The sequence below is a fragment of the Schistocerca nitens genome, chromosome 1, assembly GCF_023898315.1.
Source record: "Schistocerca nitens isolate TAMUIC-IGC-003100 chromosome 1, iqSchNite1.1, whole genome shotgun sequence".
Taxonomy (NCBI): Eukaryota; Metazoa; Arthropoda; class Insecta; order Orthoptera; family Acrididae; genus Schistocerca; species Schistocerca nitens.
The window spans coordinates 1,149,614,531-1,149,893,908 of record NC_064614.1 but is presented as its reverse complement, the minus strand read 5'-3'; the positions used below and the strand labels follow the sequence as shown (position 1 = coordinate 1,149,893,908).

Here is a 279,378-nt window from a genome sequence, read left to right as displayed (position 1 = left end):
TGGTCACATTTTTTACACGTATAAACTGACAGATCCAAAACGTACGAGGGAATTGGCTGGGCATATTATTGCCCTATGCTGCAGCTAGCTAAAAAAATTTCCTACCACCATTAAGTGTATTTACACTGCAGAAGTAACCACTATTAAAGAAGCAATCAAGTTTGGAAATGAGAAGGATAGCAAAACAATATTCCTTGCTGATTTTATAAGTGCTTTGGAGAAATTTGAGCACTGAAAGTGAAAAACTGATAACAGTTGTATCTACTATGTGCTGGAAATAATAACGACACCAACAATGAAAATAAATTCCTATGTAAAGGGGCACTCAAGTATTCAGCTTAATGAAGTAGTAGATGGTCTTGCAAAAGGAAGCATCAAAGAAGGGGACCCGATATTTATGTAGCTTTCACATACTGTTCATGCTTTAAAAAAAAGAGGCATACAGTCAGTGGGAACAACAGTGGTAAACATCGCTTCAGTCCACTGAAATATAGTAAAAAAACCGTTATTCAATCAGAAAAATCTCCCAGGGACTTACATAACATCAATTATTAGAATAAGGTTGGGGCATGGATGTTTCCTGCACGCCTCTACACGATTGGAGTGATAGAATCTCTAACATGCACTGAACATCGAGAAGACAACGGAGAAAGTCTCTCTAACATGCACTGAACATCCAGGAGACAATGGGGATGTTGACCATATGTTACCTACAAGAGATGGATGTTAAGCTCTGGGATATAAAATACTGAATTTGTAATTTTCATTTTGTGGTTTTATGTATATATGTTGTAAATGTGTACCTGAGGTTTAACTGAAGTTACTAGTACACTGAAGCGCCAAAGAAACTGGTGTAGGCATTGTTGTTGTTGTTGTTGTGGTCTTCAGTCCTGAGACTGGTTTGATGCAGCTCTCCATGCTACTCTATCCTGTGCAAGCTTCTTCATCTCCCAGTACCTACTGCAACCTACATCCTTCTGAATTTGCTTAGTGTATTCATCTCTTGGTCTCCCTCTACGATTTTTACCCTCCACGCTGCCCTCCAATGCTAATTTTGTGATCCCTTGATGCCTCAAAACATGTCCTACCAACCGATTCCTCCTTCTAGTCAAGTTGTGCCACAAACTTCTCTTCTCCCCAATCCTACTCAATACCTCCTCATTAGTTACGTGATCAACCCACCTTATCTTCAGCATTCTTCTGTAGCACCACATTTCGAAAGCTTCTATTCTCTTCTTGTCCAAACTAGTTATCGTCCATGTTTCACTTAAATACATGGCTACACTCCATACAAATACTTTCAGAAACGACTTCCTGACACTTAAATCTATACTCGATGTTAACAAATTTCTCTTCTTCAGAAACGATTTCCTTGCCATTGCCAGTCTACATTTTATATCCTCTCTACTTCGACCATCATCAGTTATTTTACTCCCTAAATAGCAAAACTCCTTTACTACTTTAAGTGTCTCATTTCCTAATTAATTCCCTCAGCATCACCAGATTTAATTTGACTACATTCCATTATCCTCGTTTTGCTTTTGTTGATGTTCATCTTATATCCTCCTTTCAAGACACTGTCCATTCCGTTCAACTGCTCTTCCAAGTCCTTTGCTGTCTCTGACAGAATTACAATGTCATCGGCGAACCTCAAAGTTTTTACTTCTTCTCCATGAATTTTAATACCTACTCCGAATTTTTCTTTTGTTTCCTTTACTGCTTGCTCAATATACAGATTGAATAACATCGGGGAGAGGCTACAACCCTGTCTCACTCCTTTCCCAACCACTGCTTCCCTTTCATGCCCCTCGACTCTTACAACTGCCATCTGGTTTCTGTACAAATTGTAAATAGCCTTTCGCTCCCTGTATTTTATCCCTGCCACCTTCAGAATTTGAAAGAGAGTATTCCAGTTAACATTTTCAAAAGCTTTCTCTAAGTCTACAAATGCTAGAAACGTAGGTTTGCCTTTTCTTAATCTTTCTTCTAAGATAAGTCGTAAGGTTAGTATTGCCTCACGTGTTCCAACATTTCTACGGAATCCAAAGTGATCTTCCCCGAGGTCCGCTTCTACCAGTTTTTCCATTCGTCTGTAAAGAATTCGCGTTAGTATGGTGTAGGCATGCGTACTCAAATACTGAGACATGTAAACAGGCTGAATGCGGCGCTGCGGTCGTCAACGCCCAGATAAGACAACCAGTGTCTTGCGCAGTTGTTAGATCAGTTACAACAGCTACAATGGCAGGTTAGCAAGATTTAAATAAGTTTGAACATGGTTTTATAGTCGGCGCAAGAGTGATGGGACACAGAATCTCTGAGATAGCGGTGAAGTGGGGTTTTTCCCGTATGACCATTTCACGAGTGTACCGTGACTATCAGAATTCAGGTAAAACATCAAATAGACATCGCTGCAGAAGGAAACAGATCCTGCAAGAACGGGACCAACGACGACTGAAGAGAATAGTTCAAAGTGTCAGAAGTGTAACCCTTCCGCAAATTGCTGCAATTTTCAATGCTGGGCCATCAACAAGTGTCAGCTTGCAAACCATTCAACAAATCGTCATTGATATGAGCTTTCAGAACTAAAGGCCAAGCTGTGTACCCTTGATGACTGCACAGCACAAAGCTATATGTCTCGTCTGGGCCCATCAACACCGACATTGGACTGTTGATGACTGGAAACATGTTGCCTGGTCAGACGAGTCTCGTTTCAAATTGTATCGAGTGGATGGACATGCACAGGTCTGGAGACAACCTCATGAAGCCATGGACCCTGCATATCAGCATAGGCCTCTTCAAGCTGGTTGAGGCTCTGTTATGGTGTGGGGCATGTAGTTGGAGTGATATGGGACCCCTTATATGTCTAGATACGACTCTGACAGGTGACACGTATGTAAGCATCCTGTCTGATCACCTGCATCCATTCATGTCCATCGTGCATTCCGACGGACTTGGGAATTCCAGCAGCATAATGCGATAGCCCACACATCCACAATTGTTACAGAGTGGCTTCATGAACACTTTTCTTAGTTGAAACACTTCCACTGGCAACCAAACTCCCCAGATATGAACATTATTGAGCACATCTGGAATGCCTTACAATGTGCTGTTCAGAAGAAATCTCCACCTCGTCGCACTATTACGGATTTAAGGACAGCCCTGAAGGATTAATGGTGTCAGTTCCCTCCAGCACTACTTCAGACATTAATAGAGTTCATGCCACGTCGTGCTGTGGCACTTCTGCATGCTCACGGGGGCCCTACTAGATATTACGCATGTGTACCAGTTTCTTTGGATGTTCAGTGTATAAGCCGTATTGTTTGCTACAAAATTCCAATAAATAAATAAATAAATAAATATTTGTAAGTCAAGAGAAATTCGTGGTACAAACTGTCGGGTTTGACCAGTGACATAACAGTAATCGTTTCTGTGATGTCACTTTCTGGAGCACATTTTGATTTGCACTTTTTGATAGGTGTTTTAAAATAAAATAAAATGAATGTCCCATCCCTTCTTCAGTGATCTCCGCTTCTTGATGACTGAGTAAGGTTTAGTTTTAACCATTTTATTTATTGCACTTTAGGATGACTTGTAAGGCCCACAGGTCCATAAGTCTCTCCTCTGAGGGTCTGTTTCTTTACTTGTAGTATCTCATTTCTAATATATTTGATATTCAGCTAATGTCCTGGGGACTCTGTAACGATGCCATGGTTCTGTTCTGGTGTTACCTACTTCTCGGATGTGACATATGAGATATCAGAGTTTGTCTAATTTCTCATGAATTTTTGTGGACTTGAGCTTGATAATTTCTACAGTAGGTGCTCTTCATGCAGTGTCTGTGAGCATGTATCGTGAAGCCCAAAATATCCACAGAAGGACTCTATTTTGTAATACCTGGATGTGCTGTATTTCGGCTTGCTAGTGAGGCCCTATGATGTACTTACCATAAAAGAGTTTTGATAGTACAGTTGCCTTGCAGAATCTAACTTTTATTCAGATGTTGAGCTCCCTACTGCGGAATAGTGGCATCAGTTTCCTCACCATACCGGAGGCTTTACGTTTTATGTGTCACACGTATCTATGAAAAAAAGGCACAAATCCAGTGTGACTTCCAGATGCTTGACAGTTGTGCTGCATGGTACCTCTTGCCCCAGGGTAGTAAGGTTTCTGTCTCGTCGTGGAAGTTTTCTGCTAAAGTTTATTGCTGTTGTGTTGACTGGGTACTTACGCCACTCTGTAGTGTTCAGTTGTCTTCTGATGATGGCGTTATGTTGACGGCCAGTCGTAAAGTATATGTGTCATCAGCGAATTGCCCCAGCTGAACGTTTCCAGTTGTTGGCATATCATTGACACAGATTTTAAACAGGAGTGGTGAAAAGGCCGGGCCTTGTAGAATTCCGCCCTCTATGACTTTGATTTCTGATCTGGTGTACTAGCATTTTTTGTTGCATAGAAGGCTTGCCATAAGTTTAATATAGTAGTCTGGGATCGTTGTTTTATCTCTCATCTTCCGTAACAAGTACTCAAATCTTATCACAGGCCTGTTCCACGTATAGAAAAACAGCAGCAGCCAATGTTGTCGTATTGAAATTCTTCATGACATGTTCCGTAATTCTCAATACTTGGAGCTCTGCCGAAATCTTCGGCTGGAACTCATATTGCACTGGTCATATCTTCTCATATTTAGTGAACATGGCTTGAAGTGTGTCCGTAGTGAACCTTTCGAAAGATTTTCCAAGACTGCTCAATAAACTGATTGGTCTGTGATTGTGAGGTTGAGTTAAAAGGTTCCTTGGTTTTGGAATAGTAATGATGTGCGTAGCAGCTATTTTTCCGGAAACAGCATTTGAGCAAGCACCTGTTGTAAATTCTAGTCAATAGGATGAGTGGTTTTCTCAGTAGTCTCTTGTGCTGTTCATTTGTTATGGCATCCAGCCCAGGTGCTTTCTTGTTCTTAGGATTCTTTAACCTCTTCCTGACTTCTTTGAGTGTTGTTAGACAAGGTGCATTCCTGGTCTCTTGTATGACTGTTCGTTGCGCTGATTGATTAGTTGTTATTTCGCACTCTCTTCCCCAGATGTCCAGGTCTTCCTGGATTATTCGATTTTGAGTTACAAAAATCTTAACAAAGGCTTGTGCTTTTTCGGACATGTCATTTGGAAGTCCGTTTCCGGACTCCGGTGGGTATTTCGGTTTCTTTCTCCTCCTCAGTTTCTAACCAGTTGCCACTCATCTCTGGTTTGCAGCACATAGTTCAACATCTTGTCTTCCCATTTCTCAATTTCCCATTCCAACATTCGCTTCCGTAATCCACGCTGCAATCTATTTAAATTTCGTCTCTCCCCAGTGCCTCGACATTGTTGTCACCTCCTCCTGGTTCTTTTTTCTGGTATTTGTGTTCCTGTATTAATGGAGGTAAAGCCTGTTGTCGCCATCTGTTGCGTATATTCGTAGTACTGGCCTCATTGGTCGCCCTTATGTCTTTTCAGTAAGATAGTCAATAGCTATATCTCTGTCCTCTTTAGTTGCGATGTTCATAGTTGGTCTGACGTTGTTGTTCATATATTTGCTGAATCTGTTCCAATCAGTATCAGTCGTCTTCCAATGCTGTGGGTGTTTTATAGCTCTTTGGATTTTTCCAGCTCTGGGTGGTAATTACTATGTTCTTAAATATCGCTATGTCCAATAAATCAGGGCGATGATTAGTTTGTATTATAATACGTGTAAGTTCAAGGCGTCCACATATGATGGCAACTATGGGTTCCTCTATGTTCAACAGCTGTTCCCTCTTCAGATTGGTTCTGGTTGAGTGCTATAGAGGGTGTTTTGCGATGAGGTCGTCACCAAGAAATACTTTATGAAACCGTGAAATATCATCTGCAGGTCGTGAGGTACTAGCTGGCCATTTGGTCTTAAATGAGCCGCTACCAGTGTTACTTGTCTTCTTGCTGTCCGGGTAGTTACTGCTGTTGCCTCAAGTTGCTGTAATGGTCGCAGCCTTTCTTTCCAAAATGAGTGATGTTGTCGTGGAATGATACTACAGTCCTCTTCTATTTTGTCTGTTTGATCTATAACTTGTCATATTTCTTAGTCAGAAAGTTTCAGACATGCATAGATATGTTTCTGTTAATAACAGAGCCCCAATATTATTAGTGGAGATGAAGTCCTGTAGTTCTGTTTTCTTATTTCGATCTCCATTTATATTCCAGGTGCAGATTTTTAAATTCTTCGTCCATTTTCATTCCATGGTGTGTGATATTTTTGGTCAATGATGTTCACTAGTTCTTTGACAAAGATCATCATCCTAGTAATAGTGTCAGTTCCTTCCCTCAGCTTCCTCCCCGTGTTGATCAATTTTTGGAACAAGCAGCCATTTTTTTAGAATTGTTAAGAGTTTGGTAATCTCTCTGATTGGGTTTCACCAGCTTCCAGTTTTTCTGTGTTGTTGTTTGAGTTTTTTGCCATCTCATCTTCCCATTTGTTCAGTGCAGTTGAATACAATTTTCCTCCTGGAGCATTTTTCTTAATGCATCATGGCGTTTGGTTTCATTGCTTATTGATGTACTGGCTTGTGTCATTCCAGTTGGTTCTTTCGTCATTGTTAGTGTCACTCTTTTCTCTGCAGGCAAATCAGAATTTTTTTTGTTTAACATTGCCTTGTGGGCTCGGATCGCTTCCTTGACTTCCTTGCATCCTTTCCAATTTGCTGGATGAGCATGTTGTATGTGGTCTGCACATTTGGCTGGTTTGTCCTTCGGGTGAGTACAAGTTTCACTGTTGCGGGGTCCTCCACATCTAAATGCACCTTGCTGGAAACGAGCAGTAGTTTCTTGTGTGTGTCCATCTTTGGCAGTATTTACACTGAGGTGGATCTGTCGTGGAATATAATTTTCTGTCGTGACTTTTACACTTACGTATTTGACATCATAGATGGCATCTAGTTTTTTTTTTGACAGAATAGCTATAAATAGAGAAGGTAGAACCATTTGTCCAGTTTTAGGATATTTCTTGTGGTACTAGTGTACTTGTCAAACCATGGACTTTTTGTTTTGAACTTTCTGTAGGACTTCTTCTCCTGTATCTGGTGACAAGTATTTAATGACTACATTTAATTCCCTTTTCTCTGGTTTCTGATGGGTGTAGAATGGTATTTTGTTGACTTGGAGAAAGTAGAATCCTCTGGCATATTCTATCATGCTGTCAAAACGGTATGACGTTTTGTCTCCTTTGAACATCACTCCGAGTCTCCTTTGTACCATATTTTTGACAGCCTTTGTCAGTTTTATATGATTTGCTTCGTAGTGGATGACAAGTGGTGGTAAACATTGTACTTCTCAATATCGTCTTGTGGCTCTGTGACCTGTTGTGCAAGTGGCTAATTTGAGGTTGTCGCCAAGGCGTCGTATTTGTTAGTTGTTTTTATGTTCATCTTCCTTTTTTTTTTGTTCATGTGCCCTTTGTGCAATCTTCTGACATATGGTATCTCTGAAGCGTGTCTTTGATGAATTGTTCTTCATAATTGTCTTCTTCTGTGGTGCCTTGGTTCGTGTCTATTTTTACTTCCATTTTTTCCTTTGTGTGTGAAACGTCGGTAGATTGTCCTTCGCTGCATTTCTCTAAACTATTTTCTTCCTGTAAAAGGTCTTGTCAGTTTCTTCTGATTTCTTTTAATGCCATTTTTCTTCATTGTCTTCTGCTTCATTTCTTGATTTTTTTCCTTCCTTTAGGTAGATCTCCGTTGTCTTTGGCCTGGGTGATGTTGTGATTGGTTTTTTCCATTGTTGCTATTGGCGGTGGGGGTATTGGGAGGTTGTTACTGCTTGCCTGCCTATTGGCTGGTCCCACTGTATGGGGCCCTGAACCTGAATTTTCCATCCCTAATTTCCAGCTAATCTAGAACTATCCCTTGCCCGTCATGCACTGACGCTCTATTATACGTTGTAACAATAAAATCACAACATTTACTCTGCTCAGTATCTCGTAAAGGCTCTGAGCTGTATGCGCAACTGGGATTCCAACCTGAGTGATGTCTTTATAGGGCTAATGTACCTTCATTTATATATACCTTACGACAGGTCTTGTGGCATACTTTGGCTGAAGCACCTGGGTGAGGCCATATTGGATTTTGTCAATCTTGTATTTAGCGTATTTTATGTTTTAACCACACTATAACTTATATCATATAAATAAATGCTGTTCCAAAACATTGGCACAAAGGGTCTATGGAGAAGGTACGATTTATTGATATTAAATGGTAAATAATGAGTTAGTGGTGTTAAAAGGTTTCAGGAGATGTATGATACAGGACAATGTTATAAATAATATGTTCATAGTACATACAATCCTCAGCAGCAGATGAAGAAGTGGAATTGTGAATATGATCATTCTGTTTGTGCCCTGCCTTTATCAAAAATTTTATTATTCACCTTCACAATTCTGAGAGCTTCTGGGACTTGCCATTTTCAATACATTACAATTAAACATGAAACTCAGAGATGTGTGTAAATATTCAAAACACGTTGATTATCTGATAAAAACAAACTACCACTGTGAACAATAAATATCACAAAGATTGACACACATGAGAAAGAATTAAAAGGTGACGTAGTCTCACTATCAGCTGTCTGTAATATATAAAGGAAAATTTACAAGCTAGTCATTTTAGGAGAATTCTTTTCAAAACAAGAATGTCCTCAAATAAAGCACATATGCAGATCAAATGTATTCTGGTACTGGTACAGGCATATTCCTGCTGGTGCTCTTTTTTGTTGTATCAGCTACTTTCAAGAACAAGGGAAGAAGTTTACTTTTCTGGCTCTGCATTGTAATTTGTCGCACAAATTAGAACATATTTCACACAACCAGCATATTTATTTAACAGTGGGGCAGCTTCTCATCAAGTACTTTTTGAAATACATCCCGCTCCATATATAACGAGCATGTAGTAGTCAGGTTCTCAAATTATGGCAATAGTTGTAATTCTTCACATAAATTAGAACACACTTTACACAACCTCAACATTTCTTTAGTATTATGTGAACTTCTTAAGTACTTTTCGTAATACGTGGCACTATGTAAATAACGAGTATGCAGTGGCCAGGTTCTTACTTTCAAAGAAAGAGAATACAGCTAAGCCATGCTGCAAGGTCGATACCTCGTTCCAGACTCACTAGCATGCCTATGGTGCTCCAAGATGAGGCTCTACTTGGTTTGCATAGACAGAGCAGTCTGGGGCGCATCTGGGGAGAGATTTCTGGTAGTTGTCGTTGAAAGAGGTCACTGAAGGTGTGTTTTAGCTATGAGGCGCTTGGTATGGAAGGACTCTGTTTGGAGCTCGCTGGGCAAGTAAGGAGAAACAGCGTAAACATGCCAAGGAGGACGTTCCCGCACTGGGGAAGCGCCACAACGAGAAGACTTGCATCCTGTGCGACTTCTGTTTCCTAGATCTCGCAAACGGTGCTGGTTTATCTGGAGAACGAAGCCTTGCTGCTCCTGAAGTTATTTAGACAGGGTGAGCGCTGTAATTATCCTCATGTTTTTGTGGTTTTCCTCGAATCCGGCAGTAGAGTGTTTAGCACAGTTCTTGGAATATTATTTGGCAGCATGCCCGTTTGCCCTGCTGTGGTGCATCATTTCTTCTTTATTTCGAAACATGCCGATATTGCTTATTAAGTGCGACTTTGGAAAGTTCATGTCGATCTAGCAATGCTGTGTTCAACCTACTTCTTGGATGTAATTTGTTTTCGCTATTGGCTTCTGTTGCCAGGTGTTTCTGTTTTATTGTGTTCATCTGTTGAGTGAGCCTTGTATGTTATCATGTTCAGGCTAGTGTAGCCGGTGTAAAGTTTTTGAAGCATGTGTGGCTGTTTGAGCCAGCTTTTGGTATTTAACTTCTGAATTTTGTTAAAATTTGAAACCTCTCTTGAGGCACCCTTTTTTAAAATTGTTAAAAAGGCCAGCTATAATACGCATTTCCTAACTTGTTTTAAAGAGTTTTGGTTTAGGGTAGAAGTCAATTGTAACGTGGTCCCCCCTTTGCGTGTCCCTGTGCAGCCAGGGCGGATCTTGTGCATGCCTGTTATGGTTGACACATCAGCTGGGAGCCTTGACCGGTCTTAGGACATGCTGTTGGTGATCACCACTATTGTCTGTATTCTGCTAGTTGTGTTTGGTATTTCTATCTTTTATCATTTGTAAAGATTACTATTTTGTGTGTGTGTGTGTGTGTGTGTGTGTGTGTGTGTGTTCATGTGTGTGGTTTTTTCTTATCTAAAGCACTTCAAACCTGTTTCTTAGGACATTTGGACAAAACTTAAATGAGTCTTGAAAGAACACTAAAATTCTGTTATCTGGCTTGTAAGTTTTTATGGTTCCATTTTACGTTCTTTCTAATGAAATTGTGATTCCCTTGTTATGATCACGTTGATTGACAGTAATTATCTGGTGCTCAATTTGAATTTGTAATAATAATACTTTTGTGGCCCAATAAATATAAAAATGTTTTAAATGAACAATGCTCAATTCCTCCTCCATGGTCCAGCCATTCCTAATGTCAGAAGCTGAGTACATCCAGTGGCAACATAGTGCCAGACCACAACATCAATGGTTTCCAAATTTGAAATGAATGAACTAGCTGAACATACAAATAGCTGGCTTTAATTTGTCTACTAGAATGGCTGCTGCAGTCATGATGATACCTTGACAAAAGACACATCTGCCGATTGTGTCGAAAAGCCAAAGTATATCTTTGAAATGAATGGAGCTACAGTATTTTTTTTTGTTGGTGTTGTTATTTCAATCCCCCACAAAGGGGCCAGCTGCCAGCACATAAAATTCGATCTTCAGCCAAAGGTTACATAAACTAGATTTGAAAGGCCATTAAAACATATAAAAAGGCGACAATAATAGATGATTTTTTAAAGAAAACTCAATGGTGGACGATATTTACCATTTTTACATAAAACAGATGATGATAAACGAGGTTTTTGTACAATACACAGAGATAGAAAATAGTGATAGTTTTTACATCTTATTTGACTATTTTACGTTATAGATAGTTTATAATCACTAATGAATGTATATGATGCCATGGTGTTATGGTGATACTAGATGATACATGAGAAAATCATCATGATGAAGGTGCAATGATGAGTATGACTATAGGGCCCTGTAGAACTGCAAGTAGCGACTAGGAGCCACCAAGGTGGATGAAGGGGAAGGAGAAAATGGAAGGATGGTGCTAGGTGGAGTACTGTGATTTCGGTTGGAGTGAGAGGTATATCTCAGGACAAATATCGTTATTGACGAGCTAGAGTTGATTGAAACTCTGGTGGGAGAAAATAGACAAGGCGTGAAGTTGCATGGAAAGTGGACTGTGGATGTAGTGGTGTAGCAGGGTTGTTAATGGGTGGAAAATTCTGTGTTGGTACTGGGTTTTGCGATTAATTTATCGGTTCTGAAGGTGCTCTAGGAAGAGAAGGTGTAGGAAGTTGATGAGTAGTATAAGATGTGAGTTGGGGAAGGTAGGAGGATGCAGAAGACAAGGTGGTATTCATGTCTTTCTGGGATTTCGAGGAACTTCCAGAATTTAGATAAGGAAGAGATCCAAGCAACGCTGGTGTAGGTTAGGATGGGGCGGACGAGCGGTTTATAGATGAGGATAATGGTAGAGGGATGTAGACCCCAGGTGCGACCTGCTAGTAGCTTCAGTAGTTTTAGTCAGTTTCATGCTTTTGTTGCATGGAAGGGAATGTGAATTCCATGCTAATTTTCTGTCAGGAATTGATTCTAAATACTTTATTGTGTTATTCAGAGGGATGAATTGGTTGTAGATAGAGAGGTGGAAATCTGGACGCCAGAAAAGCCAAGAAATGCGACCAAAGATGTTGTCTTGCCTTTTCTGTGGACTTACTTCAAGTTTCCATGTACTGCACCGCTCGACCAGGAGATTCAGGTGGTACTGGAAGGACATGTGGGAGAGTTGATGGTTACGGTAAATGGCTAGGTAGATGGTGTCGTCAGCATACTGAAAAACGTGATTTGGGGGGACTGCAGTTTGAGAATGTCTACAGAGTACAGGATGTAAAGGAGGGATGAAAGGACAGAGCGATGAGGCTCACCTGCAGCGAGGTGAAAGATTCAAGAGGTGAGGTTGATTGCTACTTACATAGGACAGTGGTGAAGAAAGGATTCTATAAGCTGGACATAGTTAACTGTGAGTTCATAGGTTTGTTGCTTGAGGAGCAGTTCAGACTGCTACACCCATTCAAAAGCTTTTTGGATATCAAGGGAGACAAATTTGGCAAACTTCCGTCATTCAGTTGATAGGAGATTAAGTGGGTAAGAAAAAGAAGTTTGTCTTCGATGAAATAGGGTTTTGTAAATGCGTATGTGGACTGCAAGGTGCTGATGGATTTGTTGGACAACAATGGTTTCAAAGATTTTACTGAAAACTGACCTGAGGCTGATAGGCCAATGTGATGAAGTCTGTGAGGGTAGTTTATCAGGTTTCAGGAAGAGGAGGACTTTTGATGTTTTCCACTGCTCTGAATAATAACCTGCATAATGGATGGTAAGGGTTACATGGAAGGCTCTGGGATATTACTTGAGGTGGCAGTAGGTAAATGTACCATGTCTGGGCGCAGTGTTTCGCTTTTTAGTGAGTGTTTATGTAACGTCATCAACTGTTATTGATGTGTTTAGTACTGTTTGTGGAGTGCTGTGTAAGTACTGGAAGTTTGGAGCGAGAGATGGGATAGGTTGGTTGGTTTAAAAAGGGGGGGGGGGGAGGGACAACACTTCGTCATCAGTCCATACAGGTAGGATAGTTGTGTTGGTATGGTTTTAAATACTTTCTAGAGTTTATAGTAGTTTCGTTTAGTTTAGTGCGCATCAAGAGCCAGTCCGGACATAATTTTACTTGTAAGCAGCTGCCGACATATCACTGGAGCTGTCAGTGCTGTGTGAACATGTTCCAGACATGAGTATGAAGGAATTCTCTGCATGTACGATGTGATTCTTGGAGTAGGGCAAGAGCACATGGTGGGAGAATAGGACAGCTGTAGTAGACAGTACAGAGTAAGATAGGTTGGAAATTGCATCCGACATGGCGTATTGTGGGAAGTCAGTTTCACTTTGGATGTCATCTGGATTTTGAGGGTTGAAATCATGGCTTTCGATTATGGTATGAATTTTGGAATTGGATGCATTCCCGTCTGCATAGTAATAATCCTGGATATGTCAGAGCAGATGATTACAAGCGGAGCAGGTTTTGTTTTGTACATTATATGAGACCTGGAGAGAACACGTAGGTGATCACTCCCAGTTGGATCTAGGACTTCTACTGCGGTGCAGCCCAAGAGGTTGGTGGAGACAATAATGGAATTAGGGGTGGTATTTATGTCAGGATGGGTGTGGACAGGGATAGAGATAGTGTGGTCATTGAGGCTGTTGATAGATTGACACCACCACCGTTTTCCAGCAGGTGTGTTGGGGTGAAGTTAAGGTCAGCTGAACTTACGTATGTGGTAAAAGTTAAGTCTACATGGGTCAGGAAATCATCAGGTGTGGGATGGTTAGGGTGGATGCAGATAGTAGCAAGGGTTAATGTGAGTTTTTGGAGAAAGAAGGTGGCAGTGAGCTCCTCAGTTGGTAGCTGGGGAATAAAAGCGACCTTTTGGTGATGGACGATTGTTATTCCACCATGAGCAATAGAATTGGGATTAATAGTGTCATGTAGGATGTAAGGAGATATGCATATGGAATGGTGGGGTTGGAGAAAGGTTTCGTTGAGGTGGGGGGCATGAATTTTGTGTTGTTGGAGGGCGTGGATAAGAAGATGTTTATTAGAGCAGAGGGAATGGATATTTTAGTATAGAAGGTTGTATGTCTGCTTCGTCATTTTCACTAAAAGAAGGAGGAGTTTGAGGATAGATTAGATTAGTGTTTGGAGACGATCAAAAACGAAATAGGTTTGGTTTTGGGAGTGTGTACTGAAATGAAAGATGGTGCTGGTAGCAAGGGTTATTTGTTTAGGATGTGGGGTCTTTCAAGAGGTTGTATCTCTTACAGGTTTATTGTTAGCAAATTGATTATATCATCAGCTGTGGACGGAGGACAGAGGGAGTTGTTCATGTGGAGCAGTGTGTCAACTTTGAGTATGGGAATGATGAGTTCAGGCTTTTGGAGAGAGTTCAAAAAATGGTTCAATTGGTTCTGAGCACTATGGGACTTAACATCTGTGGTCATCAGTCCCATAGAACTTAGAACTACTTAAACCTAACTAACCTAAGGACATCACACACATCCATGGCCGAGGCAGGATTCGAACCTGCGACCGTAGCAGTCGTTTGGAGAGAGTGTTTGGATTTGCATTTGTGGGGGTAGGAAGAGTGAAGTTGGCCGCTGGTATTGCAGGAAGAAGGAGGGGGAGGGGCTAGGTTTTGCTTGTAGTGAGGGCAGGTGGGTGGATTCCTGCAATGTCATGTCGTGTGGCCATAGTATTGGAGGAATCGCTGACATCTATAAGCTTGTGTAGTGGATCGAGATATCTCCAAAAGATGATTGCTGTGGTAAATCAAGGCCCTTTCTGTGATAAGTGTGTAAGTGTTGTCGGGTAATTCTGAGGATACTCATACTAAGTAGCGAGACTCGTTATCATTTTGAATGCAGAGTGCCTTGCTCACATCGATTCCTGGTTTTGTGTTGAGTTCACTTACTTCACTACAGTCTCTTTGCCTGTGGACTCTAAGTTAACCTTTTTGATCTCTACTGTGAATGTTGGGCGCCGGCGTGGAGGCTGATGTTGTTTGGGCACAGGGCTGTAAGAGTCATAACAGTTTATATTTCCTCTGAAAGAGGGGATTATTCGGTGGAGCGATGAATGGGAATGAGGATCATTAATTTTAATGACGATGGAGTTTCTCCTGTTGACAAGCTGCTGAATTTGCATTGATGGTACGTTGTGCTCAGCAAAAAGGAAGAGGAATATAATTGGTGTTGCAGTTCTGGGATGATTCGATCTTCATGCTATCAGTAGTTTCATCCTGACGATCACTGGTACTCATACTTTCGTTACTTTTAGTAACATTCTTTGGTTGGGTGTGTAAGGGAAGTTGTGGGATGAGTAGAGGTCGGTAATGCTTACCTGCTGATATCGGTGTATTCATCATAGACGGTATTGTGGCTGTCACTGTTGGGGCTGCTCCTGTTGATGGTATGGCTACTGCTGACGATCCTGTGGTGGTGGCACTGTTGGCAATTATGCAGGTGGTGCTGGGAGAGCTGATGGTGATGGTGCTGTGTCCTGGCTCCTTGGCCTAGTCATTGTTGGGGCTTATGTGTTGTTAAAAGATTCTGCATACATTTCGCTGGTAGTTGTTGTTCATACTGTTGTCCAGGTAGCGGGTGGTGTTCCATAGATTGTGGCCATAGTTGTTGTGGCAGGAGTTGTGGGTGATGTCCTCTTGATGACTTGATCGTCGTATAGTAGTCTGGCGAGGGAGGCAGCATATGTCCATGACAGAAGAAGCTGACTTCTCAACATAGATTTTGTGAACACTACTGGAGGGTGTAGTGGCGGCAGTGACATTTTGATGCAATGACAGAGTGTTTTTAACCAACAGATTCCAAATATAGAGCTTCTAGTGATTCAGTCACTGTGAGTTAAGGGGTTCCAAGCCTTGCTGTGTCAGCCACAGTACCTCTCGTGACGTATATGTAAATAAGTGTATGTATATAAGGATGGGAGCAACAATCAAAGACAGTCGCCACTTGACCATGCCCAAGGAGTACTTGCCCGAAAGCTGGAAGATTTTAAACCTACTTGACACTGCTGGAAACGCGAGAATTTTGTCAGTTCATATTGGCGTGAAACCACGGATTTGTACAATTTATGTTCTTATTTTCACACATTGTAGGCCTCAGCTCTGTTCTGTTATTGAAAACTAAAACATTTTTCACCTTCAGGTATCTGGCCTTGCTTACTGAATGACACTTAGTGGAATAACTATTGCAATTAATCACGGAAATGAAAGCAAAATAATAAAAAGGTGATGATTAAGAAGAAAGAAAAAGGCACAAAATATGCTACTATAACATAGAAGCAGGAAATAAACTACTACAACTCGAGTTACGGCGGGAGAATATATTAATGTCCGATGTTAGCAGATGCCGGCAGAGTCAAAACTCCCTTCTAGAGAACCGTAACGGTGACGTGTCTTTACGTGACGTAACATGACATTGATGGTATGTGCTATTGCCTCCATTTGAAACACAATACAGAATGTTTTGACGCGACGTAAAATGTCTGCCATACCTCCATCAGGACTCAGCTACCATACGGTCGAACCTCTATCGCGCATACGCAACGTCAGCCACTTCTAATAAATCATGCTCATGTATTTTCTGTTTTCATGTCTGTGGTGTGGAAATTTTATCAGACATTCGTTCACTATCGTTTAAATCTAAAACTATCGAACTGTCTACCTCATCGATATATCGTATAGGCGTGGGATTTGAAATTACGAATAAGTGGCGTGCTAGTGTTACGCACGTGTGACAGCGAAAATTTAATTCTATTACAAGATACTACATCTCATTGAAGTGCTTTACGAAAGTAAGTTCTATACCTGTAACCCCTGTCTGAGAGACTGGTGGGTGGCAGGTGGTAGTAAAGGACTTGCAGCACTGTGGAGCTACATTAGAGGAACGCTGCTGGATGTTTGAAAATTAATAAATACGGGAAAACAGCTGTTTTGGGCTAAGAGACCTTGTATTCCGAACGTAAGAAAATGTAATGAAGATGCGCGGCGATATGCTTCATTGCTTGTTTGACAACGCACAACCTTATATTGTATACAGTATGTGTAATATTTTACCTACTTTTTACCCTATCCATAAATATTAGCTTCATCCGAAAGGTGCTTACCGCCCGACAGCATTTCCTATTTCCGAGTTTTCTATCCTCCATTTTGTTCATCGAAAATTATTTTGTCGTTAACATTTACTTCGGATTATTGCCTTAAATCACATATACAAAGTGTTACGATCACTCCCAAAAGAGGGTATAGTATATATTTCCCTCCGACCAAGCCATTTTCATCGTTTAGGATCCTCTTGTGTAGGTGGAATGTAATATTTGTGTACCATCTTTTACTTTGTTTCTGTATACTTTAATGAATCGCAGTTAGACTGGACATAATGTATTTTCCAAAATTCCCATCATTTTAAGTTATGATACTCTTTATCCCACGACAGTGCCACAGATTGTTACAAAAGTTCCTTTATTTGGGTATTCAAAATTCTTGCCTTCACCAACTGTCAACTGAATTGTCAAGTTACTATAAAATCGTGACTAATAGCTACAGTACCTAATTATAAAATTTTCCTTACTGACACACAGATATTTTTAAAAGTGAACTAATCACTGGTGAACATTTATGGTAATTTACGTTACTATGACATACAGATATCTTTTACTTTCCACAGACAGTGAAAATTGAATTTACGACAAGAATGCGCAAAGAATGTGATCAACATAATATCTTTGATATTGTTGGGATAGAACTGATAATGTCATAGAAGTCAAAGTTCAAGCTTCACATTGTCAATGATGGATTACTGTGGTTTGTACCTGTAAGAGCCTCTCTCCTGAAACCCCACCTGTGACTCCTCTCCCCCCCCCCCCCCCTCTCTTACGATAAAAATGGTTTTAATCCATGTTTCTCTTGCATACAAACTGATATTAAAGGTAAATACCTTCAAAACAGGCTGTTAAAAAATTCCACATCTTCAGAAACCCTTTTCTTGCTATTGCCAGTCCGCATTGTATATCATTTCTACTTTGACCTGTTGTTCATTCTTCTCTCTGAACTTTAATTTACTCTCAACATTTCTTTTTGGTTTCTCCGGCGTCTGCAATGTACAGATTAAATAACGTTGGAAAAGCTACAACCCTGTCTCACTCCCTTCTCAAATATTGCTTTCTTTCATGCCCACCAACCATTACAATTACAGGCTAGTTTCTGTACAAATTTTGAAGAACCTTTTGCTCCATGTAATTTATTGCTGCTACTTTCAGAAAGTGAAAGAGTGTACTAAACTCAACATTGTCAAAAACTTTCTCTATATCTTAGATTTTTAGAAATGTAGATTCGCCTTTTTTGTGTGTCTTGTGATGTAAAAGTCAGAGTAAGTATTACCACTCTTGTTCCTATATTTCTCTGGAACTCAAATTGATTTTTCCTGTGTTTGGCAGTTTTCTCATTTTTCTGTAAAAAATTTGTGTCAGTATTCTGTAGCTGTGACTGAACTGATAGTTCAGTAACATTCCCACTTTTTTATATATATAATTAAAATTGCAAAGTAAATTAAGATACATTGTGCTACAAACTATATATACAGTACATATATTACACAAAAAATTACTATATTTATAAAATATGGTTATATTTTAACTGTAATAAATGGTAGCATTCGACCATTTTATGTCCTACACAATTGAACAATGCATTTAGTGTGAGAGCAGTCTCATCATCAGGTTGTCAAATCAGGTCAACACTTAAATCTACCAACACATTTGCAACATATGTAAAATTAAAATGAATAAAAAACATACCGGACTTAAGACCTTCGTCTTAAATTAAATTGTCAACTTCTGTCCCTTACAAAATAACAGGGAGACAGAATGACTGGTTAGGAGCTCTTTCACCCATAACTGTGCCCAAGTTTTGGAAGAAAACACAGGTGACACCTGTATGCAGGAAACATATTGGTAGATATCTACAAAGTAACTATTCAGTTGCATTGACGTATATCTGTTGTTGGACATATTCTGAGCTCAAGGGTAATGAGGTGACCATGCCAATGAGCATAAATTCTGATAATACTGTGTATTTTAAACTTATCTCAAGGCATTCAGGTGGATCGAGTCAAATATGTATATGAAAAATGCGACTCATTACCACACCAACACTTTCAAGGTGTAATCATAAGGTTTTAGTTACCAACTCGAAAAAAATCTTGGTGTGGCCATGAAACTTGACTATGGTGTTAGTCCTCCTGTACATAGCCTCCTTTCTCGGCGATTCATGACTTGGTCATCTTCGTTGTGGTAGTCTGCATTTAGGCTGTTCAGGAAGTTTTCCACCTTGAAAATCACAGTGTCATCATTGTGGAAATGTCTCTAACAATGGTTTCCTCATCCAACACAATTAAAGAATTTGCTGTACACCCAATGGAACAAACACAGATCTTGGAAACTTTCCTGGACTTTGTCTTGATGTCCGTAACCTTCTTTGAAAATTTTAGTAATATATTGCTATAACAGTGCCCCTTATAAAAATCATCTGTTAACAACACATCATGGCAGCCTCACCAGGGTACCCGGATTTTTTTCAATTCTTGGTGCTTCAAAAAAGAATTTCTGCAATTTCATTCATCATTCAGATCACACTTTGTAGCATCTGCACCATCTAACTATGTGCCATATGATGATGCATTGTAGCATTACATTTCCACTAATTCATCATGAGCTGGTGTAGCATTTTCCCCCTTGAGATGCAACCAAATGAATTGCCGCACAACACTCCACTTTTCTCAGTGGTGAATATTTTGTTTCAACTCCTCTAGTGCCGTGCCGTGATGCTGAGGCATGGGGATGTTAGTATGTATGAGAACTTTCATAATAGAAAATGTTATATCTCAGGGAACTTTGACCACTTGTAAGTATAATAGAAAAATACTGTCTGGGTCACTTTGGATGCTTATTGGGATAACTGCATCCAGCCTTTCCTACTGGTCATCCTGAGATCCAATATCTAATTACTGCAAAGTGCTCACTCTGCTGACGAGCTGTCCTTCAGATTAATAATTTGTTGAATCTTAGGATGAGCTATAACAAAAGCCATACACCAGGACTGCAGACTTATACAATTAGTCTATGAAATGAAGTACTGTCTGAAAAAGTTGCACACATACTCAGTAGGATCTTACAAAGATTTCAGAATTGTGCTTAATACGAGGCATGTTTTCATTTTGAAATTAAAAAATGATGTGCTAAGATATCTCAATTTTATTTTTACATGAAAGCCTGTACCTTAATCTACCTTTCTACATAATTTCCGTCAATACTGAGGCACTTGTCATAACGTTGTACCAGTTTTTGAATACCCCCTCATAGACGTCTGACGCCTCACTTGTTAACTACTGCATCACCACTGTTTTGACTTCGTCATCGTCTTGAAGATGCTGACTGCTCAGGTGTTTCTTCAAGTGCAGGAACAGATGGTAGTCACTGGGCGCAAGATTGGGGCTGTACGGAGGATGATCTAGAGTTTCCCATCGAAAAGATGTGATGAAGTCTTTGGTCTGATTCGCCACATGCGGATGGGCATTGTCTTGCAGCAAAATGATGCCCTTGCTCAACTTGCCATGTCCATTTGTTCTGAATTGAGCGGCGCAGATTGTGCAATGTCTTACAGTAAGCTGCTGCATTTATTGTCTCATTATGAGGCAGAAATTCCACAAGCAATACTCCTTTTATGTCCCAAAAACTGTACACATGATTTTCCGGGCAGAAATTGTTTGCTTGAACTTCACTTTTCTGGGTGAATCTGTTGCTTTGATTCTGGTGTGACGTAGGCCACCCATGTTTCATCGTCTGAAACAATTTGGCTTAAGCAATCATCACCGTTGTTGTGGTACTGCTCAAGGAAAGTCAATGCACTGTCTAAACGTTTGGTTTTGTGCACATCCGTCAACATTTTCGGTAATTCAAGTGCTCGGTCACAGTGCCATACAAAACACTATGAGAAACATTAGAAAAGTCATCCCACAAGGAGGAAATCGTAAGGCGTCTGTTTTCTCTCACCTTATTGTCCACTTCCTGCATCAAACTTTCATTAACGACCCAAGAACGCCCACTCCGTTGTTCATCAAGCACTTTTGTGTGGCCATCTTTAAATGCTCTCACCCACTTTCTTACCATTCAATGACTCATAATGTTTTCTCCGTAAACTGCACAGATCCCATGATGAATGTCGGTCGCTTTTAGGCCTTTAGTACTAAGAAATCTTATAACAGCCCATACTCCACAGTCAGCGGGACTCACGGTTATCGGAGGCATCTTACTTACTCAGTACACAATGTAAACAAGGAAGAATCAGACTGTAATGGCATCAGTGCGTAGACAACAGATGTAGGTACACAGTGCGCATGCGCAGAACGCCGACTGCAGCGCTGTGACAGAACGGTACTTAAAAAACACACCTCGTATTCAGAAATGTAAAACTTTACATTTCACATAACAAAAAAAATATATTGATGTATCCTATGACTACAGTATGAATGAGTCAGCTCATACTAACACAAGGGGGTCACAATTTGTACAGATATGAAATTGAATGTTCACATAGGCTGAGTGATAGGTAAAGCAGGTGGCAGACTTTGGTTCATTTGCAGAAAGTAGGCAGATGCTATCAGTATACGTAGGAGTTTCCTTACAAAACACTTGTATAACTCACCTTACAAGGGTGGTTTGAAAGTTCTCTGAATCACCACGAGAGGTCAGCATGAGCGCAATGAGTTGTTCACATGATATTCATTGGACTGTTGTGCGTGCCACATCAGTGCTCTTGGAAGAGAGCTGTGGCATTGACATGGCTCTGTTGTTGTTCCTGCATAGTGATTTGTGAAGATGGAAAAAATTGAGATTCAAGCAGTGATTAAGTACTTCGTAAAGAAAGGTATGAAAGCAAAGGACATTCATGCTGATTTCCAGAATACACTGGGGGACTCTGCTCCTTCATATTCATCTGTTGCCAAATGGACAAATGAATTTAAATTTGGTCATGAGAGCAAAACTGAAGGATTAGAAATGGAAGAATTATCTGCAAGATGGGTGCCGTGACTCATGACTCTGGATCAAAAACATATGAGAATGGACATATCGGAACAATGTTTGGCCCATTTTAGGACGAAACGTGTGTGCACTACTATACCTGAGAGACAAAACAACAGTCAAAGCAGTGGAAACATGCTGATTCTCCGCCGCCAAAGAAAGCAAAGACAATTCCTTCAGCGGGAAAGGTCATGGCGTCAGTGTTCTGGGATGCAAAGAGGATTCTGTTTGTAGATTATCTCCCCTTTAGGCAAACAATTACTGGAGAATACTATGCTAACCTCCTGGACAAATTGCAACAAAAGATACATGAAAAAAGGCCAGGTTTAGCAAGGACAATGCGCGCCTGCACACGTGCCATTGCCATGGCAGAATTACTCGAACTAAGGTATGAATACTTGTGACACCCGCCTTATTCACCTGATATGGCTCCGTCAGACTTCCATCTCTTCCCAAAACTGAAAATTTTTCTTCGTGGACGAAGATTCACTTCAAATGGAGAATTGATAGCCGGAGTTGACAACTGTTTTGCAGGCCTGGAGGAAACTCATTTTTGAGATGAGACCAAGGCACTCGAACATTGTTGGACCAAGTGCATTAATCTACAAGGAGACTAAATTGAAAAATAAAAAAAGTTACAGTGATATAAGTACTTTTTTTCTATTCTGTACTGAGAACTTTTCAAACCACCCTCATAGAATACTGAAACTGTGTGAGACTCATAGGAAATAGAATTAATGGAGGGTATTGAAAGTTTTCAAAGAAAAGCACCACTGATGGTCACTGATTTGTTTGGTTATATGGGAGAGCATTATAGAAACACAGAAAAAAAAGTAATGGGACATGCTTGAAGACAGACACCGATAAATTTCAAAACCGGTATTAAGTAAATAAAGTAAGAGTGTAGTAAACGCTGTACATATTACTACTGTCATGAGGACAAGATTAGATTAAATTCAGTGTGCACAGAGGTGTCTAAGCCACCAGCCTTCCTGTGCTCCATGTACGAATAGAACAGAAAGAAAATGTAATGTGTAGTACAATAGGAAGCACCCTCACATTCATTTTCAGTGTATAGATGTGGATAAAAATGAAAATACTAAAACATGAGAAAGTAGGAGATGAGCTACTCTGAGGGCGGGTCGTGAGTCGCATTTGGGTAGCTCAGTGGGTGGAGCACTTGCCTGCGAAAGGCAAAGGTCCCGAGTGCAAGTCTCAGTCCAGCACACAGTTTTAATCTGCTAGGAAGTTTCATATCAGTGCACACTCCACTGCAGAGTGAAAATTTCATTCTATGAAAATACTGTTTTACATACAAATCCCAAAAGCTTCATCCACAGTTCATTGAATATTCAGTGAACTGTGGATGATTCCCAACCAACAGGGATTACATGCATTGATAAAAAAATGATAGTGCATTGAGAATGGCTAGTTTCTAGCTGAAATATAGATCGTCGGCCGTTGTGGCCGAGCGGTTCTAGGTGCTTCAGCCTGGAACCGCGCGACCACTATGGTCGCAGGTTCGAATCCTGTCTCGGGCATGGAAGTGTGTGATGTCCTTAGGTTAGTTAGATTTAAACAGTTCTAAGTTCTAGGGGACTAATGATCTCAGATGTTAAGTCCCATAGTGCTCAGAGCCATTTCGAAATCTAGATCTGCCAATAAAATTTAAAAAAGGATGACTGATAGATTAAATATATTATTTACAAGTCAATATAACAGTCGCTGAGTGCAACAGCGTTCTGAATGGAAGGTAACCTGAGGCGAGAGTCTGAGAAGCCAACAAATGTTTTGAATGTTTTGTTATGGCACACATTGTATGCATATTGGATTTTGACAAATGGTTTATGTCTGCTGCTATTTTGATTACATCGGTGGTCAAAATTGATGGCTGATATCAACATGTTCGACATTTGTAATTAGGGGTTATAATGAGTTAGTATTGGTATACTAGTATTGAAATTTTCATAGCTATTCACACTTGCTAACGAACACTATACAAGAGAAACATGTTATACTCACTGCATTGCCAGCTATCTCACAGAACATAGTCAGCATGTGCGTTCAGAAAAAGTTAGTGCGAGTACTGGATGACACACTTTTAAAACATCATGCTTAGCATTTCAGAAATATACTTGGTCTCATGTTACAGACATATGCAGAACAGCCATTTCCTCTTTCATAATGAAGCGGAAATTTTATGTAATATTGATGAGACTGACCACACATTTTGACCTATAGTGTAAAATATTCAAAAATTCTTTGGCAAGTTGGTGCTCAAGAAATTCAATTCTCACCAAAAAGTTGCAAACTATATCAGTATCTAGTTTTGGAAACATGAATATTCAGTTTGGTCTGTGGAAATTTTTTTCTGTGGCTACTGATCTGCATATCCGGGACTCAGTACAGACAAATGTGAGATGTTGAATCATATGACATGAACAAGCCATGGGAAAGATATTTTACTCAGCAATGTATTTTTAAAGAAATTACTTACTACTTGAGAGACTGTCTGTGTAATGGTTCTTACTAATTGTATTATGCTTGCATCGAAAATAGCATATTGGCCGTTACTTTTTTTTCCTCTTGGAGAGGCTTTGGAGTACTTGTCTTTGTGCTTATCAATGACAAAGGTTACTTGAACTTTTCCATCTCATGTTCCGTGCACAATTTCTAAGTGAAATAATTCTCCTGAATGGATACTGGTTGGAGCCAACTTGGCTGATTTCAGTGACAAATAATTTCCCTATGATAGCCATTGTTTTCCACTTCTAACTGCAGAGAAAGTTAGGAAATTTGTGGTAGAAAGTAGTGCCTCACAGAAGCCCTGTAAGCAGGAGCAGAAAATGGCCAATGAAAATACCTACAGTTTTCTCCTGATTCTGTCTGGCTGGAATGGTTAAATGTTAAATTAGTTCCATGGAACGGTTTGGAGCTTGAAAAATCAGGCAGATGGCCAGCAACCCTTGCAGGGTTGAGGTGGCAAGCTGGGGTCCTGCTGGAGTGGAGTTCATTGTGAAGTGGTTATTTGGGAAATTATGAGCTTGTGATCCTTTGTGATCAACAAGATTACTTTTTCAGTGTGGAAATCCTGCAAAGCATTTGAAAGTGCAGTTTCATCTGCAGTCATCGTATTCTGCTTACACTCGTTTCTGCTTTTCTTAGCGAGTGTTGTGTATTAGAGACCACAGACCTGCTCCCCCCCCCCCCCGCCCCCCCCCCCCCCCCCCCCGCGCCCCCTCCAGGAGGCTCGTCACTCTTTTGTGGGTTCGGGCTCGGCTACCAGGGGGCCGTGCTGCATGTCTATCCTCTTGCTATTCTTTTTATCCTCCCTTGGGGAACATGTCTGGGGTGTTATTGGGAATGTTCCGCATTGTTTGAAGCTGACATAAGAACAGTCGCACCACTGTTTTTCGTTCCCTTTTCCTTTCTTTGTTTCCCTTCTCCTCTCGTTTCAGCTCTTTTTTTTTCTCCCCCCTGCACGCTCCTGATGGCCAGCCCATGTGTCTGACGAGTAACAGGTGACTGGGTAATGCATAATTCCCAGCCCCGGGTTGAAGGTAGGGTTCACATGTACCCCCTGGTACAGGCCAGGCCCAGGAAGGGGTGACTGCCTCAGCTGCTCTCTTCCCAAACTGCCGATTGATCCCTCTGTCAGGTGTTCGGGAGTTGTGACCTGAGGTGTGAACAATCACCTAAGGTAAGTGCACCATTGGAGACGCTGGCAGTGATGGGGGATTTTCTCACAATGAGCCAATCATCTCCACAATCAGCATCAACGAAACGTAAATGGGATGAGGCTAATGATTCAAAGGCACTTCCAGCTGCACCATGGTTCCTTGTGGTTTCATGTACTGAAGTTGGTCAGTCATTTGCAATGGTAAATCCGTTTATTATTCAGAAATGTGTTGATGCCCTTGCCGGTCCTGTGAAGTCCTCCTCTCATTTATGGAATGCACTTTACTTTTGGAGACTGCTTCTGATTCTCAAGTTCAACAACTGCTTGCCACCTCGCTTCTCCAGGCTATCCTGTTCGTGTTGAGGTCCAAAGAACTCTGGATTCTTCTCGTGGTGTTATTTACACTAGGCTGCTCAACGAGATCCAGTCTTATCTCTCTGATCAGGGTATCATCGGCATCCATCGGGTGATGAAAAAGGTAGATTCCTCCTTAGTAACAACCACACTCTTTTTCTCACCTTTGATAGAGTGGTGCTTTCGTCCATCATAAAGCAGGCTACGAAATTATCACAGTCTGACTGTACATTCCAAACCCAATGCGCTGCTACCAGTGTCATCATTTCAACCACACTAGAACGTCGTTGACACCCAGCCAAATGTGTAACCTATGGCAGGGATGCGCATGAGGGCGATTGTCTGCCTCCTCATCCCCGCTGTATCAGCTGCAATGGCGGCCACCTCTTGATGAGCGGGCTGTCCAGTCGCTCCCAAGTTATTGACTAGTCGCAAATCCTGCGATCTCCCATCTGGCACTTATAGTTCTGTTCTTGTTACCTCTCACTCCATGAAGGAAATGGCCATGCAGACATGTGACCTCAAATTCATCTCTGAGGTTGTGAAACCGCCCAGTGTCAAGGCAGCATCGCCATCTCCCCGTCCAGCTGTGCAACAAACCATCAAACTCTTGCCTCAAGGGGCGAAGCCACCGGCTATGCAAGTGGTAGGCCGGAAAGGACAGGAGGAGTACTCCCATGAAGGCTTCCTACATTCCTCCAGCTAAGCAACACCTGAGTGTTCCTCTGCTTACCGAAATCCTCCTTTGTCAACTCAAAGATCCTCTTTGGTGGTGTTGCGACGTGATACCTTAGCCCTGCCTGTTGTATGATGTGACTAAAAGGAGTTTCACACATTTCGGTCTTTATGTGATGGTCCCCTGTAGGGTTTGACCTCCATTCTTCAAAATTTTCCCGAAGAGCGAGCCAATTGGGGAAGGGCGCCTTACAAGGTGCATTGTGTCCATCGTGCATTGAGATCTTTAGCCCACTTTCTCATCGCCGCATTGCAGTCCTGCCCATTCTCCATCTCTGGGTGAGGACACCTTCTTGGGTGTGTTTTCCACTATGCACTATGCAGTGTCGATTTCTGCCTCGACGATGACCATGGACTTCTTTGCACCTGATATCCAGCACGGTAGCCACTCCACTGTGGTGGGGCCACCATGTACCCTGTTGGCTGTAGCCCCCTGGCCCCACAGGGATCGCTCTGCTGATGCCTATGGCGTTAACTCCCCACGTATGCCAAGGGGTAGATGCCATCCCCCTGGGGCATCGGGTCTCCTGGCAATGGCCATCCTGCCAGGTGACATTTGCTGCAACTGGGTGGCGCCCGTGGGGAGGGCCCCTGGGTGGAGAGGGTGGCATCAGGGCGGATGACGTGATGAAGCATAGTCCATCATCTCATGCTGGTGGTGAAACACCAGCAGTCTCTAAGCATTCACGAGCTCAATTCAACACACAGAAGAACGATCCCAAATTTTTCCCCCCCCCCTGGGCACGCCATTGGAGGAACTTACGTCAGGCTAAGGATGGCAGCGGATCTTATTCACCCCAGTACCTTGTATGTTCGAGAGCTGACGAGGAATATTTCATGATCATGAAGCCTCAGTTTTTTGTTGAGCATTTAGAGGAGAAGTTCAGGGAGGTGGAGGGCTTATCCAAAATGAGATCTGGGTCAGTCTTGATCAAAACAGTGCCCTCTGCCCTGTCACGGTAGTTACTCGATTGTGACAAGCTGGGGGTTGTTTCTGTAACCATCACACCCCATTAGAGCTTAAATATGGTCCAGGGTATCATATTTCACAGAGACCTTCTTTTGCAGTCCGAGATGAGCTGCATACGAATTTAGAGCAGCGAAGTGTACATTTCGTCTGGTGTGTCCACCAGGGTCCGCAGCATAATCAGGTTGCCACCGGTGCCTTCATCTTGGCCTTTGAGGGTGATACATTGCCTGAGAAGGTCAAGGTGATGGTCTACCAGTGTGATGTAAAGCCCTATATCCCTCCCCTGATGCTGTGCTTTAAGTGCTGGAAGTTTGGCCATATGTCTTCCCACTGTAGTTCCAGCATCACATGCTGAGGTTGTGGACGCCCATCATATCCCGATACTCCATGTGCCCCACCTCCCATCTGTGTCAACTGTGGAGAGCACCATTCGCCGTGCTTGTCTGACTGCAGGATTCCCCAGAAAGAAAGGAAAATCATGGAGTAGAAGACCCTGGACCGATTGAACTACACTGAGGCTAAGAGAAAATTTGAACGCCTGCATCCTGTGCGTATGATATCGTCTTACGCCACCGCTACAACAGTTCTGGCACTATCAGCCCCGCCAACCCAGGTCACCTCTCAGAGCTGGAATACTACACCTGGCCCCTTGATGGTGGGGGCGTTTCCCTCCCTGTTGCTCCTGCACCACCTACTTCGGGAGCAACACCCTCCCAACCGTCAAGGATGTCCGTCCCCACTTCTAAGCCGGAGAAGGGTAACTTCTTCAGCTTCTCTCGCTAGGAAGGGGTCCTTGGGTCACTCCCTTCCCAGGTTTCTTCTAGTGGGAGAGATGACACCGCCAGTGGCTGAAGAGCCCAAAAGCAGCTGGTCGTAGGGCTTAATGGTCATCCTCAGTCCCGGAGACTGAGCCAGTGAAGTCCTCCCAGCCAGGGAAACCCAAGGAGCAGCGAGAGAAATCCAAAAAGAAAACCCCTAAGACCAAGGAAATTGCAGTGGCACCCGCACTACCACTACCTACAAGCTCTGCATCTGAGGGTGGGGTGGAGATTTTGGCATCCACTGAGGACCTAGATCTCGCCAGACCCTCACTCACAATGGATATAGACTGCTCAGGCAATAAATCGGTGGCAGCAGGTGACTATGAGGCGGAAACTGCCTCATTGAACGTTCCATGCCTTCCCAGTCTCTCAATATCATCCTCCAGTGGAATTGTGGCAGATTTTTCCACTGCCTGGCTGAGCTACAGCAACTTAACTAAGCTTTACACCTGCCATCTGCATTGCCCTTCATAAAACCTGATTCCCAGCAATGCGAACCCCTGCCCTCCGCAGCTATAAGGGATATTAGAGGAACCATAGCGACTATAATTGAGTGTCAGGTGGAGTTTGTGTTTATGTCCTAAACTCAATCTGTAGTGTACATGTGCCTCTTCAAACCTCTCTTGAAGCTGTGGCTGTCAGAATAAGGATGACGCAGGAAATAACTGTCTGCAATGTATATCTTCCTCCAGATGGTGCAGTACCTCTGAATGTATTAGCTGCACTGATTGATCAACTCCCTGCACCTTTCCTACTTCTGGGTGATTTGAATGCCCATAACCCCTTGTGGGGTGGTACCATGCGTACTGGCCGAGGCAGAGGTGTCGAAACTTTACTGTCGCAATTCGACCTCTGCCTCTTAAATACTGGGGCCGCCACACATTTCAGTGTGGCTCATGGTAGTTACTCGGCCATTGATTTATCAATTTGCAGCCCAGGACTTCTCCCATCTATCCACTGGAGAGCACATGACGACCTGTGTGGTAGTGACCACTTCCCCACCTTCCTGTCAATGCCCCAGTGTGAGGCATACGGACGCTTGCCCAGATGGGCTTTGAACAAGACAGACTGGGGAAATTTCACCTCTGCTGTCACCGCTGAATCTCCCCCACACGGTAACATCGATGTGATGGTTGAGCAGGTGACTAGCACAATTGTTTCCGCGGCCAAAAATGCAATCCCTCATTCTTTAGGATGCCCGAGGTGTAAGGCAGTCCCTTGGTGGTCGCTGGAAGTCACTGAAGCAATTAAGGCGCGTTGGCGAGCTCTACAGTGGCACCTTATAGCCTTTAAATGGCTCCGTGCCCGTGTTCGCTACCTTATCAGACAACGGAAGAAGGAGTGTTGGGAGAGATACGTCTCCACCATTGGGTGCCACACGTCACCTTCCCAAGTCTGGGCAAAGATCAAACGTCTTTTCGGGTACCAGGCCCCAACATCTGTCCCCGGTGTTACCATAAATGCCGAGTTATGTACCGACGCAAACACAGTTGCCAAGCACTTTGCTCGAGCCTCTGCGTCAGAGAGTTACCCCCCCCCCCAGCCTTTCGTACACTCAAACGGCGGCTGGAAGGGAACATCCTCTCATTCACTACACCCTGCAGTGAATCCTATAACGCCCCATTTACAGAGTGGTAGCTCCTCAGTGCCCTTGCACATTGCCCCGACACAGCTCCTGGGCCTGATCGCATCCACAACCAAATTGTATGAGTGGGGTCTCCGGGGACCACTCCCGATTTTTATCCAAAACTTCCTGTCGGCTCCATACTTTCCATGTGCAAGTTGGTGACTCTGATAGTCCATCCATATCCAGGAGAAGGGAGTCTCACAAGGCTCTGTATTGAGTGTCTCTCTCTCTTTTTAGTGGCCATTAACGGTCTAGCAGCAGCAGCAGCAGCAGCAGCAGCTGTTGGGCCCTTTGTCTCACCTTCTCTGTATGCAGATTCTGCATTCCGTACTGCTGCTCCAGTACTGTTGTTGCTGAGCAGCACCTCCAGGGAGCCATCCACAAGGCGCAGTCATGGGCTCTAGCCCATGGCTTCCAGTTTTCAGCTGCAAATTCACATGTCATGCCCTTCTGTCAGCGTCGTACCATTCATCCGGGACCCCCACTTTACCTTAATGATGATCCACTCACTGTAGTGGAGACATATCAGTTCCTACGACTGGTTTTCGACGCTCGATTGACTCGGCTCCCTCATCTTTGTCAGCTTAAGCAGAAGTGCTGGCAGCATCTCAGTGCCCTCTGTTGCCTGAGCAACACCAATTGGGGTGCAGATAACTGTACGCTGCTGCAGATCTACAGAGCCCTTGTCCAATCCCGAATTGACTATGGGAGTGTAGTTTATGGTTTGGCAGTGTCTTTAGCATTGCATTTACTTGACCCTGTGCACCACTGTTCGATTAACAACAGGAGCTTTTAGGTCAAGAGGTCAAGTCCGGTGACCAGTGTACTGGTGGACGCTGGTGTCCCTCCACTGCAGATCAGACGTGCGGAACTGCTCGCCAGTTACGCAGCACACATTCATAGTTCCCCTGAGCATCCGAATTACTGTCTCCTTTTCCCACCCGCAGCAGTCCACCTCATGCATCAGCGGCCCAGATCGGGGCTAACAATTGTGGTTTGCATGCGGTCCCTTTCTCTCTGAACTGTAGTCCTTCCCTTTACCACCTCTACTTGCAGTCCATTCACATATGCCATCTCGGCCGCAGCTTTGTATGGACCTTTTGCATGGCCTTAAGGACTCTGTTAACCACTCCACTCTCTGCTGTCACTTCCTCTTGATTCTTGACGTGTTCCGGGGCTCTGAAGGGGTTTACATCAATGGCTAAATGGCTGATGGTCACATAAGCTTCGCATATGTTCATGGAGGACATACTGAGCCACATTCCTTGCCAGTTGGCTACAGTGTTTTCACTACACAGCTGGCGGACATATCTCATGCTCTTGAGTACATCCGCTCATGCCCTGGTGAGTCATTTCTCCTGTGTACTGACTCATTGAGCAGCCTACAAGCTATCGACCAGTGCTACCCACGCCACCCTCTGGTAGTGTCCATTCAGGAGTCCATCTATGCCCTGGAACAGTCCCGCCATTCTGTGGTGTTTGTGTGGACCCCAGAACACGTCGGAATTCCCGGCAACGAACTTGCCGACAGGCTGGCCAAACAGGCAACGCGGAAACCGCTTCTGGAGATAGGCATCTCCGAAGCTGACCTGCGTTCTGTCTTATACCGCAGGGTTTTCCGGCTTTGGGAGACGGAATGGCGTAACAGCACGCACAACAAACTGCGTGTCATTAAGGAGACTATGAATGTGTGGAAGTTTTCCATGCAGGCCTTTCGTGGGGAATCAGTTGTCCTCTGCCGGCTCTGCCATTGGCTGTACATGGCTAACGCAAGGTTACCTACTCTGTTGCGAGGACCCACCTCAGTGTCGCTGTGGCTCCCAAATGACAGTCATCCACCTCTTGTTGGACTGCCCACTTTTAGCCACTCTGCGGCAGACTTTTAACTTTCCTAGCCTCCTGCCTTCGGTGTCGGGCAACAATGCCTCTACAAGTTTTACGTTTTATCCGCGAGAGTGGGTTTTATACTTCTATGTAGGTTTTAGTGCATGTGCTTTGTCCCTCTGTGTCCTCCACTGTAGTGCTTTTAGGGTGTAGTTTTTAATGTGTTGCAGAGTGGCTGGCTTTCCCTTTTTATTCTCGTGATTGGCCAGCCACTGTACTCTACTTTCATGTTTTACTCTCTTCTGTTTCTAGCGTCTCTCTGTTGTTTTCTTGTCCTCTTTTGTTCCTTTTAGTGTTCGTTGCCTTCCCTTCGTTCTTGTGGCTTTTCCTTTCTTTCCGTTTTGTGTTATATGTTTCGTCCATTTTATTCTGACACTTGTGACATTGTGTTATAAGGAACAAGCAACCGATGACCTTGTAGTTTGGTCCCTTCTCCTGCCTTTAAACCAACCAACCAACCTTCCTACAAAGGCAAACGTCATTCATTATAAACAGGCACATGAAAAGTGCTCTTGCATTCTTCAGGGTAGCAAAAAAACTAGCTGGATTTCATTCACTAGCTCTTTTAACAGTTCCACCCCTTCCTCTGTTGTATGGGCCAACCCCTGACGGCTCTTTGGGACCAAGATCCATTCGCCAGTTTCTGACCTGACAGTATCAGACGATGTAATCGTGGATCCTATTGCTATCTCCAACCCCTTGGGTCACCATTTTGTGATTTTTCGAGTTCTTCGTACTATCACCCTGCCTTCCTCCATTGGAAACAATCGGAGGCGGCTCGGGCGATACCCTTCTCTTCTCAGAGTCGTGAGTGCTACAATGTCGCCTTTACTATGAGGGAGCTAGATCATGCTCTCAGTTCATCTTGATCCTCCTCCCCTGGGCCAGGTGCTGTCCACACTCATATGTTGCAGCACCTTTCTTATGCGGGCAAGCAATTTCTGCATAATACGTACAACTGCATCAGGGCAGAAGGCACATTTCCCGGATGTTGGCATGAAGCCACCGTCATGCCCATACCTAAGCCTAATAAGTACAAAAATCTTCCTTCTACCTACCACCCTATCTCTCTCACCAGCTGTGTTTGCAAGGTGATGGAACATATGATTGATGCCCGGCTGGTATGGTGGCTCAAGTCTCGCAGTTTACTAATGACTGCACAGTGTGGATTTCAAGCACACTGTTCTTCAGTTGATCATCTCATTACTTTTTCCACCCATGTCATGAATGGTTTTCTGTGGAAATCTCAGACTGTGGCCGTGTTTTTTGATTTGGCCTACAACACTTGTTGGAGAACTGATATCCTCCGTAGTCTTTACGCATGCGGCTCCTGTGGGCGGCTGCCCTGTTTCCTTCAGGAATTTTTAAAAAGACAGAGTTTTCAAGGTGCATCTGGGTTCTTCCTTGTCAGACACTTTATCCAGGAAACCGGGGTGCCTCAGGGTTCCGTCCTGAGTGTCGTCCTCTTTGCTGACACCATTAACCCTACAGAATTGCCTATATACTGTCAGGCATCTCTGGCTCCCTTTTTGTTGATGATTTTGCCGTTTATTGCAGTTCTCCATAGACCTGTCTCACTGTGCGGCGTCTTCAGCAATGTCTTGATCATCTTTACTCCTGGAGTATCGACAGGGGCTTTCATTTTTCCACTGACAAAACCGTCTGTATGAATTTCTGGTGGCGCAGTAGGTTTCTCCCACCGTCTTTACATCTTGGGCCTGTTGCTCTTCTATTCGTTGAAACTACAAAATTCTTGGGGCTCATGCTTTATAGGATACTCTCGTGGTTCTCCCATGTGTCTTACCTGGCAACTCACTGTATGTGGTCCCTCAAATGTCGTACGTATCCTCAATGGTACTTCCTGGGGAGCAGATCGAATTACCATCCTCCGTTTGTACCGGTCCCTTGTCCATTCAAAACTATGCTGTGGGTGCTTTGTTAACCTTGGCCTTCTTTCGCTTCCTAAGGACACTACTCCAGCCTCACTCTATCGCCTTCAGTTTCACAACCTTCGCATGGAACTTTGTGATAGTGCCTTTGTGTACACTGATGGCTCTCAGACTGACCATGGTGTCGGGTTTGCCTTCGTCATAGGCGTCTGTGCATTTCGATATCGGCTTCTGGTACACTACTCAGTATTTACAGCCGAGCTCTTTGCCCTGTATCAGGCCACGGAGTAGATCCGGTGACATAGACTTTTCAATTGTGTTCTCTGTTCAGACTCGCTCAGCGCCCTTCAAAGTCTATGTGCGCTGTACACTGCCCATCCCTTAGTGCAACAGGTCCAGGAAAACTGTCACTTGCTCACTCTTAGTGGAGCCAATGTGATGTTTATGTGGGTTTCTGGTCATGTCAGTCTGCCAGGAAATGAGGCTGCTGACGCTGCTGCCAAGCCTGCAGTGCTTGTACCTCAGCACACCAGTTCCTATATTTCCTCCAGTGGTGTCTGTGTTGCCGTCTGTCAGGACATGGTGTCCCTTTGGCATCGCCATTGGTTCTTCCTTCATGGGAATAAGCTCTGGATTATTAACTTGGTTGCGTATTGGGCACTGCCTCTTTAGCCATCGTCATTTTACAAGTGATGTTCCTCCACCACTTTGTACACATTGCACCCAAGTTTTAACTGTCTGCCACTTCCTGATGGAATGCCCATTCCGTTTATGTTCCCGCCTGGGTTTGCCGTCTGAGTTATCAGCTGTTCTAGCAAATGGTGGGTGTGCTGTCGACTGCTTTTACTTTTTAGCAGTCAAAGCAATATGGTGAAAGCCATTTAATTTTTACTTTTAGACCTCTGTAGCTGTATGGTGTCCTTTCTAACTGTTTCTCCACATCCCTACATCTACATCGATACTCTGCAAATCACATTTAAGTGCCTGGCAGAGGATTCATCGAACCACCTTCACAATTCTCTATTATTCCAATTTTGTATAGTGCACAAAAAGAAGGAACACCTATATCTTTCCGTACGAGCTCTGATTTCCCTTATTTTATTTTGGTGGTCGTTTCTCCCTATGTAGGTCGGTGTCAAGAAAATATTTACGCTTTCACAGGAGAAAGTTGGTGATTGGAATTTCGTGAGAAGATTCTGTCGCAATGAAAAAGCCTATCTTTTAACGATGTCCAGCCCAAATCCTGTATCATTTCAGTGACCGTCTCTCCCATATTTTGCGATAATAAAAAACGTGCTGCCCTTCTTTGAACTTTTTCGATGTAATCCATCAGTCCTATCTGGTTAGGATCCCACACCGCACAGCAGTATTCAAAAGAGGACGGGCAAGCTCTTGTAGGCAGTCTCCTTATTAGATATGTTACATTTTCTAAGTGTCCTGCCAGTAAAACACAGTCTTTGGTTAGCCTTCCCCACAACATTTTCTATGTGTTCCTTCCAGTTTAAGTTGTTCATAATAGTAATTCCTAGGTATTTAGTTGAATTTACGGCCTTTAGATTAGACTGATTTATCGCATAACTAAAGTTTAATGAGTTGCTTTTAGCACTCATGTAGATGACCTTACACATTTCATTATTTAGGGGCAACTGCCAATTTTTGCACCATCCAAATATCTTTTTTAAATCGCTTTGCAATTTGTTTTGATCTTATGATGACTTTATTAGTCAATAAACGACAGCGTCATCTGCAAACGACCCAAGACAGTTGCTCAGATTGTCTCCCAAATCATTTATATAGATAAGGAACAACAAAGGGCCTGTAACACTACCTTGGGGAACACCAGAAATCACTTCTGATTTACTCAATGATTTTCAATCAGTTACTATGAACTGTGACCTTTCTGATAGGAAATCACAAATCCAGTCACATAACTGAGACATATTCCATAAGCGCACAATTTCACAACAAGCCACTTGTGTGGTAGTGTCAAAAGCCTTCTGGAAATCCAGAAACATGGAATCGATCTGAAATCCCTTGTCAATAGCACTCAACACTTCATGCGAATAAAGAGCTAGTTGTGTTTTAAAAGAATGATGTTTTCTAAACCCATGTTTACTGTGTTTCAATAGACCATTTTTTTCAAGGTAATTCATAATGTTGGAGCACAATATATGTCCCAGAATCCTGCTGCATATCGATGTTAATGATATGGGTCTGTAAGTAATTGCTTGAATATTGGTGTGTCCTGTGCAACTTTCCAGTCCTTGGGCATGGATCTTTCATCAAGCGAATGGTTGTATGTGATTGTTAAATATGGAGCTAACGCATCAGCATACTCTGAAAGGAACCTAATTGGTATACAGGCTGGACCAGAAGACTTGCTTTTATTATGTGATTTAAGTTGCTTCACTACTCAGAGGATATTTACTTCTATGTTACTCATGTTGGCAGCTGTTCTTGATTCGAATTGTGGAATATTTACTTCGCCTTATTTTGTGAAGGCATTTCGGAAGGCTGTGTTTAGTAACTCTGCTTTGGCAGCACTGTCTTCAATAGTATCTCCATTGCTGTCACGCAGAGAAGGCATTGATTGTTTCTTGCTGCTAACATACTTCACAGATGACCATAATCTCTTTGGATTTTCTGCCAGGTTTTGAGACAAAGTTTCATTGTTGAAACTGTTATAAGCATCTCACATTGAAGTCCACACTAACTTTCGAGCTTCTGTAAAAGATTGCCAATCTTGGGCATTTTGCATCTGTTTAAATTTGGCATGTTTGTTTCATTGTGTTCTGACCTGTTATTTGGTATAAATCTCTCAATTCCTGCTGATACTTTCTTTGAATTCAAGCCATATCTGGTCTACACTTATATTGTTAATTTGGAAGGAGTGGAGATTGTCTCTCAGGAAGGCATCAAGTAGATTTTATCTGCTTTTTTGAATATATATATTTTTGTTTATTTTTGGAGGGTTTGGGGGAGGGGGGGGGGGGTTACAATATTCAATCTTGCTACGGCAACCCTGTGTTCACTAATCCTTGTATCCCTGTTTCTAGCTGTCTTCTCTTATGTCAATTGGGATTGACGAATAGTTGTTGTTTAACTCCTCTCTGTCCTCATGTTCTATAGTTTTGACTTGGGCACATATGATCCCAGTTGTTTTTGCCCTGCGCCCTAAAACAAAATAAAACAAACAGGCCTGTTCAGTAACAGATGGCCTCACACCAGAGTGTGGAGCCATTAGGTAGCTAGAGGTGGGGTTCGATAAAAATGATGGACTTGATTCTAATAGAACTCATTTGTTTCCATGCACGTTTCAGTGAGTTGTTTTCTGTGACTTTTCCTCAGTTAACTTTTTCTCTCAGTATTCCTGTTTTGTTGTGAAGATCATCATTGGAAAGTGTCAGGAGTCAGTTGGAGGAGGTGCTGTGTCAAACTGTGTGGTTGAACCTGGGAATATTTTTGAAAGTGCTTAGATATTTATAGAGTATTAATCATTGACTTTTGACTATCTCAAGGGTCAGAGACTGGCTACCCTTATTTAGACTGATTTTACATTTGTAAAGGATAGAGAATTAGTCTGCCTCACCTAACAAATGTTTCTGACTAAATCTGTGGAGCAATATGTGGAATGCTGCACATCACCAAGATTGATGCAGTCACAATAAGGATTTTGCTCAATGCCACAAAAGCTCTGAAATTGGCAAAAACATTTTAAAGTGTATCGAATATTGCACAATTGTAGAGATCAGTCAGTGTCACAGGTGAATCTATTACCACAATCTTTACTTTGCAGTCTCATTTGTTGGCTTTGCCAATTCACAATGAGATTATCACCTTTCTGCTTAATCTAGACCATACAAACACTTCAGATCAGTCTGTCACCACAACCTAGATCTCAGGAAGAGGGAGGATGCTATCACTCTGTAGTGTACTGCTGTCACATTGTAGTACACTTTACCTCACAGGTAATGAACTATAAATGGACTCATTTGACATACAAATGTGTGAAAGTAAAAAAGATATGAAGTGGATTATAATCTGTTCGGTCCATTTGTAGCTGAAGTGAATGGCAGAGTGCAATACATTGGTCAAATGCAGTTAAACTGTAGTTTGGCCACTAATATGGCCAGTGCTGAGGTTGGAGAGAGAGATTAAAAAAATCACATATTATGTCAGTTTCGAAATTTATGACCAAGAGGGAATAGTGGAAAGAATATTAAAATAATATAGCAGATAGCTGTGGCTACCTGATCATTTGAAGAGGATGAGCCAATCATTTTGCAGTGCATTAAAGTCTTCAGCCTAAAAATTTACACCGGAGTCTAGACAATACATACAATTTTGAGAAACTTTATTAGAAATTTAAGTTCATCGCATATGTGTCTTTTGATAGTCCACAGGCCAGATAGGTCAGGCCAAATGGCAAGCATCTCAGGGAACTGTTTTATTGGAGGAGTACAGATTTGGCAAATACTGTCAGTCCTCTCTAACAGTAAGCTCTGGTCTTCCTTCAGAAACCACCGTGATGACTGTTGGGCTAGACAGTTATTATTGTGCAACCTCTGGGGAACATGCCACACTTCAGTTGTGTAATGTTTAATCAGATAAGCTGGACTCTCCCTCTCTGGACTTTATAGATCCCTATCTGTTCATGGGAACACCATGGAATTTAACATGAAAACAAATCTCTAAACCAGGGTTGGACAAGCATGCTAAACTTCACCCGTGTACAATATTCTGCCTGTGTGCACAAGGCTCTGTAGCCAGCTTGTGCACCTCACCGTCGTTTTGATGCATTGAACGTTTATCGCAAATATGTCACCCTTGGTAGGGTGTCTTGTAATTAAATGGCAGTTAATGATGAATTGGCGGTAAAAGCCTAACATTAGTGATAATATTCTTAGCGATTGCCCACGTTCAGTGTGGACCTGTGGCTAGAGATGTCGAGATACGGAACAGGAGGAGGTAGGTTTGTGTCCTACTATATGTTAGCTTTTTTTTTTTTACCTTGTTTGTGTTTGTAACAGATTCTTGGACCAGCAATGACATTTGTGTTTTTACTTGTTATAGATATTTGGCCTTTGTGGATTTGTCACAGTTTCTGAGGCTGTTGCTAGGCAACAGCCTAAGAGTACAGCTTCAGTTGCTGCAAATAAAATTGAGGAGCAATGTTGTCTCTAAATCCTCATTTGTCACAAATGGTTGCTGTTTATTTCCAAATATATTGCAATTTCTGAGGGTGTGGTTAGACAGAGGCCTAAGAGGACAGCTGTGAGTGAAACAAGCAGCAGTGACATTTATATTCTTCATTGTCACAAATATTTAGCTGTTTTAGAAGTGGAAGGGGGGGGGGGCTTTGTGAAGGCACAAGGTGATGAGGTGTGGATCTGGCTACAGAGTCTTGCCGTGCGTGTGTTTAGAGACTTGGCCTGTCACTGCTTTGCAAAGTCTTTCTTGGTATAGCGTACCATTTCTATTAGCTTTGCAGTTGAACATTTCCTTTCAGCATGTGGTCCAGCTTATTTTGGTGGGCACAACTGTCTTTATTTTTGTAGAATCATGGTGAAAGTGCTGTGTATCATTCGCTACTAGTTCATGGTATAAAGGAAGCTCACAGGTCCAATGGCTGTTTGTACAAAAAGAGTGCAGTGTAGTGACCTACTGTTATGATCCCTTACAAATGAATGGGAATTACAGAGGAGGAAGATAAGAACTCTCAGTATCAATTATGTAGTTGCATAATTGACAGGTGTTGCAACTTTGCTTGGAGATAGCATCACAATGCCATGCAGAAAGAATTTAAAGATTTAGTTGACAATGGAAGAGCTAGAACTTATAAGGATCAATTGACAGTCTGTATGGGATTCATTGTTCTGTACACCAAGAAGCACTTTTTGTTAAACATGCAGCCTTGGGAAATGTGATGAAATTGGTGGTGTGAATAGTAAATTTTCTGTATTTACTCGCAATATTACAACGTCACTTGCAACAGTTTTTGATGGAACTGAACAAAGAGTATGGAGATATTACTGCAGTGTACATTGGTTTTGTCAAAGGACGTGCCTGGAACGTACTCAGTTTAAGACCCGCTATTGTTGAATTTTTGAAGGAAGAAGGAAAGCAAAAATGAAAATTAGAAGATCTGGAATGAATCACAGACCTTGGATTTTAAATAGTGTTGACTGCAGACTGCCCTCAGTAAGACATTGCAAGATGAGAAGCAACTTATATCTGATTTCATGGCAAAAGTGGAAGCATTTAAAAAGTAAATGGGATTGTGGAAGGGACTACTTCTGATGAGGAACACTGTCAAATTTTGAACAGTCCATTGTGGCATTGAAAGAATTACAGAAATTGCTCATTAAACATTTTGAACACTGCCAGTCTTGCATTTGTTTTTTGTGTTTTAGAGTGTGTTTACTATTTCATTTTAAATCACTCCATCTGCAGATGGAACTGGTTGATCTGCAGTGTAATTCCTGTTTAAAAGGCAAATTCTTTTACGGTAAAACTGTTCAGGAGTTCTATGTTATTTTCCTCGGAAAGAGTTTCTACATCTCCATAATGATGATGTAAACATGATATCAACGTTTCGATCGACATATGTGCGTGAAAGGCTTTTTTTGATTCCGAAAATAAATACTTCAAGATTATATGGCAACATGAGTGATGAAAATCTGTGAAACTCTGTATTTGTATGCATGCCAACAGATTGTGCCAGATATACATTTTATTACACTGCTGGCCACTGTAAATGCAACACCAAGAAAGACAAGAGGTAGCACAACAAAATTTATTTTGTAGATAACATGTTGACCAAGTATCAAATGATTACATTTACAGACGTCTGTGACATGTGGTTCCTGCCAGAATCAGTAGCCAGAGTAGCCGCCATTGTTGGAGATCACAGCTGCCACATGTCTCGGCATTGAGTCAAAGAGACGTTGGATGTGTTCCTGGGGTACAGCAGCCCAAGCAGCTTCCACACGTTGCCAAAGATCATATGGTGTGGCAGCTGGGGATGTAATCTGGGTCACTCATTGAGCAACCATGGACCACATGTTTTCTATCGGCGAAAGATCCGGAGAGCGAGCCGGCCAGGGAAGCAATTCAATCTGGTTATTGACGAAGAACCTTTGGACAATGCGTGCCACATGTGGTCGCGCATTATCCTGTTGAAATATGGCTGTGGCCGAGCCCTGAAGGTAAGGAAGGACAACTGGCTCCAGCACCTCGGATATGTAGCGCCGGCTATTTAAAGTACCGGCAATGCGTACTAGAGGTGTGCGAGAGTAATGTCCAATACCGCCCCATACCATAATACCCGGTGCAAGACCAGTGTGGCGGTGCATAATGCAGCTGTCCAGCATCCTCTCTCCACGGTGTCTCCACACTCGAATCCGACCATCATGGTGCTGCAGACAGAAGCGTGCCACGTCAGTAAAGACAACGTCATTCCATTCTGCCGTCCACATCCGTCTGTCATCACACCATTGGCGACGGAGACGTCTGTGGTTCTGCGTCAATGGTAGACGAAGCAATGGACGTCTTGCGGACAGACCACTCTGCTGTAAACGGCGTCGAATGGTACGCGCAGACACTGGATGATGCGTTACAGACGCAATGTGTTGTGCTATGGTTCGGGATGTCACTGAGCGATCTGTCACTGCCATGCGCACAATTTGCCTATCAGCACGTGCAGTGGTGCACCGAGGTGAATGCGATCGACCACGTCGGTCCGTCGTACCCTCCTGCATCCAACTGTCACATATCCGCATTACAGTTGTTTGGTTTTGTCCAACACGACTAGCGATTTCTCTGTATGATAATCCACAATCTCGGTAAGCCACTATCCTTCCTCTGTCGAACTCGGATACTTGATCAAAAGATGTTCGCTGTTGTCTACGAGGCATAACTGATCGTCTTGTGAAACAACCGTCAAAATTGCCAAGCCTTAAATGGCGCAATGGGGTGGCGCCACAGGCGCGCGTGATGTGCGTCTGTGCTGAAATTCTAATCAGTTGCATATCTCATCGCTGCAAACTCATGGTGTAATTTTCACTTGATTCGGATGCTTCCTTCAGGGTGTTGCATTTACAGTGGCCAGCAGTGTATATATCTTCAACTCGCCAAAAATAAGCAAATGGTACTAAAATTTGTTTTGCTTGTGATCTTTGTTGTTATGGAATGTGGGATATAAAACAAGGCCACTTGCTGTGCTTTCGCAGTCCCCCTCCCCCTTTTCCTCTCGGACAACATGGTTTGATAGAGGAGAAGTGTGCCCTCAGGCAAGAGAGATTTGCCGGTGTGCACAAGCATCACACATGAGCAGAGTTCTTCATTTACCCCACTCTGAAACAGTGTGGGTGGGCCATTAAGAGATCACCAATACCCACACAACTAAGAGGGTTCACTGGAATAATTCCCTTGGAATTGCATTATGAAAATAAAACCTTAATGACTGTAGCAGGAAACAACAGTGTCAGAATGTCTTTACCGTTGCAAAGAGGAAAAAAGTTTTTCGAAAATGTATCTGTTGTGTTCATTAATTTTTTAAGAGATTTCTTGAGTTCCAGCATACAATATTTAAATTCTCTAGATGATAATCTATTAGTTCTACAGGAGTTTGTTTTAGGTCTTTTATTATCTGTATTGTTTCTTGTCACTTGAAACATGACGTCTGTGCTGGCTAATAAATCTTTGTCAAGTGTTATTGTGTTTGGTGTTTGTTTCTTCTCTTAGTTTTTGGCCTGCTGTGGCAAAATGATCATTGAAGACTTATTCTGTTCTGTTATAGTCTTTTTGCTTCTCATACATTGTATGAGCATAGTGTACAAAGTTCTCTGAATGGAAAGAAAGGGAACAATTTACCCCAGTGAAACAGTTATAGCAGTGAGAGTTGTGTTTGGGTGCACTTTGTCTTCAAGAAAAATGACTTTCTTCCTTGTCAGACCTGCTCTCTCTTTTTCTGTAGCTGGTTCTGGAGGTTAGCGTAGTATTTTTCTGCAGTTATTTGACCATTGGGAAGGTAATTTATTGGAAGAATCCCTTTCACATCCCAGAAAGCTGATGCCATGGCCTTTCTGGCCAACCATACTGCCTTTGCTTTCTTTGGTGGTGGTGAATCAACATTTTTCCACTGCTTTGATGGTTGTTTTTTCTCTGGGGTTTCATCCGTGGTCCCAAACCAGTGCAAAAAAAAATCTTGTTCATTGCTCTGAAGACCAGTTAAATATTGTTCAGACATTTCAGTACTGATGCATTTCTGATTCTTAATGAAGTGGTGTGGCATCCATCTGATAGATAATTTTCTCATATCCAATTCCCTGTTAGTATTCTCCATTAAAGAGAAAATATTTGGAGGTCAGAACGTGCCTGAAAAGGTCGGTCATCTTCTCATCAAATTTCTGTGCAATAAGCTCAACTGACTCTTGAAGAGGCACCCTGGTGAATAATGAAACAACGGCATAACTCACCAGGATATCCGAGTCTTTCAGCTTGAAGTTGTCAAGACATTTTACGAAATCCACAGACTTACGAACATGATGAGGGCACCCCCATAAGGGCTTAGTAATTCTGCCAGGTATTTGGCCAGAAAATATGTAGGTGCCCTAATGTTGCTGACAGTTGACAGTTGGGCGTAATGGCACCTCTTCTTTGTAGACTTTAGGGAGTCCATAAAGTCTTGGCTATTCAGGTCCTTGATATATCAATTTCTTGGCGACACCCTCTGGTAACTCCGCGTCCTTGAGAAGAGTCCTAGCCTTGTTCTCCAACTTCTTTGTTGGATCAGCATTGATCTTCCTGTAAGATTTGTCATTTAGAAGCCTCTGCAACTTCTCAATGTAGTCCTTATGGGAAAGAACAACCGTAGCATTGCCTTTGTCAGCCGGTAAGACAACAATCTCAAGACTCTGTCTCAGGTCTCGAATGACTGCCCTCTCCCTGCTGGTAATATTCGACTTGATCGGCTTAGTTCTCGTCAGAGCACGGCAGGTTTCCCAGCATGCTTCTGCAGCTGCTTCAGGTGGAAGTCGCCCAGCAACCTGTTCCACTCCACTAACAATGTCCGCTACCGGCTTGAACCTAGGTGTGGGACAGAAACTGCATCCCCAGTCAGCTCAATGTCCGTGATATTGATGACCGTCTTGCGTGGGGCCTCCAGCGATGGTTTGTCAGATAGACGAGAGAAATTAGATACGTGACGTCCCGAGGCCTTCTTATGTGCAGAATCGGCACTCACACAGGTAACACCATCAATTCAGCCCCAAGTCCCAGAATTGAAATGATTGGCTAGTTGTGGATGTGGTTTAAGTAGTTCCTGGGAGTTGTACTCAAGGCTGTGTCTGGTAAAGTGCACCCTCTCACGAACCAAGGTGATGCTAGAAATGGTCAGCAACATTAGGGCACTTACATATTTGCTAGCCAAATACCTGGCAGAATTACTAAGCCCTTATGTGGGCAAATGTCCTCAACACATTCGTGATTCTGTGGATTTTGTAAAATGTCTGGACAACTTCAAGCTGAAAGACTCAGATATCCTGGTGAGTTTTGACATTGTTTCATTATTCACCAGAGTGGCTCTTCGAGAATCAGTTGAGCTTATTGCACAGAAATTTGCCGAGAAGACGACTGACCTTTTCAGGCACGTTCTGACCTCCACATATTTTCTCATTAATGGAGAATACTATGGACAAACAGGAGGAGTCGCAATGGGAAGCCCACTATCACTTGTGGTCACAAATTTCTATATGGAGTACTTTGAGGAGGAAGCTTTGGCATCATCCAAATGGAAAACTACTTGTTTTCTCCGTTATGTGGATGACACGTTTGTGATCTGGCCCCATGGAAGGGACAAGTTCCTAGAATTCCTTACACACCTGAACTCCATACATCCGAACATCAAATTCACTATGGAGACCAAAGTAGAAGGAAGATTACCATTCCTGGATGTCATGGTCAAAAAAAGAGCAGATGGCACCCTGGGCCATGGGGTATACAGGAAGAAAACTCACACCAACCTGTATTTGCATGTGGGTAGCTGCCACTACCCTTCGCAGAGGAATGGGGTGTTAAAAACACTGATGCACAAGGCGCGCACCATCTCTAATGCAGAGGGTCTGCCCTATGAGCTGGAACACCTCAAAACTGTATTCCAGAAAAACAGGTACTCGGAATGGCAGATCAGATCAGACGCACTCTCTGCCACACCTCTACAGTCCAGCGTTTGGAGATGGAGGAAGATATAGCCACTGCCTGTATACCGTATACTGGCACACCATCGGGGAAAATAGGACGAATATTGGGGAAACAAGGATTGGGGGGGGGGGGGGGGTTATAGTGCCTCTTGCTGTGGTGTGCGCTGTGAGTGGCCTTAGGCTACTTTCTCCCTCCCCATTTTCATGCATTTTTAAATTTTTATATACATTGTTTTATTTGTCTAACTGTTACAACTAATTAGCTATCCAGTACATACTGTCTGCAGTTTCCCAATCCATTTTAGTTCTCACCCCATTTGAATTGTACTGATTGTGATGATCCTTCTTGGTGTATTATTTCATTTTTAACTATCTGGCTCAAGCTACTGTCACGTACATTTTCAATCGCAATGACTTGGTCACAAACCCTGGAGCTTTTCTTGTTTTGTACCTTTTTAAATTCTTAGGTCATTTTCTTCTGAATCATGAAACTGATAACCGAGTACTTTAGTCCTTTTGAACCCGTAACCATCATCATCATCATTATCATCATCATCATCGCCGTCATCTTCATCATTACAGGTTAATATTTCATCTGCTCTCTTGTTATTCCTTCTACACAAGCTAGCCTTTACATTGTAATTTGCTACAGTAAGATTTAAACTTTCATGCTCATTTAGTCCATGTTCTGCTTGAGCTACAATACCAAGAGTTTCTTCAGTTAGTATTATTTTAAATTGGGTTACTTGATATTTGAATGTTCTGGTTTTTGTTTGTGGCTTTTCTCTGTTCTGTGTGGTTATCTTTGTTAATTGTGACTATTGTGTTTCCTGGTCTTTCACAGCCATAATGCAGTATTCATTTCTCTTATTTCTAATGATTATGCAGACACTTGTAAACATTTTGCTGAGTGTTACAGATACCAATCTACACTGACTTAAAAAAAAAAAAAAAAGTTGCAGCATCAAGGAGGAGTTGTGTCACATAAACAAAAGTTGGTAGTTGTGTTTCTACATCTGAAATATGTCTGTTCAGATTTTGTGCCATTCATGTAAGAGTGGTGCTAGTAGCGCAACTATGAGGATGCAAATCAGGTTTGCTTTAAATACACCTTGAAATGGTCATGAGCATAGTTACCTTTGAGACTGGATGTGGTGAGTTGATGTTTGCCAAGAACGCCTCAAGAATTCCTTTAAGGCAACGAAGAGGCCATCATCAACACTTCACTGAACTTGCTCAATATCGTGTAATAAGGCTACATGAAGCTAGATGTTCCTCTAGTGATCAGTAGAAAGGCTTGGCAGGAATGTAGCCACTGTATGTGGTTGCTGGCAGAGGTGGTCACGAGATTGTACAGTCACAAGAAGCCCGGGCGCTGGACAGCCATGTGGCACTGCTGAGACGGAAGACCATAATGTCCAGCGTATGGCTTTAGCGCATCGTACTGCATCTGCAGCAGCAATTTGAGCAGCAGTTGGCACCACAGTGACACAACGAACTGTTACAAATCAGTTACTTCAAGGACAACTCTGAGCCAGATGCCATGAAGTGTGCATTCTGGTGACCCCAAACAACTGCCATTTGCGGTTTCAATGGTGTCGAGCGAGAACTCATTGGAGGGCAAGGTGGAGGTATGTTGTCTTTTCTGATGAAAGCTGCCTTGGCACCACTATGGCCACATGTTGGATAATAGGAGACCAGCTGAGAGTCTGCAACCAACCTGTCTGCATGTTAGACACGCTGAACCTACACCGGAACCTACACTCCTTAGCTATCCCATACACTTGACTGCGAAATTGTTTGTCAGTCTGGTGATTCGACTGTTGTGCCATAATTCATGAAAAGCATTCCAGGAGTGTTTTCCAACAGAAAAACTGCTCACCCACAGGCCACTGTTGCAGCCTGGTATGCTCTACAGTGTCGATATATTGTCTTGGCCTGCTTGATCACCAGGTCTGTCTCCATTCAAGCACATATGGGCATCATTGGGTGACAACTCCAGCATCATTCACAAACAGCATTGACCCTCCCTGTAGTGACCAAACAAGTGCAACAGGCATGGAACTCCATCCTACAAACTGACACCTGACATCTGGCACCTGCACAACATGATGCATGCATGTTTCCATCCTTACATGAAACATTGTGGTGTTTACACTGGTTATTAATGTACCAGCATTTCACATTTGTTATGGCTTATCTTGTGCTTTCATTAACCTGTGATCTTGCAATGTTAATCACTTAAGTCTAGACAAATATATTCCCAAAATTTCATTACTCTACATTAAGTATTTTTTGGTGTTGCAGTTTTTATTCTGTCAGTATATATAGATGCATCCCATCCGTTTGTAATGATTCATGTTGAATTTTACTTAACTTAAGTTTCTTCTGCTGAGTCCATTGATGAATGAAGGCGAAATTTTCATGTTTAACAAGATTTATTCACATTAATTAACATCCAAACTGCACACTAGTCACGTAAACAAAACACAGACTTAACAGATCTCTTTGACTTCCAAATAGACTCTCTAGCAGACTCAACAACAGCTAACTGACTGCCACACAACCTCGCTGTTTTCCCTTCTATAGAATTTTAACAATTGCTCACAAAATATTCCATTGTTAACTTTGTATAATTTCAATGTTACAATTAAAATTTATAAAACACAAAGAAATGGATGTTCAACCGAATAAGGTACAAAATACAATATTTGAATTACAATCATCTCTAGTAATATATTTAGTTTTCTATAAGAAAATCATTCTGAACTTTAATTACACTAATGTCCCTTGTATTATTTTAGTTATGTAATTAATTACAGTTTGGATTTGTTTCCTAACATGTAATGGTAGTACAGAGCTCGTGCTTTATCCAATTAAATACATAGAATGTACAAATAAGGCCTCAATTTCTGCAATTGGAAAACTGTGTGTTAGAACTTCTAGTTTAACAAGTATATTTAGAAACGACACAACACATATATGTCACAGAGTAAGTTGACATGTGAACACGTTAGCGTTCAGATAAGCACTGAGTCTCAGTCTAGCGGCCGCTGCTCGGCTGGCCGCTTAGGTGGCGCCGCTGCTGCATGGCTGGCAGGCAGACAGCGCCGCACATAGAGGACGTGCGTAATTGCGCGGCGGCACTTTAAATGATCGGCGAGTCACAACACTTTTCCCCCCTTTGAAATTGTTGCACTGGTCTTGATGGATGTGTCCTGGAGATGGCTGACGTCCATAGGCGTTGTGTGACTCGACGTAAAGTCTCGAGGAGGAGGCTTCCCGTACGGACGGAAGTGTCCCCGATGATAACGGGTCGAGATGACTGGAGACGTAGGTGTCGAATCTGCTGGGGCCCCACACACCAATCTGCCCGTTGCGGCAAGTCCAGTTGATATGACAGGAGACATGGGCGATGCGTCAGCGTCTGTTGGAGGAGGAGGCGAGTAGATGTACTCTGCCACTGGTTGGTCCTCCGGTTCCCGCATGGGCACGTCGTCTGGTGGCATCCGTTCTGGTGCTGGCATCGCGATGACGGGTAGAGGGCGGCGTTGTGAGTATGGAGATGTGCCAAGATCCCGAGCATCAGGGAGAGTCAAGGGTGGTGTGGCGGCATTCGGAACAGGTGTTGCTGGCACCCGAGGCCGAAGCTGGTCCGAATGACGCACTGCCACACCTGTGTCCGTCTGGATTTCATACAGGCGTCTGCCACGGTGTCTTAAGATGCGGCCCGGGCTCCATTTTGGCCGCCTGCCATATCCCCATACCCAGACGAGGTCGTCGGCGGTGAACCGGCCAAGTGACGGCACCCGTGGCCGGGAGGTGGGAGGCCGCGGAAGATGAAGTAGAGTGCGGGGCTGTCGGCCATGTAAGAGCTCAGCCGGGCTGTGATCGCCCATGGGGGTGAAACGGTAAGACGCCAGGAACTGGAGAAGCGCCTCATCAGCAGCAGAAGAAGTCAGAAGTTTCCGCATTTGAGCCTTAAACGTGCGGACCAGTCGTTCAGCCTCACCGTTGGATTGTGGATGGAACGGCGGGGCCGTGACATGCGTAACACCGTGACGAGCACAAAAATCCGCAAAGTCAGAAGAGGCAAATTGTGGACCATTATCAGTAACAAGTGTAGAGGGGAGGCCTTCCAAAGAAAAAATGCGGGCAAGAGCACTGGTGGTGGCCGCGGTGGTGGGTGACGTGCAACGGACAATGAAAGGAAAGTTAGAGTAGGTGTCAATTACGAGGAGCCAATAAGTACCTAAAAAAGGTCCCGCAAAATCAGCATGAATGCGCTCCCAGGGCTTCTCAGGCGAAGGCCACGGTGACAAAGATGACTTCGGGGCAGCGGCCTGTGACGCACAAGGGCCGCAGGCAGCGACCATGTGTACGATTTCAGAGTCGATGCCAGGCCAGTACACATGACGGCGCGCCAGAGATTTGGTGCGCGACACACCCCAGTGCCCCTGGTGAAGGAGGCGCAAGACCGAAGCACGCAAAGATGCGGGGACCACAACACGCGGCGAAACATTGTCAGTGGAGAGGAGGATAACACCGTCCCTAGCCGTGAGGCGGTAGCGCAAAGGGTAGTAGTTTCACAACGGATCAGAAGTCTTAGTGGACGGGCGATCAGGCCAACCCGTCTGAATACAGCGTAAAACCCGGGAGAGGGTAGGGTCAGAACCCGTAGCAGCCGCCAGCCTGTCCCCAGTGATGGGGAACCCGTCCACAACCCGCTGCTCGGCAACATCCAGGTGGAAACACAAAAGTTCGTCCCTATCGAATGCCTGATCAGGGCCCATGGGGAGGCGAGACAAAGCATCAGCATTCGCATGTTGAGCCGTTGGCCGGAAATGAATCTCATAGTTGAAACGGGACAAGTAAAGAGCCCAACGCTGGAGGCGGTGTGCAGCCTTGTCGAGAAGTGACGTTGATGGGTGAAACAAGGAAACAAGTGGTTTGTGATCCGTAACAAGATGAAATTTTGTGCCATAGAGAAAAACACCAAACTTATGAAGAGCATAAATGATGGCCAAAGCTTCTTTCTCAATCTGAGAATACTTTTGTTGGGCATCCGTGAGCGTTTTGGAGGCATAAGCAATGGGTTGTTCCGAACCGTCAGAAAAACGGTGCGCAAGGACTGCCCCAACCCCGTATGGAGAGGCGTCTGTAGCAAGGACAAGATGTTGGCCAGGTCGATAAGTAGCTAGGCATGGGGCCTGTATCAGCATAGTCTTCAATTTCTGGAAAGCCGCGTCACATGACGCGGACCAGTGAAAAGGCACGTTTTTATGCAACAGGCGATGCAACGGCTGAGCCACCGACGCTGCAGACGGTAAAAACTTGTGATAGTAGGCGATTTTCCCCAAGAAGGCCTGCAGTTCCTTAACAGACGTAGGGCGAGGAAGGGCATCGATCGCAGCGACAGTTTGTTGAAGCGGACAAATACCATCCCTAGAGAGTTGAAACCCCAAGTACGTGATAGATGCCTGAAAAAATTGTGATTTCTGAAGATTACACTTAAGACCTGCAGTCTGTAAGACATTAAAAAGTGTGTGGAGATTTTGAAGATGTTCGTCAGTGGTGGAGCCCGTGACAACAATGTCGTCCATGTAGTTGATACACCCAGGAACAGGGAGCAACAATTGTTCCAAGAATCGCTGAAAGAGAGCAGGGGCGCTAGCAACCCCGAATGGCAAGCGTTGGTATTGATAGAGGCCGAAAGGCGTGTTAAGAACCAGAAACTGCCGGGAAGCAGTGTCGAGAGGAAGTTGATGATAAGCTTCTGACAGGTCAATTTTAGAAAAATACTGCCCTCCAGCGAGTTTAGTGAACAGTTCTTCAGGACGGGGCATAGGGTAAGTGTCGATGAGGCATTGAGCATTTACTGTGGCTTTGAAGTCGCCACAGAGACAAATAGAACCATTGGGCTTGGCAACTACAACGACAGGAGAGGACCACTCACTGGAAGTGACAGGAAGCAAGACCCCTGAAGTAGTGAGACGATCCAACTCCTGTTTGACCCGATCACGAAGGGCCACAGGAATGGGCCGAGCCCGAAAAAACTTAGGCCGAGCAGTGGGTTTGAGCGTGATATGAGCTTCAAAGTCATGTGCACGGCCTAACCCAGGAGAAAAAATGGACGAAAAGGTCGTCGACAAAGAATCCAGTTGAGCATAGGGAATAGCGTCAGAGACAATATTGACAGAGTCATCTATGGAGAACCCAAAAACGCGGAAGGCATCGAAACCAAAAAGATTTTCGGCGTTGCCCTGGTCGACCACAAATATGGGAACAGTGCGAACGACGGATTTGTAAGATACCTCCGCATTAAACTGTCCCAAGAGAGAAATCTTCTGTTTATTGTACGTCCGTAATTGCCGAGTGACAGGGGACAGGAGTGGAGAACCCAGCTGAAGATACGTCTGAGAATTAATTATAGTGGCGGCAGAACCGGTATCCACTTGCATGCGAACATCTCGACCAAGGATTTGGACAGTGAGGAATAACTTCCCGGAAAGGGAAGAAGTGCAATTGACAGACAACACAAAATCAGAATCAGCGTCATGTTCCTGAACATCATGTATGCGGTCGGACTTGCAAACGGAAGACACATGACCTTTCTTTTTGCAGTTGTGACACACAGCCCAACGTTGTGGACAATCCTCGCGTGAATGTTTCGTAAAACACCTTGGACATGAAGGAAGTTGCCGGAGATTTTGCTGCAGTTTCTTAGGGGTTTGTTTACGGCTTGGCCGAGGCTGCGCGTGGGAGCGCACTGCGGCCACGTCGGCCGGCGGGGACGCGCCGCGCGCGTCGTCAACAGCGCACAGAGGTTGTATTTCCCCGACGTCACCCCACGCTTCTATTTGTGCCCCAGCGGCGCGAGAAATTTCAAAAGACTGCGCAATGGAGAGAACTTCATCTAAAGTCGGATTCGCCAACTGAAGGGCACGTTGCCGAACTTCTTTGTCGGGCGCCGACCGGATAATAGCATCCCGTACCATGGAATCGGCATAAGATTCTTTGTGAACATCAGTAACAAAGTGACACTTTCGACTGAGGCCGTGAAGTTCAGCAGCCCAAGCGCGATAGGATTGATTGGGTTGTTTGTGACAACGATAAAAGGCAACACGAGAGGCTACCACATGCGTCTGCTTTTGAAAATAGACCGACAGAAGGGAACACATTTCAGCAAAGGACAAAGACGCAGGATCCTTCAAAGGGGCCAATTGCGACAACAACCGATACATTTGAGGCGAAATCCAGGAAAGGAACAGAGACTTACATGCTTGTTCGTCCGAGACATAAAATGCCAAGAAGTGCTGTCGAAGACGTTTTTCATAATCCGACCAGTCTTCTGCCGTCTCGTCGTAAGGAGGAAAAGGCGGTACAGCCAACGACGAGAAACGGCCCGCATTTGACGCCGCGACGAAATCGCGAATAGCCGCCGTTAGAAGCGTTTGCTGTTCAAGGAGATTTTGCAAGAGTTGCTCGACAGTAGCCATGGAACCCTGTGAGTCAACGGTGAAAAGGAAAAATCCACTACCTCGTCGCCAATTGTTAGAACTTCTAGTTTAACAAGTATATTTAGAAACGACACAACACATATATGTCACAGAGTAAGTTGACATGTGAACACGTTAGCGTTCAGATAAGCACTGAGTCTCAGTCTAGCGGCCGCTGCTCGGCTGGCCGCTTAGGTGGCGCCGCTGCTGCATGGCTGGCAGGCAGACAGCGCCGCACGTAGAGGACGTGCGTAATTGCGCGGCGGCACTTTAAATGATCGGCGAGTCACAACACTGTGAGATGTAAACAATTGGAGAATTAATTAGAAATGTAATTACGAAGGATATTAATTACAGAGGAAGACATAAAAATAAATAACAAATAAAAATGCATCGCTTGTTAATAACTTTTAAGCTGATTTTAAAGATAATGAGCTTCTTTGTGTTAACTCATTACTCAATTGTAATCATGGTAATTAGAGGTGCCGACCACCTATGCCAACACTTCCACAGTATTTTAATATTTTCCGCCAAATATTTTATGCCTTCAATTTCTTTATTATACATTCAATCCAGCATTTGTATGTAATTTTGTTAATGACAACAATCTCTTGATAATTATGACAATATACGTTTTTCCAGACCCTTGTATTTGCTTTCACAATGAATATCAAGTATTATTAGCAAATTGGACAAAATGATATACATACAGACACACATACAAGTCCCTAGGAAGCACTAAATTGTCTGATAATTATCCGGATGCATATAAAAAGATGGTATCAGACATTTCATATGAATTCTGGGGAAGGCTGTATCGTTATACACCCCCCACCCCCTCCTCCAGTCACTCTTACAAGTATTACTTGTTTGAAAGGCTGCTAAATACATATAAACAAAAAGAATCAAAACAGTTTTCTTTTCTTAGCTGTCACGCCAGTCACTGGTTCACATTGCACATCTTAAGGAATTGGCAGCTCACAATCATCAGTCCTTTTGTTTTGCTGTCCATCTTGTGTCTGCAACACCTCTTTTTCTGTCAGTCTCTATGCTCTAATAGCACAGTCCACTATTAGTTTCACAGTTTTTTAATTTTCACTTCCAGGTCAGGTAAGGATCTTGGATACAGTTCTCTTTGTAAGAACAGGGATGAACTCATTACTCAAGGTACTCGTGCAGGTTACAATTAAGGTCACATCAGGTATAACTATGTCAAAATCATTCACATAATATCCTATACTATTAGCATATTTATAAACAAAATCACACAGAATTAATCATCTCTAACCTGTAAAGATTTAGCTATATACAGATTAAAATCAATGAACCAAAAATGAATTATATGTATCCTTTCTTTTTGATTAATATTTCAGTATATTCCACTATACAGTATATTTGACCCCCATATCTCATTTAATTATTTATCATATCAAACAAACTCACAGATTGTTTATTATGACACCATCTTGTAATGACAAACTTTTCACAAAATGTCTTTTGTCACAGTACAACTTGTCCATTTAGTAACACGTGTACATCTTTACCATTGTCCATTTGTTCATCTCATTAGCAAATTCATAAAATCATGACCATGCCTCTAATTTTCAAAGAACCATCCACAAATCAAATACATGCTCTACAGACCATAACTACGATAATCTCCATTACCTTATATCCTTCCAGATTCTATTCTGTCATGAAAATGTTAACAGTAATTTATTTATAACTTTTACACACTGCAAAGTACACAACATATGGCTCCAGAAAATTGTCTTTTAACGCAACTCATCACTCACGAATTAGATTTTTGAAATGTCCTTTCTACTTATATGTCTATTATAGTAGTAACTATTGTCTGAAATGCTTAAAGAATCATTATTTACACATTTTGAGAATTACAAAATCATTTTAAGTTATTAGTCAATCATTGCTGTGAGAAATTCAAATTTAGTACACAGTTTAAATTTTCAAAATTATTCCTCAAATAATGTCACTCGATAGTCATATTACATACAGAAAACATACACTACAGAGAATGGATAGTATTGTTAGTAAGTGATAACTTCATTACAGGTTTATAGATGAGTAAAACATGTAGCATCCGAAAATGAAAAGAAGAAAATAGAATGCTACATAGCTCGGAGACCTAGTGCTCGACACGCACTTGATGCAAGGATGTGTCCTCCTGAGGGCTTTTACATCATCTTATTTTTTCTTTGTGTTTGGCACTTGCTTATAGGCGTTCAGTTCAGTTATGTTATGTAGACCAAATAACCTTCCAGACTTTGGATACACTAACCTGTATGCGTTTGGGTGTGGCATAGACTGAATTTTGAATGGACCAATATAGATGTCAAAGAATTTCATTAATTCATTATGTATAGCCGTGGATTTTTCATGTGTTTTCACCAGAACCAGATCATCAATTTTAAAATTTGTAGGTTTCAACTTCTTATAATGTTTGTTTTTTTCCTCAGTTTCTTCCCCTGTTGTTCCATTACTTTCTTGACTATTTCTTCTCTTTCCTGTGGACTCATAACCTTATATGCTGGGAATTCAATTAAGTCGTTGATCAGATTTGGTGGTTTCCCGTGATACATTATTTCACATGGACAGAACCCAGTAGATGAATGTTGTAAGCTATTCAGTATATCTTCAAAGCTGTCTACGTACTCTATCCAACTTACATGATGTTTGTTGCAATAAGTTCTAAATAATCTCCCTATTTCTCTCATGTAACGTTCAGCTGGATTGCTTGTTAGGTGATAGCAGATATCAGAATTGGTTTATGTTCTCATCGTCAAAAAATGTTTTCCAAAGTTTAGAAGTAAATAGTGCTCCATTGTCAGAAAGTATGCTCTTCGGTTTGCCTACGTATGTGAAATAGTCTCTTCTAATTTTCAAAATGATGTTTTTGCTTGTTGCTTTCTTCAATGCACATAGTTAAATGAATTTTGAAAAAATATCCACCATGACAAATATGTAACAGAATCCTCCTTTTTAAGGTATCTATTTGTATTAGTTTGTCAAAAGGTTTGTCTAAGTGTACTAGTTTTCTCAATTGGCTTTCACAAAAATGCTTAAAGCTACCGTCACCTTCCCTATACATTCAACCATTCAAAAACTCACTTTTAATCCTAGCTTGCTCAGATTCTGACCAAAACTTATTTCAGATCTTTCTCTCAAATTCATCATGTGACATGGTAGAATTTACATTCTGATTGGCCCATGAGATTGCTTCTCCATCCAAAAACTGCTTAACAAATTTAATTTTAACATTGTTTGTCATGTCATTACTAAAATTACCCTGACAATGGTGTAAAAAAATCAACAGGATGCAATTTCCCATCTCCTGGAAAACATTTTAAAGGTATGCCACCCCATACACAATTAAAATTGTTAACAAAATTTCTTTAGGCTACACCCACTTGTAATTCTACAACTTTCTTACTTAAATCTATAACATTCTTTTTACACAAATCTATTTTTTCATCACACTTTAGGTCTACATTACTTATTTGATTGGAAATGTCTGTAAGTTTTAGCTCAGTTCCTTTTGTAAGCTTGTACTTTTTCTTCTAAGATTCTTCTAGTCTGAACAACCTCTACTTTAAGTTTATAATTTTATATTTCTAAGTGCTCATCTAGTTTTTTGAATCTCTCCCTGTTTTTGGACAACTCTTGTATGAAATTAGTTTCCAATATTTCTAACCTTCCTTCTACTGCTCCTACACAATTACTGAGTTCCCCCTGCTCTGTCTCAACAGTAATTTTTAGTGCTGCCAAACCATCCTAGATTTCCCTTATCTTACTAGTATCCTGCCTAATCAGTCCCATCTGTTCCTTCACTTCTTGCCTCATCTGTCCCATCTGTTCCTTCACTTCTTTCATATGCTGCATTAATAACATTAACAAATCATCTCCACCTACTCTTCCCTCTGCAATTGAAGTACTTGTGCTGACATTTTCACTGGACCCCTCTCCACCAAAGCTTTGATCTACACTTTGAATACTACTGGGTGATAGTTCACTGATACTTGTTCCTAGGTCCGAAGTGTTTTCCACTGGCTTGCAACCTAAAAGTTTTTCCTCGCTTATTTTTACCTTGTCGTTATCGGCCATGGTAAAATATAAAACTTCCCACACAAATGTTTGTCACTTTCACAAAAACACTGCTTAAGAAAATAAACAGTTACTCATCTGATGGGTGACAGTGCTGTCCGAGAATTTGGTCCTTTTTATCCACACCAACTCTTCCCATGCGGCAACATCCATTCGTTTTGTGTGACCATAAAACAAAGTTTTTCAAGACAATTTATGCTTGGCATTTGTCTTATGTTCACCTGAAACAGTCACTTGTTAAACATATTTCCACATTTCAAACATCAGTCACAGCTCAACTCCACCAAATGTAATGATTCATGTTGAATGTTACTTAACTTAAGTTTCTTCTGCCTGGTCCATTGATGAATGAATGCGAAATTTTCATGTTTAACAAGATTTACTCACATTAATTGACATCCGAACTGCACACTCGTCATGTAAACAAAACACAGACTTCACAGATCTCTTTGACTTCCAATCAAACTCTCTAGCAGACTCAACAACAACTAACTGACTGTCACACAGCCTTGCTGCTTTCCCTTATATAGAATTTTAACAATTGCTCACAAAATATTCCATTATTAATTTTGTATAATTTCAATGCTACAGTTAAATTTACAAAACATAAAGAAATTGATGTTCAGCTGAGTAAGGTATAAAATACAATATTTGAATTACAATCATCTCTAGTAATATCTTAAGTTTTCCATAGGAAAATCATTCTGAACTTTTATTACAATAATGTCCCTCATATTATTTTAGTTACGTAATTAATTACAGTTAGGATTTGTTTCCTAACATGTAATGGTAGTACAGAGCTCGTGCTTTATCCAGTTAAATACATAGAATGTACGTACAAATAAGGCCTCAATTTCTGCAATTGGAAAACTGTGAGATGTAAACAATTGGAGAATTAATTAGAAATGTAATTACGAAGGATACTAATTGCACAGGAAGACAAAAATAAATAACAAATGACAATACATCGCTTTGTAATAACTTTTAAACTGAATTTCAAGATAATGAGCTTCTTTGTGTTAACTCGTTCCTCGATTGTAATTATGGTAATTAGAGGCACCGGCACCCTATGCCAACACTTCCACAATATTTTAACATCTTCTGCCAAATATTTATGCCTTCAATTTCTTTACTATACATTCAATCCAGCATTTGTATGTAATTTTGTTAATGACAATAATCTCTTGATAATTATGACAATATACGTTTTTCCAGAACCTTCTATTTGCTTTCACAATTAATATCAAGTATTATTAGCAAATTGGACAAAATGATATACATACAGACACACACACATACAAGTCTCTAGGAAGCACTAAATTGTCTGATAATTATCCAGATGCATATAAAAATGTGGTATCAGACATTTCGTATGAATTTTGGGGACGGCTGTATCGTTATATGTCCTAGGGCAATTTGAGTTTAAATGTATCCCATCCAATCTTGGGCAATATCACATGGAAATTTGTTTTGGTCAGTGAATATAGCTCTAAAACAGTCACATTGTTCTGAAGAACAGTTTATCTTGGAATTATATTTGTCACTCACTGATCTACTTTTTGTGATTCCATGAAGTATGAGCTTGGATACCACGTAGCCACTCCTTGTCACATGAACCATGTTTCTTGTATAGTTTTGTAGTTTCTTCTTTGCAGTTACTGCTTCTTACCAAATTCATTTCAGCATGTACAAAGACAACTCTATAATTATGTTTAGGTTCGGAATCCAGTTCTGCCGTTGCTTGTTTTGCATGTACTATATATGTAAAATGTTTGCTGAGTTGTTGCATTCTAATTTCAAGACACATGTCAATTTTGCAGTTGGGAAGAGTGATATTCTCCAACAGTAAGTCATCACTTACTAACAAACTCATTTTTGTTTCCCTGCATAGCTTTGACCTTGTCTTTCCTCTTACTGTATGCCACCAACTTCCAGTTAAACAGCGGAAAGTACAGGATGGAATAATGACAATGTTATAAGAAGGATAGATTGCTAAGAAGTGGCATTTTGGCTGGAAGCTTACTTGTTTGGCAGTGTTTTGTGTGTGTGTGTGTGTGTGTGTGTGTGTGTGTGTGTGTGTGTGTGTGCCTGACTGTCACTCAACATCTCCACTGTATGGCGAGTAACAATCTGTCCTTTTCATAGCATTTTCAACTTTCACATTTTATATTTATGTGCAGAGCTTAGGCTTGTTGGGTTTATCGTGATGTCATTGGAGGCACTGGGTATGTTGTAGAGTTCTTATGCACACACTTATTTTTGTTATCATTTTGTATTTCTGTTTGACAGATTTGACTTTGACAGGACTGCTTTTTGTATTAATCTATCATTTTCTTTCTTTGCAGTTAATGTACTATTCAATAGCATGCTCATTGTTTGATGGAAGGGTCATACTTCAGTGAGAAGATTAGTAATTATAGATGGTAAACAAAACAGCAGTCAATCAAATCGACCACTCATGTGTGGCTATCCTTGCATCACATTGATCTAAGGAAATAATGCTTCCCAGATCAAGGACAAAATTTCTCCTCCAGAAGGATAATCTACCAATATCTGAAGCTCATGAAATATCATTTTAATGCAACATATTTTTACTACATGCATTTCATATGGTGCACAAGGGCAACCCTCAGTGTGGCAGGAGATCTGTCCACCATCCTATCTGACATTAGGTAGTGACATTGTAACAAATGTTTTAAAATAGGAGAAAACATTGATGCAGTTTGAGCTCTTTTTTAAAAAAATATATATAACAGGCAGTTTTAGCAGTTTGATTCATCTGATTCTCATTCCATTAAGTAGCATCTCAAGTCAAGCTCAGTTTAGTTTTATGCGACTATGAAGACATCAGGGTAAATGTAGACACTAACTTTCTTATGACTTTCTTTATTCTCATCATTTATTCAAAGATAAGCAACCGTTTAATCATTCTGGCTCACTTGTCAAAAAGAATTTTCTGAACCATTGTAATGTAACTTTTAGACACACTAAACTCACCCTATGGAAATTGCTAGAAGAATATTTTCAGTGTCATAGTTTAGTGCATTGTAAGGAAGTTCTTCCAAATGGTTGGTGGACTTTAATACATGATGAGATAACTTGAAAATGATTTTTGTCGGTGATGAAATACGGTTCTGTGTCGACAAAGGCAGACATTCCAGAAAAAAAATCTGATAAGTGTTCCTCAGGAATTATTGCAGCAATTTTGCTTGTATGTGATACCCAGTAAGTGTGATGATGAATATGCTGTTGAGCATCCAAAATTCATCACCACCTCCAGTACTCTGTTTCATATTGATCAGTTTTTGTGTACACATTTCTCTTATTTCATGTCACTGTATAATAGTTAATGTTAAATACACTAGTACACAAAAGTTAAGGACGAAAGTAACTATCGCATAATATCACTGCCAGTTAACAGAGTTCGATAAAACTTGGACCATATGTTTAAGGAACTGTTACAGTGTACCACAGAAGATAACTAAAAGAAATATGCAATGAGACAAACATAAAAGAGACTTTTATTCAAAGACAGTAATTACACTGAAGTTTAATAAACGTAAACATGGTCCGCAGTAGGCTATAATGGGATGTTTATTTAATTGTGCAATTAGCTAATTTCGACTAAGTGTCATTTTCAAGTACATTTCTAACATCTGTATTTCATGTCATTTTCAAATCACTCTTAATGACAAATAAAAAGTGTCCATATTCCATTATTTTACGAAAGGATTACACTACGGTGACACCTTTTAAGATCATATTCTGAACTTTGCTCTATGTACAACAACATGGTAACTGACAGCAGCTGGTAATTCATTGTCACAGGTACTTATTCATCCCTGAAGTCACTGCCATCCACGTTGGTCTCCTGGACATTACAAATGATGGGACATGGTTCTTAATAGGGTGTGTGATCCCCATGGATGGCAGTGTGCGCTCCGCAACATGCTTCTGTGCTGGCCACCAGGTTCATAATAATTTCTTGTGGCAGGGCATTCCATTCCTCCACCAGCATGGTGGACAACTGTTTGAGGGTTGTTATTGTCCATGAAGATGCTCCAATATCTCTCCCCAATGCATCCTGCATGTGCTCCATGTGATTCAAGTCGAGGGAATGGGCAGGCCATTCCATTTGCCAAATATCCTCTCATTCCAAGATCTCCTCCACCTGCACTGTTTGGTGCAGTTGCGCATTGTCATCCATAAAAATGAATTTGGGGCGAAAGCACCCCTGGAAAGATGCACATGGAGGAGTAGTACAGTGTCACAATAACACTGACCAGTGAGTGAACCATGTTCAAAGATGTGGAGCTCAATATGCCCATGCTACGTTATGCCTACCCACACTATAATACCTGGACCAACAAAGCGATCATGTTTGACAATGTTCCTGGCTGCATTACATGTTCCCACGTGTCACCATATTAGTGTACATCCAACACTGTTGTACATGATTCTTTTAGTGGTCGAGGTGTTACAGCTTGGGGAGGCATATCGTTGCATGGGCATACTAATCTCGAAATCTTTGAACTCAGTACACTCACTAGTCAACGTTACTGTGACAATGTACACCTCCCCCATGTGCGTATTTTCAAGGGTGTATCTGATCCTGACTTCATTTTTATGGATGATGGTGAACAACCACATTTAAAAGTGTAAGTGGAGGAGCTCTTGGAACAAAAGGATATTCAAAGATTGGACTGGCCAGCCCATTCCCCCGACTTAACTGCCATCAAACATATGTGGGATGCATTGGTGAGAGTTTTGCAGCATGTCCACATACACCAATGAGCATCTAGCAGCTGTCAACCACACTAGTGGAGGAGTTGAACGTCGTACCACAAGAATTCCTTATCAACCTTAGGGCGAGCATGGGAGCAAGTTGCAGATCATACATTGCAGTCCCTATTAAGAACAATGTCGCAACATTTGTAATCTCCAGGGGAACATTATGAATGGTGACTTCAGTATCAGTATTGTCTTTAAATAAAAGACTCATTTCTGTTTGTCTCATTACCCTCTGTACTATACTGTGGCAGTTCTTTATGCATATGGTCCAAGTTTTGTCAAGCTATGTTACTTGGCAGTGACACATCATGCAAAAATTACTTTCATCCTTAAGGTTCGCATCATAATTCTGCAAGTGAAGTAGTATTGAACTGTGTCACAGTGAATTCTGTCTCTAAAAAATCTTTTTCTTATTTCAGGATTCAGTTTCTGCATTGCACAGGGCCATTTCTGTTGTTCGACAGAATGAGTCACATAAAAACAATAGAAGATTTAAAAACATCAGTTGCTGAATTAGCAAGCCTGATGGATGATACTTTCACATGCTGCAAGCGGAACTATGATGCCTTGCTACCATACATTGGGAAAAAGGAAACAAATTTTAAAATATATCACAAATTAATAAATGTTAATATAATGTTGAACAAGTTAAGTGAAGAACTTGTAGGACTTAGAGTTGAATATGTAACTCTGTCATCGTATGAACAAAGAATGGAGATTGCTCTGTTTGAAGGAGGGAGAAAGAGAAGAAAGTGTGATGTGCTTGAGTTAGGCAGACATGAGACCAAAAGTATAAAAATGGAAGTGCCATATTCTGATAACACCAAGAGTTGCATTTCATTAACTTCAGAGACTGGAATCAATATGCAGTCAAAGAATTTGGAATCAGAGGATACAGAAGAAACCAGACAGTCACCGTTGCCGAAGTTAGACATACACCGGCCAAAAAACATAAAAACAGAAATACAAGATTCAAATGAAGTTGAAAATTTATTTGTTGTTCCCATTGGTAATAATGATATTTCTGCAGATACTAGAAATAATAGAGTGACAGTTTGTTTTGCTGGTGATGAGGAAAGTGCCTCTGTGGCAGGTAGACTTGTGAGAGACAGTACTTATGATAAACCAGGTGATACAATTACTCAGAGAGAAAACACTGAAGAGAGTTTCCCATTCGAAAGTTTGGGAAGTCAGACTAGCAATCAAGAGAAGTATGAAGACATTGGCAGTGTTCTTCATGAAGATCATAGCATTCACAGATATCTTAGAGGAAAAGTTGATTGTACCACTTCCTTTTCTTACCACTCAATTCAATCTTCCAGTGGCGAAGAATCTCCTGTTGCTTTCACTGCTTGTGATTCGGAGATTGATAGATCATTACAAGGGAGATCAAACACTGGTAACAAAGAAAAGAAAAGAGCTCCGAATTTTCCTATCATATATGAAAATGGTCAGAGTTCAGAGGAATTGTGTGGTGCAGGTGATGAACTGTGTGGTATTGTAAGGCACCAGAATGGGAGATTTAAGTGTCCATTACGCAATGATGGACTTGTTAATTACCAGCCACTGCCTGTTCGTGTGAAAAGAAAGCAGCATAAAAGGAAACGAAAAATTTCCAAGAAGAACAGTTGTGCCACAGTTTCTGAAGTTCCAAATGGTAGCTGTGAAGGTGAATTTGTTAATTACCAGGCAGTGCATGGTCATTTGAAAGGAAAGGCACACAAAATCAAACGAAAAACTACCAAGAACAACAGTTGTGCCAGAATGTCTGATGTTCCAAATAACAGCTGTGAAGGTGAACTTGTTAATTACCAGGCAGTGCATAGTCTTTCGAAAGGAAAGATGCATAAAATGAAACAAAAAGCTGCCAAGAAGAACAGTTGTGCCAGAATGTTGGAAGTTCCAAATAACAGCTGTGAAAGTGAACTTGTTAATGACCAGGCAGTGCATAGTCATTCGAAAGGAAAGATGCATAAAATGAAACGAAAAACGGCCAAGAAGAACAGTTGTGCCAGACTGTCTGAAGTTCCAAATAATTGTTGTGAAGATGAACTTGTTAGTTACCAAGCAATGAATGATCATGCAAAAGAAAAGAAGGATAAAATTAAACGAAAAACTGCCAAAAAGAACAGTTATGCTAGAGTGTCTGAAGTTCCAAATAACAGCTGTGGAGGTGAACCTGTTAATTCCCAGGCAGTGCAGGGCCATAAAAAACAAATAAAGCCTAAAAAGAAACGAATAATTGCCAATAACAGTTGTGCCCAAAAGTCTGAAGTTACAAATAGCACCACACAGTGCAAGGTCATGTGAAAGAAGAGAAGCATAAAAAAGAAAGACAGATACTGCCAAGAAGAACAGTTGTGCCAGAATCTGTAGTTTGGAATAACAGCTGTGAAAGTACAGCATCTGTTTCTGTGTGGCCTGCTATTTCCTGCTTATTTACTGACTGTTGTAGATTACAGGTACCAAACAATATCAATTAGTTGATGTATGAATGTATGTTCGTGCATCATTTCATGTTAACAAAAAATTTTTCAGGTTTCATTTAGGATAAATAATCTCTTCCCTTTGTAATGAACTGGTAAGAAGATAAATACCCAACATAAAGGACACATGTTTCTAGGTAGGCTAGGTCATCTTGATCAGAAAGGTATATTACGAGACGTTGAACTGAAAAATAAATCCTGCAGTAACTGTTGGAAATACCAGTCAGTCTAGAGAACATTGTTTGCAGTACTCAGTTTAGTTTGAAAAACAATGTTTTTTGTAGTGTGTGCAACTTTTTCTGTGAAAATACAGCAGTATTAAGTCATATGATGTGCAAACTGACTCAAGAAGTTAGATGAAATGATAAAAATCAATATAGAGCCAACAACCGTAACAATATGAGAAAAACTGAAAGATTCAAAGTAATGTATGTGTGTACTATGAACTTATTTTCAGTGTAAATATGTTATTTCCATTGACCATTTGTTAATGTAGTGTGATGACCCAATGTTTTAAGTGTCAAGACAGACATTGGATAGCTCCTGAATATGAGCCTGTGTCTTGTAGGTTTTTGTGTTATGTAAAAGACAATACTCAGATGAAAATATTTTATATAATTTAACTGCATATCAGAGAAAAGAAGTCCTTTTGTGTTCAAGCCCCTCCTTCCTCATGTACCTCTCCCTCTCCCCCCCCCTCTCCCCCTCCCCCTCCCTCTCCCCTTTAAATGTAAAACTGCAAGATTTGTGAAGTGTTGTAAATGTATATTACATAAATCTAAGATACCTACTGATTATTGAAGTTTGAGGTTCTGGCAAAAACTGTGAAGAAAAGATTACTTCATACAAGTGTTATGCAAATGTGTCACCAAGGAGCATATGTTTACGAATGCACCAATGGGAAAGTGAAACAAAAATTAATAACATGACAAGAGTGAGATAAAGTAAAAATATCAGAGTTAATTAAGGAGGAAATCAGCTGTGATTTTCCCATCATTACAGATAACTAATTTGCTCCTGAGGTATAACCTTCACTTTAGTTGGCTCAGCATTTTATTTTTTCATGACCGGAGAAGATCTGGAGAAGCTCAAACTTCATTTCGAAATTCTGCAGTAGGCACAGGTTTCAAATACAATAACTCTTCAGATTAATATCTATTTATAAGGAACACTGCAATAATCTCTCAACTTCAATCTAAATGTCCACTTGACAGCTCAAGACGTAACAACAGAATGCTAACACCTATTTAACAGCTAAGTCTTTTTCTCTTGTTTTTGGTGAAATCAGCCGCACTGTCAAGACATGCTCTTTATTTGATAGTGTGTCCTTCTCTGAGCTGGGATGTTGAAGTGCGGAATAACTGCCTAACTGGCAGGTACCACAATGTGTAGTAAACTACTATTGTTGATTGTTGCCCCCCCCCACCCCCCCACCCCAGCGCACTCCCCCCTTTTGGAGATGCACAACATCCTACCATAACGGTTTACTGCACAAACAATAACAAAGCTTCCAGGCAGTTTTTGATTGTAAACTACTTTAATAAAAATACTCTCAACTGTCACAGTCAGGCAGATGCTTGGTGACACATCACTTTACCTAAGTGATATGTCACATCACACAGTTTACCAAGTAACAGCTGACTGTGAGGTTTTTAATGACAGTACTTTGTCAATAATAAGTTTGAACTCATCACAAGGTATCTGTCTTGTAAATTTTGGATTTTTCTGTTACATTTTGTGTGCCTGTTTCCTTGCATAGTGCTTATTGTCCTTTCCCCACAGTTTTTTCAGTACGTACTATTGTTTGTTGTTTAAATTCATTTTGTGTTATTTCCTTTGATTTCCCAGTGTTCTCACTGAATGTAAGACTAATCTGTTGAGGTGAATTCATGGTTCATTTCATTAAGGTAACATTGTCCACTTGTTTGTGTAGCTACATGCCAGCTGTTTACTCAAGTGTATTGTATGTATAATAGTGTTATGTGTTCAAAATTCCACTTACGAGAAGAGCATTCTGGAACACCAATGCTTTCAGTGGTATGCAAACTTATTGTTTTTAAAGAGAGCTTATTATTCGGAAGATAGTTGGTGAAAAATTGGCATCACTCTCTATTTAATTCCTTTTTAAGGCAGATTAAGATTGAGTGCACCAACTTTTTTTTCTTCTTATGTCTTTGGTTTCATCTGTTCATCGTCTTCTTGCCCTAACTCAGACTTCATCTCACTTAGCAGCTTAGTTTTCCATCCAAGCTTTATATGTGTATACTATTCTCTTATTCTTTTCTTCTCCAGTCATTCATACCAAATAAGACAGCGCAATAGCTAGGGTACTGGACTCACATTTGGTAGAAGAAGTGTTCAAATGTCCCACCAACCACCCAGAATTAAGTACTCTGTGCTTGAAGAGGGTGCATTGATGGCTCCTTTGAAAAGACCTTAAAGATTAACCTTCCCATCATTATCCATTTCCACTAGCATTTACACTCCTGGTGCTGACACAATTACAGGCAATGTCTAATTTGATTATGATTTGTTTTAATGGGCTATTATTTAATACTTTTAAGGGGGACATTCATGAAATTGACTGAAAATGTCAATTTTCAATTTTATTTTATTTTTATTAATAGAAATTGTGAGCAGTAAGTTCCCAAAGTTTCAGTGATGAAATCACATTCAAAGTGCCTGAAAAATAATTAAATGCATGATGTGAACTTGCCTTGCCCACATTTTGAAGCAACACTTACCATATATATACAGGCTCAGAAGGATAACAACACCTACATTCACAAGGAGAGGCTTCCAAATTGTATCCTGGATGTTGTTAAGCCCACTTACAGGTTTCTGGTTCATCCTGATCTTCTAAAAAGTGTGTACGTGGCAAAATCCTGAATCCAAATGAGTCTCTAAATTCACTCATATGGAAACAATGCCCTAAAACCACATATTCATATGCTACAGTTGTCAGAATTGCAACTTATGATGCTTGCAGAGGTTGTACAAAGGGTGAAGGTATTAGAGAGAATGAGCTTCAAGATAGGAAATTTCACTCAAGACATCTTGAGAAAAATAGATCTACAGCACCTCTCTGCAGCTGAAAAGTCAGCTGAGGATCTGGTAAAGGAAAGATGGCAGTAAACAGGAAATCAGAAGAGAAGCTTTGAAGGGAAAAATGACACTGAGGATTTCTGAAGAGGTGACTTAAGAAAAAACATTGGGTTGTGACATAAGAAAAACATGAATTGAACTTTTAAATTGCACTTCCTGAAAATTAAACAATGGAAAATCCAGGATGAAATGTAACAATATTTTCAGTTGCCTGTGTGTGTGTGTGTGTGTGTGTGTGTGTGTGTGTGTGTGTGTGTTTCTATTGTTGATGAAGACCGAAAGTTTGAATTGTAAGAGTCTTTTTGTTGTGCCTATCTGCAACTCCACTTCCTGAAAATTATGTTTTTAAAGTTTATATACCTTTTTCTTAGACTTTATGAAGGTTAGAATTATGAAATTTTGTACACTTACTTCTATGAACCCAGTGAATGTTGTCTCCAGAGTAAATTTTGAAATTCTTACTGTAACAGGGTGTATACAACCCGAGACAACTGGGAGATCCGGGAATTTTTTCATCCGGGAGAAAACCGGGAAAATCCCGGGAATTTTTCAGAATTCCAGTAATTTTTCGTTTTAGTTTTCAGTCAATTTTTTGTAATTTTGACTGGTAAGAATCGATACTCTAACAAAGGATATTACTGTATCACGCTACTGCAGAATAATTGCAACAATAAAACGTGAACGAGAAAACAAAAGGAAAATAAAACATAAATTGCAAAGGAAATGTGCCATATACATCAACTAAACACAGTGCTCATACAAGGGTTTGCCAACAGCAAAATGTGTCAAAGGCTTTAGGAAGACTGTGCAATGCTTCATAACAACAAATTGCCTCCTATGAGCGTAATGTCACAACTGTTTACATTAGATTCGTTAAGCAGTAGTGAGCAGGCCATGCACATGCACAGTTGAGTGGCTTATGAGTAGTACCTTCCCCCGTTTCTGGATACAGAAATGTGGCTGTTGGCTGTGTAAGCAATTGCAGCAAGCAACTAGACGCTAACGGGAAAAATTTTACTGCCGCGCCCAAAAACCTTGTTTCGCAAAGCGCCTAGCATCCAGCGCACATTGGTCTATCAATTACTCATATGATTTTGATGCGCATCCCTGTTGGTTTTTGAATACACTCTGTAAGTTGTTTTCTGAATGAATCATAAGCTGCACGGGGTAGCCGTGCGGTCTGATCGACTTGCCATGGTTCGCGCAGCTGCCCCCCGTCGGAGGTTCGAATCCTCCCTTGTGTACATGTTGTCCTTAGCATAAGTTAGATTAAGTAGTGTGTAAGCCTAGGGACCGATGACATCAGCAGTTTGGTCCCATAGTCAAAATAAAAAATAAAAAAAAATCATAAGTTGATTTTTGAACGCGTGCATACGGTACGTGATGTCTTTCTGGGGAATCCTCGTCGAATCTATAAGTAAACTTTCCTGCAGGCAAAAGGGGACCAGGCTATACAAGCTGAACGGAGTAAAGACAAACGAGTGAATGCCAATTGCTGTCTGATTATGCTGTTGTTTGGATTTGCGAATGGTCAGCGTTGCTATAATTACTTGGGAAATTCATAGATTCAGACTACCAGGGTGGGAGTAAACGACTGAAAGGAATAACAGGTAAGAAAGATTACATATTATCTTCTCGGCGTATCCCGGAAAATGAAATTTTGTCAGAAAATTTTTGGCTAGATTGCTACACTAGTAAGGGCGAGTTGTGCAGTCCCCGTCTAGCATCCAATATTGATGGTGAGTTTTTTTAAAGAGGGGCAGGATGTCAAACCGGACGACTGGGAACAGGAGAGGCACCACAGGACATTTTAATTTCCACTGTCCTGAATATAGTTTGATGGCAACCAGTACAAAATATACAAGTTTCAGTTCCACGGAGTGAAATAACGTGCCATAGGATAACGTTGTGTGAAGCGGGGTGGCACTGCACTCTGGCACACTTAAGACCAAATAACATGTCTTACATTTCATTGAACATACATGTTTTATGTATCAGACTCTTCATAAAGATGTGCAGTACAAAATTAACATATTTTTGAAAATTCGATTTTTTCAAATTTTTGACACCGTATCTCAAACACTCGATGGAGGGGAGCTGGGGGAGGGGGCGCCACTATCTTAGTATTGCCCCGGTTCGGAAATATCGTAGATATGAGGCTGATGTGCAGAGCAGTCTGTGTTATAGTAGTCTCCAGGTGACCCGTGTTTACATTTAGTGATTTTGCTGTTTCCTCTTCATTTACTTCTTTCACGTCAAATGAAAACAAAATGGATTTCTGTGGCTGGGAGCTATGAGGTGAATTAAAATACATTCACATTATTACGGAAGGCTAATATATGTTTTTAGTTTCAGATTTTATTTTATTTCCACTTTTCTGATAGCCATGCATTAGTCGCCTTGTAGAACAATGAAGTTATTTTTGTTGGTTTGCTAAATAAATTTGGTTTTTATTAATCTTTTATGCTGAGGCAGTCAATTTGTTTGAAACAAAGTGTTTAGTTCCACACTATTGGCTAATTTCAACTGCTCGCTGCATTTCAAGTGCACGTTTTTATCTTCTAGCACGTATGGCATTATGCCATAATAATCAAAAATGAGTTAATACAGTACTGGTACTCCAAGAAAATTTCCATCCCGAAACCCAACTGAAAAGCTTAATATCAGGTCGACGCCTACTTGATTGGGAATCTGGACATATGAATGTGCTCTTTAAGTATGCATTTTAAATGTGCCATTTTAGTATGCTTCACGAAATTCTGATGCTCTCGATCCTTTGATGTGTTTTTTTCTCTTATGACATAATGTAAGATCTTCCGATGTTTTACATGTACGAACATACGGCTGCCGAAGTGCGGTGGCATCTGTTATCTGGTGCTCTCTGATGACTACTGAAACAAGCCTATTTCTAACAGGTCGCAGCACGAAAATATTACGAATGGTGGTTTGAAAAGCTTTACTTTCAAAGTAAATTTCCTTTTACGCAAGTTGAACTATGTGCGAGAATGTACGCTGAATTTCTTAAATCACAGAGCGTTTGATGATGAGCCATTTAGAAGTATTTCAAGCCCAGAAGATCATTCATGTCGTTATTATGAGCAAATTGATGTGCTATGGGAAGCTCTCTCTCCTATGCTGTAGCTAATTTATTTGTAGAAAACTTTGATGGCAAGTCACTGGACTTTGCTAAAAATTTTACTGGCACATTTGTGTGATATATGTGAAAGCTTAGCTTCTGATGCAGCTTATTGACCTTAGAGACCAATGTTATATGTGAAAGCTTTGCTTTTCTTGTAGCAACACTATGTATATTACTTTAAAACATTTTTTCCTCTTTGTGCATCTGCACTACTTAACAGTGGTGTTGCTATTAGCTGACTACATCACGTCTCCTGTGGTCTGAATATCCGCTGTCAAAGGCTGGCGGGATCACGTGACATGAGTTATGACTGGCTTACAAAAGCGCATCGCAATCTCGAGTACAATGGTTCGGAAAGTAACATGCGGTGTTTAGTGGAATTCGAATTTACACTTTCATAATACGAAACTATGCAGTGTACATGTTGCTGCACATCAAAAATCTTTCCACAAGGAGTTTTCTTCCCTGAGTTTCGTTTCTAAAGTGCCAGGAAATTCTACGCACGTGTATAAAAACATAACCATTCAAAGGATTGATAAGTTTTACAGTTCCAAGGGAAAATATACCGTCACTTAATAACATGGAAAACATGTGTTTTCATCCGGGAGAAAGTGTATTTTTATATTTTTAACTGGGAAATCCGGGAATTTTTTTTTCCTTGTCCATGGATACACCCTGTGTAAGCTGATATATGGGACAAAGTGCTGGGAGTTTTGCATGAATTTTATATTATACTTACAGAATTATAATTAAAAAATTACTAAAAATTTTTCTATTCAGTATACCTCATGAGAGAAGCTTACCATATGTAAGGTGATTAAACAGAAAATTTTGTAGGAATCTCCTGAAATAGTTTCTGAGTGAGAAAAAAATACTTTTTTTTTTATAAATAAAATTTTTAAATTCTGTTTAAGTAACTCAACAGAAAATGTATTAATTTCATGTAAAGCATGGTACAAAATTTCATTGCCAAATTTTGAAAATTGTTGATTTGGTGCATCTTTTAAATATTGTGTGTTTTTCATGAATGTCCACCATTAATTCTTCCTTTCACAACAATAATTTGTGTGTGTTTGTGTGTGTGTGTGTGTGTGTGTGTGTGTGTGTGTGTGAGAGAGAGAGAGAGAGAGAGAGAGAGAGAGAGGTGATTGTAAACTGCAGCTGAGTGTTGTCCATGTGCTGCATAACATAGACTAGAAACCGTTGTGCCTGTCAAGCAGGCCAAAATGTTGAGAGGACAAGCTCTGTTTTAAACTCCTTGCACTGAATAGACACTGTTCTTTTTTAACAATAAATTACTGTTAATTGTTTTTCATGGTTTTTACCAAAATGTACTTTATATGAAGAAAAAAAACTTTACTATTTTCATAGTAGTGATGAAAAAGAGATGACAATATTTCTTCCTACCTTTTTTTATTAGTTGCATTTCATATGTATTAGGAATTGAATTGGCTTCCAAATTGAGCAAACACTCAACAGCAGTAAACATTTCTGCAGGAGATTATAAAAGTATAGATAGAGGCCAGTGGTGTACTTACACCTTTCGTGCAGCAATATTGTCAACATGAGCTGTGACGGTATGACAGGAATGGAAGGGTGTGCGTCAGCTACTGGTTCAAGAGATGAAGGAAAATATTGTCATATTCTTATGTGACTGTGGATATAAAATCCGCTATGTACTTGGAAAAAACAGCTGCATTCTCAGGTCCTACCTTAAACACAGTATCATAAATCACAACTTATTTGGAAGAAAAAGCAAAATTTTTATGACATCCAAAATTTTAAATTCAATTGTTGTTTCACTTAGAATACACTGCCTCTCTCTGCACCTCTCATTGGTTAGGTGAAATTGTCATCCCAGATAATGATACTAGTAATGATGATATCACATACGACTGACTTAGATGCTAAGCAAATAAGGAAGTGAAGATAAAAACTAATGCAAACATTTTTTATCAATAATTGGTGCAGATTTAAAATAGGTATAATGTTAACTTTTTAGGCAGATACTTTATGTTAATGAAACAGTTTGTAATTTTGAATAGTCAATATATGTTAAAAATAAAATTTTATCAAAGGGTCACTTTAAAAAAAATGAGGTCATCTTATACTCAAGTAAATATACTAAAAACAGATAGATAAAAAATCTACTCACCAAGCAGCGGCAGGGTAACATACACACACAAAAGTATCTAAATTTTTACAAAGTTTCGGAGCCAGTGGCTCCTTCTTCTGGCAGAAGAGTTGAAGGGGAAAGAAGAGGGGAATTGAGAGGTTTAGGGAAAGAGGAGTACAGTTCAGAAAAGTCACCCAGAACTCTGGGTCAGGGGAGACTTATGGATGGGATGCTGTTACTTCTACTGCAGTGGAGTAGTGGATCAGGGAACACACAACCTTGTAGTACTGGCAATTTACAGGCCATCAGCAGGACACAGCTTAAACTTCATAAAGCAGCTTTTAATAAGGTTATGCACACTTGACTGGAGAATCATTATCTGTGGAGACTTTAATGCTGATTGTCTGTCAAATGAGCACTTAAAGTCATTAATGTTCACTTTCGGATTATTTGCAAGAGTGGAAATTGCCTAAGAAGTTTGAAGGACATAGTGCAACAGCTATTGACAATTTGTTTTCAGACCCAACATCATGTGATTTTTTGTAAAACTAAAAGCCAACGGTTTATCTGGATTAACAATAAAATATATTGAACAGTTAGGAACAAATAATAGAAGAAAAATAATGTATCATAAGACCATAAACAATGACACAGCCACAGCGTTTAGAGAAAAATTACTGGAAGAACACAAAAGAATTTATGAAGTAGACAGTATAGATGAAATATTTAACTATTTCTTGAACATAATCTATTTTTACAGCACTGTTGTTTCTTTTTTCCCCCTAAACACGGGGAAAATCAAACAGAAACAAAGATGAGGACTGTATAAGTCTAGGGATTAAAGCATCTCATGGTAGAAGGCGTGAGATCTACATAATTCAGGGGATAAGCTACTGTCAAGAGTTGAATCTCCAATACCATCAGTATTAGAAAGTCCTCCAGTCTGTTATTTAAAAGTGAAATACATGAACTACACTTAGAATACTACAAGAATATGGTAAAAACTATATGGAGTCAATAGAAACTGGCTTTGGTAGAATATAAATGATACCTTCAGATCGTTGGTCACCAGCTTCACCTCAGTTTCAGCAAATAGTGCATGCACTAACAACCAATCAAATGCAGACGCATTAGATTTTCTTGCACCAAGAGACATTAGTTTCAAAAATGTTGTTCCAAAGGATACCACAAAATTCATCAATTCACTTCAACTCTTATAGTTACCATGGTGTTTCTTGCAGAATATTAAAAGCTTTTTCTGACAATAGTCTTAGCCTTAGGATGTGTTTGTAATAAATCAATGATTGAGGGTGTACTTCCTGAAGCACACACATGCAGCAGTAACACCCATCTATAAAACTGGTCATAAGCAAACCATCTCTAATTACAGACTTGTTTCACTTCTAAGATTTTCAAAATGAGTTTAAGAAAGTGGCCTGTTGAGAAATCGTTTACAAAATTTGAAGAAATTCTGGTTGTAATGCAAAGGCACAAAAATTAGTGTTCAGTCACTCATGCACAAGAAAGCAACTGAAATTGAGAGTAGCAAAGCATGAACAGAAATGCTTAACTCTTTTCAGTAGTCGCTTTACCATGGAATACGCAGGAGTATTGCACCAATTTAATTTTCTTACCATTGGAAAGATGAGTGAAGTAAATAGTGGTGTCAGTGGTGTTGACAAACAGCTGAAATTGTTAAAATTGAACAAAGCACCTGGGCCCAAAGGAATCCTTATCAGCTTCTATACTGAATTTGCAGCTGAGTTAGCCCTTCTTCTGACTATAATCTCTCATAGATCCCCCAAAGAAAAAATGGCCCAGTTGCCGGAAGAAAGCACAGATAACACCTGTGTACAAGAAGGGCAGCAGGCATGATTCGCTAAACTACTGTCCAACATCTTTGATGTCCATTTGTTGTAGAGTCTCGGAACATATTCTGAGCTCAAACATAATTAGGTATTTCAAATAGAGTGACCTCCCTCATGCCAGCCAGCACGGATTCTGAAAACATCAGTCACATGAAAGCCATGGATTAAGGCAGTCAGAGGAAGGTGGTATTTCTCAATTTCCAAAAAGCATTTCACTTAGTACCACACTGACACTTATCAAAAGAATGATTGTATAGGATATCTAGCGAAGTCTATGACTGAGTTGAGACTTCTTTGGTAGGGAGGATATAGCAAGCTATCTTGGACAGAGACTCATTCACCATGAACTCCCCACTGAATGGAGGGAAGGAATCCAGGGCCATAGATGAAAAGATCAATGTCCAGGAAAGTGCCTTGTGCCACACTAAAGTGTGTGGGAGCTCCAGTGTTGAGGAGACAGAGATCAAGACCTGCCAGCAGGTCTTCAAGAACACTGCCCCGGTCAGTTGTCACAGTACTACCCCACAGAGAGTTATAGCCATGAAAAACCCTAAGGAGACAAAAGTGTGGCAGGATCTGTCAAAGGAGGGCAAGAAGAGAAGAAAGTGTAGGAGACCAGTCTGGAGGGAGGTAAAGATTGGATGCTGTTACCTGAGAATCTAAATGAATCCATACAGCTCATACTTCTATTGTCATTTGAAGAGGAACGTAGGAACTAACAACGCCCATGCAGACCAATGTACAGACAGCACCGGAGGCTCACAAAAGGCTGACTTGGTTCTGGCAGAATGCTTGGAAACCATGAAGAGTCGGCAAAAGAATATCCACTAAATGAGATTCCTGTAATACAACACAGTGCAGAGTAGAGAGAAAGAAGAGACTGAAATACCAGAAAGCGACAATAGTAACCATTATGGTTCCACTGGAGGAGAGTAGTACAAGAGCCTTGGCTGACATCCATCATTGTACTGAGTCAGTTGCAGTGTCACTCACCGGGAAGGATGGAGAGATAGATGTCCATTATGTAAGAAGGGGCCCTGATTAAGAGGGAGGGGGCGACACCCCCCTGGGATATCAGGTGGGTCTTGTCCTGAGACTTGCACATCTTCTTCTTCTCCTCTGGAGGGCAACATAAGATGTGGTCAGGAAGAAAGCAAGTCGCAGCATTATCAGGATCTGAAAGTAAATGAGCAGCCTTGAGGCCCACAGAGTGTGGGTTCTGCATCCAACTCAAAGTAACATGTTTCTTAAGTAACATGCTTCCTGGGCTGGAACCGCCAGGGAAGAGGGCTCCTAGAGGGAGCCCCATTCTCGGCAGCTGAGTGAGAAAAGGCTTACTTCTCCGGTTGAGGAGATGAAGTGGTTGCATCAAGGGAGGGAACATGTAGTGCCAGGGAGGAGGAAAGGGAAGGAGGGATAAGATGGAGGTAAGGAGGAAGAAGGAGAAAGAAAGGACACAACAGAAGCAAAGATTAACGTTAAAGATACTGAGTGGAGATGGTCAATTCTGTTGGGCCTCCAAGTAGGATAGATGGTTGAAAGTTTTGAATTTCTGATGAGTGAGGAGAATCTGGGCCAGAACAGTTCACACAATTGAGCACTGGGGTGCAAGGATTCCCATATGGAAAGGACAGTCACATTCACCACAAATATGAGTTGCCTCACTTTCTGAAGACATGTGACCAAAATGTAGGCACCAGAGACAGTGTATGCGAGGTGGAATATAGGCTTTCAGTCACAACAGTAAATCATAATTTCAACTTTTTCCAGAAGGGCACCCCCTCAAACACCAGGATGAAAGCGCCGGTACCAAATGATTATCCTTAGGTCCTCTCTGGACTTGCCACACGAATAGGATGCTGCTCTGTGCCAGATTAGTCCCCAGTTCCTCATCAGATTGAAGAAGGTGGTCCCTTAGGAAAATAATGCCCCAAGTCACATTTAAGCATAGAGGGAAGTTAACTGGCTGGCAGAAGAGGTTTTAATCAGTAGGGAGCCAGATCACATCTTAATAAGTGAGTCAACTCCACCAAGCCCGATTTCATTTGTTCTACAACAAAAATTGGTTTGGTAGCAGTGAAGGTCTCCCCATCTGTCCTGGAATAAGCCAAGTAATGAGGGTAGGGTTCTGCCCCAAGGAGGTGGGCCTGGCTCACCCCATGACCACCACCCAGCTGCAGCAAGGCCCACCTGGCACAGCAGTCATTGCCAGGAGTTCTGATGCTGCAAAATTATGACCAATCTCTCCTAGGTATACACCAGGTGGTGAAAGCTCAGGTACCAGAAGTGTGATCCCTGTGTTGTCGGAGGAGGGGGGGGGGGGGGGGGGGGAGCCAGATGGGTACATAATAGCACCACCACATGGACTGGCTACTGTGCTGGTGATCTTGCCGTATATGGGGTGGAGGCTACAATGGAGAAAGCATGGGGAAAGATGGAGGGAGGGGGAGAGGAGGAACACAAAATGGAGACATTAGGGAGGAATACAAAGTTGTTAAGTCTATCGTGGCCACTTGTTGACTAACTGCCTATTGGCTTCTGTCTCGGGTTCTTCGGTTGACGTTCATCTGATGATTTTACTGATGTTTCACCAGCAGGAGTGGTTGGCATTGTCAAAGCTTCACTGAAGGAACTGAAACTTGCACCAAACGACATTCGGGTCAGCTTTGATGTTGTTTTTTTGTTTACGAAAGTGCCACTCAGTGACGCTCTGGAGAACATCAGTTCCATTTACCTGCAAGACATCACAAAGCTGTTTCATGCATGTCTCACCATGAGCTATTTCACTTGGAATGGCAATTTCTACGAACAGCTGGAAGGCGTTGCAATGGGTAGTCCCCTTAGTCCAGTGGTGGCCAACTTCTTCATGGAACATTTCGAAGCACAGGCACAGGACTTGGCGACTTTTAAACTTTAAGTGTGGTACAGATAAATCATTGATACTTTCATTGTGTGGAGCCATGGTGAAGAACGGCTTGGTGACTTCCTAAGATGCTTTAACAGCCTCCATGCCAACATAAAATTTACCATGGAAGTAGAAAAGGACAAAAAACTGCCATTTCTAGATGTGCTGGTCACAAGGAATGGCGAAAACTTGGGACACAGCGTGTATGGAAAACCGACACACACGGGCTGATACCTGCACAAACTATCAAACCACCACCTGAGCCAGAAAAGAGGCATGATAAATATGCTAGTAACACGAGCAGGATGAATATGTGAGCCACAGCACCTCAGATGTGAAATGCAACACCTGGAAAGTGTTCTGAGGAGCAATGGGTACTCCACAAATTACATTAGAAGTGTAACAGAGCCAAACGCTCAGCAAAGCAAGAAGTCAGAAAAAGAAATGTCAGATACAACCTTTCTGCTATACATTTCCAGAATGACGAATAGAATCAGCCATATATTGTGCAAACACAGTGCAAAGGTGATTTTCAAACTGACAGGGAAGATCAAAGATTGTCTTAGATCGGCAAAGGAGAAAAGGGACCCACTTGCAATGTCGGGAATATATCACATACCATGCACATGCGGAAAAGTTTATGTCAGAATGACTGGATGATCAATCAACACCAGGATCAAAGAACTTAAGCGACTTTGCAGGTTGGGGCAGGTGGAGAAATCGGCCGTGGCAGAGCACGCACTGAGTGAGACTGAACACGTAATAAAATTCGCCAACACGGAAGTTCTGGCTGTAGAGGAGCATTATCACACCTGCGTGTTCAGAGAAGCTGTAGAAATACAAAAAACATGTGAATAGCTTCAACAAGAAAAAGGAAAGCGTTAAGGCAAACAGATCCTGGCTTCCCATACTGCAGAAAATGACTGTTGCAGGTAGCAAGAGGAGAACCGCACTAGAAATGAACACAGAGAAGCCCTCGGACGTTGGTGCGCCAGGTACATATAGTCTGCGGCCGCGTGCTCAGCTCCTGTTTACCACCAGCAATGGAGGGTGAAGCTTTGACAATGCCAGCCACTCGTACTGGCGAAACGTCAGTAAAATCATCAGATGAAAGTTGGCCGAAGACCCTGAGACAGAAGCCAATAGGCAGTTTGTCAACTAGGGAGGACTGTCTTCTACAGGCCTATCAGGCTTTGAGAGCAGGTGCCTAAGACATAGGATGCCATAAGCCTGGTCTGCAAGGCAATAGTGTAGACACCCAGAATATAAGCATGAGAAAGGAGCTAAGTTGCAGGTCATATGATAGCTCGAGGAGCCATAATATGTGAAACATCAACCAATGCCCATAGCTGACACCAGAGTTGGGGTGGTCTGCAAACCCAAGCTGTCTTCATGGAAAAAATGGTGAATAACTTCAGATAGAGGGCGCGACAGATGCTTGATTGTTGATGCTAAGGTAGCTGAGTATTTCTGGAGAATAGGCAGGCTGTGAATGAGATAACTGATCAAGTCTGAGTGATCATGTAGATGGCTCACCAAGCAAGCAGATAAAGCATGACTCCTCATACATGATGCTGTACAGGTTGAAAAGGTTGTCAACCAGACTGAAGCACGTCTGAGAGTTGTCTTTCAATCTGGGGGCTGTGCTGTGCTGGCGAGAAAATTTTACGTTGGAGAAAATTGAACCAGTGCATCCTGAGGCTTCAAGGCAGACAAAGCACTGAGAATGAAATCTTGATTGTGCCCATTGTCTTTGTGGCAACAACGGCCGTGGTCGTCGAATGCATCGGGGTGGGGGTGGGGTGTTGGAGTGAGACCATGTGGTGCAGATGCATTGTAAATTGTTGGGGGTGGTATAGCTACAGCTGTGAAAGGTGATAACTGGAGATGAGTAGTATACGAGAAAAGACAATGAACAATACCTTTTGTGATATGTTGAGTGTAATAACTTCCTGTCTGGTGGCTTCTGGGTGCTGACAGTGATGTATGCTGCATATTATCCATGCAGTGTCCGCCCCAGGTAGCTGAGTGGTCAGCGCGACAGACTGTCAATCCAAAGGGCCCGGGTTCGATTCCTGGCTGGGTCAGAGATTTTCTCCGCTCAGGGACTGGGTGTTGTGTTGTCCTAATCATCATCATTTCATCCCCATCGACGCGCAAGTCGCCAAAGTGGCGTCAAATCGAAAGACTTGCACCAGGCGAATGGTCTACCCGACGGGTGGCCCTCGTCAGCTTGTGAAACATGTGGAGTGATGAGATCAGCATGACCTTGTGGAAATACATCAGACAATGCACTTGGTTCACCACTGTGGGCCTGGATAGTTTACAGGGGCTATATGTGTTGTGTGAGGAAGGTAATGTTCCTGTTCCATCTTAACAGTGATGAGAGCCAGGTGCTGCACTTTAGATTCACAGATCACAGGCGAAACAAGATGAGGGAATATGGGATTTGTTGTGTCATATGGTGTATGGCTCATTGTTTGTAGCATGCACACAACATACAGTCACTGAAGTAATGAGTGGAAAGGCAAAAATGAGTCAGTCACCAATGTGGTAATTCTCTTCCTTTACTTGTTTAGGGAAGGAATAACAATCACCAACACAATGTACATCGAAGAACACTTTTATTAAATACATTTATCAGCCAGAATATTATGATCACATTCCTAATAGATGGTATGTCCATCTTTGGCGTGGATAACAGAGGCAACGCATCATGATGAGGTCACTGGAGGGAGATGGCCTAATTGCCAAACATTCTGGGGAGCAGCAGGGAACGATGAGCTCTGATGCCGCATTCAATCACAACCCAGATGTATTCAATCGGGTTCAGAACTGGCAAGCTGGGGGACCAGCACATCAATTGGAACTTGCCACTATGTTCCTTGAACCACTCTTTCGCTCTCCTGGCCTTGTGATAGGGCGCATTATCTTGTTGAAAAATGTCACTACCACCGGGAAACATGATCGTCACGAAGAGGTGGATGTGGTCTGCAACCAGTGTACGATTATTCATGGCCATCATGGTGCCTTGCAGAAGCTCCACTGGACCCATGGATGCTGGTGTGAATGTTCCCCAGAGCATAATGGAGCCACAACCAGCTTGTCTCCATCATGCAGTACAGGTACCAAGGAGCTGTTCCCATGGAAGACAATGGATTTGCACCCTCCTATCGGTGTGATGAAGAAAGTATCGGGATTCATCAGACCATGCAAAGATCTGCCACTGCGTCAGTGTCAGCGTCAATGGTTATGTGCCCACTTCAGCTGTTGCCATTGGCACTTGCATAGGACATCAGCTGCTGAGGCCCATCATTAGGAGTGTTCAGTGAACTATGTGTTCAGATGCACTTGTACACTGCCCAGCATTAAAGGCTGATGTTAGTTCCGCCACAGTTCACCACCTGTCCTGTTTTACCAGTCTACACAGCCTACAACCTTCAACATCTGTAATGAGGGGTGGCCACCCCACCCCACAATGTCTGGATGTGGATTCACCTTGGTTTCGTCATGTGTTTAAGACATTCACCATACCACTCCTGGAGCACCCGACAAGTTGTGCAGTTTCCAAAATGCTTGTGCCGAGCCTCCAGGCCCTCACACTCTGCTGTCAGTCAAATTCAGATAGATAGCATGCCTTCCCCATTCTACACACGGACAGCACGCTCACTGATACTAAACGCACTGTTCGTGTGTCTGACCAGCAGTCATTTCTTGCCAGGTGACGTTGCTATCATGGATGGGTTTATATCAATAGTAGGTTGCTGGTCATAATGTTCTGACTGATCATTGTAACAGTGGCACTTATACACAAAGCGTGATCATACAAGGAGAGAACTGTGCAAATACAAACATACGAATGGTCCTTGATCAGTCTACAACTCATACTTGAAGATAATGTTTCTTGTGATCAATGGTTGCCGCAAACTCCTGTATGATTTTGTAGCAGAAGGACAAATAATAATATAGGAAATGCATTTTTTTACATTATAACATAGTAAATAATTATGATTTGTGTCAACACTGTTTTTATATTAATGAATGTCTTTTAATTTTCTTAAGATTTGACTTAATTTCAGATTAAATGAACATAATTGATAATTGTTGCTGTGATGATTCTTGTATCACATATTTCCTTATAACAGGTTCAGGCTCTTACACTTTTAAATGCTATAAAATATTTGGCGGCTTGTTGTATAGATTTGTCCAAAAACCATTAAAAAATAAATAACACAAAAAAGTTCCCTCTTTCTTGTTCCAGTCTGATGACTGTTGGTAAGCCTTTGTGTGGGCTCAAATCTCTCTCTAATTTTTTCTTGGTGGTCTTTTCACAGGACACACATAGGAGAAAGCAATTTATTGGCTGACTCTTCTAGGAATGCATGCTATCTGAACTTTAACACTAGACCATATCGTGATGCACACCTCTCTTGCAGCATCTGCCACTGGAGTTGGCTGAGCATCTCCATGATGCTTTCACGTGTACTAAATGAACCTGTAACAAACCCTATTTCTCTTCTTTGGAACTCCTCTATTTCCTCTAGCAGTCCTATCTGGCAGAGATTCCATACTGACAAGTACATTTGAGCATTGGTTGAACAAGTGTTTTGTAAGCTACTTTTTTGTTGATGGACTATATTTCGTGAGGATTCTTCCAATGAATCTCAGTCTAGCATCTGACTTACTCACGATTAATTTTATGTGGGCATTCCACTTAAAATTGCTCTGTTCATATTCTACTAGATATTTTATGAAAGTAACTGCTTCCGGTGATTGTTCTGTGATTTTTTAACCATACAATACATGGTCTTTCTTTCTATGCATTCGCAATGTGTAACATTCATTTATGTTGAGGGCCAATTGCCACTCCCTGCACCAAGTATCAATCCCCTGCATGTCTTCTTCCATTTTGCTAGCCACATGACTTTTCTGTGTACAACAGCCTGATCCGTCAAAAGTCTCTTGGAATTTCCGACGATATCCAGTAGGTCATTTATAAATGTTGTGAAAAGTAGTGGTCTTATCACACTCCCCTGAGGAATGTCTGAAGTTGCTTTTATGCCTGAAAACTTATCTTCATTGAGAATAACATGCTCTCTTCTGTTTGCTAAAAACTCTTCACTTCAATGACATACTTGGTCTGCTATTCCATATACTTTTTTTTTTTGTTCTTCAGCTGGCTGTGCAGAACTGCAACAAGTGCCTTCTGGAAGTCAAGGAACACAGCAACTGCCTGGGCACTTGTATCTACTGCTTTCTGGGTCTCAAAGTCGAAAAGAGGGAACAGAGTTTCACAAAATCATTGATTTCGGAACCCATGTTGGTTACTAAAGAGGAGATTTTTGGCCTTCAGAAACGTCATAAGGCATAGGCATAAAACATGTTTCGAAATTCTTCGGCTGACTGACATCATAGATATATGCCGTAGTTTTGTGTGTATTTTCGACAATCATTCTTGAAAATGAGAATGACCTGTGATTTTTTTTTTTTTTTTTAACCATCAGGAGCAGTTTGTTCCTTGAAAAGGCTTACGGTACATTGCAAGTTCTTTTGCATATGCTATGAAAAATTGTAGTGGTATCCCTTCAGGACCAGTGACTTTCCCTCTATTGAGCAATTTCAGTTGCTTGTCTATCCCTTGGTCACTTGTTTTGATATCTGTCACTTTGTCATTTGTGCAACAATTTAAAGGAGGAACTACAGTGTGATCTTCCTTTGCAAAACAGTTTCAAAAAAAGATGTTTAGTACTTTGGCACTTTCCGTGTCAATCTCTGTTTCAGTACTATTGTGGTCGCAGAGTGTCTGGACAGATGGCTTAGATCCGTTTACTGATTTAACGTAGACCAGAACTTCTTAAGATTTTCTGTCAAGTCCGTACAGAAAGTTTTACTTTCATTTTTGTTGAATGCTTCATGCTTAACTCTCCTAATTGATTTTGGCTTCATTATGTTTTTGTTTATCTGTAAGATTTTGGCTATGTTTAAATATGCAGTTAAGCTCTCTTTGCATTTGTAGCAGCTTCTGAACAACACAGTTGTCGAAGTACAGTGGGTCTTTCCCAACCCTCACATTCTGCTTGGTACATACTTGTCTCAAGCATGTTGCATGACACTCTTGAACTTTGTCCACTATTACACAATCTTCCTGCCTTTCTTTGTATTACTATTTACAGCTATTAACAGAATAGTTCTGCACACTAACTGAGTTATAAAGTTTGAGTCTGTTTGTCACCAGTAGGTCTAAGATGTTATCTTCACGAGTTAGTTCTCTGATCTGCTGTTCAACCTTTTGGACAAGGCACTTGGAACAGTTTCAAATGATTCTCTGTCCCTACTTCCCTTCCTAATCAATTGAGTCTCACAGTCTATAGCTCATAAATTAAAACCTCCATCTATAACTACAGCATGGCCATGAAATTTTCAGGAAATATTCTCCAAGTTTCCTCTCAACTGTCCGCCACGACTGCTCCTGAGGCAGGTGGTATATAAAAGCATCTGATGATCTTGTTTGATCCACCTGTAACACTTATCTTCACCCAAATTATTTTCCATTCTGACTCTGCACTAATTTCACTACACATTATCGTATTTTTATTGACATAAGCAAGTATTCACCATCAGCATTCAACCACCTTTGCACTAAATATCCCAATTGGAATATAAAATCTCATCGCTATTAACCTCTGGTTTCAACCAGATTTCTGTCCCTATTACTATTTGGGAATTGTGGTTTACACGCATATGGTCAATTAGAAATGACTATACCATTGGTGGATGTTTTGCCACATGGGGAACCACAACTAAGCATTAAACAAAATGTGCATTTAACTAACTAAAACACTTTAAGAACTCACCACTAAGAAAAATTAGGGACTGGTACATTTGTGTTTGATATATCTTAAAGGATAACACGTGCTAAAACGACCAAGCTTCAATTTTATTTTTTCATATTTATTTTAATTCTTTCATACATTAAAATTATACAATAACAATGGCAAAAAGTATAAGTATCCTTAAAAAATGGTGTGGAGTGAGTTCTTGAGCAAGTTAATGCTTAACTGTCTTTTCTATGGTAAAGTGGAAATGCTCGGTGGAACATATGAGTATATATACCACCAGGTAACCCAGGAAATGTACGGTGAACAGCAGTGAAATTTAAAATTGCGCTTGTCAGACAAAATCAGATGTTGCAATTTAAGCTATGCACTTATAATCCTGCCTAACCATACCATCAGCAAACAACAGCAAAAAATTATTAATGACCAATTTTATATGTGAAAGCTTAGCTTTTCATGTAGCTATGCTGTATGTGTACTGACTTGTTGAACAATCGGGTCTTCTGCCAGTTGCTTGTGTCGAACTTTCACGATATTTCGATGGTGTGACTCACTGCCTTCTTCAGGTGCTCTGTGACTGGTCCTTGAGTGTATTGGGTCGAGTATTTACGCCTGGATGGTGCTAGGTGCTCCGTTTTTGGTCCACACAGCGTCAGCACTTCGTCCGCAGTCCATGCCTGCGGCTCTAGTTGTCCTCTCTTGCTGCTGGTGCTCCGACCGCCATCCGCACCCAGCTTCGTTGTCCTCTGGTGTCGTGCCCAATGTCTGATATTCCATTTTTGGTCTGCACAGTGTCAAAAGCTCCGTCTGTGATCCATGACCTCCAGGGGTGGTTCTAGGTGACCTCTCATGCCACTTGTGTCCAGATCGCAACCCCACCCAGCATGGTCGTCCTGGTGTAATGCTCATTGCCCAATTCTCTGTTTCACATCCACACCATGCCATGCTAGGCATTCTGTCCACCTACTGCTGCTGCCTTGGCCATCCTCCGATTATCTTGGGTGTTGTGTGAGAAGTCCCTACCTGCTGGAGCAGGCCTCTGGTATAGTACTTCCACTGCATGCTCCAGGTGTTGTGTGTCCACCATGTGAATGGTCAGGTATTTGGTTCTATGTCCACAACTGTGGTGCATGTCTAGTAACATGTCACCTCTGGTGCTCTCTCCAAAAGACTGTTTTCTAGGTTCCCTCACTACCATTCCTATAGGTCACAGAACCTTGATGTTGTCTCTGTTCTGTTTACAGAAGCTTGTTTGCTGGATTCCAGGCAGTGCAGAGCTGGTATCCAGTGTCACAATCTCGCTATCACTGTAGTTCATCAAGTGACCGAGTTCTAGACAGTGCTACACTATTGTTAATTTGGTTGCCTGCATAAGTCTGATATGCCTCTGGTGTTATTCAGATCTGATGTCCACTGCCCTGACGGTCTGGCCAATGTCTGACATTCCATATTGGCATGGTATGTTGTAAATACCTAGCTTCTATAGCCCCAGGTCATCGTTTACATTCCCTAGCAGTGCACCAATTTTAGTGGGCTGCTGAAATATGCTTTTGATGTTGTGTTTCTAGAGAATTCTGCTGATTTTGGCAGAGTCGAGTCCAACATGGCAGATATGTCACCGTCTTTGCCTCCTCTTATTCTTCTTTTGGATCCTCTGGTGGAGTGGCAAGGTGAAGTGCCTTCTGAATATCTCTGGAAGAGTACCCATTTTTGAAAAACACTGATTGTGTGTTCTATTTGTTCTAACAGACTGTTGGGATGAAAGGATCTGTGCCTTATAGACAAGAGTTTTGAGCACTAGTATGGTGGCAACTATTGGCTTGTACATATAAATTGGTGTGAGTAGGTTGGTAGTACACCCCATGTCCACAGGTGTCATCTGTCTTCCTCTTGAGTAGTAAATCCAGGAATGGGAGCACTCTGTCCTTCTCCAGTTCCATGGTGAATTTTTTATTAGGGTGGCATGGCTTCAGATGTTCCAGGAAATCGTCGAATTTATCCCTGCTGTTGGGCTATCATATCTAACAAGGCATTTGGATTGATATGTGGCTGATGTAAGTGCCACATTTTCAAATTTTTCCATAAATAGGTTGGCCGCCACTGGTGATAGTGGACTGCCCATCACTACCCTTCTGTTTGCTTGTAAAATTGACCCCCATATAGGAAGTATGTCAATGTACCTAAACAAGTCCAGGAGAGCCCCTCTGAACTTTTCTATCCTCTGAACTTTCCTATAGCATTTAACCAGACAATACTAAGACTGGGTTAACGGTGCCTCATGGTCTCTAGCAGAATGCACCAGGAAGAAATCAACGTCCTGCTAATTAGCTAGGTTTGATGTCCCCAACAAAAACGCGCAGCAGACCGAGGGACACTTGCAAAGTGGTCAACCTGAGTCGCAAGCAATTCAACGAGACCACCTTAAAAGTGCTCTACAAGGGTCTCAACCTCACAATGACACCTTCATCAGTGCTGTCGAGCATGTGACCAACACACTTCCTACTTGTGTGGCCAAAGAGGTACAACAAGAGACCTCAGGTTGCTCACCAAATCCAACTTCTCAAGTGATGAAAGGGTGGCACTTAGCCAACTCCACGAGGATGACAGCATTGTGATGATGCTAGCAGACAAGAGGAACTCCATAGTAATCCTACAGAAGGCAGGCAATAACACGAAGATGTGGCAACTTCTGGAGGATCTGACTTATGGACCAGTAGGGAGCAACCCCATGAACAAATCGGACAAAAAGACCAAGACTCTTCTGCAGGAGACAGGCTTTTCTGAAAAAGTTGTAAAGAAGCTATGGTCAAAAGTGCCAATGGCACCCAGATTGTACAGACTGCCAAAAGTTCACAAGGACGGGGTACCTCTGCGACCTATTGTCAGCAACATTGGTGTGGCTCCCCATAGCTACATACCTGAAGAAGATGCTTTCACCACATCTGGAGAAATGCATGAACCACGTTTGGAACTCAGAGGACTTCTTATAAAGTCGTAGGCAGCTACACATCATGGAGTCTAACATTACGGTCAGTTTTGACATTGTGTCCCTGTTTACCTGGGTTCCACTGGATCTTATTGGTGAAAAGTTCAATGGGGCTCTCCTAGACTTTTTCAGGCACATATTGACCTCAATATACTTCCTATATGTGGGACCAATTTACAAGCAAACAGAAGGGATGGTGATAGGCAACCCACAGTCACAAGTAGTGGCAGCCTACTTATGGAAAGCTTTGAAGACGAGGCCCCTACATCAGCCACGTATCAACCCAAATGCTTTTTTAGGTATGTGGATGACACCTTTGCCTTCTGGGCCGATGGCAGGGAGAGGTTCGATGTTTTCCTGGAAGATATGAATTCATGCCACCTAATATAAAATTCACCATGGAACTGGAGAAGGACAGAATTCCTGCAAGTAATAGTTAAAGAGGAAGGCAGATGGCACCTTTGGGCATAGTACATACTGCAAACCTACTCACACCGACTTACATCTACAAGCCAATAGTTGCCATCATCCGGGACAGAAGATGGGAGTGCTCAAAACTCTAGTCCAGAGGGCACAGACCCTTTCAGACTTCGATGTTTTGGTGGTGGAAACAGAACACTTACAATTATTATTCTGCAAAAATGGATTTCTTCCAGAAATATTCAGAAGGCCCTTGACCTTGCCACTCCACCAGAGGGTTCACAAGAGGAACAAGAAGAAATGGAGATCTCTGACATAATCAGCAGAATGCTCTTGAAAAATAGCATCAAATGCATATTTTTCCCATCGACTAAAATGGGTTTACTGCTGGGGTATGTAAAGGATGATCTAGGGCTATGGAAGACAGGTATTTACAACATACCATGCCAGTGTGAGATGCCATACATCAGCCAGACCTCCAGGATGGTGGACATCAAATGTAAAGAACACCAGAAGCATACCAGATTTAGACAGGCAACCAAATTAGCAATAGTGGATCAGTGTCTATATCCCGGTCTCTGGATGAACTACAATGACACCAAGATTGTGTCACAGACCCCGAGGTATTGAGACAGTATCATGAAGAACCCACTGAGATCAAGGTCACAGAATCTCATTAATTGTGGCACTGGATACCAGTTCAGCATCACCAGAAATCCAGCACTCGAGCTTCTGAAAACACAACAGACATTGTTGAGATTCTGTGAGAAATATAAATGGGAATGGAGACTAAGGAAGCAGCACTTGGACACTGCACCAGACACTACAGACTGGAGGTGATACGTCACTAGACAAGCCTAACGATAGTGGGCGTAGGACTGAACACCTGACTGTTCACATTGAGGAGACGGAATGCCTGGAGTGCATGATGAAAAATACGAAACTAGAAGCAGGCCCAACAGATGGGGACTTCGCATACAATTCCCAAGACAACCAGAGGACTACCAAAGCAGCAGCAGTTAGCAGTTAGAATGCCTGGTGTGGCGTAATGCAGATGCAAAACAGAGCATCAGACAATGGGCACAACACCAGAGGATGGCCAAACCAGGTGCAGATGGAGGTTGGAGCACCAGTGGCAAGAGAGGACAATTACAGCTGCCCTGGCAGGTGCAAACTCTGGACCTGAGTGCCTGACATGGCACGGACTGCAACTGGAGTGACTAAGTACCATTCAGTCATAAATACTGGACCTGATTCTTCCAAGGACCAGTCTCAGGGAGCATCTTAACAAGACACGTGGTCACGGCATCAAAATCTCATGCGAGAATACAGGAAACTGATAGAAGATCCAATTATTGAACATGTCAACATATTACCAGGTTTGCTTGAAGATCTGTGTGTATATTAATTTAACCCATTAACTTTCCCTACTTATGTGTTTGCACTACCTAACAGTGATGCTGCTATTGGCTGGTGGTTTGCTCTGAATATTTACTGTCACTGTCTGGCGAGATGGTGTGTCATAAGCTATGATTGGCTGAAAAAAGTGTATCGCGCAGCACAATCGCGATTTCAGTGCTTCAGAAGCTATCATGTTCTATTTCATATAAATCGTGTTTACACTTTTGTAATGCAAAAATATGCAGTGTACATGTTGCCACAAATGAAAGATCTTTCCAAGACACATTGTCTTTTATTGGTTTCATTTTCTAAAGAGACGGGAAGTTCCATAGTGATAAATAAAATCTTTACCTTTATAAGGATTGGACAATCTTACAGCTCAAAGTGAATGCGTATTGTCACATAACATTGAAAAGATGTACTTTCACCTGAGGTACAGTGCATTTTCACACGGAAAAAAGTGTATTTTTAAGTGAGAAATACAGTGTTTGTTTCTCTCTCTCTCTTTATGTTTCCCAACTGTTTTCGTGTAGTTCATGTGAAAGTGAGTGAAAGGTTTCTTAAGTCTACAATGCCTACAGTTGATACTATTAAAATTTATAACTGAGACATTCTTCTGTGGACACACTGTACAACATTATGTTGATGGGTAGTACACCATGAATGATTACTGTTTAAACATTATTTTATTGTCTGGTTCAAAATAATCGAAAAAGAGATTTAAGTTGCTGCCAGCAACTACCAGTAGCTATACTAAAATTTCACATTATATTCTGTTTAGGCTTACAGTGGACAATATATTTCTTAATTCTGGTGAAATTTCCTCTTAGTCCAGTACTCTCACACCCCAGGGATGTGTGTGGTTTTCTGTTTCTGGGGCCATTTCACTACAGTTCTTTGATGTACTTTTACTCTTGTTAGCAACTGGAGAGAACCTGATGAGTATTCAGTACTGATCTCTGATGTGAATGTAGTAGATGTTAATTTCTCATTGCTCAAGGTCTTTCCTAGCTAGTCTTACCAACTTGGTATTAGTCATCTTCATTCTACAGACAATGCTGAGGAGTCTTGATATGAGTCTCCAATTGTCCATCCTCATTATATAACTACTTCTTTCTCATTGCTATTGTAACACACTGTAGATATTGACAGTATTCTTTGTTGTGTCCGATTCTGTATACATCATCTTCTTTTACTTTTTTCATTAAGTTACAGTTACGCGAACTGCCCTTTTCCTTTCACGTTTGGGCACTCTTAGGCATACTGGACTGAAGGTCACCCTACAGAGCAGTAGTGCTACAGTTTTAGGTTGAGGGAAAGTGATCCAGAAGTGTGAATGTTCTTATAAAGGTGGTAGGCTTTCTCCAACTTGGTCCATCTATTGTTCATCGTCAAGTCTTCACGATTTTAAAGGCGGTTTTCCATTCTCTCAGGTATCTGATGGAGTTAGTGTTCTTCATTAACCAGTTACCCAATGGAATCATGTTGGGTGTATCTCTGAGTTTTGTTATGTACTCTGTCTTGTTGATCTTCAACCAAGCTCTAGCTATTATAGAGCTGAGAGAGAAGAGTGGCCAAGTAGCATCCTCTATGCTGGATACAAAGTGTGAGGTCGAAGAGAAATGGAGATAGGTCATCTCCTTACCTCAGTGTTCCTTCACAGTTCTCTTCTGAATTTTACTTTGGATGTTATGCTGGTAAGCATCACTATCACAAGTTTCAACATCATGTCTGGGCACAGTTTGGTTAGTTTCTGGGCAAGAGAGTATCAGTCTGCAGCAAGGTCCATCACAGTGAGCAATACTGCATGCCTGCACAATGTACTGCACATGTGCCATCTGAGAATCACTGTCTCTTTAGGACTCAGCTTTTCTCGTTCATTCTCGGAAACATTTGGTACTGCATGAAATTTCATTTAGCAGTGTGGCAAATTCTATTGTCAGTGATGTTTATCTTTCACTATCTGTTTCTGTTATGTAAGAAATTCACAGGTCCAGTGGGTGTTTGCACCAAAAATGCCAGTGAGCTACTGTCTTAAATCTTTAAAAATAAATGGAAATCACAATGGAGGAGGATGAGAATTCTCAATAGCTATTATGCAGTTGCATATTCAACAGGTACCTCAAATTTGCTGTGGAGTATCACAAATAACAGTGATGAAATAGAAAAAAATACAACTATCAAGACAGGATTTGAACTGGATTGATCGTTATCAACCTCAAGGAGCACATCCCACTAAATTTGCAGGCATGAAGTATATGGTGGTACGAACACTAAATTTTCCACAATCGCACACATTATTTCACTGTCAGTTGCAACGGGTTTTAATGGAATGGTAAAAAAGTAAAATTTGTTGGTTAAGTCAAGGGGCATGCGTAGAATGATTTTTTATTTAAAACTTGCTACAGTTGAATTTCTGAAGGTAAAAGGAAAGCAAAAACGAGAATTAGAATATCCGGAATGGATTGTAGAATTCACACTTCAAGTGGACTTGATGCACGCTGATGACAGTAAGACATTGCATTGTGAGAAACAACTTACTTCTGATTGGATGGGAAAGCATTGTAAAAGAAAATTGCATTGTGAAAGGGACAATTTCTGACAGAAGCACTGTACATTCCCCTAAGATCACTTGCATTGAAGAAAATTTGAATTTTGAGGAATTCATTGCAGCACTGAAAGAATTACAACGATAGTTTTCTAAACGTTTTGATGACCTGTTTTAGAGACTATTTGCCAACTCAGTTGAAAGCATCCTTCTGCATGTGCAGATGGAACTGATCAATCTGCTATGTAATTCTGTTTAAAAAACAAAGCCTTTTAGTTAAAATTGTCCAGGAGTTCAACTGAACTTTCCTCAGAAAATTTCCATCTGTCCATAATGAGGTTGCAAACATGGTAATATTTAGAGCAACGCATGTGCGTGAAAGGATTTTGATCTGGCCACATGCCAAACAGTCTGTACCAGACACAAATTTTATTATGTTCAGTAATACTGAAAATTTGTTTTGTTTCTGATATATGCTGGTGAGAAATATGAAAGAAAGCTGCATGTAAGTCATCAGTGTTCTGCGTGCGGCTGCATTGCGATGTAAATTGCCATGTTTGCAATTTCCCACCCTTCCCCCTCCACGACTCAGACAGCATGGTGTTGCAGTAAGGGAAGTGTGCAGCCAGGTGATAAGAGCTCTGCACATGTCAGAGACCACTGAACACATGCAGAATTCTTCTACAGAGTCAGATATATTTTAGAAGCCAATGAAGACTGCTGAAAATGGTGAAGCTCTTGAGTTCTTGTATATGAGGATAGTTTTCAATGAAGTATTTGAATGTTTGTGGAGAAATGACAGGCCATTCTTCCTCAAGAGATGAAACCACAGAGGAGGGCGTGGAGTGAAGTCAAGATTCCAACTCATTCCAATACACTGGGTTCAGGTCGACTCTGGGTCAGCCAGTTCATTTCGGGAATGTCATTGCCCACAACCCATTCCCTCACATATGCTGGTTTATGACAGTATACATTGTCATGTTAATACAAACAATCGTAGTTTCTAAACTGTTCCTCTACTGCACACGATGCTGTAAAATGTGTTCATATCCATTCACATTTGGCTTTTTCTTAAGCACAATAAAGGGACCACATCATAACCACAAAAAACACTCCCATACCGTAACACCACCTCCATACTTCACTGCTGGCACTACACATGATGGCAAGTAATGTTCTCTGCGCATTCACAAAATCGAAAGCCTTCCCTCAGTTTGCAACAGGGTATAGGATGATTTAACACTACAGATCACTCATTTACAGCCATCCACTGCCCAGTGGCATTGCTTTTTGCAGCACCTGAAGTGTCATTTAAGACTGACTACCAAAATGTGTAGTTTATGAGGAGCTGCTCAGTCATTGTACCACATACTTTTTAACTCTCTATGCATGGTCATTATACTAGCTGGACTCCTTGCAGCACTTTGGAACTTCCTCCACAATGCTCGACAGCACCAGTACACGAGGTTTGCCTGGTATGGTTTAGCTGTAGTTGTTCTTTTTCATTTCCATTTCACAGTCACACCACCAACAATTGTTTTGGGAAGTGTTTGAAGAGTGGAGAAATGACAGGCCATTCTTCCTCAAGAGACGAAACCACAGAGGAGCGCGTGGAGTGAAGTCAAGATTCCAACTCATTCCAATACACTGGGTTCACTGATGACTTTGATACTTAGATGGCAAATTTGAAGTCACTGTGTGATGAAGCAAGCAGGGATCTCTTTAACTACCCTCTTGTTTTGCCATCTGCCTCTTTAAATTCATTTTATTTTCAATTTTGAGTAATTACCATTAACATACTTGAGTATAATTTGCATTTCCATAAAAGAGAGGTTGGCCCTCAGTCTGAAAGAATATAGCAACAGATCTAATTTTGTGCTTAGTTTTCTGTATGTAATCAATTTCCTAATTTACACTCCTGGAAATTGAAATAAGAACACCGTGAATTCATTGTCCCAGGAAGGGGAAACTTTATTGACACATTCCTGGGGTCAGATACATCACATGATCACACTGACAGAACCACAGGCACATAGACACAGGCAACAGAGCATGCACAATGTCGGCACTAGTACAGTGTATATCCACCTTTCGCAGCAATGCAGGCTGCTATTCTCCCATGGAGACGATCGTAGAGATGCTGGATGTAGTCCTGTGGAACGGCTTGCCATGCCATTTCCACCTGGCGCCTCAGTTGGACCAGCGTTCGTGCTGGACGTGCAGACCGCGTGAGACGACGCTTCATCCAGTCCCAAACATGCTCAATGGGGGACAGATCCGGAGATCTTGCTGGCCAGGGTAGTTGACTTACACCTTCTAGAGCACGTTGGGTGGCACGGGATACATGCGGACGTGCATTGTCCTGTTGGAACAGCAAGTTCCCTTGCCGGTCTAGGAATGGTAGAAGGATGGGTTCGATGACGGTTTGGATGTACCGTGCACTATTCAGTGTCCCCTCGACGATCACCAGTGGTGTACGGCCAGTGTAGGAGATCGCTCCCCACACCATGATGCCGGGTGTTGGCCCTGTGTGCCTCGGTCGTATGCAGTCCTGATTGTGGCGCTCACCTGCACGGCGCCCAACACGCATACGACCATCATTGGCACCAAGGCAGAAGCGACTCTCATCGCTGAAGACAACACGTCTCCATTCGTCCCTCCATTCACGCCTGTCGCGACACCACTGGAGGCGGGCTGCACGATGTTGGGGCGTGAGCGGAAGACGGCCTAACGGTGTGCGGGACCGTAGCCCAGCTTCATGGAGACGGTTGCGAATGGTCCTCGCCGATACCCCAGGAGCAACAGTGTCCCTAATTTGCTGGGAAGTGGCGGTGCGGTCCCCTACAGCACTGCGTAGGATCCTACGGTCTCGGCGTGCATCCGTGCGTCGCTGCGGTCTGGTCCCAGGTCGACGGGCACGTGCACCTTCCGCCGACCACTGGCGACAACATCGATGTACTGTGGAGACCTCACGCCCCACGTGTTGAGCAATTCGGCGGTACGTCCACCTGGCCTCCCGCATGCCCACTATACGCCCTCGCTCAAAGTCCGTCAACTGCACATACGGTTCACGTCCACGCTGTCGCGGCATGCTACCAGTGTTAAAGACTGCGATGGAGCTCCATATGCCACGGCAAACTGGCTGACACTGACGGCGGCGGTGCACAAATGCTGCGCAGCTAGCGCCATTCGACGGCCAACACCGCGGTTCCTGGTGTGTCCGCTGTGCCGTGCGTGTGATCATTGCTTGTACAGCCCTCTCGCAGTATCCGGTGCAAGTATGGTGGGTCTGACACACCGGTGTCAATGTGTTCTTTTTTCCATTTCCAGGAGTGTATTTTGACTATTCCTAGTTAATATATTTTGTTATATGGAGAAATCAGTAATTGTTTCGTGACTTAGATTCTGTTGTTGACTTATAAATAATTGTAAATTCTATACTAATTATAAATATTTGGAAGAAGTACTACTAGGGTTCTTTAAGTATTTACTTCGCACTATTCGAAAACGTGTTAGCAAAGCCAGCCCTCTTCAATTCCAAAATAATTACCAGATTTGTCAAAACCATTGTTTGTATAACTATATCTGTTAATTTCATTATTTAAACAAACAATTCGGCCTAGCCTTTGTGGTAGAAGAAACTGTTAAAAAGGAGGAATTCTTTCGAGATATTCAGTTAATTGAATGAGTAATGTTTTAATTGTAATTTCTGTAAATTAAACATCAAACAGTGTATTGTTTCAGTACCTATTATTGTGAGGATATAAAGGCCCGATTTTTGGTCCCGAGACCGTCAGTCCACGGCCGATTTTCCGACGGGAAGTCAGTATCAGTTAGAGTAACAATAATACATTAACTTAACAGTGGAATTAGTGTAACATCAATAGGCCGTATGTTAAAACAATGTCACTGTCTGTTCAATTTATTGAAAAAATAGTGTCACACGTACCTTATTATTCTGAAAGTACTGTGTGGTTAGGTATTTACTACTCATAGATATTCAACAGCAAACTATTGTCAGTATGCTTATGTTTGCCTGCAAACTATTAATGAGGCTTATCGACAGTTAACCAATAGTGAACCGGCCATGTTGTTGTTGTGGTCTTCAGTCCAGAGACTGGTTTGATGCAGCTCTCCATGCTACTCTATCCTGTGCAAGCTTCTTCATCTCCCAGTACCTACTGCAACCTACATCCTTCTGAATCTGTTTAGTGTGTTCATTTCTTGGTCACCCTCTATGATTTTTATCCTCCACGCTGCCCTCCAATACTAAATTGGTGATCCCTTGATGCCTCAGAATATGCCCTACGATCCTATACCTTTTTCTAGTCAAGTTGTGCCACAAATTTCTCTTCTCTTCAATTCTATTCAATACCTCCTTATTAGTTATGTGATCTACCCATCTAATTTTCAGCATTCTTCTGTAGCACCACATTTCGAAAGCTTCTATTCTCTTCTTGCCTAAACTATTTATCGTCCACATTTCACTTCCATACATTGCTACACTCCATACAAATACTTTCAGAAACGACTTCCTGCCACTTAAATCTATACCAGATGTTAACAAATTCCTCTTCTTCAGAAACGCTTTCCTTGCCATTGCCAGTCTACATTTTATATCCTCTCTACTTCGACCATCATCAGTTATTTTCCTCCCCAAATAGCAAAACTCATTTACTACTTTGTGTCTCATTTCCTAATCTAATTCCCTCAGCATCGCCCGATTTAATTTGACAACATTCCATTATCCTCATTTTGATGTTATTGATGGTCATCTTATATCCTCCTTTCAAGACATTGTCCATTCTGTTCAGGTGCTCTTCCAGGTCCTTCGCTGTCTCTGACAGAATTACAATGTCATCGGTGAACCTCAAAGTTTTTATTTCTTCTCCATGGATTTTAATTCCTACTCCAAATTTTTCTTTTGTTTCCTTTACTACTTCCTCAAAATACAGATTGAATAACATCGGGGAGAGGCTACAACCCTGTCTCACTCCCTTCCCAACCACAGCTTCCCTTTCATGCCCCTCGACTCTTATAACTGCCATCTGGTTCTGTACAAGTTGTAAATAGCCTTTCGCTCCCTGTATTTTACCCCTGCCATCTTCAGAATTTGAGAGAGAGTATTCCAGTCAACATTGTCAAAAGCTTTCTCTAAGTCTACAAATGCTAGAAACATAGGTTTGCCTTTCCTTAATCTATTTTCTAAGATAAGTCATTGGGTCAGTATTGTCTCATGTACTCCAACATTTCTACGGAATCCAAACTGGTCTTCCCCGAGGTCGGCTTCTACCAGTTTTTCCATTCGTCTGTAAAGAATTTTGCAGCTGTGACTTATTAAACTGATAGTTCAGTAATTTTCACATCTGTCAACACCTGCTTTCTTTGGGATTGGAATTATTATATTCTTCTTGAAGTCTGAGGGTATTTCGCCTGCCTCATACATCTTGCTCTCCCAAGGCTGTCAGTAGTTCTAATGGAATGTTGTCTACTCCCAGTACCTTGTTTCAACTTAGGTCTTTCAGTGCTCTGTCAAACTCTTCAAGCAGTATCATATCTCCCATTTCATCTTCTTCTGCATCCTCTGCCATTTCCATAATATTGTCCTCATGAACATCACCCTTGTATAGACCTTCTATATACTCCTTCCACCTTTCTGCTTTCTCTTCTTTGCTTCAAACTGGGTTTCCATCTGAGCTCTTGATATTCATGCAAGTGGTTCTCTTTTCTCCAAAAGTCTCTTTAATTTTCCTGTAGGCAGTATCGATCTTACCCCTTGTGATATGCGCCTCTACATCCTTACAAATGTCCTCTAGCCATCCCTGCTTAGCCACTTTCACTTCCTGTTGATATCATTTTTGAGATGTTTGTATTCGTTTTAGCCTGCTTCATTTACTGCATTTTTGTATTTTATCCTTTCATCAATTAAATTCAATATTTCTTCTGTTACCCAAGGAGTTCTACTAGCCCTCATCTGTTTACCTACTTGATCCTCTGCTGCCTTCACTATTTCATCCCTCAAAGCTACCCATTCTTCTTCTACTGTATTTCTTTCCCCCATTCCTGTCAATTGTTCGCTTATGCTCTCCCTGAAACTCTGTACAACCTCTGGTTTAGTCAGTTTATCCAGGTCTCATCTCCTCAAATTCCCACCTTTTTGCAGATTCTTCAGTTGTAAGCTACAGTTCGTAACCAATAGATTGTGGTCGGAGTCCATATCTGCCCCTGGAAACGTCTTACAATTTAAAACCTGATTCCTGAATCTCTGTCTTACCATTATATAATCTATCTGAGACCTTGCAGTATCTCCAGGCCTCTTCCACGTATACAACCTTTTTTCATGATTCTTGAACCAAGTGTTAGCTATGATTAAGTTATGCTCTGCACAAAATTCTACCAGGTGGCTTCCTCTTTCATTCCTTACTCCTATTCCATATTCACCTACTACGTTTCTCTCTCTTCCTTTTCCTACTATCTAGTTCCAGTCACCCATGACTATTAAATTTTCGTCTCCCTTCACTATCTGAACAATTTCTCTTATCTCATCACACATTTCATCAATCTCTTCGTCATCTGCGGAGCTAGTTGGCATATAAACTTTTACTACTGCGGTAGGTGTGGGCTTCGTATCTATCTTGGCCACAATAGTGCATTCACTATGCTGTTTGTAGTAGCTTACCCGGATTCCTAGTTTCCTATTCATTATTAAACCTACTATTGCATTACCCCTATTTGATTTTGTATTTATAATCCTGTATTCACCTGACCAGAAATCTTGTTCCTCCTGCCACCGAACTTCATTAATTCCCACTATATCTAACTTTAACCTATCCACTTTTCTAACCAACCTGGCCTTATAACTGTGTAATATTGGGGGTTGTGCACAGTGAAAGTAAAGAACTGTGAAACGCAACTGTTGGCTACATCATTTACAGTAGTCTGTGTTGAGCTTCCACCCCCCATTTTTCAGCCAGTATAACAATGCAGTACATCAACACCATGGACTATCGACGAATAAATAAAGCTGGCAAACATCACAACTGGGCTCTCCTCACTGATCCATTCTGCTGTTACTGTCTCTTCGCTGACAACACTATATTCCCCACCTCCTCTTATACTGGCTGGCCTGCGTCTCATGACATCTAGTGGTCAATTTCGCATTACATAGGGATGCCATTATACTTTTGGTCAGATAGTGGACATGAGATGCACAATATCTGCTGATATAATTTTAATTTTTCACCTGTGTTCATGTAAAATATACACACAATCAGTACTACAGAAGAGTTGAAAGCTGCTATGCCTCATCTCAAGGGCACCTGTCCAGTTGGTGGCATTATTTTTGTTACGCAACAGCTAGCATTACATCTAGCTTTGATCACTACCACATGGTCTGTTGCTTGATGACTTGAAGTGATAAAAAGGCCTGACCGTGTGAGCAGAGGGTATTGTCCATTCTCTGCTGCATTAGACTGGTTGTATCTTTGTATATGAACTAGTCATCTAAAGCATTGGGGGGCGTCTCCTCCCCCCTTAGGTTTTTACCTGCTTCGCCGATTTTCGGCTCGCATGTTTTTGGAATGGGGGACTGATGAACTTCGCTGTTTAGTCCCCCTCAAACATCCCAACAACCACCACCACCTCTAAAGCATTTTCTGGTATTAGTTTGCCTTTCTGACAAATTTTGACTCATATTATTGCCTAGGTTTATTCACTGCTTTTCCTTACAGTCTCATTCACTGTAATTTCAATTGTTCATTAAATACAGCTGTCACAACATTACACACTACTTCCTAAAAAAATAATGGAAATACTGAGAGTTTTGAAACCTTTCAGCGAGATTGTCAAGAAAATGAAAACCTTGAACTGTTACGTACCCCATTTTTCTCCTTGGGAATTTGCAGAACACAACAAATGAAAGAATTACATCTGATTTTAGAAGTTCTACATATCTACTATGACTGTATTTAGACCCATTTTGCTTAGCGCAATATTCACTTTTCTATTCCTTTAATGACCAACTGTGACAATACAAATTTGTTTCCACTAAAAATAAAGAATTTGGAATCTTGAGATGTAATCAAATTACACAAGAAACGCCATACAACCCAAATTCTTATTTCACATTTTAAGTCAATTCTTTTGTTCATACAAAGAATGAACTTTAGGGAGTAAGGAGGGTTTACATTAGCAACACCATCACAAATAAGATACACATTACAAAATTTATTATATACCACAGACAATTCCCTGGCTAGAAGTTTGAGGAGAAAAAATATTAGTTTGATCTGATGGTTTTCAATTGCCAACAATTATTCAAAAGCAAAACAAAACCGTAATTATAACTTACATAACAGACTTGATATTCAGGTTATGTCTGAATGTGATTGTTGTTAGAAATCAAAACGTTTTTTGCAGTATGATACAAGAGTACAGGATGATAATGACCGAAGATCAGGGCCTTCTCTAGGGGAAAGTGAAGTTTCCCCATTGTGCCTGTGTAAGGGTGAATTTAAGGTAGACTGGGGTGGCAGTCAGAATTTGGATGAAGGACGGAGGCATGCCAGGGTTAATCTGTGAAGTTGTGTGAACCACTGTGCCAAGTTGGCTTAGTGGCTGATGCACCTGCCCAGCAAGCACAAGACCTGGGTTCATTTCCTGGCCCTGGTACAAATTTTCACTCAGCACTTCGATCCATATATATAAAATCATATCTATATGCTACCAGTACAGTCTCTGAAATTAAGTCACTTCATTTGTATAAGTACCTGCACCTGGGATTCAGCCTGGAACCCCCATTTACATTTGATGCTGAGGTGCTCTTCCAGAACATGGACGTTCTTGGCAGTTCCATTCATATGTAAAGGGGAATTTAAAGTAGACATGGGCAGCAGTGATAATTTGGATCGAGGAGGGAGGTGTGCCAGGGTAATCTGAAACAAATTATTCATAAAATCTAGTGTCTTACCGAAAATTATTATGTTACTGTGAAACAGATGACAAATGGAGTGCGGGAGTTGGTCACCTTGGGTACCTCTTTTAAAATAGCAAATCTTGCTAGTGACACTGTTGCCAGTTCAATTTATACCAAGCATCTACACAGTACTTGAAATGTACCTATGTGAGCTTGAAAATACCTACAAAAGTGAAAAAAGTTATGAGAAATAAATAAATATTAATTCCAGCATATTCAGATCATACAAAATTGCCCGACACAATAAATGATTATGTTAGGACAAGTGTAGTCAAAAAAGGCTCTCCAGAACAAATAACTGAATTTGGCAGTTGTCCTAAGTAAAGTGATGTCCTAAGATGATTCTAATCATTGGTTTACTTCTAAAAATTGTATGGGGCCAGCAACATATTTCCGTTCGAGAGCAATGCTGCAGCATATATGCAATGCAATATAACTCCGATACGGGTATGTAAATATAGTTATGTAGGCAAGGGAGATTAGTGTGGTGTTCATATCTTTCCAACGTGCCTGCAGTAAATGCAGAAACATGAACTACAGCAATGTTACTACCAAATGCATCCAAAAAGGGCCAACATGTTGTTATTCTTTTCTTGGCCACGAAATACAAACACTAGTGGATACCCATCAGAGAATGAAGTACGTGTATGTGGCATCATGTCTGTTGAAAACCACCAACTGCAACAGAAGGCGCTGTTTAGCTTCATGATAACACATGCTCCAAATCACAAGTGTCATAAAACAAAGGTTGCACCAACTCAAGTGGAAGACACTCGAGCACCTGCCCTCTAGTCTTGAACTCTCTCCTTACGATTATCACACATTTGATCCCTTGAGGAAGGCCTTGAAGGCTTGATGATTTCTGTCAGACAAGGATGTGAAGCACGCAGTTACAGATTTCTCCACAGAGCAGGACACAATGTTTCACCAAATGGGTTGTAACACTTATATTGATTAGTAACAGGTTCATATTAGGTAACTGTGTACCTACGATTATGGAGTATGTTCTTTGTTAGTTAAGGTCATTGTTTTGTGACAGGAAATTTAGAATTCTGTAATGTATGTATAGAAAAAGCTAAATAATGTTTAAAATAATGAAATTTTATAATATGTGTATATTTAGAAGAAAAACATTGTATACTGGAAGCTGGTTCATGCTTAGGGCACTTGTAAAATGTAAAAGATGTAAGAAAGTCCCTCCGCAACGAAAGTGGCTCGGTGCGATGTAAAAGGTGGTTTTAACAGTTGAACTGGGTGGCTACTTGGTGGGAACGATATGCGGTCAATGGCTAGCTGTTGCACGGTACACATTGAGGGTGCCAAGGAAGGCAATCGGAAGCCATTTTGGAAGGAATTTAGTCTTGGATGTGGATTTGGCTGTTGCATGGTACTCTTGGCTATAAGGAATGGCTCTAACATGTTAAAAATACGTTGCCAAGAAGAAATTGTAAAGAGCATTCAAACATCAAGAGCCGTGAGTACAGTTAGTCGCCACGTTGCTTGGCACCACGTCGCCAGTGCTCCACCAACTTCATGCATACAGATATGTATCAGAGCATGGACTAGTTAATTTGTGTGAGTGATTTAATAATAATCCAAGTGCTATAAATTTGTGTTCAGAACCGTATCTTTATCCTAATAATGAACATATGCAGGATCCACTCCTAAGTGTTCAGAAAACCGAGTATCCTGTTTCAAACAAATTAGTAATTTATTTCTTTGTATTAAATGTGCAAAAATTCAGTGCCACACTGTGTAAATGTTGCTGTCTAAAATACCTGCTGCACAAGGGATGAAAAAAGGCAAATAAGTTATAATCATTTGAAACTTAATTTAGCTTTGACCACTATCATGAACGAATTTTTGAAGTTAATTGAGCTCAGTGTTGAATAATTTGCTTCGAAAAGAGTAAAACCATACATTATTCCAAGTGAAGTTAAGAATTTAATTTAGGTGAATTGAATTTTGCTGCTGAAATAATCATAGAGTTTGACTAGTGACAATATCAGTTTGTGTGTCCCCACCATATTCTTCTCATATTAAAAAGATAATTGGAATATTATTGCTACTAAGGAAATCTGATATATTTCTATAAATGGGAGTATAAACAGTGTGATAGTGGTATTATTTATTTCAACTGTGGTATTTATATGTCAGTGAAGTCAGAAGTCCCTCCTGGCCAATTTTAGTTCTACACTTCTTGCAGGAATATTTCAGTAATGATTCAAGTAACAATATTGAGTGTAGCTCTTATTAGTGAGAGTTTGGTATGATTTTGCTTTCTGTGATTATTAGTATGTGCATAACTGGTAACTACCGCTACACACAGCTCAGACTTCAACAACTAATATTCAATTTTCTTAAACATATATTTTCAAATTCATGTGCCTAATTGGGCTGTTGATCCTTTCAACTTTTCATTCGTATATGAATTTCACTACTTTCGTTAAACCCAAAGTTAAAGCATGTTTAGTTTTTCTATTAATTGCACTGTATTCAAAATTACAGTCCGATACTTTCATTCATTAGGCAAACATGCGGTCAAAACTTCCCAAATTCTCTCAGAGGGTAACATTAGTTTGTGTCACGGCAGGGTAGTGTTATAGGGTATCTTCAGTCTGTTGCATTGGTGGAATGATTACCTCAAGGCTCACTCATTGGCATACCAATTTTGGACCGAGTGAGGTAGCGCAGTGGTAGCACACTGGACTCGCATTTGGGAGGACGACAGTTCAATCCCGCGTCCGGCCATCCTGATTTAGGTTTTCTGTGATTTCCCTAAATCGCTCCAGGCAAATGCTGGGATGGTTCCTTTGAAAGGGCACGGACGACTTCCTTCCCCAACCCGATAAGGCTGATGACCTCACTCTTTGGTCTCTTCCCCCCAAACAACCCAAAAACCAATTTTGGACTGCATGGCCTTTGAACAAAGGTGCAGACTTTTTTGTTTCTGCCAAAAACTCTTTTCAAACAATAAAATATTACTCAGTCCAGGTGGCTACATTAATTGGCAGCACATTTCTGAGATATTAGCTACCACATTAGGTCCTAAGTGCACTTAGATTCACACCAGAAGGGGTGAAGCATGACAAGGTGTAATCGAATGCCTTATGGCAATGCTCATCTTTTGGCTATACAATGTCTTCCTTTAAGAGGAGCTTTGACAAAGTGTTTAATCACGACAATGAGAATTTCTTAAAGCTGGTCAAATTATTTGGAAAATTTGATTCACTTCCCAGTAAACATACAAGAAGAGCGACTCATGCTGAAAATATGTCTGATAATTATCTGGGAAAAACACACAAAATGAAATAATTCACATTCTCCATCAAAAAATAAAATATTGTCTTCATTGAAAGCTGCTAAATATTATAGTATTGTTGCATGCCAACCTTGTACAAGGCAGCAAACATCTACAATTTGCAAAGTCCCAGCGAAACTGTCACTTACATTACGGCGGTGTTGACATGAGGGAGACATGAAGAATAACATTTTACCACTGAGAGTAGGTCAGGGAAAAACATGATGTCAGCACTTCTGGCGAGCCAGACAGCGGACCTCACCAGCAATGCAGTAGCCACAGCAAATAGACAGGCTCACATCATCTTCGTTACATGACGAAAGAAATGCTACTGTTAATGCAAGGACATGTGCCAAGAGCTTTTGTGAACCAGTCCTATACTGTAACAAACTCATTAAGCAAGCATGGCAGAGTGAGTACTACCGACACCTCCGTAACAGTGAGATATATACAGTCATGACATGTGGCATTGAGTAAACATTAGTGACTACTTCACTCCGTAAATACCCCAACATTTTAGCTCATAAGGCAGTTGGTCAGATGGATCAAAGGCATGCATAACGTTCACACTCAATTACAGTAAAGTGACATCTGGCACCAGTCTTTTGTAGCTTTCCTGCACACTACTGAGCAACAGCTGCTACAGGGAAAGATGGCTATCTTGCCATAATCACCACTCGCAGAGTTCAACACCACAGCCTGTCGCTGTTACAGATGGGTGAATCTGTGGATCTTCCCTATAATGCCAGGTCAGGGCAGCAGCATTTGTGGCACTTTGGCAGATGGGCCAGGGCCTACCTAATCAGCAGGCCAGGATCACCATACTACATGGCTACATGACAACCATCATTGTGATTCAACAGTTGTAGAAGAATGGCGGTGAGTGGGAGGGGACAGTGCATTCTCCCAAATTGGCATGCGTAAGTGCAACAGGCTCACTGCCTTCACTCTCTGACTCAGTGTCATGGTACAGCAAGTGTGAAGCCACAGCAAGCAGCTGGCAAGGAAATTATGTCAGCTACCTTGAGTGGACTGAAGATTGCTTACAACATGATTCCTCAATGTGCATTGACAGCCAATATCAGCAGTGAGTCAAGACACTGCTTGTAACTTGTGTGAATAAATAACTAATTCTGAATCTTCTTTCACTGAGCCTACTGGAGACAACACATAACCACCATCCTTCTGAGGCAAACTGGCAAGGAGCAAACTGGGAGAAACCCTGCAGACACAGAACCATTTCTACTTCCACCCACCCAACAGTCGCCTCTTGCAGTATACTTTTGGACTGTACTCCAGATATTTCTGGTGTTGAGCAAATGACAATGATAATGCATTTCATTAATGTCAATTATACTGACACTGACACTTGTATAAATAGTAGTGAACATTTTACTGGCTGTGCACCTGTAAAAGATATCTCTTGTTTGGGGCTTACAGAGGCAGTCTTACAACAGTTGGAGGAAATGAAGAGAGACTTGGAAGAGATGAAGGGCAAAGGCTATGAAAATGGTTCTAATATGAAAGGCAAGAACATAGGAATGCAAAAGCAGATTTTAGACACAAATGCTAAGGCATTTTTTGTTCCCTGCAGTAGTCATTCACAACATCTAGTTGTGAATGATGCTACGTAGTTTCGCTCAGTTGTTTGGTGAGAAAGATTTATTTCTTCTTTCTTACATCTACACGATGCGGGGCAGCCTTGAATGGTTGTATGTCTGTCCTAATATTGAAGCCATTGAGTACAAAGAGATGGGAAAGTAGGACTGATGCAGTTGCCACTTTTAAGTATGACACAGAAGAGGTCTATGAAACACTGGTTGAAATAAGCAAGGATGAAAAGATGAACAGAATGGTTGCACACGAGGCTAGCAGTTTGTAAATGTTATCTTTCTATATTCATTGCTCAGTTGTCATATATTATGATAAATTACTCCACATTAATGTAGTCAGAAAAAAACTACGAAATGGCCCAACTAGACCCTTCCAATGCCAACTGAACAAACTCTTAAATGTGTCGAAATACCATGGCGAAAATTCTGTTACTGAACGTGAGTTTCAGTTTGGCCCTAAGACTTTAAATCTAACTGATGTTGTTTTTGGCCAGAACTAGATGAAACTGTCTGGCCCACAATTAATGCCACGCTGCCTCACAACACACTGATAGATTAGTAGCCCTTTTTTTCAGCTCTAGATGGACAATGAAGTGGCAGGCAATGTTAATAAAATAATTGTCTCCTGCAAGGAACAGTATTGTAGTTAATATTAACATTGTCAGACAATGAGATCCTTTCAGTAAGTGTCAATAAGTCTAAAGCGGCAGTAGTTATTTACGAAGAGCATTACGTAAGCAAAGTGCAACAGTTCTTTGAAGACAACAATATCACAAAAAGGAGATTTAACTCAACCTGTAAATATCTAGCTAGCATAAAGACGACTTATAAATCCTTAAAAGTTGTCCCTGATCAATATAAAAGATGTATAATGGTACCTGTGAATGCTAGTCCTCTTAGATTATATGGTGTTGTGAAAACACATAGGCCTCAGTTTCTGATATGCCCAATCGTTAAAGCAAACAGTGGACCAGCTAATATCATTGAAAAATTTTTAGCTGAGTATTTAGGTACAAATTTCCAACTGCTGGGTCATCTCAGTATCTCTAACAGAGGGGAATGAATTAGCAAACTTTCTGGTCTACATGTCTTCCCAGGTATATCCATGGTCTCATTAGATGTCAAAAACATGTACTTCAGTATTCTCAAGGATCAGGTTAAAAATGTTGCTAGGGACAATATCAGGCATTAGAGGGGTAGACCACTAGAAGAGAGGGAGGATGTGTTGCAGCTCCTGGATTTATTTTTAAATTTCAACTATTTCAATTTTGTTGATATCTACATTCAGAGCTGTGCCCCAGCATTGGGTTCCCCTTTGCTGTTTTGTTTGGCAAACATTTTTATGACTCATTTAGAACATGGGATTCCCAGTGAGTTACCTGTGTATACAGTAAACAACTGCTACAGTCACGCTATCTTGATGACGTCTTTCTTTTATAAAAGTGTTCCACCCTGAGTCTAACAATTTCCTCCATCATCTAAATGGTTTCAATAAGTATATACAAGTCACAATTGAACATAGTGTAAATAGGACTTTACCATTTTTGGACATATCGGTAAATATGACAGGGAATTCTTTTGAGTATGACATTTATATGACACCAGGAACCATGGATTTGGTTATCCACAGCTCTTCCTCCTACCCTCTATAGCATCTAAGGGCAGCTTTCTGATCAATGCATTTTCAATTACTTAACATCCCATGGCTATGAACAGAATATAGGGTCATCTAGTTCATACACAATCTAATGGGTACCACGCTGATTTTGTCCTGAATAGTAACAAGCACCTTTAAAAAGAAAATGGAAAAGAGCCTTAGGACTGCTCCTGCCCAGGGTCAACAGGATATTTCACCTACATTACTCCACGTGCAGAAGATTGTCCCTAGGACTGTTTCTTATCACAGGATTCTACACTACTACATACTTCTGGTTTGGGTTCCAGTTCTGCCTTGAGTTTATCCAAAATGGGTCAGTCAGTTTCTAGTATTACATCTGGTCTTACAATTCTGCATATGGAATGCCAGGGTAACATTCTTAATATCTTGGAGAGCCGGATATGTTTTGTGTGTTAAGAAAATCTTCAGGCCAAACACATAATCCTCAAACTGAATTTAGAGCCATTTTGGTTAGCTTAGATTTCTTAAATGAAAAGCCTGGTTCATTCGCCCTCTCTCCCTTACCTCATCTTCTGGACCATTCTCCATTTTGAAAATTTAAAAGAAATTCTTTTTTCTAATTTTTTAAAAACTGTAAGAATTTTTAATTTTTTTAATTATAAATATTTTGTTTATAAATGGCCTACGATAGATTCCAGGCTTTTATCCCTATGTCTATGAGATATTCACATGACATTTGCTATCTTTATTAATATTTTTATTTTTGAATGTCCAGCCTCCAGCTGCTTCCTTACAGTTTATCAGGTGTTATTTATGCTTCTGCGCATGCCTATATTTTGGTACCTTGTCAGTTCAAGTATAGCAGTCACAGCATTCCATTGTGGCGTAGCGTCAGCTGAGGTACTGTTTACTCTGTACTTGATCTTTTTCCCCCCTTCCCCTGGTGACTTTTATAATCTTTTCTCTTGTCCGATTTGTTCACAGGTTCCAGTTTCACTGCCATATTTTAATCCATGGCTATCACTTTTTATGAAATTTCCCAAATTTTGAAGAAGATTGGACTGTAAAGGTGGCTTGACCACTGTAATGTAATTATTCAGTCTTGCAGACATTTCTTATCACTGTGATATGGTCTTTGTGCAGTGTTGTTTATGGTCTCTTTCTTTGTTTTATTCAGATTTGCACATGATGATGTAAGTTAAATTACAAAACAAAGGATGCTCACCCAATAAACTGTTGTGTGTCAGAAAAAAAAACTACAAAGTACAGGGTGTTTCAAAAAGAATATACGTATTTTGAATGCACAAATTTATTAAACTTTAAGACATACGAATATGAAACTTTACACACAATTCAAGAACCTCTCAAGTGTGGATCACAGATGTCCAATGTCCTCCACCAGCAACACAAACAATATCACATCAATACTCAAGTTCCTCCCGTACTCAGGCAAGCATGTCCTTCATCACTGATGTTATGGCAGCACGGATCTGGTTCTTCAACCCTTCCAGGTTTTGTGGGAGTGGTGGTACATAAACATATTTAAGGAAACCCCCAGGAAGTAGTCAGAGGGTGTCAAATCCGGCAACCGTGGAGCCCAGCTGAGACATGCTAAGTCACCAGCTCCTTGATGACCAATCCAATGGTTCAATAGAGTTTCATTCAGATATTCACGCTCTTGGGGACTCCAGTGAGGGGGTGCCCCATCTTGTTGAAAAATAAATTTGTCTTCATGCAGCCTCACAAAAAACCAGTTTTGTAACATAGCAAGATACTGCTGACCGTTAACCGCGTTTCCATCAAAGAAGAATGGGCCATAAGCAGATGATTGGGATATTGCACAAAACACATTGACTTTGGGCGAATCTCGTACATGTTCAATGGCTGCATATGAGTTCTGTAGACCCCAAATTTGAACATTGTGTTTGTTTACCTGACCACTAACATGAAAAGTCGCTTCATCACTGAACACAATGCATTGTGCGAAAGTGTTATTATTGTCAATAGCATCAAGAATCTTGTTACAAAATGCCACACATTTGCATTTGTCATCAGAATGCAGAGCTTGTAACAGCTGTAACTTGTACGGCTTCATAACCAACCGATGTCTCAAAACACACCAAATTGTTGTTGTAGGCAGTTGGAACTCCCAACTGGCACGACGAGTTGATTTTGAAGGACTATGTTGGAAAGCAGTTTGAAATCATGCAACATTTTCTTCAGGAACATGAGGGCAGCCAGGACTCTTTCCTTTACATACACATCCTGTATCTAGAAACTGTCGATATCATCTGCGAATGTTCTACCCATTCGGAGGATCAAATTGGTACTTCAACCTGAAACGTCTTTGCACTGTAATCACAGAATTACACTTCACAAACTCGAGAACACAAAATGATTTCTGTTGTGGAGTAGCCATTTTAAACATATGATGGTTACCAAGGAAAACAAAGACAACTGATATCTAGAGGTATTAATATAAACCACACTATGTATTTGTTACTCCAACAGTCGAGCCAAGTCGCAGCGATCAATAGTTTGGACAAAATAATACTTTGTAAAATGTATATTCTTTTTGAAACACCCTGTATTATTACAGATATATTGAAAGCTATTGGCTTACATAAAAAGACAACAGAATATTTCAGAAGCTGCATGAAGGACCTAAAATTCCATGGTTACCTAACACATGCTATGGAAGTGGCAACTCAACTCGATATACCAAACTTGACTGTAGGAGGTACAACACAGATACAAAAGCAGAAACAGTTCCAGTATGAAGGGGAACATGAGAGAATTGAACATCCCGAAATGCAGTACAAAATAGATTTTTACTTTAAAGTAGTGGATGTTATACCATGCCCTCTTAGTCAGCGACTCCAATAGCTTAAATGCCCAGGTGAGCCTTTTGATTTATTTTACAACATTAGTAAATCAAAGACATGCCACCCGACATTCTAAGTGACAAGTGTTCCAAACTGTGTGACAGTTTTAGTCACTGACAGGCTAAGGAAATTAGTTGTGTCAATTTTAAACATAAACTTAAATTGGTCTCACAATGTTGGTAAAGCCTGTAACAAACCAATTGCAACTTTGAAACTCATACAAGAATATGGCTTTGCGCCTAATGTAAGTGTAGCCTAAAGAATTATTACTAATGCAGATGGTGACTGTGTCAAGTTTTCGAAGCTTAAAATGCTTGAAATGTACATGAGATCAACAATGGGCCAGGTACAACTGTGTGGGCTGGCAATGCCATCGATTGAACATGAGTTAGCTGAATGTTTGGATTTCCACAAAGTGTCATACAGGAGTTCAAAGATGCCAAAACAAAAAAATAATCTGTGCTATTAGGTAAATGTGCAAACATATGTTTAAGTTGTAACTGTTACCTGGCTGTGCAAAACCATTTTGGAGGGGCTATTTCACATTTTTTTGTTCGTGTCCCCTCAGACCTAAAGTTCTACTCAGAACTCGATGATGTATTTCGGGACATTTCATAAATTTTGCATCGTCTGCCAATGTAAGCAATCTACCACTGTTCAGTACTCCAGTGAATAGTCGTTCGTTGCACAGTGAAGAGGGGTGCATTTGTTTCTTTGTCTTTGTGATGTGTTATGAATATGTATTGCATGTGAAGATAAATGTGTATGTAAATATGTGCTTTCACAAAATCTGTCCTACCGATGTGTCATTTCCACCACAACATGCAATTGGCATGAGATCTATCGCTATTCAGCACTCCAGTGAACAGTCATTCACTGCACAAGGAACAGCTGCATGTGTGTTTCTTTGTCTTTGTATTGTCCTGTAAATATATATTGCACACAAAGATAAACACGCTTTCACAAAACCTGTCTTTCCCACGTATTGTTTACGCAACAATGAGCAATTGGTATGAAGTGCAAACTGTGGGCGCTCTGAAAGTACTGCAAAAACTACTCCCTACTTGTTACTCCCCTCATGATGGTCGCGGTGCTCCTCCTGCCACATCACATGCTCCTCTCTGCTCAGGGATTGAAAAAAAGTGAGCAGATTTTACTTATATACTCTGCAAGTGATATAACTTAATTGTGGTTGACAAAATTAATTTTGGAATTATAGCTCAAGATGTATTACACTGTAAACTTCTGTTCCACTGACTGGTGTCCCATAACTGGCTCTGGTCTTAAAACCGTATTCATGTCAAAAAGATGTACAAGTAAGTGTAATATGTGAAAATAAGGTGTCATGACATAGACCAAGTTGGCTATGTCTGAAAATGCAAGGAAGGGTGGCAGGTAGAGGGGTAGGGTGGAGATGGGGAAGGGGGGGGGGGGGGGAGGCACATAAAATTTTCGTATGGGGTGGCAAAATCCCTGCGGCCGGGTCTGAAGACAGTGGGTGAAGAAGAATGAAGGTGGGGGCAGGAATTTTTAGAAGGTAGAAAGGAAACAGGCCACACACAGCAAAGAGATGAATATACATAAATAAGACGGAATGGCAGGAACAGGGTTGCCAAAAGTTCCCCCAAGTGAAACTCCCCAATATTACCCTGATTTTCAGACAAGTTTTAGCATTTTTCCCTGACAAATTTTGATGTATCAAGGGTATGTTGGCAATCTGTCTTTGCAGCTATGGTACAAGAAACAACAGTGCAAACAAGGAAATATCTGAAAAAATCTTGCAAGCAGATGCACTGATGTTATTTTATTTCAATAAAACAAAACACATTTGTATACAAAACTACGCATTTCCTTGGAGTCGCAAGACAGGCTGAAAATACCTTCACTGACTTCAGAAACAACCTCACAAAAAAGTAGGCCTCTTGAAAGAAGTGTATAAGGTGTGGAAGAAGTGTGTAAACCAACACTATTGGTGGCCACCAATAAAATGTTGGTTCTATTACGTTCATTATTGTCAGTTATTACCCACTGTGTTATATTTATTATTTTACAGGTATTTTGTGATTTTTCCTCCTTCGATAAATATGTGAGTACATACCATACAAACCACCAGAGACTGACACAATTTTCTTCTTCTTACCATTCATACTCTCTAACATATAAACTACTTTTGAAATGCCAAACTGTACTAGAACAAATAACATGTACTATATACAGTCAGTGAGACATGTCACAATTCATGAAATCCATTGCCCTTGGCCTGCCTGCTGAGGAGCAATGCAGTACTGGGTCCACGGATAAACCATGAAAATCTGCTGTATTACACCACACACAAACAGACTTGGCCTGTGGGCAGATCGGTTTGACTAGATCCGACAGGCAGGACCTGCACATTGGTGGAAACCAAATGGTTTCAGATCGACAGGTCCAATCCATTACAGATACCCACAGAAATGGCCTGTGGTTTTGGCCCATTGAAGAAATACACTCATGTGGCCAGCTATTCACGAGCCACAGACCACATGTTGATGAAATGAGACCATCCATGCAACAGATAACTCGTTCAAATACTCTGAGAATCAATAATGATGATAGATAGCAACTCACTGTAAAGACGATAGGCAGGCACAGAGAAAAGACAATCACTTTCCCACAACTAAATTTTCAGCCACACCTTTTGTCATAAAACAAGAGTGCACACACATTCACACAATCACTCAGACACAACTCATGCACACATGACCGCCGTCTCTGGCCACTGCGTCTACAGTCTCTGAGAATCAGATCCAAACAAACCAGACCTCATGCTTGCAGCTTCTCGTCAGCAGCTGCTAGGCTAGTGGCAAGAAGTGGCAGCACTAACTGCAAGCTGAGGGGATTGGTAGGAAGGAGAGAAGCAGTGGTAATGATGGAGTAGGGAAGCGGCACACGTACTCAGCTGCACCCAGCCAGTGACAATGCATGACACTGCAGTAAACAAACTATTTCATCTACTGAGACAAAAACAAGATTTTTTCAGTGTTGTTTTTTAATTTCCCTGCTATTTCCCAGATTTCCAGAACCTGTGGCAACACTGCAGGAAGGATGGGAAGAAAGAATGATCAGGGTTTAATGGTCAGTCAGTGATGACAGCATTAGACATGAAGAAAAAACTCATACTGGGGAAAGAAATTGATTGTTCCCTTTTGTAAGTGAGCACAGAAAACCAAATCTGTAGTGCTGGATGGCAATCTCAACCGCTGTCATCTTGAATATGAGTTCAGTGTCTATTCACTGTGCCATCTCGCTGGGTCTGATTGGACAAGGATGATAAGGTAGATCTTCCACGGCTTTTTCAAATGATTCATTGTTGTATTTAGGACAAGCGATGAATATCTAAAACTGGATGGTTTGATGGTGATCTGAACCTCACTTTCCCCAAATGTGAGTCTTGCATCTTAACCTCTGCGCCACATTACTCAGTATGAATGATTGGACATAAAAATTCAATGTGTACAATGCGAGTGAAGTGGACTGATGGCGGATAGATGTTATGGCCAAGGCTATGGCAGGAGGAGGAGGAGGAGGAGGAGGAGGAGGAGGAGGAGTAGTGGTGTACCCATCGTAACCTGCTTTAGAAAGGAATCCAGCTATAAAATTTTATGAGGACTGTTCAAAAAATACCTGATTTTTATTTATAACATGAATCTTTATTCAGATACAATTAATTGGCACTAGTCACATTCAAAGCAGCCCGCTTCACCTTCTACACACCTCTCCTAACACTGCTGCCACTGTTGGAAGCACTGCTGGAAACCCTCTTTTAGTATGTTGCGCAGCTGCTCCATCGAATTCTGCATGTCTTCCTTGTTCTGAAATCTGGTCACTTTATTGGAGACTTTTTCAGTTTAGGAAAAGCCAGAAGTCACTAGATGCTAGTTCAGGGGAACAGGCAGGCTGACGGCCACAGCCATGTTGTGTTTGACCAAAACACTTGAATTAATTGAGAATGATGAGTGGGCGCATTATTGTGTTGGAGGTTTAAATTGCCCGCTCCGCACAAGTCCGGCCGTTTGCATCTCACTGCTACACAAAGGCGAAGCAAAACCTCCTTGTACTACTTCTTATTGACATTAGTACCTTCTAGGTTGAACTCGTGATGCATCAGGCCACTGGAGTCAAAGAAGCTGGTCAATGTGACTTTCACATTGCTGCAGACCTGCCTTGCCTTTTTTGGGTCTTAGGGACAGTGGATGCTTCCATTGCTATGACTGGAACTTAGTTTCTTGGTCATACCTATGAACCTAGAATTCATCACCAGTGACCACTGCGTTAAGAAAGTTGGATATTAATGTTCACAGTATCCAGCATGCCCTGTGCAATCTCCAAATAAAGTTGCTTCTGCTCGGTTCTTAGCAATTTTGGCACACATTGTGCTGAGAGTCTTCTGAGATATAAATATTCCATTAAAATGGACTGAATTGATCCAATACTAATTTTAACCTTGTCTGCAAGTGCTCTGATCATGATGCACCTATCCCGCATCACCAGGGTTCTTACGTGATTATTAATAACCTCTTGCAGATATTGAGGGCCTACCTGAACATGCTTCACTCTTCACTGATGGCCATCGTCTTTGAAGTAGTTAATCCTTTACCTATGTGGTACCCATTGCTTTGCCCCCAAACACTTGTTGAATCTTGCAGATTGTTTCTATCAGAGAATCGTCAAGCTTAAAACAAAATTTGATGCAAATTTGTTCCCCTTTTTCTGCCATTCTGCCCACAATGCAAAATCCTACGACTACCATTTACACCAGTTCACTTATCAACAGCTAACCAGTGACGGGTTGTTTCTGTGGTAGTGGAGGGTGGGGGGTGGGGGGGGGGGGGGGCATCTGCATCTGCATTACATATGCCAGCACACATAGAGAGAATGATGTAAGCCCTGATAACACTCTTCTTTTCAACATTAAAAAAGTAAGATCAGACATTTCTTCAACAACGAGAGTACTTCACCTGCCTACTAATTTCAAGTTTTTCCACTTTAAAATTAAATAAACAAACAAATAACTTAACAAAAATACTAAAAGCATTCCTATTCAGCAACTCCTCTCTTCAATAACAGAATGTGGAATAGATAAACAAAACAGTTATACATACAAGATGCTTGAATAGTCGACTGGTGTGTAGGTGCACCAGCAAGAGAAAATGTTACCTCAACACCTGATGTAACTCATATAACAAATTGTCTTACATATGATCAATAAGACATAAAAGCAGTTAAATAAAAATTAATTTAAACTACCCAACAAAGAATAACATGCTCTTAAAAACTATGGGGCAAGGGAAGAGCCATTGAAACATAATATATTCAAGATGAATTGGACCAAAGACTCCTACATGTTAAACACTGTTGTCTATGAGCTTAGATTGAAAATCCTTTATATCTCCTCATCAATAGTTCTTTAATTAAGTGCCATTTGTTCTATCTATTTTCTCACATCTCTGCCTTGATGCCTTAACAAATAAATCATAACATAAAACCAAAGGAAATAATGTAATTACATTAAAAATAACATGTTATAATTGCACAGATTCTTGCCATTTACTGTTTCTGTTTTCTTATATTATACTTATTCCATTTTGTGTGACTTTCTGTAGTGCATTTTACTCGTCACATGATTTAATACAGTATGATTTTCACAAAAACATTGACACACTCTACAAAAAATCCCATCATTTTGCAAAGTAAACTGAGTCTTAGGAATACAGCCATCTAGAATGCCCTCTACTTTCAACATTTGTTGATTTGAGGACTTCCAAGCAGTTTCTAAGCTTCTTAATCTTTTTATCCGTACCAGATGACTACATTTTATAATATGTATATTTACACTGCGTACACGTTCTTCTACACGTTGATTACAAAGAGAGCAGATCACTTCACCGGAATGAATCCAGAAATATTTTCTATTGATTTGAAGTGGTGCAGAAAAATATTTCCACATATCGTCTAATTTGACTGTGTGTTCCATTACTTCTAACTGATAACTTTTGTCCACAATAGCAACAGTATCAGCAAGTGAGCAGGGAACGGTAGCACACACAGAAGCAGGTGTTGTACTGACAGAGCTTTTATTTGAAACATCAGGCTTTTTAGCACAGCTGTTTTTCTTGGGAGCTTGTTTCCGTTGATGCCTTTTCCCATTCACATGATCATACACTACCTTGTAATTGGTAAGTTCACGATCACACAACACGCATTTCAATTTCCGATTCTCGTACCTTATCACACCATAAAGTTCATGTCCTGGACTAAACAGTTCCACTGACCTCTGAACAGGTACACAATCTTTTTCATATCTTATAGGAGAATGAGCTCTTTTCTCTACCTCGTTACAACTGTTTGCTCTCCTTTCCATCAACATATCAGATTCCTTATCACAAGCAGTGAAAGGAACAGGTGGTTCTTTATTGTTGAAAGGTCTTTCTGCCTGGTAAGAGAAAGAAGTGGCACAGCCAACTTCTCTTTCCAGTCCTCTGTGAGTATTATGATCTTTACTAAGAAGTTTGCCAATGTCTTCATATTTCTCTTTATCTCTAGTCTCACGTTCGGAATTTTGCAATGGAAGACACATTTCATTATTTTTTGTCTGAGTAATTGTATCAATGGGTTTAACATATGTATTAATCCTCACAAGCCTATCTGCCACAGATGCACTTTCCTCATCACCATCAAAACAAACAGTCACTCTATTATCTCTAGTATCAAGTGATGCCTGAGATGTAGGACTCTCGCTATTATTAATGGGGAAAACAAGTAAATCTTCAACTTCACTGGAATCTTGTACTTCTGTTTTTATACTTTCCATCCTGTGCGTGTCAGTCTTCTGCACCTGGGTATGTCTTGTTTCTTCAGTTTCTTTTGATACAAAATTCTCTGAGGAATACTTAGTGCTACTGGATAATAGTACTTCTGTTTTTATACTTTTGGTCTCAGGTCTGCCTACCATGGACTCATCAGATGTTTTTCTTTTCCTACCTCTTTCAGACACAATGGCCTCACTTTCTTGTTCATGTGACAACACAGTTACATATTCAACTCTAAGTCCAACAAGTTCTTCATTCAACTTGTTCAGCATTATATTAACATGCACTAATTTTTGATATATTTTGGGTCTTGTATTCTTTTTCTCAAGGTATGGCAGTAAGGCTTGATAGTTCCTCATGCAGCATGTGAAAGTATCATTCATCAAGTTGACTAATTCAGCCACTGATGAGTCTATTTCTTCTGTTGTTTTCCCATGATCCATTGTTTCAAACCATATAAGTTAACTTGCCCTGAACTCTGCAGAAGCCAGATCCTGAAACAAGAGAATGATTTTTCAGATACATGTTTCATTAAGACAGTGCAAGTTCACTCGCAGAACTGTGATCCATTTAATGAAATATTATATAATGACATCACTGATATGAAATCAAAAGAAATTTGTACACATTAGTTTCTCTAAATATAAAAGTGTAGATGCAGTGGCTCTGCAAACTGATATCGTCTTAACAATATTCAGCATATAAATGTGAATGTGTGTTATAAGTTGCATAATATCGCAAAAACGTTATTACGTTTTGTTAAAATCTTCGCTCATTTACTCATGGATGGGGTACTGCAAGAATGACTGTCTATCATCTGTGCATAGTACAGTTCATATCATTTTATATTCATGACCTGTAAGTTCAAAGGGGGTCTGGCAAAACACTCTTGAACTACTCAAAATAAAACATATTTTGCAAGAGATGTTATGAGGGGTAATTATAATAATTACTGAAGCAACTGGCAATTCACATTACGTAATTATCTAAACATTCTCAAATGGCATCATTAAAATACTTGCAATATCTCTTGATCTGTTCTGTACAGACCAATATTCACATCAGATTCCACAACCTTCAAAGCAGGCTGCACAAGCGTTGAATAAGTAGATATGGTACATCCTATGACAAGCGAAACATGTGAGTGGAGTGAGGATTTCTTGGGAGGGAGGACACAGTATGTTATCTCAGGCATGGAGTGTTTAACAGATGTAGTAGTAACTCTAGGTGTGTACCAGAAAAGTGTATTGGAATCCTTGTTGTTCATGTTGTATATTACCTTGCAGGTAGTATTAATGGCAAACTTGGACTTTTGATAGATGACCCAGTTACCTATAATGAAGAACTGACTGAAAGAAAGCTGCACAAATATGTCTACATCTACATCTGCGCTTTGCAGTCCATCATGCAATACATGGCAGAGGATATGCCCCTTCTATACCAGTTATTAGGGTTTCTTCCCGTTCCATTCACATACAGTGTATGGGAAGAATGATTGACTGAATGCCTCTGTGGATGTGGTAATTATTCTAATCTTATTCTCATGACCCCTTAGTGACTGATATGCAGGGAATTGTAGCATATTTCTAGAGTAGCCATTTAAAGCCTTGAAACTTTGTTAATGGACTTTCTGGTGACAATTTATGCCTGTCTTCAAGAGTCATCCAGTTCAGTTCTTGCAGTATCTCTGTGACACTCTCCCATAGAATAAACAAACCTGTGACCATTCGTGCTGCTCTTGCCTGTATACATTCAATATACCACTTTAGTCCTGTTTGTACGGGTCCCACACACTTGAGCAATATTCTAGGATGGGTCTCCTTCACCGACTGATGCACTTCCCCAGCATTCTACCAATAAATCGAAGTCTACCACACGTTTTACCCACGACTGAGCCTATGTGATAATTCCATTTCATATCCCTATAGAGTATTACACTCAGGTATTTCTATGAGTTGGCTGATTCCAACAGTGACTCAGTGATATTATAATTATATGATTCTATGTTTTTCCATTTTGTGAAGTGCACAATTTTATGTTTTTAAACATTTAAAGCAAGTTGCCAATCTTTGCACCACTTTGAAATCTTGTCAAGATCTGACTGAATAATTACGCAGCTTCTTTCAGATAGTACTTCATTACAGATACCTGCATCATCTGCAAAAAGCCTAGTGTTACAATTAATATTGTCTAAAAGGTCATTAATAAATATGAATAGCAAGGGTCCAAACACACTTCCCTGGGTTATATCCGAAGTTACTTCTACATATGACAAATACGCCATCAAAGATAACATGCTGTGTACTCCCTATCAAAACGTCCTCAATCCAGTCACAAATTTTTCTTGATATCTCATATGATCAAATTTTTGGCAATAACCATAGATGTGGTGCTGAGTCAAATGCTTTTCAGAAATCAAGACATACTGCATCTACCTGTCTGCTTTGATCCAAAGCTTTCTGTATGCCATGTGAGAAAAATGCAAGTTGGGTTTCACACGATCGAAGTTTTCGATATCCGTGCTGGTTGGCATTGAGGAGGCCACTGTGTTCAAGATACCTCATTAAGTTTGAGCACAAAACATGTTCTAAGATTCTACAACTAATTGATGTCAAGTATTTTGGACAGTAGTTTTGTGGAACACTTCTACTGGCCTTCTTGTAGACAGGTGTGACATGTGCTTTTTTCCAAGAGCTGGGCACAGTTTTTTTGTTCATGGGATCTATGACAGATTATAGTTACAAGAGCGGCAAAACCAGCCACAAATTCAGTACAGAATCTGACAGGGATTCCATAGGGCCCTGGAGCTTTGTTCAATTTTAACGATTTCAGTTATATCTCAACACCACTAACACTAATACTGATTTCACTCATCTTTTCAGTGGTATGGGGATTAGATTGGGGCAATTTTCCTGGGTTTTCCTTTGTGAAGTTCAGCTTTTGCTGTGCTGCCCTCAATTTAAGTTCCTGTATCATTCACTAGGGACTGATACTAACGTTGGTGCCACTACAGCCTTTACATACATTTTCCTTAATACCTAGCAGAAAGACACTTCCTTATCACACCTTTGTTGGCAAAAAAGAACATTCAGGATACTCTGGACCACTTAATCTGCTGGATAGAATTGGTTTAGAAAATTAAGGACATTCAGGACAGACAGATGAGGAATTTATCAGTTGCAACACATTTCATCTGCACCAATGCCCTCACGATCATGTATTGATTCTGTATCAAATACAGTGAATTCTTGAGACAATCCGATCTCGAGGACATGATCAGGGAAAACAACAGAGCAACCAAAAGTATCCCCCTGTTTAAATCCATTCATTAATACAGCTATATAGTTGAGGTGCTTCTCCCACATCGCACTAAATCTAATATTACGCTGGACCTCTGCAATAACTAGGGTGGCAACCAGTTCCGACCCTGGATTTGGGTCTATACTTGCACCACGCCAAGAGACTCCAGCAAATGCCTCATACAGATCCCAAACGGCCTTGTTGCTTGTGGGCACTAAGAGAAAAGGTGTTCTATAGCTTGACAAGCAACACTACAGTTGCTAGTGAATTGGCAGCAGTGAGGAACATATGAGCTTGAAATGCCATGATGAGATGTCACCAAAAGGCGAGCGGCAGTTCTCCAGCTTCAGCAGGGGTGTGGAGCTGCTCTAGTAAGCACCCATGGTTAGCTGATTTCCCCCCTCCCCTCTCCTGTAGAGGATAATGTCAGGTAGTCTTCAGATAAGATGATCTCGCAGATCCATAGACTGTGCACCATAGTCCAGCAACAGTCTCATGAAAGCCATAAAACTGCAGCAGATGCACCCTGCCCATTCTGCAAGAACTATGGCCAAGGCATTTTAACATAATATTTGCTTTCTGGGTCCTTGCCTTTGGATTTGTTAAGATGTGGAAAGCACTACAGTTTGCAATAAAAAATTAGGCCCACGAACCTCAATAAGTCTTTCAAATGTTAGGTAAATTAAAAATATTATGGAAATGATTAAAATCCAACACACACACACACACACACACACACACACACACACACACACACACACACACACACACACAGCGCGCGCGCTTATCTGCAGAAAATAAAAAACCCATCTTTACAGTTCACTCCTCCAACCTCTTCACTTTAACTGATAAGTCAATACTGCAAAGCTGGAGGAGGAACAGAAAACTGCAGGATTTCCCGTAAGTCAGGAGCATCACACAGGAATCCTTACCGTAGATATTATACTATTAATGGTTATAGAAAGAGGGTGATACTTAAAACACTTCCCTGGGAGACTATTCTATTGTATGCCTTGTTGATGTCAAAAAATATCCCTAGACAATGCTGTTCACTTAGAAAAGCTGCCAAAAGCCAGTCAGGTTGTCAACAGTAGATCAACATCTTCTGGCTGGCTAAGGAGGAGTATGTTCCCTAGCATCCAGACCAGATGACAGTTGACCACTCCCTCCAATGTCTTCCTTACACAGCTCATTAAGGCAACAACCAGTACTCTACTGGAACATATACAGTCCTTTCCTGGTTTGAGGAGAGGTGTCAAAATTCCCTCATTCCACAAGCTGGGAAACTTGTCCTGTCCTGCCACATCAAATTACAAATTACGAGGTGTGTCTGAAAAATAAGGTATCCAGTTTTCTTTTTTCTTTTTCAAATAGAAAACCCATATATTGACTATGAATGTTACGTTTATGGAAAGGCTGGACTTTTAGCAACTACTTGACATAAACACCTGTGCTATCAATACACTTTTGCATGTACTGTGCCATTTATCATACTCGTATCTTTGTCATAGATCTCTCTCGACACATTACACATGTAGTGCTCGACCTCAGTTTTCAACTTGTCTCTGCTACACGTGACTCAGCACAATGCAAGATCCATAAAACATGTCATTCTAATCACTGCACTATCATGTTCTGTCTATACAGACACGCTGTGTATTCCATGGGATAGGTAGAACTGCTATGAGTATATAATTTTTCCTCTCATGTGGCATTTGGTAAGCTACTTTACAACCATAACACGAAATTTACATAGTACATTGTGTAAACAGCTGTGAGAACCCGAATCTACACAAAAAGTATTATATTATACCTAAATATACCTTAGTCCCACTAATCTATGAACTCTTGAAAGCTGGCTATGTAAAAATGATGAGGAAACAATGATCCAACAATAAATCTAGTTGGGATTCAGTCAGGTGCTCACATAGTTCAAAATTTTACTGCTTGGACACAGACTGATCATCATATTGTGGAACAGGAAGAGAGCTAACTGAACACTACAGGTTTCCAAGGTAGAACAGAAGTATATATTTGCAGTATTATGTAACACATTTTTAGGAAATGTCTTACTGAATTGAAATGTTTACTAACAAATACACAACATTCAGTTGAGACTAATAATAGTTCGATTACTGTCTCATGCTCTGTCTTTGACAAGTTGATTGTATATTATTATATTTGGCTTTTGTACAAAACAGATTTTGAATTTTATGCCATTATCAAGTACAATGATTAAAGTTGTTAGGCCGTTATTAAGTTCTGTCTGTTAAGGCAATCCAAAGCAGATAATAAGTACTTGATAATGGCATGACAGCTGAATCTGGATAGTAAAAAAGATAAATATAATAATGCACAGTCAAATGGTGACTTACTCTTTTAAAAAGTATTGCATGGCAGTGGCTCAAGTTTATTAGACCCTGTGTACTAGTATGGATTGAGGAAGTCAGCAGTGCCCTTTTCTAATGAACCATTCCAGCATTTGTATTAAAACATGGCATATAAAATAATGAAAAACTCAAAACTAGATGGCTCCATAGGGAACTGAACCATGGTCTTTTTTAATTAAAGTCCAGTTTGCTAACCATTGTGTCACCTTGCTTGGTGAGACTGGTCTGTTCCAAGAACAACAGTTAAGGTATCCATAAATCCACCAAACAATTCTGCCTGAACTCACATGCTCCTAATCTTTTTAAATATAGTAATTCATGGAGCATTTCTTGATTTGCGGAGTGACAGTTTCTTCATGTCAAATAACAGAGTATTGTAATGAAAATTCTCCCATGAGAAAACAATGTCACACAACACTATCATGCTTTTGAATATTGCTCTTGTACAAGTTACTGTTCAAGATGTGGATAATTCTAGTACCATAGTACCTTTCACCATCTGTATGTGAAATCAAGCAGTACAGTCTACTCCATGAAATATGTCCATATTTAGATCACCATTTTGTGCTGGGAGATCTGCCTAATTTTACAATTAAAAGCGCAGCACGCGCGCGCGTGTAACTTATGGGCACTTGACATCAAGGTCATCAATGCCCTTAAACTTATCAAAACAAACGAATGTGGAGATAAACACAGTTTTGCACATTCTTGCACTCATAGTGAGCACACAGTCATTCCATCTCACATGCACTAAAACAAATTAGAAAGAGGAAAAGTACCTATACATGAAATTAAAACACGGAAGAACTAAAAGAAAAACACAGGGAAGTGTGACTGGCTGACGACTTACAAAATACTTAGGTGAGCCAGTCACGCTATTAACAAATTAAAAACACCTCCATAAATTCTTATCAAAAATATTGGACAATTCACAAAACTTTAACACCTGAACCATATTCATTTGAACATTACCGAAAATGGACTGCAGATCCATTGGCAAATCCGCTGCGGCCCACTGATTTGAAAATAAATCACAGTCCAATTAAATGTGGCACACCGTGATCTGCACGCCACAAGCATCACACATTGGAGGTTTCTCTTGCTGGAGTAAGAATTCATGCGTCATAGGGCTGTGGCCTATGCAAATATGAGTAAGGAGAAACTCATCCAATTTATGTGGCTGGAAGAAAGTACACCATGGCTTGAGTTGTAGGCTTCATGATACGGAGCTTGTTGTCAGTCACTTGCAGCCACTTGTCCTCCCATCGACACGACTTTATACCTCAACAGGGAGGTAACAGGACGGAGGAGGATGGCACACTGAAATACCTGAGGATCATGACATGCCTCCTTGGCTGCTAGATCCGCCCTTTCGATCCTTGCAATACTAATGTGCCCTGGTACCCAGCAGAAAGACACCTTATTCCCCAGTCGTTGTAGTTGGAGGAGAGCATCCTGGATATTCTGGGTTACTTTATCTGCTGGGTATAAATGTTGGAGAGAGTGAAGAGCACTAGGGGAATTGAAACAGACAACAAGAACATCGCATCTGCACCAGTACCTGTAAGACCACATGTAATTCTGCATCAAAGACCATAAATTCTGGAGTCATTCAGATCTTGAGTGCACGATCCGGAAAAACAACAGAGCAATCAACGGCGTCCCCCTGCTTAGACCCATCTGTAAACACAGCTACGTAGTTGTGGTGCTCAAATAAAATGTCAGAAAATAGGGAATTAAAATCAGAAGCAGAAGTGCGATCTTTCCTAAACTGCACTAAATCTGAAACGACGCTGCGCCTCTGCAGTAACAAGGACGGCAGATGGTTAAAACCTTGGATTTGGGGTTGTACTTGTTCCACACCCAGTGACTCCAACACACGCTGCATACAGGTCCCAAATGGCACTGTGGCCCATGGACAGTTGCAAAAAAGGCTTTCCAGAGATGGATGAGCAACAGAATGGTATGTGGGTGAAAGTCGAGGTTGCAAGGAACTTACATGCCACCTGCACCATAAGGAGCTGTCGCCGGATGGTGAGTGGCAGTTCCCCAACCTCAGCACAGAGACTGGGTAAGGGACTGCTTCTATAAGCACCTGTGCCAATCTGAATCCCCTTATGGTGGACAGCATCCTCGAATAAGAATGCCTTACTGATTCATACACTCCACACTCATAGCCCAGCCACGAATGCAAGAAAGCCCTATAAAACTGGAGCAGACATGCCCTGTGTGCTCCCCAAGACCTGTGGCTAAGGTGCTTGATTATGTTCAGTGCCTTGAGGGTTCTGGCTTTCAGGTCTCTCAGATGTGGCAACCATGACAATTCTGAGTCAAAAATTAGGCCCCTGAACCTCACTGAGTTTCTAAAGTGTAGGATGGTGTCCCTCATATGCAAGTCAAACAAATTAAAAAGATGATGAGAATTATTAAAATTAACACACGCACACACTTCTCTGCAGAAAACTGAAACCCTGTCTTTGCAGTCCACTCCTATAACCTGAGTGATGTAAGCTGCAACTGAAAGCTCACTGTTGCAACACTGGTGGAGGAACAGAAAACAGCAAAATCGTCCACAAATAATGAGCACTGTACATGACTCCTTATCATAGGCGTGGTACTGTTTATGGCTATGGCAAAGAGGGTAACACTTAAAACACTGCCCTCAGACACACCGTTCTCCTGCTCAAATTGATTTGACAGCATGTTACCAACTTGGGTCCCAAAAACCGCTGAGACAGGAAAGACCGTACAAAGATGGGGAGGTGGCCACAAAGCCCCGTTGATGCAGCTGTGAAAGAATACAGTGTCTCAAAGTAGTCTCATACGCCTTACTGATATCAAAGAATATGCCGATGCAGCAATACTGACTAAGGAGAGTCTGTTGAATAGCCACCTCTAGCAGAGTCAGGTTGTCGTCAGTGGACTGAAATCTTCGGAATCCACATTGAGAGCAGCTAAGGAGTTGCCTGGTCACTAACAACCAGACCAGACGACAATCAACCATTCACTCTAGGGTATTTCCTACACAGCTCGTTAAGGTGAAACTCTGATAATTACTAGGACATGTTCAGTCCTTTCTTGGTCTGAGGAGAGGTATCAGAATTGCCTCTCTTCATGAGTTGGGGAAGTTACCTGTCTGTCATATGAGATTAAAGCATTCAAGGAGGATTTCCTTTGATACCACTGGCAAATGATGAAGCATGCAGTACTGGATTTGGTCGTCACCAGGTGCAGTATCACAAGTCTCATACAGAACTACTCCAGCTCCCACATGGAGAAAGGATAGTTGTACGTCTCAGAATTCATGGATCTGAACTCCAATTTTCCCCTCTCTACAGTCTCACAGTATCGAAGAAATGCCAGATCCTGGTTGGCAATAGTTTTAGCAAAATGCTCAGCCAGTGCCTTAAAGATGTGGCTGGGTGTTGTTTGGAGACACCCATTTCAGTACTGCTGCTATTCGTAAACAGCTGTATTTACTGGAAATCCTCCGGATGGCTTCCCATACTTTAGTAGATGTGGAACGGTTGATGGATTCCAGGAACATTTGCCATGACCTTTCCTTACTCTCTCTCATGATGCGTCAAGCCTTGGTGCTCGCAATTCGAAAGACCCTGAGATTGTCTGCTGTCAATCGACATTTAAAATGTTGAAGCGCTGCGTGCCTGTCCCGGATTGCTGAACGGCACTCATCTGTCCACCAAGGCACATGTCGACTCCCTAGATGACCGGAAGACTTGTAGGATGGATAAGTCAGTGGCATGGTGGATCACTTGTGTGATGTGGTCCACCCATCCTTGGACACTATTGTGGTGTTCGAACACAGCCAGCTAGCTGAACAGCGTCTGGTTATCCCTGCTGACCATCCATTTTGGCGGCTTGTCTTCAGGTTGTGATCCATCCAGTACGTGAATACATTAAGTCTATTCACCGAGAGCTGGGACGAAACATAAACAGTGTCATGTGAGCAACTACGCTCATTTCCAGAGAAAGCATTCGGTGTTCACTTGATACGTAGGGGTGTGGAAAATCCTTGGCGCACGCTTTGCAGCTGGCGGCGTTCGGCTGGATGCCGAGCTGTCACAGTGGATCATGAGAAACCTGGGCAACAATGTACGAAATAAATTTAACAATAATGTTAAAATAATATTAAACTGAGTTCATTCTGTCGAAGCAGATTTATTTTCATTCAGGTTGCTAACAAAATGCTCCATTCAAACACAATTAATTGTTAATTTTAATAACAATACCAGTAATAATAATAATGATAAAGGACGAAACAACGTTCACTCTGTCGAACTTGAACTGTTTTCGTTGAGGTTTATAACAAATCGCTCCTCTCTCTCCTCTATAATGCAGTCTAATTTCCACACACTTTTTCTACGACATGGAGGACGCACTTGTTCCAATCCTCTGCAGTCACTGTTCTTACTGCTTCTTCTAGCAGTACTTTAACTTCCGGCATTTTGTATGTTTTGTTTTTCGCTGCAACATAGCCTTTGCTTCTGGCCCACACTAACTCGATGGCGTTTAATTCACAATGGGGCGGAGGAATTTTGAGAACAGTTTTCGCTGCATTCTTCGCCATTTCATCTATTGTCTATTCGTTGTGCGCTGTTCTGTGATTTTTAACTATATCTAAAAGTTCTTTCTTCAACATACCGTCTTCGAAATCGATGTTTTTAGATTTTAGCCACTCTGATATTTCATGCTTATTGGAATTCGCATTGGGAACTTTTTCTTTTCTCTGAGAATGGTACAGCGCGTTATCAAGAACAATAACTGCATTTTCCTGAAGCCGAGGAAGAACATCTTAAAACCACTTCTCGAAGGTTTCGGCGCACATCTCCTCATGATAATCTCCACTTTTCTCGGATTCGAAAGTCCACAAACATCCTTCAACAAACCCTGCTTTGCTGCCAATGCATGCGATAATCAGACATTTCCCTTTACCTGATGGGCCCTTGCTTCCGGTGGATAATCCGGACAGAAACGCTTGTTTTGAGGAATTTATAGTGCCATCTACCCAGACGTAACTTTGGGTATGTCCTGTGTTCACTCACATCTCGTCCAAATAATAAATCTACCCAGACGTAACTTTGGGTATGTCCTGCGTTCACCCACATCTCGTCCAAATAATAAATGGGTCTGCCTTCATCTCTCAACCGTTTAATGGTTCAAAGATAATGCTGCCTCCTAAAAGGGTGTCATCCCTGTCTATTAGCATGCTATCGCGCCCATGCTGGACATATTTAAAATTCATTTCTCTCAATAACTTATAAAATGTAGTTCTCCGAAAATTGCCCAGATCTGCATCTTCGTTCACGACTGTAAAGACTTTGTCAATTGTTGGCAATTCGTTACGAAAAAAAAATTCATGTACTTTCCTTCATATCGCATTTCTATCAAAGTCATCAACACTTTCAGAAAGTTCCTGTCGTAATTTTCCTTTCTTGGGAGACTTCAAAGAGAGTGTGGCCTTGTACTCACTTATCACACGGTACACTGAAGAACGTCCAACACCTGTAGCTGCAGCTGTTTTTGAAACAATGTCACTTATCGACTGCTCTGGATGTAACACTTCCGTTTTAGACACATTAAGCACCATGTGCTTCTCAGAAGAACTTAATGATTTCTTCTTTGCTCGCTTCTTTGGTGGACTCAGAACTGACACGTCGACCTCGCTCGCTGAATCCATGGATGACATAATGAGGACAGCCGTGTGTGGTGCTAATGAAATAAGTGAATATATAAAATAAGAAACCATGCAATGCTATTGGATGTGCACATAAACAGTGAATGCTCAGCGTGACTACAAACACATATACTTACTCTAATAATCAACAACTAGTCTTTCGAGCGTCTTTACAGATGAACTTAAGATATCCTAAATCACCACTGTACAACATCCACTAACGAGCTCACACCTGCAACTGAGACGGTCACACTGACTGAGCGCCACACCTGCGAACCACACAATGCATCGCTCATAAAGGACAAACGGTTGCACCCATCGCATTCGAACAAACTACAAAATTAAATTCAAACTTTTCTTTACACCCCCACAAAAAAATTTAAAGGGGAAAAGTTTGTCGCTTACTATATTTCGGATGATGATTTGGTAAAAGTTCTGCATCAGACGTGAGATTTTAATTTATTACTTCACTATTACTGACTCTATTGGGTAGAAAATTTGCAGACGTCATCAACTACAGTACTAAAGGCAATTATAAAATTATTTTGTTGTGTGACACACAGTTTCGGAGATATGGCGTGATAAATATAGAGTAACTCGAAAAAACAACTTTTCCTGAAATCTTAAATATTTCTCTTCTTCAGTGACAATAAATTTTAATGTAATGTAAAAAAAGGTGTTGGAAGGTAGTTCTCGGATCACTTTATCATGTTCAGGTGCCAAATTATAAAAAACACGACTTTCATTTTTTAATTTTTTACGCCCCTGCCTTGTACACCCCTCGACGGCAGCGCTGTGGTCATGCGCCTTGCTGTGTTTACAGAACGTCTCTTGTTTCGGTGAGTGGAGTATAGTGGGAAGTGGTCACTGGAATGAAAATCATCAACAACTTCCCATTGAATGGAGTCTGCAAGGGCTAGAAAGCAGGCAGAGAGAGAGAGAGAGAGAGAGAGAGAGAGAGAGGGGGGGGGGGGGTCACTAGCCAAGAATGAGCTAGTTGCAGCACATGACTGAGTGTAAGTACCAGTGTTTAGGATGCACAGCTCTTGAGATGCCCTGAAGCCCTCCATAGCCCGACCCCGAGGGTAAGTGGAGGTCGAGCCCCACAAGACATGGTGAACATTGAAGACTCCCAAGAGGAGAAATAGGCCGGGTGGTTGTTCTAGAAGCTCTGTGAGAGCTTCAGAGTCTACTGCATCAGAAGGAGGAAATACAGTGAGCAAACTGTGATCCTCTGATGTGTGTGAATTTCAACTGCAACTGCTTGCAGGTCAGTAACTAGGGAGAGAGCACAGGAGTGGTGTGCATGATTTACAAACACAGAAACACCTCCATTGGCCCTCTCCCCAGTCAGTTTATCCTTGTGATAGACTGTATAGCCCTGTAGGACAGGAGCATAAAATGCTTTAAAATGCATTTCCAGCAAACAGATACACATTGGGCGTTCCTGTGCTAGGATCTTCAGATCCTTCACTTGGGTCCTTAACCCATTAATGTTCCACTGAACGATGGAAGCCATTTTGAGTGATTTGTGCTGTCACAGATATCAACAACAATTGGTTGCAGGTTCTATTAGTGAACCTCGAACTATAGTAATTATATGAAACATGATGCAGATTAAAACTGTGTAACACACCAGAAAAAAACCCATAATTTTCTTTCTTCCATTTGAAGCAATGTCCACACAACTAAGTTTTTTGTCTTCTGCAACAGGCACAGATTAGAATTTGAATTCTTGTCCATCAAACAGTTTTAACCTATTAGAAATGTTATTTTAAGGCACACACAGCAGCAGAATTGAAATTTCATTGTGTACTTACATGGTTTTGTAAAAATATGAAACTCAATAAAGGGTGGAAAAAGACATACATACAGAACCATAAGTCTTGGTTAATTCCATTTTCCACAGATCATTTGCCAATTTCTGTCAAAAGATATGGAACAAATAAGTTTAAATATACACAATTTGTGTGGGTGGCTGCACAATACTGTCTATCTGTAGAATGACACCACGATGGCTTCAAATTAGCCTGTCACCATTCAGTGAGATGAATATAACAATAAAAATAAATCTGTTTCTCTGCTGTGCAACAGGTTGTCGATTTAAGTGTGTCTATAGAGTTGACAGAATTTGTTCAACACAAGCAATTCATTTTACATTCATAATCCACTTTGCTGTTTGTCAGATATTTTATACTATTGTGTATGTGATAAGACTTTTGTGGGTAATACTGAACACCTTACTGAATCACTAACTGGCTTAACACTTTCGCTGCGGCTGATGCTTATAAGTGTCACAACAAACCATGAGCCAGTGCGGCTGACGCTTATAAGCATCCGCACTCACTATCGGATTACTCAGTCTAGTTGCAGTGTCCAAGCTAGCATCATAGCGTGTAAACTTTTGTTTTGTGTGGTCAGTTATCAAACGTATATTGTTCGTAACGGCGGCTAATGAACATTTGAATGACGCCTGTGTGACCCCTATAGGTGTCAGGCAGCAACCAGACTTCAAAACATGACCAGAATACAGTCGCAGCTTATTTGAAGTAATGCATCTAAGGTATCATCATTAAGTCGATATAGAACACGATCCTACAGATCTTACAGGGTCTTGACGTCATCCCGTAGCTCAGATGTGCTTAGGAGCATCGGTTACGAGTGGTACCTGCCGTTTCGAAGCGTTACCGGCCCGCACTCGCACGTTGCTGGGCCGCACTGGAGAGTTGCGCGCCTGCACCGATGCCGCAGCGATAGTGTTAATGTCGAGTAATGAAGATTTTTTTTTCTTCTAGCGTTATAACTGTGGACAATATTTCTTTCTTCAAATTATGATCAATTAATTATGATTCTTTCCCCATGAACCTTGCTGTTGGTGGGGAGGCTTGCGTGCCTCAGCAGTACATATGGCCGTACTGTAGGTACAGCCATGACAGAGGGGTATCTGTTGAGAGGCCAGACAAACATTCCTGAAGAGGAGCAGCAGCCTTTTCAGTAGTTGCATGGGCAACAGTCTAGATGATTAGTGTTCTGGCCTTGTAACATTAACCAAAACGGCCTTGCTGTGCTGGTGGTACTATGAACCACTGAAAGCAAGGAGAAACTACAGCTATAATTTTTCCCTGGGGCATGCAGCTTTATTGTGTGGTGCGTCCTCTTGGGTAAAATATTCCAGAGGTAAAATAGTCCCCCATTCGGATCTCTGGGAGATGAATTGGAGCAAATGAGAAACTGTTTGCCCCTAATACGATGCTGAAGTGTGTTCAAGATCACATGGAGCTCCACTCGTCAGGAAGGCGAATCCTGGTGACATGGTCAGGAAACACGACAGAGCAGCCAAGGGAATTAACTTGTTTGGAGCCATCGTGTGCACTACTGTGAGACCGTGATGCGTATCTAAAATTTTAAAAAAGAGAGACTGAAATTTACAATTTGACATAAGATGTTTCTTAAAATTCGTCAAGTCTAAAATAAGTCTGGGCCTCTGGAGAAGCCAAGATGGGAATCTGCTCCCACCGCGATGTGAAACATGAAGACCAGCCATACCCATCCCTAGAAGGCAATCCTGTGCACTAATCCCATAGGGTCTCATTGCCTGTTGCATTACAAAAAAGCCTTTCCAGTGGAGGCTGAGCAACAGTATGGTAGGCGAGTGTGTATGGTGTGGACAATGTTTTATTTACCTCGCGCACCGTAAGTAGCTGTCGCCTGGCATGAAGGGGTGGCTGACCAGCTTCTGCACAGAGGTTTGGTATGGTGCTTGTTCTGAATGCTACAGTAGCCAACCAAATCCCTTTATGGTGCACAACGTCCAACCTCTTTAAATAAGAAGGTCTCACATACCCATACACCATGCACCCATAATCGAGCCGAGATCGCCCAAATACCCTGTAAAACCAGAGCAGACAAGTCCTATCTGCTCCCCATGTACTTTGGCTAAGACATTTTAAAATACTTTAGCCTTAAGTGACCTTTTAAAAAGAACACACACAGATTTCTTGGTGGAAAACTTAAAACCACTCTTCTGCGCCCATTCATCCAAACATCGAAGAGTTAGCTGCAACTAACTAGTTGTTATTGCATGGCTTGAAGAAGAGCAAAACACTGAGAAGTCATCCACGAACAAAGAACACTGGACAGGACTGTTCATGATGGATGGAATGCTATTAATAGCTATGGCAAAGACACTCATACTTAAAATTCTACCTTGAGGGACACCGTTCTCCTGCTCAAAGCGATCAGACAGGACATTACTGACTTGTTGTCCAAAATATTGTGGTGAGAGAAGGGACTGAATAAAAATGGAAAGACAACCACGGAAACCCCATTGGTGAAGTTTCTTCAGGATAAGGTGCCTCCAAGTAGTATCATAGGCCTTATCAATGTTAAAAAATATACCTAGAAGGTGATGCCAGCATAGGAAAGCCTGTTGTATAGCTGCCTCCAGGACAGCAAGGTTATAAAAGGTGGAGCAATACCTCCTGAACACACACCGAAAGCAAATAAGGAGTTGCCTTGATTCTAAGATCCATACATGTGGTGGTTGACTATCTGCCCAAAGGTCTTCTCCATGCACCTAGTGAGAGCAACACCACGGTCACTATTTGGGCATGTACGGTCTCTCCCAGGTTTTAAAGGAGAAATTAAAATTGCCTCATGCCACGAGTTGGGAAAGTGACCTGACACACAAATGACATTAAAAAGTGCAAGGAGGATATCTTTGTATTGCCTTGTAAGTTGCCACAGCGTACTGTAATGGATCCTGTCATGACCAGAGAATGTGTCATGAGCCACCGACAATGCAGATTCCAGCTCCCACATGGAAAATGGGCAGTTATAATCTTCATCAGAGGGGGACCAGAAGTCCAAGCTACACCTCTCATCAACTGCTCTATGGTGCTGGAAACCAAGATCCTGACTGGCTGTTGCAGTAACTGCAGCAAAATATGCTGCCATAGTCTGGGCAATGTCTCGCAGATTGTTTTGGAGAGTGCCGTTCCCATTACAGCAGCCATGGGGCACCTGCCTCTTCTCCCAGAAATTCTCCTGATGGTCTCCCACACAATGAAACTTGTGGTGGAATGATTAATGGTTTTCAGGAACTGTTGCCACAAACTCTTCTTGCTCTCTCGAATAATTCAGCAACCTTTGGCCACGCCACCCAAAAGGCTGCAAGATTCTCTGCAGTTGGCCAACACTTGAACCTATGCAAAGACACATTCCTGGTCCTAAATGCAGAGTAGCATTCGGCACTCAATCAAGGGAAAGGTTGCCTCTTCTGTTGTCCCGTGGATTGTAGAATGGATGTTGCAGCTGTGTGGTGTATCACTTTGGTAATGTGGTACACCCAAGCCTCAACATTCACACAATGTTCGAACTGGGCCAACTGGCTACCATGTGTCCAGTCAGCTCTACCGAGCACCCATTGCGGAGGTTTCCTTTCGGGTTCCACCTCATCTGGCAGGTGAATCCAGATCAGGAAGTGATCACTTCCGTTCAAGCATAGACCACATTTCATTGAGCAGTGTGAGCAAGAGCTGGAGAGGAAAGCGAGAGATCAGTGGCAGAGAACAACCCCGCTGTTGTGCAGAAGTTCCACTGTAAGATGTGAGCCATTTCATCGATGTAGTTTTAATTTACCCCTATCTTTGTACTGTGGAGGTGAAGCACTTGCAGAGTGTGGAGAAGTGGAGGGACTGCTGGATCCAAGGCATCTAACTCAGTGATTTCCTAATCATCAGTCAGCTGTGAAAGAATGCCAACTGATGGCACTCGTGACAGCCTTTGACCCAAACGTCATGAACCTTTCACTTCACACTGTCCCTTCAAGGATGAGGGAAAGGAGGCATTGAGAGGCACAGCTTGTCATGTGCCTTTTTGACAGTCACTATGGAACTGTTGCTGTCTTTTCTGTGGCGGCTGCTTGGATTGCTTTATTCTTACTCATTTTGTCTTGGCATGTACACATGCAAGTACAGGTACTGGTGGTGGATGGTTGTTCACTGGACGTCTGCATTGAGTCATCAGGCTCAGGAACAGTTTCTGCGCCATGGAAGCATAAGAAGTGGTAAAGACAGGAGGTTTCATAGCCTTATATTCCTTTTTGGCTTCAGCATAGGAAATCTGCTCGGTAACTTTTAGTTCCTGAATTTTTCGTTCCTCTGCAAAAACAGGACTGTCTCGGCTCCCCACTGGGTGGCTCCCAGAGCGTTAATGCACACTGCTGGAGATGGACAGTCATGGGCTACCTTTCCACATTTCCCAAGGGTCACGTCACGTCACCCCCCATAACTCAGCACTGTGTGACTGAAATGCTGGCATTTGTGCACCACATAGGGTTAGGTACATAAGGCCTAACCCTAAATCGGAGGAAACCTGCTGTGACGTGGTCAGGCAACATTGGAGAATACCGTATTTACTCGAATCTAAGCCGCACTTTTTTTCCGGTTTTTGTAATCCAAAAAACCACCTGCGGCTTAGAATCGAGTGCAAAGCAAGTGGAAGTTCTGAAAAACGTTGGTAGGTGCCGCCACAACTAACTTCTGCCGTCGAATATATGTAGCGCTACACAAGCGTGCTTTGTGGGCACAAAGATAAATACTGGCGCCAAAACCTCTGCATCAGTAAATAAATTTAAAAAAAAGGTAGAAGACGAGCTTTTTTTTTTCTCCGCCCCGAGTTTCGACCACTGCATTTTCATACATTATCCAACAAAGTAAATACAAATCCCGTATTGTCCATCTTCGAATGTAGCAGAATTTCAATGTACTACGAAAATCCGACTGGCAAGACTGTTAGGGATGTTTGTCAATATGGCCAACTCTACGTTCCGAGTTTTTTCCTACCTGTGAGAAGAGATGGTTGCTAATAGGAACCTGATGAAATGTGAATCACATGCAGTATTCTCTTCACCATAAGAATAATACGAATATAAACATTTTGCCATGTATTCTTTCGTGTTTGCTGCTATCTCATTTAAATCCTGTCTGCGTAATAAACTACGAAACTAGAGTGAGACAACAGCAAACGCGGAAGAATAAACGTATCGTGTCATGTTTATATTCTTATGCCTAATAGTGATACAGTCAGAAATGAAGCACGGCAACTGACTAGATTTTAAATGTGAGGTGACTAATTTCTGTGCAGAATGTGATGTACTAAAGAAGCGGCCGCAAAGATTTTCAAACGGAGGAAAATTTTCGCAAAACTCTCGTTCAGAACATGTTCTATCATACGCATGTGCTATCATACGCATTTGGTTCTTGTTGATCATTATCAAAGAAAGCAGCAGTGTAAGTAACAACAAATAGCAGTCTCTTGCCATTGTTTCGCTAATGAGACGATTCCTCTTTTTTTTTTTTAAGCGGCGGTAGCGCGCACAAAAGCAAGTCATGCCGCGAGCGGCGACAGGCCATAAACACGCACTATCAAAATGCGACAAACAATGCATTACACAGTACAGTAATGCATTTTCAGCTTAGAGTGACGTAAACACCTATAACAAAGAAAGCAGCACTTATCAGATCAAAGCAAAATAAGCAATCGATTCAAACCAGACGAAGCACGTGAAAAAGGAAGGGTACCCATATAAATACGGACGGAGCGCCTGACACATAGCAATGGCTACCTGGTAAAGCTTAACTGCTAAGCTTACGACTTGAACCAAACTACTGTAGCTGTATCGTCTTCCATTCGACCTAAATTGTGTCTCATATTACAATGGGCCAACTTTGTTTCGATTTGGAGGTGCAGCCTTAAACTTTTCTCTCCCCTTGAATTTCGAATCTCAAATTTCAGGTGCGGCTTAGATTCGGGAAATTTTTTTTTTCCTTTATTTCGAGTCTCATTTTTCAGGTGCGGCTTAGATTCGAGTGCGGCTTAGATTCGAGTAAATATGGTAAAAGGTCACCATGAAGGTGGTAGTCTTCCCAATTTCTCCATTATTTCTACACATCCTTTCCTCTACGTCCACTATCCCCTGTGGTGCCCATTCCTAACAGGGTGTTACAAAAAGGTACGGCCACACTTTCAGGAAACATTCCTCACACACAAATAAAGAAAAGATGTTATGTGGCCATGTGTCCGGAAATGCTTAATTTCCATGTTAGAGCTCATTTTAGTTTCGTCAGTATGTACTGTACTTCCTCGATTCACCGCCAGTTGGCCCAATTGAAGGAAGGTAATGTTGATTTGGTGCTTGTGTTGACATGCGACTCATTGCTCTACAGTACTAGCATCAAGCACATCAGTACGTAGCATCAACAGGTTAGTGTTCATCACGAACGTGGTTTTGCAGTCAGTGCAATGTTTACAAATGCGGAGTTGGCAGATGCCCATTTGATGTATGGATTAGCACGGGGCAATAGCCGTGGCGCGGTACGTTTGTATCGAGACAGATTTCCAGAACGAAGGTGTCCCGACAGGAAGACGTTCGAAGCAATTGATCGGCATCTTAGGGAGCACGGAACATTCCAGCCTATGACTCGCGACTGGTGAAGACCTACGACGATGAGGACACCTGCAATGGACGAGGCAATTCTTCGTGCAGTTGATGATAACCCTAATGTCAGCGTCAGAGAAGTTGCTGCTGTACAAGGTAACGTTGACCACGTCACTGTAAGGAGAGTGCTATGGGAGAACCAGTTGTTTCCGTACCATGTACAGTGTGTGCAGGCACTATCAGCAGCTGTCAGCCTCCACGGGTACACTTCTGCGAATGGTTCATCCAACAATGTGTCAATCCTCATTTCAGTGCAAATGTTCTCTTTACGGATGAGGCTTCATTCCAATATGATCAAATTGTAAATTTTCACAATCAACATGTGTGGGCTGACGAGAATCCGCACGCAATTGTGCAATCACGTCATCAACACAGATTTTCTGTGAACGTTTGGGCAGGCATTGTTGGTGATGTCTTGATTGGGCCCCATATTCTTCCACCTACGCTCAATGGAGCATGTTATCATGATTTCATACGGAATACTCTACCTGTGCTACTAGAACATGTGCCTTTACAAGTACGACACAACATGTGGTTCATGCACGATCGAGCTCCAGCACATTTCAGTCGAAGTGTTCGTATGCTTCTCAACAACAGATTCGGTGACCGATGGATTGGTAGAGGCGGACCAACTCCATAGCCTCCACACTCCCCTGACCTCAACCCTCTTGACTTTCATTTATGGGGGCATTTGAAAGCTCTTGTCTACACAACCCCGGTACCAAATGTAGAGACTCTTTGTGCTCGTATTGTGGACAGCTGTGATACAATACGCCATTCTCCAGGGCTGCATCAGCGCATCAGGGATTCCATGCGATGGAGGGTGGATGCATGTATCCTCGCTAACGGAGGACATTTTGAACATTTCCTGTAACAAAGTGTTTGAAGTCACGCTGGTACGTTCTGCTGCTGTGTGTTTCCATTCCATGATTAATGTGATTTGAAGAGAAGTAATAAAATGAGCTCTAACATGGAAAGTAAGCGTTTCCAAACACATGTCCACATAACATATTTTCCTTCTTTGTGTGTGAGGAATGTTTCCTGAAAGTTTGCTGTACCTTTTTGTAACACCCTGTATAAGTTTGGCTATGTCAATATCCATAATGTCACGGCATGTGACCACACCCTTGCTAGAATTAAGGGATTTATGCAGTTCAACAGTTACATCACATTCGCCCAAATTTTTCGGTCTTCGTAAGTAGTTGCACCTGCTTTGCCTTGTTAGTCTCGAACAGTAGGGAACCATTCTGCAGCCGCTTAATAGACTTCAGGCTTCCAGCAAGTCCTTCCAAGCCTTTATGTATATAGAAGAGGGACACTTTTTCAAATGTCCCCTCCTTCCTCTTAATGACCAAAAACACATTTTGATTTATGACTCCTTGAGCCCTCCTGTTATTATAATTCAACTGATGCAATCTACCAGATTGGGTGTGAATACACCCATGCGGTACACCTTTCCCACTGGAAGGAGAAGAAGATGATTTCTAGGGTTCCATCTCGGTCCCATGAGCAGCTAGGGAAACAAGGGTCCACCCAGACAGAGTCTCACATGCCTGAGTAAGCCTTGTACAACTGAGGTGCGGCAGGTTCTCCAGAAGTTGCCCGCTAATGACTGTTCCACCTCAACAGCCACGCATCTCATCAGTGCACAGAACATCTTGAAACTGAGAGGTTTTTTTGTAGAGGGTTTTACCATTCTTGTGATCTGGGTGGTCAAGCCAAGATCCCCATTCCACTGCCGCGCCATATGGTGGTTGTTGAAGCATGCCCAGAGCTTATGGTAACAGGAGACTAGCAGTGCTTACCAGTCCCTAGCTCAGGAACTCCGGGGTCGCAATGCCCGTACTCAGCAAACGAATGCTGAGCCCCTGAAGGCAAAGTGCACTGGGACCCTTGATGTTCATGTTGTATATTAAAACCTTGCACACAATATTAATATTAACATCAGACTGTTTGCAGATGTTGAAGTACTATCTAAAAGACGCTGCATAATTATTCAATCAGATCTTGATGAGATTTCAGAGTGATGCACAACTGTGCTTTTAAAAAAAAAAAAAAAAATCCTATGACTATAATATCAATGAGTCACAGTTGGAATCAGCCAACTCATACATATATCTGGGTATAACACTTTGTAGGGATATGAAATGGAATGATCACATAGGCTCAGTTGTGGCTAAAGCAGATGGTAGACTTCGGTTTATTGATAGAATACTGGGGAAGTGCAATCAGTATACAACAGAGATTGTTTACAAATCACCTGTGCGACTCATTCTAGAATACTGCTCAAATATGTGGGACCCATACCTGATAGGACTAACAGAGGATGTTGAATGTATACAAACAAGGGCAGCATGAATGGTCAGAGGTGTGTTTGATCCATAGGACAGTGTTACAGAACTGCTGAAGAAACTGAACTGCTGGACTTTAGAAGACAGATGTAAACTATTCCGAGAAAGTCTAACAAAGTTTCAAGAACTGGCTTTAAATGATGATGCTACGAGTATACAACTTCCTGTGTATCGCCCACATAGAGGTCGCGAGGATAAAATTAAAATCATTACAACACACACAGATGCGTTCAAACAATCATTCTTCCCACACTCCATATGTGAATGGAATGGGAAGGAACTCTAATAACTGGTACAATAGGGCGTACCTTCTGCCATGCACTTCATGGTGGTTCGGAGAGTATGAATGTAGACATAGATTTTCTTGGAAAATGAAAAACCTGAATGGCTGTCATTTCATCAGTGGTTGATGTTGAAAATAAGGTGTCTGAGCCCGCAGGAGGGAGCACTCCATGAGAATCTCCATCACAGCAGCCACATGGGGTGGTGGTGGGGGTTGGGTGTCTCACTGCACAGAATAAAACTGTTAATCAGATAGGTATGACCAACATGAAACCAACATGAGACAGTGGACTCTTTCCAGGAGAGCAGCAGGAATATTAGATAATGGTCTACTTGATGACATGGAATTTATTGGCGGTGGCAGTAAACCACCATTCACAGTTACAATTGTGGCCAATTACAAGTCTCATTCGTGCTGACATATCAGTGTTGTATCTCTATTACCAATGTCAGCTGTTTGGCTAAACAATCAAATAGCTCATTCTCAGGGATTCCTGTACAGAACAGGATCCAGAGGAAATTGACTGAGCATGCAATTCCTTAAATATTGTATTAAAAGATCGGCTAGTTTGGCTGGTATAGTGGTTACCACAATTATTAGCATCAATCTGATACACCTCTTAGCTAACAATTCGTCATATGCACTTCTCAACCCACATTTTACATGAATTTTTAATGTTTATGTGGGAACGTGACTTTAGTATGCTGTTAACTTGGAAACCACATCTAATATTAGATTTTCTAAAACATGTCTGTATTTGAAGGGACATTTTACCATGAAATTGCATTGGACTGATTGTAATTCTGACTTAATTGTTTCTGTTTTCTGGGTGAATGTGTTTGGCAACTACTTACATTTTGTTTAAGCCTGCTGTACAGGAACATAACCACCACATAACAAAATTACCTTGGGGGTGCATTTAACACGGACCCAGGGACCAGTCATACAATAAGGAAGCATTAGCAATAGTACGCATGTTCTCCAAAGAGCACCAAAAGGTAATGCTCTCAATTTGTTCACAGATCTCCAAATTTATAAAAATAAAAAGTGATTAAGGAGCAGTACTCAATGGATAAAGCAATTTTGTGCCCAATGCCTACTTTGATAACATCCTACATTAATAACTTATGCCTCTATTATGTATACCTATCCTAGTCATAACCTAGTATACAGCACATTAGATATCTGCTTTATTCTTGTTATGCTATTCACATCACTCTGTTGTTTGGTTGTCTTTTCTCTGTCTATATGATGTATGTCACTGGCTATATGATATTAATTTGCTAGCACAATGGTTTTGGGTCCTTTTCCTGACATGATATATAGCGATGTTGGCAGTTGTGCTCCTTTTATCAGTATCTGTCTATGCGACACTCTGGTGACCACACCAACAAAGGTGCAGATTACTTACCGCATGTGGTTTCTTTTCACCAGTTGTTTTATTAATTTTATTTGCTCCTTAAGCTTGAACTTGGGAATGTTATTACTGGTTATCTAAAATTGCTGCTATAGTATTTCAATTTTACATATTGTCACTTGCCCATATCCTTTGTAATAATTTTAAAATTTCATTTCATTCATGGTTTCAACACACTTCATTTTGTTACTGTAAAAGCTTACATACCCTATAAGCCCAGAATAATTTTTTACCTAATTGTATTCACTTAACTGCCTCTTGTATAATTGTATATCTGTCAAATTGTAAACAGAATCAACACTTTATGAAATAGAAACACGTTTCTTGTGCTAACTGTACCACACTTTCTCATGAAGTGAGGTTCACATGATGACTCTGCTGACATTGTTGCCCATTTGCCACTGTATTTTTAATTATGTTCAAAGATATCTAGCTGATTTTGTTTGTATTTTTTTATTATGCCACTTTCACTTTATCACATTACGATATATTTTACACAGGCATGCTTTGTCATATTTTAAGTGCACATATTCTACATGTACGAAAGTAATACTTTTTTTATTATATCATAATTTATTGTAAGACGTAGATTTTACTTGATTTCCCCCTTTCTCTCCACAGCCCTGAAGATGGTCATCACTGACTGCAATCAGTAGTTTGAGGACACAAAAATTTGTTGTCATGAAATGTAATAAAAGAAACAAATTTTATACCTCTAGATCATTGTTTCTATTTTTAACTATGTCATAGCTTGTCGAAATGTAGTCCTCCATTTGGATGCTGCTGTTCTTCCTCCTATGGTGTACCCAAGGATGGGAACGCCAAGGAGCTGCAATGGTCAGCATCATAATTACAATCTCTATCCAAGGACACTGCTGGGTGACATGGTCACTAGCTTGGGAAGTTTATCTGTTACCCATTCTGTTGTCATACATTTCACCAAAGGCTTTTCTTTAAGGGTGCTATCCATCCACAGGAAGGCTGTGGTCATTGCTGCCTCAAGCTTCGTTGCCGCAAAGAAGACAAACATACACTGCACGGCTTATGCGAAGAATTCGCAGCTCAGAAACTATTACAGTGTTCCCTGCTTTGTCAGGGAGCTACTACTGCACAGGTACACGGTGAACCCTTCACTAAGGTTTGCCTACCACCACTTCTGAAGTATTTGGAAAAAAGTGGCAAACCCATATGGGGACAAAGAATAAATTAAAGAAAAGTGTTAAGGTTGTCATCAAGGCAACTAGCAAGAAGAATGCAAGTGAGAGAATAGGAAAGATAAAGGTAGAAATTGCAATACAGAAAAGGAAAGAAGGGTGTAATGGCTCTGGGCCCCATGTTCCTGATGCACACACCCAAAAAAGTTGCAAGCCTCCTGAGAGGAACACACATCATTCTCTTGCCCCACTTTTCTGCAACATTCTTTCTGAATGATGAAATACACCATAATAGTCACCAAGAAATATTAACGATTGAAACATGAAAAGTATTTTAAGATGTTGAGTTTTTTAGAATAGCAATGATGTGAAGGACAAAAAACTGCCAAATCAACTGTCTGAGAAGCTATACTTCTAATTTTCACCAACATGTATACCCAAAAACTGGAACATTCTGCTATTATTACTAGCTACTGCTCATACTCTAAATTTGCTGTTATTGTATTTCCCAAACAGAAAAAATATACTGTATCTTATCCAGAATTAGGGAAGAGTCAATTTTGCAGAAAACCACATAATGCTTATTTGAGAAAAAGTGACATTTCTTCCAGTCCCAGTTTTCCAATAGGTTTAACAACAAAATTATTTGTCATCATCCAAAAGTGCTAAATCTGATATATGTCAAGTGGGAGGCCAAGTACATGTAAAAGAAATATTAGCAGACGGAAAACTGAGCCATGCAGTACTATGTTTGTGATTATTTTTTTTTTACTTATTTATTTACACGTCACGATCTGTAGGACCAAATTGACGAGCAAATCTCGAACGTGTTAGTACATGAAATTACAACATAAAAGTAACAACAGATAAAAATAAAATGTTTATCAACCCAAAAAAAGTCAGGTCATATGTTTAAGTAAACGCAATCAACAATACAACAAGAATCAGTTTAATTTTTCAAGGAACTCCTCGACAGAATAGAACGAGTGATCCATGAGGAAACTCTTCAGTTTCGATTTGAAAGCATGTGGATTACTGCTAAGATTTTTGAAATCTAGTGATAGCTTACTGAAAATGGATGCAGCAGTATACGGCACACTTTTCTGCGCAAGAGTTAAGGAAGTCCGATCGAAATGCAGGTTTGATTTCTGCTGATTATTAACTGAATGGAAGCTGCTTATTCTTCGGAATAAGCTAAAATTGTTAACAAGAAATGACAGTAAGAAATATATATATTGAGAGGCCAATCTCAAAAAACCCAGACTCATGAACAGGGGTTGAAAAGAGGTTCGTGAACTTACACCACTTACTGCCCGAACCACCTGTCTCTGAGCCTAAAATATCATTTTAGAATGGGAAGAGTTACTCCAAAATATAATACCATACAACATAAGCAAATGAAAATAAGCAAAGTACACTAATTTTTGTGTCGAACAATCACTCACTTCAGATACAGTTCGAATAGTAAAAATGGCAGCATTAAGTCTTTGAACAAGATCCTGAACGTGGGCTTTCCACGACAGTTTACTATCTATCTATGTCTTACCACTTGCCAAAATCCTCTCTAGCATTGATTTATTTAAAAATTCTGTTGAACTGTTTGTACTTATTTTTATATCATTAATACCTTAAAATAAAATATTGATATATCTACAACCAAACAGCCCCAAAATGGCACAAAAACTAACAACTGGAGATACTGTGTTATTTAAGGAATGTAATGTGAACAGATATCTCTATGTAATTCAGAAGAAAAATTGTTCTCATTATTTAAAACTCCGTAATTGCAAGTACTGGAGATCACTTGTGATAAGAAACTGTGGGACAAACAATACGTATAATTTTAGAACATCTGAATGAACATGTTGGCATAAATATATTTCCAGTAATTACATGCCTGTTGGTGACATTGTTTCATGACTCGTGTACATTTTCTCTTTTCTATGATTAATGCACCAATCTTTTTCAGTTAAGTAAAACTTGGCAGTGATTAAAGTGATTTCATTCTGTATGGTATTGGTACTGATCAAGGGCACTTGAAGAGTTACTGAAGTCCAGCTTGGAATATAAGGAAAAGACAGATTGCTACTCACCATAAAGATGACATGTTGAGTTGCAGACAGGCACTATGAAAAGACACTTACACATTAGCTTTTGGCCAAAGCCTTCTTCAGAAAAGGAGTTGTCCGAGCTGCCGGAGCTATATGTGTGTGTGGGGGGGGGGGGGGGGGGGGGAGGGGGGATGGGCGGGGGAGGGGTACATGCGTGTCCTTTTCAGAAGAAGGCTTTGGCCAAAAGGTAATGTGTAAGAAGTGTCCTTTCATTGTGCCTGTCTGCTGCAACTCAAAATGTCATCTTTATGGTGAGTAGCAGTTTATCTTTCAGTTATATTATTGAAGTCCAGCTCTGGTTTGTTCCCAACAGCAACAATCCCAAGATGAGTAGAAAAACGTAGTGCAATAGTGGCTTCTTATTCATAAATTCAACTGCCTTTCTGGAAGTAGATGTATGCTCAACAATTAATGCTTTGTCTGCCCGTGATCGATGATGACACTAAATCACCCCATCAGCCAGATTTAGCTAAGAACAGAAACATACAGTTTTACAGACCCATAAATGCTGACTCCACCACATGACTCAGAGAGTTCAAACAGCTAACATAGGAGAAATGTTAACTAAGGCCACAAGTAAACAGAAAACTTAAATCTTCCAAAAAAAATCTTATCTACATCTACATCCATACTCCGCACCTGACGGTGTGTGGCGGAGGGTACCTTGAGTTTCTCTATCGGTTCTCCCTTCTATTCCAGTCTCGTATTGTTCGTGGAAAGAAGGATTGTCGGTATGCTTCTGTGTGGGCTCTAATCTCTCTGATTTTATCCTCATGGTCTCTTCGCGAGATATACGTAGGAGGGAGCAATATACTGCTTGACTCGTCGGTGAATGTATGTTCTCGAAACTTTAACAAAAGCCCGTACCGAGCTACTGAGTGTCTCTCCTGCAGAGACTTCCACTGGAGTTTATCTATCATCTCCGTAACGTTTTCGCGATTACTAAATGATCCTGTAACGAAGCGCGCTGCTCTCCGTTGGATCTCCTCTATCTCTTCTATCAACCCTATCTGGTACGGATCCCACACTGCTAAGCAGTATTCAAGCAGTGGGCGAACAAGCGTACTGTAACCTACTTCCTTTGTTTTCGGATTGCATTTCCTTAGGATTCTTCCAATGAATCTCAGTCTGGCATCTGCTTTACCGACAATCAACTTTATACGATCATTCCATTTTAAATCACTCCTAATGCATACTCCCAGATAATTTATGGAATTAACTGCTTCCAGTTGCTGACCTGCTATTTTGTAGCTAAATGATAAGGGATCTATCTTTCTATGTATTCGCAGCACATTACACTTGCCTACATTGAGATTCAATTGGTATTCCCTGCACCATGTGTCAATTCGCTGCAGATCCTCCTGCATTTCAGTACAGTTTTCCATTGTTACAACCTCTCGATACACCACAGCATCCTCTGCAAAAAGCCTCAGTGAACTTCCGATGTCATCCACAAGTTCATTTATGTATATTGTGAATAGCAACGGTCCTATGACACTCCCCTGCGGCACACCTGAAATCACTCTTACTTCAGAAGACTTCTCTCCATTGAGAATGACATGCTGCGTTCTTTTATCTAGGAACTCCTCAATCCAATCACACAATTGGTCTGATAGTCCATATTCTCTTACTTTGTTCATTAAACGACTGTGGGGAACTGTATCGAATGCCTTGCGGAAGTCAAGAAACACGGCATCTACCCGTGAACCCGTGTCTATGGCCCTCTGAGTCTCATGGACGAATAGCGCGAGCTGGGTTTCACACGACCGTCTTTTTCGAAACCCATGCTGATTCCTACAGAGTAGATTTCTAGTCTCCAGAAAAGTCATTATACTCGAACATAATACGTGTTCCAAAATTCTACAACTGATCGACATTAGGGATATAGGTCTATAGTTCTGCACATCTGTTCGACGTCCCTTCTTGAAAACGGGAATGACCTGTGCCGTTTTCCAATCCTTTGGAACGCTACGCTCTTCTAGAGACCTACGGTACACCGCTGCAAGAAGGGGGGCAAGTTCCTTCGCGTACTCTGTGTAAAATCAAACTGGTATCCCATCAGGTCCAGCGGCCTTTCCCCTTTTGAGCGATTTTAATTGTTTCTCTATCCCTCTGTCGTCTATTTCAATATCTACCATTTTGTTGTCTGTGCGACAATCTAGAGAAGGAACTACAGTGCAGTCTTCCTCTGTGAAACAGATTTGGAAAAAGACATTTAGTATTTCAGCCTTTAGTCTGTCAGCCTCTATTTCAGTACCATTTTGGTCACAGAGTGTCAGGACATTTCAAATTCACTGAATGCCTCTCGCATAGCCCTCCTTACACTACATTTCACTTCGTGTAATTTTCGTTTGTCTGCAAGGCTTTGGCTATGTTTATGTTTGCTGTGAAGTTCCCTTTGCTTCCACAGCAGTTTTCTAACTTGGTTGTTGTACCATGGTGGCTCTTTTCCATCTCTTACGATCTTGCTTGGCACATACTCATCTAACGCATATTGTCCGATGGTTTTGAACTTTGTCCACTGATCCTCAACACTATCTGTACTTGAGATAAAACTTTTGTGTTGAGCCGTCAGGTACTCTGTAATCTGCTTTTTGTCACTTTTGCTAAACAGAAAAATCTTCCTACCTTTTTTAATATTTCTATTTATGGCTGAAATCATCAATGCAGTAACCACTTTATGATCGCTGATTCCCTGTTCTGCGTTAACTGTTTCAAATAGTTCGGGTCTGTTTGTCACCAGAAGGTCTAATATGTTATCGCCACAAGTCGGTTCTCTGTTTAACTGCTCAAGGTAGTTTTCAGATAAAGCACTTTAAAAAATTTCACTGGATTCTTTGTCCCTGCCACCCGTTACGAACGTTTCAGTCTCCCAGTCTATATCCGGCAAATTAAAATCTCCACCCAGAACTATAACATGGTGGGGAAATTTACTAGAAATATTTTCCAAATTATCCTTCAGGTGCTCAGCCACAACAGCTGCTGAGCCAGGGGGCCTATAGAGACATCCAATTACCATGTCTGAGCCTGATTTAACCGTGACCTTCACCCAAATTATTTCACATTTCGGATCTCCGTCAATTTCCTTCGATACTATTGCACTTCTTATCACTATAAACATGCTTCCCCCTTCACTGTCCAGCCTGTCTCTGTGGTATACATTCCAATCTGAGTTAGGATTTCATAACTGCTTACGTCTGGTTTCAGCCAACTTTCTGCCCCTAGTACTATATGGCCATTGTGACCGTTTATTAATGAGTGCAGTTCTGGGACCTTTCTATAGACGCTCCTGCAGTTTACTATTAGCACATTAATATTGTTATTATAGTGCTATAATGAGTTTTTCCTTTAGAGTGGGTCAAAGACTATTACAGTGCAAACTGAGAGAAACAGTGCCTAAGACAAGACGATTTCTTGATGCAACTGCATGTTGAGGATGCATTGGCTGGGCCCTCAGCTGTGTTACTCATTTCGTAGAGGAAAAAGAATCCCACAAATAGTTAAAAAATTTCCATATCTATATTTGCAGACCAGTTTGAGAACATAATCCATTCTCAACACTGACAATGTACAAGTAAGAGCCAAACCACACACACACACACACACACACACACACACACACACACACACACACACACTCTGCTCTGTGTACCTTCCACATGTTGCGGATGATGCTCAGCCTTCAGGCAAAAGCTGTACAAGCAAGTCACAAATATTAATAGCTATTTATTATTAATGACCTCTCAGACAACATAAACAACATCACGTTTCACAGATATAATCTGTTTATCTATAATGAAATACTATCTGATAAGCTGCAAAAATATCCAGGAAGATATTTATAAAATTTTAAATTGGTGCAAAGATTGGCAACATAGTTTAAATCAAGGGCATACACAGTTGGGGAGGAGGAGGCAGTTGCCCCCCCCCCCCCAAAAAAAAAGGATGAGCTCCAAAAACTGAATTCACATGCTGCCAAGTTACACGGACAAATACATCAATTTTGTATAAGTTTGAAGTAAGAAAAAAAGAAAAAAAAGGAACTTGTAATGAACTTAGAATGATCGCATATGCTCAGGTATTGCAGAAGGCACACTTTGGTTCATTGGTGGGATACCAAGAAAGTGAAATCAGTGTACAAAGGAGATTTCTTACAAGATTCTACCTATTCTAGAATATGGTTCAAGGTGTGAGACCCATACCAATTTGCACTGACAAGTGATACTGAATGTATACAAAGAAGAGCACTGGAGAGCACAATGAAAATGTTGAAAACCTGAAGTGAAAGGTCTTTGAAGACAATATGCTAATTATCTAACAAAATCCTACTTCTGAGGTTTCGAGAACCAGTATTAAGGGACTAATTAAGAATACTCTTCAGCCACTATGCAGTGCTCCAATAGCAAACGCAAAGACGACATTAGCCTAATTACAGTGAGTGCAGAGGCATTTAAACAGTCATTCCATACAAGAATGGAACAGAAAGAAACCCTAACGTGAGGTACAACACCAAATACCATGTCATCCATTTCTCAGTTGTTTGCAAAGCAAATATGCCAATAAGAGGGCTGAATTTAACGTAGAGCTGTAGTTTTAATCAAAACTTGAAGTTACACTACAAGCAATACTGAAAAATTCTTCATGGGCAAAAATACACACACAGCAATGACTATTTGGATCATAATAGGCAAGAAACAAACTCTGTAAGACAAATGATAATCAACCCTCAGATGACAGTAGCCATGAGGTAGATGATATTACATTCAAATTACTGTCGATTTCAGTCAATGGATTCTTCCCAACAATAGATGAAAACATAGGGAGAAAAAACAGACCACTGAAAACAGACTAATGAGATACACTTATACAGACATTGACTAATCTATCAGAAGAAATCAATTTTGTCAAAACAACTACCAAAGATATTACAACAACCATTAGGTCACTGAAAACCAATAAGCCTTCTATTAAAAATGAAGAAATTCCTCCAGCTGTATTTAAGGTGTCGATTTTATTTTGGCAACTAGTTTCAACGTTGTAACAACATCATCTTCAGGCCCATACACTTGTTGATGTCAGCTGCAAGTGGCTGACACTAGAAGTCAGTGGTGAGATACCACCTTCTAAGGTGGTTAGAAACTAACCACCTTCCACACGGAGCACGTCCATATCTTACCACTGACTTCTAGTGTCAGCCGCTCGCAGCTGACATCAACTAGTGTATGGGCCTGAAGATGATGATGTTACAACGTTGAAACTAGTTGCCAAAATAAAATCGACACCTTAAATACAGCTGGAGGAATTTCTTCATTTTTAATATAAATTTATACCAGCTGACGTTCATTTCAACTATGGATGTACGAAGACTAAGCCTTCTGGTTATGAACACATTTCAACCAAGGTATTGGAATACTGTGCTGAGTTGATGCACGGCCTCCTTACGTTACTTTTGTAATCAGTTGATGAGTGAAAATATGGTCCCCAAAAGACCAAAATACGCAGTAGTAGCACCTGTTCGTAAAAGAGGAGATAAACAAGAGGCCAAACCATAGGATCCGTCTACTTCTTTGTGTGTTCTCACTCAGTTTTTGGAGAACGTAGATTACAACGGAATATTGAACCATACTTCTTAAAATAACATGTTAACGGTAGCTCAATTTGGCTATTGTAATAGCTTCTCAACAGAGATATCGATATAAATTATGATCTCTGTCCTGATAAATAAACAAGAAAAAATGCTTACTGGTATTTTTTGTGATGTTGCTAAGGTTTTGATTGTGCAGATCAGTGGTTTGAAAACATTTTTGTTTCCAATGCGCTTAATGTACAGTTTGTCTGCAGCACTCTAAGTCAAAACACTGGTCTGTACAACATAGCTGAATTGTGAAACTAATGTGATTAGATATGGTTAGCTTACTTCAGAAATATCATAATAAATGAAACAAATTTTCTTTAATTCACAAACAATTTATTGAAAAAAATTATCATTAGTATAACTGATGGGAAGTATAAAATTCTTGTTCACTACATAGCTTTCCCAATCTCAGAATCAAAGCTGACAGAGTTTCCCCTCATGTCCCTTCTCACATTACTCTTAATATATAACCTTTACTATTTGTTACAGTGACCACCAAAAACACAGATTTGCACACATTTGAAGTTGTCAGGAGAACAAATATTTGATGAGCCATACCAATGAACAGTGGATATCCACTTTTTACTGATATGTAAAAATCATTAATTCCAAGTTACCTACCTGTATTTTCACTGTATCATTGCACGATAACTAAACAAGTAAAATAAGGCTGAGCTGTGCTCTTACTGGACCTCGAATTCATACAAATTTTTGATACTATCGGCTTGAAAATAATTCTTAAATAATTTGATATTCTGTGATTAGTGATTTTCAAACAAGATTTTATATCGCAAGACAAATCTATTTAACAGGGTATTACTAACTGGCACAACAAGGAAAAATAAAGTTATATCATTTTCTTAAATTCTTTTTGCCAATGGTTGTAACCTTTTCTGAAAGCTGAATCCTGTAGATTCATTTTTGTGTGTGTGTTTTGAATCCTCACAGGAAGATAGTCCAGCCACTTAAGTTTTCAAAAATATCACATAAATATGCTAGTTAAATTTTTTAAAAAAATCTAGTTTCCCTGAAGTATTTGTTAGACTCCTGGTTGCCTTCCTCAAGAAAAGTGTATATTTCTTGCCATAATTGTAACATATGAGATATTACACTGCCATACGTGCTATCCTGAATAGCAGTAATACAACATATTTGGCTTCCATATTGCCTGAACAACACTGCATATCTAGCTGATTTTTTTTTTTTTATACAGGGCCTAGTTTACTATATTCACCACACTTTCTGATGTGTCGGCAGCTGGGCCAACACCTTGTAGATAGAGGTGGCTTAATAGGCACGTGAGACTAACGCAGACGGGCGTGAAGTACTGGAACAGGATACGTAATTAATGCTATGAAGAAAAGAATGGAGCTTCTCATATACTTATCTTTAATGTCTTCTTGTACATCTCTATGGTGAACACAAGTGAGACTCTAATTACAATCACTGTAAGGCTAATGGCGCCTTGCTAGTTCGTAGCCATTATCTTAGCTGAAGGCTATTCTGTCTCTCGGCTAATGAGAGAGAAAGGCTTCGTACGTCTAGTCGCTAGCTCTGTCGTCCGTACAACTGGGCTGAGTTCGAGTCAGTCTCTCAAGACCTGCCTTGTGGTGGCGCTAGGTTTGCGATCACACAGTGGCGACACGCGGGTCCGACATGTACTACAGGACCGCGGCCGATTTAAGCTACCACCTAGCACGTGTGGTGTCTGGCTGTGACACCACACTTTCTACGACTAGATTCAGTGGCGAACTTAAGATACGTTAGAGGGAGTGCTTCCCTGTTAATAATGCAATAAGCGCATACTGTTGTAGGTGTCTGGTATTGGAATATTTTTGTGGCATCCATGGTGCTACAGTGCACAGTTCAGGAACCCATAAAGTTCTACTGGGGAAACTACGATGTAACGTTGTCAAAGACATTTGTTTTGCATGGTCCAAGTTGTATCTTAATAATAGGCGAGAGTGTCACATTAACAAATGATATCACAGGAATGAAACTAAATACAGAGAGAGGAAACATAAATATGGTTTATGACAAGGTTCAGTGCTTGGCCTACTACTGTTCTTGATCTACAGAAATGATTTATAGGTGCTTTTATAGAGCTCTTCAAAAATAGCCACATTTTCTGATGACAACTGTCCTGACAGAAGGTCCCATTACATTCACAACAGGTATAGCCAGGAGATTATTGGAACAGGCTTACAACTGATCCGCAGCATACATATTGACCCTTAATACGAGGGTGAGTCAAATGAAAACCTTAAAAAGTTTTTTAAATATTATTTACTGTGCAGAAGTGGTACAAAGCTGTATCACTTTTCAACATAATCTCCCCCACACTCAATGCAGGTCCTCCAGTGCTTACAAAGTGCATAAATTCCTTTAGAAAAAAATTCTTTTGGTAGTCCGCGCAACCACTCATGTATCGCGTGGCGTACCTCTTCATCAGAATGGAACTTCTTTCCTCCCATTGCGTCTTTGAGTGGTCCAAACATATGGAAATCACTTGTAGCAAGGTCTGGTGAGTATGGTGGAAGAGGAAGACACTCAAAATGCAGGTTTGTGATTGTTGCAACTGTTGTACAGGCAGTGTGGGGCCTTGCATTGTCATGTTGCAAAAGGACACCTGCTGACAGCAATCCACGTCGCTTTGATTTGATTGCAGGCTGCAGATGATTTTTTAAGACATCTGTGTATGATGCACTGGTGAAGTCGTCCCTCTAGGCATGTAATGCTCCAAAATGATGCGTTTTTTGTCCCAAAAGAGAGTCAGCAAAACCTTCCCTGCTGATGGTTCTCTTCGAAACTTCTTTGGTTTTGGTGATGAGGAATGGCGCCATTCCTTGCTCGCTCTCTTCATTTCCGGTTGGTGGAAAAGAACCCAGGTTTCGACCACAGTAACGATTCTCACAAGGAAGCTATCACCTTCTCGTTCAAAGAGCCGAAGAAGTTCTTCACAAACATCAACATGTCGTTCTCTCATTTCAGGAGTCTGGCACCCATCTTGCAGACACTATGTGAAACTGGAGCACACAATGCACAAGGTGGTGTGCTGACCCATGACTAATCTGTAAACATGCTGCATGTCATTCAGTGTCAATCGGCTTACCAACTTACAGGACAACGGCGCGAAATTTTGATTTGTTATTACAAATTTAAGGTTTTCATTTGACTCACCCTCCTACTACAAAAACTTATATTATGCAATTCCAAACACACACAAATAACCTGCAGGTAGTAGAAGTAGAGCTCAACCGACACACTGTATGAGGTTCCATGTGTGTAGTTCCTAGGCATCCAGATGGATAATAAACTGAGGCTGAGCCATCATGCAGAAAAGTTATACCAAAAAATCCTGTACTGTCTGCTTTGGACTCAGAAATCACTCTGTGGACGCAATTGATTGCATACAACTTGATACCGTCCTGTAGCATAATCTTCTGAAGCAAGGAGCAATGTAGTTAGGGTAAAAAACATTTAGTCTACAAAATGGTGGTATCTTGCAGAGGTCTCTTCATCAATCCTGGTAGCCTTGCAAGGGGAAGACCTCAGATATGAGCAACCAATCTGACTAATATTCGGCAGGTCACTAATGTTCAACCTAAAATGAAAAATCAAAAGATATTGTGGCTTAACAAACCCCCCTATTTTTGAGAAGACTGCCCCTAAAGAATACAACTCAGAAATGACAGGATCGGTAGATAATTGAAAACAGAATATTTTTCATCATTATACACTCCTGGAAATTGAAATAAGAACACCGTGAATTCATTGTCCCAGGAAGGGGAAACTGTATTGACACATTCCTGGGGTCAGATACATCACATGATCACACTGACAGAACCACAGGCACATAGACACAGGCAACAGAGCATGCACAATGTCGGCACTAGTACAGTGTATATCCACCTTTCGCAGCAATGCAGGCTGCTATTCTCCCATGGAGACGATCGTAGAGATGCTGGATGTAGTCCTGTGGAACGGCTTGCCATGCCATTTCCACCTGGCGCCTCAGTTGGACCAGCGTTCGTGCTGGACGTGCAGACCGCGTGAGACGACGCTTCATCCAGTCCCAAACATGCTCAATGGGGGACAGATCCGGAGATCTTGCTGGCCAGGGTAGTTGACTTACACCTTCTAGAGCACGTTGGGTGGCACGGGATACATGCGGACGTGCATTGTCCTGTTGGAACAGCAAGTTCCCTTGCCGGTCTAGGAATGGTAGAACGATGGGTTCGATGACGGTTTGGATGTACCGTGCACTATTCAGTGTCCCCTCGACGATGACCAGTGGTGTACGGCCAGTGTAGGAGATCGCTCCCCACACCATGATGCCGGGTGTTGGCCCTGTGTGCCTCGGTCGTATGCAGTCCTGATTGTGGCGCTCACCTGCACGGCGCCAAACACGCATACGACCATCATTGGCACCAAGGCAGAAGCGACTCTCATCGCTGAAGACGACACGTCTCCATTCGTCCCTCCATTCACGCCTGTCGCGACACCACTGGAGGCGGGCTGCACGATGTTGGGGCATGAGCGGAAGATGGCCTAACGGTGTGCGGGACCGTAGCCCAGCTTCATGGAGATGGTTGCGAATGGTCCTCGCCGATACCCCAGGAGCAACAGTGTCCCTAATTTGCTGGGAAGTGGCGGTGCGGTCCCCTACGGCACTGCGTAGGATCCTACGGTCTTGGCGTGCATCCGTGCGTCGCTGCGGTCCGGTCCCAGGTCAACGGGCACGTGCACCTTCCGCCGACCACTGGCGACAACATCGATGTACTGTGGAGACCTCACGCCCCACGTGTTGAGCAATTCGGCGGTACGTCCACCCGGCCTCCCGCATGCCCACTATACGCCCTCGCTCAAGGTCCGTCAACTGCACATACGGTTCACGTCCACGCTGTCGCGGCATGCTACCAGTGTTAAAGACTGCGATGGAGCTCCGTATGCCACGGCAAACTGGCTGACACTGACGGCGGCGGTGCACAAATGCTGCGCAGCTAGCGCCATTCGACGGCCAACACCGCGGTTCCTGGTGTGTCCGCTGTGCCGTGCGTGTGATCATTGCTTGTACAGCCCTCTCGCAGTGTCCGGAGCAAGTATGGTGGGTCTGACACACCGGTGTCAATGTGTTCTTTTTTCCATTTCCAGGAGTGTATATGGGTTCAGCAAATGCATGTTTTCCTTGAAATCAACAAAACAAACTGTGCAATCTTGAACATGACTTGACATTCAGCAACCTTATTTAAGTTTTAATGAAGAGTAAAAAAAGGCAACCAGTTGGACAAATTTTAGCGCATTGACTTGGTTTCAATATCAATTAGGATATGTTTGCAGTTTTTACCCTTCACTTAAGAAAACTGTTACAATTTCCACTTATATATCTGTAAAACACAGATCAATGAAATAAAGTGAACAAGATATCTGGCTGAGAAGCAGAGAGCATAGGTTCACTTCCCAAAAGCATTTTGCATACTTCCTTTTTCGTTTTTATTTTTCCCGTGTCAAAATTGGTAGGAACAGGAGAGTTAATAACTTAAGTAAGACAATAAGGAATAATAACATGGTAGGCAAGTAAACTTCTCAAACAACTTGGGCTAGTAAAGGATCAAAATTTTAAGCTCACTGTACTGACACAATTCTGAGTCAAGCTGTTGTGAATTCGTCACAGAGGACCACAGGTACCCAACTGCATGACATTTGTTTACTGCCAGGTGTGGGACAGAACATTATTTCAAGGCTTGAAAACTGCAATGTACTTCTGGAAAGCCAGCAGGATTTGCCCAGATCTAGTGACTGATAGCATAATTCATGATCAACTAACAGCACTGATTTTTCAGGCAATTTTATCATATGCGTGGTACACATAATTCCAAGAACAGAAATATTTTAAACTGTATCATACTGTAAGAGACAAACAACAATATGGCCACAATGAACCAAAGTTTATTCTTCCTCCACATACAAGTGAACAATAGCTGTGAACACAGACACAAATGTAGAAACAATTCAGATATTCATATAAGCAGTTGCTGACAGTAAGTATAAATACGATATGAGAATGTGTCCCAGCTGCACTGCACTTATAAAGAGGAGAGATCTGGTAGACGGCGTGGCGGATGTCTTATGTGTACAAGTCACATGGCCCACCGCATGCGGCCTCAGGTGGCCAATCTGTCCAGATGCCTTTAGTGGAGTATTTGGAGTACAGACAGCTGCCTGGTGCCACGGTTTCTCGGTTGGTTGGTTGGTTTGTGGGATTAAAGGGACCAGACTGCGATGGTCATCGGTCCCTTTTTCCAAAAAAATTAAAACCGCCCAAAGAGAATAAAAAACAAACAGCAGGAAAGACGTCAGACGACACAGGACGAGAAAGACTCCGACAGAGATCAGACAAAACAAAGTAAAACACACAGAGTGTGACGGTGGTTGGCCGACCATAGAGAAAAAAAGAGGGAAAGCCAACCACCAAGAACACATTAAAAACTCAGTTTAAAATCAGAGGCTAAAAGCCAGAATCAACGTTAAAAAACATAAACACTCAGATTAAACCATAAAAAACCCCTGCCCGAATAAAACGCAAAACTAAGTCCACCATGGCAGAGTCATCTAGTAAAAGGGCAGGGAGCGTATCAGGCAGTGCGAACGTCTGCCTGAGCACAGCTAAAAGCGGACACTCCAATAAAATGTGCACCACAGAGAAAACGGAGCCGCAGCGACACAGAGGTGGGTCCTCACGGCGCAATAAGTAGCCGTGCGTCAGCCGAGTGTGCCCAATGCGCAGCCGGCAGAGGACAACAGACTCCTGGCGGGAGAACCGAATGGACGACCGCCATACAGTCGTCGACGCCTTGATACGACGGAGTTTGTTCGGTACGGGCAGGTTGCGCCATTCAGCGTCCCATAAATCGGAAAGTTTGCGGCGTAATAGTGCCCGCAAATCAGTCGCCGGGAGGCCAATCTCCAGAGGTGGTTGACCGGTGGCCTCTTTCGCCAGGCGGTCAACATTCTCATTCCCGGGGATCCCAACATGGCCTGGGGTCCAAACAAAGACCACAGAGCGGCCGCAACAGTCAAGAGTAGACAGGGACTCCTGGATAGCCATCACCAGATGGGAACGAGGGAAACACAGGTCGAGAGCCCGTAAACTGCTCAGGGAGTCGCTACATATAACGAAGGACTCACCTGAGCGGGAGCGAAGATACTCTAGGGCGCGAAAGATGGCGACCAGCTCAGCAGTGTAAATGCTGCAGCCAGCCGCCAAGGAACGTTGTTCGGAATGGTCCCCTAGAGTGAGCGCATAACCGACACGACCAGCAACCATCGAACCGTCAGTGTAAACAATCCCAGAGCCCTGATACGTGGCCAGGATGGAATAAAAGCGGCGGCGGAAGGCCTCTGGAGGGACTGAGTCCTTCGGGCCCTGTGCCAAGTCGAGCCGAAGGTATGGGCGAGGAACACACCATGGGGGTGTACGCAAAGTGGCCCGGAAAGGAGGTGGAACAGGGAAAAATCCAAGCCCGGAGAGAAGCTCCTTGACGCGCACGGCGATCGGACAACCCGACCGGGGCCGACGTTCTGGCAGATGGACGACTGATCGCGGGAACAGGAGACGATAGTTTGGATGCCCGGGCAAGCTTAGAACATGGGCAGCATAAGCGGCCAGCAAACGTTGGCGTCGTAACCGCAGTGGAGGGACACCTGCCTCCACTAGTACGCTGTCCACAGGGCTGGTGCGGAAAGCACCAGTGGCAAGGCGTATCCCGCTGTGGAGAATTGGGTCAAGCACCCGTAACGCAGATGGGGATGCTGAGCCATAAGCCAGGCTCCCATAATCCAGACGGGACTGGATTAACGCCTGGTAGAGCCGCAACAGGGTAGTCAGTCGGCGCCCCAGCGGGTGTGGCTCAAGCATCTCAGAGCGTTTAGATGCCGCCAACACGTCTGTATAAGCTGCCAGATATGAGGCAGCCAAGTCAACCGGGCATCGAAAACCACCCCCAAAAACCTGTGGGTCTCCACCACAGCAAGAAGTTCGTTGTCAAGAGAAAGCCGCGGCTCAGGATGGACCGTTCGGCGCCGGCAGAAATGCATAACGCGGGTCTTGGCAGCCGAAAACTGAAAACCATGCGCTGCAGCCCAAGACTGCACCTTGCGGATTGCGCCCTGTAGCTGACGTTCAGCAGCTGCAATGCCAATAGAGCTGTAGTAAAGGCAGAAGTCGTCAGCATACAGGGAAGCGGAGACAGAATTTCCCACGGCCGCAGCGAGGCTGTTAATGGCTATTAGTAACAGGCAGACACTTAAAACAGAACCCTGTGGCACGCCGTTCTCCTGGACGTGGGAGGAACTACATGAGGCTGCGACTTGCACGCGGAAGGTACGATACGACAGGAAATTGCGGATAAAGATCGGCAGAGGACCCCGTAGACCCCATCCATGAAGCGTAGAAAGGATGTGATGACGCCATGTCGTATCGTACGCCTTCCGCATGTCGAAAAAGACAGCGACCAGGTGCTGACGGCGGGCAAAGGCAGTACGGATGGCCGACTCCAGGCTCACCAGATTGTCGGCGGCGGAGCGGCCTTTACGGAACCCACCCTGAGACGGAGCCAGAAGGCCCCGAGACTCCAGTACCCAATGCAAGCGCCGGCTCACCATCCGTTCGAGAAGCTTGCAAAGAACGTTGGTGAGGCTGTCCAACTCCAAAGGGCTCTTGCCCGGTTTCAAAACGGGGATGACAATGCTCTCCCGCCATTGCGACGGAAACTCACCCTCGACCCAGAGACGGTTGTACAGGTCGAGAAGGCGTCGCTTGCAGTCCACTGAAAGGTGTTTCAGCATCTGACAGTGGATGCTATCTGGCCCGGGAGCGGTATCAGGGCAAGCGGCAAGGGCACTGTGAAATTCCCACTCACTGAATGGAGCGTTGTAGGATTCAGAAGTGTGAGTGCGAAAAGAAAGGCTCCGACGTTCCATCCGCTCTTTAATGGAGCGGAAGGCCTGGGGGTAATTCGCAGAAGCGGAACTCATAGCAAAATGCTCTGCTAAGTGGTTTGCAATGACGTCGGAGTCACTACAAACTCCTCCATTCAGTGAGAGCGCAGGGACGCTGACAGGTGTCCGATAGCCGTAGACGCGTCGAATCTTGGCCCAGATCTGCAATGGAGTGACATGGAGGCCAATGGTGGACACATACCGCTCCCAGCACTCCTGCTTGCTTTGGCGGATAAGGCGGCGGGCCCGCGCACGCAGCCGTTTGAAGGTGAGCAGGTGTTCAATGCAGGGATGTCGCTTGTGACGCTGTAGCGCCCGCCGGCGATCTGTAATCGCTGCAGCGATCTCAGGCGACCACCAAGGCACAGTCCGCCGCCGAGGGGACCCAGAGGAGCGGGGAATGGCAGATTCGGTGGCAGTAACGATGCCGGTGGTGACCAATTGAACCACCGCATCAATGTCATCATTAGAGAGAGGCTCAAGAGCGGCAGTGGAGGAGAACAAGTCCCAGTCACCCTTATTCATAGCCCATCTGCTAGGGCGCCCAGAAGAGTGACGCTGTGGTAGTGACAGAAAGATCGGAAAGTGGTCACTACCACACAGGTCGTCATGCACACTCCATTGGACAGACGGTAACAGGTTAGGGCTACAGATTGAAAGGTCAATGGCGGAGTAGGTGCCATGCGCCACACTGAAGTGTGTGAAGGCACCATCATTTAACAGCAAGAGATCGAGCTGCGACAATAAATGCTCAACTATGGCGCCTCGACCTGTTGCCACTGACCCACCCCACAGAGGGTTATGGGTGTTGAAGTCGCCCAATAGCAAGAAAGGTGGCGGCAATTGGGCGACCAGTGCAGCCAGGACATGCTGCGAGACATCACCATCCGGTGGAAGGTAAAGACTGCAGACGGTAACAGCCTGTGGCGTCCACACCCGTACAGTGACAGCCTCTAAAGGTGTCTGGAGAGGGACAGACTCGCTGTGCAAAGTGTGAAGGACATATATGCAGACGCCACCAGACACCCTTTCATAAGCTGCTCGGTTCTTATAATAACCCCGATAGCCACGGAGGGCGGGGGTTCGCATTGCTGGAAACCAAGTTTTCTGGAGAGCAATGCAGAAGAAAGGGTGAAGGCTGATAAGTTGGCGGAGCTCAGCTAGATGGTGGAAGAAACCGCTGCAGTTCCACTGGAGGATGGTATTGTCCATGGCTGAGAAAGGTGTGACGGGACTGGGAAGGCAGATTACGCCACTGGGTCACCTGCTGCCTCCGATTGAGCACCTGTGCTAGTGCTATCCATGGCATCTGAGGGACCGGCGAGATCGAGGTCCTCAGCGGACGCCAGGATCTCCACCTCATCCTCAGATGCAGAGCTTTTAGGTAGCGGTGGAGTAGGTGCCACCGCAGGTGTCTTGGACTTACGGGTCTTCAAAGTCGTTTTCTCTCGCTGTTCCTTTGGTTGCCGTTGGTGAGAGGGCTTATTGGAGTCAGTCTCTGGGACCGAAGAGGATCGCGAAGCCCGTCGACCAGCGACCTGTGGCTTCTTCAGCCACTGGCTGGTGTCTGCTGTGCTGCTGGTAGGAACCTGGGAAGGGAGTGACCCAAGGGATCCCTTCCGAGCGAGAGAAGCCGAAGAAGACTTACGCTTCTCCGGCTTAGAAGTGGGGACTGTTGTCCCCGATGGTTTAGTGGGTGCTGCTCCCGAGGTAGATGGTTCAAATGGCTCTGAGCACTATGGGACTCAACTGCTGTGGTTATCAGTCCCCTAGAACTTAGAACTACTTAAACCTAACTAACCTAAGGACATCACACACATCCATGCCCGAGGCAGGATTCGAACCTGCGACCGTAGCAGTCCCACGGTTCCGGACTGCGCGCCCAGAACCGCGAGACCACCGCGGCCGGCTCCGAGGTAGATGGTGTGGGAGCAACAGCGAGAGAAGGGGCCCCCATTGTCAAGGGGGCAGGTGAGGTCCTCTGATTCTGAGAGCTGACTGTATAACTTGCAGCTGAAGGAGCTGGAGCAGGAGTGACAGTGGAGGCATAAGATGACATCATGCGCACGGGATGTAGCCGTTCAAATTTCCACTTAGCCTCAGTGTAAGTCAGTCGGTCCAGGGTCATATTCCATGATTTTGCGTTCTTTCTGTAAGACACTGCAGTCCGGCGAGCAAGGGGAATGAGGCTCTCCACAGTTGACACAGACGGGAGGCGGAGCACATGGAGTATCAGGATGAGATGGGCGTCCACAATCTCGACATGTGAGGCTAGAAGTACAGCAAGAGGACATGTGACCGAACTTCCAGCACTTAAAGCACCGCATCGGGGGAGGGATATAGGGTTTGACGTCACACCGGTAGACCATCACCTTGACCTTCTCTGGTAAGATATAACCTTCGAAGGCCAAGATGAAGGCACCGGTAGCTACCTGATTCTCCCTCGGACCCCGATGAACATGTCGGACGAAATGTACACCTCGTCGCTCTAAGTTGGCGCGCAGCTCGTCATCAGACTGTAAAAGGAGATCGCGGTGAAAAATAATTCCCTGGACCATATTTAAGCTTTTATGGGGGGTGATAGTAACAGAAACATCCCCCAACTTCGTACAAGCGAGCAAGGCTCGTGACTGGGCAGAGGATGCCGTTTTTATTAAGACTGACCCTGACCGCATCTTGGACAAGCCCTCCACCTCCCCGAACTTGTCCTCTAAATGTTCGACAAAGAACTGATGCTTCACAGACACAAACGATTCCCCGTCAGCTCTGGTACAGACGAGATATCAGGGCGAATACCTGTTGCTCTCATTCATAGCCTTTCGTTCCTCCCATGGTGTGGCGAGGGAGGGGAACGATTTGGGGTCATAAACGTTACCTTTAAAATGGGCCCTCGAACGCTTAGAGACTGCTGGTGGCTGGCCACCAGCAAGAGAAGATGTGCCACGCTTCATTGCGTGTCATCCACCCTGATGCCACCTACTCCGACCAAGGGCCCTCCCCACGGGCGCCACCCAGCCACAGCAAAGGCCACCTGGCAGGATGGCCATTGTCGGGAGTCCCGATGCCCCAGGGAGATGGGCATCTACTCCTTGGCATACGTGGGGAGTTAACGGCGCAGGCATCAGTAGAGCGATCCCTGTGTTGTCAGGGGGCTACAACCAAGAGGGTACATGGCGGTCCCACCACAACGGACTGGCAACCGTGCTGGATGTTAGGTGACATGTGGTCCATGGTCGCCATCAGTGCAGAAAGTGGCCCTGCACATCACTTGGCAGAAAGTGCACGCAGGAACGTATCCATGCCCATGAGATGTAGAGCGGGCAATACTGCAACGCAACGATGAAAAAGCTGGCGAAAGTTCTCAACGCAAGATGGACACAATGCACCAAGTAAGGCGCCCTTCCCCAATCGGCTCGCTCTTCGGAAAAATTTTGAGATATGGAGGTCAAACCCGACAGGGGACCATCACATAAGGCCGAAACGTTGGAGACTCCTTTTAGTCGCCTCTTACGACAGGCAGGAATACCGCGGGCCGATTCTTACCCCCGAACCCGCAGGGGGGGCCACGGTTTCTATCTAAGTATTATCCATCAATGGCCTCTGCAGTAGATGCCACAGACAGAGGCGGAAGGAAATTCTGGGCTGGAACCAGTGAGTAGGGGTGGAAGTGGCACAGTTGCAGACACCCCCGGGAGCTGCTTCCCCACAAAGTGCCATAAGAGAGAACCAGCAACAAGGGCACTCAATGTCAAGACCCATGACGAACTGTGCTGGCCGCTTGGTCGAGGGTGCTGGTGTTGAAGGATCCTAAAGCACCAGCCTAGCTGGCAGTAAAAATGCTGGTGGCAGTGAAGCGTAGTGAGAAGGCTCGGCAGCGACACCAGGGGGGCAGGACCACAAAGGAAACGTAGGAGGAGGCAACAACTACAAGGAGGGCAGGACCACCACCACCACAGCAGGGATGCCCTGGGAGGCTGGACAGGCAGGGAGAAGAGGTGGACCCACAGCCCTCGATGTTCCACAGGGAAACAGCTGGTCACGGTGGCACATCACCAGACCATCACTGGCGCACTCCGTACAGTGGCGGCTGGCTCAGCAGCTGTGGACTGTGGCCGTAATCCACTTTGGTTGGCGGCTAAACTCCCAAGCCCAGACCATGAATGAGGAGAAAAACCACGACAAGGGCTGTGGCAAAGGGTGTTGGTGGGGCAGCATGAACAATGCAAACAAGACATTCCACCTAGCTGTTAGATTGGGGGTGAAGAGGAGGAGCAGTCACATGGCGAATTCCTTGACGGGTGCAGAAATCATGGAAGGCCTGAGACACAAGCTGTGGACCACTACCTGTCACAAGTTATAAAACAATATGTCAACAGAAAAAGCTTTGGATTGTGCCTGAATTGTAGCCGCAGTTGACATTGAAGGACAGCAGGTAACATATGGAAACAATGAAGAAGTATCAACAACTAACAATCAGCAAGAATTTATGAAGGGTCCCATGAAATCAACATGGATGTGTTCCCACAGGTGTTGGGCACCACACTGAGAGCTGTCCCAAACAAGATGTACAACAGCACTGTCAATGCCAGGTGAAAAAACATGGCAACGGGGGCAACTACAGGGTCATCAGTCCCAGAGATAATTAGGGCTTGTGGTCAGTAATGGGGTGGAACTTAGACCCGTACAAGAACACATTAAATGTTTTGAGGACTTATACTATAGTAACCACTTTCTTTTCAATCTGGGAGTAGCGCTGCTCAGCAGAGTTGAGCATTTTTGACACGTAAGCTATTGGGTGTTGGGAACCACCCTCATACTGATGCGAGAAACGGCCCTGAGTCCATACTGAGAAGTGTCTATAGCCAAAACCTATTGGGAAGTAGCCGAACATTGCGCTGAATGTAATTTAGATTTCAAAAGCATGAACACACACTCACAGGCTAGCACCCACTCAAAAATAATGTTCTTGTGGAGGTCATGAGCCAATGTGGTTGCACCTGGAATAAATTTATGACAGTAAGCAATTTTACCTAAAAATGTGTGGAGTTCTTTGACATTTGTACAGCGAGGAGGGCTGTGGCCCTGGTGACATGACGACGTAAAGCGTCCTAAGCAACCTGAAACCCCCAATACACAATGGACAGCTGAAAAAAGTGTGACTCAGCCAAGTTGCATTTCATCCCTGCATTACGTAAGACCAAGAATAAGATGCATAGGTTACATAAATGCTCTTCCGTGGATACACCTGTCATGACGATGTCATTGAGACCATTGATGCACCACGGAACAGATACTGTCAATTGTTGCAAGACGTGCTGAAAAATTGCCGGGGCATTAGCCACACCGAACGGGAGGCACTGATATTAGTGCAACTGACCAGTCAGCTTCTTAACAATCATGAGGAGGGTAGACCACTCACTCATTGTAATGGGTTGTATGACCCCCAACAAAGTCATCCTGTTCAACTCTGATTTCACTTGATTGTGTGCAGCCACTGGAATAGGGTGTGTACAGGAAAAATGTGGCTGTGCTGTAGGTGTCACAGTAATGTCAGCTACAAAATTAGTGGCACAACTTAATCCATCCAAGAAAAGAGATGAGAACTCGGAACATGGAGAATCAACTGCTGGTACGGGACCTACTTGGAAATGAGATGCACCATATCCAAAATGGAAAAACAAAAAGCACTGAAAGCATCCAGACTAAATAAATTTCAGTACCAGCACCATCCGCTACAGAAAAAGTCAAAGAATGAACCACAGACTTATACACAGTGAGAGCCGTAAATTGCTCCAAAACTGGAAGATCCTACTTGTTGTAACTCACCAAATGCCGGAGATCCCAAATCCACATATGCGCCTGTCATGCTGCACGAACAGTATGGACATCATAAGAGTGTAGAGTGCCGCCATTGCTGTAGCTTTTGTTGTTTGGTGCATCATTGCCCAGAACTGACTGATGCCCCATGACCATGGTGATGTCACGTCAAGCCTCAATCTGTTCACCAGCAGTATGAAACAGTTCAAAAGATTGAGCAATATTAAACACTTTAGCCAAAGATGGATTCTCACAATGCAGTGCATGCTGATGCACCACCTTGTCAGGAGCCAACCGAATGATCGTGTCACAGACCATGGACTCAGCACATGAGTCATGATGAGCATAGGTAACAAACTGACATTTGTGACTGATGCCCTGGAGTTCAGCTACCCAAAACCAGGAAGACTTGAGGGGCTGTTTATGACAATGGCCGCAATGGCATGCGTGACATTTTCTTGAACAAAAGCAATGCAGGTTCCTGGAGTGGGACTAACTAGCACAACAACTGGTAGATTCGAGGACAACTCCAAAAAAGGAACAAAGCCTTAGATATTCTTGCGTCAGTGACACCAAAAGCGAGGAGGTGTTGCCGAAACCTCCCAGTCTTTGGCTGCACCATCATAAGGGGCAACGGTGTGGCAGGTACGCCAATGGCACGCACGCCTGCTTCATCAATGTGGCTCACAAACTCGTGATAGCAATCGCAAAAACCTGTTGCTGCTTGAGGTGATACTGGAGAACTGCCTCCATGGACAGACAAACTGAAGAAACAATCACATATACTGACCACGGGTTAGTGAACACCACGCTTGTCACCAATTGTATTGTACTGTAAGACACAAATACACTCCTGGAAATTGAAATAAGAACACCGTGAATTCATTGTCCCAGGAAGGGGAAACTTTATTGACACATTCCTGGGGTCAGATACATCACATGATCACACTGACAGAACCACAGGCACATAGACACAGGCAACAGAGCATGCACAATGTCGGCACTAGTACAGTGTATATCCACCTTTCGCAGCAATGCAGGCTGCTATTCTCCCATGGAGACGATCATAGAGATGCTGGATGTAGTCCTGTGGAACGGCTTGCCATGCCATTTCCACCTGGCGCCTCAGTTGGACCAGCGTTCGTGCTGGACGTGCAGACCGCGTGAGACGACGCTTCATCCAGTCCCAAACATGCTCAATGGGGGACAGATCCGGAGATCTTGCTGCTCAGGGTAGTTGACTTACACCTTCTAGAGCACGTTGGGTGGCACGGGATACCTGCGGACATGCATTGTCCTGTTGGAACAGCAAGTTCCCTTGCCGGTCTAGGAATGGTAGAACGATGGGTTCGATGACGGTTTGGATGTACCGTGCACTATTCAGTGTCCCCTCGACGATGACCAGTGGTGTACGGCCAGTGTAGGAGATCGCTCCCCACACCATGATGCCGGGTGTTGGCCCTGTGTGCCTCGGTCGTATGCAGTCCTGATTGTGGCGCTCACCTGCACGGCGCCAAACACGCATACGACCATCATTGGCACCAAGGCAGAAGCGACTCTCATCGCTGAAGACGACACGTCTCCATTCGTCCCTCCATTCACGCCTGTCGCGACGCCACTGGAGGCGGGCTGCACGATGTTGGGGCGTGAGCGGAAGACGGCCTAACGGTGTGCGGGACCGTAGCCCAGCTTCATGGAGACGGTTGCGAATGGTCCTCGCCGATACCCCAGGAGCAACAGTGTCCCTAATTTGCTGGGAAGTGGCGGTGCGGTCCCCTACGGCACTGCATAGGATCCTACGGTCTTGGCGTGCATCCGTGCGTCGCTGCGGTCCGGTCCCAGGTCAACGGGCACGTGCACCTTCCGCCGACCACTGGCGACAACATCGATGTACTGTGGAGACCTCACGCCCCACGTGTTGAGCAATTCGGCGGTACGTCCACCCGGCCTCCCGCATGCCCACTATACGCCCTCGCTCAAAGTCCGTCAACTGCACATACGGTTCACGTCCACGCTGTCGCGGCATGCTACCAGTGTTAAAGACTGCGATGGAGCTCCGTATGCCACGGCAAACTGGCTGACACTGACGGCGGCGGTGCACAAATGCTGCGCAGCTAGCGCCATTCGACGGCCAACACCGCGGTTCCTGGTGTGTCCGCTGTGCCGTGCGTGTGATCATTGCTTGTACAGCCCTCTCGCAGTGTCCAGAGCAAGTATGGTGGGTCTGACACACCGGTGTCAATGTGTTCTTTTTTCCATTTCCAGGAGTGTAACAGCACAGCCACAATGAACAAACTTTTTTTTCCACATACAAGCAAACAACAGTTGAAGACATACACAGAGAAACAGTCCAGGTGTTGATACTGAATAAGTATGAACACAACATGCCGGCTGCACTCTGATTATAACGAGGATTCCTTTGGTAGATGATGAAGCGGATATCATGGTGTGTGCACAAGTCATGTTACTAATCACATGCTCTGGTGGCTGGCCAGCACAGATGCCATTGGTGGAACATCAAAGTGTTGCACGCCGGTATCCTGGTGTCATGGCGCGTAATCAAGGGTTACAGGGCTATAGCATAAACGTAACCCAAGTCTGTTTCCGACAAATCTTCAGGAGAAACAATGTAGTTGTGCTTATTTATGCTTCTACCTAATGGTCTTTCTACTTAACAATAAGAGACATTAGAGTGAACTGCAAAATACAAGTAACCACAATCACAGAAGTATGAACACTGTCCATAAGGACTAAACGTTGCTGTCTTGGAATTAGAATGGAGTTTCATATTCCTTGTAGATGTACAGTGAGTTGCTGGAGGATGTCAGACAAGACACTGCAAATCCACATACATTCAAAAATAAGGAAAATCAGTAACTTATTAGACACTCCTCCTATAATTAATCAGATACTTGCACTCTGAGGATGTAAATTCCAGTTTAAATTTATGTGCGTGCTAGACTGGTACATGGACAGCTATAGAGTCATTTATTGTCAAGTGATATGGACTCTACCAACTACAACTTTGTTGAAATATTTACAGAACATACGTAAGGTACCTACATGAATTTCTGCCAAGCACCAACTGTAATTTAATTATCGATACTAGAGCCTTTAGCAGAAGACACACTTTCTGTCAAACATGAAAATGTGAAAAAGGTTTGTGCATTTGGCAAGTGATTGTTCCTCAGCTATATGAATTAGGATCCTGTAACAGCTAACCCGACAGCTTTTTGTACAGAATACAGAAATAGCTCCATGAATATCAGAAAGCAATACCTGTGGTACAATATTTCTTCAAACTAAATCAAAAACTTTGTCATAACGCATCTACCCTATATTTTAACAAGGAATAGGCTGCGAGTAAAAGGCACTGGAAACACATTCATTTGTCAGTGCAAAAATCAAACAATGGAAAATCCAGGATGGAATGTAACAATATTGTGAAAAGGAAAGTTGCTAGTCAGCATATAGTGGAGATGCTGAATCGCAGTTAGGCACAACAAAAAGACTGTCACAAATATAGCTTTTGGCCAGTATGGCCTTTGTCAAAATTAGATGACAAACACACACATGCAATTGCAACACAACGCAACTGAGGCCATAGTTGCCCAAGACTGCAGAGAGAGAGAGAGAGAGAGAGAGAGAGAGAGAGAGAGAGTGAGTGAGTGAGTGAGTGTGTGTGTGTGTGTGTGTGCGCGCGCGTGCGTGCGTGAGAATGTACGTGTGTGTTTGTCGTCTAATTTTGACGAAGGCCTTATGGGCAGAAAGCTATATTTGTTTGCACCTATCTGTGACTCAGCATCTCATTTGGCAGTTCACTATTTGTCTGCAAGTTAGAAAATTAGTGAATTTTGAACTTTCCTACCAATGTATTCTCCATATTATCAGCCTAAAACTTTCCAGAAATACAAAACTTCACCTGTATTTTGCATCACATATCTTAAAATTGACATAACTGATTTCACAATCACTGGTGCCACCAGAAAGAGCACATTCAGAGCTATCAGAAACAACTACTTTCATTTTGGTGTCATTTTAGTTAATGCACAAAAATTTGGTAAAATCATGGGATTTTATCATTATGTTTAATACTTTCAGTTAATTACATGGTCAATTAAACAATTCTCCCCATTTCCCTTACAAAGTGCATTTGAAGCATTGTTGCTTCATTGTATATTGAACCAGTGAACTATAAATGCTACACATGTATCAGAATTGGATGTATGTCATCTTCTTCTACCACCTCCTCTCTTGGTCCATCTCTTCCTCCTCCCACATTCTCGTCCATCACCTCCTCCCCCATATCTCTGTCCACTCACACCCTGCCCCCCCCCCCCCTTTCTCTCTCTCTCCATCTGTTCCTACCCCTCTCACCCACATTTCCCCCTATCCTCTCTCTATATCCATTTCCTTCATCCTCCATCCACCTCTGTCCACCTGTCCCTCCCCTGCTCACTGACCTGGGACGTGTTTACTGTTACTGCAAACTCAGATTCCATAGTAGTATTCTATTGCACTTGACACGTAGTATTCTACTGCAGTTGACACGTTCCACATCATAACGGCTACTGTACCATGCAATTGATCAATGGAACATGCAACCAACTAACTAACTAATCATAAGCTGATAAGCCATAAATACAACTTCCCTCTTTTCTGTGAAAAATGGCGGTGAGGAAGAAAACAATAAAGTGCATTGTTGTGTATACAATTTTTGTTCAAAAATATATACATAATGATAAAGAATATGTATGGGAGAAACATTTCTCTGTTGGTTTAAATGCTCTACTATCATTATTTTCTTTCTCACAGTCAGTTTTAACAGGAAACATGTATAATATGGTTTAAAAACATATATACCGTATATAAATATCCTAACATTGGGTTGGACCTCCTTTCGAACGGCGTAGTGCAGCTACTTAATGTCACTTGGACTCAACAAGTTGCTAGTGCCCCCTGCACAAATACTGAGCCGTATTGCCTCTATACCCATCCATAATTGCAAAAGTGTTGCTACTGCAGGATTTTGTCCACAAACTGACATCTTGATTTTGCAAAAGTGTTGCTACTGCAGGATTTTGTCCACAAACTGACATCTTGATTATCACTGTAAATGTTCGATGGAACTCATGTCAGGTGATCTGGATGGCCAAACCATTTGCTCAAATTGTCCAGAATGTTCTTCAAACCAATCACAAACGATTGTGCCATGGTGACATGGTGCGTTGTCATCCATAAAGATTCAGTTGTCATTTGGGAACATGAAGTCCATGAATGGCTGAAGTGGTCTCCAAGTACCCAAACATAACCATTTCCAATTAATGATCAGTAAGTTGGACCAGAGGACCCAGTCCATTCCATGTAAACACAGCCCACACCATTATGGAGAGGCTTGCACAGTGCTTCGTTGACACTTGGTCCTATGTCTTTGTGGGGTCTGAACCACAGAAAGTGAGTTACAGGTGGTGATGTGCTGTTAACAAAGGCACTTACACTGGTCATTTGTTGCAATAGCCCATTAATACCAAATTTCGCCACACTGTCCTAACGGTCATCATATGTCCCATATTGATTTCTGCGGTTATTTCATGTGGTGTTACTTGTCTGTTAACACTGACAACTATACATGAAAGCCAGTGCTCTCAGTCATTAAGTAAAGGCCACTGGGCACTGCATTGTCTGTGGTGAGAGTAAACACCCAAAATTTCGTATCCTCATCACACTTCTGACACTGCGGATCTCACAATGGTGACTTCCCTAACAATTTCTGAAATGGAATGACCCATTTGTTTATTTCCAAAATACCATTCTGTGTTCAGAGTCTGTTAATTTCCTTCACATTGGAAACCTTTTCATATGAATCACCTCAGTATAAATGACAGCTCCACCAATGCAAGGCTTTCTTATACCTTGTGTATGCGATATTACCGGTGTCTGTATATGTCCATATCACTATCCCATGACTTTTGTCACCTCAGTGTATATATATATTTTTATATTATGTATATTAAAAATGTGTAGCCTATGTTTGTTCAAAAGTTCATTAGAGTACCATGTAAAACTGTGAAGTACATCAGTCAAGTACTTTTTGAGATTTTTGGTAACTATCTTAAACAATGGCTTGTCTTTATATAATGACTAGCAAATGTTCTTTTCATCTCCTCTTCCTCTCTCTGACCTGGAGCCTTGTTTATTGTTATTGCAAACAAATCCTCAATTGGGAAATGAATTCATTTAAAACGAAAGGGTAAATTGGTTGGGATCATTAATACAAGGGGTTGAGGAGAGACCTCTTTGCCTGCTAGATGTGTTAGGACAGTAGCTTCAATGACAGTATTTCTCACAGTTTTTTATCTGTAAATGAGAACAACTGCAAAGTTTTGCATGATTAACATTCCATAGTAATATTCGAATCATAAATAGACAAGTCATAAATGCAATATTCCTCTTTCTTCTCAACACTGACTGCAACAAATACAACAAAACAGCACAATGTTGTACATACAATTTTTGTTTAGTTTTGTATTTAAGGAGAAAGAATGTATGTGGAAGAAACAATTTGTCTAATGGTTCAAATGCCCTAATATCTGACTTTAAATTGACTGTTAGAAAGAATAGAAAACTGCACAATTTTCACATCACAGATTTTCTTTCTAACAGTTGTTTTTAACAAAAAATCTGTACACTTTTGTTTAAAAAACACATAATCCATGTCCATCTGATTGTTAGCAGAGTATGATGTAACAATTTAAAGTACAACATTCAAGAACTTCTTGAGATTTTTGCTAACGATGTTTCCCCTTTATGTATTAGATATTTGTATTTACATTTATACACAACATGTGTTTAAAAAAAATATGTGGCCCATGTCCATCTGAACATTTATTAGGGTATCGTGTAAGAATCTGAAATAAATCGGTCAAGAACAAGTCAAGATTTTTGGTAACAAATTTAGATGACAACTTGTTTTTATATAGTAGTATAGATTCATATGCCTTATAAACTAAAAATATATAGTCTACATCTCTCTGAACAGGTTATTAGAGTACTGTGTAAAAATTTGAAGTAAATTGATCAAGACCTTTTGGAGAAATTGGTGAACAGCATCTCTCTTCTGTATAGTATAGATGTGTTTGTATACCACATATATTTTTAAAAAATGTTGTGTATGTCAGTCTATATGTTTACTACAGTACTGTGTCAAAATATGAAGTAATTCCATCAAGAGCATTCCCATTTATATTGCATATATACACTTACATATCATATATATTTAAAAAATACGTAGCCTACGTCCGTCCAAACATTTACAGTACCACGCAATAACCTGAAGTAAATCAGTCAACAAATCCTTGAGATTTTTGGTAACTAAGCTAAATTATAACTTGTCTTTATATTCTTGTAGTAGCATAGAAGATTACAGTAACAAATGAGTTCAGAATTTCAAGGAATTAGTGCCTTGAGACTTTTCATAGTTGTGTGGCGACAGTCGACTGCCAGTAACTTCACTGGTGAAGCGCAGAGTAAAAGGTCTTTGGGGACTCGAGCTTCTTTGGCAGTCCCGACTGCGTCTTGAGTAGTGATACACAAGTCATGAAATTGTGCATTGTTTTTCTGGTGCTCATGTAAATATACAAACCGTAATAAAAGTGCCTTATCGTAATAAGTTGGAATTTTTGGTGCATGGACCGTCACTATAGCCATAAAACCCACAGTTGTATTGGCAGTGGATTTGCAATATGCAGGTGAAAGAACATTAATTAAATTGTAGTAGCTTTGAAAATCATAATTCCACATGCCAAATCACTATATACAAAGCCAGTAAATGTATACAGTCTGCAAAAGAATATTCTTTAAAGGAACAAAAGTTGTTTAACAAACATAGTAGTTTCAGCTTGAATGAATGTGCCCAGATATACTTTCATCATGAAGCACAGCTCCTACAGAGAACAAAGCTGAAAGTTGCAGTTTCATCGACCTATGATACCATCAAGATGATGGACTCCCTCTTCAAGCATATACAACATCATGACCATGACAACATTTGTTACACAAGCAAACATAAATAACACATAAAATGTTTACCTCCAGCAACAGAATGAAACTGGCAGGACAGCTGTGAAAAGTAGGCAGTTTTGGGTACAGACAAACTAAATGAAAAACAATAAATATAAAGATGCCTGCAGAACCAAAAACCATCACACTGAATAGATCAAATCCGTTATCCAAACCTTCACTTACCCTATCTATCCAAAACGAAGTCCACAGTACAACAAACCAACACTCACTCACGTAACTGCTATCAAAAATATGACCTAAGCAATGATGGTAAACCAATATCCATGATACCTTCCAATCACAATCCAACACAATTACCAAACATCAACAAGAAAAACCTTCAACTCATGAAAACTAACATCACCAATTTCGATATACACAGACAACCAGTGTTTGATTTGTGACAATACACACCAATACTTCATACCAGTTCTCCTGACAAACAAAATCAGAACCACAGATTCTGAGATGTGGTATGGTATAAGTTTATTTTTTACCCAGTACAAATGTTGTAATTGCACTTTTAAAACATACAGAAAAGCATTAAAATAATGTCTAAAGAAGTCTAATTTTCAAAAACAACCCTCCAGAAGGTCACAATACTGGAACTACTATTCACATTTTTAACAAAAATGTGAAGACAAACTGTAATACAAAACAAATAAAATCACAAAAAATACTCACAAACCAAAGTCACCATCACAAATCTGGGCTCCCCCCCCCCCCCCCATAAAAAACAAATATGACCTCAATCACTCTAAATAACTGTAGGAATTTGACCGCAGATAACATATGCCTGCTGCAAAGGGCAACGACATAAATTTCCATGTCATCTCCATGACCAACAAAAAAAGAAAAATAATATTAAATCTCAAACTGTAAGAAACACATAGCACTAAGAACTCCAAACACAAATTCATCAGCTGCCATGGGAAGAATTAAAGTAACTCACTATAAACTGGCATAAACTCAATAACAACACACTTGACTCACACAATCAAATGACTTACTAATATATCTAACAAGCAACTTTGAAACACACATATCCAACACAAAAGAGTGCCACCAAAATGGCATCTACAAACATGACAAGACTGTATGTATGTATGTATGTATGTACTAAAAAACAAAGCATCACCACGAAGTCACACAATGCAGTTATATCATGGGTCAAACTAGATTGGTGAAATTGAACTTTTCAGGCGAATTTTTACACAGCTAATATTGTAATCATTTTGCATAAAGATTTACATAATAAGAAAATATTTGCTCTCAGTTGATCTCAAAATGTTTGATCAGCTAAAATGTATGCTGAAGTCCAACATAAAACCAAATTAAAAACTATGTCCACCAAGTAGGAAAGGCTCTTACACAAAGAAAATGCCACAGATGTTAGTTCCATTTCAAACAGATGAAGCTCACAAGACCAATATTTCAGAGTATGAGCTTACCAGCAGATGGAATCTCATCACTGAAATTTCAACTAACTGGTTCAAGAGATAAATAAGGGCTATGCAAACTGAAAGATTCATTATTAAGAAAATGGCAATATTTGGGAGACTTGATACTAATGAACTGGAGTAACCTACAGCAAACATCATCTTGATTATTCTGATTGCTACCAAATGATCAATTAATGAAACGTCAAGTAGATCCAATCAGCAAGGAAAAACTCACATTCTGGTCCCAATTCCTCAGTGATGGTCCGTATAGAAGCAGGTCACCTTTCAAAAAGAATGGTGAAAGAAGCATCAAAACAGTAAGCATGGAAAAAAGTGGGTGACAACACAAGGTATTTATTCAAGAACAAGAATTAGTCAAATCTGTTTAGGCGACACACTATTTTTCCGTTCAAGTAGACGGAGAAAAAGTTCAGAAACAAAACCACTTGCAACTGAGAATTTCAAAAGAAATGTTTGATGTTTATCAAAACAGAAATGGACCTCAAGTCTGATTTCTAAAAGTTCGTGAATTACACTCAACGTTGTTTGTGACTGTAGGTGCAGCTGGTTTCCACTCAGCTTGTGTAGGTAGAATATTTCAGATTGAAATTTACCTGAGATAGTGGTACAGCCAATGTGGGTCAATGCAAGGATTAATATGTTAATTTGTTTATTTTTTACTAATTAAAGACATATTTTTGCACCTTAACTGAAATAAACCAGAGCTGAAATATGTGTTCCTGAAAGAGTTACATGATTCTATTCAGTGGTGTTAATTATAAAATCAGAGGTATTGATATCCAATACATTGTCAGTGATGGGCACAGTTTGGTATAGTAATTTTTTATATCTAAATTGTGATAACATAGTGAAGATATTCGTATGACAGTTTCATTAACTTGCTGATTAGCAAACAGACAGTGCAGTTTTCAGGTTTCCAACATCTTTTAGTCACAAATATGAGAAAAACTTGTCACGATAAAGTTTTATGGCATGAGCAATTGTGCTATGGCCATGGTTTACTGAACTTCATTTTAGTATTATGTACAAGTTGTCATGGTGGTAAGTTGCAGGGACTTCATCACTACTTCAAGAAATAATGGCTTGCAAAGCTCGAGGAATTTTTTTTCATGAACTTCCAATTTTGCAAAGGGTGACTCTTGTGAAAATGTCTTTCATACTTACACAAAGTTACAGATGGAACTGGAACTTGGTAAAAGTTAATGCTGGTCCCTACATATATTTGCACATACTTCATCAAAACTAAAGACGTATGAGCTTGGAGAATCTTGAAGATTGGGTCACATGCCATAGAATAACAATATAGTGGTCAAAGAAGTTGGTATAAACAACAGTTGAGTGGTATACGAAGATGTTCAGTAATTCTTGTAATTTCTGGTGTGAGCAGATTAGCATTGGTCACAATGTAGGCTATTGTTTGTATAATTTACTGGCATCTACTGGAGTGGATATTTCTAGCTATTAATTCATTACTTCACTTGCTCCACATCACTGAAGGCTCTCCATCAGAGGATTTACAAAACATGACATGTGAAAAGTGAATTAACAAAACAAATAAAATGTTATCACATAACAGCTGCAGCAGAAATGATGCCATGCTAAATATCCTCCCCACTGGTAAAACAATTTAAAAAACAAAACCACTAAGAAGGTACAGCAATAGAAAACGTGTCTAAAAGAACTGATAATTCTTCAGCCGAATTTTAACACACACATATAATTTTTGCTAATCACCTTTGGCTGTCTTGGAAGCTAGTACAGGTCTCTAGCGATATATCCTGACACAAACATTTTAAATATCTAAGTTATGTACTGCAGCCCCCTCCCCCCCCCCCCCCCCCCACACACACTCCCTCACCGAAGCATTGGTTGTGGAAACAGGATGAGCTGTAGTGCCGCATGAAGTCCAGGTTAGGTTGAAAGGCAACAGTTTGGTTGTGAGGTGGCGTAATGCACGTGAAAGCATAAAATGTGATTGTGGTAGGAAAAAGACTGGTATAAATGCCTAATGTTTACGTCCGCGCCTTACTGAAAAATTCAGTGGGGTCCAAGATAAAAAATTCACTTCTAATTACATATCCCCTTCACTACACCCAATATTTACAGCAGGGCTTTTTTTTTTTTTTTCAGAAAGCTATCTACAACGCAGCGAGAATTTTTCACAGTGTTGCGACCGCTACTCACGTCGATTGCTGTCAGTGCTGTGTATTTACACGTTAGTTCCGTTCGCACCGTCCATAAATAAATGTGTCTCGAATCCACTGACTGCATGACAACAAATGAATGGCGTAAACCGCCAACTTTGAATCCGCCGCTTGGTGAACTGAATAATGTTGTTGCCTACTCCTCAAAGTCATAACTTTTGTCTTTATGTTTATTCTGTTCCTTGGTTACTGTTTTGTTGTTTACAAGTTACATATAGCAACTGTGCTTCTTTTTCTGTAATAGCAAGTAATAAACCGCTCAAGTATATTCTCAGTGCGTGTTTGAATATTTATTAAGTACGGATAGCTCTACACGATGAAAATATACCCGTCAGTGGTGACCCCGATGTGATCCGCGCCGAGAAAACCGGTCCCGCGACAAAACTGGTTACAGAATGGAATCGCCTGCAGTATCGAGACTTGCTGTTCGCCTCCCACCGTTTTGGCCACATAATCCAGTTCTATGGTTCGTTCAGGTTGAGGCCAGATTTTGCTATGCCGGAATTACAGCGGATACGACTAAGTTTGCATTAATAGTGAGTCAGCTCGAGCAACGCTACGCTTCCGAAGTTCATGATATAATCACGGCACCACCGACGGAGAATGCATACGAAAGATTAAAGGCTGAGCTTATTCGCAGAGTTGCAGCATCGCAGGAAGACCGTATCAGACAACTGCTGACTCAGGAAGATATAGGCGACAGAAAACCGTCTCAGTACCTGCGTCACCTCCGCAGCAAGGTGGTCATCGGAACAGTACCCAACAATCTTCTGCGTATGCTATTGAGCAGCTGTCTGCCACCGCAGGTAAAGGCGATCGTCGCAACGCAGACAGACATGTTCCTGGACACTGTTGCGAAACTGGCCGACAGCATCCAAGATGCCATCGCTCCGAACGAACAGGTTAGTGCTGTGACAATGTCTGGTGGTGTCGCGTCCGTGGCCCTTCCTGTTTCACGTGCAGACTACGGCGCTCTGTCCGCCAAAGTTGATGCACTGAGCCCACATATTGGCACACTGTTGTCACAAGAAGGTCCTAGTCGCTACAGAAGACGTAGCCGCAAACGATCTAGGAGCCGTTCCTCGACTCAGTCTGTTTCAGATGCTGGTCCGACCACTTGTTGGTACCACAGAAGATTTCGTGAGCAGGCTAAAAAGTGCACTGGCCCTGCGCCGGCCCAAAAGCAAACGGCGGTCGGACGTAGGCGCCACCAACTACTCAACTACATCCCGACGCCTACTCATTACTAACAGAGTATCAGGCCAGAAGTATTTAACAGACACAGGGTCCGACCTTAGTATCCTGCCCAGAGCATCACGTCACTGTTGCAGGCCACCCACTGCATTTAGCTTGTCTGCCGCAAATAATCCAGCAATTGCGATGTATGGCACACGGCGTGAAAAATTGAATTTGGGGCTCTGCCGTCAATTCACATGGGACTTTACTGTAGCAGACGTGGCCGAAGCAATAATCGGTGTCGATTTATTAGCTCACTGTCAGCTCCTGCCGGATGTAGCGAATTCCCACCTAATAATGTTACCGTACTTAACAACCACTGGGTACCATCGTGATGCCAGAACATACAACATCAAGGTTATACAGGTTGCAGACGAGGAGTATCGCTCGCTGCTGCATGAGTTCCCGACCTTAACGAGGCCTCCAGGCGCGCCACAGCAAGTTTTGCACGATATGGTCCACCACATAAAAACTACGAACTGTGTCTTGCCAGCCGAGACGATTGGCTCCAGGTCGCCCCGCCATTGCTAAAACAGAATTCGACACGATGTTACGAGAAGGTATCATCCGACCCTCAAGTAGTCCGTGGTCACCCGCACTGCATTTAGTACCCAAAAAGGGAGGAGCCTGAAGCCGATGTGGCGATTACAGAGCGCTCAACTCACGGACCGTGCCTGGTCACTACCCAGTGCCACTACTAGAATACTAGCCACGCCCTGCATGGAGCCACTGTAATCAGTGTTATAGACTGCGCAAAAGTGCATACCCAGATTCTCGTGGCAACAGATAACATTCCAAAGACCGCTATTATTACGCCATTTGGGTTGTATGAAAGCAAGTTTATGACCTTTGGCTTGCGTAATGCTGCTCAAACCTGGCAGAGGTTCGTCGGTTCTGTCTTGCGTGGGTTGAATTTTTGTTTTGCCTATCTGGACGATGTGTTAGTGTATTCATCGTCCAAGGAGAAACATCGTCAGCACCTGAGAAGTTTTTGAGCGTTTCGGGAAGTATGGCGTGGTGTTAAACACAGCTAAATGTGTGTTTGGCCAACATCAAGTCGATTTCCTGAGTCATCGAATATCTTCATCAGGCTCATTACCACTCACTGAGAAGGTTAAAGCCGTATTGCAATTACCCAAGCCATCTACAATAAAAGAGCTACGCAGATACTTAGGAATGCTCAGTTTTTGCCGCCATCATTTACCACCCACTGTCGAACAACAGGTGCCGTTGAATGAAGCACTGGCTGGTCCCAAGGTTAAGAGCAGTTCTCCTGTGCAGTGGACCGAGGAGATGAATGCGGCTTTCGAAGTAAACAAAAAGAGCCTAGCACTACTGCTGGCGCACCCCAACCTCGAAGCTCCACTGGCATTAGTGGTGGATGCCAGTCAGTTAGCCATTGGTACAGCCCTCCAACAATGGGCGGACGATGCCTGGCAGCCACTGGCTTATTTCTCGCACAGGCTGTTGCCTGCACGACAAAGATGGAGCACATATGATCGGGAACTTTTAGCCATATATCAAGTAATCAAGTACTTTCGGCCACTGGTTGTCACAAGAAGGTCCTAGTCGCTACAGAAGACGTAGCCGCAAACGATCTAGGAGCCGTTCCTCGACTCAGTCTGTTTCAACCACGAGCCTTTACATGTGCCTTCAAGAAAAACAAAAAATGGTTCAAATGGCTCTGAGCACTATGGGACTCAACTGCTGTGGTCATTAGTCCCCTAGAACTTAGAACTACTTAAACCTAACTAACGTAAGGACATCACAAACATCCACGCCCGAGGCAGGATTCGAACCTGCGACCGTAGCAGTCGCACGGTTCCGGACTGTGCGCCTAGAACCGCGAGACCACCGCGGCCGGCCCAAGAAAAACAGCAACACTTGCTCTCCACAGCAGTATGTCCAACTAGAATTTATTAGCCAGTTTAGTACAGACATCCGCCATATATCACACATCACTAATGTGGTTGCGGACTGCCTCTCTAGAGTCGCCAATGTCTCTCAGCCTGTGGACATGATAGCGCTTGCCAGGGCGCAACAAGAAGATTCCAAGCTACACACCATATTGCATGATGACACTGCAGCACTCAAGTTACAGCAAGTCGACATTCCTGGCAAGAACATGAAATTGTACCGTGAAGTGTCACGTGGCAGATCACGCCCTTTTGTTCCTGTTGCATTTCGCAGGCCAGTGTTCGATTCCTTACATAATCTTTGCCACTCAGGAGTCTGGTCGACTTTCAAGCTAGTGTCTCAAAGGTTCGTGTGGCCAAAGATAGAAAGAGACTGCCGCGAATGGACGAGAACTTGCCAGTGTTGCCAACTTTGCACAATCACTCCCCATATACATACCCCAATAGGATTGTTTCCAGACACTTCTTCACACTTCGCTCATGTTCATCTTGATGTGGTAGGACAACTTCCTCCATCGGATGGCCAGTGGTACATATTCACAATGACTGACAGATATACACGATGGCTTGCAGCAGTACCTACAGACAACATCTCTGCGGAAACACTAACCATCGCTTTCACATCAACCTGGCTGGCGAGAATCGTCTGTTCACTCCATATCACCACCGACAGAGGCCGACAGTTCGAGACAGATTTCTTCACACAGTTGGCGAAGTTCTGTGGCCACATCCATCACAAAACGACCAATTATCATCTGACCAGCAATGGCATCCTTGCACATTGGCACTGAACGCTGAAGGCTGCGCTAATGTGCCATGGGACATCTTGGACGTCTGCACTACCCATAGTCCTGCTGGATCTACAAGCCACATACAAACCAGGTATAGGATCCTCAGCAACTGAATTGTCTTATGGCGAGACTCTGCGCCTACCAGGGGAGTTTGTCGACATAGGCCTACTTTCAGAAATGGATGACCAACCAGAGTTCCTTCGCAAGTTATTGGAACATGTAAGCCAAATCAAACCCACAAAGGCCTCCAGGCATGGTTGTCCAACAACTTTTGTGCATAACAAACTCCAAAGCTGTTCACACATTATGTTACATACAGACTGCGTCGAGCCACCACTGCAGCCACCGTATAGTGGACCCCATCGCGTCCTGTGTAGAGACACAAACACACACGATGTTCATCATAGTAAATGGCAAACAGGCCACAGTGTCTCTCAGCAGAGTGAAGCCGGCTTACATTTTCAAGGAGACATCACCCACCTTATGGTCAAGAGCTCAACGCCTGACACATGCAACACCTCGACTTCCAGCTTCGCCACCACAATAGATCCATGGGTGAAATATAGTTGTAAAACTAAGGCCTGTTTTCTTCTGTATCATTATCAAAGACTATGTCACTTTTCAAAATCTGTTTGAGAAATCATAATGTTGAAACTGTACAATGTAGCTAGTTATAAATGCAGCATGAAACTTTGCGTTACGTATTGGGGTGCAGTTATGCACTATGTACTTGTATGATAAAGGTAAAATTGGTTAAAACACTGTTGAATGCGTTACGTATTGGGGTGCAGTTATGCGCTATGTACTTGTATGATAAAGGTAAAATTGGTTAAAACACTGCTGGAAACACTTGATGCTCGAAGATCGTAAAAAACAAGATAGGTATTTAAACAACTTACTTCCACAAATCATTTCAATCGCTCGCAAAACAGAATACGATCATAGAAACAGTACTGTCAACACATTGAACATAACGTAACAATGTACCAGATTATTAGCACAAAAACGTCATATGTGTTTATCTTCAACATCGATTACTATTTACTACACATACATCGATAGTCGAGAAGAAAGCACACTGAAGATGATCGGAATTGCTCACTCGGCCGGACCGTTTGCTGGTTCACACTCCATGGGCCCTATTCTGTATCGTTCATACCGATCGGTGTAGTAGGTTAGCCTCGGTAGTGAAGTCATTTTCGGTTCTTCATCGAAATATCCTATTCAGTAACCTTCTGAGACTTGTTACCGAACTGTCCTCCCACCGATTTTACGACAATTGTACTGAGAGGTTTTGGATTTCGGTCTGCACCTGTCGATCAGTGAGCTGTGGTTTATGTACACCTGTAATTTGTTATTTTAAACATGTTTAGCGGTTTTAGCTTTGGATTTAGTGATTGTGTTACTGAAGAATCACCAGAGGACGCATCCAGTTGGAAGGTGAGTTCGTAATAGACTGTTTTCCTTTGTTAGAAATATGGTTAGGTTAGGTTGTTACTATGAATGATTACATCAAAAAATAAAAATAAAACATTTTCGGTCAATGTTCTCTCAAAATGCGTGTTATTTTTATACGAATAAGATTTTAAAGATCATTAAATATCAAGACATCGGCCCTGCTTACGCATATTACATGAGTGTGAACTGTCGTTCCTAGTGCCTTTGTGTACTTTTTCCCACAAATAGGTTAGTAATTATCGAAACGTGTTTACAACTTTCCAGTAACAATGGAAAGCAATTATGTGAAGCCTGATATTGGAAACCTTCCAAACTATCACGCATTAATGACTTACAGAGCACCGTTTGACAAAGAAGTCAGCCTACGTTCCTCTAGACAATACTACAACAAATGAGAACTGTGTATCTGTTGTTTGCCGTGGCCAAGTGGTTAGCGCGCGGCAATGCGATACCAAAGAACACGGGTTGGGCGCAAACAATTTTTTTTTTCCTATTCATACACTCCTGGAAATGGAAAAAAGAACACATTGACACCGGTGTGTCAGACCCACCATACTTGCTCCGGACACTGCGAGAGGGCTGTACAAGCAATGATCACACGCACGGCACAGCGGACACACCAGGAACCGCGTGTTGGCCGTCGAATGGCGCTAGCTGCGCAGCATTTGTGCACCGCCGCCGTCAGTGTCAGCCAGTTTGCCGTGGCATACGGAGTTCCATCGCAGTCTTTAACACTGGTAGCATGCCGCGACAGCGTGGACGTGAACCGTATGTGCAGTTGACGGACTTTGAGCGAGGGCGTATAGTGGGCATGCGGGAGGCCGGGTGGACGTACCGCCGAATTGCTCAACACGTGGGGCGTGAGGTCTCCACAGTACATCAATGTTGTCGCCAGTGGTCGGCGGAAGGTGCACGTGCCCGTCGACCTGGGACCGGACCGCAGCGACGCACGGATGCACGCCAAGACCGTAGGATCCTACGCAGTGCCGTAGGGGACCGCACCGCCACTTCCCAGCAAATTAGGGACACTGTTGCTCCTGGGGTATCGGCGAGGACCATTCGCAACCGTCTCTATGAAGCTGGGCTACGGTCCCGCACACCGTTAGGCCGTCTTCCGCTCACGCCCCAACATCGTGCAGCCCGCCTCCAGTGGCGTCGCGACAGGCGTGAATGGAGGGACGAATGGAGACGTGTCGTCTTCAGCGATGAGAGTCGCTTCTGCCTTGGTGCCAATGATGGTCGTATGCGTGTTTGGCGCCGTGCAGGTGAGCGCCACAATCAGGACTGCATACGACCGAGGCACACAGGGCCAACACCCGGCATCATGGTGTGGGGAGCGATCTGCTACACTGGCCGTACACCACTGGTGATCGTCGAGGGGACACTGAATAGTGCACGGTACATCCAAACCGTCATCAAACCCATCGTTCTACCATTCCTAGACCGGCAAGGGAACTTGCTGTTCCAACAGGACAATGCACGTCCGCATGTATCCCGTGCCACCCAACGTGCTCTAGAAGGTGTAAGTCAACTACCCTGGCCAGCAAGATCTCTGGATCTGTCCCCCATTGAGCATGTTTGGGACTGGATGAAGCGTCGTCTCATGCGGTCTGCACGTCCAGCACGAACGCTGGTCCAACTGAGGCGCCAGGTGGAAATGGCATGGCAAGCCGTTCCACAGGACTACATCCAGCATCTCTACGATCGTCTCCATGGGAGAATAGCAGCCTGCATTGCTGCGAAAGGTGGATATACACTGTACTAGTGCCGACATTGTGCATGCTCTGTTGCCTGTGTCTATGTGCCTGTGGTTCTGTCAGTGTGATCATGTGATGTATCTGACCCCAGGAATGTGTCAATAAAGTTTCCCCTTCCTGGGGCAATGAATTCACGGTGTTCTTATTTCAATTTCCAGGAGTGTATATGCAACACGCTCTGAGACGTTGTTATTCGTGTAAGTTAAGATTTTTCTGCAATATTCGTTATTACTTACATGTAAGAGCGCACTTCCTCCGTAATGATCTCCTGATTTCTGTGTGTCTAAAATACGAAATATGTAATTGTTGGAAATGAAATTGCTGTAAGTGAAACAACCGACAGTGACCTTTATATTTTTTCTTGTCAGAAATAATTCAACATTTTTTCCGAATATGTAGCGACTTCTGATTATGCGGTTAGACAGGAATGTAAGAGCACAACTTACATTACTGGGAATGTAACTAGCAACAGCCATCTTCATAATCTTGCTTGTCACGAGTATTTATCTGCTATCGAATCCTCAACCACAGTAGACAGACATGAAAGACCTCTGTCTTAAAATTTTTTACTGTAGCACCATATACAAAACATTTTCATTCATGAGATGCATGTTATAAAATTCGACAAACTGCAGGAGCTCTCGAAAATGCATTTTTCCAATTTTGTTTTTAAGACCCAAATCGTTGACGTATGATATAGGGAAGTGGAATAGTTAATCATTTGGATCTCTGGGAGCGAGTCATAACCACATTCTGTTTATCTTCTTATTCTTTAAGACTCTCGGAATCAATATTTCGGGTTTTTTATAGATGTATTAGTACAATGTGGTATTACACACTATTCCTGTCTCATTTTCCGAAACGTAAAATCCAAAACACGATGTCAGTGTGAATGAGAATAAGATGACATAATGTAGCATTTACGACAATCTGCAGAATACAGTCAAATACGCTGTGTTTTTATGCATGCAATGAAACATGCGGTCAGGGTTAACTGTAAAAATTTCTATGCATTTCAGATGAGAATCATGGAAATGGATATACTGCGCCTGATACTGTTAAGGAGGAGGCAAGTGTGATGAAGGCGGGCACGTCAGCTCGATGGAATGCGGCGTCATGCGTTATGGCAACGTAAACGCAATTTTCGGTACTTGGAAGAATAGCGCGCCTATGTCGTCTGCTAACCGCCTTGTGTTCATGGTGCTGTGCGCACTGCAGTGCGCATGCACGGATCTGCTGCCGCTTGCTTTTGATTGGCTTGCGCGACTCGAACCGACAACAGCGCTTCGGTTCTCTAGACCCGAACGGTATCGCTTCCGAAATGCATACTGAATAATGCTGGGGCACTAATTCGAGTACTAGACCGTTCGGTGCTCTTGAGTACCGAAACGATCGGCACAATAGCGAGGAGAATAGGCACCCAGTACTGAGGCGCCACTCAAAACGCATGGTCAAATAACCAGGGGCGGTTCCAAAACAATGGTTGCGAGTAAATATTCCAGCTGTAGGGGGTGAAGGTATTAGTTATCAATGAACGCTTTGTGTCGTAGGCAGTGTCTATCACGAGTATGGAAAGTGAGAAATGTGTTAATGTGTTGAAAGGGTTGAATATAATGGCGTAGCCAAGAGCCGCCATATTGGAAATTCTGTGACGTGTGTTTCAAAGTATTCTTTATTAAAACGAGTATAGTACAAAATGTTGTTAACATTTAACAATTGGCATCTCGACACACCCCACATCAGCAGGACCACAAACCTACACTGAATCTGGTGCCTGAGTGCTACTACTGTGCGACGAGGGACTACCGAAACAGCAAGACACCAGGTTAGTAATACAGAAACCAGAGAAGTAAGGCAGAGTCGCTTCCTTCTCGCTACAATGCCACGGAGAGCATTGTACATGGCATCCCTGGTGGGGAGGTAGCTTAGGTGTGTCCTGTTAAGCCGGGTAACAGTGTCTGCACAAAGCTGTCATTGTAAGAATGTGCACACTAAAAATCACGGAATGCAAGTAATATGCCTGGAGAATATGAAGGTGAACTGTGTGTTCAACAGTGAATAAAGAACTTGAACATGAACTGTGACAGTGAATGGGAGGAACAGTGAGGTAGGAAAAGAGAATTAAATGAACAGTGACTTTGGATAGCGTAAACAGTGATGAGACAGTGAACATGTACTTGGTGTTATAAGAGAACAGTGCTACGGAGAAAGCGAGGAGTAAAAATTAGTGTGTGACGTTTATGTGTAACAGCTCAGCGCAGCATGGAGGCGCGAGGAAAAATTTCGGGCAGCTGTGACTCGTGACGCAGCAGAAAGTGAGTGGCCGCACAGTAACAAGTGGTTGAAACCGGTTTCGGAAGTCAGTCAAGGAAACGTACGTGAAGGCAGCCAACCGCCACACACCGCAGAGGCCGAGGGACCAACGGACACCCACATCACGCGGAGCATCGACCTTGTGCGAAGGAGGGGGAAGCGCTCGGAGATCGGCAGGGAGGTGTAACAATGCCCTTGGTCGTCACCAGATGGCTCGATCTGAGACGGCGCAGACAACGAGACTACTGAGGTAGTTGGGGTGCTTTGCATAAGCCCAGCAGTATAGGGGGCGCCTAAGCCACCAGACCCAGTGGCAGGAGGAGGCACAAGCAGTAGCATAGCACACCGCTTCAGCAGCTCTTGCAGAGTTCATGATTCAAGTTGAGAGGAGCTAAAATGCAGAAGAGCTGACATTATATTATGTATCCTATGTTAACTTAGAATTAAAATAGAGTTAAGAATTATTTTGGACACCATGGAGGATAAGAAAATAATTGACTTGCTTCACAGAGACGTGATTTATTCTCCAGAGAGAAGTGAATTTAATAACAGTGACATTTCCGAGGAGAATGTGGCAAATCTCGAGACTATAGAATTAGAAGATCAGAATAGAGATATTAATGAAAAATGAGCCAAATATGGCTGATGATAGTCAGGAAGTGGTTCAGCATTCACAGCCTGAACACAATGGTAATGTAGTGGAGGAGGAGTAATTGTCACATGAACAAATACAAGGAACAGATCATAAAAATGACCTGGTAGAGTCAAGGGTTTTGCATAGCGTAGCATCAGCAGACACTTTTCCTGTGGGTAGTCAACAGGAACTGAATGAAAGCACAGAGCTAATGGTACCTAGTATGAGTAAGAGAAGTTCTAGTATAAGTGATTTGCCATCCGTAATGGTTGACAAGTTTCCATCTCTTGATCAGAAAATGGACGATAACAGTAGGTCAAATAATAAGAAGTTTGACTAATTTGCAAAGCAATTTAATAAGAAAATTGAAGATAATAGCAAAAAGATAGATGATATTAAAGTATATGTTGACAAATCCCTGGGTAGTTCTAGTAAAATTATCAATAGGAAAATTGAAACAATGAAAACTGAATTCCAAGCTGAAATGACAGAAATACTAGGGGGGATAGTGGGGCAGGTGAGTGAGAATTCTGGTGAGATTAAAAAACATGAATCAAAGATAGGCCAATTAGAGAGAGATGTAATGGAGGTAACTAAGCAAGTAGATGGTTTAAACGGTAAAAGCGCAATGGTGCACGTATTAGAAACTGATAACATTAAGAAAATTAAGGAGAAAGTCCAAGATGTAGAATAAGCATGCAAAAGCAATGCAAGAGCGCTTCATTCATAGCTGCGAAAGGTAAGAGAGCAGGTACAAGAAACTGATTTGAAAAAGGTATCTGAATATGTTAGTCAGGTAGAGACGCAAATAAAAGGGAGACTGGAGATGTGTTTAGAACAGGAAATGTCCAAAGATAGAAGTAAACAACAAGTAGCCTCAAATGACTAGTATCTGCATGTGTGCAAATTCCACAGCTTTTCGACAAAAGGACACATACATCCTGTAGCTTTTAGGCAGCAATTTTAGGGTGTCTTTCTGGAACACTGGGATGACAAAACGAAAATAGGATGTGTTATAAGTAGGTTGGAAGGCGAAGCGTTATCCTGGGGAATGAAAACTGGATCGCAAAGCAAAACATATGGGGGGTTTATGCAAGCATTCACAAACCAGTAATGGTCCAGCAGCGCTCAGAATTGCGTTCGTAGAGACCTATCTGAAGGCCGAAATTTTATTAGTAGTGGTTGCAGGAGTTACAAAGAGTTCTTCCAGACTTATGTCGAAAAGAACTTGTACTTAGATGATCCGTTGAAATAAATGGATTTAATATCAATCATTATGATCAATTTACCTCTGAGGGTACAAGAAATATTAATTGGAAATCCAAGTGAGATGTAAACGCAATTGTGCAAGCACTGGTTCAATTGGATTCATTAGCAGGGAACAATCAGAATCTAGAAGGTTGGAGGAGAAACCCCTGGGGAAGTAACAGACCTAATGAAAATAGGATAATAGGAGAACCGACAAACAGACAAATACAATATCCTCAACACACAGATAATAGAATAAATCGTCAGGAGACAAGACACTATGATAGACAGGACACACAGAGTGAAAATCAATATCTTAATAACACGGTTGAAAGAGGTAGAGGAAGAGGTAACTATCACAAACAAGTAACAAGAGAACATTATGGTAATACACAGAACAATTACATGCATGATGATCCAATACCGGGAAACTCACAGGACGTTCGGATGAGGTCCGATCATGAACTGTAAATACCACAGGACCCATAGCTCACTTCCTAGGTTATGATAAACGAGACAGTGTTAAAGAGACGTTAATGGAAGAAAGTGAGGAACAAGTGGAAGAGGTGGTCCAACCATCATTAGAAATCCAGATATACCAGGTAAGTGTAGTAGCAGAGATAGACTCGGGATCAGAGATGAATGCTATTGCTCGTGAGCTATATGAAAAAATCAAGGTAAACAACAATGTCCCTGAACTACCCTTACAAGGAATAAAAAATAATCATGGCATGTAGGGCAAAGAGTATACAAATAAGGAAACAAACTTTACTAGATTTTTAAATACAAAAAAAGGTAAGGTGAATTCGATAGTGGTTCCAAATCTAAATGTAGGAATAATTATAGGAATGAACTGGTTGATTAACAACCACGTAAAAATATATTTCGCTTCAGGACATATTGAAATAAATGGAGAAGTAATAGAGACGTTAAAAAGGGACGGAGCAGTAGCAAAGAATAGTGAAATGAAATGATCGTATGGCATTGTTGGTCGGGAGGCCCCATTCGGGGAGTTCAAGCGCGTATTGCAAGTTCTTTTAAGCTGACCCCACTTCGGCGAGTTGCGAGTCAATGATGATGAAAGACACACAACACCCAGTCCCCTGCCAGGAATCGAACCCGGGACACCTGCATGGTAGGCGGTAATGCTACCACTACGCTACAGAGGCAGATGCAAGGAATAGTGAGGGAATTAAAGTCCACATTATGAAGAATCTTTCCTTATGAAACAGTATGAGTAGGGAGGAAGAATCTAAGAGAGAAGTGGAACAGGTAGATAAAGTGATGCCAGAACAAATACATCAAAAGGTTGAACAAAGAGTGGAAAGCATAGAAAACATACAACCCATAGAAGCTAAAGAACTAAGGTGTATCTTACATAGGTAATATCAGGTATTCATGCCAGGGCCAGGCCTGATGAAGCAGTATGTATATCGATTTTAACAGTTCCACATGAAGCATTCAGAATAAAACCACATCCTATCCCCGTCTCAAAAAGGGAAAGAGATCAAAAGAATGTTAGAGTGGGGTGGTCGAGAGAGCCCATATTAGTTATGCAGGTCCACTAGTAACTGTAAGAAAGATGGTTCTGTACGCATTACACTAGACGCCAGGGCTATTAATAAAATAATGCTACTGCAAGTAGATCGACCAGAACTACTGGAAGAACTAATGCAAAAGTTTGACAGTGCCAAAATCATGTCCAGTATTGACTTGACTGCAAGCATTTGGCAGGTGCCCCTAGACGAGGAGTGCAGAAAGTACACTGCGTTCATTTACCAAGGGAGAGGATACCAATTTAAGGTGATACCCTTCAGTTTAAAGATATCTACAGCAGCTATTATATGCATGTTAGATACGGTGCTAGGAGACCAACTGCTAGCAAAGGCAACAGTTTACATAGATGACATTCTAATCACTGCGAATAATGGAGAGAACATAACGCCTTATTGGAAGAGATCTTCACTGCATTCGAACAAAAAGGAATTAGAATCAACCTTGAGAAATCAGAATTTGGCAAGAAGGAGATTCGATTTCTTGGTCACATAATTTCAGCCTCCAAAATAAGACCCAATCCAGATAAACTCGAAGCTATTAAGAATTTTCCAGAACCGTTAAACACACTGCAGTTAAAACGATTCTTGGGTATTTGTGTATTCTACAGACGGCTTGCCATGAATCAGGCATTAAGTGCAAAAGCCTTGTTGGAACTTACGAAGAAAAATGCTGTGTGGATTTGGAATAGAAAATGTCAGGAGGAATTTGACAAGATAAAAAGTGAGTTCAATAAAAATATCACCCTATCTCACCCGGATTTAGGCCAACCTTTCTGTGTAGAGACGGACCTGTCTGAATATGGGCTCAGCGCGGATTTATTTCAAACAGCAAATAAGGAAAGAAAATACATCAGTTTTGTGAGGAGAATACTGACAAAATGGGAAAGGAACTATTCGGTCACCAAAAAAGAGGCACTGGCCATAGTGTGGGCATTCAAGAAATTTAGATACTACTTAATAGGGAGAAGAACACATGTGTACACAGATCACAAGGCACTAGCATTCCTGTCTGCCTGTAAACTGACCCATGGGAGGCTCACAAGATGGGCATTAGCACTGCAGGAATATGACTATGAAATCATTCATATGCCAGAACCAGACAACATCATGGCTGATACCCTGTCCAGGTTACCATTAAGTCTGCATGAAATGCAACAGGGTGATATGCAACAACAAGAAATAAAAATAATATACATGAAAGGATTAAGGTTCCACAAACATGTAAGGAAAGTAAGTCGAAACCTACGAAGAGAGCAAAATGAAGACGAAACCCTGAGAATGTTTAAAAGAAAATGGAGGGACAAGAATGAACCTAAAGTACGAAAGTATTATCTGGTACACCAAGGGGTTCTATATGGGCAAACAGACCCAGATTCCAGTAATTGGAAGGTCTGCTGGCCAGAACATGAGGTTCATGAACTAATATTACATATTCATCTCAGTTAGGGCCATTTTGGGGTCAGAAAATGCACCGAGAAATTGAAGGAAGCCTGCATTTTCAATAATATGGAGGGAAGAGTCAGATGATTAATTGAGGGATGTATAGTATGTCAGGAAACGAAAGTATCCAACCAGTATCTCAAGGGAAACGTATATCCAATAGTACCTATGGTATAATGAATATAGTGGCTGTGGACTTGTGTGGGTCAACCAGTGGATATATGTATGAATTTGTGTTGTGGAGTTACGTTCAAAATTTGTCAAGTTTTATCCTTTAAAGAAAAGTTCTGCCAAGGCACTGGCTAGCAGACTTAAACATGACTATGTAGTCAAAATAGGAAAGCTAGGTCATGTGATAAGTGAAAGTGGGCCACAATTGCATGCAAAAATCTGGAACCACACCTTGGAAAAACTGCAAATAAGGCCAATATATATCTCAAAGTATCACCCTTCACTGAATCTGTCAGAAGGAGTAATGCGGGAGGTTATCCCGCATGTATCGTTCTAAAAAGCACTCAAAGTGGGCAGAGCATATCAAAGAGTTTGAAGAGGTTATGAAGGAACCCCCTCATACCACTACTGGAATGTCGCCAATAGCGGTACTGACAGGCAAAATGCCTAGTAATATTCTCACAGAATCGATAACATTTCCAACAGGCCAGAATTTAACATGAGATCAAATCAAAACAGTAGCATTGCAGAGGATTAAGGACAAGGCAGAGAAGTGTAAAGCAAAAAATAAGAGTGACATAAAACCAGCAAAATTTCAAATCGGGGGCCAGGTACTAATAAGGACGAGAAGGAAATCATCCAAGATAGATGATGAAATTAAGAAGTTTTATGAAATATATAAAGGGCCATATAAAGTAATAAGGATGGCACATGCAAATTCTAGGGAGGTGGCTACGATCAAAACAACAAAAACAGGGGCATGTACAACACTGTTGACCTTAAACCATATATCAGTATTCAACCCCTAACGACCAACCTCGCAAGTCTGATACAGGATAAAGAGCAAGAAAACGAAACATCACCTAAGGAACAGGTAGAACACACCAACCAAGTAAGTGACATTGAACAGACAGGTAGGACGATGAACAGTTTTCAAAAACATACATGTTATGAAGAAAAGGAGGAGATGGATGAGAAAACGCCAGCAAAAATATTAGAGGGAAGAGTGGAATACAACATATACATAATAAGGAAAAGAATAACTGGTCAAAGGATTGATTGAAAAACTAGGTGTTTCACAAACACCAGGCACTCAAGTTATTGACAATATTATTACACTTTCTTTGCATATTGTCGTTATTCTTCTTCTTTTAGTCAGAACTATTTACTATCATCTTTCATTCTCCGCTATCCAACCTCAGAGTGTAATACTCCTTTTCAATGTAAGGTGTCTGACACACACCAGGTGCTCAGTCATTGGCAATATTACTTCTATTTCCCGTCATAGTGGCAATATTCCCTTCTCTCTGTCGGAATGATATTCTATCATCAGTCCGTTCTTCATCCTTGAACATAGGAACATGGGAATAGCGAGTAACAAAGGTAAGTGAGAAAAAGAGACGGTACAAAAAAGGAAAAGCTATCTATAAAAATGTGTTATCCTGCTGGGAAATGTTTAGCAAACTCTGAAATTATGTGATTATGACATGTAACGACCCTAAGAAACAGTCAGTACAACAAGGAAAAAGCTATTGTAAGAGTAACAAGGTATACAGAGACAAAGATATTATCCTGTTAAAAACAAATTTAACAAATTCTAAAAAGACACTGTGGAGACTGTGAACAAACATCTTAGCTCAGACATGGAAAATAGATATAAGTCTGTCATTCTGCAATTGTGCTTAGATAAGTGAACAGCAACGAGATCAAATGGTAATGAAATGCGAAGTGTTTATGTAGCCAACTGTATGTAGTATTAATATAAAAAAAAGCCTTCTTCCAATTGAGAATCGATCTCATGACGACTGCACAAGGCGTTCAGCACGCTACGTTTCGCGCTACAAGCGACAAAGTTTTCAGATTGAGTGTTTACTTACATCGAATTGAGGTTTCAAATGGCTCTGAGCACTATGGGACTTAACTGCTGAGGTCATCAGTCCCCTACAACTTAGAACTACTTAAACCTAACTAACCTAAGGACATCACACACATCCATGCCCGAGGCAGGATTCGAACCTGCGACCGTAGCGGTCGCGCGGTTCCAGACTGTAGCGCCTAGAACCGCTCGGCCACTCCGGCCGGCCGTAGCCAACTGACAAGGTAAGTCGTGACCAAAGGATAAAGAGGTAAGTGCACCAAAATATGGTGAAAAATTGAACTTACCTAAACATGGGAAGTGGGTCCAACCCCCATAGAATAAAAGAAAGAAAAGGTATAAGATAATGAGCGGCCGAGAACGTAATGGTTATAAGTTATGAAGTATAAAGATGATGAGGGACATACAAAGGTGTCCCCACATTCAGTATTGGCTAATGGTGACCCGTGATGTACCTTAAGTAAAGAAAAGAAGTATTGAAGTAAGTTAGAGGGAATTAGTAGGCTGCAGAAGAGGTAAAGAAGAAATGATAGGCACACTTACACTATCAGTCTGGTCATTAAACATTACAGAATAATACAGGTGAGAACTACTAACAGTGGAACAGAGATAGGCAATGCTTCACTTAAGACAAGTAAAACTCTTGAAATATGCACACATGAAGGATATAAAATGATGGTCTCTGATGTAAGAGTAGGAGAAGGTAATCCATACTATGTAAAAATCTTGACGCAAGTCAAGATAATGAGATAGTCAATGGTTCGCCAATAGAAACAAAATAAGAAAACAAAAAGGGTAGGCGATAAAGGGAACTGATCTCCTAATAAATTGTAAGAAGATGATGAAAAAAAAGTCGTACCAATAAAAGTGTCTTAGATTATTGTAAGACATACACGAAATGAAGGAATAAAAGATCAGTGGACAGGACCTGAAAACAGCAGTTGCATTGCTTGATCGCACAGAACCGACTGAAAAGAATGAAACAGAAATTGAAAAAAATGTATATCGAATGTTACTTGGAAGCTATGTTAAAATAGTATTAACTGCTGACTACATATATGTTCAAATTGTTACATGTAATCCATGGATGGGGCCTAGAGCGACGCAGAGCATAATAAAGCGGGACAGCCGGTCTGCAAAGCCTCAGCTATGACTACACACCACATCACTTGCTGTTCCCACACTCACAGGGGCGTCAGCACCACACTTTCTTCTCGTCTCCCAGCTTACCCCATCACGAATTGTACGTTTCAAAAATTATTTCTAGAGTAGTGAACTTCAAATTGATTTATGACCAATAGAACAGCCATAACATAGCCAATGCTTTAAAGTTATAAAAGTGAGATGGACGGCATTCGCTGACGGAAAAAAAGACGAAAAATAGTGACCCAGTGACTAATAGAACGGCAATTACATAGCCAATGGTTAAGGTACATGGTCTGCTACAGAGTAGAAAATAGGCATTATAAAATAAGATACACCAAATGGCAACTTGATAAGTTATTAAAAGCCCTTAGCTGGTTTTGTATTGGGTATGGAAATGATTAATGTGTAAATCTTTAGATGAGCTAAAAGGAAGTGGTATATGAATAGATGGTCCATCTCAGATGAGACAAGAGTACATCTGAATAAATATTTAATTTTAAATAAGGTATGTGTTATATAGTGTTCATTGTGTATTCAGAAGAGAATTAAAGCTAGAAAGGTGCCACTCTGAAGGCACCAGATAAAAATCAGAAGTACTGTTGAAGATAGAATACATACTCAATTTATCAGGACATACATCTTTATAGCTATATCATGTTAAGGATAGTGTAACGATGAGCACAGTAATCGATAACCAATGATACTAGAGTATGTACCAGATTCAGTAACACAAATGGTTAAAGATGTCAACCAAAGACAAGAGACACCCAACCGAGAATATTTCAGACTTAATCAAGGTCTTCGAGCATACTCAATTTTGGAAATAAAAGAAGGGGAGGAATGGATCCGTGTATTCTTTTCACTCGTTTATGCTTAGTATTACGCACTTTTATGCGATAGGGAATGCTCAGTAGCAGCCAGGCTACATGTACATCTGACAATTATGCGTCAGCAAGGAGCATTAATGATAATATCATTGGAGGCAATGTTGTGCAACCTCAGTAGGGACAAGATCCGACTATTCGGGAGTAGGGTCTACAATCAGAGACAGTGTTCCGAGACAAACTTCCGTAACAATGTCCGCAAATGCGACGTCAGATCCGCCTAGCAACAGCGATCTAAACGCCCATTGGCTGAAAGTTTTGATGTATATATGCGTAGGCGACGAGTGAAGTGTCCCTATTGCTTGAGGGAGAAAGGTAGGGTCTCTCTTGTCCGTCGAGAAGACAGCGCGAGTCAGTAACGAGGCGCTACTCAAAACGCACGGTCGAGTAACCGGGGGCGACTCAAAAATAACGGTCGCGAGTAAATATTCCAGCTGTTAACAAAGATATAAAGTGAAGGTATTAGTTATCAATGAACGTCACGTGTCGTGGGCAGTGTCTATCACGAGTATGGAAAGTGAGAAATGTGTTGTTAGGGGCCGGCCGGAGTGGCCGAGCGGTTCTAGGCGCTTCTGTCTGGAACCTTGCGACCGCTACGGTCGCAGGTTCAAATCCTACCTCGGGCATGGATGTGTGTGATGTCCTTAGGTTAGGTATGTTTACGTAGTTCTAAGTTCTAGGGGACTGATGACCTCAGAAGTTAAGTCCCATAGTGCTCAGAGCCATTTGAAATTGGTTGTTGTTAGGGTTTGAATATAACAGCGTAGCCAAGAGCTGCCATACTGGAAATTCTGTGACGTGTGTTTCAAAGTATTCTTTATTAAAACGAGTGTAGTACGAGACATATTAACATTTGACAATTGGCATCCCGACAACCCCACTTCAGCAGGACCACAAACCTACATTGAACCTGGCACCTGAGCACTACTACTGTGCGACGAGGGACTACCGAAGCAGCAAGACACCAGGTTAGTAATACAGAAACCAGAGAAGTAAGGCAGAGTCGCTTCCTTCTCGCTACAATGCCACAGAGAGCTTTGTAACGTGCGTCAGGAGAGTGCTAGAATGTGGGCGGTTGATCGACACGGGCACGTGGTTGCCACGCTAGTTACAGAAGCTATAAGCCCAGCACAAGAAGCAAACGCGCCTTACTCCGTGACGGTGCTATGGCAGTCATTATTGTGAACAGTTGAATTGTGAAAAAGAAAAGAAAATACACTTACTTTTGACTTACTTACTTACTGACCGGAAACTGTAAGAATATTTTATACTGTGCCTTATACAAATATGAGAAAATTTACTACTATTATAGTACGTAGACATATGTATCCATGTAAAATTTTCATTTCTCCTTTCTTGGTCCAATACATAAGTAAAAGGGATACATGACACATTTGTTCTTCGTCCTTTCATTATTAAGTTTTGCAAACTTTGCCATTAATATTGTAGGAATACACAAAGTCCTTAGTGGCTTCAAAAGAAAGGAAACATTTGTTTTTGGTGATACCATTAGTTGGGTATACTTGTGGATTTGACTGCCATTTGCAATGTCACTGGCCAAAGCCAGCTAGTGTTCATTGTTTGAGTAGTCGTTGTATTGTCTTTACTGGTACACAGTGCCATCTGAGCTTGTGCATGAACTACTCTTGTAACTGTGTGGAGTCTTTGTCTTTGTCTTTGTAATATGAAGATTCTGATGACAGCACAGATGTGCATCACCTTAAGAATCCACCAGAACATCCATACCCGACGAAATTATCCCAGTACATGATGTACAACATACCTTCGCCAACAATGTGTCACTGTTCTGCTCGTAAGGTTTGGCGTCATTATTAAATGAATTCCTTCTCCAGGTTTGTAGATAAAATCTGTATATTCGAAGAGTGTAATTTTAATGATGCACAGCACATTAATTTTTCACTGGGTGGGTGCCTCACTGTTTGAGGTACTATGCAACACTTCAACTGCACTGCACATTACCACTTTATCATAGCACCTTGGGACATTTAATTCACTGCATTATCATTTTTTCTGATTCACATGTTTTGATCAGCCATATTTGCATAGAACATTTACATACAGATACAAATACATGAAACTTAAAGCTAATTACAAAAGAACATATAGCTATTTTTATGAAGGATTAAAGTTTTTAAAACTTATGTACTTTTACAGTTAAATTGGGGGTCCCATTTAACATCACCTTACTAGCTAGTTTTGATGTGAACTTCCTTCTTTCTGAGAAATAGAAAAATGCCATTACAAGAGAGAAAACATCCGCAAAATGAGTGTGAAAATCATGAATATTGCTGTCATCATATATACAAGATTTCCACCACACATGAGGAAAGGATACGAAAAGACTTAATTAGTAACTTATTAGTCAGCTAGTTGTTAAATTTTGACTATTACTAGCTACCTTCATCTTCAAAAGTTATTCAACTTTCACTGCATTGGAAAACATCACTATATATATATATATATATATATATATATATATATATATATATATATATATATATGTGTGTGTGTGTGTGTGTGTGTGTGTGTGTGTGTGTTGCTAAGAACTTGTAATCTCATACCTTAGAGTAATAGAATATTCAGTAATGTGTTTATACCTTATGTATAATTTGACATAAAGAATTAATAAGGATATTGTGATACTTTCTTTCAAGTGATTTGCACAATAGCCTAATCATCATTGTGTTTGGTGCTCAATGACTGCGTCAGTATTCCATCACACAGGCTGTCATTACTACGACTTTTGTCTGTTCTTTCCCTTTCGAAGTAATGCAAAAGAGTTCAAGCCTACCGTCGTAGATAATTCTCATTACCACTTATACACAGACACAAACATACATACTTATAAACTAACGGAATAGGGGGGGGGGGGTAGCGGAGGCTTCTTGGGTACTTGCCACCTACAATTAATATTAATTTCAATTGGGTCGTGCATTCGCAACATACCCTATCCAGTGTTAATAATTACATAAATTCTTAAATATACGTATCGTCTCCCACGGCCTAGATAACTTCTCCACTCACATATACACATACATATAAATTTTGCAGCTACATACTTCTACAGATTGCTAGAAACTTCAATTTATTTGCTTTCCTAAGAACAAATCGCGCTATTACCTTCTTGTTTTAATATCTGACAGTGAATTCACCTGAAGTGACGTGTTTACAGGATCACATTTTGTATTGTGACTATTTAACTTACTTTGTAGCTTGCTCCTGCTCAATGTGCTGCGTCGAATCCGTTCATGTGTATAATTATCATTCCTTTCAGCGTTCTAGCAAAGTAGTAATTCAATTAGATAAAAGTTTTGCTAGCTTTAGTTTCGTGCAATTTGTAACTGAGTAACTTATGTTCATAGCAAACTTAGCATAAGGCGTCCTTAGATTAAGTAGGTGTAGCTAGCAGAATGCAAAGCGCACTTAGTTTTTGTATAACTCGTTCTTTTGTTCGCTTAGTAATCTCGTTGTATATAGTTTTGCTTCCTCTGTGTGTTTCTTTGCTTGTAAATACACACATAAAAAAAGTTTTGCATCACCCCAGTTCCCAGAACTCCTGAAGATAGACGTTGATTGTGGATATTGGATCACAGACACAGTCCCTTTGACTGTTCAGAGATGTCGCTAAATCCGCCCAGAGCCTATTAGACAGAGGGGTCCAATAGCCAGTTTCAGTTATTCCACTAGGAAGGAGGTACACGGCTCGTGTTGTCTGTAGTTCAACCATGCCTAGACGGCCAATACCACGTTTCGATCGTGTCCGCATTGTTACTTTGTACCAGGAAGGGCTCTCAACAAGGGAAATGTTCAGGCATCTCGGAGTGAACCAAAGCGATATTGTTCAGACATGTAGGAGATACAGAGAGGCAGGAACTGTCGATGACATGCCTCGCTCAGGCTGCCCAAGGGCTACTACTGCTGTGGGTGATGGCTCGGAGGAACCCTGACAGCAACGCCACCTTGTTGAATAATGCTCTTCGTGGAGCCACACGACGTCGTGTTACGACTTAAACTGTGTGCAGAAGGCTGCATGATGCCAGCTTCAATCCCAATCTCCATGGCGAGGTTCATCTTTGCAACCACGACACTGTGCAGTGCGGTACAGATGGGCCCAACAACAAGCCAAACGGGTCGCTCAGGATTGGCATCACCTTCCCTTCACTGATGAGTGTCACATATGCCTTCAATCGTCGGAGACGTGTTTGGAGGCAACCTGGTCAGGCAGAACGCCTTAGACACACACACTGCCCAGCGAGTGCAGCAAGGCAAAGGTTCCCTGTTGTTTTGGAATGGTATTATGTGGGGCCGACGTATGCCGCTGGTGGTCATGGACGGCGCCATAATGGCTGTATGATATGTGAATGCCGTTCTCCGATCGATCGTGCAACCATGTCGGCAGCATATTGGCGAGGTATTCGTCTTCATGGACGACTATTCGCGCCCCCATCGTGCACATCTTGTGAATGACTTCCTTCAGGATAACGAGGAAAATGACGTCGCTCGACAATAGTGGTCAGCATGTTCTCCAGACATGAACCCTATCGACATGCCTCGGATAGATTGAAAAGAGCTGTTTTGGATGGCATGACCCACGAACCACTCTAAGCGATCTACGCTGAATCACCGTTGAAGTGTGGGACAATCTGGATCAACAGTGCCTTGATGAACTTGTGGATAGTATGCCTCGATGAATACGGGCACGCATCAATGCAAGAGGACGTGTTACTGTTTATTAGAGGTACCAGTGTGTACAACAATCTGGACCACCACCTCTGAAGGTCTCTCTGTATAGTGGTACAACCTGCAATGTGTGGTATTCATGAGCAATAAAAAGAGCGGAAATGATGTATATGTTGATTACTATTCCAATTTTCTGTACAAGTTCCTCTTTTATATATTCCTTTTTTTAGCATTTATTTTTTTTTTATTCTCAGTCTCCTTTTTCTATAATATTGCTTCCCACTATCTTAATCCATTTCCTGTTTTACCTACAAGTTTACAAAGTATAACAACACTGGTGCTACATTTATTAATTCAAACAGTCAAGCTGTCAAGTGTGTCTTATTCCTTACAATAAATATGCACATGATTTGGTCCTCACTATTTAGAGTACTTATCACTGCTTAATACCACAGGAGAATGTGTTAGCATTAGCCAACAAAGTTCTATTTACACCATTTACTTTCAAATGAATTAAAAAATCTTTATATGAGTGATCAGATTAATTGTCCTTTTAGTTGCATGTGGTAATGCTTGCTGCTTCGTAGAAATCTGAACAGCGTATTGCTAGTATTTTGCAGTCCTGTGCATGGGCGAGATGATTGCTGTATTCTCCTGTAATTACATGAGAAGAAGAAGTGTGTGTGTGTGGGGGGGGGGGGGTTGAATGACCTTCCAAACAATCCCCTTTTCTGCCACGCCGTACGTACATAGTGCAGACAGTATTGTTGCATATATATGCCTACTATCGATGAATACCTTCAGTGCACAAAGCATTAGGAATGTTAACCTTTTCAAATAGTATTACAAACATAAATTCTCTTACAAACTAATTCCTTTCAAGTCATCTTACTTACCTTACTTTAAACTATATTTACAACTCAATCTATATATAAGTGTGTGTTTTCACATGGTTCCTTCACCTTCTTCCATTATATACGTCATTAAATGTTTCGCGTTTATATAAAATTTCAGGACACATCAACTGAATATTAACTTTGTTTGTCAAATGACCTTGGACGTTTACCTTTGCTTTCAACAAATCAACTGGAATGGGTTTTTCGTCAACATACAAAAGGCACTTACCTTTGCCTAGATCAATCTTTACCTGATACTTCTTGAAAAATTGATGCCTTACAAACAATTAATCATTAATTTTCGACTACTGAAAATGTGCACATAAATATGTTTTCATTTGTGTTAATAGCTATCTAAGTTTGCGGCCTGACAGCTTTTGGTTTACTACCCAGTGCAGTTATAATGTGACAATTTTGTACTGGTAAGGTTGCAATCTTCCGAGTCTTTCAGTCGCAACCAAGACTTTAATAAAATGGCAAAGGTAATGTAAATCAGAACACTGGGAGAAGTTGTGGTCTCTATAACAATTGATTTATTCATTCTTAACGTCACATGACAAAAGATGACTAAAGAAACGCCAGACAAACATTTTTATTTGACAGACACTTTCAATAATATGCGATCTATGGTTACCAAAGTGATCAGCTGGGGATCAACACACCACCCTAACCAGAACTAATCGCTTTATCTGACTTCGTAAATGTGAATCTGTGTATGGCCCAAAAACTACACTACTATCAAGTATCTATACTCTAATATTCCATAAAGGAAAATATGGTTCCAGGGAACAGGGTGCTGAGAAGAATATATTGGAGCCCTGCGGCGTAGCAGCCAGTACTTTACCTTTCTGTAGGTGAGGGCGGCACAGTGCGACGCTCACTGACTGCAGTCAAGGACACCGACAATCTGTTAGTAACGGCGCGCGCCCGGAAATATGCAATTACACGGCCTGATTCAGAATGCAGATACTTCCCTATGGCCCTCTGAAACCCCGGTGGATTCCAGTGTGCAGGTGGATCCGTTTGCTGGACTGCCAAACCAATTTGACTCCATGACACGACTATACGTGACAGAATATGTCAAATGTTAAGACAGCCAACTCAAAGCAAATAAGTACACCCACGCATAACTCGTTGTGTGCGTGATGCAAGAAGCAATATCTCTGACGTTTCAGATGGTGACTGGCATAGGCTCTAAGTGGAACACTAGCAAAGGACACCATCTAGGTAGAGACCTGCCATTCTTTACTAGCGAAGTGCCAGTACAAGTGTGTGAGCTTCTCTTTCTCTACAGCTTTCCTCCGCAGCTTGGTAGCATAGCACATTTACATGCTTAGACTACACCCACTTTAGCAAAAGCTAATCAAGAGCTGGAGCTTGGCATTCGAAGCTGGGAGACCGCCCCCCTGCTATGCATACACAGATTTGGCAAACCAGCGACATTAAAAATTAATTGGGAGAAAAGGAAAAAAGATTCAGCTTCACGCCCTCTTTCCCACGCATTTACGCCGTGTCTTTGCTAAAAGCATGACTTGGATGGAACCACAGCCCTCCATAAAAAGATCGTTATCTCCCCTGTTGCGTCCATTTCGAACTTTCCAAAGAACAGCCACAAACTCCCTAAAAGTCTTGTGCCTTCACAAATATGTTTTGTAGCAGAGTCTGGAAGCCTGGGCGCCACTGCCCCATCCCACGGAATTCGCAGGAACTCTCAGCCATCTCATCCGTTTTCTACCTAACAAGGGCCCATACTCTGCTTTATTGCCAGCCATTGGCCCTTATCAACCTACCTGGACGCAGCCGCCGACCGACTGGCGCCACCCAATGTGTCTGCGCAGTGAGACCGGGGGACTTGGCTGTCAGCAAACGTTTTCACCAGGTTCCACAGAAAAAAAGTTCGCCTCGGCTCTCAGCCGCCGTACGCTTTTACTGCCGTCGGCACCCTCTTCCTACGAACGCAGGTAAAGCGTACCACTACGCCTTCACTACACCACACAAGCAAGAGCGTTAAAATACTGCCAACCATTTCATCATATGAATGAAGTCAGATCATATCAAATGTAGCAACCAAGCAATAAAGATCACCTTTCCTATGAACATTAAGGAGCATGACACTATATGAAAGGTGAGAGTGCCCTGTAATCTCTCGAGGTAGCGAATTCAGTTTGTTCTGCAGCTCGTCAAATAGAATTTACGAAAATAAATTCGCCATGGCGCCAGTGTCTAGGACAGCCTGTAACTCTGTGTTCCAATTTTGACATTTATAATAACTTGTACTTCCTCCTCGAATCATTTAATATTACTCATGTCTTCATCGGTATAAACATTACCCCTCGTGTCATTCCTCTTATCATATCTTACAAAATAGCTATTCAAAAGCCTTTTGCCCCCACTTCAGTTCAGTCTTAGGCGGGGGCTTGGCATGTCCGATCGCTGCTTCCCTCCATCCATCACATCTGTGTGTATCATGGGTTCAGAAGTGTTTCACGTAAGGCCTTGTATTTGACCAGGAGCAGCATGACCGTGTTCTGGGTTTCTCCCACTCCCATAACCACTGTTATTATTGTAGTTACTCGGTGGTTGATTATTACTATTACCAAAATTTTGTTGTGGGTTGTCATTTGGACTATATGCTTTATTCCATCCATTCTGGTTATTACGGTGTTGGGGACTGCGATGTTGTTTACTGTAATCCCTATTGTTATGGCCTCTGTCACCGTTTCTTCTGTTGTTTCCGAAATTACGGTTCTCATTATACCCCTGAGGTGGTGCGAATGGATGATACATTTGTTGCACTTTACTATATTGGATGTAGTGGTTCCTACCTTTATTGTTGTTGTAGCTGCCCCCCCACTGTCATTAGTTGACTGGTTGGCTTGCCGGTAATAAGTTCAGCCGAAATTTTTTCAAACGATCTAACAGTATTAGGAAAGGATAGATTAACTACAGTTGGTGGTGCAGTATTTATTGCTGTCAGAGGTAGTTTGCCTTGTAGCGAAATTGAAGTAGACGGTTCGTGTGAAATAGTATGGGTAGAGGTTATACCTGATAATTGGACTAAACTATTAATTGGATCGTTTTACCGACCCCCCGACTCAAGAAGATATACACTACTGGCCATTAAAATTGCTACACCAAGAAGAAATGCAGATGATTCATTGGACAAATATATTATACTAGAACTGACATGTGATTACATTTTCACGCAATTTGGGTGCATAGATCCTGAGAAATCAGTACCCATAACAACCACCTCTGGCCGTAATAACGGCCTTGATACGCCTGGGCATTGAGTCAAACAGAGCTAGGATGGCGTGTGCAGGTACAGCTGTCCATGCAGCTTCAACATGATACCACAGTACATCAAGAGTAGTGACTGGCGTATTGTGACGAGCCAGTTGCTCGGCCACCACTGATCAGACGTTTTTCAATTGGTGACAGATCTGGAGAATGTGCTGGCCAGGGCAGCAGTCGAACATTTTCTGTATCCAGAATGGCCCGTACCGGACCTGCAACATGCGGTCGTGCATTATCCTGTTGAAATGTAGGGTTTCGCAGGGATCGAATGAAGGGTAGAGCCATGGGTCGTAACACATCTGAAATGTAAAGTCTACTGTTCAAAGTGCCGTCAATGCGAACAAGAGGTGACCGAGACGTGTAACCAATGGCACCCCATACCATCACGCCCGGTGATACGTCAGTATGGCGATGACGAATACACGCTTCCAATGTGCGTTCACCGCGATGTCGCCAAACACGGATGCGACCATCATGATGCTGTAAACAGAACCTGGATTCATCCGAAAAAATGACGTTTTGCCATTCGTGAACCCAGGTTCGTCGTTGAGTACACCATAGCAGGAGCTCCTGTCTGTGATGCAGCGCCAAGAGTAACCGCAGCCATGGTCTCCGAGATGATAGTCCATGCTGCTGCAAACGTCATCGAACTGTTCGTGCAGATGGTTGTTGTCTTCCAAACGACCCCATCTGTTGACTCAGGGATCGAGACGTAGCTGCACGATCTCTTACAGCCATGCGGATAAGACGCCCGTTGGGATCCAGCACGGCGTTCCGTATTACCCTCCTGAACCCACCGATTACATATTCTGCTAACAGTCATTGGATCTCGACCAAGGCGAGCAGCAATGTCTGGATACGATAAACCGCAATCGTAATAGGCTACAATCCGACCTTTATCAAATTCGGAAACGTGATGGTACGCATTTCTCCTCCTTACACGAGGCATTACAACAACGTTTCACCAGGCAACGCCGGTCAACTGCCGTTTGTGTGAGAAATCGGTTGGAAACTTTTCTGATGTCAGCACGTTGTAGGTGTCGCCACCGGCGCCAACCTTGTGTGAATGCTCTGAAAAGCTAATCATTTGCATATCTCAGCATCTTCTTCCTGTCGGTTAAATTTCGCATCTGTAGCACGTCATCTTCGTGGTGTAGCAATTTTAATGGCCAGTAGTGTGGTTGCTGAACAGTTCAAAGAAAACTTGAGTCTCATTTCAAATAAGTATCCCGCTCAGACAATTATAGTCGGTGGTGACCTCAGTCTAGCCTCGATATGCTGGAAAAATTATACTTTTAAAGCCTGTGGCAGGCATAAAACGTCATCCGAAATTGTACTGAATGCTTTCTCAGAAAATTATTTTGAACAATTAGTTCATGAGCCCACTCGAAGCGTGAATGGTTGCGAAAGCATACTTGACATTTAGCAACAAATAATCCTGGACAAATAGTGTGTATTGTGACGAATACAGGGATTAGCGACCACAAGGCAGTTACTGTTGGGCTGAATACCGTAACACCTACCCATCAAAAAGAAACGCAAAGTGTATCTATTTAAAAAAAGCTGATAAAAATGCTCCTAACGCCTTCTTAAGAGACAGTCTTCACTCCTTCCGTTCTGATCATGTAAGTGTAGAAAAGTTGTGAAATGTTTTCAAAGAGATAGTATCGACAACAATGGAGAGATATATACCACATAAATTAATAAATGATGGTACTGATCCCCCATGGTACACAATACGGGTCAGATCGTTGTTCCAGAAACAACGAAAAAAGCTTGCCAAATTTAAAAGAACGCAGAATCGCCAAGATTGGCAAAGTTTTAGAGAAGTTCGAAATATAGCGCGTACTTTAATGCGACATGCTTTTAATCATTTCCACAACGAAATTCTGTCTCGAAATCTGGCAGAAAACCCGAAAAGATTCTGGTCATACATAAAGCACACCAGTGGCAAGACGCAATCAATACCTTCGCTGCACGATAACAACGGTGAAGACACTGATGACAGTGGCACTAAAGCACAATTACTAAACACGGTTTTCCGAAACTTCTTCATCAAAGAAGACGAAGTAAATATTCCTGAACTCCAATCAAGAACAACAGCCAGGATGAGAAACATAGAATTAGATATCCTCGGTGTAGCAAAGCAGCTTAAAATCACTTAATAAAGTCAAGGCCTCTGGTGCAGATTGTATACCAGTCAGATTCCTCTCAGAGTATACTGATAAAATAGCTCCATATTTATCAATTATATACTACCACTCGCTCACAGAAAGATCCGTACCTAAAGACTGGAAAATTGCTCAACTCACACCAATACCCAAAAAGGGAAGTAGGAGCAATCCGCTGAATTACAGGCCTATGTCACTAACGTCGATTTGCAATAGAGTTTTGGAACATATACTGTATTCGAACATTATGAAGTACCTCGAAGAAAACGATTTATTGACACAGTCAGCACGGATTCCGAAAATATTGTTCTTGTGAAACACAGCTAGCTCTTTATACTCATGAAGTGATGAGTGCTATCTACAGGGGATGTCAAATTGATTCCATATTTTTAGATTTCCAGAAGGCTTTTGACACCGTTTCTCACAAGCGTCTTCTAACCAAACAGCGTGCCTACGGGGTACTGCCTCAGTTGTGTGACTGGATCCGTGATTTCCTGTCAGAAAGGTCACAGTTCGTAGTATTAGACAGAAAGTCATCGAGTAAAGCAGAAGTAATATGCGGCGTTCCCCAAGGAAGTGTTATAGGCCCTCTATTGTTCCTGATCTATATTAACGACATAGTGAGTAGCCGACTTAGATTGTTTGCAGATGATACTGTCATTTACCGTCTTGTAAAGTCATCAGATGATCAAAACGACTTGCAAAATGATTTAGATAAGATATCTGTAAGGTGCGAAAATTGGCAGTTTACCCTGAATAAAGAAAAGTGTGAAGTTATTCACATGAGTACTAAAAGAAATCAGCTAAATGTCGATTACGCTACAAGTTACACAAATCTGAAGGCTGTAAATTCAGTTAAATACTTAGGGATTACAATTACAAATAACCTAAATTGGAACGATCACACAGATAATATTGTGGGTAGAGCCCACCAAAGACTGCGATTCATTGGCAGAACACTTAGAAGGTGCAACATGTCTACTACAGAGACTGCTTACACCACGTTTGTCCGCCCTATTCTGGAGTATTGCTGTGCGGTGCAGGATCCACATCAGGTGGGACTGACGGATGACATCGAAAAAGTACAAAGAAGGGCAGCCCGTTTAGTATTATCGCGAAATAGAGGAGATAATGTCACAAGCATGATACGTGCATTGGAGTGGCAATCATTAAAACAAAGGCGTTTTTCGATGCGACGGTATCTTCTCATGAAATTTCAGTCACCAGTTTTCTCCTCCGATTGTGAAAACATTCTGTTGCCACCCACCTACATAGGGAGAAATGATCATCACGATAAAATAAGAGAAATCAAGGCTCACATAAAAAAATTTAAGGGCTCGTTTTTCACATGTGCCGTTCGAGAGTGGAACGGTAGAGAGAGACAGCTTGAACGTGGTTCATTGAACCCTCTGCCAGGCACTTTTTTGTGAATAGCAGAGTAATCATGTAGATGTAGATTACACCCTTCTTAAGCTTTCCACATTTCGCTCTTACAAAGGAATGATCCAGTTTTAAGGGACCAACATGTTGCTTGAGTTTGTGTACGTCCTCTGACAATTCTCTGTCAGTCGATGCAGTTTCAGCTACGTTTGTCTGCCTAGTCGTGACCAATCCAGTCAGATTTTTGTACTCATTTTTCAAGGCTTCTTACGCCCCCACTACCTTTCGTACTTTATGTTCCTTTTCAGTGTCTGATAACTTTTGGCTTAACTGCATATTCATACCAAAAAACTTCGTGTCAAGTGGGCTAGTGGTCCCTGATAGATCTGTATCCCATTATCAAGAAAAATTTCAAGATCACCAACTAATGTATTGATGTTTTTTGTTCTACCACACTGACACCATTACAAAGTTTTTGATCGAGATTGCGCGCGGGATTAGCCGAGCGGTCTTGGGCGCTGCAGTCATGGACTGTGGGGCTGGTCCCGGCGGAGGTTCGAGTTCTCCCTCGGGCGTGGGTGTGTGTGTTTGTCCTTAGGATAAATTAGGTTAAGTACTGTGTAAGATTAGGGACTGATGACCTTAGCAGTTAAGTCCCATAGGATTTCACACACATTTGAATTTTTTTTTTTTTGATCTAGATTGTCGACTTCTGTTCTGTTGCAACAGTATCGATTTTTGAAGTTAATTTTGTATCCAAGCTAATGATTTTGTTCGCTAATTTCGTATTATATTACCGCACCCCAGCAATTTATGTAGTTATTTTTGTGTTATTTGAATGTATACCATCAATTTCTGTATGTACACAAATGACTGCATTATAGCCATTCGTTACTGTCATCTCTTATTGGCAAACTTGTCGACACTTCGACATTTTCACTTTCACTATTATTAATAGTTATTTGTTGCGTGTTGTTGGGTTCCATTTTTGACTAACATACTTGATATTCGAATATATAAAAATGTTAAATTCTTGCAGAAAACTTTTTTTATATCTTTAGAAATTACTTTTTGTTCGCAACAAGGTGGTATGTAATTGTGGTACTGTTACATAACAAATACTACAAGAATACATGTTACAAGGTTGGACTTTGTTGTTTGCTGCAAAGGTTGGGAAATTGAACAAAGGATGAGATCATGGTGGAATTCCTCTCACATGCTTAAAATTCAACAATGCTCTTGATCCGACCTTGAACATTGTCTTATTCACGTTTTCTCGTAATGCAGAATTTTGTAATTTTCAGTATATTTGGAGTGTTTGAACGTTTCTTGTTTTCAGGAACTATTAATTGTCTTTTCGTCTTTTTTCCTCATATACCACAAATATGCAACAAAAAGTAATTATTAGTACAATGTACATATCCAATAATGGACTCTAGTTTTTATTGTAGTTGCACGTAAATGTTTTGGAGATCGCGGTCACTGTTAGGGCGCCATTTGTAAAATTATGGGAAAAGGATTTCGAAATGATGAGGGAAATATTATTTAGAGGATTGAATTTTTTAAGATTATTTTGGAATACATTATCAGATAAACGAGGGGTTTCGACTATCTGAGGAGTCACCATAGCCAATGAAGAAAAAATGGAATAATAAGATTTCGTTATGAATACACAGAAACAAAAATTAAAAATGTTCTTATATCTCTTCTTAAAATGATTTCTTGTACTACTTCAACACTGTGGTGAGACGTTGGTGTTTCCCTCCATTATTACTAGTGTCCTTGCAGATCCTCACGATCGTCCAAACATTTATGACGAAGTAATTTCATGGATTAATGAATAAATATTCAAACAACTTTTTAAAACTGTCCTTAATATATTTTCACACCCATCCTTTACGTAATACATTCACAAAGTTAATAATACTTGGCGAGTGTACATTTTTTTCACACGTCATCATATGCGTCTAGTCTCTTTCAGATCTCGATACAGACAGACCACTCCTAATTAATTAGCAAAGACCTTGTAAAAAATAACTAGACTCACTGATGGCGCTGCAGTCGCGGGATAATTTGAACCTTCGGCTGGACGCCATTATAGTGGTTGTAGTCGTGTTGTGTAGTATTGTTGTTTATGAAGACCCTGATTCAACGTTGTATATTTGTTGGGGCGTACATACAGATTATCAGTTACAGAGAAATTTAGAATTTACAAAAAAATCTAGTGTTTTACCCCACAAAATGGGGTGAAGTGTAGCCCTTTGCCCCATTTGAGATAAACATAGACCAAAAATGAAGACTGAATAATAAAAAGACTTAAAAATTGCCTGTAACATTGTTTTATTGTAGCAAAGTTATCCAGTAAAACACTGAACTTAAATATCACACAAATTTGAAGATAACACTTAAAAGACTCGTACAAAAAAAATTCTTTCTTCTCCATGAAATGAGTGTAACCTGAAAGAGTTCAGTGACTGAAGGTAAGCTCTAGGTATGTATAGTGTACCTCATTATGTCATCTGAAAAGGTTTTTGTGTTGTGGAACCATGCTGTGTTCAGCCCTGTTTTCTTGCCTAACACACCTTCATAGCCTTCTTGTCTCTGTATTGTATTTTTTTTTCCTGCACTTTTATGACTCTAAAAACTAATCAGCTGGCTGTTCGAGCTATATGCTTGATTTTTTTTTTTTTTGACATTGATGTAGTGAAAATTAACTTACACTGCTTTGTGTCTGTAGCATATTGCTTTCTTTCTGTGGTGTGTCTCTGTTTCTCAGCAATAATCTTTGCTTTCTCCATAATTCTATAACATTAACAAAAAATTAAACTTTTTTCTGTGTCCAGAGACATGTCTTCAGAGCAGGAGGATAGATAAATAGTTGTTATGTAATCATTGGTCAAATTAGGTTCTGGACTTTTTACTTGATGTTCAGTTTATCTGTCTCCTTTTTGATCTTCTTCTGACATAGGCATGGGAGAGAACGGCAGAGTTCTGACATTGCTCTGTTTTATTATTTAACTGTACATGGATTTTCGATTGAGGTTGTACAATTAGATCAGGACCACAGGCACTGAGGAAAAAAGCCAATTGTATAGTGAACAACATCTGAGAATCTATTAAAAGATAACGTAAATTATATTTCTTGTGTCTTCATTTATAGCTATTTAATACCTGAATATACTCACAATTTGTCTGTTCGAAAATGTTTAAGATGCAATCTTACTCATACACAACTAAGTATAAATACCAATGTATGACACAAAAATCTGGAAAGATAATAGTGTCAGAAACCATAACTCTATGAAGTCGATTATTATTATTATTGTTATCAAGGGGCTTTGTCAGCAGTCTTTGGTGATATCTTTGTTTAATATTACCAATTTAAACATTTTAATAGTTATTTGCTATAAATTCAACTTAATGGAGCATTTATTACCATACCATTGTCAACTGCAACAGTTGTTAACATAACTTAATTCGATACTTTTTCTATATATTTTTATTTACATAGATGCTACATTGGCGACCATATAAAAGTACTCGAATATTGTGTAATAATCCAATTAAAAATTTCTTCTTCATGCATAAAATCCCAACTCTAACCATACTGAGAGAACATAGATATATAAGGGTGAAAGGGAGAGAGTATATTTCAGATGAGGCAGAAGAAAATTTTCGTCGGATTTTAAAAGCCAGAATTTTCCTCTTACCACCAGTCACCTTTCTGCACAGAAAGAAGAAATTTTTTTAAAATTATTCTGTGCGCCTGAATTTCGTGTAGGTAGCAATCGTAGCTGTGTTGCTTATTAACAGCGTTAGCACATATAATGGCGACATTCCAGTGCTCCAAGCTTGCAGTAAATGAGGCGCCACTAATTGGTTTCAATTTATAACCAGGTACCATTATGTAGTATTCGGCAACAGTGAGAATATTTCTTACATAAAAATACAAAGTAACTTAGATTAGTATGTTTTTGCATAGTTAGACAGTTAATTATTATTCTGTGCATTTTAATTTATTATTTTTAATAAATATCTGTAATGGTGTCTGATTCTGATGATCACAAGCAAGTCATCAACCCTACTAGTCATATTGACAAGATGGTAAGATTACTTAAAAAGCAGACATAATGATGGGCACTTTCCCACAAACTTAAGAATAGACAAAAAAAAAAAAACAGAACTAGAACAAAAACTGTACAGATCCAGGGGGAATCGTCCACAAGGGAAGCGAACCACGTATTGCAGATTAACAAACTTTCTCTTGCTCAGCAATAAATCGCACGCATTCAGGACGAATCGTCTGTGGCACAAACAAACTTGTTACCACAAATTAATGAAATCTTACACACTCATGGTGAATCATCCATGGTGCAAGCAAACTTAGTAGTGCAGGTAAACACAGCAGAAAGAGTTAACGAAATTTCTCTCGTGCAGCAAGAAACTGAAAATGCTCAAAAACAAATCATACCAGAAAATGCAAAGGCTCATGCTGAATTAATAGGCAAACTGGAAGGTCTCGACACTGAGCAAGAAAAATTAATTACAGAACTGTTTAATCGCCACCAGAAACTGGTGAAGGAAGTAATAGTTAAATTACTGCAAGAAAAAGGGGAGAAACTCAACTAGACAAAAGAAAATAAGTTCTCCCATTGGGAGCGAGAACTGGAAGCATGATGAGAATCTACGGCCCATGAATTTATGCAGAAAACTGGCAAATGCGTCGGCGAAAATACTTCGAAACAACGTAAACGAACAGATATGGAGCGCAAAATACGAGTGCAAACCGCAACAGTGGAGGTTAGTGCTGTGGAAATGTCGCCAAAGGAATCAAAGAATGGCGTGAATCTGTGACAAAAGAGGTTAGCACAACAAAACAAGATACCATACGATAAAATTAATAGTTAACAGAGAGTGATAACTCATCTATTATTTCAGAAAGCACTGTTTCTGGACCTACTGGTATTTCCATGCAATATGCTGGGCCAGGTATAGAGCAGCAACCTAACATTCCTACTAACACAGAAGTGCACGGATAAGGTACTATGCCTCTCATTGCCAGAGCAATACTAGAGGAAAAATATTATTCTCTATCGGCAATTTTGCATGTTTCCGCCTGGAAAGAAACCCACTCACCCTGCAGTATTTATACAATCATTTTGTGGAATATTGTTGCCTCAGTCATTGTATAACATACAAAAGGTGAAATCTCTGGACCATAGATGCTACAGATACATAACAGACATGCAAGAATTCGACAGTCCTTCTTGGCCGGTGCACTCAAGAAAGGTTACGAAAGGCAGTATTTAACCCAGGAGCTTACAACGAATGACAAAGAAGTCTCCTCTGGTACACCGAAAAATATGTAAACGACATAAAGTACAGGAATGAGACAACCAAGACTCATGACATATTGCGGATTTTTAAACCCAAGCTCACAGTCGTAAAATGGGAGAAACTATTCAACGCAGCGGATGAAAATCTCGATGCGTTCCTATCGGTAGATGGCGATATCGATTTCATACACGAAGATTTGAGTGCAGCGCAGAGAACATGGCCCCCGCAGACAAATAATAATGTGCAAAGCCAAATGACAATGTGCAATTCCATAATGCTAACAGTCAGACTTCAGATAGCATAGAGAACCACCTCTGTGAGCAGGAGCAGCATGGATCAAACAATAAATATCGATCATGTAGCTACGGACCACAGCATCACAAAAGACATGAATATCATGATGATCATGATCTTAGAGGTAGGCATGATCGACATCACAATTTTAGACAGCCAAGCTGATGGTGCACGATCGTCATTTGGACAGGCAAACAACCAGTTCCGAAGCTATGAAGATGGAGTTAACATTCATGCAGCTCACTCTGATGATGTTCATGTTAAATCGTTAAACTAGGCGAGATCGGAATTAGCCCTGCTGGCGCAGTCTTAGCAAATTGAAGGGGTGTGAAATACGCCCCCCCCCCTTTTATTTTTTTTAATAGTCAGTGATGGGATGAGCGTGTTGGAGGAGTTGCGCCAAGAGCACAGTGGGTGCAGAAAGCATCATTTTAGATGCTAGAGAGCAACTGACTGCCTTACCAGCTGGATTGTTTGGGAGGATTAGTGAGATGAAACAAGTTCCAACGTTTTGGTTAACTGGGTACAAGATCCTTGGAGATCAGGCCAAAATCTAACCCATGCCTTATTGCAAGTAGACCTGGGAGTAATGAAGTGCTTACACACGTTTCTCGTTTTGATGGTCTAACAACTGACAGCATGGCAGACACAGATTTTTTAGCTGAGGGGGACACAACAACAGACTTCTCTGCTGGCAAGGTGCATGCCCAAGTAGGTTGTGATGACATCCCTTTGAACTTGGTTGCTACACCCATGGAGCAAGGCAAATTCTACCAAAGAGCAGAAAGGTGATTTGTCGGCGAGCTCGCTGATCCTTGCCAACCACGCAAAGAAAACCAGCGGATCCATATATAGGAAGTTATCCATTCGAAACTGTGAGAGTCGGATTACCTTCATGACACCAAGAAAGCAAACTTAGAGCACATATTGACCACCTATGCCACAGTGTTTGATGAATATCAAGGTGTTACTTCAGGTTGAAAACGCAAATGTGATATTTACCCCATCAAACATACTGCAGTACCTCCTACAGTGTGCCCTGGGCTGAACAGCTAGCAATATCAAAGGAAATGAAAGACATAGGTTTAGGTCCATGAGTACAGATCTATGTTGACATTTCATTCCAGCCTTTATGATGTGGGCAGAATGTCAGTACCTGGTTGCTATTTGCTATTGTAACCTGAACCAGGGAGGGTAAGGGGCTATACCTCCTTCAGCATTTAAGACTGTTCCACAAGTAACATGTGAACAGAAGATATATAGAGGTATCTGTATATACAGGGGTCTCTCTCTCTCTGTACACCGCTCCAGTTGCAGGTTCGAATCCTGCCTCAGGCATGGATGTGTGTGACGTCCTTAGGTTAGTTGGGTTTAAATAGTTCTAAGTTCTAGGGGACTGATGACCTCAGATGTTAACTCCCATAGTGCTCAGAGCCATTTGAATTTGAACCAATAGACGAAACATGGTGCAGTACACGTTTGCGGAATACACAGACATGCTCCTTATGTATGGCGAAGCTGGAGGTAACGGAAGAGCTGCTAGTCGGCTGTATCATGAACGTTTTCCACACCGTCACACTCCATCGTACAAACTGTTAGCCCAAGTTACACAACAGCTATGAGAAATGGATACCTTCACCGTGAGGAGGCAGGACTGTAGTGCTCCACGGTGACGCCGCACTCCCGAATTTGAAGAAGGTGCACTGCATCTCATTGAAGATAGCCCATCAATGAGTTCACGAACAATTGCGCGTGCAATGGCTGTTAGTCACAACACCGTCTTGGACGTCCTGCATGAGCAACAATTACATCCATACCACTTACAAAGGGTACACACTACGGGTCCAGCAGACTTTCCATAACATGTCGCCTTCTGCACATGGTTCCTGCATCATTGCATCGACATGCCCGTTTCCACGTCGAGTTCTCTTCACAGATGAATGTAGGTTCATAAGGGATTGTGTTCTGAATGCTCGAAATAGCCATGTCTGGGCGGACGAAAATCCTCATGCCACGCTTGTGCAGGGATTTCAAGACCGGTTTAGAATTAACGTGTGTGAAGGTATTCTGGACGGTCATGTGATTGGACTACACCTTCCATCCAAGCTCACAGGTCTCACATACTTAGTCTTCCTATGACACGTAATGGACCCGTTCTTGCAAGCTGTGCCATTGATTGTCCGTCAGAAAATGTGGTTTCAGCATGATGGAGTACCGCCTCACTTTTCACTGGCTGTCTGGAGACATCTCAGCAGACGGTATGCTGAAAGATGGATAGGCCTTGGTGGTCCAACCGCGTGGCCGCCACGATCACCGTATTTAACCCCTATGGACTACTAGTACAACTTATGAGACACCAGTAGAGACAGAGGAAGATCTGGTGGCATGAGTTCTGGCCGCTGCACAAGACATTGAAGAGACACCAGGTGGGATGGAGTGTACCTGAACATGCTTTGAAGGTACAATGTGTGTAACAACGTTGGTGGTCGCCACATCGGTATGTTGCAGCTGGTGCCGTAGATGCTGGATTCTTGTTGTTGTCGACTAGTGTAAACCATAAGGCATAAGTTGTAATGCAAATGCATAAGTAATAATGAAACAAATCGGTATTCTTTTCAAATGGATTGCAACAATTTTACTAGGTCACACCTAAGTACATTCCTCACATGGGAATGGATTAGATTATCATCTGCATTGAAACTATTGTAGAACAGAAACGATATGTTTCTGGACATGGATTCCTGTTCAAAATGTTATGTACTCACCTACTCTCTGCATGTCCTAGAAGTTAGTAATGGGAATTTCCGACCACCCTCTATATATATAAACAAAGATGATGTAACTTACCAAACGAAAGTGCTGGCATGTTGATAGACACACAAACATACACACAAAATTCAAGCTTTCGCAACCAACGGTTGCTTCATCAGGAAAGAGGGAAGGAGAGGGAAAGACGAAAGGATGTGGGATTTAAGGGAGAGGGTAAGGAGTCATTCCAATCCCGGGAGCGGAAAGACTTACCTTAGGGGGAAAAAATGACAGGTACACACACACACACACACACACACACACACACACACACACACACACACACACACACACACACATCCATCCGCACGTACACAGACATTTTTAAAGGCAAAGATATTGTTGAATGACAGGTGAGGTATGAGCGGCGGCAACTTGAAATTAGCGGAGGTAATCTCTGCCCAAACTCTTTGCCTTTACAAATGTTCCACTGTATGTGAAATCTTTTACTGCGTGAAGAGTTTGACAGAGCACTGAAAGACCTGAGTCGAAACAAGGCCCCGGGAGTAGACAACATTCCATTAGAACTACTGATGGCCTTGGGAGAGCCAGTCATGACAAAACTCTACCATCTGGTGAGCAAGATGTATGAGACAGGCGAAATACCCACAGACTTCAAGAAGAATATAATAATTCCAATCCCAAAGAAAGCAGGTGTTGACAGATGTGAAAATTACCGAACTATCAGTTTAATAAGTCACAGCTGCAAAATACTAACGCGAATTCTTTACAGACGAATGGAAGATCAGTTTGGATTCCGTAGAAATGTTGGAACACGCGAGGCAATACTAACCTTACGCCTTATCTTAGAAGAAAGATTAAGAGAAGACAAACCTACGTTTCTAGCATTTGTAGACTTAGAGAAAGCTTTTGCCAACGTTAACTGGAATACTCTCTTTCAAATTCTGAAGTTGACAGGGGTAAAATACAGAGAGCGAAAGGCCATTTACAATTTGTACAGAAACCAGATGGCAGTTATAAGAGTCGAGGGGCATGAAAGGGAAGCAGTGGTTGGGAAAGGAGTGAGACAGGGTTGTAGTCTCTCCCCGATGTTATTTAATCTGTATATTGAGCAAGCAGTAAAGGAAACAAAAGAAAAATTCGGAGTAGGTCTTACAATCCATTGAGATGAAATAAAAACTTTGAGGTTCGCCAATGACATTGTAATTCTATCAGAGACAGCACAGGACTTGGAAGAGCAGTTGAACGGAATGGACAGTGTCTTGAAAGGAGGATATAAGATGATCATCAACAAAAGCAAAATGAGGATAATGGAATGTAGTCAAATTAAATCGGGTGATGCTGAGGGGATTAGATTAGGAAATGAGACACTTAAAGTAGCAAATGAGTTTTGCTATTTAGGGAGTAGAATAACTGATGATGGTCGAAGTAGAGAGGATATAAAATGTAGACTGGCAATGGCAAGGAAATCGTTTCTGAAGAAGAGAAATTTGTTAACATCGAGTATAGATTTAAGTGTCAGGAAGTCGTTTCTGAAAGTATTTGTATGGAGTGTAGCCATGTATGGAAGTGAAACATTGACGATAACCAGTTTGGACAAGAAGAGAATAGAAGCTTTCGAAATGTGTACTTACGGTCATTATTTAGCTGTAGGATGAATCCATTGCCAATCAAACGTCTTCCACATGGCTTTGCATAATAGTGCAGAATGTGATGGTATATTCCTCTTTCTTCACTGTTCTGTTTATTTGTACACGATCACCTGTCTCACTGCCTCCAAAACATCCTCAAACCATGAGGGAACCACTTCCATACTTTAATGTTGGAGATACATATTGCTGTAACATTCACCTGGTAACTGGCGAACCAACTTATGTCACTTTGTGCCAAAGACCTCAATTTTGGATTTGTTAGTGAAAAGTACTTATTCCACCGATTTACTGCCTCACTTTCATGTTGTCTTGCCCAGCATTACCTCTTCTGCCTATCAATAGCTATCTTACTAATCACATGCCCGTTAAGATTCACTGCCTGAAGATGTCATTTCACAGTACTTACACTCACTGACTGGCTTTTCCCTATTATGGTTAAGTTCTGCTGCTAAAACTGGTGCTGTTTTGAAGCCATCATGTTTACTTGTGACTACTATATATTTGTCATCGCTTTTTGATGTGACTTTTGGCCTACCCTTTTAAGGTCAGTTCATATTCTGGCCTGTATCTGCATGGTACAATGGACACATTCCAAGGAAATATGTTCTCAATGTGCTTCTTGATGTGCTACTTACTGCATAGTAAGACTAGCTGCATGTAAAGGTACAACTGTAGAACTTTTTTTTCTGTTGAAAGCTCCTTTCCTCGTCCCATTATCAGTGTCCACTCTTTGGTATCTCATGCATAACTACATGCTCCTTTCATACCTGTAACCATGTTTACACATTTGTTGATGTTATATGAATGCCCTCTAGTGAGGAAAGATTATATTATGCCACTAAATTAGCGGCATGTAGTGCATGGAACCTGAGCAGCATAATACCAGAATAACGAACACTACTCAAACGTTATAATGAGCATGGAACTGAGGAAACACTATAGGTAATTCATATTTGAATGTGATAACATTTGCAAATGTCTGCTTGTGTCTGTGTATGTGCGGTTGGATATGGGTGTGTATGCGAGTGTATACCTGTCCTTTTTTCCCCCTAAGGTAAGTCTTTCCGCTCCCAGGATTGGAATGACTCCTTACCCTCTCCCTTAAAACCCACATCCTTTCGTCTTTCCCTCTCCTTCCTTCTTTCCTGATGAACCAACCGTTGGTTGCGAAAGCTTGAATTTTGTGTGTGTGTTTGTTTGTGTGTCTATCGACCTGCCAGCGCTTTCGTTTGGTAAGTCACATCATCTTTGTTTTTAGATATAAAGAAGTATTTAAGTTTTACAATACCTGGACAGAGAAAACGTCTACACTGTGCATAAACAAGAACATAAATTTATAAATAGCCTATTTGTAACAGTCAAAAATCAGTTTTACTGAAGGAGAAAAATATAGTTTTTGGCCTTACTTGGTACTTAGGAAGAAGAAAAATGCTATGAATAAGATAAAAAGATTTTCTCTGCCTCGTGATGACTGGGTGTTGGGTGATGTCCTTAGGTTAGTTAGGTTTAAGTAGTTCTAAGTTCTAGGGGACTGATGACCAAAGATGTTACGTCCCATAGTGCTCAGAGCCATTTGAACCTTTTTAAGATAAAAAGACGCTCTACATATTACCTTCTTGAGGCGTTTGTATGTGTATAGTTTACCTAGAAAATAAATATTTTGCAATGCTTGGGCGACACTTTTCCTGTTATTTCACTTTTCCGCATTTTGCATTACAAGCTTCAAGAAAATTCATTGTGAAGTTTGCAGTTCCCATCAATAAACTTTTTCATTTCCAGTTCTTTAATTCTGATGCTATATTCCAACATACTGTACCACAGATTGTATCTCATAACCCCACTTCCACCTTTTCGGTATTGTGCTATGTGAAATGACTGTTGATGTTCCATTGTCTGTGACTACATCTCTATTTGACAGTGACATCACCTGCCATTCCATACTTCATTCCAGTGGGAATCAGCTGCTAATAACATCATGAATGTGCTTGTGACAACAATGATGAGTATGCCAAGTGTAGACGCCCAAATCTCGAGTATCCTACAGACAGCATGTGTATGGAAAAAAAAGGCTGTGACATTGTGGCATCATTAGCTAATTTCAGAAGATAACCATTTCTTGCCACTCTCTCCATTACAGTAATGGATTTTGTGCGCCCCCCCCCCCCCTTTTTTTAAGGTTGCAAGAGGACTTGATATTTTTCCTACTAGTGTTCACCTACAGCAGGGGCTAAATATTTGAAAGAAATAAAGTATTTACAATATAATCACAGTAAATAGTGAACACTTTTCAAAATGTCTAGTTCTACAGCTCTGTTGTAATAAATTTTATATCAAAACACACACACACACACACACACACACACACACACAGTGCTTGATTTGTGACAGTGCACACTACTGATCAGAACCACAGATTTTTTGAGATATGGTAGACAGAACTTTATTTTTTACCAGTAGAAATGTCGTATTAAAAGTGGAACACTTATGCAGTGCAGAAGGTCTCCAAAGGGAGTGCTTGTATATCCTTTTCTGGAGTACTGCTGTGTGGTATGGTATCTTTACCAGATTGAATTGACGAAGGACATCAATAAAGTTCGAAGAAGGGCAGCTTGTTTTGTATTATTACACAATAGGGGGAAATTGTCATGGATAGAACACACAATTTAGGGTGGCAGTCCTTAAGAGAAAGGCATTTTTCGTTGTGGCGAGATGGCCAACTTTCTATCCCAAATGTGAAAATATTTTGATGTTGCTCAACTACATAGGGAGAAATGATAATAAAATAAGAGAAATCGGAGCACAAACAGATTTAAGTCTGTAGGTGGTTCAATGAAACCTCTGCAAGGCAATGAAGTGTGAATTGCTGAGGAGTCCTGTAGATAGAGATGATCTCTTTTTGACAGCATGTCATTTGTGTCCAGTCTCTTAAATGAGATTTAAGAATCATGACCATGTTAAAGTGCATAACAGTAATATTTGAAGCAGCACGAAAAACATTTATGTTAGTGCAGTAGATATTATAGTAATCCCAAAATTTGAAAAATGACTACTGAATACAAAAGTTTAACCCTTTCACTGCTACAGACAGGTTCTCTGCATTCCATGCTGAGCACAGCTTCATTGTGGTTATACTGCGCACCAAATGCTGCTACCTGTACTGAGATTTGGTGTTCTGCCTGCTATGTAATACTTATCTGATTTTAAGAAAACTATTTGCTGAAAAAATTTGATTTATGTACATGTTACAGCCTGAGATCTTTACCTCAAAAAAGACAATTTCTTTTCATTATTCGTCATAACCAATGAGCTATATCAAATTTAGTAAATATTACATGAAATTTTAAAGAGTTTGCAGACATGAAAAATGCATTGCATAAACTTTGCATATGGCTGATTTTAGCTTATATATTACAGTATATGAAATGCAGGTAAGATTCCCAATCGTCTCAAATATTCCAAACCCATCCCTTTTGTCGTGAAGAATCCCATCACATATTATTATCAGTCTTTCAAAAATATGTTTATGCATGGCCTAGACTAAGGTCTCCCATTGTCTCTTAAAATGTGCTTGTGTCAGGGAATTACCCTCAAAGACCTAGGTAACCTCGAAAGTCCCTACATCTGGATGAAACTCCATTCTTCACCAGTCCCTTTTACAGTTTCAAATACAGCAATCTCTTGCACTTACCCAGCAAATCTGTAGCCTGTACATCACATCTGCCAATTTCCACTTTACATAGCTCTGCACTTATTGGCCCCTGATGTTTCCTTGAAGGGTATCTTCTACCAAACCAACTTCAAACTGCAACAACAGGCCAGACTTTACCTCAAAAAACTGTCCTACCTTCTCCTAAACTACCTCTACAGTTGTGTCCCACTTCAGCTCCCTAAGGAACCACATTAACTAATAACCCTCTCCCACACATTGAGCCTGGCCAATCTTCTCAACATTCCCAGCCTTCATCACAGCCTCCCGGACCAATGATAACTCATGAATGCAAGAGCCAGTCACAACAGTACAGTGTTCTCAACCTCTCATCTAAAACACTCTCACATCCTGAATTATCTGTACTACCCAATGGTTTCATTTTCAGCACTAAATCTGCATTGAGTCACACTTTTTTGGTTAAGGACCTCCTTTCCTTTGCATGTAATGTTTACTGGAAGTATCACTTTCCAACACACTCTCAAAATCTTTTCAACAGCAAACCTGATATTGAAGCCTTCCTTGAACAGTTCCGACCACTATCCCAACATAATCCACTACCACTATCTCAAAATTGCCCCTTATAGCCCTTCCAAGAATTCCTAACAACCTGCACTGCTTCACAACCCTTTCACAGTTGCCTGAAACATGACCCTAACCTGTCTGACCAACAGGAGCACGTACACAATGGTCTATGCCAGCTTTCTGACATTACTGCATACGGCTTCTGTGGTACAAGCTCACCTACAGTCCCACCTTAAAACCACAGATCCCTAAAAAGGATTAACTCCTCAATCCACATAACTTGTTATCCCTCCCAAACCACACACTGCCACCTTTTGTCTTCTTCCTAAGATCACTAATCCCAGTCCCATAGTTGCCGGCTTCAAAGCACCCACTGAAAGTGTATCTCCCTTGGTTGATCAATACTTGAAACCTATAGCATACACACTCTCCTCCTATATTAAATACACCATCAATTTCCAAAACAGTCTGAAATCTATGTCTGTCCCCCTCCCACCACACCTTACTCGTCACCATCCTCTATACCAACATCCCTCAAGTATTCAGGCAGTCTGTTGCAGAGCATTACCTCACAATCAGTGTCCATCAGATTCCAAACCGATGAGTTCTTTCCTGCTCACCTTAATCAACTCCATAGCTATGACCAGTTACTTTACCTCTGAGGGACAGAAAGACAGACAGATCAGGTACATTGCCATGGTAACCAGAATGAGTTCCTCCTAGGCTAACCTTTCCCTGCATCACTTGGAGGTGGCTTTCCTGGGATACATAATCCTTCAAACCCAGCTTTGGTTTAAGTACGCCGACGACATCTCTGCCCTATGGACACATGGTGAGGCTGACCTATTAAAATCTTTAGAATCTCTAAATACATTCCCCCAATTAAATTTCACATGTTTGTATTCAAAATCCTAGGCCGCTTTCCTTGATGTAGACCTCATCCTCACTGAGGCCCAACTACATACTTCTGCCCACATTAAACCTAACAAACAACAGTATTTACATTTTGACAGTTGCCATCCTTTCCATGCCAAACACTTCTTCCAATACAGCCTTCACATTTGAAGCAAACATATTTGTTCAGCTGCAACCGGTTTACATCATTACACCACCATTCTCACCTCAACCTTCACTGGACGTAATTGCCCCACCAGCCCAGATGAAAAAGCCACCAGCCCAGGTCAAAAGCACATTTTCTGGGCCACCACATCCTATCCTATCCTAAAAAAATTTACGACTATCTCTCTCTCTCTCTCTCTCTCTCTCTCTCTCTCTCTCTCTCTCTCTCTGTGTGTGTGTGTGTGTGTGTGTGTGTGTGTGTGTGTGTGTGTGTGTGTGTGTGTGTGAGTGTGTGTGTGTGTGTGTGTGTCTGTCGACCTGCCAGCACTTTCATTTGGTAAGTCACATCATCTTTGTTTTTAGATATATGTGTGTAGATATAGTTATAATAGAGGGAAACATTCCACGTAGGAAAAATATATCTAAAAACAAAGATGATGTGACTTACCAAATGAAAGTGCTGGCAGGTCGACAGACACACAAACAAACACAAACATACACACAGAATTCAAGCTTTCGCAACAAACTGTTGCCTCATCAGGAAAGAGGGAAGGAGAGGGAAAGACGAAAGGATGTGGGTTTTAAGGGAGAGGGTAAGGAGTCATTCCAATCCCGGGAGCGGAAAGACTTACCTTAGGGGAAAAAAAGGACAGGTATACATTCGCGCGCGCACACACACACATATCCATCCACACATATACAGACACAAGCAGACATATTTAAAGACAAAGAGTTTGGGCAGAGATGTCAGTCGAGGCGGAAGTGAAGAGGCAAAGATGATGTTGAATGACAGGTGAGGTATGAGTGGCGGCAACTTGAAATTAACGGAGATTGAGGCCTGGTGGGTAACGGGAAGAGAGGATATATTGAAGAGCAAGTTCCCATCTCCGGAGTTCGGATAGGTTGGTGTTAGTGGGAAGTATCCAGATAACCCGGACGGTGTAACACTGTGCCAAGATGTGCTGGCCGTGCACCAAGGCATGTTTAGCCACAGGGTTATCCTCATTACCAACAAACACTGTCTGCCTGTGTCCATTCATGCGAATGGACAGTTTGTTGCTGGTCATTCCCACATAGAATGCGTCACAGTGTAGGCAGGTCAGTTGGTAGATCACGTGGGTGCTTTCACACGTGGCTCTGCCTTTGATCGTGTACACCCTCCGGGTTACAGGACTGGAGTAGGTGGTGGTGGGAGGGTGCATGGGACAGGTTTTACACCGGGGGCGGTTACAAGGGTAGGAGCCAGAGGGTAGGGAAGGTGGTTTGGGGATTTCATAGGGATGAACTAAGAGGTTACGAAGGTTAGGTGGACGGCGGAAAGACACTCTTGGTGGAGTGGGGAGGATTTCATGAAGGATGGATCTCATTTCAGGGCAGGATTTGAGGAAGTCGTATCCCTGCTGGAGAGCCACATTCAGAATCTGATCCAGTCCCGGAAAGTATCCTGTCACAAGTGGGGCACTTTTGTGGTTCTTCTGTGGGAGGTTCTGGGTTTGAGAGGATGAGGAAGTGGCTCTGGTTATTTGCTTCTGTACCAGGTCGGGAGGGTAGTTGCGGGATGCAAAAGCAGTTGTCAGGTTGTTGGTGTAATGCTTCAGGGATTCCGGACTGGAGCAGATTCGTTTGCCACGAAGACCTAGGCTGTAGGGAAGGGACCGTTTGATGTGGAATGGGTGGCAGCTGTCGTAATGGAGGTACTGTTGCTTGTTGGTGGGTTTGATGTGGACGGACGTGTGAAGCTGGCCATTGGACAGGTGGAGGTCAACATCAAGGAAAGTGGCATGGGATTTGGAGTAGGACCAGGTGAATCTGATGGAACCAAAGGAGTTGAGGTTGGAGAGGAAATTCTGGGGTTCTTCTTCACTGTGAGTCCAGATCATGAAGATGTCATCAATAAATCTGTACCAAACTTTGGGTTGGCAGGCCTGGGTAACCAACAAGGCTTCCTCTAAGCGACCCATGAATAGGTTGGCGTACGAAGGGGCCATCCTGGTACCCATGGCTGTTCCCTTTAATTGTTGGTATGTCTGGTCTTCAAAAGTGAAGAAGTTGTGGGTCAGGATGAAGCTGGCTAAGGTAATGAGGAAAGAGGTTTTAGGTAGGGTGGCAGGTGATCGGCGTGAAAGGAAGTGCTCCATCGCAACGAGGCCCTGGACGTGCGGGATATTTGTGTATAAGGAAGTGGCATCAATGGTTACAAGGATGGTTTCTGGGGGTAACGGATTGGGTAAGGACTCCAGGCGTTCGAGAAAGTGGTTGGTGTCTTTGATGAAGGATGGGAGACTGCATGTAATGGGTTGAAGGTGTTGATCTACGTAGGCAGAGATACGTTCTGTGGGGGCTTGGTAACCAGCTACAATGGGGCGGCCGGGATGATTGGGTTTGTGAATTTTAGGAAGAAGGTAGGGGTGCGGGGTGTCGGTGGGGTCAGGAGGTTGATGGAGTCAGGTGAAAGGTTTTGTAGGGGGCCTAAGGTTCTGAGGATTCCTTGAAGCTCCGCCTGGACATCAGGAATGGGATTACCTTGGCAAACTTTGTATGTGGTGTTGTCTGAAAGCTGACGCAGTCCCTCAGCCACATACTCCCGATGATCAAGTACCACGGTCGTGGAACCCTTGTCCGCCGGAAGAATGACGATGGACCGGTCAGCCTTCAGATCACGGATAGCCTGGGCTTCAGCAGTGGTGATGTTGGGAGTAGGATTAAGGTTTTTTAAGAAGGATTGAGAGGTAAGGCTGGAAGTCAGAAATTCCTGGAAGGTTTGGAGAGGGGGATTTTGAGGATAAGGAGGTGGGTCCCGCTGTGACGGAGGACGGAACTGTTCCAGGCAGGGTTCAATTTGGATAGTGTCTTGGGGAGTTGGATCATTAGGGGTAGGATTAGGATCATTTTTCTTCGTGGCAAAGTGATACTTCCAGCAGAGAGTACGAGTGTAGGACAGTAAATCTTTGACCAGGGCTGTTTGGTTGAATCTGGGAGTGGGGCTGAAGGTGAGGCCTTTGGATAGGACAGAGGTTTCGGATTGGGAGAGAGGTTTGGAGGAAAGGTTAACTACTGAATTAGGGTGTTGTGGTACCAGATTGTGTTGATTGGAATTTTGAGGTTTTGGGGGTAGTGGAGCTGGAAATGGGAGATTGAGTAGATGGGAGAGACTGGGTTTGTGTGCAATGAGAGGTGTTTGAGGTTTGCTGGAAAGGTTGTGAAGGGTGAGTGAGTTGGCTTTCCGGAGGTGATCCAACTCCCCAAGACACTATCCAAATTGAACCCTGCCTGGAACAGTTCCGTCCTCTGTCACAGCGGGACCCACCTCCTTTTCCTCAAAATCACCCTCTCCAAACCTTCCAGGAATTTCTGACTTCCAGCCTTACCTCTCAATCCTTCTTAAAAAACCTTAATCCTACTCCCAACATCACCACTGCTGATGCCCAGGATATTCGTGATCTTAAGGCTGACCGGTCCATCATCATTCTTCCGGCGGACAAGGGTTCCACGACCGTGGTACTTGATTGTCGGGAGTATGTGGCTGAGGGACTGCGTCAGCTTTCAGACAACACCACATACAAAGTTTGCCAAGGTAATCCCATTCCTGATGTCCAGGCGGAGCTTCAAGGAATCCTCAGAACCTTAGGCCCCCTACAAAACCTTTCACCTGACTCCATCAACCTCCTGACCCCACCGACACCCCGCACCCCTACCTTCTTCCTAAAATTCACAAACCCAATCATCCCGGCCGCCCCATTGTAGCTGGTTACCAAGCCCCCACAGAACGTATCTCTGCCTACGTAGATCAACACCTTCAACCCATTACATGCAGTCTCCCATCCTTCATCAAAGACACCAACCACTTTCTCGAACGCCTGGAGTCCTTACCCAATCCGTTACCCCCAGAAACCATCCTTGTAACCATTGATGCCACTTCCTTATACACAAATATCCCGCACGTCCAGGGCCTCGCTGCGATGGAGCACTTCCTTTCACGCCGATCACCTGCCACCCTACCTAAAACCTCTTTCCTCATTACCTTAGCCAGCTTCATCCTGACCCACAACTTCTTCACTTTTGAAGACCAGACATACCAACAATTAAAGGGAACAGCCATGGGTACCAGGATGGCCCCTTCGTACGCCAACCTATTCATGGGTCGCTTAGAGGAAGCCTTGTTGGTTACCCAGGCCTGCCAACCCAAAGTTTGGTACAGATTTATTGATGACATCTTCATGATCTGGACTCACAGTGAAGAAGAACCCCAGAATTTCCTCTCCAACCTCAACTCCTTTGGTTCCATCAGATTCACCTGGTCCTACTCCAAATCCCATGCCACTTTCCTTGATGTTGACCTCCACCTGTCCAATGGCCAGCTTCACACGTCCGTCCACATCAAACCCACCAACAAGCAACAGTACCTCCATTACGACAGCTGCCACCCATTCCACATCAAACGGTCCCTTCCCTACAGCCTAGGTCTTCGTGGCAAACCAATCTGCTCCAGTCCGGAATCCCTGAAGCATTACACCAACAACCTGACAACTGCTTTCGCACCCCGCAACTACCCTCCCGACCTGGTACAGAAGCAAATAACCAGAGCCACTTCCTCATCCTCTCAAACCCAGTACCTCCCACAGAAGAACCACAAAAGTGCCCCACTTGTGACAGGATACTTTCCGGGACTGGATCAGATTCTGAATGTGGCTCTCCAGCAGGGATACGACTTCCTCAAATCCTGCCCTGAAATGAGATCCATCCTTCATGAAATCCTCCCCACTCCACCAAGAATGTCCTTCCGCCGTCCACCTAACCTTCGTAACCTCTTAGTTCATCCCTATGAAATCCCCAAACCACCTTCCCTACCCTCTGGCTCCTACCCTTGTAACCACCCCAGGTGTAAAACCTGTCCCATGCACCCTCCCACCACCACCTACTCCAGTCCTGTAACCCGGAAGGTGTACACGATCAAAGGCAGAGCCACGTGTGAAAGCACCCACGTGATCTACCAACTGACCTGCCTAAACTGTGATGCATTCTATGTGGGAATGACCAGCAACAAACTGTCCATTCGCATGAATGGACACAGGCAGACAGTGTTTGTTGGTAATGAGGATCACCCTGTGGCTAAACATGCCTTGGTGCACGGCCAGCACATCTTGGCACAGTGTTACACCGTCCGGGTTATCTGGATACTTCCCACTAACACCAACCTATCCGAACTCCGGAGATGGGAACTTGCTCTTCAATATATCCTCTCTTCCCGTTACCCACCAGGCCTCAATCTCCATTAATTTCAAGTTGCCGCCACTCATACCTCACCTGTCATTCAACATCATCTTTGCCTCTTCACTTCCGCCTCGACTGACATCTCTGCCCAAACTCTTTGTCTTTAAATATGTCTGCTTGTGTCTGTATATGTGTGGATGGATATGTGTGTGTGTGTGTGTGTGTGTGTGTGTGTGTGTGTGTGTGTGTGTGTGTGTGTGTGTGCGCGCGCGAATGTATACCTGTCCTTTTTTCCCCCTAAGGTAAGTCTTTCCGCTCCCGGGATTGGAATGACTCCTTACCCTCTCCCTTAAAACCCACATCCTTTCGTCTTTCCCTCTCCTTCCCTCTTTCCTGATGAGGCAACAGTTTGTTGCGAAAGCTTGAATTCTGTGGGTATGTTTGTGTTTGTTTGTGTGTCTGTCGACCTGCCAGCACTTTCATATGGTAAGTCACATCATGTTTGTTTTTAGATATATGTGTGTAGATATAGATATACAAGAGATTTTGAACACTGTACACTATTCAATGTGGATATATTTCTCAAAAATGTTGCACTGGGAGCAATATAAATTTTGTGTACACATTGAGTTGTCAGAATAATGTAAATTGTTTTTAAATATTTATATCAATTGGTATGGTACAAGTAAATTTCACTCTTGTATATTTAACAAAAATCAATGTTATCAGATATTAAATGCACCAAGAATGTTATAACTACACTGGCCTGCTTTTGGGGTACAATGAACTGAAAGCTTTTTTTTTTATTTATACCATAACACCAAACATTTTATCTATTACAGAACATAAAGTTAAACTGTAGTGATGTTTGATCCAACTTGGGACAAAGTGTAGGATATGGAGAGTGTACTTTTTTCCTTACATTTATAACTGAAACTATATTAATTGTCACAAAACATGAAGTTGAGTGATCCTTATGTGGTAAGTAGAGCAACCCTAGCTAGTTGAAACCATTTTTCATTTTCTGGTTCACTCGTATCTTCTACTATCTTGTTGATAGGTTGTAGGAAAATATGGCAATTATCTTCTATTTATTTTAACCAATTTGAGATGAAAATTTAAATTATTCTTTCATTTTAATTTTTCACATACATGTCTTCTTGAATCACCCGGCTGTCATATAATTTTGCCAATTTTTGCATGTTATATGCATTAAGTGTGCCATCATAACACATCTCTTTGTATACTACTGGGATTAGAGCACATTGTCACATAGGCTGTGACACTTTACTTACCATCAATTGGTAATTCCCTCATTTATAACTGCTCCTCGTGAAAAGATAACCGTGTCTCAGGAACAGCACTCCATTTATTCTTTTTGTAACTATGACTGAAAGCTGTATAAACATATACCTTCTACAGCCTTTGCTTTAGCAACAATAATTTATGCTTAAAATCATAATGCAACTGTCCTCCTGCAACATCACCAAGATACAGGATGACAGTTTAGTTTACTTGTTGGTATTTCCACAAAGCTTTTATGATATAGAGTTTTTATGACATTGTCTGTCATTCCACAACAGAAATTTTTTCAAAGTGTGACATACAACTGCACTGAAGTATTTGAACATCTGCACATGAAGGGGACTCGACTCCCAGATGAACAAGACATATTTGTAGTGTCATACATCAATCCTGTTGTCATCTACAGCTATAGCTCAAATGATAAAATTTATGTAGTATTACTTGTTCATTGTAAATGATATCCTCTTCACTGTATCAGGTGATCAAAAAGTCAGTATAAATTTGAAAACTTAATAAACCACGGAATAATGTAGATAGAGGGGTAAAAATTGACACACATGCTTGGAATGACATGGGGTTTTATTAGAACAAAAATGCGTGATTCTGGTTTCGTAACTGCTACTGTGACGGGTGAGAGGTACGCCAATATGTTACAGAATTGCATCATCCCCAGCCTGGTGGCTGATAAACATCTGCTGGAACGTACAATGTTTATGCAGGATGGCACTCCACCCCATATTGCTAGACACAAGAAAGATCTCTTGCGCGCGTCATTTGGTGATGATTGTGTGCTCAACCGCCACTTTCGTCATACTTGGCCTCCCAGGTCCCCAGACCTCAGTCCGTGCGATTATTGGCTTTGGGGTTACCTGAAGTCACAAGTGTATCGTGATCGACCGACATCTCTAGGGATGCTGAAAGACAACATCCGATGCCAATGCTTCACCAGAACTCCGGACATGCTTTACAGTGCTGTTCACAACATTATTCCTCGACTACAGCTTTTGTTGAGGGATGATGGTGAACATATTGAGCATTTCCTGTAAAGAACATCATCTTTGCTTTGCCTTACTTTGTTATGCTAATTATTGCTATTCTGATCAGATGAAGCACCATCTGTTGGACATTTTTTGAACTTTTGTATTTTTTTGAACTTTTGTATTTTTTTGAACTTTTGTATTTTTTTGGTTCTAATAAAACCCCATGTCATTCCTAGCATGTGTGTCAATTTGTACCTCTCTGTCTACATTTTTCCGTGATTTATTCAGTTTTCAAATTTATACTGACTTTTTGATCACCAGGTACTATAAACACTTTACCCAGGGCTTTGTCGGCACAGAGACATTCACTGCACATATCTCCCCCCCCCCCCCTTTTTCTCTTTTTCTCTGTCCATCACTTCCTCCCTTTCTTGGTCCATCTCACCCTTCCCTATTCACTATCCATCTCCTCCTCACCCGGGCTCTCTGCTCAGTTGTGCCCTTCCACCCTTATACTCCCTACAATAAATTTCGATACTACACATAGGGCAGCTTCAGATGTCATGTGTTACTCACCCATATTCATCCCCATCCCTATGGGAGCTAGGTGGTACTCACCTCCACAATACTTCTTTCTAGACAATAAGTGGTGGTAGTGATGGTGGGTTTCAGAAGAAAGACTGTGGTAGTAAGAACCACCTGGATCCAATAGGGATGAGGGTGAAAAGGGTTGGTAACCCCTGGTTGCACAACAGACATGCTCTGCAGATTGTATAGGAACACATCCCAAGATCTATATGTGTAGATGGTCACAGCTTAACAGAAAGAAGAGGAGGAGGCGGAGGAGGATGTAGACCAGCAGTTCTCAACATTTTTTGTTCATGGCACACTGTACAATGTAATAAGTTCCCGCAGCACAGACATAGGAGTTTGCAACAGTGAGACAGGGATAACGTTATGAGTCAGCATCAAAATGAAAGCCTCTGTCTAGCATGCATAGCTTGTCTCCACCAATCAGCTGTCCATAGACCCACAGTCCTAATGCAGTCTGTGTTGTGACATATTTTGAGGTTGATTTTTAGTTACACACGTGTATGCACTGTCTGGTAAATGTGTTAATTGTTCAGTATGTATGAGTTTCTGATGAAAAGGAAAAATGTTGTTGTTACTCAGTGAAAGAAACAAGTAACAGTAACAAAAGTGAGAAAGGACCAATTCCAAATGTAAATCTCATGAAAGCAGTGCATGCTACTGGAAAATTTTGTAAGTAACAAGAAAATTATTTTAATTTCGGATTTACTTTCCATTTGTCTGAAAACAATCTTTTACCAGAATGTGTTGTGTACAGAGAAAAACTAAGGAATGAACCCATGATCCCTCATAAACTAAAAGGACATTTGAATAGCAAACATCGTCACTTATCTGTAAAAGGTAAGTATTTTGGTGAACTGACTTCATCAGCAGAAAAGCAAGCTCAACCTATGATATGGACTTTTTAAAAAAGCACAAGACAATGCAACCCCACGATACTGCAGAGAACGTAACTTTTCCTGCATGTGCGGAAATAGTGAAATTGATGTTAGGTGATGGTGCCTAGTAGGAAATAGCTTTGGTCCCATTGCCAAACAATATTATTTTCTTGCAAATTGATGACATGTCTTCACATATCCAGTGCAGTGTCCACAAAAAGATAAGTGAAGATTGTGTATTTTCACTACAGCTCTGTGTGTCAAATGATATAAGTAACAATATAAATTAACTGAGTTAATAAGATTAGTTGATGAGGATTCAATTATTGGACAATTTCTTTTACATACTGAACTGCCTTCAATGCTAAGTGGTTTAGATGTTTATGATTCTATATCCAGCACATTGGAACACAATGGGCTGTTCTGGAAAAGTTCTCTTTCTGTTTGCACACACAGTGCACCTGCAATAACTGGAAGAGTCAAAGGATTTCTTACAAGACTAAAACAAGATTTCCAGGTCATATGTTTAACACATTGATTCATACACTGTGAGGCTCCGATGGTGAAGACTGTTCCAAAATAACTTAAAAGTGTTTTAGAGGGAAAATTTCATTAAGTCTAGGGTTATTAAGACTCAGCAAACAATTGTACCATGAAGTGGGATCTCGACATGACACTTTGGTTCTGCATAATGAAATCCACCGGTTGGCAAACGGTAAGGTCTAGAAAGATTTTTTGATCTGAGAAAAGAGCTATCAAATATTTTTAGTTTCAAAGAACCAGGCTTTACAGCTCAATTAAAGGACAAGGAGTGGTGTGCAAAGGCAGCCTATTTGGCTAACAATTTCAGCCATTTCAATTACCTGAACCACAGTACACAAGGAAAAGAAGAAGGACTCACAGCAAGAGATAAACTCACTGAAACTTAAAATATGGAAATTACAAGTGGAAAATAGAAAAATATCAAGATGTTTCCTATCACTTTTTGGGTAGTTCTACAAGGTGACATAACCAATGAACTCATTTTAAATTACCTCATGGTTCTTGAAAATAAAGCAGTGCAATATTTTCCCTCAATCACTGTCAACAAATATGACTGGGTGCACAGTCCTTATATGCTGTCTCCAGAATCAACCATTGACCTTTCATTGAAGGAAGACAAGCAGCTCGCAGAATTCCAGACAGACCGAACGCTTCAGCTGGAATATGGTAAACTACTGCTTATCAAGTTTTGGATATTAGTGAAGAAAGAGAACCCAATAACAGCAGTGAAAGCAGTTAATATCAAGTTGCATTTTTTCTCCCACATTTGTGTAAACTGGGATTTTTGGCATTCACCAACATAAAAAAAACAAGAAATGTGAGAGACTTCTCACAGCTAACAGGAAATGCACGAGTTTGTTCTCAATTCCACCACAAATTGAAATTTTGCACAACAAGTGATAGGCTCAATTTTTTCACTGATAACTCAAACTTTTAAGGTGTAAACCAACAAATAAACTGTGAATAAGTTTAAGCTATGGAACATTTCTATATAATCTACTGTTCTTTTTAAAAATAAATATATTACTTCAATTACTTTCATTAACAATACACCACATCAACTAGGGTTCGTTGAATTTATCATTTATTTTAGCTATGAAATTAGATTAAAGTGCATGTATATATTTTGAGAAATTTGTTGAAACCTAATAGAAAATTATTTTGTGTATGATTCTCTCTGATGCAAAGTGTAACTGCAATGAAAAATGTTTTTAACTTATGTAAATTTAATAAGAAATTACCTTCATGCTTTAAAAAGAAAGCAGCATTCTTCGATCCAAAGAATGGAAATACTTCTAGCGTAGACATTTTTAATGTTTTCGTACTACCATTTTTACAAGTCTGATGATCTCTCTCTCTCTCTCTCTCTCTCTCTCTCTCTCTCACACACACACACACACACACACACACACACACACACACACACACACACAAGTTCACAAAAAAATAAAAACTATCTACAATACACACTGCTATGATACACTTGCATAGCCAGCATAGTTGTTGCATGTACACAATGTGTGTACATATTTTACTGACCACAACATCAACTCAGTGTATAATATCTTCGTACTCTCAAGCTCACTCGCCATGTTTGTACATCTTTGTCCTTTTACTCCTAGTGTAATATAGCTTTCATGCTGGCCACACATGTGATCCACTTAAGTGTATATTGCAGTTGTAATATTGTAATCAAATACACACAAAACTTCTGTTTCAATATTCTTATATTGTTGTAGTTGTTAATGCTCCATTGATCATTCCATTTCGTCTACCTTTCTTCCAATGGCTGAAACCTGTCATATGACATAATACTATTTCATTTTCACAAAAGCAGTCGCACACACTACAAAAAAAAGCCTTTGTTTTCCAAACTAAACTGAGTCGTGGGAATAATGTTCTTCAGAATGCCTGGTATATCCAATAATTGTTTATTTGATGATTTATTTTTAAGTTCAATTTCTTTTTAATTTTTTATCCTATGAAGATGCCTAACACTAGAAATGTGTTTCTTCACATGAAGCACATATTTCCCTATCCGTTCATTGCAAAGGTAGCATATTAATTGCCCTGAATGAATCCTGAAAAATTTTTTGTTAATGTGAAATGTTGCATCAAAATATTCCCACATATCATCTAATCTGACTGCATGTTTCATTGATATTACCTGGTGTCTGTCCTCTACAATAACAAAAGTATCAGCAATTGAGCAGCAAACAGCAGAAGAAGCAGAAGCAGATTCTGAATTATTTGAAACTTCAGAACTGTTGTTCATGGCAGTTTTTTGTTTCAATTTATGCTTCTTTCCTGTCACATGACCAAGTACTGCCTGGTAATTGATAAGTTCACGATCACACAATATACACTTATATCTTCCACCCTTGTGCCTTATGACGCCATGCAATTTATCTTCTGAACTACACAGTTTCTCTGAACTATGACCATGTAAACTATCTTTCTCACTTATGATAGGAAAATCTGGAGTATTTTTCTTTACTTTGTCACCTATATCATTTTTCTCTTGTGCACTAGACACAGTCTCTACCTTTTGTAATGAAACACATTCATTATTTTCCCTCTGAGTAATTATATCAGCAGGTTTATCATAAGCATTGCCTCCCCAATGTCTACCTGCTACAGGTTCACCTTCCTCGTCACCAGCATAATAAACCGTCATTCCATTACTCGTGGCATCAAATAATGTTTGACCTGAAGGTATTTCACCATTACCAATGGGAACTACAAGTAAATCTTCAACTTCATTTGAGTTTTGTATTTCTGTTTTTATGTTTTTCGTACCATGATTATCTGACTTCTGTGCCTGTGTATAACTAGTTTCTTCAGTATCCACTGATACCAAATTCTCTGACTGCATGCTTTTTCCAGTCTCCGAGGATGATGCAATGGAATGTTTGGTACAACTGGAAAATGGTGCTTCTGTTTTTATACTTTTGGTCTCATGTCTGTCTACCTTGGACACATCGAACATTCCTCTCTTCCTACCTTGTTCAGTCAGGAAAGTCTCCCTTTTTGGTTCATATGACTCCACTGTTACGTAGTCAACCCTAAGTCCTACAAGCTCTTCATTTAACTTGTTCAACAGTATATTAATGTGCACTAATTTGTGATATATTTTAGGTTTTGTTTCTTTTTTCTCAAGGTAAGGCAGTAATGCTTCATAGTTCCTTAGGCAGCAAGTAAAAGTATCATTCATCAGGATGGCTAATTCGCCCACTGACGTGTTAAAATCTTCTGATGTTTTTCCATAACTCATTGTGCAAAATCGTGGAAGCTACTGACATTGAATACTCCAGAGAAAAATCCTGAAATAAGAGACAGAACTGTCAGACACATGATTCACCAAGGCATAATTTATTGTTAGTTTACTTGCAGAATTATGATAAATTTAATGTTAACTGCTATATTGCGACATGAAATCAACAGAGAGGTGTACACAAAAAGTAATTTCTCTGAAACAATGCAGATAGTAAAGATCATGGTGGTGATGACAATGAGGATGGACTTCAGATTCTTAACGCAGCACAGTCATCAGTACTCTTCTTGGGTATTAACATAGAAATTTCATGTTTGAACTAAGTCAGCTGGAGATTCCTCAGTAACACAGATCAGCAATTTTTTTCACAGTGTCAGCCTATGTTGACAGAGATTGTGGTTTGTAGCTGATACAATTCAATTAAACATTTACCTTGCCATTTATTAAATCAACTCCCAAACACGTCAACATATTTCCTAATGCACAATGAGCCACGACACTTAAAATGTTCACATCATAGAGAGTGGTTAATTAGTGCTGGAGTTTCAGTGTATCTAAAAGCTTCATTACTATGGTTCATAAAATTTTTCTTAACAAATGAGGCAGAATGATTAGCAGGTTACTTATCCTTGAATAAATGATTGAAGGTAGAACAAACAATTCATGAGACAATTAGTGTCTCCATTTACATTGGTGACTTTATATTTGGGGGAGGGGGGACTGTACTGGTCCTGGCTTGTGATGTTACTTAATGGAACAAGAATTAGCTGACTAAAACAGCTAGAACAACCTGTCATATGTGGATGGCTGGCCATCAATTCAGAGAGAGGATATCATTGGTTCAATCACTTCAAATTCTGAAATATGTGTTACAATGTTGCTTTTGTCAACTAGGATGGTAGTAAGATCTCCTGTCAACCTGAGTGTTGCTGTTGTGTCAATATATGAAGCATATAGTTAAAATAAGTAGTACCACAAACTAAATTACGCAACTTAAAATGTATATGTTTGCATCTACAGTCACAATTTATTTGTTTTGCCCACTGCCTATTAGTTTCAGTACACAGTACCATCCTCAGGCCATCCTATGATCAAAAAATATTATTACATAGTGCAAGCAATTTACAAAAATATTATCCTTTATGACAGCTAACATGTGGTTTATAGGGAACCTTAAAATGTACAGGTAGCCTCTTGCCGTGTGTACACAGTCAGCGTGCTTGCTTCCCAAGTAGGCATGTCAAATACTAAGGTCAATGTTGAGCTTTCAGAATATATTTTATTTATTATTCTTTTTTACCTCTTTTAAAAGTCACAATGTAAAATATATCAAAAAACAGCATAAAAATTGAAAATAAGAAATCACATAACAACATAGTCTCCACTATAACAACACATCACAAGCAAAATTGCAAATGTATTTTGCCAACTTTATGTTTTACCATTATATGCAGTTTATACTATTATAAAACACTGTTCTGGCAGTGAACCTGTAAATTAAGTGAGCACCATCAGAATAATATCATTATACAATAAAAATACAAAATTAATTTTTATTGAAAATAAATCGGGCATCCAGATGGAATATGCATTGAGTGGCTGTGTACTACTTTGCAACCATCAATTGACAATCTTTGGTGACATCTCCAGTTTCATGTTTGTCCAAGCAATGTGTGCAGGGGCTCTAAGCTGTGCTGCAGTGTGCCTTCCCCATGCCCATGTGTGCACATTGTCATTGCTTGGACCAACAATCTGGAGATGCAACCAAAGATTGTCAGCTGACAGTTGCAAACTAATATGTAGTCATACTATATCTTTATTCCTTTTGCACCTTTGATTTCTTCTCAATAAAAATTAATTTCATATTTTTATTATGTAATGCTTTTATTACATCGACACTTGCTTAATTTAAAGATTCATGGTCAGATACATGTTCTACGGTAGTATAAACTGTATACAATGGTAAAATGTAAACTTGGCTAAACACAGCTGTGGTTTTGCTGTTAATCTCTTGTTACAATGGAGACTATTTTGATAAGTATTTTTTTATTTTCAAATTTTATGCCATTTTTTGATATCTTTAACACTGACATTTTTGAAGAGGCATGAAAAATAAGAACAATAAATAAAACAAATTCTGTACATTGCAGCACTCTTATCATTGCTGACTACAATTTAACCTGTTTAAAGCTCAACACTGAACTTTTTTTCATGTATTTGACACAGCGACTTGGAACTAACTGTGACTACTAGATGCCAGGGGTAAGTCTACCTATACATTTTAAGATTCACTATGTACCATGTGTTTGCTGTCATAAAGAATAATATTATTGTTAATTGCTGTTGCATTACTGTTCTAACTATGTAATTGTATTTTTTGATCATAGGATGACCCGAGGATCATACTGTGTACCAAAACCGGTAAACAGTAGTAAAAAAACTGTCAACACAAACATATACTTTTCAGTACTGCGTTGGTCGCTGTTCCACCAGCAATATGTTGGTGATATTTAAATTACAGAAGTTTCACATATTGGTGTATCATTTTTCCAGAAGAGGGAACTGTGTCAATGGATGGTGTCCTATTCTTATCAGAGATAGCACTGTTTGCTTTGGCTGACATGAGTTTCCCCAACCTGGTTGGTCAATTTTATTGACTGCAGTGTCTTGGTTATCATATTCCACTGAAGTATCATCCTTCTGTCCAAAAATGAGACAATAGTGTGCTAGGCAATAGCACATGAATTACAAATGCCTCCTCCACATGCTCACATGCTTCTTTGTCTGCTTTGTTGGCTATCTTATTTCTCCATTTCTTATTTCTTCAGTAAGCAAGGGTGTCAGGACAACATTCACAGACTAACCATAAAAAACTTTTCAAAATATTGCAGGAAGTGATAAGAGAGGAAATTAGATGATGAGACTTACCAAACAAAAGCGCTGGCAGGTCGATAGACACACAAACAACCACAAATATACACACAAAATTCAAGCTTTCGCAACAAACTGTTGCCTCATCAGGAAAGAGGGAAGGAGAGGGAAAGACGAAAGGATGTGGGTTTTAAGGGAGAGGGTAAGGAGTCATTCCAATCCCGCTCCCGGGATTGGAATGACTCCTTACCCTCTCCCTTAAAACCCACATCCTTTCGTCTTTCCCTCTCCTTCCCTCTTTCCTGATGAGGCAACAGTTTGTTGCGAAAGCTTGAATTTTGTGTGTATATTTGTGTGTCTATCGACCTGCCAGCGCTTTTGTTTGGTAAGTCTCATCATCTTTCTTTTTAGATATATTTTTTCCACGTGGAATGTTTCCCTCTGTTTATATATATATATATATATATATATATATATATATATATATATATATATATTATATATTTGAAGTTTTTAGCAATTCATGTTGTTTGGATTTTCTAAAACATTTCGTGTGAACTCATCAAATTACAACTGCCTCGGTTTAAGTTGATCCCTGACAGTTGCAGTGGGCTGCGCACAGCAGCTTCACAAACCTACCTCACCCAATAACATAACATGATTTTGTAAATGTTTCTACAGCCACAATCCAGTGCTGTCGTAAAGAGCATTCTACTGAAATGCCAGTCACAAATAATGCAGGGGCTTGAGGACAAATAAAGGTATAGATATAAAATCCATTAATTAAGTTATCACCAAATGTTTTTCACATTTAGAGAAGTATGTGGTTCCTTTTTCGCTGCATTTATGCTATTGCTCTGAGGCATCTACAAGTAATTGAATTTGGCAGGCTAAGATCATTTGTATTTTCTTGATAAGCTCATTTTGTCCTTGTCTATGTAGGACATCATCTTCAGGGGTGATTATTATTATTATTATTATTTCTTTCTTTTCTCAGACATTATGTCTGGTCAAAAACGGAAAGTGACGCGGACCTTGATCAAGCGTGACTTCCTTTTAACTGTACGGTATATGTTATATTGCATTTAGGAACTTTCGGGTAATTGAACATGTATCAATAATTACGGATTTCTGTAGTTGTATATATAAGTTTGGATGTAGCTGTATTGCATTGATGTACTGGTGGATACTGTGTGGTATGACTCCTGTAGTTGATAGTATAATTGGTATAATGTCAACTTTACCCTGATGCCACATGTCCTTGACTTCCTCAGCCAGTTGGATGTATTTTTCAATTTTTTCTCCCGTTTTCTTCTGTATATTTGTTGTATTGGATATGGATATTTCGATTAGTTGTGTTAATTTCTTCTTTTTATTGGTGAGTATGATGTCAGGTTTGTTATGTGGTGGTATTGTTTTATCTGTTATAATGGTTCTGTTCCAGTATAATTTGTATTCATCATTCTCCAGTACATTTTGTGGTGCATACTAGTATGTGGGAACTTATTGTTATATTAGTTTATGTTGTATGCCAAGTTGTTGATGTATTATTTTTGCTACATTGTCATGTCTTCTGGGGTATTCTGTATTTGCTAGTATTGTACATCCGCTTGTGATGTGATATACTGTTTCTATTTGTTGTTTGCAAAGTCTGCATTTATCTGTTGTGGTATTGGGATCTTTAATAATATACTTGCTGTAATATCTGGTGTTTATTGTTTGATCCTGTATTGCAATCAGGAATCCTTCCGTCTCACTGTATATATTGTCTTTTGTTAGCCATGTGTTGGATGCGTCTTGATCGATGTGTGGCTGTGTTAGATGATACGGGTGCTTGCCATGTAGTGTTTTTCTTTTTCCAATTTACTTTCTTCATATCTGTTGATGTTATGTGATCTAAAGGGTTGTAGAAGTGGTTATGAAATTGCAATGGTGTAGCCGATGTATTTATACGAGTGATTGCTTTGTGTATTTTGATAGTTTCTGCTCGTTCTATAAAGAATTTTCTTAAATTGTCTACCTGTCCGTAATGTAGGTTTTTTATGTCGATAAATCCCCATTCTCCTTCCTTTCTGCTTAATGTGAATCTTTCTGTTGCTGAATGTATTCTATATTTGTGGCACTGTGCTCGTGTAAGTGTATTGAGTGTTTATTATTATTATTATTATTATTATTATTATTATTTGTGGGGCACTTAACATTGTGGTCATCAGCACCAAAAAGTTCCAAATCTTTCCGTTTACAGTCTCAGCACTTCCTGAATGATGATGAGATGATGTAGACAACACAAACACCCAGACCCTGGGTGGAGAAAAACCCCAACCCGGCCAGGAATCGAACCTGGGACACCGTGATCCAGAGGAGGAGTGTTTATGGCTCTAATTATATTGTATGACTAGTGTTTGGGATCCAACTACCACTTATGCAGCTGTGTACCACAGGTGGTTGCCTTCCTCGCCCTTTAGCTTCAACTTTGGTGAAAACAGGACAACAATCTTCCATACACATAAACATACATAATTGTTTTCCTTCGAGACTCCAGCTGTCACCACAGTTCCTGGTGGCAGGAGCTTCACCACACTGCCAGTACTTGCACTACATCACTGTGGCCAGTCACGTGACTCCAAGTGCTGGTTCTTGTATTCATCCACGACTTGGCTACATAGATTACTGCTTGCCAACCTACAGGAGCCTACATCGGGAATTGCTGTGTGGCTGAACTCCGACCATCTGCAGTCCTTCAATATGGAGCTCCCTTTGCTGAGTGCACCAGTCTCTCCAGTCTTGGTGCCAGCTGCATGTGATGGTCCGTTTGAGTCTGCACACTTGTCAAATGAAAGAAGATATTCCTCACTTTACTGTGCCTCACACAGGAAAGAAATAATATTTACTGTAGACTCCCTTTTTCTAGCAGCCAGACTATAAGTGTGTTGTTGTTTTTGGGGTGTACAGGCACTCAAAGCAAGGTTATCAGAGCCTGCAAGTCTGATAAATTACATGTACTGAGATGTGTTACTACTATCTTGCACAATACCTTCTCAGAAGCAATCAACACAGATAGCATGGCACTGGTCTGTGTGTACATTATCTTATTCGCCATTTTTTATAAAATGGTTTTACTAAGGGGAATTTCAATTTTTCTGGGAAGTCACTGGATCTGGGAGACACACTACACAAATGACTGACAACACAATTAATTTCTGATGCACTGACTCCTGTGAGTCAATTTGATATTTCATCATTCCATCATAAGTCTTTACAGAGATTTAGTAACCAGTCCAGTTTCCTGCACACTCGTTTCTTGTAGCAGCATGTGATATGATTGTCTCAGAACACAAGCTTCCAAAATTTCTGCATTCCTTCCCGTAAAAATCAATTTATGATTTAACTTGCCAACTACTGACAGGAAACAGTATTAAATATACAAGGTTATTCCTTGATGATATTACAAACTTCAGTGTCGATGGAGAAGGCTAAATGTATGACTGAGGTAAGGGACCCTGGTCTGGCAACATCCAAGTCAAAAGTTACAAATTGTTCTGATACCTGTGCCAGTGGAATACATGTACCAGTACTGCTGTTGCTACGATTTTAGGGCAGGCAAGTTTCAGGTGGTAGTATGGACCAAAACAACAAAAGAAAGTCTGATAAATACAGACTGTAAAACATGTACCCGAAAAACTGTGAGCACTTGTTCAACAGAAGAGATGTGTTTCACTGTATCAAAGATGAACAAGTGCTCACAGCTCTTAAGGTATGCATTTTAAAGCCCATTTTTCATATTATCACCTCCTCACAAAGTTACCTTCACTACAATCTTAACAACACTAATGACACACATATTCCATTGTCAGAGGTATTACAATGATTTTCGCTTATAACTTTTAGCTCTTATTTCCAGACCACGGTCCCTTACCTCAAATTTATACATTACTCTTCTCTGTCATCCCTGACAGTTTGTATCATCACCACCGAATCACCCTGTATAAACACTTTATTTACTTCTGATGCAATGCCATAAACCAAAAGAACATGAAAACATGCACAATAAGTAAGTACTAATTTTAGGGTGAACACAATGAGATTTCTGAAAGTAAAACATACTGAACTGAGATTCACGATTAGTTTACCTGTATATTGGCTCCATTGTTATTCAATTGAATGAAAGAAATTTTACACAGTGTGTTTCATTTAATGCACTGATATAGCTATTTATGTCTGGACCTCCATAACAAGTATCTTTAGAAGAGTAAGACAAACTGTTTGCTATGAAACAACTGTAGGCATTTTCAGCTACCATGTGATCTGTGTCTAGTAAGGATGCTTTTGGATCTAGGATTATTATGCTGGTGTAACAATATCACAGCCATTTTAACAGAGTTTGAAAGTCATTGATAGATCATGTATGTAGGTTAAGAACTAGACTGCACCCAGTAACTTTCCTTATGGCCCCCCCTTTCTGAGGTTAGTTTCATTCTAGTGACAAACTTTGTGCCATGAAAAATGGGTCAATACTCTATCATAAACAACTTTCTTAAATATGTTTGAAAGGATCAAGTGTAAATGGGTCTGGAATTAAAATTTTATTTGCTTATCTCCATTTTAATCTCTCAGAAAATGTGCTCTGACTGATAGCAATACCTTAAGAGTAGGCTTATCAAACCACACTAATTTTTTTCTCTTCTAGAACAATTAGTCTACTGCCTTCTAGTGACACGATGAATTCCTTAATTCTCTTGGGGATTGTATTTCTGAAACTAATGCATGGTGATGTTCTTGAAATCCTGAGTCAGTTGATATAACATCCACCGGCAACAGGTCACATACCAAAACATTTGCAGCAGATTTAAAGGCTGCCGCGTGCACTGCCAGTTATACTTGTCACAACAGCCTTTGTTCACAGAAAGCTATCCAGTGCGTATATTGCACATGACACTTTTTTTTTTACTTGGATTGTGATTTGGACTTTATTGTTACTTACCTACAACATTTGGGTAGAGCACAGATTACCTTGTCTGCCTAATGCAGGACTGTCCTAGCTAACTGTTCAAGTGAAAGCAGTTTTTTCAATGAACAAATTGATAGCATGTGGAGTGCACCAAGAGTTTGGTTCACATCAACATGTTTCGCAGTCTAACCTACAAACAGTGTTCTTCAGCAGTGACATGAGAGTTACTCAACAAATATTCAGGGTACTGTATTGACCACCAGGTATCCACTTTCAGAAGTCTTTAGTTTGTTTATTTCCAGAAGAGTTGGGAACTATTACTTTCTGTGATTTAATTTTAAATTTGTGTATGTGCATGTTGCACTTTCTTAATTACTGAAGGGAGGTCTTTAAAATACTGGTCAAACTCTAATTTCGACTCTGGACTACAGCTTCTCCTTGAATTAGGTAAAATTCTCTCCTCTTGGCGCAAAATAGTTTAGTCACAGGAGTTATCTGTGTTATCCTTGCTTCTGTTCAATTTTACCACTGTTCATGGGCTCACAAGGCTCCAACTATTGTAGGAATATATTCAAGGAAGAATTTAATTTTCCACCTACACTGTATACTTTCTAAATCTCTTCCCACAATTTACACCTGAACACCACTGTCAATGATTCTGTGATGAAAATTATTTTCATGTACGATCTGAACCTAAAAGTCAGCACATTTAACAGTCAACATTTGATCTACTTATTCAGAGATACCATTGACCATCAATTTTACATCTAAACTACTGAAGGTAGATGAGACCAAAACAAATTGTCAATGGCTGTTTCATTATGTCCTAATTGGAACTTTGCTGTGACAAATAAAAACAGAACAATAACTATGTATCCTCAATCAGTAACATCTAACAGGTAGCCAAAATTTAAGTCTCCCCAAATCACGATTCTCTACTTAAATTTATGCAATAATTTTAAAACTTTCTATAGCTGTTTTATCAAGCTTAAAATATTTCTTGCTTCTGGCCTGCAAACTGTCAGTAATGGTGCCTTGTGTATTCTGTACTCCACTATCATGGTATTCAAGAGTTGTGCAATACAAGAGTCATTAACATGAAGAGCCTGGGGCTCGAGAGCTAGTGCCATCACCCTCCCCTCTTGCTGGTTTGATAGCAGTATGGAATTAGTTTTTATCCATCAAGATGTGCATGTTCAATTTTAGCGATTTCCATGTGATGCTCTGATATGCACGGCACATCTGCTGACATCCCTTGTGCCATTTCGTTCTCATCTATGGGTATATGCATTCATTTTATTAATGAGACCTTTGGTGTTTTGCTAGACAATATTAATGTTCTTTGAGATCTGTAGTTTTTAGTAAGTTCAGTGGCTATTGCAACAGTCGATTTTGTGTAAGAAGAACCCTAACAGTTGCATCAAGCTCAGCAAAGCTGTTTCACTCATCTGCCTCAAACAATTGTGTAATACGACTTTGTAAAAGTCCCTTATGGCAGTGCCTCAGTATTAAGCTGGAGTTCTATAAACAGTTACTGTTATCATCTGCATCCATTTGCACTTTGGCACTGAAAACTGGCAACAGTGCTACCAGCTATCTGGGATCATCTTAACACCGAATTCACTAAGTAACTGTTTCAACTGTCATTATATTTAATCTTCAGCTACATCTTTTAGAGGAATTTATCCAAAAAAGAACCAAGGAACACAATGGAAACCAGTTGGATAAAACAAATACTATTTCAATCTGACTGGTTTAGTCTCCTGATTATCCTTATCAAATGGCAGTCATGCCATGTGCAATTCGACTGAGTGGAGGGGTGATGCATCAGTTACACTTATGAGGGAATGCCCCTCACTCCTAAGCAATTCTCCAAGCTATGCATTAGCACACTCCACTGAATGCTTCATCCCAGGGGCACTATGCCTTCAAGGAGTGAGTAATGAAACTTGCTTATGAGAGTTAATGAAAATTATTTAGAAAAGGTAACATTTAAGTCTCTGTAGGAGCACTGTACTCTTATCAAGTAGTTGATTATGGAAGTTTAGTTGAGAGACAAAAATGTTTACTAAATGTAACTCCATCTTGCAATTATGGAGTGTGGGACTGTGGCTGGTCAATGAATTGTAAAAATAATATTCCAAGAGCCATTATTTTTACAGGTTTTCATTTAGGTTACCAGTTGTGACTTCTTGATAGATTCATCTTTGGGCCCTGTAGCATGAACGACAAAAAGTATCCAGTTTTACACTTATATACCGGGGTAGCTGGCTGTAGAAGACTCCATGAGCAACATACGCTGTTCACAACAACAGTTTGTTCATGTACGAAGATCACACCCTGCTTGTGAAGTTTTCTACAGAAACCAGACGCATATACTGGTTACCTGCTATACACTTGTATAACTGAATACTTTTTGTCATTCATAGCACAGGACCTGAAAATGACTCTACAGAGGAGTCTAAACTGGCAACCTTAATAAAAAGCTATAAAAACAATGGCTGTTGGAATACTATTTTTACGAAAATGTTTACTGTCACTGGAATGGAGATCAGCTTGGGTCACAGCCACTACTTAAGTGACATAAATCGTAATAATTTGTCAGATCATATAGGACTAATACATTCATTCATGGACACTGAAGCAACAAACCAGTAAAAACACAAATGTAAATCCTCACAATACCAGATTATCCCTTATTTTCAGCCAGACTAACATTGCTATAGCTGCAAATATTTTTAAATTAAGCTTCCGCAACTATGAAATCATAAAAAGTAGAATGTACACTATTAATTTAACTTCTTAGAAGAGCGCTACAAAAATAAAACATTTGTTTTAGTGTCAGCAACTGCGTGAACACACCTCAGTTTCTCTCCAGTTTGAAATGTAGGAAAGTGACACTGGCACCTGGAAGCTTAGAGGGAGTGTGTGAGCTGCCACTTAATACCTCAGTAAATAAATGGAGTTATGAAAAAGCCAAGCATCTGGGTTCAAGCCCAGTACAGTGCAAAGTTTTTAATACTTTGCAAAGTTTAGTAGCCATTAGAGAAGTTAGAATTATGACAGTGACGAACACTGACAGAGTCAGCTCGGAGAAAAAGTAGTTCTTGAAATTTTTTAGTTAGGTTTTAACATGACATGAAGCATCCTTTGAGTGTCCAGAAGTTGTGAGTTTTCAAAATTTCCCCATGAGAGGCGGGTACAGGTGTGTGCATACTTTGAGATTCCCTTCTACAGGGTGACAACTACTGAACTACATGAAAAAAGTGTAAATTAGTTACAAACTATGGTGTGCACACACTTTATTCAACATGTAAACATCACTAAAGAGGTTTGGATTTAGGTTACGACAAGCTCGATATGCCTGCTAGCCTTGGCAGTGATGTGGCACGACCCACTGAAGTGTTGGAACATCAATGGCGTCGATCATCTCCTGAATGGCTGTTTTCAGCTCAGCAATGGTTTTGGGGTTACTGCTGCACACTTTGTGTTTAATATAGCCCCTGGAGAACGAGACCATCCTAACCAACAGTACACAAGTAGTTAATGTATTTAACAACCATTTCTTAAGTGTAGGAGAAAAAAATGGTGAGAACAGTTCAAAAGAAAAAGCCAGGCAGTATATGGAAGAGTCTGTTTTGAAAAAAAATTAGATTAAGTTTCACCTGACAACCTCTCGTGAAATAAGTAAAATTATTAAATCTTTGGAAAATAAATATTCTGTTGAAGTAGAAGACATCTCTAATAAGATATTACAACAATGTGGAGCAATTACAGCTGATGTTCTGAGTCATATATGTAATGCATCACTAACTCAAGGTATTTTCCCAGACAAGTTAAAATATGCCATTGTCAGGCATCTCTACAAAAAGGGGGACACCACAGATGTCAATAATTATCAAACTGGATCTTTGCTTACAACATTTTCAAAAATCTTCGAGCAAGTAATGTACTCAAGAGTGGTTAGTCATCTCAACAATAATGGGGTACTTAGAAAATCACAGTTCGGATTTCAAAAATGCAGTTCCACTGAGACAGCAACATACAATTTCACTATCCACATAACAGAGCCTTTGAATAGTAAAATGTCACAAATAGGAATTTTCAGTGACTTGTCCAAAGCAATTGATTGCGTGAACAATGACATTATGTTACAGAAATTACAATTTTATGGTATAAATGGAATGGTATATGAGTGGTTTAAGTCACACCTACAGAACAGGAACCAAAAAGTTTCCTTATATTGGTCAAGCAACTTTAGTTTCACACTTCATCTAACTGGGGTGAAATTATATTAGGTGTTCCACAGGGTTCAATCAGGGGTCCCCTTCTGTTCTTGATATATGTGAACGACCTCCCTTCCTATCTGCAACAGGGAGCTGAACGCACACTGTTTGCTGATGATACAAGCATCATTATTAATCCAGTAAAAGAAACTCCAATTGAAAATTATACAAATAAGGTCTTTGGAAAAGTCATTAATTGGTTTTCTCAAATGGGCTTGCTCTAAACTTCGAAAAAACACGGTACATCCAATTTTCTGCTGCAAAACGTACAGTTCCTTCAATAAATATAACCCATCAACAGAAGTCTGTAGACAGGGTTGATCACATTAAGTTTTTGGGTGTAAATATAGATGAGAATCTTAATTGGAAAATTCATATTTTGGATCTTCTAAAGCAACTAGGTTCAGAAACTTTTGCAATCAGAATAATTGCTAATTTTGAGGATACAGAAATCAGTAAGCTAACATACTTTCACTCTCTGATGTCATACGGAATAATATTTTGGGGTTAATTCAACATTCGGACAAAAAGTATTCACTGCTCAAAAGAAAATGGTTAGAATAATGTGTGGTGTTCATAGTCACACATCTTGTCGGTATCTTTTTAAAAGATTGGGAATTCTTACGACAGCCTCACAGTATATTTACTCACTAATGAAATTTGTTCTCAACAACATGGACCAGTTTAAAAAACAACAGTGACATTCATGATTATAATTCCAGAAAAAAGAAAGACTGGCACTATCCTTTACTCAACCTATCTTTGGCACAGAAAGGGATAAAATATGCTGCTATAAAAATTTTTGACAAATTACCAGATGAAATAAAAGTCTGACAGACAGCAGTAACAGCTTCAAAAATAAATTGAAATCATATCTCCTTGACAACTCCTTCTATACCATAGATGAATTCTAGAATAGGAATAAATAAGTCTACAAATATAGTATATCCATTTTGTGCCATTTAAGGGAATGGGGTATCTAATAGTAATATTAATGTGTGTGTGTGTGTGTGTGTGTGCGCGCGCGCGCACTCGACACATTCCACATCATAATGGTTACCCTAACGTGCGACTGATCAATGGAACAAGCAACCAACTAAACACCCAACCTCCATGAACCACATTTTGTCAAAATCAGTGTCACTTTGGGTAATGGGGATGAAATCATCTTCCAAAACTTTCAGGTACCATTCGGTAGTCACCATGCTATCAAGGAATATCACACCAATTATTCCATGACATGATATTGCATACCATGTGCACGGGCTGAGGATGAAAAGACTTCTCGATCGCGAAATGTGGATTCTCAGTCTCCCCCCCCCCCCCCGCCCCCCATTCTTCTACCACACGTTTATGTATTTCGCTCTGTGGAATTGAAACATGTATATTTTGTAATGGATGCCATCAAACTATATTCAGGACGGTGGAAACTGAAATGTCCTGTGGTGCCTCTCCTGCTCCCAGACAGCCTGCCCATATATATATGTATCTAAAAACAAAGATGATGTGACTTACCAAATGAAAGTGCTGGCAGGTCGACAGACACACAAACAAACACAAACATACCCACAGAATTCAAGCTTTCGCAACAAACTGTTGCCTCATCAGGAAAGAGGGAAGGAGAGGGAAAGATGAAAGGATGTGGGTTTTAAGGGAGAGGGTAAGGAGTCATTCCAATCCCGGGAGCGGAAAGACTTACCTTAGGGGGAAAAAAGGACGGGTATACACTCGCGCACACACACACACATATCCATCCACACATATACAGACACAAGCAGACATATTTAAAGACAAAGAGTTTGGGCAGAGATGTCAGTCGAGGCAGAAGTGCAGAGGCAAAGATGTTGAATGACAGGTGAGGTATGAGTGGCGGCAACTTGAAATTAGCGGAGATTGAGGCCTGGTGGATAACGGGAAGAGAGGATATATTGAAGAGCAAGTTCCCATCTCCGGAGTTCGGATAGGTTGGTGTTAGTGGGAAGTATCCAGATAACCTGGACGGTGTAACACTGTGCCTAGATGTGCTGGCCGTGCACCAAGGCATGTTTAGCCACAGGGTGATCCTCATTACCAACAAACACTGCCTGCCTGTGTCCATTCATGCGGACCTGCCTGAACTGTGATGCATTCTATGTGAGAATGACCAGCAACAAACTGTCCATTCGCATGAATAGACACAGGCAGAGAGTGTTTGTTGGTAATGAGGATCACCCTGTGGCTAAACATGCCTTGGTGCAGAGATGTCAGTCGAGGCGGAAGTGCAGAGGCAAAGATGTTGTTGAATGACAGGTGAGGTATGAGTGGCGGCAACTTGAAATTAGCAGAGATTGAGGCCTGGTGGGTAACGGGAAGAGAGGATATATTGAAGAGCAAGTTCCCATCTCCGGAGTTCGGATATGTTGGTGTTAGTGGGAAGTATCCAGATAACCCGGATGGTGTAACACTGTGCCAAGATGTGCTGGCCATGCACCAAGGCATGTTTAGCCACAGGGTGATCCTCATTACCAACAAACACTGTCTGCCTGTGTCCATTCATGCGAATGGACAGTTTGTTGCTGGTCATTCCCACACAGAATGCGTCACAGTGTAGGCAGGTCAGTTGGTAAATCATGTGGGTGCTTTCACACTTGGCTCTGCCTTTGATCGTGTACACCTTCCGGGTTACGGGACTGGAGTAGGTGGTGGTGGGAGGGTGCATGGGACAGGTTTTACACCGGGGGCAGTTACAAGGGTAGGAGCCAGAGGGTAGGGAAGGTGGTTTGGGGATTTCATAGGGATGAACTAACCGGTTACGAAGGTTAGGTGGACGGCGGAAAGACATTCTTGGTGGAGTGGGGAGGATTTCATGAAGGATGGATCTCACTTCAGGGCAGGATTTGAGGAAGTCGTATCCCTGCTGGAGAGCCACATTCAGAGTCTGGTCCAGTCCCGGAAAGTATCCTGTCACAAGTGGGGCACTTTTGTGGTTCTTCTGTGGGAGGTTCTGGGTTTGAGGGGATGAGGAAGTGGCTCTGGTTATTTGCTTCTGTACCAGGTCGGGAGGGTAGTTTCGGGATGCGAAATTGTTCTAACAATCTCATCTTCACCAGTTCTGTAGCTATTCCTGCCATTGTCAAAATTTGTTCGCCAATTAATTTCACTAACCCTGCCAGAATTACAGGTCTAGTTATCCTCCGATTATTCTCCGGTTAGTAGTTGTTACATGTTCATACAACAAGTTTTCTGCATTACTTCAAGAACAATACTTAAGTGGCTGCTAGCCAGGGACTGTACAACTGGTCCTTACTAATGTAGTGATCTGGCCTAAAATTTTCTGTCAAAATTTCATTTCCTTGGATTCACCAAGATGATAATATGTAATCTTTTTCACCTGTTATTCCTGTTAGTCATTTATTTCCATTCTGGTAGTCTGAATCTATGGATTTTGCTAGTAATTATAACTACGCTAATCATTTGCAAACCCAATCAACCACATAATCAGACAGCGATTGGCATTCATCCATTCGGCTTTACTTCACTCAGCTCGTATAGCCCCGTCCCCTTTCGTCTGCGGAAAGTTTATTTCTAGATGTGACGTGGATTCTCCTGACAGAAACATCACGTACACTATGCACGCATTCAAAAATCAACTTATGATTCATTCAGAAATAAAAATGTGTTCAAAAACCAACAGGGATGCGTTTCAAACTCATATGAAAAATCGAAAGACCAATGTGCACAGGATGCTAGGCGCTTTGTGAAACAAGTCCCCCCCCCCCCCCCCCTCAAGAATATGAATTTGGCGCCCCCTTTCCCCAGCAGCACCTAGCTGCGACTGCTTGCATAGCCAACAGCCACATTCCTGTAGCCAGAAGTGGGAGAATCTACTACTCAAACGCGTCTCAACTGCATGCACATGAGCTCACTCTTAACTGCTAAAATGAATCTAATGTAAACAGTTGTGACTTCACACTCTTCAGAGGGAATTTGTTGTTATGAAGTATTGGATAGTCTTTCTAAAGCCTTTGACGCATTTTGCTGTTGGCAGATGCTTGCATGAGCACTGTGTGTCGTCGTATACAGCGCATTTCCTTTGCAATTTAAGATATTTTCGTTTCTTCTCTCGTTTATGTTTTATTGTTGAAGTATTATTCTGCAGTGGCAGGATACAGTAATATCCTTTGTTAGAGTATCGGTTCTTACTGGTCTAAACTACAAAAATTTAACAGAAAACTAAAAAAATGAAAAATTCCCAGGTTTTTCCTGTTTTCTCCTGGATGAAATAATTCTTGAGTTTTTCCCAGATCTCCTTGTTGTCCCAGGTCGTATAAACCCTGATCATACAGTTCAATAATTTTCACCCTGTAATTACATCAAATGGGAACTGAATGTTGTTGTTTTACAACATTCAGGCTGTATCAAAGAGAAACATCCAATTTTAAAAAATCACGACTATAATATTTGAGTAAGTGCATGAACAAAAAAAATGTTCAAATGTGTGTGAATTCCTAAGGGGCCAAAGTGCTGAGGTCATCGGTCCCTAGACTTACACACTACTTAAACTAACTTTTGCTAAGAACACACACACACACACACACACACACACACACACACACACACACACACACAGAGGGCTGCACAATCTGTGACATGGCACCTCAAACCACGTGTCGCTGCCTGAACAACGTACTGCTGGAAAGAGCAATCTCTCGAGTTTTACATGGTTCCTGCTAGCCAGCAGCAGTGTGCGCCCACTTTAGTTCTAGTGTATAACTTTCTATATCTCTTCATTAAAAGCTATTAAGTAGTCTTTATGCCAGTTTTCCTGTTTTATTGGACAATACTTTCTTGTGGACAACTGCATCATATCCCAGATGACAGAGGAAATGTGATCTGTAATGACATATAGTAGACTGCAACTAATACTATGTTTTACAATGTTAACACATAATATAAAACAAAGGTTGATTTTGCTATAAGCTTGTGGTTTCGGAATCAGTGCTGCCTGTCATAGGAATGCCAATCTGTTCCAGATATATCAAACAATGGAAAATTCAGGATGAAATGTAACAATATTATGAAAAGGCTAGTTGCTACTCACCATATAGCAGAGATGCTGAGTGGCAGATAGCCACAACATAAAGACTGTCACAATATAAGCTTTTGGCCAACAATGCCTTAGTCAAACTCAAACACACACACACACACACACACACACACACACACACACACACACACACACACACACACACAAACCAACCACAGTCTCTGGCAGCTGAAGTCAGACCAAGAGCAGCGCATGATGGGAGGAGGCTGGGGCGGGAAGGCGAGGGATAGTAGGGTAGGGGTGGGGGATGGTGAAGTGCTGCTGGGGAGCATACAGGGATGATGTAGAGAGAGGATAGGGCAGCTAAGTGCAGTCAGGAGGTTAGACAGAGGGTAGGGGGGAGAGGAGGGGAGGGGGAGCGGAAAAGGACGTAAGTTGAAAGACTGAGTGCGTTGGTGGAACAGAGGACTGCATAGCGGTGGAATGAGAACAGGGAAGGGGCTAGATGGGTGAGGACAATGACTAACAAAGGTTGAGGCCACAAGGCTTTTGGGAACATAGGATATATGGCAGGAAGAGTTCCCATCTGCACAGTTCAGAAAAGCTGGTGTTGGTGGGAAGGATCCATATCATACAGGCTGTGAAGCAGTCACTGACATGAAGAATGTTGCATTGGATGGCGTGCTCAGCAACAGGGTCAATCAGTTGTTTCTTGGCCATAGTTTGTCGGTGGCCATTTATGGGAACAGACAGCTTTGTTGGTTGTCATTCCTACATAAAATGCAGCACAGTGGTTGCCACTTAGATGTTAGATCACATGACTGGTTTCACAGGCAGCCCTGCCTTTGATGGGATAGCTGGTGTTTGTGAGCAGACTGGAGTAGGTGCTGGTGGGTGGATATATGGGACAGATCTTGCATTTAGATCTATTACAGGGTATATGAGCTATAAGGCAATGGGTTGGGAGAAGGGATTGTGTAAGGATGGATGAGAATATTGTGTAGGCTTGATGTATGGTGGAATACCACTGTGGAGGATGTGGGAAGGTTAGTAGGCAGGGCATTCCTCATTTCAAAGCATGACAATTGGGTGTCCCAGCTGGTTACTGTACCCCCACTGACTATAAAAGTCTGACAGAAAACAAAGTAAAATTTGAAAACAAAAGGAACAAGTTTGCCCCTGAAAACTCTTCCGTATAATAATTTCTCTTATAGTATTGGGTATACCTTGCATATGTTCAGTATGTAGCTATATTTACAAATTAATTTGTGATGCTAATGTAAAATGACTTGTTCCACATCATTATGATTTATAATGCAACTTATCCATGCAATATGAAACTTACTAATCAACTAGGCACAAATTCTGAATAGAATCTGATGGGTAGATCAGTAGGTCTTGGCCTTTGTTCAGTTTTAACGCTCTCAGTTGTTTCTCAACAACACTGACACTAATACCTAAACCACTTATTTTTACAACAGTGGAAGAACTAAACTAGGGCTCTTGGACTCTCCTTTACATAAGAACATTTGGAAATTGAGTTTAGCATTTCTCATCTGTTTTTGCTACCCTCAATCTCAGTTCCTGAACCATCCAAGAACTTATGAGTGTCCAAACACTGACTTAAGTGGCATTCCTAGCCTTTACACATGACCAGAATTTCTTTGGGCTTTGTGCAAGTTATTTGGGTTAATAGAAACATCCGATTCCACCCATCTGCTTTGATCAATAACGTCACCAATATGGCGGAAACGACTATTCACAACAACTACCATATCGCGACTATGACATCATTATGTAAACATGACAACAAACACGAAAATAGATTGAAAAATCAAACACATGTTCCTCCTATAATATAATGAAACTAACGGGACAGGCGAGGGAAATTGCGGGTTTTTGGGTGGGGACAAACCAACAATAAATACATGCCACAAAACCAAACGTCAAAACTGGCAAAATAAACCAACCACAACATTCGCAAAATCAACTAGAAACAATATCCAATGTAATCGAACACTTCCCTTGACCTATATAGGTCAACGGAAAGTACCGATACCAATTCATAAACCCCAAAACCTACAACCACTTCCAGAATCATCACTACCTCAAAAACCACAAGAAAACACCAACTCTGGAATCTAACACTTCCCTTGACCTCACAGGGTCAACAACACCACACAAAACCAACTCACCAATACCAGCAATACAACCCCTCCCCTCCTCCAATGCATGATCCACAAATCATCCAACCAGATAAAAACATGAAGAAAAAAAAAACGAAAACTCACCACATGAAAGCTCCGGCACTGCCTACTAGATCGGACACCACACAGACACACACACATACCACACCAACAGAATAAATGACAACCAATCAAACTTCCCCACCCCCTCCCTAAAATCAAAACAAAAACCATACACAGCCTACAATTAAAAGAAAAATGAATCCTCCACAACAAAAACAAAAATCCACAACCGACCCCCCAACCCACCTTCCTCCCCAAACCTCACCAACCCCCCACCTCCCCCAGAGCCACAGCCAACCCCCACCCCCTCCACACCCAAAACCTAACTAACCCACAACCCTGGCCCTGTACATCTTACTAACAGCCCTTAAGAAGACCCTCAGGGACGCTCTTCTGCCAACAGTACAATCTAAATGAGACTGAAGGTTGGAAGAGCGCCTCTTCCCCCTCCCTATTACAGATTTAACAACCCCCCAAAACCCCTCTATAGTATTTGTACAGGCCCCACTCTCATAATTCTTGAACTCTACATTGTGATTAACAACTAAATGACTGTAACCCTCCCGACACAACCCACTATAAGATGCAAACCCATCAGCAACTACCGTACTACCCTGTTCTACATAATCTTGAATCAATCCCACTAAGACCCTCTTTGTACGATTTTCCACAACCATAACACACGCTCAGAAGAACCAGACCTCGATACCACAGCCCCCCAAACCCATAAACCAACCAAGGGCTTACCCCTCCCATACTTCCTCCTACCAAACTGTGACGGCATCAGTGTAGAGCTGAACGTGCAAGTGTGGTATTATGTTTCTCTGACTATTGGTGGGTTACCTCTGCGAAGTCATTATGGCAACTTTAAAAGAACAAAGAGTGTGTGTGAAATTTTGTTTCCTGCTTTAAAAAACTGCAACGTAGGCACACCAAATACTTCAGGAAGCTTTCCAGGAGGATGCTATGAGCCACACACAGGTTTTCGAGTGGTTTGGGTGCCTTAAACGTGGTGAGATGTGTGTTGAAGACCAAGCTCATTCTGGACGCCCTTCAACATCGCGAAAGGAGGAGAACATTGAAAAGGTCCGCCGAAAGATCAACGAGGATCGTCGCCAAACGACCGACCAAATTTCACCAGAGACAGGAATCAGTTGGAGCTCGTGCCAGCTGATTTTGAATGAGGATTTGCACGATACTTGTTGCTGCTAAATTTGTTCCATGCCTTCTCACACAGGAGCAAAAAACAATCCGCATGAAAACAGAGATTGCATGTGATCTAAACTTCTTGAACAAAGTCATTACAGGAGACGAGAGTTGGTGTTATGGGTATGACCCAGAAACCAAGCAAGTGTCAAGCCAGTGGAGGACTCCCAATTCTCCCAGACCAAAAAAAGCAAGGCAAGTGAGGTCAAATGTGAAGACGATGCTCATTGTCTTTTTTGATGTTCGTGGAATTGTGCATGGGGAATTCGTACCCCCTGGCCAGACTGTTAACCAGCACTTTTACTTGGATGTTTTAAGGCGTCTGCGAGAGGATGTGAGGAGGAAACACCCGGAACTTTGGCGATCAGGTGACTGGTTTCTGCATCATGACAACGCTCCAGCCTTATGAGTGACCCACTATTTGACATCTCAGAGGTGGTGTGTCGTTCCCGACACTCCGTATTTGCCGGACCTAGCCCCGTGCCACTTTTTCCTATTTCCACGAATGAAAAAACGCTAAAAGGGGAGCGTTATTACAATGTGGAGGCGGTAAAAACAACTTTGCAGAGGGCACTGGACAATATCAAACTTGAAGAGTTTGAAACATGCTTCCAACAGTGTGAAAAGAGAGTTGACAACTGCATCGCATGTAATGGAGAGTATTTTGAAGGTGACTGAAGTAATTTTGTAAAAAGGTTCATCAATAAATTTCTTATGACAACAATCTGGTTTCTTTTGGGTCCTCCCCTCATAAAAACACATTACAAGCGCACACTAAACCAACAACAAAACCTTACCCGCAACCTACAAACATGCCACGAGAGAGCACCACTGACAGTACAAAAAGCCATCTACAAACACGTGACACTCGCAAACTGAACTTTGCGTCATCGTGACGTCACACACCCCAACAGACTTAAGTCACGGGTCAAAGCCAATGGGTGGCATCAGACGCTTCTTCCCAGAATTTGGAAATACGGAAGCATCCGATCCCGCCCGTCTGCTTTGACCCATGACGTCACAAATATGGCGGTAACGACCCTAAACCACGATTCCAATATGGCGCATATAAAGTCGTTATGTACACATTGTGAGGACGAAAGTACATCGAAAAACAAACACACACACTTTCCACAAGAAGCCTAATGACACTAACGGGACAAGCGCGGGAAATGGGGTGTTTTCGGTGGGGGGGGGGGGGGGGGGGCAAACTAAATACAAACAAATTTAGACGCCCACCCCCATACAAAACCACACAAAAAGACGAAAAAAACCGACATCACAAAACTCCCCAAATACCACTAAACAATATCATCTGGAGTCGGACACTTACCTTGACCTATATAGCTCAACAGCAGCTCCCGATCCCATAAATTAGGATCAAACACGTCCCTTGGCCTATATATCTCAAAAACATCTCCTGATACACAGCCACACATCGGGATCGAACACTTCCTTTGACCTGCGCACTTAATTTTATCTGTCATATACATTCCTGAACAAAAACAACCGATTAATTTTACTAAAATTACCACACGACGTACAGCAAACACTAAATTAACCTTCACACAAAATCGTTAACTCACTGAAACGAATTCCACTACAAACACAGCTGACACACTAACAATTCTGGATAATGAGCAAAAGCAAACTGAGCCCATTACACCACACAAACGAAAACCCTGAACATACCACCAGAGAGCACAACACGACGACATCTACAAACACGCCACACTCAAACCAAACTCCGCACCGTCATGACGTCACACACGACAACACCCTTACGTCACGGGTCAAAGCCGACGCGTGGGATCGGACGCTTCTGTCGACCCAAGTGGTGATCTCTGTTATATGTTCAGTTCTTCTGTATGAACCAGTATGAAAAATATAATGTTGCCCACTTCTTTCAAAGCAGTCACTAAACATCCATGTCTCTTCTCTTTGCAGTTTTAATGTAAGACACTCATTGTCTGTGAAAAATTAGGATGCATTGTTTTTCATTGTTGCTGTTGTGGTCTTCAGTCCAAAGAATATTTGCTGCAGCTCTCCACCTGAGCTTATCCTGTGCAAGCCACTTCACCTCAGAATAACAACTGCAAATTACTTCCTGTTGAACCTGTTTACTATCTTCATCATCCCTTTCTCTCTCCGTCCAAAGCCAAAATAACAATTCCTCAATGCCTCAGAATGTGACCCAACAATCTCGTCTATTACATAGTCAAGTTGTGCCACAAATTCCTTTTCTCCTGAGATCTATTCTGAACATCCTCTTTACTTACATGATCTAGCAAACTAATCATCAGCATTCTTCTGTCAATTGACAAGCTTCTGTTCTCGTCTTGACTGAACTGCATACTGTTACATTTCGTTTCCACACATGATTACACTTCAAACACCTCCAGAAAAGACATCCTAACGTTTAAATTTATATCAGATATTAAATACCCCTTTCTCGGAAATGCTTTTCTTGTTAGCCTACAGCCAGTCTGTAGTCTATAACCCCTGCTTCGACCACCCTTAATTTGATTAAAAAAAAAAAAAAAAAACTACTTTTAGTCTTATTTTCTAATTATTTTTTATCAGCCTCACCTGTCTTAATTCAACTATGTCCCATTATACTCATTTTACTTCTGTCGACATTTGTCTTATAACCATATTTCAAGACACTGCCCATTCCTTTCACCTGCTCATGTAACTCATTTGCCATCTCTGATAGCTCTGCAATATCACTGGTAAAACACAAAGCTATTGCTTACTCTCTTTGAATTATAAATCCCTTTCCAAATTTCTCGTTACTACATGTAGTGCCTGCTCGGGTCAACGGAGGCTTTCGATCCCACCCGTCAGCTTTGACCCGTGACGTAACGGTGTTGTGGTGTGTGATGTCACGAAGGTGCGGAGTTTAGTTTATGAGTGCGTTGTGTTTGTAGATGTCGTTTTGTTGCAGTCGGTGGTGTCCTCTGGTGGTGTTTTTATGGTCCGTGTGTTATGTGGTGTATTGGCTTCATTTTGGTGTTGCTGCTTGATCTGTTCAGTTGTTTGCGACTGGTCTTCAACAGAAATTGGTTTCAGAGTGTTAAGAATTAAGTTTTTGTTGTGTCTACGTTATTGTACTGCTGTTTGCTGTATGTTGCGTTATGAGTCATTTAATTTAATTTGTGGCTGCTTTTGTTAGGTATGGATATGACGGATAAATATAACACTTCCTGTTTGCAGGCGGAAATGGGGGACAAAATAATGTCCCTGATAAAATTCTTACAATTATTCAGGCTGTTGGCTGAAGTGCAGCATGTGTCCGCAGAACATGCGGTTAGCCAGAGTTCCGGCGCCTCGGACCAGGGACATGTGGCAGTGCCGTAGGGACAACCTATGGCGCTCCATAAGGCGTAGTACCTGGTTCGAGAGGTCTAGGTTGGGCACATGAGAGAGAGTATTGAAGACGTATTATTTTTGCTATAGATCCTCCCATAGTTTTTGTGCGCATGAGACTGGTGTTAGTGATAGGACGGTTTATGACTAGTTTTCATTTTGTAGGAAAGTTTGTTCTGAATGTATTAAGTACAGGGGTAAGTTAGGTGGGCCTGGGGTGGCCATGGAGGTTGACAAGTAGCAGTTTTGGAAGAGGAAGTATGGGAGGGGTAAGTCTCCTGTTGGTGTATGGGTGTGGGGGGGGGGGGGGGGCTGTTGTTTCTCAGAGTGTGTTTTTAGAGTTTTGGAGGGGCGCAAGAAAACATTAAAATAATTCTCATCGAAATTGTAAGGTTAATTACAACACGTGATGTCACAAAATATATACGCCTTACTATCCATTAGGAAGGGGTGGGGGGCATATAGTACGTAACAAATTATCACCAATTTAGTATTAAAGGAGTTTTCTCTGCTGAGAAAACAATACAAACTCCCAGAAATGATGTCCTCAAAGAGTCTAACAAGCGTTATTATAGTCACAGTCTAACACATTCTGTGCCATAGCAACCTTTTAATTAACTCTGTTCCGTTTTCAGAGCAATTTGAGTGTTTCGACCATAAAGTTGATAAGTAGCAATGGCACTGTATTTCGTGGAATAAATAAAGAGTCATCTTGAAGCACAAGAGAAATATGACGAAACACAGTAATGTTTCACGGAAGTTTACATAAAACAATATAAAAGATGGCAAAAGAATGCTACAGTTTCACCTACTCAACACTATTCTAGAAGATAATAAAATGACAACTTGGTTAGAGGAGAAAACAGTCTATGGGCTCCTTCGGGAGTGATCTTAACAATAGGCCTACCACGAAGAGAAGAGGAGAAATAATCCGAAATAAACGTTACGTCCCATCTTCCAAATGCAAGTGCAGTCCGTAAAGAGGTGTAAAGAATTGTTCTATGCAAATGAACGAAAAGAAGCTTAGAAATAAAAGCGGTAAGACAATATGAACCTGTCAGGCGACGCTGATACTTTTAGATAACTAAACATTTGGTAAAACTCTACAACTAGTGGACAAAATATAACGTTCTGTGTTCCAACAATCTCGCCACAAAATCCTGGACGTGTTTTGTTATATTCTGAACTTAACGAGTCCTGGCGAAAAAAAAAATCCAGTTTTATCAATTTTAAAACAGTCAGAAGTGTTTCTCTATTATAGCTGCAAAATGCTGACAGGATTTTATTGTATACCTAAAGAACTTACGTCCGTAAAGAGGATGTAGTAGCTTATTAATCTATCCACAAAACAAATTTGTCACTGCGCAGAGTCACACGTGCACAACCGACCATAACATCTTCAGACAGCACGGTAATTCTACATACTACATAGTACTAAAACTACTATAGCACATCGACTGTCGATAAAGTATCGAATAATCGACAGATCCCTGTATATCGATGTTAGTGGTTGTGCGCCTTAAAGCCCGGTCCTCACGCAACGATCTGTCTGCGCAGATGTCTGTACATGCAAAAGATCGCTGCAAATGTGGTGTGTTCACACGACACAAACCCCAATCTACTACTCGCCCGCCATCTGTCGGTGTAGAAAAGAAATATCAGTGGCAAGCGACTAAGCTCCCCGTAAACGTCAAAAACTTAATTCAGTTATTATTGGAATTTGCACAGCTGAATAAGTATTAAGGAGAAAAAAAGGACATTTTACTAATAACTATATTTACACATTCAAGAACAAAAAAATTTACAGCGAACACAACAGAATACTTAGCTCACACAAAGTGTTGCACAATGCCAAAGAGGTCTATTTTACACAGTGCACTTTGCGCCGACACACACGAAATATATTGTTCACACAATTCTAACACCCCTCCTTGAACTTATATTTTGCGTGTTGCTTCCACAAGATAAACCAAATAGTCCCACAACCTTCTCAAACTTCTCCCTTTCCAAGGGTTTGGTCAAAAGGTCAGCTAACATGTCTTCTGTGCGCAGATAGTCCACAGCAATGTTCTGTTGCTCTATGTGGTCCCGAATGAAATGGTGCCGTATATCAATATGCTTTGTCCTAGCACTAGTAACATCATTTTTAGCTAGGTTTATGGCTCCCTTATTGTCACAGAAGATGGTTGTAGGTTCCTCAATTAAATTGGGTTCTATTTCAATTATTAATGTTCATAGCCATAATGCTTCCTGTGTGGTGTAAGATAGTACCATATACTCGGCCTCTACGGTGCTCAATGCAACAGTTTTTTGCTTTTGACAGGACCATGATGTGAGGCCCCCCATTAATTTAAAACAGCAGCCAGTGGTGGAGTATCTGTCTGCCAATCCACTCCCCCAGTCTGCATCGCTATATCCCTCTAGTTTTGCGTTACCATCTCTATGGTATTTTAACTCATAGTTTGAGGTTCCTCTTAGGTATCGGAATATCCTCTTTACAGTTTTCCAGTGCTTTTCCTTTGGGTCTCTGCAATATCTGCTCACTGCATTGGTGGCAAAAACAATGTCTGGTCGTGACGTTTGAGACAAATATAACAGACTCCCTACTGCTTCTAAATAAGGAACATTCTTGTCACATTCCACATCAGTCTCATTTACACTTAACTTCACTCCTACTTCCATTGGAGTACTTATGGGTTTGCAATCATTCATGCCAAATTTCTTTAATATTTTTTCCGTGTATGATGATTGACTTGTGATCAATTCTTGTCTTTCTTCATTCTTAGTAATCTGCATACCTAAATAACGTTTGACTTCTCCCAAATCATGCACCTTAAACTTGGTTTGCAGCTGTTTCTTGAAAATTCTCATTTGGCCTTCACTTTCAGTCAGGATAAAGAAATCGTCCACCCATATCGCCATTATTATTATTTCTTCTTTTCTCCCTTTATAGTAAATGCTGAGATCTGCCTTGGATTGCTTCATATTCATATTTATTAGAGTTTCATGTAGACATCGATTCCAGCAACGTCCACTTTGTTTAAGTCCATAAATACTTTTTCTCAAACGCCAAATCTTTTTACTTTCTGATCTGGTTTTTATGGCTTCCCTTGGTGGAATGACATATATCTCCTCCTCCAATATCCCATTTAAATATGCCGTTTTAACATCCATATGATGAATTATTAAATTTCGTTTTACTGCAAAGGCTAAAAGATATCTCAATGATGCATACTTGACTACAGGTGAAAAAGTTTCTTCGTAATCTACCCCTTGTTTTTGTGAATATCCTTTTACCACAAGTCTTGCTTTGTATTTTGGTGATGAGCTTTCAGGGTTCTTCAAATTGAATACCCATCTTGCCTGCAGTGGTTTCTTATCTCCTGGCATATCTACCCATTCAAAGGTTTCTTTCTGATATAAAGATTCTAATTCTCTCTTCATCGCTTCTTTCCATTCTTGAGAGTTTGGGCCAGTCATTGCTTCTTCTGCTGTTCTTGGCTCATCATTAAAAGACTGTGCTGTATACATCTCAAAATCTGGATATTCCTTCGGTTTTGGTACACGAGAAGAACGCCTTACATTGTTTTCTTCATTTTTTTATCCTCTAACTCGTTGTCATCATAAATTGTATCCATTTGTCCTTGGCTGTCGTCTTCCTCTTCTTCACTTTCTATTTCCTCACACAAGGTTTCACCTTCTAAACTAGGTGCAGTTGACTTAGTGGTTTTGCTCTCTTTTGAGTCCTTTCTATTTTGAAAGAATATTACATCTCTACTTGTGACAATCTTTTTAGTCAATGGATCCATTAATCGGTAGCCCTTTGAATTTTCACAATAGCCTACAAAAATATACTTTTTAGCTTTTGGATCCCATTTTCCTCTTAGCTGTTTTGGAATATGTGCCATTGCATCACACCCAAAAACCCTTATATTGCTTAGATCAGGTTTCTTTCCTATCCATATTTCATAAGGGGTTCTATTCTTTAATGCTTTTGTAGGTGATCTATTGTTCAAATATACAGCTGTTGACACTGCCTCTGCCCAAAAATCTTTGGATAATTCAGCGTCAGTCATCATGCTCCTTGCTTTCTCAACAATGGTCCTATTAGCCCTCTCAGCAACTCCATTTTGAGATGGGCTGTACCTTATGGTAGTTTGATGCCTGATTCCCTTTTCTGCCAGAAGTTTCTTCAATTTCTGGTTAGTATATTCTCTCCCATTATCAGACCTGATGATCTTGATCTTCTTTCCCGTCCACCTTTCAATCATATTGTAATATTCCTCAAAAATATCTCTCACTTGGTCTTTAGAACTAAGAAAATAAACATGAGTATATCGTGAGTAATCATCAATAAACGTAAGAAAATAATTACCCCCACCTCTGGATTCACACTCCATCGGGCCACATACATCTGTGTGGATTAACTGTAAGACTTCTGTGGACTTACTCTTACTAGTCTTGAAGGGTAACCTTGCTTGTTTTCCCTTTATACATGTCACACAAGGATCCTTGGACACACTAAAATTCTGTATTCCCTCTACCATATCCTTTATTATAGACACACTCTTTCTATCTAGATGTCCAAGCCTCTGGTGCCATAAAAAACCTTCTGCTGAATATACTGAATCACTAACATCTTTATGTTTACTGTCAATAGTATCCAACTTAAAAATACCCCTTTCGTTACTTGCTGTAGCTATAACTTCACCACTTTCACTGATTACTCTTGCACCCTGCATGTCAAAAGTGACTGTATTTCCTTTCTTGACAATTTCCCCTACAGACAGCAGGTTAGTTGCCACATTTTTCACATAATGAACATTGTGTGCTGTAACCATATCTGATTCACCATTTACACTTACATGTAGATCTAGTTTCCCAGCCAGGTGACACTGGAGCTTGTTGCCATCAACAGTAGATATTCCCATATGAGTCTTATCTTTGATGTCATAAAGAAGTGATTTATCTTTAACAATATGCACAGATGCACCTGAGTCTAAAATCGATTCCATATCACGATTACTCATCCCACCAAAAGAATAAAAACATGAGAGTGCCTTATCTTTGTTATTGGTCCTTCTCTCTGGGCTATAACATACCTCTTTTGCTGAGTGTCTGATCTTGGGCTTACTTTTTCTTTGCACTGAGACGCAATATGTCCCATCTTCTGACATTTATAGCACCTCACCGGTTTTCCGTTTTTATTTTTTGAGTAGAGAGCAGACGCACCTTCTTTGTCCAATGTACAACAGCTTGGAGCACTCTTTACGTCCTGCAGGATTTTTCACCTTAACACTGTCGCGTATGATTGGTATACCCGAGCTTTCAAGTCCCATAATCATAGGTGCATACCTTTCGGGCAGTCCTGCCAACAGCAATGTTCCTATCCATTCGTCAGCGATCTCGAATCTGATGTTTCTCAGTCGGTTCGACGTGGTTATTATTTTGTTAACGTATTCCTCTACACTCTTACATTTGTCCAGGCGAGTGGTAATTAGCTCGCGTAATAATCCTACTTTTCTCGTAAGACCACCATCCTCGAATGCACTTCGTAAATTGTCCCAGACTTCTTTCGCTGTAGCAGCTTTTTCAACGTGAACATAATTCACCGAATCAATCAGTAATATCAATTTTGATTTTGCATTCCTATCTTTTTTTGAATAATTCTGATCTGTGGATTTCATTGTCCCATTTACCACGTCCCATAGGTCGTCTAAACGTAAATACGCTTCTACTGCGAACTTCCAGGTTGCATAGTTTTCGCGACCTATAAGTCTTTCAATCTGTGGAATTTGTGCCGCACTCATTCTTAACAGTAACTTGCTTTTTATTGCCGTAAGGAACACCGAAAAATAATGCGGAAAAAAAATTGCGATCGTCTTGTAAGGATAACTCGCACTTCACGTAAATTGGAACTTTTCCAATACTTTCTCCCTACTATTTTATTGATATACTTATTCCAAATGCAGCCTGGGCCCATAACCTATTGGAATTTGCGCAGCTGAATAAGTATTAAGGAGAAAAAATGGACATTTTACTAATAAGTTTATTTGCACATTCAAGAACAAAAAAATTTACAGCGAACACAACAGAATAATTAGCGCACACAAAGAATGTTAGACAATGCCAAAGAGGTCTATTTTACACAGTGCACTTTGCGCCGCCCCCCCATGAACCATGGACCTTGCCGTTGGTGGGGAGGCTTGCGTGCCTTAGCGATACAGATGGCCGTACCGTAGGTGCAACCACAACGGAGGGGTATCTGTTGAGAGGCCAGACAAACATGTGGTTCCTGAAGAGGGGCAGCAGCCTTTTCAGTAGTTGCAGGGGCAACAGTCTGGATGATTGACTGATCTGGCCTTGTAACACTAACCAAAACGGCCTTGCTGTGCTGGTACTGCGAATGGCTGAAAGCAAGGGGAAACTACAGCCGTAATTTTTCCCGAGGACATGCAGCTTTACTGTATGATTAAATGATGATGGCGTCCTCTTGGGTAAAATATTCCGGAGGTAAAATAGTCCCCCATTCGGATCTCCGGGCGGGGACTACTCAAGAGGACATCGTTATCAGGAGAAAGAAAACCGGCGTTCTACGGATCGGAGCATGGAATGTCAGATCCCTTAATCAGGCAGGTAGGTTAGAAAATTTAAAAAGGGAAATGGATAGGTTAAAGTTAGATATAGTGGGAATTAGTGAAGTTCGGTGGCAGGAGGAACAAGACTTTTGGTCAGGTGATTACAGGGTTATAAATACAAAATCAAATAGGGGTAATGCAGGAGTAGGGTTAATAATGAATAAAAAAATAGGAGTGCGGGTTAGCTACTACAGACAGCATAGTGAACGCATTAATGTGGCCAAGATATACACAAGGCCCATGCCTACTACAGTAGTACAAGTTTATATGCCAACTAGCTCTGCAGATGATGAAGAAATTGATGAAATGTATGACGAGATAAAAGAAATTATTCAAGTAGTGAAGGGAGACGAAAATTTAATAGTCATGGGTGACTGGAATTCGTCAGTAGGAAAAGGGAGAGAAGGAAACATAGTAGGTGAATATGGATTGGGGGGAAGAAATGAAAGAGGAAGCCGCCTTGTAGAATTTTGCACAGAGCATAACTTAATCATAGCTAACACTTGGTTCAAGAATCATAAAAGAAGGTTGTATACCTGGAAGAATCCTGGAGATACTAAAAGGTATCAGATAGATTATATAATGGTAAGAGAGAGATTTAGGAACCAGGTTTAAAATTGTAAGACATTTCCAGGGGCAGATGTGGATTCTGACCACAATCTATTGGTTATGAACTGCAGATTGAAACTGAAGAAACTGCAAAAAGGTGGGAATTTAAGGAGATGGGACCTGGATAAACTGAAAGAACCAGAGGTTGTAGAGAGTTTCAGGGAGAGCATAAGGGAACAATTGACAGGAATGGGGGAAAGAAATACAGTAGAAGAAGAATGGGTAGCTCTGAGGGATGAAGTAGTGAAGGCAGCAGAGGATCAAGTAGGTAAAAAGACGAGGGCTAGTAGAAATCCTTGGGTAAGAGAAGAAATATTGAATTTAATTGATGAAAGGAGAAAATATAAAAATGCAGTAAATGAAGCAGGCAAAAAGGAATACAAACGTCTCAAAAATGAGATCGACAGGAAGTGCAAAATGGCTAAGCAGGGATGGCTAGAGGACAAATGTAAGGATGTAGAGGGTTGTCTCACTAAGGGTAAGATAGATATTGCCTACAGGAAAATTAGAGAGACCTTTGGAGAGAAGAGAACTACTTGTATGAATATCAAGAGCTCAGATGGCAACCCAGTTCTAAGCAAAGAAGGGAAGGCAGAAAGGTGGAAGGAGTATGTAGAGGGTTTATACAAGGGCGATGTACGTCAGGACAATATTATGGAAATGGAAGAGGATGTAGATGAAGATGAAATGGGAGATAAGATACTGCGTGAAGAGTTTGACAGAGCACTGAAAGACCTGAGTCGAAACAAGGCCCCGGGAGTAGACAACATTCCATTAGAACTACTGACAGCTTTGGGAGAGCCAGTCCTGACAAAACTCTACCATCTGGTGAGCAAGATGTATGAGACAGGCGAAATACCCACAGACTTCAAGAAGAATATAATAATTCCAATCCCAAAGAAAGCAGGTGTTGACAGATGTGAAAATTACCGAACTATCAGTTTAATAAGTCACAGCTGCAAAATACTAACGCGAATTCTTTACAGACGAATGGAAGATCAGTTTGGATTCCGTAGAAATGTTGGAACACGAGAGGCAATACTAACCTTACGACTTATCTTAGAAGAAAGATTAAGAAAAGACAAACCTACGTTTCTAGCATTTGTAGACTTAGAGAAAGCTTTTGACAACGTTAACTGGAATACTCTCTTTCAAATTCTGAAGCTGACAGGGGTAAAATACAGAGAGCGAAAGGCCATTTACAATTTGTACAGAAACCAGATGGCAGTTATAAGAGTCGAGGGGCATGAAAGGGAAGCAGTGGTTGGGAAGGGAGTGAGACAGGGTTGTAGTCTCTCCCCGATGTTATTTAATCTGTATATTGAGCAAGCAGTAAGGGAAATAAAAGAAAAATTCGGAGTAGGTATTAAAATTCATGGAGAAGAAGTAAAAACATTGAGGTTCGCCGATGACATTGTAATTCTGTCAGAGACAGCAAAGGACTTGGAAGAGCAGTTGAACGGAATGGACAGTGTCTTGAAAGGAGGATATAAGATGATCATCAACAAAAGCAAAATGAGGATAATGGAATGTAGTCAAATTAAATCGGGTGATGCTGAGGGGATTAGATTAGGAAATGAGACACTTAAAGTAGCAAATGAGTTTTGCTATTTAGGGAGTAGAATAACTGATGATGGTCGAAGTAGAGAGGATATAAAATGTAGACTGGCAATGGCAAGGAAATCGTTTCTGAAGAAGAGAAATTTGTTAACATCGAGTATAGATTTAAGTGTCAGGAAGTCGTTTCTGAAAGTATTTGTATGGAGTGTAGCCATGTATGGAAGTGAAACATTGACGATAACCAGTTTGGACAAGAAGAGAATAGAAGCTTTCGAAATGTGGTGCTACCTGAAGATAAGGTGGGTAGATCATGTAACTAATGAGGAGGTATTGAATAGGATTGGGGAGAAGAGAAGTTTGTGGCACAACTTGACTAGAAGAAGGGATCGGTTGGTAGGACATGTTTTGAGGCATCAAGGGATCACAAATTTAGCATTGGAGGGCAATGTGGAGGGTAAAAATCGTAGAGGGAGACCAAGAGATGAATACACTAAGCAGATTCAGAAGGATGTAGGTTGCAGTAGGTACTGGGAGATGAAGAAGCTTGCACAGGATAGAGTAGCATGGAGAGCTGAATCAAACCAGTCTCAGGACTGAAGACAACAACAACAACAACAACAACAACAACAACTTTCTCTTTCTGTTTTTCAAGTAGCTTCACTTTGTATTCACCTTCTTTTTTACCGTAATCTACCATACAATTTTATCCCGCCTATATATACTCAATAATACATAACCCAGTTCCAAACCATAACAAAAAAAATTTTTTCCGCTTTCAACACTACTGCTGCTATAAAATCCACCGTTTCCAGTTCACAAACAGTTCCTTTCACCTATTAAACAAACATTTGTTCGAGAAGATATAGACTTCACTAACATAACCAAATTTGACAGCTTATCTAAAGAAAGAGACATAGAACTCTCAATAGTAGAACTGCCAACTAGCAATTCTGTAATCATCTGTGTTTATAGATCACCAGATGGCGATAAAAAAGTTTTTTATAATCATATGGAAGAGCTGTTAGAGGACTTCAACACCATTAAAAAAATATTATCATATGTGGAGATTTCAATGTTGATTTCTCCAAACCCATTAAATTTAAAGATGAAGTCAAAGACTTACTGAAGTCCTTTAACCTAAATCCAACTATAACCAACCCAACTCGTATAACCACTACTTCTGCAACAACCATAGATCAGGTGTTTGTGAACACAGATAAATATATCTGCAACACACAGACGGCAAACACAATGCCCAAATACTAACAACCGCTATTCCAGGAAACACGAAAGCCCAGAAAACTAGAACTATTGTGAGGAATTTTAATAATGAAGACATAAATTACTTTTGTTCTCTCTTGAGAAGAGAAATCTGGACTGATGTTTACAGTTCAAACAGTACAGATGACAAGTTTGATAAATTTATGGCCACATACAAACATTTTTTTGAAATAACCTTTCCTAAACAAACATCACTTATAAATTCGGTGCACAAACCAAATAAGTGGATCACAACAGGAATAAAAATATCATGTCAGAATAAAAGAAACTTATATGAATAATCAAAGCAAACCACAAATCCTGTATTTATTAACTACTTTAAACAATATAAACAAATACATAGACAAGTTATAACGAAAGCAAAGAAAATGAAAAATGACAAACAAATAAAAAATTCCAGGAATAAGACTAAAGCAACCTGGATTATCATAAAAAGAGAAACAGGTACTACATAATTAGCCCACAAAAATATAGAACTTCATGAAAACAACAATAAATTAATCAACCCCACAGAAGTGGCTAATAAATTTAACAATTACTTTTCTAATGTAGCACACGACCTGATTACCAAACATTACAACTCACAACCAGATGGCAATACACTCCAGTCAGAGACAAAACTTCTTACAAGAACCCTATTCATGTCTGCAACAACACCTGAGGAATTATCTGTCATTATAAAAAGGTTACCCAATAAGTATTCAGCAGGTACTGATGAAATACCAGATATTATCATCAAAGCAAGTATAACATATATCGTAGAACCATTAACGGATATTTTCAATTCATCATTTGTGAGTGGTATATTCCCGAAATGATGAAATACCAGATATTATCATCAAAGCAAGTATAACATATATCATAGAACCATTAACGGATATTTTCAATTCATCATTTTTTAGTGGTATATTCCCGAAAAATCTGAAAATGGCAAAAGTGACACCACTGTACAAGAAAGGGGACAAACATGAAGCTGCAAACTGTAGACCTGTATCAGTATTGTCAGGCTTTGGTAAAATTCTTGAAAAACTATTTCTTAGAAGGCTGACAGCCTTTCTAAATAAAGAAAACCTAATAAGTGATGCGCAACACGGATTCAGAACTGGCAGATCAACACAGTCAGCTATTTATACCTTCTTAAATGAAATTCTAACTGCAGTAGATAATAAGCAACATGTGTCTGGCATATTACTTGACCTTAGTAAAGCCTTCGATGTAATTGATCGTAATACTCTGTTGCAGAAGCTAGGTAATTATGGAATACGAGGCCTGCCAAACAAGTGGATACATTCCTACCTTCATGACCATCAACAGATCACTCAAATAAAATACAAAGACATAAAAACAGAAAAAAATTGTAATTTTTACAGTAATGCACAAAACATTACATATGGAGTTCCTCAAGTGTCAGTCCTTGGGCCAATTCTTTTCATTCTTTATGTTAATGATTTGTCAGAAAAAAATAACTAAAGGGAAACAGTACTTTTTGCAGATGACACAAATATCCTAATCAAATCACGTGATGAGGAAAGCCTACAAAAAACAGCTACAGGTAAAATACAAAATTTGGCACAATGGTTCAGAACAAACAAGCTAATAATAAATAATGAAAAAACAGTGACAGTCAATTTCCACAATTCACAGAAACTACATCCTGCAAGACCAATTTTTAAAACTGATGGAAAAACTGTCTCATCCGTGAGCGACACAAAATTTTTTGGTATACATATTCAGCAGAACCTAAAATGGGAGACACATTTTAACCATGTAAATAAAAAGCTTAACACACTTACGTACGCAGTAAGAATCCTCACACAAAATACAAGCCGTGCATCTGTGATCAGAATGTACCATGGCAGTGTTCAATCACTACTGATGTATAGCATTATCTTTTGGGGGAACCCCATAGGTACAATCAAAACATTTAGGCTACAGAAAAAGATTGTTAGAATAATAAACCATGCTAAGTACAGAGACTCCTGTAGACCAATATTTTAAAATCTCAGTATACTGCCTCTTCATTGCTTATATATGTATGAAATAGTAAATTTCATAAAAGGAAGTATTTTAACAAATGGAAATATCTTCAAATATAACTGTGATTACCACCATCATGATACTAGGCAGAAGCATTACTTACGTGTCAATACAGTAAGTACAAACATTTGTAAGAGAGGAGTGTATCATACTGGCATAATGCTGTACAATCACATGCCATCCTATTTGAAACAGATGCAAAATTTACAAAAGTTTAAAGTGAAACTGAAAGAGTACTTGCTTGACCACTGCTTCTATTCTGTTTCCGAGTTTTTAGAGTAACAGAAAAGTGTAGTGTAATTGCTCAGATATTCTTAATAAGTCTATCATTTTATTTTATTATATTAAATTTGTCATCATTATTCAACATGTATTGAATAATTTTTAATTATTTATCCTTTCAAAATAACAATTTGTATGGTGATGTATATACTGTACCAACCTGACTTGTCCTACATCGTTTGTGCAAAATATGTACCTAAACACGATTTACAGGACCAATAAAGAAATACAAACACAAAATACAAATACCATTTTGGCTAGTTCTAACAACTTTTGCTTTACTTCCATTCCCGTTTTTCCCACATCACTGAACATTTTAGACGTTTCCCACAGGTTTTAACGTCATTATTTCTTCGTCAGACAATTGTTAGCCTCATTTTCATAATCTGCCACCACAAAACCACTCCTTTTAATACATTTACACGCAGTTTTTTCGAAATTTTCCCAAATTTCTCCACCCTTTAACGTGTTTTGGCGGCAACACAACCACCTAACCTTTGTGCATATCGTTGTTCACCAACCCAAGTTCACCACAGGACCAACATAGCTCAGCTTTAACCAACACTCTTTCAACTTTTTTCACACCAGATTTCCAGGTGATTTCTAGTTCACCTTTATCCCTCCCCATATATTTTTATTTTCATTTCAGCCTCATGTTACACTTTCCACCTTCTAATACCATGTCATCCTCACAACATCCCCACAACAACCCCATTAAGTTTTATTTACATTCCCTCCGCAAACATGCCATCACCCTAGCCAAATTACGCTCCCATATTTTATTTAGTCAGGCTTGTCTGACATTTGCCATTACCCCCAAAGGCCTCACACTTAGTTCCCATCTCTGGCTGCAACCCTTCTTTCCATCAGTCCCTATACCAGTTCCAAACTGAACAATCCAATGCCCTCACCCACCTAATCCTTCACCTACACATCAACTCAGCCAATGAACACACCTGTCAACTCCTATCCTTCATAAAAGTCCTCGATCTTTCCTCTCCCACATCCACACCGACTGTTCAGAGCATCCTCCTACAGGCCAACCGCAAATTAGAACAGCATGCCACCCTCCACCTAAAAAAACTATCCAATCTCCTGGTTTCCCACTTCCAGAAAGGCAACTCACTCACCCTTCACAACCTTTACAGCAAACCTCAACCTCCTCTCATTGCACACAAACCCAGTCTCTCCCATCTACTCAATCTCCCATTTCCAGCTCCACTACCCCCAAAACCTCAAAATTCTAATCAACACAATCTGGAACCACAACACCCTAATTCAGTAGTTAACCTTTCCTCCAAACCTCTCTCCCAATCCGAAACCTCTGTCCTATCCAAAGGCCTCACTTTCAGCCCTACTCCCAGATTCAACCAAACAGCCCTTGTCAAAGATTTACTGTCCTACACTCGTACTCTCTGCTGGAAATATCACTTTGCCACGAAGAAAAATGATCCTAATCCTACTCCTAATGATCCAACTCCCCAAGACACTATCCAAATTGAACCCTGCCTGGAAGAGTTCCGTCCTCCATCACAGTGGGACCCACCTCCTCTTCCTCAAAAATCACCCTCTCCAAACCTCAGTATCACTAAGAACGAAATTAAGTACCGAATGAATTGCAAACAACCAATTATTTAAATAAATGCACACAAAGAATATTTCGAGCAATATGCTGCGATCTCTTTTAAAATCACATTCAATTATTTTAATGTACCTACAATGATAGCGCTTATCCAGAACACAGAACTGTTCTTTTTTATCTATGGCTGAAAGTTATTATCTGTGAGTAATGTATGACGTCCTTCACATGACCTTTTTCACTGACACTACCTATTCGAAAAGAACCACGTATGTAACATTGATGAGATTTACCTACATATGCCAACTGGAGAGCAGGATACAAATGTTGTGTATAGCTATATAGCTCAACTAAAGATTGGGATACTAGTGTCACTGCTGTTATCAAAACTATAAGTTTCAGTCGATACTATTAGCATCGAAGGCGCAAAAAAAACTGTACCCCATAGTGAAGTGCGGGATACAAATTGTATATATGTCGTCTTATTGCCTCTTCGCGTAGTTCAGCTGAGGTGCAGGTCGCAAATGTAACGTCCATTTCCACGTTTTCGTTAGCAGTATATAGGGTACAAATATTATGTACGTAGGTTCTTCTGCCATCGGTAGTACTACTATCTATGTAAGGACAGGCTATTAGTGGTAGCGGAGGAACCGGCCGAAGTGGCCGTGCGGTTCTAGGCGCTGCAGTCTGGAACCGCGAGACCGCTACGGTCGCAGGTTCGAATCCTGCCTCGGGCATGGATGTGTGTGATGTCCTTAGGTTAGTTAGGTTTAACTAGTTCTACGTTCTAGGGGACTAATGACCTCAGAAGTTGAGTCCCATAGTGCTCAGAGCCATTTGAACCATATTTTTGGTAGCGGAGGCGAAAGAAACAACACATGTAAATTTTGTAGCCCATGCTTCAGTTGACCTATATAGTTCAACTGAACGAAAACGAAGAAATCGACGTACGCTAAGCTTCTATCCCATATTGTAGTTAACCAATACAGTTCGAATGAGGTTCGAGATACAGCCCATGAGGTATTCTATGCTACCAATATTTCCATCCATTTTTTCCCCATCGTTATCCACAGAAATAATATGATACAAACACACGATATCCTTAACGTGAAAACATTACCTGCCTTGATATATGTCAACCATATTTATTGTCTTTCGTATTCATTTGTGTCTGAACACTCTTGTCAGCTGTTACATCTGTGTAAAAAATTGTCTCTGGCAAATTCTGACGTCATTGGCGAAAGCTGACGGGTTGTATCCCGTGCTTCACTAGACCCAGAAAAAGGCGTCCAGGGCAAAGAGACGAACTATATTTGTTTCAGTACCTCTGCTTCCACAAGTTGTGTTTGCAGGAAAAAGTTAATGTAAGTGACACTCTCCCTATATTTTGCGTGATATTGGCAGAGTTACCCAGACGGGTCTAGTTTAGCAGGGGATACAACTCGTCGGCTTTGACCAATGACGTCAGAATTCGCCAGAGAGCATGTATTACAAAGATGAAAGAGCTGAGAAGAATGATCAGAAACAAAGGAATGCCAGAGAGAAAAACTGTACTTCACATATATAAGGACCAGTAGTATTTTCACGTTAACGATATCGTGTGTTTGTATCTTAGTATTTCTCCGCAAAATACAATGGAAAGAAATGAATGAAATATGTTACTAGCAAAGAATACATCACGTTACATGTATGTCAGTTGTATCTCGAAAGTCTTTCGAACTGTATTGCTTAAGTGTAGTACGGGATACAAGTTCAGCGTAGTCGATTTCTTAGTTTCAACTAGCATTGCTGTCCTGTTGTTTACTTGAACTATGTATCCCCTGCTTCACTAAACCGCAAATGAAACACCCGATACAAATTAAAAGCTCATTCGAAGTGTGTTTCTTAAGTACAGTCCGGAATACGAGTTTGTCGTAAGTCGATTTCTTCGTTTTCACTAGCATTACTGTCATGTTCTTCACCTGAACGATGTATCCTCCGCTTCAGTAAACCCTAAGTGGAACACGGGATACAAATTGTAGATGTGCTGTTTATTTCGTCTCCGCTATTCAAAAATGGTTCAAATGGCTCTGAGCACAATGGGACTTAACATCTGTGGTCATAAGTCCCCTAGAACTTAGAACTACTTAAACCTAACTAACCTAAGGACATCACACACATCCACACCCGAGGCAGGATTCGAACCTGCGACCGTAGCGGTCACGCGGTTCCAGACGGAAGCGCCTAGAACCGCACGGCCACACCGGGCGGCCGTCTCCGCTATTACTAACAGTCTTTTCTTACGTACATATCAGTATTACTGATGACAGAAGGACCTACGTATGTAATATATGTATACCAGACTTCCATTGACCTTGATATATGTACACTGGTAACGAAAACGTGGAAATACACGTACATTACATTTGCAACCTGTACCTCAATTGAACTACACGGAGACAAGAAGACGACACATGTACAATTTGCATCCCATACTTCACTATGGGGTACAGTTTTCTTGTTGCCTTGGACGCTAATAGTATCCCATTCGTTACTTGAGCTATATAGCTATACGCAACATTTGTATCTTGCTCGCCAGTTGACATATATAGTGTCAGTGTAAAGGCGAAGTGAAGGACGGGATACAAATTATAGTTGTGTCGTCAGTGTAAAGGCGAAGTGAAGGATGGGATGCAAATTTTAGTTGTGTCGGGGGTTTCGCCTGTAATATAGCAATTACACATTCGAAAATGTCGAACTGATACTAGTGCTGGGAAACGAAAGAAGATCGACAGCTGAGAAATTTCTATTACGTACTTCACAACACGAAAACACACATATTGGTGGAATAAAACTGTGAAATATGTCAAAATTGTGAAATACAGTGAAAGAAGCCAATGGAAAAGTGAGCTTACCACACGGAAATATCGAGGAATAACCGAAGCTCGTCTAGACAGACAGTAACGAAAATTACATACCCACAAACAGGCAAATCCATTTCTATAAACGAAAATAAGACACTAAAAATTGTTCTACAGTAACAAACTACGAGTAATACTCCAAATTACCTCAATATCATTATGAATAATTATTTTAATGTACAACGATAGCGCTTATCCGGAATGCAGAACTGTTTTATTATCTATGCCTCGAAGTGAAGACGTTACTATCTATGACTAATGTATGACATCATTGGTCAAAGCCGACGGGTTGTATCCTCTCCTTCACTAGACCCACCCAGGCTATGGCAAGAAGGGATTTGTTCCCGTAGCGTACACATAATATGGACTTTCACATGACGACAACACCGACGACGAGTAAGGCAAGTCGTCTCCTTTGTAATTACAAGTATTTTTGTAACGCTCTTCTTTTGTCGTTGCTGTAGTGACAACCGTAAATATACTCATAACGCCCGCCATCATAGTCGCATGATCGATTTACAATTGCACGTTCGATATGCATCGTTTGGACCCCGGACTTCGATAGGCAATCATTCTTGCAAATTACCGAAAACAGAACCGAATGCAAACTATACACATACGATAATCTTCACAATAAAACTACACAGACACAACCATGAAATTATTGGATAATCACATAACTTACTGCGGTCGATAACGAAAACAAACCCATGCCAACGATTTCCAATTTAGGACAGTTAATCTTTTCACGACAACAGCAAGTAAAAGCGAAATCGTCAATATATAGATCACAATAGATACTAGTTTACTTATTTAAGCTACAATAACTTAATAAAATGTTTTTCCACGAGTAAACACCTATATTTACGAACGCACCGAGTAAACACACACGCTAACGGCTTGCACTCTAGAACAGTTATATTTCAGGAAAACTACATAAGTAAAAGCGAAACCTTCAATATATAAATCACAATAGATACTCATTTACTTATTTAAGCTACAATATTGCCTTAATAAATTGTTTTTCCTTCTGTACACACCTATATTTACGAACGCACTAATGCACTGAGTAAACACACACGTCTGCTCAAAAGAGCTTAGAATAAATAATTAACAATATATATTCCATTGTAATGCAACAGATGCAATGGCGTTGTTCCCAAATGTGAATGAATTATGAAGCATGTGTTAGAGGTTAGGGGGGGACATGGGATCCCCACCCCCACCCCCCCTCCCACCAGACATCTTGGGTGTGGTGTCACATTGGTTTGCAATATAGACCAACGTCTTGATGAGTGTGGAAGATGGTAATTTGATTTGGAATTAGCGAAGCAAAATGTTATGAATGCAAAATGAAAGTTTTGGTAATAGACTTATCATAAAATCTACAACTGCAAAGTACATTCTGAAAACATATACCAAAATGGGAAAGTCACTGATAGGTATTTTAAAACATATTCCAGATAATGGGCAAGTCACGGACGATTATTTTGATGTATATCGCGTCCATATACTAAAAGAAAGGTAAGTTTCCAATGAGGCAAAGAAATGTAACACACTGTAATCATACTGTGCCACCAAAACTATCATACTGGGTATATAACGTAACCGTAAAGACAATCACTACTGTTTAGCAATCACAAAAATCAATTTAAATAGGCAATGTTACATAAATTTCAAATACACTCCTGGAAATGGAAAAAAGAACACATTGACACCGGTGTGTCAGACCCACCATACTTGCTCCGGACACTGCGAGAGGGCTGTACAAGCAATGATCACACGCACGGCACAGCGGACACACCACGAACCGCGGTGTTGGCCGTCGAATGGCGCTAGCTGCGCAGCGTTTGTGCACCGCCGCCGTCAGTGTCAGCCAGTTTGCCTTGGCATACGGAGCTCCATCGCAGTCTTTAACACTGGTAGCATGCCGCGACAGCGTGGACGTGAACCGTATGTGCAGTTGACGGACTTTGAGCGAGGGCGTATAGTGGGTATGCGGGAGGCCGGGTGGACGTACCGCCGAATTGCTCAACACGTGGGGCGTGAGGTCTCCACAGTACATCGATGTTGTCGCCAGTGGTCGGCGGAAGGTGCACGTGCCCGTCGACCTGGGACCGGACCGCAGCGACGCACGGATGCACGCCAAGACCGTAGGATCCTACGCAGTGCCGTAGGGGACCGCACCGCCACTTCCCAGCAAATTAGGGACACTGTTGCTCCTGGGGTATCGGCGAGGACCATTCGCAACCGTCTCTATGAAGCTGGGCTACGGTCCCGCACACCGTTAGGCCGTCTTCCGCTCACGCCCCAACATCGTGCAGCCCGCCTCCAGTGGTGTCGCGACAGGCGTGAATGGAGGGACGAATGGAGACGTGTCGTCTTCAGCGATGAGAGTCGCTTCTGCCTTGGTGCCAATGATGGTCGTATGCGTGTTTGGCGCCGTGCAGGTGAGTGCCACAATCAGGACTGCATACGACCGAGGCACACAGGGCCAACACCCGGCATCATGGTGTGGGGAGCGATCTCCTACACTGGCCGTACACCACTGGTGATCGTCGAGGGGACACTGAATAGTGCACGGTACATCCAAACCGTCATCGAACCCATCCTTCTACCATTCCTAGACCGGCAAGGGAACTTGCTGTTCCAACAGGACAATGCACGTCCGCATGTATCCCGTGCCACCCAACGTGCTCTAGAAGGTGTAAGTCAACTACCCTGGCCAGCAAGATCTCCGGATCTGTCCCCCATTGAGCATGTTTGGGACTGGATGAAGCGTCGTCTCACGCGGTCTGCACGTCCAGCTCGAACGCTGGTCCAACTGAGGCGCCAGGTGGAAATGGCATTTCAAGCCGTTCCACAGGACTACATTCAGCATCTCTACGATCGTCTCCATGGGAGAATAGCAGCCTGCATTGCTGCGAAAGGTGGATATACACTGTACTAGTGCCGACATTGTGCATGCTCTGTTGCCTGTGTCTATGTGCCTGTGGTTCTGTCAGTGTGATCATGTGATGTATCTGACCCCAGGAATGTGTCATAAAGTTTCCCCTTCCTGGGACAATGAATTCACGGTGTTCTTATTTCAATTTCCAGGAGTGTATATAAGCAGCAGTCACTTTTTGCAGATCTACTAGTTGCTGTACCAGTAAAATCTGAGGAATCTTCTGTAGACACTGTGAAACCAATCTCCTCCTGTCTCATGGTCAGTTTCTACAAATTCTTTTCAAAAAAGAAATGTACGATGTAGCATTTAATTTAAGGTCATAAATATCAACTTAACTAAAAATGCTACTATGTTACAAGAGTGAAACACTTACTCGTTTGGATGGTGTGGAACCAGTTTCCAAGTTTCAACATTTAAAGCAGATGGCCTACGGTTCAGGAGGCTGGTTATCTCGTAAAACACATCTGCTAGTATTATTTCTCATCTCGGCACTCTCTCCTTAGAGATTTCCATTTTGACCTGAAATACAATATTAATCCGAGTTACATCCCGCCTAAACACAGATACAATATTCAGAATTAAATCACTCAAAATACTTTTATCTAAGAAGCTACACCAACCTTAACGATCTGGTGTTGTCATGTAGCCATCTTCAACCATAGCTTCCGCTAAGTGTGCTAAGTCGTCACTAT

At 41.4% G+C, this 279,378-nt stretch overlaps 3 protein-coding genes across 8 annotated transcripts; 1 reads left to right on the top strand and 2 right to left on the bottom strand.

The window, feature by feature from the left end:
* Positions 1 to 16,512: 16,512 nt before the first annotated feature.
* On the top strand, positions 16,513 to 64,594 carry LOC126199850 (uncharacterized). The gene is made up of 2 exons (XM_049936658.1): positions 16,513 to 16,615; positions 61,890 to 64,594. The coding sequence occupies exon 2, from the start codon at positions 61,936 to 61,938 to the stop codon at positions 63,778 to 63,780; it is 1,845 nt and encodes a 614-aa protein (XP_049792615.1). The 5' UTR covers positions 16,513 to 16,615; positions 61,890 to 61,935; the 3' UTR covers positions 63,781 to 64,594.
* A 49,987-nt stretch (positions 64,595 to 114,581) lies between these two features.
* LOC126199866 (uncharacterized) lies at positions 114,582 to 279,078 on the bottom strand. 6 transcript variants are annotated; one of them, XM_049936662.1, is made up of 2 exons: positions 279,060 to 279,078; positions 114,582 to 117,013 (listed from the first exon to the last, which is right to left on the bottom strand). In XM_049936662.1, exon 2 carries the CDS (start codon positions 116,960 to 116,962, stop codon positions 115,286 to 115,288), a length of 1,677 nt encoding a protein of 558 aa, XP_049792619.1. In that variant the 5' UTR covers positions 116,963 to 117,013; positions 279,060 to 279,078; the 3' UTR covers positions 114,582 to 115,285. The 6 variants fall into 6 exon arrangements, with proteins under 6 accessions (XP_049792619.1, XP_049792617.1, XP_049792620.1 ...); XM_049936660.1 differs by lacking the exon at positions 279,060 to 279,078 and adding an exon at positions 228,620 to 229,755; XM_049936663.1 differs by lacking the exon at positions 279,060 to 279,078 and adding an exon at positions 200,768 to 200,786.
* LOC126199933 (uncharacterized) lies at positions 233,086 to 260,290 on the bottom strand. The gene is made up of 2 exons (XM_049936666.1): positions 260,157 to 260,290; positions 233,086 to 234,944 (listed from the first exon to the last, which is right to left on the bottom strand). Exon 2 carries the CDS (start codon positions 234,893 to 234,895, stop codon positions 233,588 to 233,590), a length of 1,308 nt encoding a protein of 435 aa, XP_049792623.1. The 5' UTR covers positions 234,896 to 234,944; positions 260,157 to 260,290; the 3' UTR covers positions 233,086 to 233,587.
* Positions 279,079 to 279,378: the final 300 nt, after the last annotated feature.

Excerpts from the sequence above, each read along its gene's own strand:
- LOC126199850 (XM_049936658.1), top strand. The coding sequence starts at position 61,936 with ATGAGTCACATAAAAACAATAGAAGATTTAAAAACATCAGTTGCTGAA.
- LOC126199866 (XM_049936662.1), bottom strand. The coding sequence starts at position 116,962 with ATGGATCATGGGAAAACAACAGAAGAAATAGACTCATCAGTGGCTGAA.
- LOC126199933 (XM_049936666.1), bottom strand. The coding sequence starts at position 234,895 with ATGAGTTATGGAAAAACATCAGAAGATTTTAACACGTCAGTGGGCGAA.